General features: G+C 40.1%; 2 protein-coding genes, 1 non-coding gene and 1 pseudogene across 8 annotated transcripts; 2 read left to right on the top strand and 2 right to left on the bottom strand.

The window, feature by feature from the left end:
* Positions 1-8,807: 8,807 nt before the first annotated feature.
* Positions 8,808-108,667, bottom strand: YES1 (YES proto-oncogene 1, Src family tyrosine kinase). 5 transcript variants are annotated; one of them, XM_060028755.1, is made up of 12 exons: positions 108,647-108,667; positions 34,857-35,129; positions 30,399-30,498; positions 26,645-26,743; positions 24,504-24,607; positions 24,267-24,416; positions 23,145-23,300; positions 22,797-22,976; positions 16,866-16,942; positions 15,549-15,702; positions 12,239-12,370; positions 8,808-11,400 (listed from the first exon to the last, which is right to left on the bottom strand). In XM_060028755.1, exons 2-12 carry the CDS (start codon positions 35,119-35,121, stop codon positions 11,192-11,194), a joined length of 1,626 nt encoding a protein of 541 aa, XP_059884738.1. In that variant the 5' UTR covers positions 35,122-35,129; positions 108,647-108,667; the 3' UTR covers positions 8,808-11,191. The 5 variants fall into 5 exon arrangements, with proteins under 5 accessions (XP_059884738.1, XP_059884736.1, XP_059884733.1 ...); XM_060028753.2 differs by lacking the exon at positions 108,647-108,667 and adding an exon at positions 84,195-85,545; XM_060028750.1 differs by lacking the exon at positions 108,647-108,667 and adding an exon at positions 83,887-84,065.
* LOC132436713 (U6 spliceosomal RNA) lies at positions 70,204-70,300 on the top strand (annotated as a pseudogene).
* Positions 108,668-126,376: 17,709 nt separating the features above from the next.
* On the bottom strand, positions 126,377-126,448 carry TRNAE-UUC (transfer RNA glutamic acid (anticodon UUC)). The gene has a single exon. It is a non-coding gene; the product is annotated as a tRNA-Glu (tRNA).
* A 40,444-nt stretch (positions 126,449-166,892) lies between these two features.
* Positions 166,893-174,313, top strand: ADCYAP1 (adenylate cyclase activating polypeptide 1). 2 transcript variants are annotated; one of them, XM_060029506.1, is made up of 5 exons: positions 166,893-167,313; positions 167,627-167,737; positions 169,879-170,010; positions 170,455-170,553; positions 171,671-174,313. In XM_060029506.1, the coding sequence occupies exons 2-5, from the start codon at positions 167,628-167,630 to the stop codon at positions 171,858-171,860; spliced, it is 531 nt and encodes a 176-aa protein (XP_059885489.1). In that variant the 5' UTR covers positions 166,893-167,313; position 167,627; the 3' UTR covers positions 171,861-174,313. The 2 variants fall into 2 exon arrangements, with proteins under 2 accessions (XP_059885489.1, XP_059885490.1); XM_060029507.1 differs by lacking the exon at positions 170,455-170,553.
* The last annotated feature ends 37,904 nt before the right edge of the window (positions 174,314-212,217 follow it).

Here is a 212,217-nt window from a genome sequence, read left to right as displayed (position 1 = left end):
TGAAGCAAAAAGAAGGATTAAACAGAAAAAGAATAGAAGAGAGCATCACTGACCTGTGAGACAATAGTAAATGGCCCAATAGACACGTAGAGGTCCAGAAGTGAATACAGAAAACAAATTGAAAAATAATGGCCCCAAATTCCCAACTTTGATGAAAACTATAATCCACTGAATCAAGCATCTTAAACTCTAAGTAGAATAACCTTTAAGAAAGTCATGTGAAGGTACATCATAAATAAATTGCTGAAAACCAGGAATAAAAGACTATTTTTAGGGACTTCCCTGGCGGTCCAGTGGTTGAAACTTCGCCTTCCAATGCAGGGGGCGCAGGTTCAATCCTTGGTCAGGGAGCTAAGATCCCACATGCCTCGCAGCCAGAAAACCAAAAACATAAAGCAGAAGCAATACTGTAACAAATTCAATAAAGACTTTAAAAATGGTCATCAAAAAAAAAAATCTTTAAAAAAAAAAAGACTATTTTTAAAACATTCTGGAAAAAAAGACACTCTACATTTAAAGAAATAAAATTGAGGACAACAGAAGACTTTTTGTCAGGAATAATGCAAGTTAGAAGACAGTGAAGAGACATCTATAAAGTACTAAAGGGAAAAAAAAAAAACCCTGTCAACCTAGAATTCTTAACTGAACTAAAACATGTCAAAAAGGAAGTCAAATAAAAACTTTTAAAATGCAGTACTATCAGACCTGTGCAAGAAGAAATATTAAAGGAAGCACTTCATGGAGAAGGAAAATGATATCAGAAGAAATCTGGATCTATGCAAAGGAATATTACCAAGGATAAAGGGAAATATTTAATAATGATAAAGGAGTCAATTTGTCCTGTGACGCAATAATCATAAATGTATATGCACCTAATAAGAGTTACACATGAAACAAAAAAGATAGAATTAAAAGGAGAAACAGAAAAATCTACAATTATAGTTGAGGATTTCAACATTCCTCTTTCAGTAATTGATAGGAAAAGCCAACAGAAAAGCAACAAAAATATAGAAGACTGAGCAATACTATCAATTAATTTGACCAAACTGACATTTCTAGAACACTCTAGCTGACAAAAGCAGGATGCATATTATTTTCAAGTACAAACAGAACATACATCAAGGTAGAACATATTCTGGGCCATGAAACAGAGTTTTAATACAGGTATACATTTGAGAGGATTGAAATTATACAAAATATGTTCTCTGGCCAAAACAGAAATAAACTAGGATAAGAGATTTCTGGAAAATCCCCAAATAATTAACAATTAAATAGCAAACATATAAATAAGCCACGAGTCAAAAAAGAACTCAGAAGGGAAATTAGAAAATATTTTGATATGGTAAGAACATATCAAAATATGTGGAATGCAGTTAAAGTAGTATTTAAACGGAAATTTATAACATTAAATGTATTAGAAAAGAAGGAAAGTCTCAAATCAATGATCTGAACTTCCACCTTAAAAAAAGCTAGAAAAAGAAGAGTAAACTCCAAAATGACAGAGCAAATAAAACCCAAAAGGATGAAATAAGTGAAGATAGGAAATCAGTGAAACAGAACACACATGCACATGGGTGATCGTGCACACATGCACACATACACACACATAAATACACGCATATAGAGCAAATCAATGAAACCAAAAGCTAGTTCTTTGAGACAAATCACTAAAATAGATAAACCACTAGCCAGACTAATGAGGAAAAACAACGGAGAGAAGACACAAATTACCAAGATTACAAATAAAAGTGGAGGCAGCACTACAGATCCTACAAACACTAAACAATAATAAGGGAAGATTATGTACAAACCACCAAAGTTCATTCAAGAAGAAATAGATAGAGGGTAGGAGGGAGGGAGACGCAAGAGGGAAGAGATACGGGAACATATGTATATGTATAACTGATTCACTTTGTTATAAAGCAGAAACTAACACACCATTGTAAAGCAATTATACTCCAATAAATGTTAAAAAAATAAATAATCCTATAACTATTACAAAGCTTAATAATTTAATTCAAAGTGAAAATTTTTCCCTCAAAGTAAATTCCAGGCCATCTCAGCTTCACTGTTTACCAAACATTTATGAAACAATAGCAATTCTATGTAAACGCCTCAAAAAAATATGAGAGAACATTTCCCAGCTTTTAAATAAAGAGGTTAGTATTATCCTGATACTAAAACAAAGATATTATAAGAAAACAAAACTGCAGAACAATAGCACTCATGAACATATTCACAAAAATCTTTTTAAAAAATAGCAAATCTGACATTAGCACTATATAAAAAAGACAAAACATCACGACTGGGTGAGATTTATCCCAGTAATGCAAGGTTAGTTTAGCATTCAAAAATCATTAATGTAATTATTCTTCTTAATAATAGACTAAAAAAGAGAAACTATATGATCTTCATACAGACTGAAGAAGTATTTGACAAAATTCAACAATGATTCATGATTTAAAAAAAATCTCTTATCAAAGTAGCAAAAGAAGAAACTTCTTCAACCTGATAAAGGACATTTGGAAAAAACTATTGCCACCATCTGACATTATAGTAAAAAATTAATGCTTTCCCCATAAGATTAGAAACAAGCGCAGTGGTTGGGAGTCCGCCTGCCGATGCGGGGGACATGGGTTCGTGCTCCAGTCTGGGAGGATCCCACATGCCGCGGAGCGGCTGGGTCTGTGAGCCATGGCCGCTGGGCCTGCGCGTCCGGAGCCTGTGCTCCGCGGCGGGAGAGGCCACAGCAGTGAGAGGCCCACGTACCGCAAAAAAAAAAAAAAAGAAACAAGGCAAGGATATCTGCTTTCACCACTTCTATTCAATATAGTTCTGAAAGTCCTAGTTAGTGTAATATGGCAAGAAAAAGAAACAAAAGGCATATTGGAAAGAATAAAGTAAGCCTCTTTATTCTTGGATGACATGATTGATGGTTTTTGTAGAAAATCAACTTTGACTCACAGACATAGAGAACAAACTTACGGTTACCAAAGGGGAAAGTGGGGGTGGGGGGGAGGGATAAATTAGGGGTTTGGGATTAGCAGATACAAACTACTATATATAAAACAGATAAGCAATAAAGTCCTACTGTAGAGTACAGGGAACTCTATTCAATATCTTGTAATAACCTATAACGAAAAAGAATATGAAAAAGAATATATATATATATGTGTATAACTGAATCACTTTGCTGTATACCAGAAACTAACACAACATTGTAAATCAACTATACACCAATAAAACTTTAAAAAAGAAAATCAACTTTGTAGAATTTACCAAAAAAAGCTTCTAGAATTAACGAGTTTAGCAAGTTTTAGGATTCAAAGTCAATTTAAAATCAATTAGGGATTTCCCTGGTGGTCCAGCGGTTAAAACTCCATGCTCCCAATGCAGGGGGCCCTGGTTCAATCCCTGGTCGGTGAACTAGCTCCCATATGCCACAACTAAGAGCCTGCATGCCGCAACTAAAATAGCCTGAATGTCACAACAAAGATCCCGTGTGCCGCAACTAAGACCCAGTGAAGCCAAATTAATTAATTATTAAAAATATAAAATCAATTACATTCAATATAACTAAAAATGGGAAATTAAAATTAGAAAACAATGCCTCTTTGTATTAAAAGTCTGGAATACTTAGACACAAATTTAACAACGACAACAACAACAAAAAAGCAAGATCTATACACTGAAAACTTAAGACCTAAATGTACAGAAAGTTCATAATCTTGGATTGGAAAATTCAATATTGTTAAGATATCAGTTCTTCCCAAACTGAACTACTGATTTGATGCAGTCTAATCAGAATCCCAGCAGGATTTTTTGTAGCTATTAAGGACTTGATTCTAAAATCCCTATGGAAATTTAAAGAACCAGAATAGCCAAAATAATCTTGAAAAGAAGAACAAAGCCAAACAATTTAAACTACTTGATTTTAAGACTTAACTATTATAAAAGCCACATTAATTAAGACAATGTGATATTGGCATAATGATACATGTAGATCAATGAAACAAGAGTCCTGAAATAGACCCACACATATACAGTAAACTGATTTGAAAAAGATGCCAAGGAAATTCAATGGGTAGAAGTCTTTGCAACAAATAGTGCTAGAACAAATGGATATTTGTATGGAAAAACAAACAAAACACTACCCTTGGCCTTTACCTTATATCATATACAAAGTCATCTTGGAATCCAGACATAAACATAAGAGCTAAAATTATAAAACTTCTGTAGAACACAATGGAGAAAATCTTTGTGAACTTGGGTAAGGCAAATTTTCTTAAGATACAAAGAGCGTAAATCATAAAAGGAAAAAAAATGATAAATTGCACTTCATCAAGATTGAAAATGTTTTCTCTTCAACAGACACCATTAAGGACATGAAAATGCAAGGTGCAGAATGGGAGAAAAATATTTGTAAAACATGTATCTGGTAAAGTCCTTGTATCCAGAATATTGAAAGAATTACAACTCAGTAATAAACAAACAACTTGGTATCAAAAGATGGGCAAAACAGACCCTCCACCAGAGAAGATATATGAATTTGAAATAAGTTTATGAAAAGACTCTTTTTTAATATAGCAGCCTTATTCATGATAGCCCCAAACATCCATCACTTGGTAAATGGACAATCAAATTGCAGTATATTCATACAAGGGGAAATTTCTAAGCCATAAAAAGATGAATCTCAAAAGCATATGCTAAGCGAAAGATGCCAGACACAAGTGACTACATACTGTGTGATTCCATTTATGTGAAAACCTAGAAATGTAGAACTGGAGTGGCAGAAGGCCCTCAGTGGTTGCCACAGGTCAGGAGTGAATGGAGAGGACTGACTGTAAGGGGGCATGAGGGAACTTTTTGGAAAGATGAAAAAGTTCTACATCATGATTCTGGCAGCGGTTTCACGACTGTACAAGTTTGTCAAGACTCATCTAATTGTACACTTAAAATGGTGAATTTTATTTTATGCAATTATACCTCAATAAAACAAACAAAAAAATGTTGCGCTGGGGCTCCCTCCTCCTTTTATTTGTTAATTTTGAGTTTGAATTCTCTGAAATTGCACTTAAAACTCTCCAAGAATTTTCTCTTGTATTTATTTTGGACTGGGTTTCTTTTGGTTCCAGGAGTTTCTCAAAATTTCTGGATTGATGTCATCTTTCTAATTTTCTAGCAGTGGTAAGGATTACGAAAACAGACAAACCAACAACCCAAGATCTTTGATCCTTTGAAAGAGTTTGTGGGGCTTCCCTGGTGGCACAGTGGTTAAGAATCCGCCTGCCAATGCAGGGAACACGGGTTTGAGCCCTGGTCCGGGAAGATCCCACATGCCGCAGAGCAACTAAGCCAGTGCACCACAACTACTGAGCCTGAGCTCTAGAGCCCGAGAGCCACAGCTACAGAGCCCGAGAGCCACAGCTACTGAGCCCACGTGCCACAACTACTGAAGCCTGCGTGCCTAGAGCCCTTGCTACGCAACAAGAGAAGCCACTGCAATGAGAAGCCCACACACCACAATGAAGAGTAGCCCCCGCTCGATGCAGCTAAAGAAAGCCTGCGTGCAGAAACAAAGACCCAACACAGTCAAAAATAAATAAATAAATAAATTTATGGGGGGGGGGAAAACAAACAACTTTATAAAAAAAAAAAGAAAGAAAGAGTTTGGGATCGGGAGACGTAAAAGCATACATGTAGTTTGCTAATTCCACAGTATATTCTCTCAATGTTTTAGGAGACCAAGGCTGAGGCTGTCCTTGAAAACAGGGATTATAAATAGCAATTGTAAGTGAATAAAAGGACTCTCATAACATTTAAGGGACACACCACTTTAAATAATTCAGTTTTTCTATTAGGATCACTGTCACTCCTTCTGGCCAACTGCAAAGTTGTTTCTTTTTATTTCTCTTGTCCCTATTACCACTTGGGCTGGGGGCAATTTTTTACTTCGGATTCTCGAAGTCCTCCAGCTTCCTCATGCTAACTTGACCTTTAAGATGTGACTGAAGGTGTACTGAACTGCTCCCCTGTGTATGTGGGAAACCTAGTGTCTGTCCCTCCCAGGGTCTCTGAAGCGCTTGGCGGACTTTTATTTTGTCACAACATTTAAACTCTTACATGTGAAATCCACCCCTCCCCTTTTTTGTACCTTGTCAACCCTCTGGACATTCCCCTAATCCCTTTACTTCCCCAAATGCCACCCACCCAGGGTGTGTAGCAGAGCTGAAGGAAAGTTTGTGGTAACAGAGGAGAGCTGATCAAGCATCTTAGACATCTTGTTTCTTGAAGGTCTGTCGGCCTTTCCTGCTACTGTGGGGTTCTCACACCATTTAACTTGGCTTTTATTGTTTTACTAATTTTCTGGGTACCTCCTTTTTCTTCCATTTCCTCTTTTTCTTAGGTCAGCACTCCCACCCCCTCATTCCTATTCATTTTTCATTCTACCCATGAATTGAATGATTCATTCATTCTTGGAGTGTTACATCTAACACTAGTCTGTTCAATGGAGTTTTAACATATATGGCTACCAATTTTTGAAAAACAGAAATTTAATTGAAAAATTCTTAGAAAGTTCCAATTTAGAAATTAAGAGTTTTGAATATGCTCAACGTTTGGTGTGTTCTCTCCATTTAATAAGGTCTTATGGTAACTTAACATTTAACAGAATATTGTATATTGCTACTGTTCCAAAAATGTTACTGTTTTGCAATAACTCTCACTTTGACATATAACATAAGAGTTTCCAATTTTCTACTGATACATCTAGTGGTGGCATGATGAGCATCAGTCAGGGTCCCAGCTGGAAACAAATGGCACACTCGAATTAAGATAAATCAAGGATATTTACAAACGGGGGGGGGGGGCAGGATAAGGGAACCACAAGAATTAATGCAGCAACCAACATTAACAGAAGCACCCCTAAGGCAGAAAAGATAGGGGATGGGAGGTCCCCCAAAGGAGAGGAGGTCCCTTCAGTTGGAGGACATAGCCAGCCCAACCTCACAGGGAGTGAAGCAGGGGAATAAATACCTTGACCTCTCTTTCAGGTCCTCCGGTCTTCTGCTAGAGCTCCTCGTTGGCTCAGCCCAAGAGGAATCCAGAGCAAGGGAACCCACTGGTGAGTACAGGCCAGCCTTCTAGCAGAGTATGGCTGTGGAAGGACAAATGGAAGACACCGGGCATACATTGCTTATTTTAATCAGAAATATTCCTTTCTGTATCGACAATTTGTTAATTAATCGGGACTCTGCTGTTGAAGGAAACCCAACTTGATGTCTTAAAAAAAAAAAAAAAGTAAAGAAAGAAAGAAAATGGAAGAAAGGCAGGGGAGGAGCTGATTTTAGGGAAATAAATGCTGTTCAGGCACACACTCTCCTCCTCATCTCTGCATATGCTTGTTTGTTTTGTATCCAAGTGGGGACCTGGATTCCAAGAGCACTGAGCATTGGGGTAGATCTTTAGAGCAGTATAATCAGACAAAGGATGATTCATCTTCCAACTCCACGGAGAAAAGTCTCAGAGGACTTTACTAGGAGATTTAAATCTTGATTAAAAGAATAAATCAAGGGATGAATAAACATTTGAATAGACAGGATGGGAAGACTGATTGGAAAGATGTTATTTCTTACAAGTTAACTTATAAACATAATGTAATCCTAACCAAAATCTCACCTGAACTTTTTTGGAGTATGAAAAATAAAGTCTAAACTTCATCAAGAACTTGCCAGAATACCAAGATGAAGAAAAAAAAAGGAATCGCAAAGGCAACTTGCTTAACTATTAAAATGCATTATCAAGTGATTAGTCATTGAAAGTAGTGACGTCAGAATGGCTAGTTAACTGGACAAAACCAATACAGTGGGCATGGATTAACCAATAATTGGTGCTGGGAAAATTAACTGTATGGGAAACAATCATGCTAGACTTATAAGTCACATTTTATACCCAAATAACTTCCAAACGAATTAAAGAGTGATGTAAAACACAAAAGCATAAAATGTAACAGATGAGATGAATATTTAATCTTGGGATGCAAAGAACTGTTTAGGCATAAAAAAGATTTGATAACATACAAATGTACAACTTAAATGTCAAAAAAGTTACATGCAAACTTAAAAGGCAAACAGCAAACTAGGAAAACATTCTTAAGTTGAGAAACTATTACCGTACTGTATAAAAATATTTAATAAATGCTTACTAAATGATGTGTTTGTTGATTAAATGTTAATTTTCTGAAATCATTAGGGAAAAACAAAGTTAATAATTTTGATAATATAACAGTAAACGGCAATTAATATTATTACCTTATTGAAAATAACAAATGCTTTTGATTGGCCATTCATAATTTAGTATCTTATTTTCATTAAACCTATAATAGAAGTATAAAACACACATAGAAATAAGGCTCACATATTTTTCATTTTTAGAAAACTGAATCCTTTATGATCAAAAGTAGTTATTCTATTTTATACCCTTCACACAGATTCTTCTGTGAATAGCTTCACTTAAATCACTTAGGTTTCTCTGTATAATACATTAAAACTGTAGTTGCTGATATAATTAAAAAAAAAAAAACCTGTAAAAATAATGTAACTCACTCACCTGACATGGAAAATTAACCACACAGAATGAGTTCAATAATGTTCTGAATTTCATAAAGAATTGATTTAACTCTGCTCAAGAGTCATAACTCAACACTTTTTTTCCCCAATGGAAGAAGAAACAGAATATACTTTGCTTTAAATACCAATTCTTAAAAAACTGATGAGAAAGTATTAGTAGTGGCTAAAAAGATAAATCGGTGCATTCAATGAAAATTTTTATTTCAATTATCCACAAAACAATATAATAACACTTTATAAAAATATTAAGTTTTAGGCTACCATTATTCATTTAAAAAAGTGTGCTAGAAGGCTGTTTTTGCCAACTTCCTCTTTTGGTAAGAAAAACACATTAAGAGGTTGAAGAAGAAAAGCTGTTGGAAAAAATCTTCAAATGTACAAAGTTGTTTATTTTTCTCAGCAATTTAAAAATACATAACCATTTAAACTGAATACACATTAAGTTAGTGTTTTATTTCCTAACTATACAATCGATATTATAAAGAACTGCTCCATTCAGTTAAAACCTAATGAATACCATCAACTTTTTCTGGCCTATTTTTCTGAAGAGAATTAGTACATAAACATATAATTTTATCCTTTTTAAAATGCTTAGAAAAATTGTAATATCATAGTTCACACAAAGCCCTTTAAAACTCTGATGTCACAGGTTGTAGACGTTAAAGGTAAGTGATGACAGCAGAATTCTTGGGAAAACCCTCTTGGAAGAGGGATTCAATACTAAGCAGGTTACGTAAACATAAGAAGCCACCACAATTTTTAGTACCAGAACTGTTGCCAACCTGCATGAAGTTCATCTGTCACATTTTAAAATGGTCTGAATCTCAACAGAGAGACCACAGCACAGAATTTTAAATTTAACGATCAAATCAGGTATGTGATGGTGGTCAGTAATAACATTCCTAAAATACTGGGACCTGATGTGTTGCTTTATTTAAAGTGTGACTATAAAAGAGAGTATTTTAAAACGTAAATACCAGACTTTCATTTGTCAGATTCAGTCCCTTTGCTAGACACTTAAACCAGTGATGCTGCTATTCAAATTCGTATTTTGGAATTTTCTTTTTGAGTTAGTCATGAAAATCAGTATTATTCTGTACGTTTCACTTCTGTACTTTAAATAGGCAAAATCTGTCCCCCTCTTTTCACCACTGCTATTATTCCGAATATGTTTTCCTCCTCAAATCAACTAAATTCTCGAAGGGAAAAAATGATCATCATTAAGCATATTTAAAAAGTGAATGTAGATTCAAACATGGATTTGAAACCTAGAGTTCTAAAAATGTTTTGCATAAAAGCTGTATCACTGGAATTAGTGGGAAGCCTTAACTTAGCTATTTTGAGGCTTATAGCACTCATTTAGTATTTATGTTAAGAAAGATTAGTTTTATAGTCATACCTTATAACTCTTAAAATCTCAGAAAATAAGTGAGGAGCTTTGAGTGCCAGCAAAGCCATTTTGTCACTCTGTAACGTCAACATTAAACATTACATTCCATCTCTCTATCTGTAAAACTTTCACATTTTCTTTTCTCATATTTCTTTAAATACATTTTCCTCTCTGTTAGTCTATATTCAATAAGAGCAAAAGTGCATTCAAGTCCCTGATCTAGTGATATTTTATATTTGTGGCACCCATCATCATAAGTACATATTAGCAATCTCACAGTACCAGTCTGTTTTTCAAAAAGGACTATTTAAATGCTGGGTTTATTTTTTTTCATGCTATCTAAAGATTAAAAGATTTCCCCTTGGGTTGGATAATATGATTTCAATTATATATTGCCTTTAAAAAAAATCAGTGCAACCTTATAAAAGATTAACCCATATTCTAGTTACCTTCATTATTTTAAACTGAGCTATTCAGAAATGATTAAAGTGAAAAATTTCTTCTACTTTCCAGTTCCATGAGTATACTGAGTATTAACATAGTGCATTATACTTTCAAATTCCACTGCTGTTGTCTAACATTTAATCAAGTTTTAGATGCTGTTTTATATTCCTTTTTGCTTCTAGAGACCTGGCCCACTTCCATGCAAACAAAGGCATATATTAAGGTTGCATATTAACTGTTCAACTTAGAAAAAACTTTTAATAATAATAAATGCAAGAAATTTTAAAAAATTGGAATGGAATTGTTTGGTCCCGTGAAGTTCTGTAATTCTAGATTTTATTATAGTATAACTGTTTAATCTCCCAAGTTTTGTCTATACTGATTGATAAATTTCTCTTAATTATGAGTTTGGGGAATAAAAGAAAGGTAGTGATTCATAAACAGTAGCCTTGTTGCTCTTCATTGTCATGCTATCACTCACACAGTCATCAATATCTTAACTATACTTTCTTTGGACCCTGAAATAAGCTGAAAAATTCATCATTGGTACTTTAGAGTTTAACACTTAGGAAAAAAAAAAGTGGTTTTGTGCAACCACATCTGTAATTCCAGTTTACCATCAAAAACATGCAGGGTGAAGATTTTCTTCTTTTGATTCCTGTACGTGAGGAAGTCTACACAAGTTCTTTACATTTTGGCAGATTTGTGCATATAAAATTGGCTTCTCGGATTATAAATTTTCTCCTGGCTGGTACTGTGGCTCTGTAGCAGTGAAGTAGTCTTCCAAGAAGGACTGGATATATTCAAACGTTGGTCTTTCATCAGGGTCCTTCTTCCAACAAAGATTCATCAATTCATGTAGGGACTCTGGACAGCCCTGCGGGCACGGCATCCTGTACCCTCGTTCCACCTGTTCCAGCACCTCGCGGTTTACCATACCTATCACGCAAGATTCAAACACCAAAAAACAGTGACGCCAAACTCCACTAGCAAAAAGAACAAATCCCCTAACCACTAACTAATTGGAGGTATATTCGAGTGAGTTTATTTAGAGAAGCGATTCTTTCAACAAAGAAAGTGAATTTTAAATGTCAAAGTACATCAACAAGAGCTTAGAAAATGCTAATCTGTTTCAACATATCTTTTTTCATTCCACCTAAAATCTGGCTTTTAATATTAATGCCTTCAATGAGAATTCAGAGTGCTACTCTGAGGTACTGATACTTTCTGATACTAACAGTTAATAATGACCAAACTTAGGCTAATGAGGAACAGTGGCCAAGAACTTTCAAACAGGAATTCAGAAGAAAGAGTGCTAGTCCTGGTTTTGCCAAATATACTAATTATGTTATTTTATATCAAGTCACTTTCTTGAAACAGTTTCCTTATCAACTGTCACCTGTTTGACTTACCTCAAGTTATTACACAGTTCCTTTCTTGTATTCCTCTGTAATCCCCACCAACCCCATCAGCAGTGCACCCTGTGTTATCACAGGGTAAGCATACCCTCAATTACCTGGGGAAGGAGAGGACTAGGATATATTTATGCTCATCTCCTAAGAGAACAGCAGAGCGAAAAGGCCCTTTTAGAAAATGCCCTAAAGGGAGAAAACTGAGCACACCTTACCCTATCTCAAGGACTGTGGCTCTCATAGACTGCTCCCCATCCAATGACAAAAAAAAAAAAAATGAGACAGAGAGAGAAAAATAAACGTCTCCCCCAACCCCTTACACTTTTGCTCATAATAAACTCCAGTTACATGAAATGCAAACTTACCTGGATATGGCACTCTGCCCTTTGTTACCAGTTCCGTCTGCAGAATTCCAAATGACCATACATCAGACTTTATTGTAAATCGACCATATAGTGCAGCCTCAGGAGCTGTCCATTTGATTGGAAATTTTGCACCTAAAACAGTATTGACAAGCTTGCTTCAGTAACTTGCTTTTCTCTATTTGTGTAAATATGACATAAGCAAGGTTAATTTTTTGTCACTATCCCTACTGTACATGTCATCAGTGTCAAATTCTTCAAAAGTACAAGATACATGGGAAAATTTTCTTTAATACTATTTAAAATTTGCATTAATAAAAATCACATTTCTTCCTGATAAGATATTCAATGACAGAATGGCTGATGGGGATAGAAAATTATTCAAGAAAATAGAGGTGGGGGGCGTCCCTGGTGGCGCAGTGGTTAAGAATCCGCCTGCCAATGCAGGGGACACGAGTTCAAGCCCTGGTCCAGGAAGATCCCACATGCCATGGAGCAACTAAGCCCGTGCACCACAACTACTGAGCCTGTGCTCTAGAGCCCGCAGGCCACAACTACTGAAGCCCATGCGCCTAGAGCCCGTGCTCCGCGACAAGAGAAGCCACTGCAATGAGAAGCCCGTGCACCTCAACAAAGAGTAGCCCGCGCACAGCAACAAAGACCCAACGCAGCCATAAATAAATAAATAAATAATTTTTTTAAAAAAAGAAAAGAGAGGTAAAAACTCTAGTAAGAAGCAACCAAATACATGGGTTATAGGATCTATAACTTTTAAGTCAGTCTAGCTCCTAGTAGTTCTGTTGGTTGCCAAGAACCTATTCTATCGGTTCTAACGTCTACTGGTTTTCAACCACAATCTCCTTTCTAAATATTTTATGATATCTCTCTGGAAAATTTTATTGTACTATCATTTTTAAAAGCCTAAAAGACTAAAAAATATTTAGTCAAACATTTAGTGTATACTTACTTTTTATGCACAAGACATTATGCTAATTGTTATAGGAGACACAAAAACATAGCCTTTGTGACGTTTATACACTTATAGTGAAAATGAGATTATAGGTGTCTTAAATACTTGAAGTTCCTTATATATGTATATAATGTTGTAAAACAGTTCTTTAGATGTTCAAACAGAAGATCAATTTTCATTAGCACAATCACAAAAGGTTTCATTTAAAAAGTGGAGGCTAAGTTTAGTCTTAAAGAATGCTTAGAATTTTTGCAGGTAAAGATTAAAGAACAATAGGAAGATATTTCAGCTGGAGGGAACAGCACAAACGTATGGAGATTGAAAAGAAAGCACTGTGTTGAAGACAGGGTTTCTCAACCTGGGGACTACTGGCATTTGGGGCTGGATAATTCTCTGCTTGGTCGGGGCTAGCTTGTACTTTGCAGGGTGTTTAGTGGTATGCTGGGCCGCCCCCAGTAGATGCCAGTAGCAACCTCCCAGTTGTAACAACTAAAAATGTCTAAAGGGACTTCTCTGGCGGTCTAGTGGTTAAGACTCTGCACTTCCACTGCAGGGGGCACAGGTTCGATCCCTGATCGGAGAACTAAGACCCCTCATGGTGCGTGGTGCAGCCAAAAAAATAAGTAATAAAATAAAAATAAAAATGTCTCAAGAGGTTGCCAAATGTCCCTCGGCGAGCAGTACCACCACCCCTGGTTGAGAACTGTGATTTAGGGAACAGTTCCCTAAATCAGTGGTACTCAAACAGTGGTTTGCGTACCAATATGGTCAGTGACAAAAAGATACAGTCCAATGAAAAAAAGAGAAAAAAGATCACACATCAATTCATAAAGCTAAAATCACTAATTTATAGGTATATTCTTTATTCTGAGATTACATTCTTCCTGCTTGTGTAGTGTTAAAATGCTCTTTCTTTTATGAAATGATGGTAATAGTGGATAGCTGAGAAAAGGTTTTTTTGGTATATCTACTAAATAAATCTTTGCTAACCTTTACGTTGGTCTTACTAGTTTGTATTGAAATAGTCTGTTTATAATTCAGTTGCAGACAGACATTAGTCAGTGAGCTCCCTGACAGCAGAAATCATGCCTCTTACAGCTGTGCCCTGATGTCCAGCACGTGGAAGGACTCAAATGTCTGTTAAAGACAAGCTGGAACTAGACAGTAGGAGATGATGAATGCCAAGGTATCTTTTTTATAGGTGTGGAGGCCTGAAGGTTTCATCAGGATGAACAACCTATGTGCTGATCTGCACTCGACCTTACTTACTCTCTGCCTGTCAAAGTTACACTCTTTCTTTTCATAGTGGACTGAGCGTCCACTATGTTAGGTAATGTCAGGCACTCTACATCTATTAATGCATTAAGTTTCACAACAATCTTGAAAAGTAAGTATTACCATCTAATATTTATAAGTGAGGAGACTGAGGCCCAGTCAAAAAGGTTAGGTAACTTGGGTGAAATCTCTGGGCTAACAGGAGATGGAACTGGAACTCAAAAACCCATACTCTTGAACATATGTATATATATAACTGATTCATTTTGTTGTAAAGCAGAAACTAACACACTATTGTAAAGCAATTATACTCCAATAAAGATGTTAAAAAAAATTAAAAAAATAAAAAAAATAAAGAGGGAGGAAAGACACAACCTTGACTTTAAAAAAAACCAAAAACCATACTCTTTCTGTATGCATATATTTTGTCCTTTAAATGTATACTGAATGAGAGCTCAGAGAGATAGACACCAAATAAAAGAAGTGACCTGTTGTAATTTCTGTAAGCTCCCCTCCCTCACTGTTTACAGTGTCAATCTTATAAGTGTTTTTATTTACTACAATTTTATATATAATAAAGAATTATTGTAAATCTGGCACGGAACTGGTTTCCAAAGCCTTTATAAAATTGTATGCTATTTCTTAATACATTAACTCCTAGTCCTTAGTGTAGTAAAAACTGGATGGTTCTGAAGTTCGTTACAAAAGTTATTTTAAAATGTTTCTTATTTGTTGGCATGCCAAAGGAAGTGTGAAGAGAATACTGCTTGCTATATTTATAATGCAAAGAACACCCACAGTTAGATTCTTCCTTGGGGGAAATAACTATCAGAAAGCCACAGTACTATGCACCGTGTATAATTTTATGAATAAAAATCAATGTTTTTATGACTTTTTTTTTCTTTTCCTTTCTTTTTTATTGGAGTACAGTTGCTAATGTTTCTATGACTCTTCTGAGCAGACCGAGAGCTGTTCTTCTTATTCTGTAAAACCCTGTATATTCAAAAGAATGGTAAGAAAAATCCATCGAAAATGAGGTTACAAGCATTTATTAAAAAGCCATTTTACCTTGTCTAGCTGTATACTCATTGTCTTCAATTAACCTTGCTAAGCCAAAATCTGCTATTTTGCACACAAGGTTTTCTCCTACAAGAATGTTAGCAGCCCGAAGATCTCGATGAATATAGTTCATTCTTTCAATATATGCCATACCATCAGCAATCTTGGGAAGAAAAAAAACATATGATACAAAGGGAAGGAGGGAGAGGACAATTCTGGTTAATGTTAAGCCAGATCGCTGAAGAATCATATATCTTCAAAAGAGATGATGGTAATGGGGCATAGTCTAGCAGATAATAATAAGAACAGAAAACCTTTTAATGGAGTGGGTGGAGGGAGAGGAGGATATGGAGGGAGAGAGAGGGAAGGAGAGAAGGAGAGGGGATAGGGGAGTAGGAGAAAGGCCCACAAAGCCTGAAGCATTTACCTGGCCCTTTCCAGAAACAGTTTGCTGGCCCCTAGTATAGAGGGGCTCAGAGCCTTGAGCTCAGGTGTGTGGACGAGGCTTGACATATGCTAAAGTCTCACAGGTACGGTTTCTTGGTATAAAGTTTCTCTAAATTGTTAGATCCCATGGACATCTGGACACTCACTGAGAGAAGAGTCTTAGACCCAATGTGTCAACCAAAGCCAATAAAAGGCCCCTTGAATACCTATCACACACCTGAATATAACTTTTAATAGTTTTCAGATCCAGAATAGTAAAACTATCCCATCTTTAACTGTATACTGCCATCGTAATTCTTGTTTTGGACTATATTAAATAAGAAATTCAGCATATACTTTATCTTTATTTATTTATTTAAAGACCAATATTATTAATTATTTTAGGTATATTACTTTCCAACCTTCTATCCTGGTAGGATCAGTATGATTCTATGTTGCTTAATATCTGCCTATCTATGGCATCCCACTCCCAGCTTTGTTCAGGGCCTTTTGCAGCACACACTTTAGATTTCTAATATTTTCTTTGGAATAGCGATCATTCATTGACTTAAAATTTATCTACTGAAATATAAATACATATAGATTTTATACTTGTGGATGCATATGTTTCTGAAAGGCCATATGATACAGGAAAGCACTGTACTGGGAGTTACTTACCTGATTCTAATACTAATAAGTTATATGACTTTTAGATACCTGGGTCCTCAAGATACTACAGTATCTGTAACATACGAGTTCAGACTGGATTATCTGTAATGTTCCTCCCAGCTATAAAATTCCATGATTTCACTATTTGAACAATAGTATCTACTAAGATTAGTTTACATTTTTAATGTACACTTGCAATTCAAATGGACACATGTATAAACACACAAGTACCTGAGCAGCCATGTCAACCAGTTGTGGGAGCTTCAAGTACTTTCCATCTCCCTCCTTCAGGAAATCTAATAAGCTCCCTGTAACAGACAGCAAGACATTCATAAAAAATAAGCAAATCTTAAATCAGAATTGCAACAAACATTCCCCTACCTCCAAACAAATCATATCACAATACAAAACTTCAGCTTTTTATTCTTCAATATTTTTTGCAGCTTTGGAATTTCTGAATAATTATCTTTAAGATTCTAGAAGAGGGCCCTAAACTGAATTTTTTAAAACTTCTGATAACATGAAAAAAAAAGGGAAAATGCAATCATCTCACCAGATTACAGACATTCTTTCCTTGTTTGCTTTGATCAAAATCAGCCCAATTTTTAGTCAAAAAGTAGTATTAGATACTTATATTTTTAAGTCAATCTGTAACAAGAGCTCAGACAACTTGAGGACATCTTGGGGTACTTGAAACTAAAGCTAGGTGGCTAAATAAATGAGTTGATATGAAGTGTTAGTACAACCAACTTCTCTCAATTTTAGCAGAAGATACCATGCAACAGCAAAGTACTATGCATTACAGCAGAGATAAAGGTTGGAAAGAAAACGTCTAATTGCTATTCTATTACAGGTTAAAAACTTACCATGTACCTGAATTTAATCAAGAGAAAATATCAGACAAACCCAAATTAAGGCACATTTTATGAAGCAACTTTGTTCTCTTAAAAAAATAATGTTATGAAAGACAAGAAAAGCTGAGGACTGCTCCAGATTAAAGGAGACTAAAGAGATGGATGACTAAAAGCAATGCATGACCACGCACTGGATACCAGATCGGTGGGCGGGGTGGGGGGGACTGCTATAATCGTCACTGGGACAATCGGTGAAATCTGAATATGAACGGTATTTTAGGCAACAAAATTGTAACCATGTTACATTTCTTGAATTTGATCATTGTACTGTGGTTATGTAAGACAATGTTCTTGTCTTCAGAAGACAAACTCAAGTATTTAGAGGTAAAGCAAGCATAACGTCTGCAACGTACTCTCAAATGGTTCGGGAAAAAACCCTCACATTTATTCATACATATATATAGCACTGGCCGAATCTGGCTGAAACATACATGGGAATTCTTTGTATTATTTTTGCAATTGTTCTGTAAGTTTAAAAGTACTTCAAAATAAAAGTAAAATAAAACAAAAAACAAGGCAAGGCAAAGAAAGCCCTTTCCGTGTTGACAGGACTATGAAGCAAGACATAGTCATGACTTAGTATCTTCATTTATAGAGATTCAAAGTCAGGGAATCTCTCTCTTCCTCTGGTCCGTCTATGGCAGGGAGGACATGTTACTGTGTTTCTCCATTTATCTGCCCTTTCAAATATTTACTGAGGGTCTACTACATGTGAGGCACTGTAAAAGGCATAGAAGATACAAAGATAAATAAGCTCTTAAAATACTATATGGAAGTATAGTATATAGATCTAGAAACTATATGGACACAAATAAATATTGTCCAGTAGGTGTTATAAAAGTTACTGTAAAAACTACAGTGGAGACACGATGGATCTGGTTAATTCTATGGAAAAATCAGGAAAGGCTTCACAGAGGAGATGCATCTTGAAGAAGAATGGGGTCAGATAGAGAATTCCAGGAAGACAGAATAACAAGTACAAAGGCAGTAATTCATGAAACGGCACAGTAAGTTCAAGGAACTGAAAACGGTCCTTCCTATGCAAGAACATGGGCACAAAGATGGGAACTGATGAGAAAGAGGCTGCAGGAGTCAGAACACAGAAGGCAATGCATAAATGGACTTTATCTTTTTTATATGAAGTTTTATAGAGAAGCAATATGATCAGATTTATGTTGAAAAAGCAATCACTCCAATTTGATGAATGATATTGTACTAAAACTGCATAAAAGGAATAAGTTTAAAAGTTCCTGCAGTAGTCTAGGAAAGAGTGAGAAGAGGAACATTTCCAGAGGCACTTAATAAATGGAATTAACAGTCCACAATGGACTATTATTACATAAGGGGGTGGGAAAGTGAAGACTGCGGGGCCTCATTGCCAAAGTCTGTGTTTCTAACAAGTGTCCAGGTGATGCTACTGCTGCCGCACCCAATGTTCCAGAGTCTCTTTCCCCTTTCCAAAAATGGCAAGTACAAGAATATTCACTGCAGCACTGTCTGTGATGGTGCAAACTAAAAGCAACCTAAATGTTCATTGGGAAAGGAATGAATAAACAATGGAACACTCATACAGAATTTCATTCAATAGTTAAAAGTACACAAATGAGATCTTCCCTTATCCACATGAATAACTCTCAAGCACGTGATGCTGAATGAAAATAAAGCTGGTTAAATTTATGTAATTTAAAAATATACAAATACTGTTAATAGGTTAACTATATATTAGTAAAAGTATATCAACAGGAAAAACAGAGATGGGAAAAGCAACAACTTCAAAACTGAGGTTACCTCTGAAGGGAATGGGCTCAAGGAGGGGTAAAAACAAGGATTAAGTTAGATCTTTAATGTGTTGTTTCCTTAGTAGAAAGATCTGAAGCAAATATGGCAAAATGTAAACATTAGTTAAATTTGGATGGTAGGGACATGGGTGTTATGGTATTCTTTGTATGTTTGAAATATTCTGTAATTTAAAAAGAGTAAAATGGCTAGTTAGGAAGTAAAGATGTAATACTGTCTTCTTTAAAGAATCCTGGGGCTTCCCTGGTGGTGCAGTGGTTAAGAATCCACCTGCCAACGCAGGGGGACAGGGGTTCAAGCCCTGATCCCGGAAGATCCCACATGCCACAGAGCAACTAAGCCCGTGCGCCACAACTACTGAGCCTGCTCTAGAGCCCGCGAGCCATAACTACTGGAGGCCATGTGCCTAGAGCCTGTGCTCCGCAACAAGAGAAGCCACTGCAGTGAGAAGCCCACACACCGCAACAAAGAGTAGCCCTCACTTGCCGCAACTAGAGAAAGCCCATGCACAGCAATGAAGACCCAATGCAGCCCAAAATAAATAAATAAATTTAAAAAAAAAAAAGAATCTTGGCTGTGAAGGGAAGCAAAAGGTAAAGAGAAGTCAGTGAAAAGCAGATGTTGGGACCAAGAGAGGGTTTTCTTTTTAAACGAAAGGAAGGATTTAACTGTCCTTAAACATAGGAAAGAACACTTCTTTTTCTTAGCCTGCAAGACAGACTGATGTTATATAAATACACTGCATGACAATGTTGAATATACAGAAAGAAGCAAAAGCTACAGTTCTTTGTTTCAGGATTTAGAATCTAGATAAGGAGCCATGATCAATCCACTATGTAGAACATCATTCAGTGTAATGATAATTGCTAAAACAGTGCAAAGGCTGCAGAGCACAGAAATCCAGGACTGGAATGTGTGTTATTTTGACAATTCTTTTTTTCTGATCTTTAATTACAACAAATCCCCCCCCCCCTTAAAAGTTTCTTATATCCATTTATCAGAACATTTTGGATCATATCAGTGGGTCCTTAACCTTTTTTTGGTCATGGGTTATTTTGAGAATCTGATGAATGAGAGTCTATGGACTCTCTTTCTAGAAAAACATACATAACTGTGCAAAGATTGACAGAGAACTTCAGAGGAAGTTCACTGACCCTCTGAAGCTCATTCATGGCAGAGAGAGCATGTATTTGATAAGTAATTATGAAACCAATTCAGAGCAGTCCTTAAGTCGGTCTCATATACCTCTCTGGCCTTATTTCCAACGAGTTACCTTCTATACTTTCCACTACCCATGGTTTTGTTCCCCATTTCCTCATAGCTCTGCAGAAAAATACTGGTACCCTTCACTTTACTTATTCATGTCCTTCATAATCTTAAAGGGTATTTCAAGACTTGTCTTTTCTACTGATATTTCTCATTTTATTCCAACCTATGTTATCTCTTCCTCAATTTCTATGTTACTTACTGAATGTGTCAAAACACCTAGAAATCCATTATGCTTTGAACTTGTTTGTTGATAGCGAGCTGTTATTTACTTTTATACTGAAAATTAACTTATCGGGTTAGGTCTTTTCTCTCTTAATTCAATGTAAGTTGGTTAGATGGCTTTATTTCTTTGATACCTTATAATACTGGCACACTGTTTATATATTAGAAGCATTCAATACATTTTAATTGTTAACAATTTCTAGAGCATTCTGATTATAAAGAGAACACACGAAGCAATGAGTCTGGATAGATTATGGAGGGCCAAGTTCTAAGTGCCTGAATAGCAAGATGGGGAATTACAGAGTTTAAAACTAGAAGGGCCTCTCTCACCTCCCTGCTTCCAAGATGACCAAGAAAAGAAGGAATAATGGTCACCCCAAAAAGGGCCGCGGCCACGTGCAGCCTATTCGCTGCACCAACTGTGCCCGATGTGTGCCCAAGGACAAGGCCATTTAAGAAGCTCATCATTCGGAACATCGTAGAGGCTGCAGCTGTCAGGGACATTTCCGAAGCGAGTGTTTTCAACGCCTGTGTGCTTCCCAAGCTGTATGTGAAACTGCATTACTGGGTGAGTTGTGCCATTCACAGCAAGGTAGTCAGGAATCGTTCTCGGGAAGCCCAGAAAGACCGAACACCTCCACCCCGATTTAGACCTGCGGGTGCTGCCCCATGACCTCCGCCAAAGCCCATGTAAGACGCTAAGTCCTTAAAGACTAAAGAAATAGTGTCCTCTGGAAAGACAATAAAATGGAAATTATATTTAAAAAAAAATTAAAAAACTAGAAGGGGCATTTGTGATCTTGTATACTAAACCTCCCATCTAGAAATAATCCTAACCCAGCAATCTGACAACATAGACTTCTACCATATTCCCCAATTAAATACTTCTTGAAATCAATATACAAAGCTAAACGGACCATTAGCTTTATCTCCACTATATTCTTATGCTATCAATATCCTGATTTAAACTTTCTCCTTGCCCCTTTTCTCCCTTCTAGTTCATCTAATGTACTCTGACATGGGATATTTGGCAGTTGTTTGAAGTAGAGATTCTTTGCCAAAAGTGCCATGTGCTTTGGGAGCTTTAGGTAATGTTTTGGCTCTCAATTAGCAGGCTGTGTCAATTCTTAACTTTTGGTTTTTCTGTTTCTTTTGGGGGGAAATATTTTCTTATGGTCAATGTGTAGCTTGTAGTTGGTCCTGTCACCACTAGATGGAACTACATCACTGATCAAGATGGACAAATGGTGAGGGATGACTCCATCAGTGGCTCTGACTAATGACTCATTAAGACTAAAAAAAGGAGATAAAATTCAAGAGGATAAAAAGCAGGCCTGTCAGCAAGCATATTTGGTGACTTACTAGTTCCTCTTCTAATGCATCATCAGCAAAGGGAAAGAGAGAAGAGCGACAGCCTTCCCTTCTTTCCCTGGCCCTAACCAACCCTGTTACTGAAGATCCCACACCTTGGGGTCTGGGGTTTGGAGAAATGGAGAAATTTCAGTTGACAGTAGTGGCAAAAAGCAGTTTCTAGGATTTCTGAGTGAGATTATATTAAAACTAGATAAAGTTAATTTTCTTAACTTTACCTGATTTCTTTGCTTTAGTACTAAAAATATAAATAGCTTTCTGATTGCATTATTTTAAATCAACTAGTGTGAATACTTCTTTTCTTTTTCACCTTCCCAGCTATTCCACTGACTTTAGTCAAATGGAATGAAGGACTATTTACTTTCAAAATAAATTCAGGGCCTTATTTCCTTTTTAAACTCCGTACTATCATTTGGAATAACTGGAGCTAATTTCCATTAAACAAAATGTCAGGTTTTCTCTTTTCACATGTCTACATAAAAAATCTTAAGTTAGAAAATACAGTAAAAATCTGGATGCATAAAAACAGATGAAGACCTAAAATTTATTAACAACATGAATACCCCATGAAATACTAACATACACATACCTTTTGACATAAATTCAGTGACAATGTAAATTGGCTCTTCAGAAACAACAGCATATAGTGGAACAAGTTTATCATGTCTTAACTTTTTCATTATCTGAGCCTCTTGAAGAAAAGCTTCTGGCATCATTGTACCTGGTTTTAGTGTTTTGATTGCAACTTTTGTGGTTCCATTCCATGTTCCTAGAGAAACAACCCATATTTCACTATTTTAACCTATATTTTAAGAGATTTACAACAAACTTCAATGAGCAGCAGTAACCTCAAATATTTCAACATATCTTATCATAAATTGGGGCATTTTCATCTATGTCTAAACAATGACAAAAAACAAAAGTTCAGGCTCCTTACCCATCCATACTTCACCAAAACATCCTTGTCCTAGTTTAACCTCCAGTCGCAAAGATTCTCGAGGGATTTCCCAAGCATCTTTTGCTAGACCTTGAGTCTGGGGTTTCACAGTTGGACACACAGTTGTTAACTTATGGCATAAACCATCAGCATGTTCTAGATAAATGAATAAACTACACTGTAAAATGAATAACTTACAAAAATTAAGGTACATATAATTGTACCAGTGTTTTTAAAAGTTTAAATTATAGGAAATAAAAACAATGTCCTATCAGTTTTATTACAAAAGCACAAACACAAAAAGGGAGTTGCATAAAAGAAGCAAAACATACAAGAAGTCAAACATTTTATTAAATACATTTTAAAAGTTATTATTTATTATGTCCCATTATGTCCCAGCTATTGTGCTAATTCAGCCCTTTACAAATATCTCATATAAATAAAAGAGACTTAGAAAACTTAAGCAACTTTCACAAGGTGACCCAGTAAATACATGATAGAGATGGGTTTCAAACCCTAGATCTGACTGCCTCCAAAGTTCTGCTTTTGACCACTGTGCTTCATTTCTTCCCAAAGAGAATGTTACCATTAATTGTTATTTCTAAAAACCACAAGTGAGGAACTTCCCTGGTGGTGCAGTGGTTAAGAATCTGCCTGCCAATGCAGGGGACACAGGTTCGATCCCTGGTCTGGGAAGATCCCACATGCCGCGGAGCAACTAAGCCTGTGCGCCACAACTACTGAGCCTGTGCTCTAGAGCCCGTGCGCCACAACTACTGAGACTGCATGCCACAACTACTGAAGCCTGCACGCCTAGAGCCCTTGGTCCACAACAAGAGAAGCCCCTGCAATGAGGAACCTGTGCACTGCAATGAAGAGTAGCCCCCGCTCTCCGCAACTAGAGAAAGCCCACGTGCAGCAACGAAGACCCAATGCAGCCAAAAAAAAAAAATGAACCCAACTCAATAGTATTATCTGTTCCTCATTTTAAAACTAAAATACATTGGGCACATACTGTGTATAAAGTAGCATGTTAGACCTTAAGAGACATGAAGACATGGATGCTGTCCTCATAAAATTGAACATGAGGAAATAATTTTCACCCTTGAAATATTCACGTACCTGTATAGTGTTTTACCAATTTCTGCAGAGTATCAAATTGTGCTCTGGTTGTGATATAGTATCCACCATTGTCAAGTTTCCTAATTTTGTAGTGTTTCACATTGTCACCCCTTACCTCATCCCAATCACGAATAGAGAGGGAATAAGCACCTAGAAGGGAAAATGAACACTTCTACTATACCTTTCTTAAAATACTGCCCAAGAAAATTTTTATACTTATATTAACAATATTCATACCTTTAGTAGTTTCACTCTCTCTTACTAAGAAAATACCTCGTTGATTCCCAGGATTCAGAAGTAATCTTTCAGCATCTTTTCTCCCCATTTTGCCAAAATACCATCTGGAAAAAAAAATGAGTAGTGTTCTAAGTTAGAAGGGTGTAATAAGCATCAGAAAAATTATACATAGATATTAGTAAGAATGGAGTGGGATAGGGAGGATGACAAAGAACAGAACACAGCTTTAAAATACAGTAAAACAGAATGAAAGATCTTTCTTAAATATTACAAGTATTACTATCAGAATATATTGTCATAGTATTTTCATGTATTAACTACTCAACAAGTCTCTTAAACTCCACCTGGCAGTCACAGGAACCGTAAATATAGAAGGAAAGGCAACAATGACAGTCTTTTAGTCAATGACAGATGAAAATATTAAGATTATAGTAGGAAGAGTAAAAGTGGTTCTCTGGCAACAGTGTGATCATTTGTATTCAGTAAGATGCAAGTAAACCATGTCCAAATTATTAGAGACTCTAAATTACTGTGGGTTCATTTAATACGGTTTTGTGAATAAAAATGCAATTTTTGCTGAGGAGGAGCCACAGAATAATGGAGAAGAAAGACCAAAGGACAAAATGGAAAGTAACAAGTCCCAAAGCAGAACAGAGAGTTATGGAGACAAATTACACATCACTAATAAAAAAGCAAACAAATATTGATAGAGCACCTACTATGTGCAAGATGCTGGGTCAAGTGCTATGATATGAAGATGATGTATTATTTATGGATCCCAGATAAACCTGCTTTGTCATAAAAGTACAGGCATACCTCATTTTATTGTGTTTTGCTTTATTGCGTCTTTTAAAAAATTGTAGGTTTGTGGCAACCCGGTCAAGCAAGTCTATCAGAGTCATTTTTCCAATAGCATTTGCTAACTTCGCGTCTCTGTGTCACATTTTGCTAAGTCTCGCAGTATTTCAAACATTTTCTTCCACATAAGACAGCAAACTTAACTGCTAAATGTTGTGTGTGATCTGACTACTCCACCAACTGGCTGTTTCCCCAACTCCCTCTCCTCATGCCTCCCAACTCCCTGAGATACACAATGTTGAAATTAGGCCAAGTAATAACCCTACAATGGTCTAAGTGTTCCTTTCTCTGAGTGAAAGGAAGAGTCGATCAACATGGCAAACTGTTTTTGATTTATTTTAAGAAACTGCCACAGCCACTCCAGCCATCAGCAGCCACCGCTCTGATCAGCAGCCACCAACATGGAGGCAGGACCCTCTACAGCAAAACAATTATGGCTTGCTGAAAGCTCAGACAATGGTTAGCATTTTTTAGCAATAAAGTATTTTTAATTAAGGTATGTACATAGTTTTTTTAGACATAGACTGTTGCACACTTAATATACCACAGTGTAGTGTAACCATAACTTTTATGCACTGGGAAACCAACTCACTTTACTGCAATACTTGCTTTATTATGGCTGTCTAGAACCAAATCCACAATATCTCCGAGTATGCCTGTAATATGTCACTGAAGGTGAACTTTAACTTTTTGAAAGTTGTAAGAATGGTACTTAGAACTCCCATACACACTCCATCCAGGTTTCCTGTTAACATTTTGCTTTGTCATATTCTCTTTTTCCCTGTGTATGTGTGTTTGTGTGGGTGTGTGTATTTCCTTCTGAACTGAATTGATAGTTGCAAACATGCTGAATCGTTACCTCTAAATGCTTCAGTGTGTACATCCTAAAAGACAAAGATACTCTCTCTCCATAGCCATGGAGCAAGCACCTAAGTCAAGAAGTTAACACTGATACAATAACATCAATGGAGGATAAATTTTTGGCGTGAAAGAGTCTGCAGAATATTAAAAGGGTTAATGCAATTATTTTAAAGTGAAAAAATAAAGGCTAGGGACTAGGCATAATACAGTATTATAAATGCAGATTCATTTATGATCCTACTGTAAGCAAATACTATGGCATTAATTATTAATTTTCAAGTAACATCTCCTATTAATACGATACATTAGCTGTATTAAGACTGGTATGTAATTGCACGTGTGTAAAGTTGTGGCTAAGTAGAATGTGCATTAAGACATTTTAAAAATCAAAATAATTAATAAAATATGAAGCAGTGCCATACTCTTCTGCCTGAATGGAATCTGCAGGGGCTACATAATTGCTAGGGATATAGCCATTCTTTCCTGTAGCAATTGATCTTGCTTCCCACCAGTCTCCTTCCCTGCAACACATAAAACAACAATTACCACAAGGTAGACCACAGCTCAGGACACGATCTATTGCAGTGCCATCTTGTATCTGAAACAGACAAGAAGTATTACTTCCATTTTTATTTATGCATTCATTTGATCAAGAATTAAACTCCAAGAATAATATTTAAAAAATAGGTTAGAGGACATCACTGGTGGCGCAGTGGTTAAGAATCTGCCTGCCAACCCAGGGGACATGGGTTTAATCCCTGGTCCAGGAAGGTCCCACATGTCATGGAGCAACTAAGCCCCTGCACCACGACTACTGAGCCTGCGCTCTAGAACCGTGAGCCACAACTCCTGAGCCCGTGTGCTGCAACTACTGAAGCCTGAGCGCCTAGAGCCTGTGCCCGGCAACAAGAGAAGCCACCACAATGTGAAGCCCGCACACCACCACGAAGGGTAGCCCCTGCTCGCTGCAACTAGAGAAAACCCGCGTGCAGCAACAAAGATCCAACGCAGCCAAAAAAAAAAAAAAAAAAAATAGGTTACATGAATTAAGGGAATAAGGCCAAGCAAAATCACAATTGCATTGTTTCTGCTTCAAACCAAAAAACAAAACAAAAACCCTAAAAAACAAAAAAAAAAACCACTTTAATTTTAGTTATAAAATCTCTTTTTTACGTAACCTAACCTTTCAACCTAAGACAATAAACTATGCTGAATAAAACAATTTGGGAAGTAAATCTTTCAGATTACTCAGTTTCGATGAAATGTTTTCTCATTTAAAAGCTTTACTGAGATATAATTTGTATACCATAAAATTCCCCCATTTAAGATTTTTTAAGAGTTTTGCAGCCGTTACCACTATCAATTTTAGAACATTTTCATCACCCCCAAAAGAAACCCTGTACCCATTAAGAGTTACTTCCTGGGCTTCCCTGGTGGCGCAGTGGTTGAGAGTCTGCCTGCTGATGCAGGGGACACGGGTTTGTGGCCTGGTCCGGGAAGATCCCACATGCCATGGAGCAGCTGGGCCCGTGAGCCATGGCCAATGAGCGTGCGCATCTGGAGCCTGTGCTCCGCAACGGGAGAGGCCACAACAGTGAGAGGCCCTCGTACCACCAAAAAAAAAAAGAAAAAAAGAGTTACTTCCCATCCCACCCCTCCCCCACCATTTCCAACCACTAATCTGCTTTCTATTTCTATGGATATGCCCATTGTGGGGCATTGCATATAAATGGAACAATACAACACCTGGTCTTTTTGACTGGCTTCCTTCACTCAGCATAATTTTTTCAGCATTTATCAGTTGCTCATTCTTTTTTTATTGCTAAATGATTTTCTTTTTTAAAAAAAATTTTTTTATTCTTTTTTTTTTTTTTTTGGCTGCATTGGGTCTTCGTTGCTGCGCGAGGGCGTTCTCTAGTTGTGGTAAGCGGTAGCTGCGGCGAGCAGGGGCTACTCTTCGTTGTGGTATGCGTGCTTCTCGTTGCGGTGGCCTCTCTTGTTGCGGTGAACGGGCCTCAGCAGTTGTGGCTCGTGAGCTCAGGAGTTGTGACTTGCAGGCTCTAGAACGCAGGCTCAGTAGTTGACTCAGTAGTGACTCACGGGCTGCTCTGCGGCATGTGGGATCTTCCCAGACCAGGGATCAAACCCGTGTCCCCTGCACTGGCAGGCGGATTCTTAACCACTGTGCCACCAGGGAAGTCCCAATGATTTTCTTTTTAACAATGCATAAAATTACAATGTTTCTTTCTATCATATTAGGAGAAAAAATTCAGATGCCCTAGAACTACTGTAACCAAAATATTAGCAATGAGCAATAATAAAAAGATTTAATTCCTGTAATAAAGTATATTTACAAGAATGTTATCCATGAACATCCAAATAAGACTAAAGTCAATTCAGAACATGAGAACTACATGTAGTTTGTAATAGATAAGCCTTGACTTTTCCAAAATTAATGTGAAAGGAGAGTATATTATCAATCTGCAATGAGGAAGACATATGGGTTCTGCTACTATAGATTAAATGCATGTTTTGCTTTACCAGAAATAAGTATTGAAAATATTTTGTCTACATTGAAATTTCATAAATTCTTGAGGTGAATCTGATCTTTTAAAAATGAAATGGAAAATCCTTTTGTAATTCAAATGTTTACAAACTCATATACTTGGCTTGTAGCTTCCTAGTATATATTAAGTACGTTCAGATATACAAACTGAAAACTTTGATCCTGATAATCATTCACTGATTCATTCAAACATTCACTGAATATCTTTTAAGTAACAGACCTTACAACAGAGTGTGCTAGAAACAGGTAAAAAGTCCTTATCCTCAAGTAACTCCATCTAGAGCAGGATTTCTCAACCTCCGCACGACTGACACTTTGGGCTGGACAATGCTTTGTGGTGGGGGGGCTGTCCTGTGCACCGCAGGATGCTGAGCAGCATCCCTAGCCTCCATCCACTAGATGCCAGTTGTAGCACCATGGATGTAACAACCAAAAATGTCTCCAGACATGGTCAAATGTCCCCTGGCTGATTCTGCCCCCATGCTGAGAACCACTGGTCTAAAAGGATGATAGGCAAGTGATAAATTTTAATTCAAAACTGTGATGACTGCTATAATTGAGGTTTGCACAGGTTGCTATGTAAACATGTAAGACAGACACCACCAAATCCAGCAGGAGGTGGGGACTGGGCCAGGCAGGAAAGGTAGAAAGCATATCAAGAAAGGCTTCCTTGAGAAAGGACACAGGAATATACACTTTGACGGATGCACAGCGTTGGCCAGATGAAGGAAGAAAAGTGGAGGGACAAGAAGTTACATTCCAGAAAAAAGGAATCGCATGTGTGAAAGCACAGAGAAGGGGAGAACCCCCAGTGTATTCAGAATCATAAATAAGTAATTCACTCTGGCTGGGCAGTGGAGTGAGGAAGGGGAAAAAGCTCAATGAATGACGCCTGCTCTTATTGCTGTTTTATCTTGACAGCAGCCAGTAGCTATTGAAGGATTTTAAAGCCGAGAGACAGAATCACATTTCATGTTCTCAAAAAATAACTGGTAGCAAGTGGGAACAAAGATGGAAGGAAACATGACTGGATGCAAAGAGACCATAAGTGTCTATTCTGAGAAGTTACAAAGTGGTCACTGTGCCTGCTAATGAAATTATGGGATCTATTTTCTGTAACAAGCACTGAATTTTCTATGGTGGCCCACTAAATGACAACAAGTCTGAGAGTCACATAAGGAAACAGCAACGTAACATGGTCAGTTTGGGACTGCAGGAGTTCCTTAGCCTTTTTAGTTTGTTTTTTTAAGAGAAAGAGATTAAGATCTTTAAATCATCTAGTACTTAGATAAATGGGATCATAGAAATATCTTTATAAAGGTTTTTTTTAAGTAAGGTACTTACTTACATATACTCCCTCAATCCTCACTCTTAAATCTCTACTGTTTATGGCAGAACCACAGCAACACCATTTGCAGAAATCATAACTTCTGGCTCCAGCAGTAGTATTATGCCGTATGTCTAAAGAAACCAAATGTATCATCCAATCCAGTGGGCAGAGACCCACGCCCCACTACTCTCGTCTCTGAATCATCATCCAGCTCAGTGGTTTCAGTGTAAAGTAGGCTGTCATTGGTATCTCTCCCCCATAAAATGTTCATAACACTTACGTATTGTTAATTATTTGAAATCTTTCACCCTTCTTAAATGAAAGGTCTTCTGTAGTTCTAGCTTCATAATCATATAAGGCCACAAATACAGTAACACCACCTATTGGGGGAAAAAAAGACCAATGCAAATTATATAGACAAATTAACAACAGAAAAATTTAAAAACATTGCCAACAACAACAAAAAAAGCTTATTAAGCATAGCTCTTTTCCTGGTCTCCAGAATCTATTTTTAAAAGTTGGAGGGGCTTCCCTGGTGGCGCTGTGGTTGAGAGTCTGCCTGCCAATGCAGGGGTCACGGGTTTGAGCCCTGGTCTGGGAATATCCCACATGCCGCGGAGCAACTAAGCCCGTGCGCCACAACTACTGAGGCTGCGCGTCTGAAGCCTCTGCTCCGCAACAAGAGAGGCCACGATAGTGAGAGGCCCGTGCACTGCGATGAAGAGTGGCCCCCACTTGCCGTAACTAGAGAAAGCCCTCGCACAGAAATGAAGACCCAACACAGCCATAAATAAATAAATAAAATTAAAAAAAAAAAAGTTGGAGATTTGGGTTGCTGAAGTTTTCAAGTTATTAAGATGCTATCTTAAGGCCTTCCATGAGACTACTGTACTCTACAAATTCTAAAATTCTATAGACCCAGAGAGACATTTTTAATCTTGATTCACAGCTGCAACATCTCTAGCTTGAAAAGACAAAGTTCAAATCAATTCTTTGGCAGAAAAAGCATTAACGAGTATTATAAACTACTAGCATTGATCATCTCAATTTCTTAAAAACAGTAAGTGAACATTCCCATCCTTAAGACTAATCATTCACTGGATAGCACAGGGAACTCTACTCAATACTCTGTAATGACCCATATGGGAACAGAATTTAAAAAAAGGGTGGATATATGTATAACTGATTCACTTTGCTGTACAGCAGAACACAACACTATAAATCAACTATACTCCAATAAAAATTAATTTAAAAAAAGACTAACAGTAATAACTAGGGTTTTATTAAGATTATTTATTATATTTAACACAAAGATAAAAACAGCATGCTTTTCTTAGAAACTAAATGGTATGGCTGATACGGATTATAAATTCCAAAAGTAATTTTGTCATATAAAGCACTGTATGTAGTTGGTTAAGACATAAGCAACTTAAATAGCCAAACTATTATCTGCAAGCGAAAGAACAGAATCTCATTTATCTGGCTTCTCCCCTGAGGCCCGGTCATATATTAACTACCTATTTGACATCTCAAATGTCTATCAAGCACTTAAAATTTATTAGGTACAAAACAAAGGTGTTGGGCTTCCCTGGTGCTGCAGTGGTTGAGAGTCCGCCTGCCGATGCAGGGGACATGGGTTTGTGCCCCGGTCCGGGAAGATCCCACATGCCCCGGAGCGGCTGGGCCCGTGAGCCATGGCCGCTGAGCCTGCGCGTCCGGAGCCTGTGCTCCGCAAAGGGAGAGGCCACAGCAGGGAGAGGCCCACGTACCGCAAAAAACAAAAAACAAAAAACAAAAAAACCCCACAAAGGTGTTGACTTTTCTCCTCTAACCTGAAGTATTACTGAAGTCTTCCCTACCTCAGCGAACATTACCAGTCAGGTATTCAAGCCAAGTCCATTACCAGCACTGTCAGTTCTACCTCTAAAGTACCTTATCTACTTCCTTTTCATTTCCAGCTCTTCCACCCTAATCCAAGTCCCTGTTATCTCTTACTGGGAAAGTAATAGCCTAACTCACTTCTATATCTGGTTCCCTACATCCACCCTTCACGCAGCTGCCAGAGGGAAGTTTTTAGAAAGGGAATTCAATCGTGCAAATTCTTTACTGAAATCTCTTCAATAACTTCCTTCTAGCTTTGAATAAAACCCATACTTCTTACTATAGTCTATGAGGTCCTGAGAAATCCTGACTCTTCAACCGCATATCATGTAACTCTACCCTCTGCCCATACTAGTCCTCAAACCTGCCAAGCCCATCTGTACCTCCTAAAGTGCATTTGTTATTCTCTCTTCCCAGAAAGCTCTTTTCCCATTTATGCACATATTTAGGTCATTCTCATCAAACCTCAGCTCAAACGATTTCATCTCAAGATGGCTTTCCTTGATCATTTAAAAAGGGCCTTCGCCAATCATTCTAGTTAGTTCCTTCATAGTATTTATGAACCATTAATCATCCTGTTTAGTTGTTTCTATAATTATTATCCAACCCTCATTATAATGTAAACTCCACTGGGGCAGAAATCTTGTTTCTCTTGCTTACAACTCTCTATACCTGGCACACAGACACTCATCAATAAATTAATACCCATGAATGGACTATTTCCCGTAAATAAACTGCTTTAGGTAACTCAAGTATGTCTTCTCAACATTTAATCATTTTGGATTAATATCTTTCCAGAACATATAATCCTGAAAATAAACTTTTACTGGTGACTGAGAAATACCATCATGACCAACTATTACTGAAGTATTTAGAGTTAGGGGACTGGAATTAAGACTATTATTGACTCTTTGATGTCCATAACTTCTCAAATGAACAGTCTAACAGAATTTGTGTATGACATTCTCTAGTCACTATTTTTGGTCTGGAGGTGAGCAGAGTGAAGGGACACATTTATAGTCCATGCTTGTAGAAGAGATTCTTCTTTTGTCCCCTCATGTTGCTCAATTTGGTGCTGGCAGCTGTTTTGCCAAGGCTAAGGATAAAGTGGACACTCCAAGGGCTCCAAGAGAGACACCAAAGAAACTCGAGTCCTTGATGACATCAAGGAACTGCTGGATCAAGGAATCCTGGAGCTCACCCTACCTTTTAAAGCCAGTTGTGCTTTGTTACTCAAGGGAAAAGCATTCCGATAGGGGACCCTTCACAAAAGAACCATCTCTCTTTTTGAAATTTCTGACTACGTTTTTAGAGCATTTCTGACTCCACGAAAGGTTGTTGGCCATCACTTCTTGCTGTTCTCTGAAAAGATATTATAGGGTAAAAAATGAAGTTCTAGAATAGGGCATTAAATCTGTGCCCTCCTGCTTATTATCTGTGACTCTGAAAAAAAAATTATTTAAACACTGAGCCTCAGGATTTTTCTTTTTTCAGTCAGTAGTGTCTAATCGAAAAAACTGTATTATCATCACGAAACTGCCACTTACCTAACATTTATCAAGTAACTACTATAATACTTTAATAATGGCTAGCACTTTACAATCCTCAGAAGTTGTAATATTCTAGAGGGAGGGGTATACATTTTTCAGGGTGGTTGTTTTTTGGCCGTGCTGCACGGCATGTGGGATCCTAAGGTCCCCAACCAGGGATCGAACCTGCGCCCACTGGACTGCCAGGGAAGTCCACAGGAGGGAGGGGTATACTTTTTTTTAAAATAGATCTTTATTGGAGTATAACTGCTTCACAATACTGTCTTTGCTTCTGTTGTACAACAAAGTGAATCAGCTATACGTATACATATAGCCCCATATCCCCTCCCTCTTGAGCCTCCCTCCCACCCTCCCTATCCCACCCCTCTAAGTCATCGCAAAGCACCAAGCTGATCTCCCTGTGCTATGAGGCTGCTTCCCACTAGCTATCTATTTTACATTTGGTAGTGTATATATGTCCATGCTACTCTCACCTCGACCCAGCTTCCCCCTCCCCCACCAGTCCCCAAGTCCATTCTCTATGTCTATGTCTTTATTCCTGCCCTGCAAGTAGGTTCATCAGTACCATTTTTTTCTCTTTAAGATTCCATATATATGTGTTAGCATACAGTATTTTTCTCTTTCTGACTTACTTCACTGCATATGACAGAATCTAGGTCCATCCCCCTCACTACAAATAACTCAATTTCATTTCTTTTTATGGCTGAGTAATATTCCATTGTATATATATGCCACATCTTCTTTATCCAGTCATCTGTTGATGGACACTTAGGTTGCTTCCATGTCCTGGCTATTGTAAATAGAGCTGCAATGAACACTGTGGTACATGACTCTTTTTGAATTATGGTTTTCTCAGGGTATATGCCCAGCAGTGGGATTGCTGGGTCATATGGTAGTTCTATTTGTAGTTTTTTAAGGACCCTCCATACTGTTCTCCATAGTGGCTGTATCAATTTACATTCCCACCAACAGTGCAGGAGGGTTCTCTTTGGGGTATACGTTTTTAATCTTTATATTTCCAGTGCCTGCCAGTCAGCACTCAATAATTATTTGAAAAATGAATTAGTGAAATAATTAATTATATAACCCAGTACATATATATATATATATAAAATCACCATCAGATTACTACCAAATTTCCCAGATGTACACAATAAGACTTGAATTTATGTTGGAGACTTTAATTTTTACATAAACTTATTTTAATAGTCCCCCAGTAAGTTATTTCTGTTATAGCAGGCAAACTTTATGTATTGCCCAAGGTCACATTCTCAAACCAACAACAGGATTGTCCATTTAAATCTCACCTGTTAAACCAGCAGGATATGAACTTGGCACCACTGAAAATGAGGAAGATGCTCCTCCAAAAGGTGTCACCCCTGAGGATCCTCCAAATGGTGTCATGGAAAGGTTGCTGAAATTAACAGATGTGCTCTTTGTGGAGGATGTTGGTGCCACTGCAGTGTGCTCTGCTCCATAATGGCTGACACTTGTACTGACCGGTTCTGGAGTGTTTTCTGGTCTGTATTTAACGGCTGGACTTTTGTTCTCTTTACTTTTAATGCAGCCCATTATCAAATCTACAAAGGTGATAAGACAAATTTTGAGAAGCAGTTAACATAAAACATACTTCAAAAGGTGCAATTCAATAGTTGACTTTAAACGAGGCATTTTTCCCCTGCAAATAAGTAAACAATTACAAAACAAACCAAAAAGAACCTAGACAGCTGCAAATAAAGTCTCTCCACATCATTTATCTTTATTACAATTCTGCTAATGTATCATTCCAATCATGTCATTCTCCAGCTCAATCTCCTTTAATGGTTCAATGCCAACATGCCACAGTGTATTGGGAAAACCATGGGCTCTGATGCCAGAGGTGAGAGTTTGAATCCTAGCTTCTTACTTCCTAGTGCAGTGACTGCAGGTATGTTGCTTAACTTCTCTGCACTTCAGTTACTTGAAAAAGGAGAACAATAATATCACCTACTTTATAAGGTTTTCTATAAGGATTAAATTTCTTACAACTTCTAGACAATCTCTGGTTCTACACAGTGGGTACTAGCAAATTCTGGTTGTTTTCCTTCTACCTATACCAGCACTGTGTAACAGAAATATAACCTGAGCCATGCATATAATTCTAAATTTTCTAATAAATACATTTAAAAAATAAAAACAGGTAAAATTAATTTTAATAATATATTTGATTTGACTCAATAAATCTAAAATATAATTATTTCAACATGTCATCAATATGAAAAAACTTAATGAGATGTTTTATATTCTCTTGTACTAAATCTTAGAAATCTGGTGTGCATTTTAAACTTAAAGTACATCTCAATTTGGACCAAGCACATTTTAAGTGCTCAACAGCTGTATGTGGCTAGTAGCTACTACACAGGACAATGCAGCTCTATATCTTTTCCCTTCCCTACCAATGGACGCACTCCCAATGCTTGCCAAATTGGACTTCAATTTATCTTTCCCACTTTATCATTTCCTCACTTACCTTATGCACACATGGAGAAAAAATAAATTCCTGTTTCTCCAATACACATGCCCTGTGCTTTCCCATTTTTGTGTTTTCCCTCCTAAAAGCGCCTCTGTCGGTTAATACTCTCCTCACAGCTCTACCTGCTAAAATTTATCCATTCACTGAGGGTCATTACAAATGTTACTTTACCATTCAGGCTGTCTCCATAACTGGTAAAATACCTTCTTCCTTAAAACTTCTAATGTACTTTTGGAGAGATTTTTGTACGAGACTCTCACTTGCATCTTGTTTTCTGCTAATTCCCAGCCTACCCTCAAGTCACTGGCAACACACTTCTTAAAAAGCAAGAGTTTCTCACCTCTTATATACTGTACAGCCTACCAACATGACTTGCATATAGTATGTTTACTGATATGACAAAATCTGCATTATTCCATTCACTTCCTGCAGAAGAACTAATGGTGATTTCATTAATTCACTTTGTTTTTTTTCCTGGCTGTGACGCGTGGCATGCGGGATCTTAGTTTCCCAACCAGGGACTGAACCCGCACCCCCTTCAGTGGAAGTGCAGAGTTCTAACCACTGAACTGCCAGGGAATTCCCCTAATTCACTTACTTTTTACAGTATTTCCCTTCTTTTACAGCATTCAAAAGGAAGTAGGTGAGTGATAAGATGACTGCTTCATCAATTCTGAAAGACTGAACATTTTTACAAACTCAACTACATAATATTGATTTAAAATGTAGCTATAAATATTAAAAGAGAAACAGTCTCAGAAACTCAAAGTTGGAAGGTTTTCACATCTATCTTAAAACAGGTATACTCTGAAGACGTGACAATAAAGCACAGGATTGGAACATGACTGGGACTGGAAACTTACAATATCTACTGAAAACACTATGAGAGAATAATGAGCTAAATATATAAAAGGCAGTCTTCTAAATGTGTTAGAAAAAACTAAAGGTAAGCTGTTTCATAATCTAGGAGTTGGAAAACCCTTTAAAGCGTAAAAGTAGAAACCTTAAAGGAAAAGACTAAGAGATATATGATTAAGTTGGGGGGGCACGTGTGGACACAGAAACTCTTAAGTGAAACTAAAGTCATGAGAAGTAGGGAGAATATCTTTGCACTTGCTCATGCTCTTACTTGCTCTCTCAACACATACATGTACTCGTATGAAAACTGGTTGACGTTCTTAATACAGACAACTCTTACACGTTAAAAACATATATATAAGCCCCTTAGAAAAATAGGAAAGCCTATCAACAGGCAATTCACGAAGGAAATATGAAAGGCCAATTAGCATATGAAGATATGTCCAACCATCCCAGTCTTCTAATAAATGCAAATTTTTAGGAATTCCTTGGGGGTCCAGTGGTTAGGACTCCACACTCTCACTGCTGAGGGCCTGGGTTTGATCCCTGGTCGGAGAAGTAAAATCCCAAAAGCCACACGGCACGACAATCAATCAATAAATGCAAATTTTTAAAGGTATCCTTTTTGCTTATGAGATTGGCAAATTTTGGCTCAATACTCAAGGCTGAAGGGTGAATTTTAATCAACAATCAATATATATCCATAAAATATGTTAAATTGCAAAAATATTTTAAGATCTATACAAGACTTTCACTATTACCTATATCCAAAGTCTAAATATTAAAAAAATATTTTAACAATTACATAGACTTTGAAAGAACAGTAGTTGTATGACAGAGAAAAAATTATGAAAGCCAGTAACGGTGCTAACATTTTAAATTTGATAACAGACCAACTGAAATACATCAATTCATAACCAAGGTTACTATAACTATTTACCCACCCTCATTTCTATTTCCAGCTTCCTTAATTCCTCATTTTCACCTTTTTCTTCACTCAGGATCTTTGCTAAGGTCTTTTCGCCCCGTAAGACATCACTCCTAACTTAACTCCTCTTCCTTCAAAAGTCGTATCATCTTTTTTCCCCTCACTCTACCAGTTTTTCATTACTACTGTCCACCAGTCTCTTTTTCTTAAATAGAGTCTTTGGTCCAGCTCCTCACATCTACCCACTTATTCTTTTCAATAGCTCCAGGACAGTTCCAATAGCACCCAGTATCAATACACAGGAGCCATCACGGCTGCCCATCTCCTTTAGAAACATTTATATATATATATATATATATATATATATGTGTGTATATAAGTGTGTGCGTATATATATATATATATATATAAAATATATATATATATTGGCCACACTGCGTTGCTTGTAGGATCTTAGTTCCCCGACCAGGGATTGAACCTGGGCCCCTGGCAGTGAGAGTGCTGAGTCCTAACCACTGGACTGCCAGGGAATTCCCTAGAAACATTATTATAAATGTAGGATGTGATTTACATTTTTAAGTAAACTTCAGGTGCAATGAGTTATACAGATTTTAATGGACTGTCTTAGAAACATAACATTATTTAAAATATTTACATGGGAAAAGCCTCTTTCAAGTTCCAAGCTACTAACTTACAGATACATATTTATTAACAACATATATTTATTAGACACTATAAAGGGAGCTAAGGATGGCAAGAATGGTTCTTTTTCTTTAAAAAGGTCACACATAAGTGAAGGAAAAAAACACAGTATTGTAAAATTTGAAAAATGCCAGAGTGAAAAAAAAAAACACTAGAGCAGAGGTACATACAGAACATCATGGGAATACAACAGAAGTTATGAGCTCTGCCTTGAGTGCTTGGGAAAGAAAATTTTGCAGACAATGGCATCTGAGCTAGGCCTTGAAGAGTTGGAGATTTAGGGAAGAAGAACTAGGATATTCCAGGAAGAATGAAGTGGGAAGAATGGTTCAGATGTTTGGAACAGCATGGTGTATTTGGGGAACAGAAAACCCCATGGCAGGAGTATAAGGGAGTGTTTTTGAGAATGGTGGGACAGATGGCTAGTGTTCGAGGAGAATTTACACACAAAGAGGATTATTTGCTAAGCAATAACTTTTAGATTTATCCAGGGAGCACTGGAAAGTTAAGATTCTTAAAAAGATGAATAGGGCTTCCCTGGTGGTACAGTGGCTGAGAGTCCGCCTGCCGATGCAGGGGACACGGGTTGGTGCCCCGGTCTGGGAAGATCCCACATGCCACGGAGCGGCTGGGCCCGTGAGCCATGGCCGCTGAGCCTGTGCTCCACAACAGGAGAGGCCACAAGAGTGAGAGGCCCGCGTACCGCAAAAAAAAAAAAAAGGTGAATCGCAGAAAATATTAGAATTTTAGAATAACTGTGGTAAAAGGACAAATTATAGAGTGGAAAGAAAGAATGGCGGCAGTTAGTCAAGTTATAAAACTACTGCCATGACCCATGGGAGGCAGGACAAAAGCAGGAATACTGGGGCCAAAGATGAGGGGAAATGAAAATAAGTAAAATAATCAACTCTAGGTGATCGGCTGAGTATGGGTGGAGGAGACATGAAAAAAGAGTCATTTACTCAGTCCTTACAATTTACCAAACACTTTAAAAGTAGTTACTATGTGCATGCTAGGGGCTGGATGACGCAAGAGTTTCTAGTTTGAACTGAGTGGAAAGTAACACCATGAGGTAGAGAAAAGAAAAACAGGTTTTTCTGGACCAACCAGTTCAGTTTCAGATGTTAGTTTTAGGGGTCTGTGGGGCATGATGTTAAGAAGTCTAGTGGGGAATGACAGTAAGTGTAAAACTCAGAAAGAGGTAGAAACCAGAGAAAAGTTAAAATTTTTTTCAGTGTTACCACACCTTTTGGAGATAATAAAACTCACCCAAGGCACAGACTTGGAGAGGTGTGAAAAATTAATACAGTGTTGCAAGACACCTACAGATAAGGAACAGACGGGCAAGGAAATTAGGAAGCAGCAATTAAGAGTTGGGAGTGCTTTCATAAATACAAAAACACAATTGGAAAGCATAATCATTAACTTCAAGGTAGTGGAAAGGGTTGGGGAAGAGTTTCAACTGTATCTGTGGCACTTTTTTTTTTTCTTAAAAGATAAATGAAGCAAATAGAGAAAAATGTTAATGTGTTAAACGTAGGTAATAGATATAATTCTTTTTGTTAGTTTGGAGTATTTAATACATTTTTAACAAGCAGAATAATACAGTGGGAATAGAGAAATAGACTTTCAAGAAGAAAATGACTAATAATGGTAAAGACCAACATGAAATCAAGTGGCGTTTAAACTGATTTTAAAAGGCCAGCTGATTAGTAATTAGGAGCTCGCTGATGACTTTCACAAGAGCATTTCTTAGCATCATGAAGGTAAAAGTGAGAGCACAGTTAAGTTGAATAATAAATTAATGACTAGGCCATGAAAATATGGTGAAATCTGGAATACAACATCTTCATAAGCTGGAAACATACACTTTGTATCAAAACGTTTTATATGATTTCTTTGTCTACTTCACAGATACTTTCCTTCGCAGTCTTGGCGTAATCTAATTCGGCAGACACTTGGGTTACTCAACAGCCATCCTGCTTTGATAAAAGAACCCTGATTTTGTTCACCTTCCTTCATTTGTCCAGCCCCAGGTAATAAATAATGACTGATTTAAGCCACTCTTGGTCCTATCCCTTTGCCATTAACTGTGTAAGCCATGAGCATGGGCTTCTACGAAGTTTCTCCTCACTTGTAAAAAGGAATACAAGACAGAAATATTCCATTTCACTCCCTAGATGTTATTGTTGTTGATGCCTAAATCTGAGACCACAAAGCACCCATGTGAAAGGAGGACACAAACATACTGAAAAGGGGAGGGCAGAAAGATGAAAGGAACTTGGGTCCCTGATGCTGCTGCTCAGTTACTGAACTATATAACCCTATAATAACCCGAGAACACAATTTAGCTCCAGAAATCTTACTGTGTGAGATAAATATCTACTGTAAAAGTCAATTTTCTTGTTTGGTTTTCAGTTACTTGCAGCTGAAAGGATCTTAAATAATAAACTACTCAAATCACATGACAATGGTTAATATATTAAATCCCTTTCAACATATCAAGAATCAATAGCTTAACAAAAATAGATCTTCTCTCAAAGTATTTACATAAATCTGAGCTATCCTTAAGACTGTAAAATTTATAGTCTATAAAAGTAAAATTCAATTTTTAAGCAAATGATTTCATATAGATATTTGCTTGAGTATAAGGTGCATGAATATTTGCTGAAAAACAGGCTTTACCTCAATTTGAATATTACTGTTACTTTAAGATTTTCTGAGAAATATGAATTTAAAATTTAGATTACAGAAACTTCTTCCCTTAGACACTATCAGATATTCTTTCCTAAAATGTTCTTTTTTAAAAAAAGTAGCTTCGGGACTTCCCTGGTGGCGCAGTGGTTAAGAATCCGCCTGCCAATGCAGAGGACACAGGTTCGATCCCTGGCCCAGGAAGATCCTGCATGCCGTGAGGCAACTAAGCTCGTGCGCCACAACTACCGAGCCTGCGCTCTAGAGCCCACGAGCCACGACTACTGAAGCCCGCACACCTGGAGCCCATGCTCGGCAACAAGAGAAGCCACCGCAATGAGAAGCACGTGCGTTGTATCTAGAGAAAGCCTGCATGCAGCAACGAAGACCCAACGCAGCCAAAAAAAGAAAAAAAAAATCAACTTTGGGCTTCCCTGGTGGCGCAGTGGTTGAGAGTCCACCTGCCGATGCAGGGGACATGGGTGCGTGCCCTGGTCCAGGAGGATCCCACATGCCGCAGAGCGGCTGGGCCCGAGAGCCATGGCCGCTGGGCCTGCGCGTCCGGAGCCTGTGCTCCACAACGGGAGAGGCCACACAGTGAGAGGCTCGCGTACCGCAAAAAAAAAAAAAAAAAAAAACACAACTTTGAGGTGTAATTTACATACAATAAAATGCACCCATTTAAAGTGTACAGTTCAATGAGTTTCGGCAAATGTCTATAACTGTGCAACCAATACTATAATTACAATATAGAAGATTCCAATCACCCCCAGAAGATTCTGTTGTACCCTTTTCCCAATAGGGAAAATCCCCAACCCCAGCCCTAAGCAATCACTGATTTGTTTTCTCTAACTATACATTTATCTTTTCTAGAGTTTCATATAAATAGAATAACACTATAGTCTTTTTCGTGTCTGCCATTTTTTTAAATTAGGCATTGTGTACCTGAGATACTTCCATATTGCTGCATATATAGGTAGTTCATTAATTTGTATTGCTAAGTAGAACCCCATCATATACCATAATTATTTAGCCATTCACTTGTTGATGGGTATTTGGGTTGTTCCAGTTTGGGGCTATTATAAATAAAACAGCTACAAACATCCCCATACAAGTCTTCGGGTGGGTAGATATGTGCCTCTCCCCCCTCTCCCCATAAATACCTAAGGAATAGAACTGCTTGGTCATATAAAGTTAAGTTACTGTAATAAGCTGCTAAACTGGTTTCCATAGTGACTGTACCATTTTGCATCCCCACCAGCAGTGAATGTGAATCCATTCTCCACATTCTCAACAACACTTCTAAGTCTTTCTTTCCCCTCTCAGAAACCCATCACATGTTTACTTGGGTTTGGATATGATCCAAATAGTCTACACAGCTCTTTGACTTTTTATTCTATCTAAAGAGCTTTGACAATTGAAATCTACTGATACCAAAGGTAGCTGACAATATAAAATGCATATGGCTGAATTGATGTTGCACACATTTACAACATGAGCATTACCAAAATCATTAGAACTGTTGATTAACCACTGATTTTAGTTCACTGATATAAACAATGGTCAGGACTTTGGTCAGTAACTGCCAAACACCTTTACCACCATTTAATTTGCCAATGTTATCAAGAGCATTTCAATCTCAAACCTGCCCTCTAAAATCCAGTATTATTTCTACACACAGATTAGATCCAATGGCAATCTAAGACTGCATGGTTACTAAGATGCAATGATGATTCCTTCATACCTTACTACATCAATAGGTCAGTTTCTCACTTTTAAAACCCTATCTTTAAAAATTAAGGCATAAATGTGTAAAATCCACTCATATTAGTATACAGGTCTGCAAGTTTTGACACATGCATACAGTCGTGCAACTGCCACCTCAATGAAGATAAAGAACAGTTCCATCCCCACCCCCATCCCCTGACACCTCCATGCACTTTTTGTAGTCAACCTCCCCCTCCAACCCCAGGCAACCATTAATCTGTTTTCTGTTCTTACAGTTTCACCTTTTTTTTTCCAGATACCATACAGCATGTAGCTTTTTGATTCTGGCTTTTTTCAGTTAGCATAATCCATCTGAGATCCATCCATGTTTTTGCAGGTATCAGTTCATTCCCCTCCCCCACCCCCCTTTTTTTAGTTCGTTCCTTTTTATCGCTGAGTGGTATGCATATACCACAGTTTGTTTATTCATTCCCCAGTTGATCTGGGTTGTTTCCAGTTTTTGAAAATCACAAATAGAGCCACTATGACCACATACACATAGGTTTTTCTGTGAACTCAAGTTTTCATTTCATTTGAGTAAATACTTAGGAGGGAAACTGCTGGGCTGTATTGGAAGTATAACTTTATAAAAAACTGCAACCACTTTTCCAAAGCAGCTTTAACATTCTGCATTCTCCCGATCAAAATGAGAATTCCAGTTGCTCTACATCCTCATCAACACTTGTTATTGGTCAGTTGATTTTTTTAGGTGTGTAGTGCTATTGTTAAGGTTTTAATTTATATTTTCCTAATGACTAAGCACCTGATATTAAGCATCTTTTCATGTGCTTATTTGCTACTCATATCTACTTTGGTGAAATATCTGTTCAACTCAATTTTTTAATTGGGTTGTCTTCTTTCTAATATATTCTGGAAACAAGAATATTTACTAATATAATACTATTTATTATATTATTTAATATTCCAGAATCAAGTTCTTTGTCAAATATTTTTTCCCAGCCTATAGGTTGCCTTTGCATTTTTATAGCAGTATCCTTGAACATGATTTTTAATTTTGATGCTCAATTAAGAAATTTTAATTTTATGGTTTGTGCTGTGTCCTAATTGAGAATTCTTCACCAGAAGAATTTCTCCTGTTTTCACCAGAAGTTTTAGCTCTTTATATCAGGCCTACTGAGCCATTTTAAGTGGATTTTTATATATGTTGTGAAGTCTGCGATCCCATATTTTTAAATTGGATATACAGTTCTTCAACTGCCATTTGCTGAAAAGACTATCCATTTCCCATTGAATTATCTTGATACCTTTGTCAAAAATCAATTAATCATACGGCTTCCCTGGTGGCGCAGTGGTTGAGAGTCCGCCTGCCGATGCCGGGGACACAGGTTCGTGCCCCGGTCCAGGAGGATCCCGCATGCCGCGGAGCAGCTGGGCCCGTGGGCCATGGCCACTGGGCCTGCACATCCGGAGCCTGTGCTCCGCAGTGGGAGAGGCCGCAGCAGTGAGAGGCCCGCATACCACAAAAAAAAAAAAATCAATTAATCATAAATGCAAGGGTCTGTTTCTATACTATTAGTTCCATTGTTTTATATTATATGTCTATGCTAGTGTCAATTATCACACTGTCTTCATCACTATAGCTTTACAGTAAGTCTTGAAATTGGATAAAATAAGTCCTCCAGGGTTTTTTTTATCTTCTCCAAAATTATTTTGGATACTCTATGGAAGGGGGTCAACAAACTTTTTCTGGAAGGGGTCAAAGAATAGACATTTTAAACTTTGCAAACCAAATGGTCTCTGTCACAACTACCTGACTCCACCATGTTAGTGCAAAAGCATGTTAGTGCATAGACAATACATAAGTGCTAAGTGTGGCAATGTTGTAATAAAACTATTTCCAAAAACAAGCAGCGGGTCAGATTTGGCCTGGAAGTTGCAGTTTGCCTGTGCACTAGGGTCTTTCATTTCCATACAAACTGTAGAGTCAGCTTGTCAATCTCTAGAAAAATGCCTGCTGGAATGTCGACTGAGATGCTACTGAACCTACAGATCAATTTGGGGCAAACCGGCATCTTGAAAATATTGATCTCCTGATCCAAGAATACAGTACTCCATTTATTTAGAACTTTAAAAATTTCTCTCAGCAATGTTCTGCAATTTTCAGTGTATAGATAGATAGGTCTTGTTCAATTTTTGTTAAACTTATCTCTAAGCATTTCATGGTTTTTGGTTATTACTATAAATGGTATTATTTTATTTCTATTTCTAATTGTTCATCACTTATATAAACATATATTAATATATTAATAATATATATACTTGATACTTATATATTGACCTCATATCCTGTGACCCTAATAATAATAAGTTCACATCTTAATTCTAATAGCTTTTTTTTAGTTCCATAGGATTTTCTATATTAAAGGTCATGTGTACAAATAAACACTTTTACTCTCCCTTAGCACCTCTAGTACAATGCTGAATAGAAGTGAGGAGAGAGAACATCTTTGCCTCGTTCCTGATCTTAAGGGAAAAGCATTTAGTCTATCACCATTAAGTATATTAGCTGTAAGACTGTAGCTGACCTTCATTAGGCTAAGGGACATTCTCTTCTAATTCTGTGTTTGCCTAGAGTTTTTGTCATGAATGGGTGTTAAATTTTGTCAGATATTTTTATATATCTACTCAGATGATCACATGGGTTTTCTCCTTTACTCAACTGATATGGTGGATTAAACTAATTGATTTTTGAGTGTTAACCCCACCTTGGCACCTCTGCATTCTTGGAATAAAACCCATTTGGTTATGATATATTACCCTTTTAATATATTCCTAAAGGCTAATATTTTGTTCAATATTTTTATGTCTATAATCAAAGAGATATTGCTCTTTTGTTCTCTTGTAATTTGTCTGTGTTTGGTATCAGGATAATTTTGGCCTCATGAAATAAGTTGGGAAATGTTCCCTTCCTCCTCTATTATTTTAAAGAGTTAAAATTAGTATTACTTCTAAAATGTTCAAAAGAATTCACCAGTGAAGCCATCTGGGCCTTGAGTTTTCAATTACAAATTTAACATACAGGGCTACTCATATTTGATTTTTCTTGTGTTACTTTGGTAACTTTTTCAAGATTTGTCCAATTCACCCAAGTTATTAAATTTATATTAGCATAAAGTTGTTCATAATATTCCTTTGTTAATCTAGTCTAGCACCACAGCCCTTTCAAGGTTTCTATTAGAAGTTCAGAGTAATCAACAAGGACTTTTTCCCCTCCAGTTGGTAAAACCTCAAATGCCTCCCAACCCTCCGTGATCTCAAAGGGCCACCAGCTCACAACAAACTGCTCTTTGCCTGGCTTTACAGTTTCACACTCTGCAGGTACCTTCCAGAATTCAGCAAAAAAATCAGAGAGACTCCTTTGCAGACTGTTAGCGTTATTTTTCTAAATAGTGGTCTTTCTGCTGGAATTCTCCCCTGCAATTTCCAGCTGCCTTGGCCTCCATGAATTCTGATCTCCTCGACTTATTACGACCACTCTCAGGCTTCCCTGTGGCGCAGTAGTTAAGTAACCGCCTGCCAATGCAGGGGACACGGGTTCAAGCCCTGGTCCGGGAAGATCCCACGTGCTGTGGAGCAACTAAGCCTGTGCGCCACAACTACTGAGCCTGCGCTCTAGAGCCTGTGAGCCACAACTACTGGGCCCACGTGCCACAACTACTGAAGCCCACACGCCTAGAGCCCGTGCTCCGAAACAAGACAAGCCACTGCAATGAGAAGCCTGCACACCGCAACAAAGAGCAGCCCCCGCCCCGCTCGCCACAACTAGAGAAAGCCCACGCACAGCAATGAAGACCCAATGCAGCCAAAAATAAATAAATAAAGTTAATTTTTTAAAAAAGAAAAGAAAAAAAAAAGAACCACCCTCCTTTGCCCAAGATCCCTATCCCTGCTCTGCAATTCAGACCATGCCTCTAGAGAAAGCTGGGGTGATTAGGTGACTGCCCAGCTTACCTCATTTGTTTCCTGTCTTTCAGGGATCACAGTCCTGTATTGCTGTTGTTCAATGTCTGAAAACAATTGTTTCATATACTTTGTCCAGATTTTCGGTTTTTGGTTTTGGGGGGAGTGGTAAATCCATCACAGTAAATCCATCATGGCCACTTTAAATGTTCTTAAAGGGGACTTCCCTGGCAGTCCAGTGGTTAAGACTCCAATGCAGGGAGCATGGGTTCGATCCCTGGTTGGGAAACTAGGGTCCCACATGCTGCAAGGCACGGCCAAAAAAAAAAAAAAAAAGTTCTTAAATTTAATCCCTAAAAAAACATTTCATTCCTTGGTTTTAATATCATTAACGTGCAGAGAGTTTATTTCTAAATAAAATTAAGTCAGTTTATATAACAGATAATGGACTTATTCCTTAACAATAACCACTTTCAGGGACTTCCCTGGCGGTCCAGTGGTTGAGACTCTGCGCTTCCACTGCAGGGGGTGTGGGTTCGATCCCTGGTAGGGAAACTAAGATCCCACATGTCACTCCACATGGCCAAAAAAATCATCATCATCATCACTTTCAAACAAATTAACATTTTAAGTGTTTTACTATAATTGAAGTGCTCTGTAGTATTTTTAATTTCAAGAAATAATTTTTAAGGTAGCATTTATGTACCCACTTGCTAAGTCTAAAATTTATACTCAGCTTAATGAGTTAGGCTCTTTTGGACTCCAGAAAGTTTTTATTCTAAACATAAAAATGGTAATAGGGAAGAGGCAAGAGTCTCATAAAAACCATAAACTACAGAACAATCTAATCATATAGATTAATCCCAAAAGGCTGATGATGTTCAAGTTTGAATGCAGGTCTTGATACTCGGTAATCATTGCTTTATTGTTAGGAGCTTATTGCTTCCCTTCTATAACATGGATTCAGCATCTCTATTTCCATACCCCGATGCTTCAACCAACTATTTCACTCTCTACTGGGATAACAGTTCCCTACTTCTAACCCCTATTTACTCATAATTTTGATTCATTTATGGTCTATTCCAGGTTTCCTCAAACTCCCCCAGCCACTGCCTAATTCACTTATTTCTGAGCTTGCACTAGCATGAAGAAGAGTAAAAGCAAAAGAATGTAAGTTGCTATCTCATTGCCCTAACCTGCTGACCAGATCTGTCCGTCAGGTGCTCACCCCATGGTCTCCTTACGAGATTGTGGGCCTAGAAGTTACCATGATGATTAGTCTGTTCAGCATAAGCTCTTGCTTTAGTACCTATTAAAAAAATTTAGTACCTATTAGTGAAATGTACTAAAAGTAAAAACTTTTCCAACTGAAACAAATTTCTGTGTTAGATTTTTTTTCTTTAGTGGAAAGGAAGTCAGAGATATGGAAGATTAATGTGTAATGCTGATCTAGCCCCACTAAGTCACCAGCCATTACCAGAGGGTAGAGTCAGGCAGGTTAACAAATGCAAAGTTTTACTTTGATCCCTCATCACGCCTAAACTATTGTACTTTCTCATCTTCCCTGGATAAAGGGCAAGAGAAGGTAGAGTGGAACTAAAAACATCAACAGAGCTTTGCTGATGGGGCAAATTCTCAAAAGCAGAGAAGTAAAATGGCCCCTTTCTATTTCTCATATGGCTGTCTTGTCATCCCCCAAAAGAACGTAAATTATAGTACTCGAAAACCTTTTGTTTCAAAATGCTATAGGAAATAAAGCATTGATAAGGTAGTGACAACAAGAAGAAATGCTACCAGATATTTAAGATGGTCAGGCATTCTCTTTTCAAACCTCAGGCCTTCATAATCCTGTCCATTTCAACTTTCCCTCTTCTCTCTACACATCCCACTTATTTTGGCAAAAATTTTTTCTAACTTTCCTATGTTTCTCATACTCACTTAAAATATAATCGGAATTTTCTTGATTTCTGCCCATGCTTGCTGCTTCCACTACATTAAAACTGCTCACTAAGGTCCCCAATTAACTGCACATTGCTAAATCAATCCAGTCCTCATCTCACCTAACCAGTCAGCCACAGTCCATACAAGGGATCCCTCCCTTTTCCACCTAGTTTCTAGGACACACCCTCCTCACCTCCTGACATCTAAACACAGGCCTTCTCCATCTACACTCACTCCTTTGCTGGTACACCCAGTCTCATATCTTTAAATACCTGTACAACAGTATACATCAACGGTTACCAAAGTCTCCTCACTTGAACTCCAGATTAGTTTTCTAAATATCTACTCAATATCCCCAACTTGCATGTCTAAAAGCACCTCAAATTTAACATTTCCAAGACTCCTAATCTTTTTCCCCAAACCAGCTCCCGCAATCTTCCCCATATCAGTAAATGTTAATGCTGTTCCTCCAGTTGTTCAGGACAAAAACTCTGAAGTATCCTTTAATCTCTTTATTTCACATCCTATATCCAACTCTACAGCAAATTCCTAGGCTTTATTTTACAAATATATCCAGAATCTGAAAACTTTTCTCCACCTCCACTGCTAATCTGGTCCAAGTCACACCATCTCTCACTAATTCAACAACATGGAATTACTCCCAACAGCCTAGATGGTCTCCCTGTTCCTGCTTTTGCACCCCCTCACGGGCTTTTCTCAAAGTAACAGAGCTATCCTTTTAAAACATGAATCAGGGACTTCCCTGGTGGCGCAGTGGTTAAGAATCCGCCTGCCAAAGCAGGGGACATGGGTTCGATTCCTGGTCTGGAAAGAACCCACATGCCACGGAGCAACTAAGCCCTTGTGCCACAACTACTAAGCCTGTGCTCTACAGCCCGAGTGCCACAACTACTGAGGCCACATGCCACAACTACTGAAGCCCGTGCGCCTAGAGCCTGTGCTCTGCAACAAGAGAAGCCACTGCAATGAGAAGTCCACGCACCGCAACAAAGAGTAGCACCCGCTCGCCACAACTAGAGAAAAGCCCATGCGCAGCCACAAAGACCCAACGCAGCCATAAATAAATAAATAAATTTATTAAATAAATAAATAAATCACAAGTCATTTCACATCACTCTGTGCCACAATCCGTCCAAGACTTTCACTGCACTCAGAGTAAAAGCCAAAGTTCTTACAATCGCCTTCGAGATCCTACTACGGAGCCCCCATTACTTCTCTTACCTCATCTCCTACTACTGTGTCCTTATTTGCCCCATGGCCTTCTTGCTGTCCTTCAGACAGGCCAAGTAACTCCCATCTCAGGCCACTGCCCCTTCTTTTCTCTGCCTGGAAAGCTCTTCTGCTACATACTGGCATGGCTCATACCCTCAGCTTCTTCGGGTCTTTGCACTATTACCACCTTCTCAATAAGAACTTCTCTGACCATCCTATATAAAGCAGCAGTACAACATTCCCTAGAGTACTGCCTATTCCCCTTTAACCTGCTTTATTTTTCTTGATAGCACTTATCACTATATAAAACATAAGCGTTGACAGCAAAGACTGTTCTGTTATTTGCTTATTGGATGTACAGCACAGTGCTTAAGAACAGATTTTAGAAACAGAATGTCTGGGTTCAAAGTCTGAGTCCAGGGCTTCCCTGGTGGCGCAGTGGTTGAGAGTCTGCCTGCCGATGCAGGGGACACGGGTTCATGCCCCGGTCCGGGAAGATCCCACATGCCGCGGAATGGCTGCGCCCGTGAGCCATGGCCGCTGGGCCTGCGCATCCGGAGCACAGGCTCCGCAACGGGAGAGGCCACAACAGTGAGAGGCCCGCACACCGCAAAAAATAAAAACATAAAAAAAGTCTGAGTCCACCGCTCAGCAGCTTCGTGAGCTTTGGCAAGTTACTCAACCTTTCTGTGCCTGTTTCCTCATCTGTAAAATGGGAATAATAAAAGTTAAGACTCAAGAGTTATTGTGAGGATTAAATGAGTTAATACATGTAATGCGCCTATAACAGTGCCTAGCATATAATAACCACTAATGTTTGCTATAATGGTAATGACTTTGAGGATAATGATGGCTCTCCTCTCCAGAATCTAATGGCAAATTTTGTTTTTAAATTTTATTGAAGTATAACATATATGCAGAAAAGTAAATATAACAAATGTACAGCTAGACGAATTAGCACAAACCAAACACCAATGTACTCACCACCCAGATTAAGAAACATACTTAACTGCCAGCAACCATCCTACTGGAAATATACCTTGCAGGAGATTGCTGGGTCACAGAGTACACAGTGCAGAACAGTTTTCCAGGGTGGCTGCACCAGTATATAATCCCATCAGCAGATTATGAGAGTTGCCATTGCTTCACATGTTCATCAATACTTGGCATTTTCAATCTTTTAAAATTTATCTGTTCTGGTGGGTATGTAGTGGTCTCTCACTGTGCTTTAAATTTTGTGTTCATAATTATTGATGAAGTGAGCACCTTTTCATATGTTTATTGGCCATTCTCTTTTGTGAAATGTCTATTCAAAACACTTACTCAGTTTCTTATAGGGTTGTCTCTTTTTCTTATTGATCTATAAGGCATTCTCTGTAGTATTCCCAGAACCTAGAACAGAGCCTGGAACATAATAAGCATCAATAATATTTTTAAAATGAACGAATGACTGCTCTGTTTTTCTTCAGATCCTAATCATCTCTGTTTCTGCAACTATGCTACATAATTGGATAATTTATAGTGATTCTCAACCTCTAATCCAATCCAAGGAGGTTCTAACTTGTGAACTGCTTAATAATTTTTATAAAGGAGACCTTGTCTAGAACACCATCCAGGATTAAATCTTTCAATGGCTTCCTAGTACCTACAGAAGAAGAACCCAACTCCTTAACCTGGTATTCCACGTTAACTTCCCCAATTTACCTTCCCAACCTGCTTTCCCTACCACCTGCTAATCTTCCCAAACACAGACCTGGGGTTGGGGGAGACAAAAAAGCCAATTAGACTTTAAGTATGTAAATCAGGGAGCAGAGACTGTCTTTTAGAGGCAGAGCTAGCAGGATGTACAAAAGCCCACAGACAAGACAGAACAAAGTGGGATTTTGAAACCGTAAGTAGTTTGGTGCTGAAGTACAATGTGGAAGAGTAATAAGGGGAAAGATGAGGCCAGAAGAGACAGCAACAGGGAACAGAGCCTATACTACAAGGATCTTCTTCTGCTTAATACAAATTGCTTTAGATGCATGGGTATTCATTTAATTTTTGTTAAAAGAATAAATCAGGGACTTCCCTGGTGGTCCAGTGGTTAAGACTCTGTGCTCCCAATGCAGGGGGCCTGGGTTTGATCCCTGGTCAGGGAACTAAATCCTACATACCGCAACTAAAAAAGGCTGCATGTTGCAACTAAAGATCCCACATGCTGCAACTAAGCCCTGGCGCAGCCAAACAAATAAATAAATAGTTAGAAAAAGAAAGAATAAATCACTGAATTGTAACTTGATTCTGACTTATTCTTTCCAACAACCTGCCTAACATTTGTTTCTCCCCAAAAGGCCAAGCATAGCAAGCATTCTAGAAATACTTGTAGGTTCTTCAACTATTTCCTTAACTTATCAATTCCATAAGTCAGATAAAAGTTTTTCAAATTTCCATCAGGCAGTCATATATCAGAACTGCCTATACTATAACAGAACCTGCTTTGTAACAGTATGTTTAGTAGAGCTGGAACAGATTTGAAATAATTTTTAAAATGCACCTGGCTCAATCATTAGCAAGTAACACTTCACATTGTACTCTATGTTAAGGTATTCTGTCTTAATAATATTTTACTCTTTAACAGTGTTTTATGTCTCCAAAGTATTTTTTTATTATTTAATTTGACCCCATAATAATCCTAATATTACCAGGGAAAAAAAAAGTAGGTATAACCTCTACATCTTTTATTTGAAGAACCTGACATCTGGGTGGGTGAAGTCATTTGCTCAAGGAGATGAAGCTAAAAGTAAGCACAACTGGGGAACTGGGTCTGAGTTCTAGGCTGCCCTCTTTCCACTACCCATACAGCCTCTGGGGAAGCTTGTGTATAACATTTTCTGTTCTTTGATAAGTTACTGAACATCAGCCCTTTAGAAAATGTTACAAACATGATAATACTATTGGCAGTCAGCCTCACTGCTCTACCCACAACACAAATCTACTAACTCTGAAAACAGCATCCCGCCCCTCTCCACCATAACCATGTTGTTTTATTATTAGTAATAGTGATTAAAAATTCTCAGATGACTTAACACATTTTTGAACTCTTAAATTAAAATGTACATTATTTCTATAAACTAACTCTAGCAAGTTAACCAACTGTGACATTATATGCTGTATCCAGTAAGGGGGTAAAAAGCCTAGTTTGACACAGTGCTCTATGGATCATAAACATAGTCAACGATTTTTTCTCTTACTTTCATTTTTAAATCCCTTCCCTTTAGCATAAAGCACAAAAGATAAGCAGGACTATGAAAGAATAGAAAACAGACGGAGAGGAGGAAACATCACACGACTAAAGGGCGTGCACTTTGTCTAGTAAAAGCAAACAAAGAACTTAATTTCCCAAGAGTCAAAGGAGAATAGAAAATGTGAGCAATGGAAAACTGAGCTTGCAGTCTCACTGACAGCAATTTTCTACCACCAATTTTTTCTTTTTTTGCACTTTAGATGTGCAAACAAGTGAACTTAAAGAAAAAGCCAACTCATTCTAAATTCTGGGTTGTTCCGCATGGTTTCTTTAATGAAGTCTGGCACAGGATCAGCCATAAGGACCTGATGTAAAGAACACTTAAAATTTATTGTGTTAGGAAATATAGTAACAAATTACAAATTAATGTAAAGCCCCAAGATATTTATTACTTGTAAGTATTTATAAGCATCATTCTCTCTACAAATTCAGTCAACTCTTGAAAAAATAAGCTGATTTTATACCTATCTTAAGATTTTTTTATCGTTCTTTGTCAAGATTTTTGACCTAGAAATTATAGTAAACAATTAGTTAATACTTTCAAGTCCTTATGGAAATTAAATGCTCCTCAGACACTGTATGGATTCTTCTTTAGTCGTAGTTTTAAGCCTTAAAAATATATCATTCAGGGCTTCCCTGGTGGCGCAGTGGTTGAGAGTCCGCCTGCCGATGCAGGGGACATGGGTTCGTGCCCCGGTCCGGGAAGATCCCACATGCCGCAGAGCGGCTGGGCCCGTGAGCCATGGCCGCTGAGCCTGCGCGTCCGGAGCCTGTGCTCCGCAACGGGAGAGGCCACAACAGTGAGAGGCCCGCGTACCGCAAAAATATATATATATATCATTCAACTATTTCTATAATAATGTATATGTCCCTTCTGTTTATCTTTTTAAGACTAAAGAGAAGAAATTAGATACACGATTTTAGAAACATCAGTTTATAAAACTGACCCAGAACTCTTTAGCTTTCTCCAAATTCCTGTAATATTTTTTTTCCACTGTGCTTTTGCTGTAACAATATTTTGAGTTTCAATGCATGTTTCAGTCAATAGATATAAAACTGAGACATCTATTTGGTAAATAAAATATACAACTGTAAACATGAAATTAATGCAGATCTGAGGAAAGGGAGCTTTAGCAACAGAAGCAACAGCAAGGAATAGTCAGATGTATTTCAAAAATCAAAATAAATCACATGACGAGGGGCACGGCTGAAGATGAGTTTAAGGAAGCAAGGCAAGAAGCGAATCAGTTTAATCTGTTACCACTCTCAGAGACCAGGAACCTTTCAGACCTTTGATACCATTTGGTGCAGGTCTTATATTCTGTAAAATCACTAGCCTTTTATCAGGAATAAGCAGAAACTGTATCCTCGCCTCTCGAACTCAGGCTAGTATTTCTACTAGTACGAAAGAAGTTTTTAAAAACACATTTTGGGGAGTTCCCTGGTGGCGCAGTGGTTTAGACGCCACCTGCCAATGCACGGGACACAGGTTCAATCCCTGGTCCGGGAAGATCCCACATGCTGTGGGGGAACTAAGCCCACGTGCCTACAGCCCGTGCTTCGCGACAAGAGAAGCCACCGTGATGAGAAGCCCGCGCAACGCAACGAGTAGCCCCCGCCTGCCGCAACTAGAGAAAGCCCGCGCACTGCAACCAAGACCCAACGCAGCCAATCAATCAATAATACATTTTGATTGGTATCCAGGAATTTAATTGTAACTTGTGCATATTATATAGGTTTAAAACCATCATTTATTTAAAAACTATTGTGAAATAATTTTAGATGTATGGAAGAATTATAACCTTTTTAAAACACTGTCCTTTTTAGCTTACTTTGCCAACTTCTCAAACAAGATGTTACATTACTACATGAAGTAAACAGTTTACTTTGGTTTTGTCAGAGGTTAATACAGTGTTTTAAAATGCTTGCTTCAAAATTTGAATTACCAAGTATGTTAAAAGATATTTTAATTTTTAACTTCCACGAAGAAAGTTCTGTCCTGTCAGCAATAATTTTTTTTTTAAACTGTGGTTTTGTCATACAATATGTACTCAATAAATGTTTATTTTTCTCTTTCCTGGCACTGATTTTGAAGGAAATAAAAGCTAATATAATTCTCTGGATATCTACTAGGTAAAAGGATACGTGGAGTACCAATTTTGCCTTTAAATAGGTTTTTTTTTTTCTTCTAAACATAAAAGTCTACAGAATAATGGTAATTACACAGTAGAATGGCAAAGACAATCAATGACTTTCTAGCAATTTGCTGGAAGAGACCGTGATTTTACTTTTTTAAAATTAATGGAAAAAGTCTTTCAGATCCTCTAAAATATCAAAATTCATTAGATACCTATAGGGACTGCCCTCCAGAAACATGAAGGGTGAAGATGAAAGACTAGTTCTCATTTTGTCAACATATCCACTCTCTGCAGGAGGCTTTGTTAGCTGGGACAGCTATCTTCCAAGAACTCAAATTCATCACGTCTGAAATAGAATCTGCCATCTTTCCCACCAAAATCCACTCTTCCTTCTCTGTCACCCAGATGTCAGTGAATGGCGAGGACACTGTTCCAGTCCACCCCGCTGCCTCAGTCAGAAACCTGAGAGTCATTCTTAACTCATACTCCTCCCACGCTCCCACACATCCAGTCAGTCAACAGGAACTGACAATACTACCCTGTAATCTCCAACATTCTTCCACTTTTCCCTCAACTAATTACTACTTCCCTCGGTACTAACCATTTACTGTCTGGATTACTGCAAAAGCTTCCTTCGCTGACCTTCACTGTCTCTAGTGTTAAGAATTTCTCCAGTCTTTTCTGGGTGTAGTGTGAAGGATGTTTGTGTTTTCTAAAGAGAAAATCTGATTAGGAGCCTTCAATGGCCCTGTCCATATACTGCTCCCAATATAAGGTCTAAATTCCTTAATATGAAATAGGAGTCCCTGCATGATTTGCTTTATTTACCTCTCCTGGCTCACCTCTTTCCATCCATCTCCTTGCTCCCCGCATATGAATTTTTTTAGATTCTCAATTGCACCATTTTCTTTTCATAAATGCTCACCACAACCTACCTCTTTCCTTATGCTTGGCTTATGACTACTCAACCTTCAGCCCTTAGCTTAAATGTTCAAGGCATCTTCCCTGACCTCTCACGTGCTCTCATAGCCCATTTTATTCCTTCCCCACAGCATTTACTAAATTGTCACTGCCTGTTGGTCTCTGTTGTACCTTGGCCCGGTGCTAGCCCACAGAAGATGGTCAATAAATGTCTTTAGAGTGAATGAATAAGAACTGACTTGGAATTAGACCACATTTCAATTCTGGTTTTGTTTCTTAATAGCTACTGGGATTCTTGATCAAATTAGTTAATCTCTCCTAAACCCAGGTTCCCTCATTTTTCTGGAGGAATGATATCTATCATGAAAGGTTGTGAGAATTAACTAATATTGTATGTAGAGCAGCTAGCAGTACCGTAACAAAAACAAGTGTTTGCTTTAGTTAAGACTATTCTGGCTACAAGGACAGAACTAACTAGAGGTAGATTAAGCAAAAAGAGCATTTTAAATAAAGGTTACAGCAGTGTCTCATGGAATCCAATCCAAGGTCATAAGAAAAAACCAGAATCAGGAGCCCAAGCCATAAAAAGTTAGTTTGTTCATTTTTCTCTCTTCTTCCTGAGTCCTCCTCTCTCTGCTCACTCCCTCCCCAACCCCCTCTTCTTTCCTCCTCGTCTCCCTGCCTATTTAATCCCCCTCTCTTCTCCATTCCCTTCCTATATTTGTCTCAGTCCCTCTCCATCTTTCACCTCTGCTACTCTGTTCATCTGTCTTATTCTTTTCTCCTGTGGAAGAATGGCTTTTTGGCTCTTGACGTCACATGGTAGAACAGTTCCAGAGTTATGGCTATCAACAGTTCCAGAGTTATGATCTTCATTTTAGAGCCAGACAGAGGATTCTAAGTATCAATTCCAAATTCCTAAAGGACTCTGGCCCATATTGGGTCAGCTACCTGCTTCTGGGTCTGTCTCTCTAAGCCAAGAGGTGGGATCACCACCGGAAATGGCAGATCCCACTTTAACCATGAGATGGTGGAGAAGGTCCTAGAAAATAAGGGAGTCTGAGCAATCAAAACACTTGGCGTTTACTGTTCCACCAAGTGAAAGCTATTAACATTTAGAGAGAATTATTTTACTCGAGTGAATTAGCTACAATAAGAATATATTAGTAATTAGTCATGTTTTAAGTTATACTTCTTTGATTTTAAATTTTATATGAATGGAAAACTTGATAACAGCATATATAAAAAGGATTATAGGGCTTCCCTGGTGGCGCAGTGGTTGAGAGTCCGCCTGCTGATGCAGGGGACACGGGTTCGTGCCCCGGTCTGGGAAGATCCCACATGCCGCGGAGCGGCTGGGCCCGTGAGCCATGGCCGCTGAGCCTGCGCGTCCGGAGCCTGTGCTCCGCAGCGGGAGAGGCCACAACAGTGAGAGGCCCGCGTACAAAGAAGAGTAAAAACTGTATAATCACTATTAGTACTTGACTAATAAATACATCAATATTATTAAAAAAAAAAAAGAATCCACCTGACAATGCAGGGGAAAAGGGTTCGAGCCCTGGTCTGGGAAGATCTCATGTGCCGCGGAGCAACTAAGCCCGTGCGCTAAAACTACTGAGCCTGCGCGCTAGAGACCGTGCCACAACTACTGAGCCCGTGTGCCACAACTACTGAAGCCTGCACAGCTAGAGCCCGTGCTCCGCAACAAGAGAAGCCACTGCAATGAGAAGCCTGCGCACTGCAACGAAGAGTAGCCCCCACTCGCCATAACCAGAGAAGAACCACGCACAGCAACGAAGACCCAACACAGCCAAAAAAAAAAAAAAAAAAAATCACACTGGTCTGTTAGGGTTCAGAGTTTATTATGATTTAAAGCTAATTCTGTACTAAGCAACATAACTTTGCTAAATTAGGAGAATGGTTTAATTTAACCAAGTAGAACAAAGTAGTTGAATCAATCAAATGAACAACTCATTCATTTAACTAGGTTTTAAAGGGAAATAAGCCAGTAAGAGTACCACCTTCCTCTTCCCTTACAAAGGGAATTAAGTACTAGCCTTGGAGGAAGAAATAAGAACGGGCAGAGCTGGCCTGGCTCTAAGTGGCTGGAGGAGAGAGAAGCACTGTAGAAGGTCCGAGTCCTGGTAACAGGGCTGTGGTTGGCATTACGAGCAGCCTGTCTGGATGACACTCTGGACCCAACTGTTCTTTCAGTGTCCCCTGAATGGGAATTCGTTAGGAAGCTGGTCTCAGCATAGCAATTACCAAAATCACAAGGACTCAAAGACAGGAGACTAAGTGGGTGGGTGACTTCCTTGACAGCACAACACCAAACACGGAGGCGTTTTCCTTTTTTCCCCTCTATGGAGTGAGAGGGAGGGGTGCTTAATACAGGAGTACTGAATTTGGGTGACACATGCAGGAGAGCTAAGGAAATCTGAAATAGGACCTTTGTCTCTTGTGGTTAGCCCAGAAGATATTCTGCAACATACACTACTATAAAAATGTCATCATTAATAAATCCTCATTATCATGGATTCCATATTTGCAAAATAGCCTGCTTGTTAAGATTTATTTGTAACTCCCAAACCAATGATAATTTATGGTGTTTTAGCAGACACTTGCAGACATGAGCAGAGCCATGAAAAATGAGTTGCGAGATCCACACGTACCCAGCTCAGGGCAAGCAAGGCTCTCATACTGTAAACTAGTGTCCTTTCCACGGTCTATCTAGTGCCACTTTCTTTTTTTTTCTTTTTGTGTTTTTGTTGGTGATGTTACTGTTTAAAATAGTATCCCAGGTGTTGCTGCTGAAGCGCTGTCCTCTCTCTAAACACAAGAAGGCTGTGGTGCACCTTATAGAGAAAATGTGTGCTGGATAAGCTTCATTCAGACACGAGTTATAGTGCTATTTGTTAGTTCAGTGTTATTGAATCAACAATACACATTAAATAAGGTGTGTTTTTAGTAGTTTTCTCCCTACTTGTTGAGCCTTCTAGGGCAGACTTAAGATGTATTACTGGAAGGAATCTTAGTTCTTTCAGGAGAGCTCAAAAAGAAGGCTAGATAACTGTAAACTTGGTGAAATCTAATTGTATTTCTCTGTTTTGCTAGATAAACTATTTGCCTCCTCCAAAAGAAAATATAAATAAGGTGTGTTTTTAAATAGAAGCACACATAAAACAGATTATACATTTATCAGCTGACAAAACGTTGTAATCAGAGGCTCACAGGGACCTAACCTTGTATTTCCTCTAGGAGCAATGGTTCAGTATTCACTGAAATCAGTGTTCAAGGTGACTTTCTAGAACATAACTACTGCAAATAATGTAAACTGACTGTATATAAATACTTTGATAGAAAAGACTTCCATAAGCGAGTCAAAAGTTGTGCTTTTTGAAAACTGATTACATACTGCTAAATTTCCCTCTAATAAATTTTTTAAAGGAAAAATCTAAAATGCTGTACTTTTAAAATGTATAGCTTTTTGTTCTGCTTTAAAATTATATCTTTAAATGTACTAAAGCCCTCCAACAATTTCTTTGCCACTTTTGCATTTTTAAGTGAATTAAAATTCATTCAAATGAATTGTTACATTATATTGTTTTGCTCCAAATAGAAAAGTATTGAATTTGCTAGGCATGTATTTAGTCATCAATTACTAAAACAAAAATCAGTAATTTAGCAAATCAAGAACAAGTAGTTAAGACATTCGTATTTTTGTATATCTAATATTGTGCACACCCACTACATTTCAAAATGTTTTTCTGAATAAATGAATGAGCAAAAGTAATATACACAAGGTAATATACCAAAAAGTAGTCTGATTAAGCATGTAGGGTAAAATAACTAATGAATTTAATCATAACCTAGTAATAAATATATTTCTCTTAATTAGATGACAATGATTTCAAAAAGAGCTAACACTTACTGAACAGTTAGTGTGTTATAGCCACTGTGCTTACCACTTAAAATGAATTATCTCATTTAATTCTCAAAACACTCTGAAAAACAATTACTGTTACTTTCCTCATTTACAGATGCAGAACCTGATACACAGAGGATTAACTTGTCCAAGGTCACACGGCAAGTGAGACAGTAAGACTCCAGACCTCCAGTGGTCTACCACTGTCAAACTGAACATCTTTAAAGCTTCACGTTGTATAAATGGGTCTCTATTTTCAATTTTTCCATACCACCTGCGTGATAAGGGTCTGAGGTACTTATTACAAATGAAGATTCCTGGCTCTCAGTCCAGGTTTACTGAATTCAAATTTCTGGAAGTAGAACTCAGGAGGCTACACATTAACAGACATCCCAGGTGATGAGCAGGCACTCATTTTTAAGTAATGATGAGAGCCACCATTTTTAAGTATATGATTGACCCCTTATTCCTATGCTCCAAGCATACCTATTTACTATAACCAGAAAGCACCTTGCTTTGTCCATCTTCTCTGTGTCTTTGTTCCTATTACCAGCTTCCTATGGAATGTCCATTTTATTTATCCTTCAAAACCTTCTCAAATCTTACCTTCACCTGGCGTCTCCTGAATGGGCCTTTCTCTTGATCTGCCATTGAACTTTAAGACTCCAATACAATATTTCTCTCAGGTTATCTAAAGAAGTGGAATACTTAATTGATAAACAGAAAGGAGAGTTTCCTTTTTACCTCCTAAAAAGCCTTATTAATATGGTGCCTCGCCTGGAGTAGATGTAAATTTTTTTTAAGTTTGTTGAATTGAATTACAGATTCTTTTCCCCATCAATGTTTAGGACTTGACCCAAAAGATAAATATTAGTCAACAAATTAATGTTTGAATCTGGCTTCTTTAACCAAAGGAAATGGAGATAAAAAGACTGTAGTACAAAAAAAAAAAAAAAATCACCCTAAGTAAAAATAAATTTAGGGCTTCCCTGGTGGCGCAGTGGTTAAGAATCCACCTGCCAATGCAGGGGACACGGGTTCGAGCCCTGGTCTGGGAAGATCCCACATGTCGCGAAGCAACTAAGTCCATGCGCTACAACTACTAAGCCTGCACTCTAGAGCCCACGAGCCACAACTACTGAAGCCCGCACGCCTAGAGCCTGTGCTCCGCAACAAGAGAAGCCACCGCAATGAGAAGCCCAGGCACTACAACGAGGAGTAGCCCCCGCTCACCACAACTAGAGAAAGCCCGTGCTCAGCAACAAAGACCCACCGCAGCCAAGAATAAATAAAAATAAACTTAATCCATAATAATTAACAAGATTAATTTACTAGTTATCTACATCTCCTTTAATCTGTCAAGACTGATAATGCTTATGACCTCAACAACTGCTCTAGCCTCAAAATGTCAGTATAAGGTAGGTGACAAGAAAACAGCAGCTATATGAGAAAGGTAAAATGCATGTTGACCATTTCCAGACATTTCTGACATCATCTTATCAATTGAAGGTGGCAACAACAATTGATAATATCGGTTTTCTGCATTATTATTTAGCAACTGCTATTACTCCACTTAGAAATAGGTAGGAATGTTATAGACACGAGTAAATGAAAACTTATAGGAAAATAAGATTTGGTACTTATCAAATTTTTATATAGTCAAGCTCCAAGGACCATATCTATATCATAAAATCAAACAGATCTACATGACATATTTTCTGAAGGACTTCATTCCATTTACATTTGAATTTCCAAAGAATATCAATTTGCCTGCTTTGGCTCTTGGGAGTAAAAAATTAATGTGGAAGTAGTGTGAATGGTTTTATCATAGTCCAATGGAGCTGTCACATTAAAAGGAGACATGAAGTTTTTGGCCTCTCACCTTCCGAGATGGCCCACACACTGTCTATGGAGCGTGTATCTCCCTGATTAAACCTTCTTTCATTTAAAAAAAAAAGGGAGACATGAAATTTTTAATCAAAGAAGAGTTGATGTTTTCTTTCTTTCTACTTTCATATTACATGAGAAGCCTTTTACCCTACGCTATAAACGATCACAGTCTTTAGTTCCTTAGCATGACCTAAGAATCAAAGCCAGAACCTTGGTACAATATTTCTGAACTGTTCCTTACTTCTGTGCTATACTATTTCAATCCTGAAGTCATTTTTTAAAAACATGTATGTAATAACTATGTGAATATATGTCAACATTTAAAACATCTTATTAAAAAGTTAAAAGACTGCATTTGATTTTTACGGTTTATCATATAAAGGAGTACAAATTTCCAACAAGAGCCACAAAAACTGTATTAGAATTGGTTAAGATTTTTTGCAATACTGATACTATTTTGTGCTCTTACCAGAATATTAATTACAGTAGTATTAGCAGTATTTGCTTGCTTACAGCAAGTATATAAAAAAGGTGGGTTGTATTATTAGGCCCACATTTTATAGTATTATTTATTTGAGGAATGGGTATTTAAAATTCCATGAGACAAGTTACCTATACATGCATAAACTATTTCTGACTGGAAACAATTTTCTCCTATTTATCATTTTTGAGTATTGACAACAGAATACTATATGCTATAAAACCTAAAGAAATGGCACACAAGTGTTTTTTCAAGTTTTCCTAAATAACATGAATACATAAGATTTTTCATGATCCAATACTCTTGTGTCAAGGAGGAAATGCAAACTGAAATTATAAAATAAAAAGAATAACAACTTCCTACCACATCAATGAGCTATAGCAAAGGTTGTATTCAGAGCAAAATTCATAGTCTTACACACCTATTACTAAAAAGAAATTAATACAAATAAAATTTAGGGAAAAAACCCAAAAACTCAAAAAGAGGATTTTTACTTGTAAATCATACTGAGATTTCTTTTCCTGTTGTTTCTAATTAATTTTTCTTTTAATTTTCTTTTATTTCATTATTATAATGGAAAAACTTCCAATGTGATTTACAAATAAAAATCAATGAAATAGATAAATCACTAGATTTAATCTTAATCAAGAAATGAAAAGGGCGAGTACACAGTTTTAGGTGTGAAAAGAATGCTAGAGCAACAGAAGATTTGAAAAAACTATAAACGGGAACTTTAAAAAAGTTTTAACAATCAGATGAAAAGGATGACTAAGCAAACGGAAGTTAATAAAATTAACTCAGTTAAAAGATAGGAGACCTAAATAAATCAATAAGCATGAAAAGGGTTTAAACCTTGTCAAAAATTCCATCAAAAATTGTTAAATATTTTATGGGTAAATTATCTGACACCTGTCAAGAATAAACTAGTTCTATGCTCTTTAATCTCTTCCAAAACATACAGAAAAAAGTTTCCTTATTTTTTTTACTGACAGCCGAATCCTGACAGTTGGTTTGGGGTCTCTACAGAGCCAAGAAGTGGGGAAACAAGGGAAAGATCTAGTGAAGAGTTCCTAAGTCAGGGGAATCTTCGCACTCTCTTGGACTGCTAGCAAATATCAGTCCCTAGCAAATTAAGAGTTTTTCTGAGGAAACAACAGCACTGAAAAGCCCTTAAAATACCACAGACACCAAGGACCAGCAGCAGCATGCTCTTCTAGCCCACCACCAGATATTTGATCACTGACTTAGTATTGTTTTTTAGGGTTTTTTTTGCAGGCTTAGAGAATTTTTATTGAGAGTCTCGGACAGCCTGGAAAATGCAGTGCAAATAATATATATTTTCTACTTTTTAATCTCGAAATATATCTAATTTGTCTTTTGATTTTTCTAACCTTTTGATATAGATTTTTCCTAAGAGAGAAGTCCACGCCACCTGTCTTTTAGGGATGCAATTTTCTTGGTTGTAATATTTTTTCAACAGACATTCTGGATAATCAAGAAACCTTCCCAATCACTACCTACGTTACTCAAAAACTCTCCATATTCATTTATTCATTCAAAAATTACTGAGAACCTAAGAAGTGGAGATATAGTAGTGAACAAAACAAAGTCCCAGCCCTCATGCAGTTTGCACTCATATTGGGAATAGTAACAGACAACATTAGGCACTTACTATGTGCCAAGCACTGTTCTAAGTACTCTTGCACACATTAACCTACTCAATCTTTAAAACAACCCTGTGAGTTAAAGGCTTTTTCTTTTTACTTTTCCTTTAAAGGTGAGAAAACTGAGGCATAGAGATTATGTAACTTGCTCCAAATCAAAGATAACTCCCAGGCAGCCTGGATCTAGAGCAATGCTATCCAACAAAAATATGATGTGAGTCACATATATAAACTTTAAATTTTCTAGTAGCCGCATTAAAAATAGGGGAATTTCCTGGAGGTCCAGCGGTTGGGACTCCGCGCTTTCACTGCAGAGGACCGGGGTTCGATCCCTGGTGGGGGAACAAGGATCCCACAAGCTGCGTAGCAGGAAAAAAAAAAAAAGGTGAAAAATAAACAGGTGAGATTAACTTTAATAATATCTTACTTAACCTAATATATCCAAAATATTATAATTTCAACATGTATCGACCAAAAAAGTTGAATTATTTTACATTCTTTTTATATTAAGTCTTCAAAATCTGGATGTATTTCACACTTACAGCACATTTCAACTGCTCAACTGTCCCATGTGGCCAGGAGCTACTTGACACATTGTGATTAACAATAAGAAATATGTATTTGGTTTTCCTCCCTATCCCTAGCCCAGAGCTCCTAAAACCCTTGGAATTTCCTGACGGATAAGAGCAATAAAGGTGAAGGAACACCTTTTGTTATTCACAAGTCCCTGAGTTTGTGTTAGTGGTAACTAGTAGAAAGCCCCTAGGGTGAACCCACCAGTGGATTGAGTGGCTGGAAATTTCAGCCCCACCACACACTCCCACCTCAGGGGAGGGAAGAGGAGCTGGAGCTTGAACTAAACACCAACAGTCAATGGTTTAATCAGTGAAGCCTCTGTAAAGAGGCCTCCATAAAAATCCTAACTGAAGGGGTTCAGAGACCTTCCAGGTGCTGAAGAGACCTGGAGGTTCTGGGAGGGTGGCTTACCTGGAAGCCCCACACCCCTTCCCACATACATTACCCTGTGCATCTCTTCCATTGCCTGTTTCCGAGTTGTATCCTTTTATAATAAACCAGTAACCAAGTAAATAAACTTTTCCTGAGTTGTTAGCCATTACAGCAAATTATCAAACCCAAGGAGGTGTCATGGGAAATCCCAATTTACAGCAGTTGGACAGAAGTTGTGGGTAATGTGTAGACTCACTATTTGCAACCTTGGTATTTTCATAAGTAATGAAATAGAGATAAATGAGATAGGAAATTTTAGGTGAACTCCTAAGGCATAATTATGTTTTAGGTATGTCTATTTAAAACTAGATTCTCCAAGGACTTCCCTGGTGGCCCCGTGGTTAAGACTCCACGCTTCCAACGCAGGGGGCCCGGGTTCCATCCCTGGTCAGGGAACGAAGATCCCACATGCCACGTGGCGTGGCCAAAAATGAAAAAAATAAATTAAAATTTCAAGTAAAAATAGTTTCTCCAGACTTTTGGTAACTTGAAACTTTAAAGTTTTGCTAAATAAAGTTAAATGATGGGAATTCATTGAATATCCAGGTCATTTCAAATAAGATAAAATACTGAAACATTAACTGCTAAACAAGTCTATCTACTTTTGTCTTCTTACGAGAGAAAAACTAAAGACGTTTGGGTTTATTAGACACATCCTGTACCACGTAGAGGAAAGAAACTATGTTATGAGAAACTAACATAATATTGTAAATCAACTATACTTCAATTTAAAAAATTATGCTCTGAGGAAATGTATGTTTCTAGAGGTTATAGAATATGTTCATAAAATTTGCCAATGGGGAAATGGTGGTATGACAAACAGTCCACAATTACTTACTTCTTAGTTTTCATCAGAAATTAAGGTTTTTAAGAGTTGAGAATTTTAATTAATGTAATTAAAACTAAAAATTAATATGGAAAACATCTTTGTATGCAAGGAAAAAGAAGGTATAAGGAATGGAAATGCATTTTGTTAAGGGAAAGAAAGTAGGGGACAAATTAATATGGATACAGAAAGTTGCAGAAGATTTGCAAGAGAAAATAAAGAATCCATAGAAAGGAATTCTATGGGACTTCCCTGGTGGCAAAGTGGTTAAGAACCCACCTGCCAATGCAGGGGACACGGGTTTGATCCCTGGTCCGGGAAGATCCCACATGCCGTGGAGCAACTAAGCCGTGTGCCACAACTACTGAGCCCACGCACTGCAACTACTGAAGCCCACATGCTCTAGGGCCCATGTGCTGCAACTACTGAGCCTGTGTGCTGCAACTACTGAAGCCCACGTGCCACAAGAGAAGCCACCACAATGAGAAGCCCGCACACCACAACGAAGAGTAGCTCCCACTCGCCGCAACAAGAGAAAGCCTGCATGCAGCAACGAAGACCCAATGCAGACAAAAATTAAAATCAAAAAAAAAAAAGGAATTCTATGTGTGGTCAGGATTAAGATCAGGATGAATTTAATTGAGTCAATGAATTTTAAGATTAAAGGCAATATGGTACAAAACTTGAATGTTTTCTTTGTTAAGAAAACAAATTTTTTTTGTGGGGAATACTGAGCGGCTAACTTTCTTTACCTTTTAAGTAATTTGTTCTAACTCTATATATTTGCTTTTGAAATCTTTTATTGTCACTTTGTTAAGTGAATAAGTATTGTTTCATGGTGACCTATGATCTATTTGACCAAGTGTTTTGAAAGTTGGTATGCAACATTTCCATTCCCCAAATTGAGGCAAGAATACACCCTGTTTCAACAAGAAGTAGCCAGAGCAGCTGTCGCCCCATTCCCTGAAAGATTTGGGGAAAGTTAAAACAGGAGTGGGGACTGAAACCAAGTTCCATTACAAAGTTTATGGTTAATATGTCTATCCAAAACTTTATCCCCTTTCTTGTCCCCTCTGACCTCAATGCCGTGCTAACTGAACACTAATCAACCAGAGTCAGATGCCTAAAGCTGCTGATGTAGATATCATCAGTAATATACAAACTCAGGTCATTTCTCCAGGGCAAGATGAGCTAACAGACCCCGGAGCCATGGACCACCTGGCTAGGAGAATCATAAACCAGAAACATGCTGACTCCCAAAACTATGACTGAAAAATGTCACAAGACCATGTCTCTTTTGTTAATCCCAGCCTCTTTGTTCTTCCCCTTTAAGAATATCCCTAACTCAAAGACCAAGTTGGAGTGGGCCTGAGGCTTGTCTTCCACTCCCCTGCATGGCACCCTGTAACAAATCCTTACTTTGCTACAAACTCCTGCAGTCAGAGTTTGGCTTTCTGCACTGCAGACACACAAGCCCTCTGCTCAGTTTCAGAGCCTGGGACATCTTACACCAAGAAAATTAAGTACTACTCAAAACATGATGTGGATATATCGAAAGTGTACAGGAACCATCTTGAAGAGGCTCTTGCTGGCTAAATACAGGATGAATTTGAGCATCAAAATGAATGACACTAATAGATTATAACCTGTTGACTAAAAAGAAAATCCAAAAATCACTCTGATATAAATGAGTGAGAAGGGAAGATTTTCTTTCAGAATCCCAACTAATAAACATAGAAGGAATTACACAGTTAGAAAAGTATTACTTTGCAGCCATCATTTCAATAATCAATTCAGGCAAGACTCATTCATGGAATCTAAAACTATTTTCCTACAAATCACTTATTAATGAAAAAGAGAAAAATGTTAACTTTACAGTGGAGAAACCTGACAGATATCACCTTACCTAAGCAGAATTAATACTGCTAATAATGGGACTAACAAGGTGTGCCTCCTGATGGGCTATACCAGGAACGACACAATACCCCTGATATATCAGTAGTATTCCTGCCCTAATTCATAATCTAAATCTAATCACGAGAAAGCACAGACAAATCCTCAATAAGGTACCCTGTACAAAACAAGCATTCTGACTTTTCAAAAATATCAACATCATGAAAGATAAAGGCTAAAGAACTATTCAGATTAAAGGAGACTAAAGAGCCGTAACTAGATGCAGTGGGTTACATTCTGGATTTTTGTTATAAAGGACACTATTAGGACAACTAGAAAAATTTTGATTATGGACTGCGACATTAACTCCTTAGGGCTGCTGTTTAAAAATAAGTAAATATGGGCTTCCCTGGTGGCACAGTGGTTAAGAATCCGCCTGCCAATGCAGGGGACACGGGTTCGAGCCCTGGCCCGGGAAGATCCCACATGCCGCAGAGCAACTAAGCCTGTGCGCCACAACTACTGAGCCTGCGCTCCAGAGCTCGCGAGCCACAACTACTAAGCCCACGTGCCACAACTACTGAACCCCGCACGCCTAGAGCCCGTGCTCTGCAACAAGAGAAGCCAGCGCACCGCAACGAAGAGTAGCCCCCCGCTCGCCGCAACTAGAGAAAGCCCGCACACAGCAACGAAGACCCAACACAGCCAAAATAAATAAATAAATAAATATATTAAAAATAAATAAATAAATATTTTTAAAAAGGCTTAAAACAACAGAAATGTATTCTCTCACAGTAATGGAGGCCACAAGTCCAAAATCAAGGTGCCAGCGGGACCACGCTCCCTCTGAAACTCTGGATAGAATCTTTCTTGCCTCCTGCTAACTTCTGGTTGTGGCTGGCAATCCTTGGACTCCTTGGCTTGCAGCTGTGTCGCTCCCATCTCTGCCTCTATCGTCACATGGCATTTTCCTCTTCTTATCAGTACACCAGTCATACTGGATTAGGGCCCACCCTAATTCAGTATGACTTCATTTTAACTTGATTACGTCTGCAAAGACCCTATTTCCAAATAAGGTCACATTCACAGATACTGGGGATTAGAACTTTTGGGGGAAACACAATTCAACCTACAACAATTATCTATTAGATAACTGTGTCATAGTGATGTTAAAATTCCTGAATTTGATTGACTGTACTGTCGGTGTATAAGAAAATGTCCCTGATTTAGAAAATGTACACCGAAGTAATTAAGGGTGATGAGAATGATGTCTGCAACTAACTTTCAAGGTGGGGATGTGGGGAGGATACCCACACACATATACAAGAAAGGAATGACAAAATCAAATGTGGCAAAATGTTAGCAACTCTTCTGTAACTTTGAAATTATTTCCAAATAACAAGTTTTTCTAAAACCACACATGAAATAATACCTATGAATAAGCTTAACAACAAATGTTCAGAGTCTATATTAAAAAAATAAAACTGTGGGATATAAAGAACCTTAATAAATGAAACAAACCATTTATTTTTAGATAATAAGATCCATTATTATAAAGGTGTCCATTCTTCCCTAAATAAATCTAAATAATTAACATTATCTAGATCAAAAGCACAATGTTCATATGGAAAAGTAAATGCATAAGAATAGCTGAGAAAATTTTTTTTTTTTTTTTTTTTTTTTGCATTACGCGGGCCTCTCACTGTTGTGGCCTCTCCCGTTACGGAGCACAGGCTCCAGACGCGCAGGCTCAGTGGCCATGGCTCACGGGCCTAGCCGCTCCGGCGGCATGTCGGATCTTCCCGGACCAGGACACGAACCTGGGTCCCCTCCATCGGCAGGCGGACTCTCAACCACTGCGCCACCAGGGAAGCCCGAGAAGTTTTTAAAAAAAGAAAAATGAGGAAATTTGTCCCACTAGTAATCACAACCTCACGGTTAAGAGTATAGGCTCTAGAGTCAGAGTTGGTGACAGTCCTAGCTTGTAACCTAAATAAATATAACTTCTCAAAACCTACTTCTTCACCTGTAAAAATAAAGATATTGAAAATACTTAACTCAATTGCTTGCTTTGGCAGCACATAAACTAAAATTTGAACGATACAGAGATTAGCATGGCCCCTGTGCAAGGACAGGCACATTTGTGAAGTGTTCCATATTTAAAGAAAGAAAATCCTTTCATTAAATAAGATGGCTACCGGTCAGAACATTTAAGCCAGATTTTAAAAAGAAAAAAGAATACCTAACTCTGGGTTTTGTGAGAAATGAATCAGGTAAAATATGTTAAAGTATTTACCACTGTGACTGGTACACAGGTAATACTCAATACGCATTAGCTGCTGCTCCTGCTGTTGTTATCAGGGTCATGATCATCCTCATCATCAAGCTATGTGGTACTGGCATAGGAATAAACAAGTAAATATCGGGAAAACAAAGAGTGCCCCAAAACAAGCCTGAGAGTAAAAGAATTTGTAAATGCTAAATGTGGCATTTTGAATCTGTGGTAAAAGGAGAGATTTAGATTTAATAAAGAGCATTGGTGAGCTCTATCATCTGAGGAAAGAAAAAAGGAATTGGATCCTTATCTTACAACATATATAAGTTTCAGAGTAAACAGCTAAATTATTTGTAACATAAAACAAAACAAAAACCTATAAATAGAATTTTTAAAATTATTGTCAACTGTGGAAAGTATTCTTAGAACACAAAATTCAGAAGTTACAAAAGGAAAATTACTTGTAATACTTTAAGATAAAAGAAAAACATTAAACAAAATAAAGACAAGCAGAGATATGAAGTGTTTGCAACATAAAGGATTAATATCCATTGTACACGAAGAATCTGTAAAAATCTATAAGAAAAAGACAACCCAAGAGCAAGATTGGCAATGGTTATGAGCAAGCACAGAAAAATGCACAGGAGACTTCAACTGAAAAAGCAAATAAAAATAACTCTGAGGTATCTTTGTTCATATATATAATAAAAATAAAACAATGTTCACAGATATTACGGGATAAACACACATGCTTATCCCATACTCCAGTTTAATTTTCCTTAAAAAAGAAAAATCCAGAAATACATAAAAAGAGCTTTAAACCTGTTAATATCCCTGACTCTGAATATCAAAAAGATAAAGCAAAGTCTATAGTGCCATTAGAAGACTTAATTACAGAAAGGGGAAAATAAAACAGACCAAAAAATAAATAAATTGGAAAAGGAATCACTGACCCTTGCTGTTAGAAGGAAACTAAGCTTTATCAGGTCCGACCACTCACCAACACAGGAAAGTACCACTGACAGATGATCTAGAGCCAGTATTTACTCAGACTACAAAGAGGTGGTTCAACAATTCAAGAAAGCACTGCTGGACAACTAACTGTTAAGAATTACTTCTCTGTAACATTCCAATTGTTTATAAATGGTAACTGTTTAATAAACTGTTACAGAATCTTGTCCAGATTTAAAGGCAACTTTCAGTGTCTGCATTTATTAAAATTCACCTTTTAAGGCATCATTTAATCATGTTTCTTTCTTTTTGAGATGTCTGTCTCTATGACTTCTTTCTTTTTTTTTTTTAATTTTGTTTTTATTTTTGGCTGCGTTGGGTCTTCGTTGCTGCACGCAGGCTTTCTCTGGTTGCGGCAAGCAGGGACTACTCTTCGTTGCAGTGCACGTGCTTCTCACTGCGGTGGCTTCTCTTTGTTGCAGAGCACGGGCTCTAGGCGTGCAGGCTTCAGTAGTTGCAGTACATGGGGTCAATAGCTGTGGCTCGCAGGCTCTAGAGCGCATTTATTAAAATTCACCTTTTAAGGCATCATTTAATCATTTTTCTTTCTTTTTGAGATGTCTGTCTCTATGACTTCTTTCTTTTTTTTTTTTAATTTTGTTTTTATTTTTGGCTGCGTTGGGTCTTCGTTGCTGCACGCAGGCTTTCTCTGGTTGCGGCAAGCAGGGACTACTCTTCGTTGCAGTGCACGTGCTTCTCACTGCGGTGGCTTCTCTTTGTTGCAGAGCACGGGCTCTAGGCGTGCGGGCTTCAGTAGTTGCAGTACATGGGGTCAATAGCTGTGGCTCGCAGGCTCTAGAGCGCAGCTCAGTAGTTGTGGCGCACAGGCTTAGCTGCTCCGTGGCATGTGGGATCTTCCCAGACCAGGGATCAAACCTGTGTTCCCTGCACTGGCAGGCAGATTCTTAACCACTGTGTCACCAGGGAAGTCCACCATGATTTCTTTCTATTATCAGTGGGGTCCTGGGAATATCAGAAATGTCTTTTAGAACCTTCAGATGGAATTCTTCTGGACCTAGAAGCCTGAAATCAGTCAAAGCTAGATACCCTCTTACTATCTGCTATCTAGTTTCTTATACTTTTTTTCTAGCTTTTCCATTAATGAGCATCCTCTTGTTACAGAAGTTAGGAGATTAAAAAGAAGACGTGCTAGTTGTTTCTTATGATCTATCATTTCGACTTTCTGAAGTTGTGGATCTGTGGCTTCTTACTGCTGGCTGTGATTATCTCGAAGAATCGTCTACGTTGTCATTAGTTTTTCCCTCTTCTAAGCATCAATCATCCTAAAAATCCTATTCATCCTCTGACAACCTAAGAGGTTCTTGACTCTCTCTTCTACTTGACCTTTATTACGAGTTCCTCCTTCTGACTTAAGTTCTATTCATTAAAAAAAAAAAAATCAAAAGCTAAGCCCCAGTAGGAGTGGCTTAAGGGGGTGGGGGGAAGGGGAAGTGTGAGGTGAGACTGGGGAAAGGGAGGTTTAGCTCCATCATAATTTCCACCTGCCACTATTCCCCACCAAATTCTTTGATACGGCTAATTACTGTCTTTTCTCAATCACTAAAAGTGCTATCTAAATGTATTTAGATAAAAGCCCCATTCTACTCTGACGCCCTTCCCTACCAGGGTGCTTCTCAAACTTTTCATATAAAAAAGCCTGGGAAATTCATTCCTTTAGGTGGTATATTGCCCACTACAATCTTAAACCATCACCGTTAGTTCGCTCCTGTACTAATATTGTTGCCCGAATTAAGAAAATACCATCTGTGCCCACACCTTTCAAATAAATATTCTAATCATGTTTATACAACTAGATAGTGTATTTCCATATACCTAACTCATTCAACTACTAGGTTACTTCCTGTTCCCTTCTGTGGTAGAGACAGCTACGTTTCCACTAAAAATGCCTTCTCCCCTTCTATGGTGTAAAGTTGTCACTGGAAGGTAGCTGCCCTGCCAAGGACTATTTGTCTCAGTTCTACCTACAACCAGATACAAGCATATGACTCAATCAGTGTATGGGGAACGGATGTGTGCTACAGTTTTTAAGAAGCATGGCTGCTAGAGATATAGTTAGAGACTATGATATAAAGAAAAGAAACCCACTTATTCTTACTTCTCCTTAACATTTACAAGTCACTGCTAAATCAAATCTCAGTTTCTTCATCAGACTCAAGTAGAGTGTTTATCTGAATTCATCCTGAGCATTAATGCCATTGTTTAGCACTGGGCCTGCCACTCCAAGGAGTCTTGAGGTTACTTGCTGCATGAGTTTTCAGTGAGAAGCTGGCTGCTGACACTCCTTTCTCCTATGCCCATGGCAAGCAAATATTGCCAGCGAACTGCTGTACTTGCCCATATTTTAAAACTATTTAATACGTGCCTACTATGTGCTGTTGTTCTAGATACTTGGGATAACTTCAGTAAACAAAATAAAGATCCTACCCTTGTGGAGCTTACCTAGTGGAAGCCATTCTAAGCTCATAGAGTTGGCACAACAGGGTATTTTATATATTTATTTTTTGGCTGCGCTGCGTGGCATGCGGGATTCTAGTTCCCCCAACCAGGGGGAACCCGTGCTCCCTGCAGTGGGAGCGTGGACTCTTCACCACTGGACCACTGGGGAGTCCCTAGCACAACAGTTTAAACCTATCTGCTAATCCTTATGTAGACTCAATAAACACAGGCAGTGATGGAACTGTTGGCAGTGATGTGTGGAGTTGTACTGCGGATATTCTATGTGGGATAATAATGCAACAAAATCAAGCTGTATTCCCATAGAAAACAATGCTCCAGCTTATAAGAGAGGACAAAGGGTACATTCTTAGATACAACGGAAGAAATAAAAGGAAGCCAAAGAAGAAAAGGCTTCTAAGGTGGTGAAGGAAATCACTGTCAATGGAACTTGACACAGTGGCAAAAGAGTAGCAAACAAAATTTCCATTTAGAGCTTTAGATGAGGCTCTTCATGCAGAGAGTGAGGAATTCACGGAACAATAAGATTTAAAGGAACAAGCCAGGGCTTCCCTGGTGGTGCAGTGGTTAAGAATCCACCTGCCAATGCAGGGAACAAGGGTTTGAGCCCTGGTCCGGGAAGATCCCACATGCCATGGAGCAACTAGGCCCGTGCGCCACAACTACGGGGCCTGCGCGCCACAACTACTGAAGCCCGCACGCCTAGAGCCCGTGCTCTGCAACAAGGGAAGCCACCACAATGAGAAGCCTGCGCACCGCAACGAAGAGGAGTCCCCCGCTGGCCGCAACCAGAGAAAAGCCCGCGCGCAGCAACGAAGACCCAACGCAGCCAAAAAAATAAAAATTTTAAATAAATAAAAGAACAAGCCAATTTGGAAGAATTCTACTGGATTTCCTTAAGAAGGAAGTGCAGCTTTGAATGTTGGTAAGTCTGTACCAAGGTGCAGGAAACCACCATCCTACTGACAGAACAAATCAGAAAGTGTGCTCTCTTTCTGCAGCATGTGCCTGAAACATGATGGAGGACAATTTAGACAATACAGAGCTTCCATCTATTTCTACTAACTCATCTAGGAATAAATCATATAATTAGTAGAAAAGAAGGCAATATTGCACAGTAGAAGGAAAACTGATTTGACCATAAACTATATATATATATAAAAATATATATGGGGGGAGGCTGACTATATACATACAGACTATATATATACTTTACAAACCCAAACTTACAAATGAACCACATTTACTCCAGTTGAGTTAGAGTAATAACTCACTTCTGCATGCTCCTTTGCTCCTTTGATGAATTTTTTTCTTTTTGGCCACGCCACACAGCTTGTGGGAGCCTTGTGGGATCTTGGTTCCCCAACCAGGGATTGAACCCAGGCCCTCCAGAGTGAAAGCGTAGACTCCTAACCACTGGACTGCCAGGGAATTCCCTGATGAATTAAATTTAGATAGGAAAAAAACTTGATTGGAAAAACATGCAAACACTGTCTCTGTAATGTGGGCTGTAGCTACAGTTTAGTTAGTTCAATAACCCAATTTTTTAGCTCATACAATAGTTGACCTCAACACCCATTATGAAAGATGCACCACAAAGCTAATTCCATTAAAAAGAAAAGTGTAAGTGTTGAAAATTCTCAGCCTGATACAAATGTACAGTTTAAGGAAGAAGGAAAAAGATAAAAAAATCTCCCTTTCCATCATTGCTCCTTATCCCTAAGGAAGGTGTCTTATAGGAAACAGTCTTGCTGTCAATTATTCAGTCACATCAACGAGTCATGTGACCTTAGCAAATTACATATACTTACTGGTCCTCAGTTTCTTTGTGTGTAGTAAAAGCCTATCTTATGCATGATTCCTCTGTGTTTTGGGAATGCCTTTTCAAAGATTTAAGTTAAACGTGAAAATGTATATGAATGTATAGCAAAGCATCTGACATAAAACAGGCTTTCTTGGGACTTCCCTGGTGGTCCAGTGGTAAAGAATCCGCCTTCCAATGCAGGGGACGGGGTTCGATCCCTGGTCGGGGAACTAAGATCCCACAAGCTGCAGGGCAACTAAGTCCCCACACCACAACTACTGAGCTCGCGCGCCTCAACGAGAGAGCCCATGTGCCGCAAACCACAGAGCCCACGTGCTCTAAAGCCCACACGCCACAACTAGAGCGAAGCCCACGTGCCAAAACGAAGAGCCCGCGCCACAATGAAAGATCCTGCATGCCGCAACTAAGACCCGATGCAGCCAAAAAATTGTTTAAAAGAAAATAAATAAAATCTAAAAATAAAAAATAAAACAGGTTTTCTTCCGTCTTTACCCAATACCTAACAGAAGGAGTGAATGGGTGGGAAAAAGAAAAAAGGACACAAAAAAGAAAATTATAAACTTCATACTACATCCACTTCTCATTTCTCCTCTTCTACTCCCCTCATTTTTGTTTCTCATTCCCAATCTTTTGACCTGTTTCCATTTCTCACACCGGATCAGGGTAGGAAGCAAGTTTCACAGTGCCTAGCAAGCAGGTGGGAGGAACTAGGGAAGCTTCTGTCCTTAAATTAAGCTCAGAGTCCTAGCATCCTAACATGGAGCTCGTAACAGTGATTTTTAAATAGTGAAAAGCTGGGAAGGTGAGGACTGGCAAAGCTACAGGTTATCCACTGTATAATCAGAGCATTTAGTAGGCCAAGTATTTCATTTGCTCAAAGAGCTCAGCAAATTTAAAAAAAACACACAAAACTTAAAATCAATCAGAACATATTTACCACAGAAACACTGTTATATCTTTATGTTAGGTTTTTACAGGTAAACTCTAACCAAAAAGGCTAACCTTACAAAAAGAACTTTTTCTGGGAAAAATATACTGATTTTCCACCTTATAGTTTTAGTTTCTTTTCTTTTCCTTCCTTCTCTTTCTTTCTACAAAATCTATTATGCAAACCTTAAAAAGCTAACCATCTTCAAATGCCCATGCTTATTTTGTTCTAAATGTTAACTACATGTGTTAAAGAAAAATATCCTAAATAATTAGTCTCCAGTTCTATCAATTAAAAAAGATGTTTTAATTAATGTCAGAGGCTCTTTTCCCGATACAATGCAGCAAAGCTGTCATCCAGTCATGACTACCTGTTAACTGACATCACAACTATGTGCTTCAATGAATCATTCAGTCCTTTTCTAACTTTACTGCAAAATAAATCTGAAATGTTTTTTTAAAAGCCTTGCTTTCAAATGTGTTTTCTTATAGTAAAACCTCTGTACAGGTGTTGTGGAGCCTGTGTATGTGAGCCACACGTATCTGTAATGAACTAACATCTAGAAAAACATCAAGTCTTCCTGCCTAGAGAACTGAATCGGTTTACTTGAGGCTAAATCTATGTAGTACAAAGGGATTTATTAAAGCTTCAGATGTATCACAGCCTAACACCATCAAAAATCAGAGAAGTATTCTAATGGATTATCACACTAAAAAGATCAATCCAAAAAATTTATAACAGCCTCATAATTATAGCCAGTTCCACCCAACTGTGAATTCCTAGAAGGTAGCAGTCATGCTGCAATCATTTTTATAACATCAAAACTGGCATAGTATTTGTGGCACCACAGGTTTAATAAATGTCCACTTAATGAATGGAATACACTTTATTTGCCTGAGAAAGTCCAGGGTCAAGTCTGTGGGTCAGTTTTTTACCCTAACTTTTACTTACCTGATATCTAATTGTATTTCAAATTCTAGACTCTAAAACATTTCCTTAAAATTTTATCAATATAAAAACTTCAACTGCAGTAGAGCCACATATTTAAATAAGGCTGAAAGAATATTAGAAAACATCTGGCCCAACTGTACCCCCGTTTCAATGGTGAAACTGAGGCCTATGAAGTTCAGTGAATTGACCAAGGCCACATAGCTCTTCACTGTCACAAGTGGAATTAAAATGCAGATGGTCTTCTACCTTTTAGTCTTGTCCTTATTACACCATGTTACCTTCTCTGCTCCTTTTCAAATGCCTGACTGCTGCTAATTAAAAAGTACCTATAATGTGAAAATACTAATTACATCAGAACAAATGTAAGAAATCAATAAACTTGGGACTTCCCTGGTGGCACAGTGGTTGAGAATCCACCTGCCAATGCAGGGGACACGGGTTCGAGCCCTGGTCCAGGAAGATCCCACATACCGCGGAGCAACTAAGCCCGTGCGCAGTAACTACTGAGCCTGCGCTCTAGAGCCCACGAGCCACAACTCCTGTGCCCTCGCGCTGCAACTACTGAAGCCCACGTGCCTGGAGCCCATGCTCCGCAACAAGAGAAGCCAGCGCACCACAACGAAGAGTAGCCCCCACTCTCCACAACTGGAGAAAGCCCGCGCAGCAATGAAGACCCAATACAGACAAAAAAAACAAAAAACAAAAAACAAATCAATAAACTTGCCATGAAACAGTTTTAAGTATTAACTTATGAAGCAAAAGCCACCAATTTTCTCCACCCCACCCCAATTTCTACTTAACGCTAAGAAACTAAAAGTTACATTAAAAAATTAGAGAAGTGACTAGCCTCTGTAATCAGTTTAAGAAAACCTAAGGTCTACATATATTGTTAGGAACAGAGGCTGAAACCAGACAATCTTTAGGTTTCAGTGGTCAGTCTTTTCCTCCCAGTACTTCCTGCCTCCACCCCCACCAATAATTCAGCAGACATACCCTATGACCTATGCATTCTTTCACAGATTACATCAAGAAAACAAGGATTTCTTTTTCTTTTTGTCCTTGGAATATACGAATATTATCACAATTATAATACTGTCACTAATACCATGATAGGATACCCCCCCAAAAAATTTTTTTTTTAAATTTTTGGCTGCACTGCGTGGCACCAGGATCCCCGTTCTTCGACTAGAGATCGAAACTGCACCCCCTGCAATGGAAGCATGGAGTCTTAACCATTAGACCACCAGGGAAGTCCCCCAGATGTACTTTTTTTTACAATCTAGGATCTTGGGCTTTCAACATTCACTAAAATAGTAAAAAAAACACTTATTTAAAATAAACCTTACTAGAAACTAGTATAACTTCAACTACAAAGAGTTTCCAGTTTATGTTAGAAATATCAAAATGACCTTTAAGTTCACATTTAAAGTTTAAACTTTTTAAACAGTTTTATAAAATCATTTTCTAGACCAAAACTTATGAGGGTTAAAGATCTAAAGAACTTGTTTTAACATCAGCTTCTGAAAAAGTACTACGCTACTTCTGTAAAATTTTACTACAGGTATACCTTAAAAACATGTTGTGTGTGGGGAAAGTCTGTGTATATAAACTCATATAAATATACACAGAACCACATCCCTGAATACAGCTCAAAAGGATTTATTCTATTAGGGACTGTTCTCAAAGATTCATAGAAAACAGTTCCTTGCCACAGCGAGTACTAGGTCAAGTATATCACAGTCATGGAAAGAAATAATTAGAATGCAAGGAGAAATGTGCTTTGATACCAGCGTTTTGTGGGAGCACAGCGAAGGGGGTCAACACACCAATGTCTTGTTAAGTATGTGCCACGATAACAATGTGTACTTGTTAATGTTCAAGTGTACACAGTCTTCCGTACTTCTTCCTTCCTTCTGGTTACACCAGTTTGAGAGCTACTTCTCCCAATACTCTCTATTCCCCATCCCAAATCAGCCAAATCCTGAACCACTAAATTCCAAAGCCAGAACTATCAAAAGGAATTGTCTAGATTTTCCAACGGTAGTGGTAAACGAGAGGACAAGATGCTGCTGCTCTTTGCTTGGCACACTGAGCAACATTTCAGAAGCAGCAAAATTTGCCTGCGGCCTCTTCCAGTCTGGGGCTTGCCATATAGAGCTGATGCTGTATCTGCGTTTGTTGATGTCCATCTTCTCACACCCCAGGAATAAAGAACAACAGGAAAAATAATCTAGGGTTCCTACTTGCAAAACTCCAGCAGTCACAGGGGATATGCCATGTGCAGCTAGTTCTAGAAATAATCCCTTTTGAAGGTCTTCCACTTACTGGAAAAAAAGCAGGGAGTCCAAAGAACATATCAGCTCTGCCACCCGCCAAGCAACAGTAACAGCAGCAGCACTTCGAAGAGACACGGGTTAAAACAGCACAGAGTATATGGTATACGCTTCAGAGAACCTGAAATCACATATATATTCAAATTAGGGAAACTGAAGGGCACTGCTGTCCCGGGTTGGGGGGCGGTGCGGGGGAGCAGAGGCATAGCTCAGCCCATCAGTAACCTCATTGTACATTATCCTGTACTCTGAAATTACAGGATTCCCTTTCTTTCCTGGAGTGAGCTTCAAGATCTTAAAGAATAACACCAGGTAAACCTAACCCAGACCAGGATGTGTTGCTATCAAGTCTGCTAGTTCCAAGACAACAGTGGCGCTGCTGCAGCCAACGATTCCTTGGCACACAGACACGTTAAAATGATCCTGGCAGCGGCACTGGCTCTTCTCTTTCACCCTCTGTTGTTACTCTAGCTCCTTTTGCTAAATCTGCCTCTGAGTATAGACAGGAGCTGGATGGTTCATAATCACCCAGCAGCTGTAGCTGAGCAATAGGCAGCCTAATTGTGGCGCCGGAGCAGCTGAGAGGAAGAAAAGAGAGACTGCATACCCTACCATAGCCACACAAACCGCCACACACACTACCAATGAGATACCAGGGTACTTTAACAGGAACAGATGATTTCCCTTAAAGAAAAGCAGTTGTACCTCACTAGAGGAACTTGTATTTGTATTACAGACCTGTTTAAACGTGAACTGAAGGTGACCTAAGCCATGTAGCGTTCTGAACAATGGAAGATCTTAACTAAAACTTCCTGTAAATATTCACACAACAAAGCCAGCACCACAAACATCACCTTTGAAACATAACTGAAAGTTCCTGTGATATAAGAACTTGGTACAGCCATGATCTCCTCTTCAGCTCTACATTACCACAATGCAAAGCAACCACACCAACAACTAACACAGCAAGCCATTACACAAAGCAAGTAAAGTAGCATAAGGCAGCGATTCACAGCATTTTGGAAACTCCAACACCATAATGTCATTTGAAACAAAACACCATTTCTTTAGGTGCTATACGGCACATCTTCATAAAGTCTGAGTAAATGACAACTTATTTTATGCTGAGAATTTTAAGACATCCTTAAGAATATCAAATCGCAGGCTGAAATTACCAATCTAAAGAATTATTGTTCCAGAAAACTGAAAATGGATGAAAGACTTATTACCTCGATGCCATAGTTAAATTTTGCGTCTTAACTGTCATGCTACCATAATCTTCTGAAAAATAGGGCATATTTTATATTTGATGATAGAACAGTGTTCCCTAGTTTAATAAACATATTTTGATTACCTATTTGTCATGTACAACATACAAAACTGAAGAGGATTTAAAGTTAGTTAAACCTGGTGTCTTTCCTCAAAATATTAACATAATTAACATATGTTATTCACCTGTGAAAGTAGTTACATACGCCAGCTGGTATTTCCCAGTTATGGTTTAATAGGTCTAATCCTGTTTGCAAAGGGCAGCCCAGCAGTATTCTAAAGTCAGCCACCAAATATTAAGTCCTTTAGCGAAACACCTTATACAGTGTAAAGTACATTACACACAGGCTTCTTTAAAAAGGAAATTTTAAAAGTTTCACATAAACTAAAACACAGACACAGAAAAGCAATCATGGCGTAATGAACTATACGCTTGAACTATACCACCATCAGGTTAAAGAACTTTGCCACCACTTCAGGAGCCAGGTCCCAATCACAGCCTCCTCCCTCCTCTTTTATCTTCACTTTTACAGAAATCACTTCCTTGCAGGTTTTTAAAAATTACATAGTTTTACCCCCCGAGTTTGCATTCCTAGATACCAGATCTTAATACTGCTCTTTAAAAATTTTTGACATTAGGCTTTTTTTAATATAATGCTAGTAGAAACTAATAATAAATAACATCTACGCTAAACAGACTCACTAAAGAGCTAAACATATTTATAAAGAAAAATTACATTAATAAATTATTTACTGCCTAAAAGGATGCAAATTTGAACTCTACATAAACAACTCTTAAAGCATGTGTGAGTAATATTTCATTTACACTGGGTCCTTGCTATCTTTTAGAATATTTATTCTTTTAACATTACATATCATGAAAGAGATTTATTTGCATAGATGTTGATTTTTCAGCTTGAGAATTCACTGATTCAAAAAAAAAAACTTGAACCATGTGTTAATATTATACTTCAGCCATAAGACAAATTCCACCTATCCCAGAAGATAGGTCAAAGCTGTAATTTCACTTTCGGTTGAACAGAATGGAGTCAATTTTGTGGTTTATGAAGTCAGCAAAAATGTACTGCAAAATTAAAGCTATTATAACATTATGGTGGTTACGGCAGAGTACATATTTTAAGAGCCCTTTTATACTTTATCCTGGAAACATGAATGTGAACTGTCCTGTACTTAGATTCAGATCAAAGTCTTTTTTTTCAAATTTAGGACCCAATGAATTGTCAACCAGCATTCAAAATCTCCACTGAGGTTTAGCTAATGTCCAAAAATTAAAATACAATTACACTTCCTTTTCTTAAAACATCAACTATGGCAGGGGTCTAATATATTAATAAAGACAGAACAAAACATAAATAATGAAATATAACTTTCTTACAGAACTACAGATGAAAATCTTGTATGTGACACATACAAGGTCCTTGGCTTCTAATACAAGACACTCCTTCATTACCTGTCCATTCAAAATGTTTCCTGTCCACTGTGTGCCAACCATTGTGCTAGTTAATACATTAAATTTACCACACTTTGCCTTAAATGCCTATAGTCACATGTACCTATTTAGTAATATTTTCCTTAGTGTGTAATTTAACCACAGATAATTTAACAGGATGGTTTAAACACACTTAGAATTATCAACTTCACTTTGCCACTGCAATCCTGCAGTTGCAATGCACAAGTATACCACCATCATCTATGTGAACACACATTCCGGTGGGAACATATATACACATAATAAATGGCTTGAACATAAAGTTTGATTCCAGTGGAGACTCAGCTTTTCATTTCTCTAACAATTTATAAAGCGTCAGACCGTGTGTTATGCCGTGCCTGTTTTAATTAATGAAGCAGAAAATAATTCTACCAAATCCAAACCATGTTGGGTCCCACCCACTACAGAACAAAAACTAAAGCAGTTCCTACCCTACATCGGATTTGATTTTCTAAGAGCTTCTTAAAACAACGTTGCCCCATGCCCAATAAAGCAAAAGCTGGAAGCAATTATCAAGAAGAAAAACACACATTAAAACAAAATTTTCTGTAACACATGTGGACAGAGAACCGAACCAAATGGGAGGCGGAGCGTCATAACACTAAAAGTGCACGCTGAACAGCGTATTTCCCAACCCCCAACCCAAAACAAAGGAAAACTTTAACATGTTGCGGTTTTCAATCAAACCTAGCGCAGCGAGAGGCTCACCCGCTCGCCCCCCCCTCCCCCGCCCGCTCTCCCGGCACAGTTGCCACCCCGTGTCCGCCGACAGGCAGACCCCCGACCCCGGGGACGGGAAGGGGCCGCTGCTCCCGCCCCTTACTTCGGCCAAAAGAAACCTCGCCGACCCCTCGCCGGGCGGCCAGCACGACCTTACAGACGCGGGTGCGGGTGTCCCGGCACTCCCAGGACCTTGGGTCGGACTTGGGCGGGACCGGGAAGGAATGGACTGGGCGGAGACCGAGGCAGAGGGCGAGCAGGTAGCGCCGGGAAGGACACACGCCCGTCGGGCGAGCCGGGCCGGGGGAGGGGAGAAGTTTCTCCCAACTTCCCGACTCGGAGCCGGCGGGGAGCGGCGGCGCCTCCGGACGCAGGCAGGCGCCGGGCCTAGCGCTGCGGGGCCGGGGTCGGCCGCCTCCTGCTCCGCCCGCGGGGCCCCGAAGCGTCCTTACCTGCGCTCCAGCGGCGCTCGCATGAGTCGCCGCAGCGGCGGGGAAGGGTGGCGGGGAGGGGGCGGCGGGCGGAGGGGAGGCCCGTGGGGCCCTCTCCGTCCTCCACCTCCTCGTCCCGGGCGCCGAGGGGCAGCGACGACGGCACAGCCAGCCGGGGACTCGCTACTTCAGGAGGGAATTCCCGGGCTCCCCAACACCGCGGCCTCACGCTCCACCTCCTCCCCGCGCGGTGCCCGCCCTCACTCCCGGCCCCGCCCCCCCGTGTAGGGGCGGGGGCGGGCTACCTGCGCGCGCGCCCGCCCGCTCACCGGAACTCGCGCCGCGCCCGACCGGGCTCCCGCGACCTCGCCTTCCGACGCCAGCGCGCGCCCCCTCGGGTTGCGGGCCGCACTCCAGCTGTCCCGGTCGGCGGCGAGATCGAGTCACTAATCCCGACCCAACATGGCGGCGGGGTCTGGGGCGGATTCCCGAGGCGGCGCAGGCTGAGGGGGCGTGAGGAGGAGGCGCTTCTCCACACGGAAAGCAGGCCCACAGCGCCCCCTCCCCACGCGCGGAACCTGCGGCTCGGCTGCCGCGGAAGATAGGGTGGGGTGCCTCGGCCTTTTTCCTTTCCCCTCGCCCCGCTCTCTGTAGTGCCGAGGGCTTTGTTTTCGTGGGGGAGTATAGGAGTTTGGGGGGTAGGCTGTTTGCTCTTCAGTACTATGCTTCCGCACCCTTTGTCGTGGATAGTAAAATCTCAGCCCAGCCAGGGGGGTGTTACTAACACCCTCATCACCAGCCTGATCACCGTCCAGAAACGCTCGCGTCTGGCCTCCTTCCGATCCAGGGATCCTGTCCCAGCCCCAGGAGCTTCCTGTTGACTGTAGGTCGAACCAGCCTTGCCGGGAGAGGGAACCGAAGCCGAGTTTTGTTGGCGACTCTCCCAGTAATGGTGGCCTTGGCTTGTCTTGGGACAGCGTGTTCTTAGGCGATGCTGGCAACGTCCCAGAGGAGGAACTGGGGCAGGTATTATTGTCCCGTTTGACAGCTGTGGAAACTGAGGCTGCCACCCCAATGAACGTGGAGCAGCCACAGCTAGAATCCTGCTCATCTGAATCCAAGCACCTTTCCTACTGGCCTTGCAGCCAGCCGCTGAAGCAGAAGGAAGAGGGTCCAGAAGGTCCAGAAGGACCTGGGAAAAAATGAGGATCTGCCAGTGTCCAGAAGGGCTGAATATTGAGTGTCTTCTGCTGAAATCACTTCTGCCCTGACAGACTCTCAGATTAACTTCCTCTTCGTATTTCCTCTTTGGTGGGGTTATCAGAACTATTAATGTTGGGACTGTTGGTTTCCTTTGTGGTTTTTAGCGAAATTCAGAATCATCTTCGACAAATACGAAATGGTACAATCATATGTGCCAGTATTCGGGTATTCTAGAAACTTAGGAAATGCATATAAGGGTTTGAAAAAAATTTTTTTTCAGCTCACTGAATGAGCCAAAGATAGGCATAGGCATTCACATTAACTAAACGGTAACATCGTGCTTCATATGATTTAGCTGCTAAAACTTCATTTGCCCTTGGCTGTCTTGGTTATTAAAATTTTCATGTAAATTTATATTTAGCTTTTTTTTAAACTAGAAAATAAATTCCTTGAGCTGCTACTTTTCTAAACTTCTGTGTAAAATAGAGATAGTATTTTTTTGTCCTAAACTCTCAGCCTCAAAAAAATCAACTCAAAAATACTAGTTTACTCCAGTTCAAGGGATGAAGTGGCTTTGAAGATGTTCTGTATGGAGTTTTAAAGATGGGAGAGGGTGTCAAAATCCTACATGTTTTGTTATACTCACTTATCTTCACTTTTCTTCCCTTAACCCTCATTTTAATTCTTTTTATTACTTCATTCCCTGTTTTCTCTTTTGGAATATTTGTCTAACAACATCAAGCTTCAGTCTGTAAATATTCTGGAGATTTTTCAATATGGAGTCTCACTTATTTCCAAGCGTATTTAAAACAAACGGGACAAAGAGAATCTCTAAAGCCTCACTGAGTTTGGTATAATAGAAATTGCTTTCAAGTGAAAATCTGTTCATTTGTGAAAAGGACAAATGAAGAAGCACACCCCTGTGTCCCTCCCACACAGCAGGGACGTCTGGTATGTATGGGTTAAGGAGTGATAAGGAACCTAAATCATGGAATCCCTGGGCGAGTCTGCTGGATGAAAAAGCTAGGGGAAAGCTTGAAATAAATTAATGAAATAGGTTAAGTCCCTACAAGAGTGAAACACATTGTTTATTTAAGTTTATTAATGCTTACAATTATCTGACTGGTGGAAAGTCTGAAGGATTTGGAGTTTCCTTGGGGCCCACTCCCTCTCACCCTGGATGTGATTTTGCCAGGAAGTGGTTGTGTGTGGAATAAACCTCTCCCGCCTGTGTCAGTCGTCTGCTGCTGTTGCTGCTTGCATCACTGAGGCTGTGATGATGATTTTCTCTTCCTGGTAACTAGAGAGCCTGCAGTCCTACACAGGGTGCAGGCACTGGTCTCTGCTCTTTAATGACTATCCTCACTATTCCCCCCCAAATGCCTTCCACCATAACCATTCAAAGCTTGGATCTCCTTAAGTCACGGTGCCTCGGGTTATCTACACCACCTCAGCCTTGCCTCCTCCACCTGGCCAATTAGGGCAAATATGAGGAGCCCTCTAAGCAAAGATAGGGAAAATCGAGCAAAAGGCAAGTATCCATCCTTGAATGTTAGGCTTGTTGTGCCAAGCTCTGTGGCGAGATGCCATACAATTTCTGATGCTTTCATTACCTCCAGGACTGGTGCTCACCTGGGCAAGGTCTGTCTAAGAGAAGCACTCCACTGGATGTGTAAGGACACCTCCTACAATGAATAGATACAAGAAACGGCGATCTTATGTGAGCTGCAGCAAATCCAGCCCATCGTTTTGCCCTGTTTTGTTGCTCTCTCCAGTGTCTAACTTATTGCCTGCCTGGTCTACAATCTTAGATTTCCACCCTGTGCCTGGTGTGCCTCCCCAGCTCCGGGACTATTTGTTGGAAATCTAGTCTTTGCTGTTGGAATCTACTTGGGCGTCATCTAGGTTTATTTTTCTGACTTCCGTTCTTCCTAGTTCTCCTGTAGTTTTGTCCCAGGCCTGTTATACCTAGCGAAGTCCCTACCAGTGTCAGCAGCTCTAGCTCCCCGGGTACCACTCTGCCTGTTCCTAGATAGCCTTTGCCATCACTTCAGACTTTCTTGCTCTCAACTTGGTTCATCACTCTGTTCTGTGACAGCAGTTTCTAAGCTGGATGGCACTTGGCATCTTCTCACATGCTGTCCACCTTGCAGAATATAGCATGCAGTGGACACCTTTTGAGGGTGTCTGTTTAACCCAAGGTCCTCTACTCTGAGAACCAGTCCTCTCCCAATAGCCGGAGTGTAGCCCTTTGATCTGAGTACCCCCTACTTTCAGGCTCCAGCTTGGAATTTTGAGGGAGTGACACAAAGGTGACTCAGAGGTTATTCATGATGGTGTGGTGGAGTTCAGGGTCCAGTGGCATAAGGTGAGTGTCCAGGGGTAGGGAGGGCCCAGGAGCAGCAAGTGTCCAGTGCTGCTGGTGCCTGCATCCTAAGCAGACCATCCCTATGGCAGGACCTGGACTCTGCCCCACCTCCCTTGGTTCTTGCCTGAGCCTGCTCCACCAATCCTCCTGTTCATTCTCTGAACTTCCAAAATTAAATTCTCTTTCTGCTTAAATTAAGTACAGACCTTCTGTTCTTTGCAAATAAGAGCCACTGTTAGTTTCTGCTACTTACTCATACTGCTGACAGTAAACTCAAGTGCTGTGAGGGCAGCACCTCCTGCCCCCTGCACACAGTGGGGGTGGGTGAGGGCTGGGGGGAGCTCGTTTTCAGGGAGAGGATGAAGCAGATGCATAGTGAGAAGTTTTTCCGGGGATAAGAGCTTGTAGGACCCCAATGCCAACTCTAGTTGCCTTGAGCCACATGTAAGACCCCAAGAGTAGAACATAGCTGGCAAATCAGTCCCTCCTCCAGCTGCCAGGGGCAGTCTTTTTTTTTTTTAATTTTTTATTTATTTTTGGCTGTGTTGGGTCTTCGTTGCAGTGTGCGGGCTTCTCATTGCAGTGGCTTCTCTTGTTGTGGAGCACGGGCTCTAGGTGTGTAGGCTTCAGTAGTTGCAGCACGCGGGCTCAGTAGTTGTGCCTCACAGGCTCTAGAGCGCAGGCTCAGTAGTTGTGGCGCATGGGCTTAGTTGCTCCGAGGCATGTGGGATCTTCCCAGACCAGGGATCGAACCTGTGTCCCCTGCATTGGCAGGTGGATTCTTAACCACTATGCCACCAGGGAAGTCCAGTCATTGCTTTTACATCACAGCAGGCATCTACCCTTTCTCCCAGAGCACTACCTCCATCTTCAAAATCCTTCTCAACACAACGATTCAGGCAGCAAACACCTGAAATTGATGTTAGATATTGCAACCCATTTGATACCTCTGCCCTATAGGCTTATAATTTCCTCCCAAAATCTATATGTGCAAGTCCTGTAGCCATTCCCAAGTGTTTGACCTGATACATTAAGCTGATGTGTGGTCAGTGTCTCTGACAGTGAGTATAAACACGACCGAAATTGCTACCAGATTGCTACTTCCTGGAAATCTTTACAAATGGGTTATAAAAAGTAGAACATAACTTTGCTTAAAGGCAAGAAGTTAGAATGTTTACCTACATCAAAGGTTTAGAAAAGAAACTATACATCAGTCATGCTCTTATCTCTTAAATTAACTAACATCAGATCATGAAACATAAAGGACTGGAATCAGGGAACTCTTTTTTATTAGATATTTTGCAAGCTAACACTGGTTGGGGTTTAAAAATATGTTTGGAATGAATCTATGTCTTTGAAAAACTCTTTTAACATTGTTTTAAAGCTATGCTTTCTTTTTGTACTTTCAGTGGTATAGATCATTATTTTTTGCATTGTGTCTGAGCAATTAAAATCTGACAAGATCGTATTATATGATGTACACCATAACGCACTTTTAATTCTTTAGCAAAGTGTATTTACGCTTCTTTTACTTGTATATGAAGAAGGCTTTTGAGTACTTGAAATAGCTACTTAATTGCTCTTCTTTCTAGGGGAATATCTTACATAACAAATATCTAACATAAGATCTATGCTTTGATGAAATGTCTTAGGTCATGTGAATGAATTAATGTGACTGCAACACCGATACCAGGGTTGTAAAAACCATAGCTGTCTCTTATTGAGCCCTTACCATATGCCAGGTGCTTTACCTGAGTCATTCACTGAATCCTCATAATCACTCTGGAGGTTAGTAGTATTATTCCCATTTGCAGATTGGATCCCATTGCAGAAAAGAAATTATTTCTTAAATGTATTTCAATGACTATGTAAAACAGCATTTGTTTCTCCAAATTCTAAAATAATTAAAATTGGTAAACTGCCTTTATAATTAGGAAACATAAATAAGAAATGTGGGATTCTACAAATTTCATAGGAAATTCTTTAATGTATAATCTTGTATCTCTAAGAAAGGGTTGGGGACAAACTTAAAAGATGCATGCGAGGGCTTCCCTGGTGGCGCAGTTGTTGAGAGTCCGCCTGCCGATGCAGGGGACACGGGTTCGTGCCCCGGTCCGGGAAGATCCCACATGCCGCGGAGCGGCTGGGCCCGTGAGCCATGGCCGCTGAGCCTGAGCATCCAGAGCCTGTGCTCTGCAACAGGAGAGGCCGCAACAGTGAGAGGCCTGCGTACCGCAAAAAAAAAAAAAAAAGAGAGATCTTATGCCTTTATTAACTTGAAGGATTGGAAAATTAATGGCAGTATACTTTCTTTGTATTGAAATTCAACAAATTAAATATTAATAGATTTTCAAAGATTTTATGTGGACTTTTTTTTCAGGGAAAAAGGAATTAATATCCTACCACATTTAATGTTAAAATACATAGTTTTCAAAAAAAATACATAGTTTTCTTTAGGATATTCATTGGAGACTAATACAATCAGTTTTTACACTTTATACCTAATTTAATTTAAAAAATTTTTTTGTTTTGCATAAAAGAGCTAGCCACTTTTTTAAAATTATCTTTTAGCTTTATTGTTATTATCATCATTTTCATTTCTTTATAGTGGACTACTCTACAACCATTTCAAATTTTTGAGCCCTGAGTTCTGGTCATTAATTCCTGTGGGCCTATGTCCTTCTGAATATTTGAAAGCATGTTTACTAAAGAATCAACAGCCATGCACTGAAGAATCAAAGAGTGTACAATGACTCACACTAAAGAGGATGCTATTTAAATAATCCAAATGTGACTAACTTCAAAGTAGAGATTTTTTTTTTTGGACACCTGGTAATTTTGGCATAAAATAGAAAATTGGCACTCATGCTCATTTCACGTAAAATTAATTCCAACAAGTTAAAATAGAAGCAGAGCTGGAGACCAAGGAATGGATGTTTTGTTTTGAAAACCAGACTGGAAATTCTGTTTATATTATAGTAAGGCCCTTTTAAAATTTATTTGAACTTGTGCTCAGGAAAATATTTAGATTTTCCTTAGCCCTCTTAAGGACCTATTGTCTAGTTGTGGATTTTATTTGAAAACCTTGAAACAGAAAAAAAAAAAATTCCTCCTTTTGTCAAAGTCTCCAAGCCTCACATATTCTCTTTAAAAATCACCAGTCTCATTTCCTTTGAGATGATGAGCTATACATCCAAAGAACAAAGCATTTCCTGAGTCTGTTTAGAGTACATAGGATTAGTTCCTAAGTGTTTGTCATGTACCCTCAAGAACCTGGTAGAAAGTAAAAAACAAAACAAGAAAGCCAGAAACCTCCCAAAGAATACAGAAATTTATATAAAATCTTGAGATGGTAAATAGCACAGAATTACGTAAAGTCCCAGGAAGTATTTGATAAGTTTGGTCATTTAGACATATAAACACTTATTAAGCTTTACGTTCCTTAAGATAGAAAGCTATGACAGTGGAAAGATGTTTGGACTGGGAATAAATACTAATTCTGGTCCAACTGCTAGTGGATATGGGGTTTCTTTTCTTTTTTTTTTTTTAATTTGTTTGTCATTTTTATTATTGAGCTGTAATTATTCTTTGTACATTCTGGATACAAGTGCCTTATGAGACATAATGATTTGCAGGAATGTTCTCCCATTCTGTAGATTGTCTTTTCACTTTTTAAAAATCAATTATTTATTTATTTATGACTGTGTTGGGTCTTCGTTGCTGCACGCGGGCTCTCTCTAGTTGTGGAGAGTGGGGCCTATTCTTCTTTGCGGTGCGCGGGCTTCTCATTTCGGTGGCTTCTCTTGTTGCGGAGCACAGGCTCTAGGTGCGCGGGCTTCAGCAGTTGTGGTACACGGGCTTAGTTGCTCCACGGCATGTGGGACCTTCCTGGACCAGGGATTGAACCTGCGTCCCCTACATTGACAGGTGGATTCCTAACCACTGTGCCACCAGGGAAGTCCTGGACATGGGGTTTCTTTAGGGGTGAAGAAAGTATCCTGGAATCGGATAGTGGTAATGGTTGCACAACTTTGTGAATAAACTAAAAACCACTGAATTGTACACTTTAAAGGGTGAATTCTGTGTCATGTAAATTGTATCTTGATTAAAAGAAAATTCTGGTTCCAGAATTTTATTCCCTTCTGTAACTATGTAATCTTTTTTCCCCAGCTTTATTGAGGTATAATTGACACATAACAATGTGTAAGTTTAAGGCTTGCAAGGTGATGATTTTGATACCCGTATATATTGTGAAATGATTACCACAATAAGGTTAGTTAGCACATCAAACACCATTTATGCTACATAGATCAAAGAAATAAGTATAAAGTACATAAATGTAGGGAAATCAATGCCATTATGTAATTTGCAATGGAAAGAGTAGGATACTGGGACAACTGACTATCCATTTGGAGAAAGAAAAATTTCTCTTGAAGATTTTGTGTAAATTTATTGGCCATTCATATTTCTAATTTTGTGAATTGTCCTTTACCAACTTTGCATTTAGGTGTGATTGTCTTTATGAGTTTGTAAGTGTCCTATTTTGAGATTTTGAATTCTTCATTTCTCATAAACGATGGCAACATTTCCCCCAAGTTTTCATGTGCCATTTAACTTTATTTGTAGGTTTTCTTTTAATACAGAGAACTTGAGAAATATTTTATTCCATTTATCAATCTCTTCCTTTTTGGTTTCTTTTAAATCCCAGTCTTAAAATTTCCTTTCCAACCTAAAATTATTTATATATTTTTTCCTAGTATTCTTGTGATTTTTTTTGCATTAAAAAATTTAGTCCGTTTGAATATGTTTGATGTTGTAGGACATGAAGTAGCAATCTTATTTTTCTTTTTTTTTCTAAATGGATAGTCAGTTGTCCCACTATTCTCTTCTTTCCACTAGGATTACATTTATCTCTTTTTCTTGCCTGATTGTTCTGACTAGGAGTTCCAGGACTAGGTTGAATAGGAATTGTGAGAATGGGCACTTTTGCCTCATTCCTGATTTTATAGGAAAAGCTTTTTGCTTTTCACTATTGAGTGTGATGTTAGCTATGAGTTTCTTAGATATAGTTTATATTATGTGAGCTATGTTCCTTCTACACTCAATTTCTTGAGAGCTTTGATCATGAAGGGGTGTTGAATTTTGTCAAATGTTTTTTCTGCATCTAGTGAGAAGATTATATAATTTTTATCCTTCATTCTATTAATGTGATGTATCACGTTTCTTAGCTATATAATCTTAAGTAAGTTTCCTAGGTTCTTAAGACTTCAGTTTTTCCACTGTAAAGTGAAGGGGTTTTATTAGAGCAATGCTTTTTACACCGTGGTTTGCAATCCTTAGTGAGTGGCAAAATCAATTTAGTGGAGGGCAACCAGCATCTTAAAAAAAAAAAGAAAAAGAAACAAATATCTGAGTGTATTGCATATAAGAAGTATTATTTTGCCAAACTCTTATTTCCCTTATATGTGAATACATAAGGAGTCATGATGTAAAATATGTTTTTTTTTCACTGTTGGTTACAATAAAAAGTTAGCTGATTTGTAATCTCCCTCTTATAAAATTCTGTCAATTTACACTGTTCAATTTGGTAGCAGCAAAATCTCCAATCCTTACTGCAAACAATGAAGCAGTATAATCATTATGATCATTCCCATTTTATAGGCAAAGAAAATGCAGGAAAGAGAAGTTAATAAGACAAAAACATACAGCTATAAGTGATAGAGCTGGTAATTGAACCCAAGTAGCTTAATTTTAAAGCTGCCACTTTTAACCACTATATCATTCTATCTAGAATTCTGGCAATAAATTTTTAAAGTTTTAAATTGACCTACAATCCCGTAGCCCTTCTCCACTTAATATTATAGAATTTTGTATTTTTGGTGAGTATTGGTTTTGTATTTTTGGTGAATATTGGTTTAAAAAAAATAAGAGTTTCCTTGATATTAAATTAACCTCATCTGAGAAATCATTAAAAAGAGTGGGGGAGGGAGTATCAACACATCAGTTCAGACCATCAACTCACTTCTTAATGCCCTTTGTAGATCCCAAGATTTTGGCTGAGTAGTAGAAACTTTTCACTTTAAAACAAACAAAACAGGGATTTCCCTGGTGGCGCAGTTGTTGGGAATCCACCTGCCGGTGCAGGGGACACGGGTTCGATCCCTGGTCCGGGAGGATCCCACGTGCTGTGGAGCAGCTGGGCCCATGTGCCACAACTACTGAGCCTGTGCGCCACAACTACTGGAACCTGCGCGCCTAGAGCCCATGCTCCGCAACAAGAGAAGCCATTGCGATGGGAGGCACGTGCACCGCAATGAAGAGCGGCCCCCACTCACCACAACTAGAGAAAGCCCGCACGCAGCAACAAAGACCCAACACAGCCAAAACTAAATAAATTAATTAAAAACAAAACAAAACAAACAAACAAAGGTGTTTCTGCAATAAAGAATCTTCCCCTAAGAATAAAGCTCCTATAATTCCTTGGCTACATTCTATTGAAATAATGAGTTGTTCAACTTTAGCTCAGTTGAATTTGGCCACAAAAATATCTAGTATTCTTCCTCAGATCAGAATTGTTCTAATTAGCTCCCCAGGAAGGCAAAAGATCATAAGAAGCCTGAGAAATAAGAAGCAGAATTTAGATGATGCACTGAAGTCAATGCAATGGAAACAGTAACAGCAAAGGTCAAGTTCTGTCTTCCTATCTTATTTCTTCTTGATGATAGCTGTATCCTGTGACACATACACATACTCACTCTTCTACTAATGCAACAAACACAACGTTATTTTGACACAGTCCCAGCTTCTCAAGATGACTCCAATCTCTTGGCAATAAAAATTGGAAACCATCCTTTGTTAAGTGCTTGTTTTTACTAGACTTTTGCCCTGATTTATATACTGATTTAAATGGTCTTCACCACAGTTTGTGAGATTACTCCACTTTTTATTTTCTTTTGTAAAATGTATTTATTTATTTATTTGGCTGCACTAGGTCTTAGTTTCAGCACGCTGTGTCTTCATTGCTGCATGCAGGATCTAGTTCCTTCACCAGGGATCGAACCCAGATGCCCCAACCCCTTCATTGGGAGCCCAGAGTCTTAACCACTGGACCACCAGGGAAGTCCCTACTCTACTTTTTATCTTATTTTATTTTAAATTATTTATTTATTTATTTTTGGCTGCGTTGGGTCTTTGTTGCTGCACATGGGCTTTCTCTCTTTATTTTTTTAACATCTTTATTGGAGTATAATTGCTTTACAATGTTGTGTTCGTTTCTGCCGTATAACAAAGTGAATCAGCTATATGTATACATATGTTCCCATACCCCCTCCCCCATGCATCTCCCTCCCACCCTCCCTATCCCACCCCTCTAGGTGGTCACAAAGCACCGAGCTGATCTCCCCATGCACTGCAGCTGCTTCCCACTAGCTATTTTACATTTGGCAGTGTATATATGTCATTGCTACTCTCTCACTTCATCCCAGCTTACCCTTCCCCCATCCCCGTGTCCTCAAGTCCCTTCTCTACATCTGTGTCTTTATTCCTGTCCTGTCCCTAGGTTCTTCAGAACCTTTTTTTTTATTTTAAGATTCCATATATATGTGTTAGCATACAGTATTTGTTTTTCTCTTTCTGATTTACTTCACTCTGTATGAGACTCTAGGTCTATCCACCTCACTGCAGATAACTCAATTTTGTCTCTTTTTACGGCTGTGTAATATTCCATTGTATATATGTGCCACATCTTCTTTATCCATTCATCTGTCGATGGACACTTAGGTTGCTTCCATGTCCTGGCTATTGTAAATAGTGCTGCAATGAACATTGTGGTACATGACTCTTTTTGAATTATGGTTTTCTCAGGGTATATGCCCAGTAGTGGGATTGCTGGGTCGTATGGTAGTTCTAGTTTTAGTTTTTTAAGGAACCTCCATACTGTTCTCCATAGTGGCTGTATCAATTTACATTCCCACCAACAATGCAAGAGGGTTCCTTTTTCTCCACATCCTCTCCAGCATTTATTGTTTGTGGATTTTTTGATGATGGCCATTCTGACCGGTGTGAGGTGATACCTAATTGTAGTTTTGATTTGTATTTCTCTAATGGTTAATGATGTTGAGCATCCTTTCATGTGTTTGTTGGCAATCTGTATAACTTCTTTGGAGAAATGTCTATTTAGATCTTCTGCCCATTTTTGGATAGGGTTGTTTGTTTTTTTGATATTGAGCTGCATGAGCTGCTTGTATATTTTGGAGATTAATCCTTTGCAGTTGCTTCGTTTGCAAATATTTTCTCCCATTCTGAGGGTTGTCTTTTTGTCTTGTTTATGGTTTCCTTTGTTGTGCAAAAGCTTTTAAGTTTCATTAGGTCCCATTTGTTTATTTTTGTTTTTATTTCCATTTCTCTAGGAGGTGGGTCAAAAAGGATCTTGCTGTGATTTATGTCATAGAGTGTTCTGCCTATGTTTTCCTCTAAGAGTTTTATAGTGTCTGTCCTTACATTTAGGTCTTTAATCTATTTTGAGTTTATTTTTGTGTATGGTGTTAGGGAGTGTTCTAATTTCATTCTTTTACATGTAGCTGTCCAGTTTTCCCAGCACCACTTACTGAAGAGGCTGTCTTTTCTCCTTTGTATATTCTTGCCTCCTTTATCAAAGATAAGGTGATGATATGTGCGTGGGTTTATCTCTGGGCTTTCTATCCTGTTCCATTGATCTATATTTCTGTTTTTATGCCAGTACCATACTGTCTTGATTACTGTAGCTTTGGAGTATAGTCTAAAGTCAGGGAGCCTGATTCCTTCAGCTCTGTTTTTCTTTCTCAAGATTGCTTTGGCTATTCGGGGTCTTTTGTGTGTCAGTGCAAATTGTGAAATTTTTTGTTCTAGTTCTGTGAAAAATGTCATTGGTAGTTTGACAGGGATTGCATTGAATCTGTAGATTGCTTTGGGTAGTATAGTCCTTTTCACAATGTTGAGTCTTCCAATCCAAGAACGTCGTATATCTCTCCATCTGTTTGTAACATCTTTAAATTCTTTCATCAGTGTCTTATAGTTTTCTGTATACAGGTCTTTTGTCTCCTTAGGTAGGTTTATTCCTAGGTATTTTATTCTTTTTGTTGCAGTGGTAAATGGGAGTGTTTCCTTAATATCTCTTTCATATTTTTCATCATTAGTGTATAGGAATGCAAGAGGTTTCTGTGCATTAATTTTGTATCCCGCTACTTTACCAAATTCACTGATTAGCTCTAGTAGTTTTCTGGTAGCATTTTTAGGATTCTCTATGTATAGTGTCATGTCATCTGCAAACAGTGACAGCTTTATTTCTTCTTTTCTGATTTGGATTCCTTTTATTTCTTTTTCTTCTCTGATTGCTGTGGCTAAAACTTCCAAAACTATGTTGAATAATAGTGGTGAGAGTGGGCAGCCTTGTCTTGTTCCTGATCTTAGAGGAAATTGTTTCAGTTTTTCACCATTGAGAACGATGCTGGCTGTGGGTTTGTCATATATGGCCTTTATTATGCTGAGGTAAGTTCCCTCTATGCCTACTTTCTGGAGAGTTTTTATCATAAATGAGTTGGGCTTTCTCAGTGGCCATGGCTCATGGGCCTAGCCGCTCCGTGGCATGTGGGATTTCCTGGACCGGGGCACGAACCCGTGTCCCCTGCATTGGCAGGCGGACTCTCAACCACTGCGCCACCAGGGAAGCCCAGGGGGCTATTCTTCATTGTGGTCCATGGGTTTCTTTCTCTTTGCAGTGGCTTCTCTTGTAGCGGAGCACGGGCTCTAGGCATGCGGGCTTCAGTAGTTGCAGTGCATGGGCTCAGTAGTTATGGTGTGTGGGCTCTGTAGTTGTGGCGCATGGGCTTAGTTGCTCCGTGGCATGTGGGATCTTCCTGGACAAGGGAGCAAACCCGTGTTCCCTGCAGTGGCAGGTGGATCCTTTTTTAAAAATATTTATTTATTTATTTTTGGCTGCGTTGGGTCTTCCTTACTGCATGTGTGCTTTCTCTAAGTTGTGGCGAGCGGGGGCTACTCTTGGTTGCAGTGCACGGGCTTCTCATTGCGGTGGCTTCTCTCGTTGCAGTGCACAGGCTCTAGGCATATGGGCTTCAGTAGTTGTGGCACACGGGCTCAGTAGTTGTGGCTCATGGGCTCAGGAGTTGTGGCTCACGGGTTCTAGAGAGCAGGGTCAGTAGTTGTGGCACACAGGCTTAGCTGCTCTGCAGCATGTGGGATCTTCCTGGATCAGGGCTCGGATCCATGTCCCCTGCATTGGCAGGTGGATTCTTAACCACTGTGCCACCAGGGAAGTCCTGTACTTTTTAAAAACTGAAACTCAGTTAAGATAATTTGGTATTAAATGATCTGGCTTGAGTTAAATCCCACATTCTTTGGGCCAAGCCTGGTAGTTTTTCCCACTGTCCGGCTCTGAAGTGTTGCCCCTCACTCAATGCACCTCTGTACACAGCATACATGTATTTAGTATGGTTTCTGTTGTTGTGATTATTTGAAATAAACATAACATGTTTACCCAGACATTTCCATTTTTTAGCTTCCATCTGCTATAGGATCTATGTTTTGCTAATACAGAATATTTAGAAGATTTAGTTTAAACACAGGGACTTTTATCTTTGGTTCAGCTCAAATCTTGACTATTTCCTTTATATTTGCAGTCACATACACATTTTTCACATTTCCTTTTTAATGCTTTGCTATGAATTGTTAAACTTAAATCCTGCAGCTAATGCCTAATGGGCCAGGAACAATGTAGCTATTTAGACAGAATTTTGCAAATTAATCGTGAAACTTAAAGAGGAATGGAGACCCCGTGTTGAGTTAAAAAAAAACCAAACCAACAACTATAATCCTATTCTTGGAGCAAGGCTTGAGATAATGATCCCCACAAAGAAGGTAAGTGACGTGAAGAAAAAGCATTTGTATAAAGCATAAAATAAGAAATGAACTTCAAACTTATAAAACCTAGATTTCCCTTGTGGTCCAGTGGGTAAGACTCCACACTACCAACGCAAAGGGGCCCAGGTTCAATCCCTGGTCAGGGAACTAGAACCCACGTGACTGCTGCAACTAAGAGTTCGCATGCCGCAACTAAGAAGCCCACATGCTGCAAGTAAGAGTTAGCGTGCCGCAACTAAGACCCGCCGCAGCCAAAATAAATAAATAATAAATAAATTTTAAAAAATTATAAAAACTATTTTGGAAAAATCAGATTATAAACTTCAAGACACAGGAAGAACACATTTAACAGAGATTTTAGCCAAGTAGGAATAACGCAGAACCAGTGTGAGAAATGTAATGGGTCTAGCCACATACAACCTTTCTGGCCATTTATTTTCTAAGGCAGATATCATTCATTTCACAGTTACTAAGTGCCAGGCAAATTTCCTGTACTTTAAATCATCTTAACCCATTTAACCCCTCACAACAATCCTATAAATTTAGGTATAAATGAAGCTAAAATCTCCAGAGAGTTAGAACTATTCTTTTGTGATGAATATCCTTTTCATTTTATACCAAGTAAGAAGATAGAGAATAAAATTCTTGTTCATTTTTTTGGCCGTGGCCTATGGGATCTTACTCCCCCCCAACCAGGTGTCAAACCTGGGCCCGTGGCAGTGAGAGCACCGAGTCTTAACCACTGGACTGCCATGGAATTCCCAAGAATAAAATTTTAATTGATGAATTTTAAAGAAACTAAGCCTTAGGAAAGCTAATGTGTCCAAGTGTGTGCAGTTATAACAAATGGCATCACTATTTTACTCTGAGTCTGAGTCATGATCACTGTTCTCCCCCACAAATGAGAAAGGTGCTCCCAGTCCTGCCCTTTTCCTTAGAGAACTCAGGTCCTTAACCTCATATCAATAACATTTAACTGCAAATTATATATGGCTTAGGACTTTTTCAAAACTTAGAATTTACTTATTGATTAAATAAGATTAGAATAAGTAAGATTAGAATCCTTATATAAGGGACTACTTTTGGATATTTGTCATGAACAGGAGATATTTAATTTCAGTAATAGATGTTGATTAATTTCCTTATTGCCATAATGACTGTAAACAAATTATGATATTTTAAATTTATTTGGTCTTTTTTTCCCACTTGGAAACCAATAATATTGTACACAAAATTTCCATTTTAATTGTTTTCTTCATTGTGTAACTTATGAAAAATCAGGACATTGAAATGAAGTGATTTTCCAGTTTCTTTTACTGAGTCAACAGTAGCAAATCATTGTTACTCAAGAAATGCTTAGTGTACAGAATGAAACAAAGAAATATCAAATTATATGCTGCTTGTAGAAGCTTAACAACTAGAATATTATATACAAAGATGAATAATAGCTCATATTTGATACATGCTAACGAAGAGCATAAAGAAGAAAATCTTTGGGAATTCTCAGTTAGAGGAAGATCTGAGTACGGTGAGGCAGTTAAAAAGAGCTCTGGAGCTTCCCTGGTGGCTCAGTGGTTAAGAGTCCACCTGCCGATGCAGGGGACACGGGTTCGTGCCCTGGTCCGGGAAGATCCCACATGCCGCAGAGCGGCTGGGCCCGTGAGCCATGGCCGCTGAGCCTGTGCGCGTCTGGAGCCTGTGCTCCGCAACGGGAGATGCCACAACAGTGAGAGGCCCGCGTACCGCAAAAAAAAAAAGAGCTCTGAAAAGGTAGTGGGACATAATTGGGAAAGACAATTCCATAAAGGCATTCTTCAAAGGGAAGGTGATGGCTTAGGCAGAGTTTCAGAGCCCCAGATGTGTGTTCAGATAGAATGCTACCAGGGCCAAAAGTCGAGGGTTTGTGCAGGAATAGCATAGGAGATAAAGGTTCCTGATGATCCAGCATTTACAACTTTTGACTTCAAACATGAATTTTCCTATCAAATGACTCCAGCTCTCACACTACGGAACTTTTCGAGGGTGGGCATTTATCTTATCTACCCTGATGTTTTCAGTGCTAACACAGTACTTTGAGTGCCTGACTCAGAAAAGACATTCTGCAAGTATTTGTTGAATGGATGGATGAATGAATGAATGAATGAGTCTCAGATAGATTCAGTGAATTACTCAAGGTCAAACAACTAGAAAGTGAGTTACAGCTGGCACAAACTGTTGCTTTTTACTCTATTCAGATGTGAACTATACAGTGTTACAGAATCATTATTTTTCCATTCTCCTTGTCTTTTTGGAAATTTTCTTGGATGGACCTTAAGAAGATTGTATTAGTTAAGGTTCTGCACAGAAACAGAACCAATGGGATATGTGTGTGTAGTTGTATGTGTATGTGTGTACTGAGAGAGAGAGAGACACACACACACACACACACACAGAGAGAGAGAGAGAGAGAGAGAGAGAGAGAGAGAGAGAGGGATTGATGATAAGGAATTGGCTCATGCAACTATGGAGGCAGACAAGTCCCAAGGTCTGCAGGGTGACTCAGCAAACTGGGACCCAGAAGAGCCAATGACGTAGTTCCAGTTCTAGTCCAAAGACCTGAGAACAGGAAGAGCTGATGTTTCAGCTCTAGTTTGAAGACAGGAAAAAGTCAGTGTCCCAGTTTGAAGTCAGTCCAGCAGGAGGAATTCTCCCTTACTTGGGGGAGGGTCAGTTTTTTTTGTTCTACTTAGGCTTTCACCTGATTGGATGAGGCCCACCCACATTAGGGAGGGCAATTCATGTAATGTTTTTAATTTAAAAAAAAATTATTTACTTATTTTTGGCTGCGTTGGGTCTTCGTTGCTGTGCGTGGGCTTTCTCTAGTTGCGGCGAGTGGGGGCTACTCTTCCTTGCAGTGCGTGAGCTTATCATTGTGGTGGCTTCTCTTTGTTGCAGAGCACGGGCTCTAGGGGCGCGGGCTTCAGTAGTTGTGGATCGTGGGCTCTAGAGCGCAGGCTCAGTAGTTGTGGTGCACAGGCTTAGTTGCTCTGAGGCATGTGGGATCTTCCTGGACCAGGGCTCAAAACCACGTCCCCTGCATTGGCAGGCGGATTCTTAACCACTGTGCCACCAGGGAAGTCCCCATGTAATGTTAATCTCATTCAGAAACACCCTCACAGACGTGGTCCAGAATAATGTTTGACCAAGTATCTTGGCATCACATGGCTCAGGCAAGTTGACACATAAAATTAACCATCACAGATCTTTACCACTCACAAGTCATGTAGTCAGTTGAATATCCCAAATCTATTCCACTAAAACATCATGGGCTACATATTTGGTTCTCAATGTGTATTTATACAAGTTCCTTTTGTTGAGATAGTACAACATAATGGTGAGGAGCACCTCTGGTTCAAATTCAAGTTATCAGATGTGTGACCTTGACAAGTTACTTCTCTTAGTGTCAGTTTCTTTATCCATTAATTGGGAGTAATAATTGTTCCTCCATCTTAGAGTTGTTGTTATGAGAATTAAATAAAATAAGAGCATAAAATACTGAGTACAGTGCATGGCTCATAGTATTCACTCAATAAATTATGGCTACTGTTTAATAAAAAATACTAATGCAGGGACTTCCCTGGTGGTCCAGTGGGTAAGACTCCGAGCTCCCAATGCAGAGGGCCTGGGTTCGATCTCTGGTCGGGGAACTAGATCCTGCATGCATGTTGCAACTAACAGTCCGCATGTTGCAACTAAAGGTCCCGCGTGCTGCAGGGAAGATCCCACGTGCTGCAACTAAGACCCAGCGCAGTCAAAAAAAAAAAAAAAAAGAGAAATACTAATACAAATTTAATGAATATGGCATACCATTACCACTTGTTTGATTTGATCCCATAAATATTCTTTTAAAATGTCAAGTTATGTTTTTAATTTTAAACACTCAAGTGAAATAATAATTCTTGGCAGGTACCATTCAGTTATATTTCTATCTTTAATTCCTAGTGCAACACCTGATACATAGTAAGCACATGACAACAATTTTAAGAATACTTAATATTGTATCAAAAAATATAATTTAGGGTGTTTGAATTCTGTCACCCTAAAAATATAGAAAATTTGAGAATAATTTTTATGCACAAACGCTAATTTGATTTGAAACGAAACATTTGGAGAGGTTATAATAGTAGAAGGCAGGTATTTTCATTTATTTAATATTTGTTAATTATGTTGCCCTATAAACCCGTGAGCCTATAAACAGTTTCCATAAACAACTAAAGATGACATGAACTTTTCATTGACTGAATCAATAAATAATTTTTATCACATTTTAAAATCACAGTGGCATAAATATAATGAAAATAATACCTTACATTGAATAATACTTTATACTTTTCAAATTATTCAAATACACTATCACATTTGATTCTTAAAACAACCTCGAAGAGTGGGTAAGTAGATGTTATTATCCTCATTTCAGGGTCAGTAAACTAGAAATGAGAGATTCAAATTAGTATGCCTAACAACAAGCAGCAAATTAATGACTAAGCTAGAAGCTTTTAACTTAGTATGCTTTCTAATACACCAAACCTCATTAGACTAAATTCCACTCTCCTAAGTAAAAAATATCAGCATGGTCTTCAGTTAAGAAGGGATTTTTCTTCAATACATGTGATTATTAGGCAGTGTTTATCCCATGCTAAAATCTCAAAATTTTATTTTAATAAGAATGCAAAGTAGTTTTTCTACATATCACATCAATACCAAAAAACTATAATCACAGTGATGAATTTTATACTCTTGAGTACTATTTAAGGTAGTTTGGGTCACTAAATAACATCATATAATTTAGATGATAGTTTTTCTCATATTAGAGTCTTGGGTTTGACACAACTGTCTTTTTCTATGTTACTATAACATTTTCCCTTTTGATGTGATACTGTTTACTGTGTTGTCTTAAACTCACTCAAAAAAAAAAAAAAAAATCGGACTTCCTGGGTGGGACAGTGGTTAAGAATCCGCCTGCTACTGCAGGGGACATGGATTTGATCCCTGGTCCGGGAAGATCCCACATGCCACGAAGCAACTAAGCCCGTGCACCACAATTACTGAGCCTGTGCTCTAGAGCCTGCGTGCCACAACTACTGAAGCCCGCATGCCCTAGAGCCCACGCCACAACTACTGAGCCCACGTGCTGCAACTACTGAAGCCCACACGCCTAGAGGCCGTGCTCCGCAACAAGAGAAGCCACCGCAATGAGAAGCCTGCGCACCACAACGAAGAGTAGCCCCGGCTCGCTGCAACTAGAGAAAGCCCGCGCACAGCAACGAAGACCCAATGCAGCCAAAAAAATAAATAAATAAAAATAAAATTAAATTAAAATAAATTCTTTTTTAATAGGAGCGTGGTATGCACTGGAAATAATAGTTTTTGTAATTTGGTGTAAGGGTCATATCCTTAACACCAATTTAAGAGTCAACTTTTTTTTTGTTGAAATTATAATTTTGACAAGATGATAAAATAATTAGAATGACCCCAAGTCTGCCACTCTGATGGTGTAGTTATTTGGTTATCATTGCATAATTTTCTCCTGCTAGTTCATCCCCCAAATTGCTTTTCCAAAACCCCAACATAAACAGCTACCTGGTAGTTTTGAGTTCGAGGACCATGTCTTTCACGTTATATGCCCTCTTACAGTACCCAGAATCGTGCCCTGCATGCAGAAGGTGCTTAATATGTGCTTGAGCAATGAATACATAAATGAAGTTCTTTTGGAAGAGACCTGGGAATAATTCTTTTGTTAGAAGTAAAGATGAATAGATACCTCAACGCTGGGACGTCAAGAATGACAGTCCCGTGCAGAAGTGGAAAGAAGCAGCAGACAGCACGGGAAAATGCAGTAGAGGCAGCACAGAAATGAAGCCCAAGGAAATGAAGGCAAACTGGGACCCGGAAACTAAAGATAGGGGCAAGTCAGGGAAGGGGATGATGTCATCAGAACAACAACAGAGGAAGATAGTTTTGGCAGCAGCTTTTGAATAGACGTTGAAGAAAAAAAATGAGAGAGAGGGGAAAAAGGAAACGGGAAAAGGAAGTCTGCTCAGCACGCAGGATGACATTGTGGTGGGAGGAGAGCTTCCTGTCACAGCTTGATGTTTGCAACATCTGGTCACCTCTTATAACAAGGAAACTTTAGAAACTGGAGCCTTCTCAAGCAACCAGGTTAGAATATGTACGGATTCCACGGCCGTTAACAGTGCTGGCAGACAGGCATATCCGAAGAAAGAAAAAAATATAGACGGAAGACAATTGAGTCTCTTACACTGAGAACACTCCCACTAGTTTTCCAATGTAAGTATTCATATTTGGAAAAGTATATGCTTTACGTGTTTTGGGAATTTATTAGTTTTTTTTTTTTTTTAATTTATTTATTTATTTTTGGCTGTGTTGGGTCTTCATTTCTGTGCGAGGGCTTTCTCTGGTTGTGGCAAGCGGGGGCCCCTCTTCATTGCGGTGCACAGGCCTCTCACTGTGGCGGCCTCTCCTGCTGCGGAGCACAGGCTCCAGACATGCAGGCTCAGTAATTGTGGCTCACGGGCCCAGTTGCTCCGCGGCATGTGGGATCTTCCCAGACCAGGGCTCGAACCCATATCCCCTGCACTGGCAGGCAGACTCTCAACCACTGCGCCACCAGGGAAGCCCTATTAGTTTTGTATTAAAATTAAAGTGTTGAAATTTTCTCTTAATTCAATGATCTCAAATGGCAAAATGTAGCTAAGAAATTTGCAAAGAAAACAGTTGTTTCCAAAGCTAATGATTTTCATGACCCATTTTTCTGTCGCACTGTTTAATTTTTGCGAGATTCCATACCTTGCTTCATTTACACTATTGGCCAGTTTTCCACAACGCAATTGTGCCCTCTAGCGTTTCTTAGTATTTAACGATGGCTACTTTGGAGTTTTAGAAAGTGGTCAGAGGTAGAACTGACTTGATGAGTAGGGAAAATAGTAAGGATTTCCACCTTATCATTTGTATCAGTCAGTAGAAGTGTGGCTATGTTATGGTAACAAATAAACCCCCGAATTTCAGTGGCTAAAAACACAATTTTTTTTCCTCACGGAAGGTCCAATGCAGGCTGGCCAGGCCTGTCTACAAGCAGCATCTTGAGAATCCAGGCTTCCTGATCTTGTGAACTCTGCCACCGTGTCAACTGCCAGACTCAACAGGACAGGGAAACAGATGGAGGGGGCCCACTGGCTTTCACCTGCTCCATCTTGGAAGGGACACATGTCACCCTGCTACTTTCCAGTGGCCAGAACTAGTCCCCAGCCCAATGGCAAGGTGGCCTGGAGGGTGGGAGAGGCAAATGGAGGTTCTGGGAGCACCAATGGCCTCTGATAAAGCTTCTACAAGAGCAGCTAGGGGACTTCCCTGGAGGTCCAGTGGTTAAGACTCTGCACTTCCACGGCAGGGGGCGCAGGTTCGATCCTTGCTCAGGGAACTAAGATCTCACATGCCACGTGGCACAGCCAAAAAAAAAAAAAAAAAAAAAATTTTTGATTTGAAGTTTTCCATTAGGAAATTATTCTATCAAAAAGAGAATAACAAGAGCAATTTTGATGTTCACAATTCTTCATTTTTGACACTCAAAATTAAATATCCCCATTTGTATAATGGCAGAAGTGTAGCAACAGACTTTTATATTACAATTTCTGTTCTGATTGACTTTTGTATAAAATAAAATGTCCTTTGCTCCTTTATTCTTTGAGAGAACTATCTTCCTTCTCCTGCATCTCTTCCTTGGATGTTTAAGTTATGATTTTTATTGTAATTACCTCTTTCCAACTTTAATTGGATATACTGGAAAGCTGTTCCCCAAACTGTTGTCCTTACTGACATCCCATCTTGGAGACGTATATTGCATTTATTTATGAAATTTTACAAATTTTATCTATTACTAGGAAAAATATATTTAAGGAAACTTTATAGTTATTTATTAAGTATTGAGCTTGATGGCTCTTCTTTTGATTTTTTTTATTGTGGTAAAATATATATAACCAAAATTTACCACTTTAACCATTTGTAAGTGTCTAGTTCAGAGGCACTAAGTACATTCACTTTGTTGTGCAATCATCACCACTATTTATCTCTGGAACTTTTTCATCATTCTGAACTCACACTGTACCCATTAAAAACTAGCTCCCCATTCCCTCCTACCCCCCAGCCCCTGGCAACCAGCATTCTACTTTCTGTTTCTATGAATTTGACTACTTTGGGTACCTCATATAAGTGGAATCATACAATATTTGTCATTCTGTGTCTGGCTTATTTCACTTAGCATGTTTTCAAGATTCAGCCATGTTGTACCATGTATTAGTACTTCATTCCTTTTTAAGGCTGAATAGTATCTCATTGTATGTTTATACATTTTGTTTATCCATTCATAATGGCTCATCTTTGACAATATCACATTAATTTTGTTTAGTCAGTAAATCATTAATACATCTTTTGAGAGTCTTCTATAATCTCTAGCACATCTTGATTAGAGAGACGTAAAACTGTTCAACCCTTAGTCATCTGTGTCCTCTTAGACTGTATATCTGAAATATCTTGCTATTTCTACCTTTTGTTAGGTCTTCTGGCAAGGCTCCACTTTTCAAAGGAAGTTTTCTTCTGGGGATAATCAACCGTAGTGTTTGGCTTCTAGTATGAGCATGTTCCATCATTAAGCTTTTCCTTTTCCACTTCAGTATTTAAGAGACAAGTTTTTCAAGTTATCTTAAATATGGAGATGCTGTAGAGTGACAGATACTTCATCTCTGGCTTCATCATATTTCTAAAAGTCTTTGTCATAATTCTAGTTTTATAATTTTATTGTTAATAATATTATTAACCCTCATAGAATAATAATAGCTACTAGGCACTGTTCTAAGTACCTGATACACACAGGACATGATGATACTGGCTTCTGAAATAGAAAATACAGGAGGAAAAGCAGGGTGGAAAGAGGGAAAATGATAACTCAAGTTTTGGACGTGTTGGCTTTGAGATGCTGGAGGAAAGTCGGTGTCTTGTGTAAGAGAGCAGGCGGGAGATGTGAATTTGTATCAGGACTCAGGAGCACTGCTGGGGCTGGAGGGGGATTTAGGAACGAATAATATGTAGGGAAGAGCTGCAGCTGTGGAACAAATGAGATTTCTAAGGGAGAGAGAGAATGCAGAGGGTCCACTTAGCCCAGCAGCAGCCAGGAGCTGAGCCGGATTGATGAGCAGGAATTAGCCAGGCAGGAAGGGTGATGGTCTGAAGCCTGCATGGCCCCTGGTGGCTCTGTTCTACTTTCCGTCTCCATGAATCTGACTACTTGGGTACTTCATATAAGTGGAATCGTGCATATTTACCATGGGAGCAGGGAGCAGTGGTCGCAGCCAAACCACCCGAGGAGTTTGCAAAACTACTCCAGAGCCAGAGATTCTGAGTCACGGGGTCTGAGATAGGCTTCAAAAAAACCAAGTGAGAACATTGTTGTGGAAGAAGACCAGAGGAGGACAGTGTCCTGTAAGCTCAAGGAGGTGAGGCTGCAGGGAGGGGACAACGGTGACAAAGAAGGGAGAGGAACGGGGCACCCACGGGGTCTGACAAACCAGGCTTATCAGGAGCTTCAGTGGGGCAGTTTCCATAGAGGGATGAGGGGAGAATAATTGTCCTCTGGGACACTGAGAGACACCGGGATCAGAATTACCAGTAGAAAGAGAAGGATTCAAGGCTGGGGGGAGATGCAGATAATGATGAGGTAGAAGGGATGGAAATGGAGGGACTGGATGCCTGGTAGCTTGGGTTTTCTAAGAGAAGCTGCAGGCACATTCACTGGAGGCCACCGCTGGGTGTGTTAAGCCATGGGGATAACACAGGCTTGAGGCTCAAACTGCAGCTCTGCCATTTCCCCACTCGGAGATCTCTGTGCCTCAGGCTTCTCATCTGTAAAATGGGGATTTAATTTAATTTGTTTATTTTAAAATGGGGATTCTAAATACTCTTTTCTGCCCTATAGGACCGCTGTGAAGGTTATGATGAGTTAGTACATGTAATACTCTTAGGACAGCACCTGGAGGACTCAGGTGTGTTCTGTGCTGTGGAGGCAGAGACTGGTGGCTGGGTGTCCTCGGAGGGGATTAGAAAAAGAAACATCCAGAGGAGAGAGGTTGTTTTGGTTTGAAAACCACTGCCCTTTGGTGGAATGAATTTGGGATTGACAGTGTTGACACAAGGACTTTTATCCTGCCTTTGGCACAATATCGCTGTGGTTTGGGTCGGGTCCCTTACCTTCTTTGGGTGGCAGTTTTCTCCTTGGTGAAACGCGTGGGCTGCTCTCTGGCACCCCTGGTTCAGGCTCGCGGAGTGTGGGATTCCCAGCACAGCCGCGCAGCGCCTTTCGAGGTTCGCGGGTGCCACCCTGTGGTAGAAACGGATAGTGTTGTCAACAGGCTCCGCAAGGCTGAAGACCCAGCGACCCAGCTTTCTAGATGGGTTTTTATTATGTACAGAAAAATCTCTCCAGGGACAAGGGACCGTATCCAGGGTGGCAGTGCTCTCTTATTAGCATAAATGGAGCATGAGTTGGACATGGCACAGTAGCCAGAATTTCATTATGGCCATGATGAATAACTTAACACACGTGAATAATTTATAGCGTGCTCAGCCCATTGGAGCAAGAGGGTCAATAACACTAGCTAAAACTTGGAATCTGTTTACTTCAGTGCATTTTTTCGTTGTTGAAACAGTGACCTTGAAAATGACCCCATCTCAATAGTTAGGCCTATCTCACGAGTTTCCCAGTAGAGTTGTAAATCTGCTCTGTGTGTGTCCCGGCATTCTGTCCCGGCATTTGTTGAGCTGAGAGAAGTCAAGGTCACTCTGCCATGAGCCCCAGCAGCCTCTTCTGTCTCTAAAGGATTTTTAAATGACTGATTAGTAATACTGGAGAACCAGTTGTATGATTCAGAAAGGTTACTGAGACAAAAGCTTCTGGGAATGGCCTTGGCTTATGAATTCCCTGCCATGGGCAGAGAGAGTGTCTCTGTCAGGAAGGCTGTCAGGAAACAAATATAATAAAACGATAATAGACCGGAGGGAGGTTCTCTGTCATTTTGCAAATTTTTGAACCCTGGAAGCACAAGAGCCATGCCTCTGGCTTGGGACTGCATATATCTGCTCCCTAGGTTTAATCCCACTTTTTTTTCCCCCAGCAAAACTTCAGACTGAAATTTTACCATCCAAAGAGCTAGCTTCAAAAGTTGCTCAGGGGACTTCCCTGGTGGCGCAGTGGATAAGACTCTGCGCTCCCAATGCAGGGGGCCTGGGTTCTATCCCTGGACAGGGATCTAGATTCCACATGCATGATGCAACTAAGGAGCTTGCGTGCCACAACTAATGAGCCCATGTGCTGCTGCTAAGGAGCCCTGGATCCACAACTAAGGAGCCTGCCTGCCACAACTAAGACCTAGTGCAACCAAATAAATAAATAAATATATATTTTTTAATTGCTCAGAATATCTCCTGTTCCTTTATATTGGGTTGGCCAAAAAGTTCGTTCGGGGTTTTCCGTAACATCGTGAGGAAACGAACTTTTTGGCCAACCCAATATTTGGGTCATTTTATTCCCGCTATAAAGAAATTTGTGGATTAAAAACTATTGCATCCTGGGAATTCCCTGGTGGCCAAGTGGTTAGGATTCTAAGCTTTCACTGCTGTGGCCTGGGTTCAATCCCTGGTCGTGGAACTGAGATCCTGCAAGTGGTGCGGTATGGCCAAAACAAACAAACAAAACCCCTCATCCCCCACCAAACCGGATAGTATCCAAAAATTGTTACAGGACGATATCAAATCAATCACCCACTTTTGTAGTTCCATACGTCAATCCTGTCAACCTACCCTTTAATTCCTTGTCCCTCAGTCTCAGATCTAACTTCCCAGGCAAATGTAGTACACCCTGAGAAATTTAAACTCTCTACTCCCATCTGTAAAAGGTTAGGATATTTATACTCATTCATATTTCCTTCTCATTTCACAACAAAAGGTGTGCACCCTCCACTCGTGTTCTGGGTCCTATGACCTCTTACCTCCTACCTATACATCAACTATCATCGTCTTCTGTATTTTCAGCTTCTCCTCAGCATATAATCATGTGTAAGTGATTCGCATCTTTAAACAAAGATGCAAACTTGATCCTATTCTCCACTTCAGTTACTGTCTTGGGTCTCTGCTCCTGGTCTGAGCCGACCTTCTTAACAGGGCAGGTATGTTATCTTTCTGCATTTCCACGTATGAGAATAATTCCTCAGACAGTCATAAGGCTTCCAACTCAGCCATGATAGTGAAGCTACTCTGCTAAAATGACCATGGCCAGATTCAGTGGTTGCTTTTCTGAGCCCTCTTACATACTCACATGTAATGATGGCAGAACAACCAGATCCTCACGCTGTGATTTCCTTTCCGGAACAACCTGAGATCATTTTCTCTACTAATTACATGTCTCAAAGGGGTGATCTGATATTTCTAATGACATTTCATTCATGAAGGTCAGAGGGTCACATGTTAGTTACTGGGCTAGATGTCAAAATATAGAATTCAGCACTGGTTTCCACTCTCTGGTTTACAGTAAATTCTGTACATCATGTGCCCACTTAATATCAAAATGTCTGTCATCTTTCATAAGGATACAAGGACAATAAAAGTTAAAGCACTTATTTAAAAAAACCCATTTCACACCGCTGACCACCTTCATCTTTTAACTCTCTCCTCCTGGCTTCAGTGACACCAGACTCTTCTTTTTCCTCTTTAGAAATTCCTTCTCAGTTTCTTTTTTAGGCTTATGGGTGTGTGTGTGTGTGTGTGTGTGTGTGTGCACGCGATGCTTATGATTTATCAACCCCCTATTAAATGCACACATTATCTCATTTAATCCTCAAACAACCTTATAAGGTAGGTGTTTTTAATCTCCATTTTATGTGAGGAAGCCAAGACTCAGCGAGGTTAAATAACTCTGAGTAACATAATCAAACCCAGGGTCATCTGTCTTGAGGTTAAGTTCTTACCCTCTGATGTTATAGCGCCGCTTCAACTTTAACACACCTGAAGGCCATCACACGTGCTATTCTCTTTTACTGCAATGTTCTTACCGCATTTGTCTCCTTCACATACTTCATGCCTCAGCCTAATTGCCATCTCTTCAGAGGAACTTTCCTGATCATCTGATCTGTAGAAGTCTTTCTCTCTTTAGTTTTTCTCCATCACACCATCCTCTATAATTATTTTGGGTTTGTTTGGTTATTGTCTGACTGCCCCCCTAAGAAATAAGGTCATTGAAGTCAAGTCACTTGTCCAGGGTCACCATGAACATTTGCACAGGTTGTGCACTGTATAAGGATGCCTAGTTGAGGTAAGTGAATGGGCTAAAATCTGCCTTTACTTACCCACCAGACGGGTTGTCTTAAAAAAAAATTGTCCAAAGGTATCATCCAGGCTGGCAGTGGATGTGATTTTGCCTATCTTGTTCAATAGTTTATATCCAGAGCCTAGAACAGTGACTGGTGTGTATTGGACTTTCATAAAATATTTAGTGAATGGAAGGGAGTAATGTAGCTGCAGGACTGGTTTATACTAGAAAACAACCAACGAGTCCTTAATAAATAAAAAGTCTTCCAATGAGTTTCATTATACGTAGAGTAAAATCAAAATTCTTTTTTTTTTTTTTTTGGCTGTGCCGCAAGGCATGTGGGATATTAGCTGCCCGACCAGGGATTGAACACTTGCCCCCTGCAGTGGAAGTTTGGAGTCTTAACCACTGGATCGCCAGGGAAGTCCCCAAATCAAAATTCTTTGCATGGCCCATTGCATAGCACCCTTCTCCTGATTGTGATGAAAAATTGCAGTAGTTCTAACCTACTTCACAAAAGAACCTTCCAGGTATCTTTTGATAATCAAATTCATGATAAGTCCAGAGCCCACACATAACACAAGGAAAGCTGTTTCCTGCTATATTTCAACTTGCATGAAGGGATAGTCTGTATTTCTTTTTCTTTATTTCTTTTTGGCCACACCGCGAGGCATGTGGTTTTTTAGTTCCCTGACCAGGGATGGAACCTGTGCCCCCTGCAGTGAGAGCACAGAGTCTTAACCAGTGGACTGCCAGGAAGTCCCAATATTCTGTATCTTAGAAGTCAGTTGAAGATGCCTTGAACACTTGCATTTTCTCCCTATTATAGGATGGCTTTTGATGGGACTCTTCACCAAAAAACTACCTAGTAACATTAGTTCACTCAGGTCTCGTGATTCCAATCAAATTTCCCTGCGAATGTTTCCTTGTCCATTTTTATTAGAATAGCCACTTACATGGGAATTCTGTACCAATTCTGGAATTTCTTTGACCCTTTCTTTGATAGCTATCTCGAACCACTTGGACCCTCACGGTACGTAATTCCTCCTTAGACGTCCACTTTAGCTTTCTCTTTGCGGATGACCCAGCTCTTTTACTAGATTCATCCTCATTGAATTCCATTCCAGCAGTCACATAACCATCTGCTTCTGTCTGACTTTTTACTGTGTTCTTGCCCTTATCCATTTTTACAAGGGTTGCCCACCAGTGCAGGGGAGACTGATCCCAGTGGTAATAGTAATTCAGCAACTGTGGAATCACCTCCCTTCAAGCTCCCTGGGCAGATGAGGTTTTTTTCTGATTCTGAAGGTGACTGGGAATTCATTGCCTGATGACTAACTTCCTCTTTTGTAATGTGATAGGTGGGGAAACAAGGCAAAAATCTCAACCTCTAAACTCCCTGTGAGGCTTTAATAAGATGTGTTTACAAAGGAACAATTTTAGAACACCAAACCAAGCCAAACAAAATCCCAGGGCCAAAGTTTTCGATTTTTCCTTGTTCATTCATCTGGAAAAGTAAATGGCAGCCGTGGTGTTTGGCGTGGCCAGGATGGCCTTAGTTAACATCAAGAACATGTGATTTCTCCTAGTCCGTATTTCCGGTTAGTCCTGCTTGAACATACACACGCCTCTTAAATGCTATGCATTTAGAGCTTCAGATCTGGAACAAATGTGATGACCTCCGAGGCCCTCATTGGCTTGCCTACTAACTTTAGGAAATTTGGGCACTGGCCCCCTCTAAGCCTCAACCACAGGAAGCGTGGGGTGGAGAGACCGCTTTCCTACGGCCCGTTACTCAGAATACTTGCTTGAACCAAATGGAAACCATCTGGCCAAGTGGATTTATTGTCATGAGCTAACAACACTGTATATTTTCATGTAGATTTAAAGGGCTAGGTTTCTGAAAAAATTTTAAAAATTGGCACTTTAATCCACTTAAGCCATTTGTTACTTATTTCAGTTTGCAGTAGATATTTTATTTTATATTTTTGGCCGTGGTGCGGGGCTTGTGAGATCTCAGTTCCCCGACCAGGGATTGAACCCGGGCCCTTGACAGTGAAATCACCAAGCTCTAACCGCTGGACCGCCAGGGAATTCCTGAGGTAGATATTGTAGATCAAATTAAAAGTGATCATTTTCCTTTTTAAGTATATTTGGCCCCTCAGTATTGCTGCTTTTCAAAAGTGTGTCTGACAATTCTCAACACAAATAGTAAGATGATGAAAAAAATGCTAAGAAGAAGTAGGCATCTTTCTAATCCCATGAGTAAATTTTCTACCCAAAGTGTTTCCGGCAGAGAATTCCATTTTATATAGTAACAACATTTTAGACAGCCTGGAAACAGCCTAGATTACCTGGTGTAATAATAACTATCAGTTATTAAGCATAGAATGCATGCTCTGCTAAATATATGTGCTAAGTCTTTTACATGAGCTATAGCTCATTTAATCCGTATACTGTGAATATAGGGTAGTTACCAGTTTTATTTTACAGATAAAGAAACTAAATTTGGAGGAACAGAGTAAATTGCGTCAGGCAAGATGGGTGAAAAGCAGGAAAGTGGGACCTGAACCAAGGTCTGTCTGACTCTAAACTCTGCCTGCCAAGTGCAAGAGCGATATAATTATGTTTATTTTTTCTGGGCTCAGAGCGGCCAGGGCATTAAAATAAATCCTAAACTTGTGAAATAATGACAGTTGCTTTGCAGATATGTTATATTGTGCAATTATCATGCTTATGTAAGGTGTGTATTATTGTGACCATTTCACAGATATGGAACTGAATCTCAGAGATAATTCATCACACAATTATTGATTGAATCACATGCAAACCCAGATTGGTCCTGGCTCACAAATCTCCTCCTGGGAGCTTGTTAGATGCAGAATCTCAGGGGCCCACCCCCTCCCTCACCTGTTGAATCAGAATCTGCATTTTATGAATTTGGTAAAGTTGCAGGATACAAAATTAATGCACAAAAATCTCTTGCATTCCTATACACTAATGATGAAAAATATGAAAGAGAAATTAAGGAAACACTCCCATTTACCACTGCAACAAAAAGAATAAAATACCTAGGAATAAACCTACCTAGGAAGATAAAAGACCTGTATGCAGAAAACTGACACTGATGAAAGAAATTAAAGACAAAACAAACAGGTGGAGAGATATACCATGTTTTGGACTGGAAGAATCAATATTGTGAAAATGACTATGCCCCCCAAAGTGATCTACAGATTCAATGCAATCCCCATCAAATTACCAATGGCATTTTTTACAGAACTAGAACAAAAAATCTTAAAATTTGTATGGAGACACAAAAGACCCTGAATAGCCAAAGCAGTCTTGAGGGAAAAAAACAGATCTGGAGGAATCAGACTCCCTGACTTCAGACTATACTACAAAGCTACAGTAATCAAGACAATATGGTACTGGCACAAAAACAGAAACATAGATCAATGGAACAGGATAGGAAGCCCAGAGATAAACCCATGCACCTATGGTCAACTATGACAAAGGAGGCAAGGATATACAATGGAGAAAAGATAGTCTCTTCAATAAGTGGTGCTGGGAAAACTGGACAGCTACATGTAAAAGAATGAAATTAGAACACTCCCTAATACCATACACAAAAATAAACTCAAAATGGATTACAGACCTAAATGTAAGACTGGACACTATAAAACTCTTAGAGGAAAACATAGGAAGAACACTCTTTGACATAAATCACAGCAAGATCTTTTTGATCTACCTCCTAGAGTAATGGAAATAAAAACAAAAATAAACAAATGGGACCTAATGAAACTCAAAAGCTTTTGCAAAGCAAAGGAAACTACAAACAAGACGAAAAGACAACCCTCAGAATGGGAGAAAATATTTGCAAACGAATCAACGGACAAAGGATTAATCTCCAAAATATATAAACAGCTCATGCAGCTCAATATTAAAAAAACAAACAACCCAATCAAAAAATGGGCAGAAGACTTAAATAGACATTTCTCCAAAGAGGACATACAAATGGCTAAGAAGCACATGAAAAGCTGCTCAACATCACTAATTATTAGAGAAGTGCAAATCAAAACTACAATGAGTATCACCTCATACCAGTTAGAATGGGCATCATCAGGAAACCTACAAACAACAAATGCTGGAGAGGGTGTGGAGAAAAGGGAACCCTCTTGCACTGTTGGTGGGAATGTAAATTGATACAGCCACTATGGAGAACAGTATGGAGGTTCCTTAAAAAACTAAAAATAGAATTATCATATGACCCAGCAATCCCGCTACTGGGCATATACCCAGAGAAAACCATAATTCAAAAAGACACATGCACCCCAGTGTTCACTGCAGCACTATTTACAATAGCCAGATCATGGAAGCAACCTAAATGCCCACCAACAGACAAATGGATAAAGAAGATGTGGTACATATATACAATGGAATATTACTCAGCCATAAAATGGAATGAAATTGGGTCATTTGTAGAGATGTGGATGGACCTAGAGACTGTCATACAGAATGAGGTGAGTCAGAAAGAGAAAAACAATATCGTATATTAACGCATATATGTGGAACCTAGAAAAATGGTACAGATGAACCGGTTTTCAGGGCAGAAATAAAGAGACAGATGTAGAGAACAAATGTATAGACACCAAGGGGGGAAAGTGGTGGGGGTGGTGGTGGGATGAATTGGACGATTGGGATTGACATGTATACACTGATGTGTATAAAATGGATGACTAATAAAAACCTGCTATATAAAAAAAAATAATATTTAAAAATTAAAAAAAAGGAAGAAGTAAACTATCCTTATTTACATGACATGATTCTTTACACAGAAAAGCTTATGTAAATCCAAAAAATAATTCCTAAGACTAATAAGTGAATTCAGCAAGGTCACAGAATATAAGATTAACATAAAAACCCAAATATACTAACAATGATCATGTAGAAGCTGAAATTAAAACAACACAATTTACAATTGCTCAAAAAATGTATATAAATCTAATAAAACAGAAATGGGACTAATATGATGAAAATCCTGATGAAAGAAATCAAAGATCTAAATAAGTAAGAGATGTACCATTCTCATGGGCTGAAAGACTCAACAAGGATGTCAATTCTTCCAAATTAATACAGTTCCTATCAAAATTCCAGCAAGACTTTTTCTTTGGTAGATAAGTTTATTCTAAAATTCACATGGAAAGGCAAAGGAACTAGAAGAGCTAAAAGAATATTGAAGTTCTTTTTCCTGTTATTTTTCTGACTCTATTAAGGAAATTTTATGTCTTGAATCTAGTAATTAAAAAAATCGGGGGCTTCCCTGGTGGTGCAGTGGTTGAGAGTCCGCCTGCCGATGCAGGGGACACGGGTTCGTGCCCCGGTCCGCGAAGATCCCACATGCCGTGGAGCGGCTGGGCCCGTGAGCCATGGCCGCTAAGCCTGTGCGTCCGGAGCCTGTGCTCCGCATCGGGAGAGGCCACAACAGTGAGAGGCCCGCGTACCGAAAAAAAAAAAAAAATTGGAATGTGAAAAAAAAAAAGAATCTGCATTTTAACAAGATTCCCAGGTGATTAGTGTGCCCGTTAACGTTTGGAATTAGATTACATAGAGATTTTGGAAGCTACTTGAGGTGTCCCTCCTCTGCCTCCCCCTGCCCCATTTTTTCTCCTTAATCTGTAAAAATAACCAAAAAAAAAATCTGTTTAGTCACTATCACTCACCAATACTTCATAAACATGGTCTCATTTAAGCCTCATAACAACTCCACAGTGTCAATACTATCATCCTCACTTACAGGTAAGGAAATTGAGTCTTGGGGAGAACAGAGTGCTAATGTAGGAACCGGAAAAGGTAATATAATTCCTCTCAGGTGAAATTAAGGTTCAAAATGGTATAAAATACTGCTTCTTTTGATTTTCCTTTTAACTAATGTTTAATAATAAAAAAGCTGAAAATTGGAGCTGTTTGTTGAGTACTCATAATTTACTAAGCACTACACTAAGTGCCTTACCTTATCTAAATATGTAAAACTATTATATAAATGGAATTTATTCTCTCTGACAAGTAGACAAATATCATGGAAGCATTTGACTTGTTTATCACAAACTAATGGGTTAAAAGAAGGAATGATAACTGTTGATTAACTGTTATCAGCAAGACCATCTGACCATCCGCCAGCGACTCAGTCAGGTGTGGGGTTCCCTCCAAGGGACATTTGGAACCATACGGCGGCCCTTTAAGGTTGTCACAATGCATGGGAGGTACAACAGGCATTTAGTGTCTTGGGATGAGGGATGCTAAATGCTCTGTCAAGTATGGATTCCAGCACAACCAAATATCATCCCACCCCAAATGCCACTGGTACTCTCCTTGAGGAATGGAGACCTTTACCACAGTTTTTGTGTTTATAAAACAAGACTCAACCTTGGAGAGAACTGTACTAATTATTTCCGTTCCCAAAGACTTAACACGTTCCGCTACCAAATCATTGTGATAAACCCACTAGGACACAGATATACTGAGAACCTGGGGGCTGTGAGGCCATCAGAAATGATTTAATGGTCAGAGGGACCACTTGGATAAATCTTTTCTCCACCTACCTAGACTTCCACCGCCTCTCTCAGACAGGAAACCTCCGCTTCCTCGCCACCCTGTCCGGTGTTGGAGAATAAGGCACACCCGGGTCCCACCCATTCCTGGGTAGAGGCGCGACCAGTTTGAGCGTGAGCCTCGGATCCCTCTGAGGCAGGTTTTCCTAGCGGGTGGGGCTACGTGCTTGAGCTCACCCTTCCTGCTTCACTTCCTACTGTAGGAGTTCCTGCCCGAGCCCCAGGCTAAAAGGTGAAGGTCAGGAGCCGGGCCAGGGGCAGCTGAAAGTGATGGATCTCGTGCTGTTTTGCAGGTTGCTCTGGCACCTGGAATGCAGGCGTTTCCAACTGGCCTTTCCTGGCTCCACAGTAGTTTCATCTACCCTTGGATTTGGAGGTGAAACGGGCAGCTATGTATGAGGAAAGCGGTCGGAAGCTGCACTCTACCCTCAGGCCTAAGCCTTTCTCCAGACCTGCTTTTAAGAGAATTTATGTTAACGGCTTGCTTAGCTATTAAAAAAGTGCCACTGTCTTTCCTTCTGTGTTCCTTCCCACTGCGCATGTTCGTCAGTGAGCCTGGGAAAGGAGCTGGGGGGAGGTGGAGGAGGGCTGCACAGAGGGGCAGCTGAACCTTGAGCATGTTCAGTCGCAGTAGTAGCTGCCATGTCCATGAAGTGCCTACGCTGTTCTCAGCACTTTTATTTACATTATTTTCTTTCCTCAAAACAACTCTGATAGGTCTTGTTCCTGATGTGGAAGGAGAAACTTTGAGACATTAGTAACTTGTCCAGGGCTACTTAATTATTAGATACAAGAATTGGAATTCAAATAGTTTTCTGTAGTCCAAAGACATTAAACATTTTAAAATTAAAAGACAAAGCTCGGCTTCCCTGGTGGTGCAGTGGTTAAGAATCCTCCTGCCAATGCAGGGGACACGGGTTTGAGCCCTGGTCCAGGAAGATCCCACATGCCCCGGATCAACTAAACCCGTGTGCCACAGCTACTGAACCTGTGCTCTAGAGACCGCAAGCCACAACTACTGAGCCCGGTTGCCACAGCTACTGAACCTGCAATCTAGAGCCCATGCTCCACAACAAGAGAAGCCGTGGCAATGAAAAGCCTACGCACCACAACCAAGAGTAGCCTCCGCTCTCCCGCAACTAGAGAAAAGCCTGCTTGCAACTAGAGAAAAGCCTGCTTGCAGCACCCAACGCAGCCAAAAATAAAAGAAATAATAAAGAAATGAAATAAAAAAATAAAAAGACAAAGGAATTTCTTCCATGTTTTATGATGCAGATTTATCAATAAAGCACTTTATTTTTGAGTTTATGAGTAGATCCTGTTGACTGAAATAAGAACACATGATGCAAAAGTTGTGAATTAAGTTTTATTCAGGGACCTTACTGAGGACTGTAGCTCGGGACACAGGCTCTCAAGTAAGCTCTGAAGAACTTCTCTGAAGAGGTGAGGGAGGAGCCAGGTTATAGATGAATTTTTTTGCTGGGAAAAACATATAGTCAAGCACAAAAAGATTATTGCTGATCCCAAAGAACAGACATCTCAAATTAATGATTTTAGTGTTTTTCTAAGTATGGGAAGATGCAAGAATCTGGGGTCATTGAAATTTTTCCTTAGATAAGTATCTTATCTAGGGACTGGTATATTCAAAGCACAGAATGCTTTCTGTTTTTCTCCATCCTGAATTCCCCTCAGGATGCACTGTCGGTGGCTGACTGCAGTGACTAATGGCTTGATCCCTGTAGAACTGGAATGGCAAGCAACATTTTTTTCTTTACAATCCAAAGCTGTATTTTGAGAAAAAAAATACATGGTTTCTGGTAGCTTCCCTAGGAATGTAGGCTGCTCTGTCTCTGGCAAGAATGTGGATCAGGTTCCTAAATTTTCCCAACACTTTCAACTGTGCCATCTGCACGTCTGGGATCTAAAGCATATGTATTTTCCTCCATTCAACAACACAGAAGACTGGCATTTTAGTTATTTGTCACTACGAATTGATTGCAATTCAGCCCTTGCCAGAGTTTGCTTGTGACATCTGATAAGAGAGAGAAAGAGAAAGGAAGAATATGAAAAAAGATTTGTGGGAATTGTGATTATCTGTTCTTCCGGGGTCTCCAAGTTATTGGACTGTATTATCTTAGGTAATCAGAGGATAATGTTCTTGAATCTGTGTGTGTGTGTGTTTGTGTGAGTGTGTGTGTGTAATCACAGTTCCTTTAAAAATATCCTTATAGGAGTAACAAAACAATGCTGTTAGGCTAATCTGTCATTTTACTAATTTCTAGGGCTGCTTTAATTGCTCTTGCAGAAATGACAGGTGTCCCTTTCTTTTCTCACTGTTTAGGGTCTGTTTCACAAAATTGGATGTTTGAGGGGGGAAGACTTTTTTTTTTGGCCTCTCCCCATGGCTTGTGAGATCTTAATTCCCCAACCAGGGATCGAACCTGTACCCTTGGCAGTGAAAGCACGGAGTCCTGACCACTGGACCACCGGGGAAGTCCCAATGGAGGAAAACTTCCTTTTCAGATACAGAAGGCTGGTTCTTCAGTCAAGGTATACAAATGTCCAGGCTTTTACAGTATATGAATAATTATCCATTATATTATTCAATGTATTTATATAAGGATCCCTTTGAGACATTCCTGCTGGAGTCTAGTTCACCTTTATGGAAGAATTCATGTGCCTTATTCTATTCGGAAGTGAGACTTCATACTAAATATCTTTGCTTTATTGTTTTGGTTCCCAGAAAACTCATTGCCAAATGAGTACTTGACTATATTGCTTAATTAATTCCAGATGCTAAGTATACATATTGTTCCTTAAAAATTACATTAAAAATTTTAATTGTCAGCTTGTGTCTTAATATTTGTAAGTTATCTAAAACACCCTCTCCCACTTAATTTTTTTGGCAATAGGCATAGAATTACCCTATGGATTACTTGCTAACTGCCAAGGGCAAAAATACCTAAAATGGAGAGATCTGGCTTTCACCACCACAACCCAGTGATCAATTTTACAATCAGTAATAGTAGGACAATCAGGCATTATGTGCCTCCTGATGAGATGCAATATGATGTACATGCTGCCACTTGCCAAATATGTTAACTTGAATGTAAGCAAGTCTGTAGGTCTTACTTCCAGTTCCTAGAAATAGAAGGGATAGAGAAATTAAAAAACATCTTGAAGAAACGAAGTTAAAAATAGAATGTGGGAGATTGTACAATGAAAATAATTGGGGAGATAGCGTCAGTTCTAGATTAAAAGAGATGGGAGAGGGAATTCCCTGGAGGTCCAGTGGTTAGGACTCCGCACTTTCACTGCCGAGGGCCTTGGTTCAATCCCTGGTCAGGGAACTAAGATCCAGCAAGCTGCGCAGCGTGGCCCAAATAAATAAATAAATAATTAAAAGAGATGGGAGAAGGTACCGAAACTAGATCAACGGTGATTGTTTTTAGGCATGTAAAGTGCAGCCACTTTGGAAATAGTTAACAAGTTAAATGTAAATTTGCTCTGTGATCCAGCAATTCCTCTCCTGGGTGTCTTCTACCCAAGAGAAAATATATATCCACACAAGAACTTGTATGTCAATGTTCATAGAAGCATTAACAAAAGCCAAAAACTGGAAACAATCTAAATGTCCATCAACTGATAAGTGGATAAACAAAATGTGATCTATCCAGACAATGGAATATTACTCAGCCATAAAAGAAACAAACTATTGATACATGTTATAACATGGGTGAACATCAAAAACCTTATGCTAAGGAAAAATGTCTAGATGCATAAGACCACATATTGTATGATTCTATTGATATGAAATGTCCAGAAAAGGCAAATCTAGAGAGACGTTGGGTAGATTAGTTGTTGTCATGGGCCGAGGATGGAAATGAAGACTTACTGCATACGGTCATAACGGAGCTTTTGGGGGTGGAAAAAGTGTTCTAAAACTGGATTGTGGTGATGGTTTGTGCAACTCTGTACATTTACTAAAAATCATTGAAACGTCCACTTATAATGAGTGGATTTTACAGTACATAAATTCTACCTCAATAAACGGATTAAGAAAGGACTATGGCAGGGCTTCCCTGGTGGCGCAGTGGTTGGGAGTCTGCCTGCCGATGCAGGGGACACGGGTTCGTGCCCCGGTCCAGGAGGATCCCACATGCCACGGAGCGGCTAGGCCCGTGAGCCATGGCCACTGAGCCTGCGCATCCGGAGCCTGTGCTCCGCAATGGGAGAGGCCACAGCAGTGAGAGGCCCGCGTACAGCAAAAAAAAAGGACTATGGCAGATGTGATGTTCTGTGAGCCTTGCAGCTTTCCCCTTTCTCCTACTGATACTAACCCTGAGACTGTCCTGGAGGAGAACTGAGGGGCTCAGCCAATAGCCAGCACCAACCACTGCACCTGGGAACGAGCCCACCTTGAACTTTTGGGAGCCTGGCCAACCTTCTAGGTGAGTGAGTTCTTCAGGAGTGAGCTCAGGTGAGACCACAGGAGGAAACACTCGGCGGATCCACAGATCATGAGATGTAGTAAGTTGTTTTACATTAATTCTATATTTAAATATATACATTTAAATAAAAATATATACTGGTGAAGTGATATGGCAAAAGATTAACAGCTGTATTTAAATGGTGGATATATGGTTATTGTGCTGTTTCTATTTTCTGTCTGTTTGAAAAATTTTAAATGAAAAGTTAAAATAGACACATAGGGGAAATCATACCTGGAGAGGGAACTAGGCATTTGGGGTTAGATACAAATCCTTCCCTAAATTCATGTCTGCATTTCCACCCACACAATTCTTGAACATATGAGATGGGTCTTGAGTGAGTAGCTGCTGGGGGAGCAGAAGGGATTCTAATTAGAGGAAAGAGCAGATGCAGTGAGATAGAAACAGGAAAGGGTTTGGTTCATTTGGGGCTTATCGCTTATCTATTCCACAAAAATTATTAGCATCTACTATGTGCTCGGCACTGATAAAGGTACTAGGGATTCAACAGTGAACAAATGAGCTAAAATTCCTGCCTAATCGGTGCTTAAACTGTAGTGAAGGAAGACAAATAATAATAAACAAACAAATGAATAGTATATATGGAATATCAAATAATCAGGAGTGGATCCAGGTTTTATGAAGTTATACGAAGTTGGAGCATTCATTACTCCAGAAAAACCCCAACATCATCCATGAACATAGGGCGTTCTGATGCTGATGTTTCATGAGCTTCATAGTAAATCTGCTCAAATATCTTTGTGTGAATTTCTCCAGAAGAAGAACCAGGACAGATAAGTGGTGGATGCGGAAAATAATTCCAGGAAATACTGGTAGTGGGTGGGGCCGTGAAACAGAAGAAAATTAAGTTGATAAATATGGTTACTCCAGCCTGGGGAACTGGGAGATGGTATAGAATGAAGGGCAAGGAGCCTGGGGTATACCTGTGCACCATCTCCTGTCAGTCATGGGTTCAAGCTTGCTCTAGGCAGGCCAGTCAAAATTTCTAAAAGATAGACTTATACGGGATGGTTGGAACTCATACTGTAGCTCCCTCTGCTGTAGTTAGTCTCCAAACTGCAATAAACATTCACCACCTTTCTCACCTGCCACCCATTCTAGATTCCCCTCACCTGTGGCTCATCTTTCTGCTGGTCTATGTTGTTTGCCTAGTGGGAAATCCAGACCTTTACCTGGAGAGGTCTGAGCCCTTAGCTCCTGTGTTCTTGCCAGGCATGGTTGTTGTATATGGAAACAAGTGGGAGCCTGGTGAATCCCTGAGTTCCAGACATATTCTTCCCCGCCTTGATTATGTAGCAGCAATCTTATTTCCTCATGCTCTCTAAGGTCAATTACCCCCACCAGCAGAGTAACTCCACTCTGCTTTCTGATCCACTAGCAGAAAAGCCCCAAATGCAGTCAAAGCTTTAGGTTCAGTGGAACTGTTTCTTGGTTTCCTAGGAGAAGTGTTCCTGTGGTCCAGGAGAGCCTAACATTGCAGGGACAGGAACTACTTCCGCTCTTTGGTTCCAGGACCTGTGTGATCTCCTAACAGAGCCACAGCACCTCTTCACGGCCAGTGCTTCAGAGCAATTTTACCCTTTCAACATGGATCGAGAAGCAATATGCACAGGCAGATAAAAACAGGTTGTTTAAAGGGAGCAAAACATAGGCTTAGACCTCTACGAGTACCAGAAGAAAACAGATCCTTGCTGAAACTCCTTGTAGAGAAAAGTGTGCAGTTAGAGAATTTTATGCTTGGCCAGATTGCTGTTTGTTTGGGAAGATTAAAGGAAGATGTTATTATACATGCAAAAATCCTGGTAAAACACTTGTATTAGAAAGAAATTACTTGGACATATAACTCAGTTCATCAGGAGATAAACCAACATTTAAAATTTAAGAATTAAGATACCATGTACAATGGAATATTACTCAGCCATAAAAAGGAATGAAACTGGGTCATTTGTAGAGACGTGGATGGACCTAGAGTCTGTCATACAGAGTGAGGTAAGCCAGAAAGAGAAAAACAAATATCATACATTAATGCATATATGTGGAATCTAGAAAAATGGCACAGTTGAATGTATTTGTAGGGCAAGAATAGAGACGTAGACATAGAGAACAGACATGTGGACACAGGGTGGGGAGGGGAGGGTGGGATGAATTGGGAGATTAGGTTTGACAAAAATACACTACCATGTGTAAAATAGCTAGTGGGAACCTGCTGTTATAGCACAGGGAGCTCAGCTCAGTGCTCTGTGATGACCTAGATGGGTGGGATGAGGGGGTGGGGTGGAAGATCCAAGAGAGAGGGGATATAGTTATACATGTAGCTGATTCACTTCATTGTACAGTAGAAAGTAACACAACATCGTAAAGCAATTTTACTCCAAAAAAAAAAAAAAGAAAAAGGAAAAAGATATCTTGGCATATAGAGAACAGACTTGTGATTGCCAAGGGGAGGGGAGGGATGGACTGGAGTTTGGGGTTAGTAGATGCAAACTATTACATATAGAATGGGTGGACGAGGTCCAACTGTATAGCACAGGGAACTGTATTCAATGTCCTGGGATAAACCATAATGTAAAAGAATATAAAAAAGAATGTATATATATGTATAACTGAGTCACTTTGCTGTACAGCAGAAATTAACACAACATTGTAAATCAGCTATACTTCAATTTAAAAGAAAGATATCATGGCATAAAAGACTGGTATCAGTTAAACTTAGATTACAGGACCAAATGCAAACTTTATTGAAAAAACTGAAGAAGACCTAAATAAATGGAGAGATAGAGCATATTTAGAGATGGAAAAACTGTTTTTACTGCTTAATTACTGACCATTCTGTTGGTGGACACTTAATTTTCTTTCTTAATACAAATCAGACTGAAGTGAATGTTCTTTCATATTTCTTCTTAGGCACATAGGCTAGAGTTTCTCTATATACGTTAAAGTGGAATTTCTGGTTCAGAAGACTTTTTTTTTTTTTTTTTTTTTTTTTTTTGCGATACGCGGGCCTCTCACTGTTGTGGCCTCTCCCGTTGCGGAGCACAGGCTCTAGACGCGCAGGCTTAGCGGCCATGGCTCACGGGCCCAGCTGCTCCGCGGCATGCGGGATCTTCCCGGACCGGGGCACGAATCCATGTCCCCTGCATCGGCAGGCGGACTCTCAACCACTGCGCCACCAGGGAAGCCCAGAAGACATTCTTATATTCAGTTTTACGAGATGTTCCTAAATCACTCTCCAAAGTGGTTGTAGGAATTTTACTCCCTCAGGTAGAACATGAGAGTCCTTGTTTCACATTCTTACCAATACTTAGGTCTTTATCATTGTTGAAATTTGCGTGAGTAGTAGCAAGGCCCAGCACCATGTCATATGTTCATTGTCTATTTGACTTTCCCTTTCTGCCAATTGCCTGTTCATATCTCCTGTTTGTTTTTTTTTTCTTTTTCTTTCTTTCTTTTTTTTTTTTTCTTTTTTTGTGGTCATGCCCCGCAGCTTGTGGGATCTTAGTTCCCTGACCAGGGATTGAACCTGGGTCACAGCAGTGAAAGCGCTGAGTCCTAACCACTGGACCACCAGGGAATTCCCTCTGTTCATTTTTCTATTGGGTTATTTCTCTCTCTCTCTTTTTTTGTTTTTTTTTTTTTTTGCTTTTGATTTGTAGAATTTCTTAATATGTTCTAGATACTAATCATTGGTAAGTTATATGAATTACAGGTATTTCCTTCTCCTACCACTCTATGGTGTGTCTTTTGATTTTATTTATAACTTTTTGGGAGTTTGTTTTTTTTGGGAGTTTGTTTTGTAGCATTTGAGCCTCGAGGCATCCACTGGAGGGGGTCTCGGTAGATAAAGACCCAGAGATTTTGATCAGGGTGATGAGTGATATGGGTGGATGTGGGTAGGCTGTCATTCCAGACTGCTGAAATTTAAATCCCACTACCACTTGTGTAACCTTGGGCAAGTTATTAATCTTTCTGTGCCTCATTTTTCTTGTATGTAAAGTGGGAATATTAATAGTACATGGATTATTATAAGGATTAGAGTGTATTAGTTTTCTATTGCTGCATAACAAATTACCACAAATTTAGCAGCTTAAACAACACAAATTTATTATCTTACACTTTCTGTGGGTCGGGAGCTGAGTTAGGAAACTCAGTTCTTCCTCCTGTGTCTCTTTTACTCGCACTTTACTAGCAAACTCACAACAGTTCTGACACCCGATGTGTGGGTTTCTTCCCACCAAGCAACTCCATGTGACACTAGCTGGGTATCCTACAATTTAACTTCATTCTGACACTATCTACCTGGGGATAGAGTCAGACCCCACAGGTTAAGGGCTCAGTCCTACAAGACTGCTCCCCTTCCCCTTTGTTTTTGGCCACACCACATGGCTTGGGGGATCTTGTTTCCTCCTTGAAGGATTGAACCCAGGCCCTTGGCAGTGAAAGTGAAAATTCCTAACCACTGGACCAATGGGGAATTCCCTCCCCCACCCCCTTTTAGATGCCAGTGGCAAGTCCAGGTTTTCACCTGTGCTTCTGACCTAAAGGCTGTACATCGAAGGTTCTCACGACCACCTCTCTGGGTTTGATTAATTTGCTACTTGCTGTTGGCCAACTGGGCAACCTTCTCATATCCTAGAGGCAACCTGCCTTCCCTGCCACGTGGTCCTCTCCCCAGCATGGAAGTTTGCTCCTGTGAGATCAGTAGAAGAATCTCTCTCATCCTCTGAATCTCTTCCCAAAGGAAGTGCCCATCTGATTAGGTCAGGCCCACCCAGGAAGATTCCCCTTTTGATTAACTCAACATCAACTGATGAGGGAACTTAATTACAACTGCAAAATCCCTTCTGCCATGTGATGTAATATAATCATGGGAGTAACTACCCCACCATAGTCACAAGTCACATCCACACTCAAGGGGGATGTGTACGATGGGGAGCAGGAATCTTGGGGACCATCTTACAATTCTACTCGTCATAACATTTCTTCTCACTGGTTAACCCACCTTAGGTTTTCTGTCTATTCCATAAACACATTTGTATTTAGAACTTGAGGAATTTCATATTGGACTTTCCTATTTGTTACCCTCTGGGCCCTTTGGGAAAGGGTTGTCTTGAACAGAATGGAAAGTAATAGTAAGAGTAATTGGGAAGAACCCCCCTGCTGCCCTCGAGAAGTCATGGAGGATAGGGACAAAGCCAAGGAGCCCTGCGCCTTCTTTTCAGGGTGGGACTGACAGCTGAAGCCAATGACACATCTTGTGTCTGACAGTTGGTTGCCCTATTAATTACACAGATGAAAAACTTTTCATTAGGTTTCCCCCTTCAAAGTTGAATATGTCTTCATTCTCTTTAGAGTCTTTGGCAAATTAGATTTCTGGGTCATTTTATAAACATTTAAGTTCGTTATTTTTAATGATGCCTGGAAGAAGGAAGAGAAATCATCATTTATAGAACTTTTAATGGGAAAAGTAATTTCTGTATTCTTTCGGGTGAGCACTTTTGGGCAAAAGTTAGTCACAGAATCCCCATTATTATTACTTCAACTATGAACCTGAGTTAAAAGAAGAAAGATTTGCTGATTTTTGTGTTTGAGATTCATGTACCCGAGGTCCAGGGAGTGTTCAATTTATTATTATACCATAAATTATGCATTAGATTAACATTTTTTAGTGATTCACTTTCTCATTTATTAATTTAATGAACACAATTTTTCAAAGTGAGATTTAATATTGTGAGTAGTACAGTGGTAGTAAGGATCAGATAGAACAATTCATCCTGTGTTAAGTGGGAACATTTTCATAACTTAGAGCATTATCCCTCATATAGAGAGATTGAACTAAATGTCAAGCTTCCTGTATTTGCCCAGAGAGCTTATCAGGTTGGTTTGTTAAAGAGGAAACATCTTGTGTTTGGCTGAAAGCAATTTAGAAAAAAAAAATTTAAAAAAAAAAAAAGCAATTTAGAAAGCAATTTAGAAAAAAAACTCAGGAAACTTTTAGGGACTGAACTGGTTCCATGCCTTTAAGAATTTATAAATGAACTAACTGTGGAAATGAAAAGAAATGGTTGTAAAGATTATTTCTCAACTTGAAAGAATATGAACCAGTGTCATCAAGAACTTAAAAGCCAGTTTGGGTGATACATGTGGTATATAATAAATAATAAAATTCTGTTCTATCTTTTATTCTAAGTAGCTGTAAGTATAGAACCAACTGCAGATACCATGCCTAGCTCATAGTGAAGCCATGAGTCGCTGGTTTTTATGAAAAACAAAATTCGTCAATAAGCTTTAGAAGAAAGAAAACATACTCAACCTTGGACCCTATGATATGATAATATTACCCAATACGCATGTTGAAATGCAATTTACTAACATTCCATCTTAAAAACAAATCATAGAGGATTCATTTTTGGGGGGATTAGACATAATTTGAATAGATTTCACCTCAACACATCAATCAGGTGGTATACTTTCAGGTGGAATGATTTTGCTGAAAAAATTTAAAAACTAAGTTATAGTTTAGTTCTAGTTAGTTTAGATTAGTTAGTTTAGTTTAGTTCTAGTTCTTGGTAGTCACAGCTCTGTCAGCTTGCTGCTCACTGCTACCAGATCGTCTCTCTTTTTTTTTATTTTAAAAGATTATTTTTTAAAATAAATTTATTTAGTTTTGGCTGCATTGGGTCTCTGTTGCTGCACACAGGCTTTCTCTAGTTGCAGCGAGCAGGGGCTACTCTTCCTTGCGGTGTGCGGGCTTCTCATTGCTGTGGCTTCCCTAGGCGTGTGGGCTTCAGTAGTTGTGGCACGCGGGCTCAGTAGTTGTTGCTCCGCGGCATGTGGGATCTTCCTGGACCAGGGCTTGAACCTGTGTCTGCTGCATTGGCAGGTGGATTCTTAACCACTGCACCACCAGGGAATCCCCCAGATCTTCTCATTTTTATAAAGGATTTGATTTATGTATTTATTGAGAAATGATTGCCACAATAATTTAGTTAACAGAAATCACCTCACATAGTTACAAATCTTTTTCTTGTGATGAGAACTTTTAATTTTTACACCCTTAGCAATTGTCTTTTTTTAATTGAAGTATAGTTGACACACATTATATTCGTTTCAGCTGTGTAACATCGTGATTTGACATTCATGTACATTATGAGTTGATCACGATAAGTCCAGTAACCATCTGTCACCACACAAAGTTATCACAATATTATTGACTATATTCTCTATTCGGTGCATTACATCCCTATGACTTATTTATTTTATAACTAAAAGTTTCTACCTCTTGATCTTCTTATTTCACTCAACCTCCCACCTGCAACTTTCAAATATACAATATTGTTAATTATAGTCACCGTGCTGTACATTACACCCCCAGAACTTATTTGTCTTATAACTGGAAATAGGTACCTTTTGACCTCCTTCACGCATTTTGCCCACTGCCCACCTCCTGTCTCTGGCAGCCACCATGTCTGTTCTCTGTATCTTTTTTTTTTTTAAGATTCTACATACACCTGAGATCATATAGTGTTTGTCTCTCTCTGTCTGACTTATTTCACTTAGTATGATGCCCTTAAGTTTCATCCATGTTGTCACAAATGGCAGGATTTACCTCTTTTTTGTTTTAAATAGCTGAATAATATACATATTTCTTCTATTTCTTGCCTATTATAAATAACATTGTAATGAACTTGGGGGTGCAGATATTTTTTTGAGATAGTGATTTTGTTTCCTTTGGATAAATACTGGAAGTGGATTTGCTGGATCATATGGTAGTTCTATTTTTAACTTTTTAAGGAATCTCCATACTGTTTTCTAATTTACATTCCTACCAACAGTGCATAAGGGTTTTCTTTTCCCCACATTGTCCCCAGCACTTATCTCTTGTCATCTTCTAACAGGTGAGAGATGATATCTCTTTGTGGTTTGATTTGCATTTCTCTGATGATTAGTGATGTTGAGCATCTTTTCATGTGCCTGTTGGCCATCTGTATGTCTTCTCAGACCTCCTCATTTTTAATAGAAGCAGAAATCTGTGTTTTGTTTTGCATGAGATCTTCTAATTTTTAAATGTTGGCTCAATTTTTATAAAAAGTACCTTTTGCCTCCAAAAACCCCACAAAAACCCTGTGTGTGGCCCACTGGGGAGAGAGAGCTGTGTGGGACATTGATATTGATGTGAAATAGAAAGAGAATGGATTCAGGGCTGCTGTGCTCAACTACCTGGCCTCTTAGGGAAGCCTCTTCATCTTCTGAACCCCAGCTTCCATTTATACAAGAGGGGATCTGCAGACGTGTGGTTCCCAGAGATGGGGGTAGGGGTGGAGGGAGGGGGAATTGGATAAAGGTGGTCAAAAGGTACAAACTTTCAGTTATAAGATAAATAAGTACCAGGGATGTAATGTGCAACATGATGACTGTAGTTATGGTATATTTGAAAGTTGTTAATAGATCCTAAGAGTTCTCATCACAAGAAAAAAATAAAAAACAATTTTTTCTTTTTTTATTGTATCTATATGAAATGATGAATATTAACTAAACTTACTGTGGTAATCATTTCACAATATATGTAAGTCAAATCATTATGCTGTACCCCTTAATACAGTGCTGTATGTCAAATATATCTCAATAAAACTGAAAAAAAAAAAAAGAGAGGGGATCAGATGCCATGTTCTCTAAAGAACTCTCCTCTAAAACTCTTGAAGAATTGCTTTTTCTGTTTTATACCGGTGACATGCTGTTCAGTCAGCATGTTTCTTGATGAATCTTCTACCTAATACATGAAATTCATGAGTTACTTGTTTTTTCATTTATTTTTCTCATGCCCATTATCTTTCACATAGATGTTCTCAGAGCAGGAGCATGCTCTGGACCATCTGTAGCTTATTACTCTTTTGTTTTGACATTTTAGGCTTTTCAAGGATTAGTTTCTTCAGGTGTAGTTCAAGAAACTAACATATCTATAAAGAGAATTAGCATAATAATTCTTTTCTCTCTCCTCCCCTCCTTTTCATTTTGTGTGGCATTATGTCTCGGGCCATAATAGGTAGCAGAAATGAAGCTAAAGTTAGTAGATATTTAGTGAATTTTAGCTTTTCAGGCAGTCATTCTGGTTGATTCAGTTCCAGTTTCTACTTCACCTTTAACAGTGTACAAATTCAAAATATTCTAGAACTAGTTGTAGTAATTACAGTTTTGCAGGTTAGGCCACAAAATATGATTTTTATTAAGACTGATTTCTTAGATTGCTGGAATTATTTCTGTGCCACCTGGGCTTGTTATGCCATCTAAAAGCATTATACCATTTATTATTATTATTTTTAAATTTTATTAGAGTATACTTGATTTACAATGTTGTGTTAAAAAGCATTATACCATTTAAAACAACCACACTCAGGTGTAAGGAAAACAATGAGAAACAGGCAGCCTGATGTAAAATCCTATTCAGCGTCTCTAACCTTTTGTCAGTCTCTCTGCTTTACATATTTGTTGTGAAAAGGTATCCTTAGCAACAAAGATCATTGGCTTGTTATACAAAAGAGACCCCAGACTGTTCTTATAAAGATTCAACTGCTTGACACTGGATTTGCTTTTCCTTCCCAATGATAATAAGCACCCAGATGGCAAGACTGGAGATCTGACAGCAAAAGCACATGGGCCACAGCATTTGAATAAAAAGTAGGATGTGCTTTAGGCCATGTGCCCACGTGCCTGAGGGCCTCCCCTTCTCAGCCCTCTCTTCTTGTCTTTCATCAGAGCCTCTTCTAGCAAAGCTGCCCAACAAAGGCAGTCTGGCATTTCATTATGGCACCAGGGAAATCAAAGGGAAAATAAAAAGGCTCATGAAGCATTTAAAAAACTTCATAATGGAAACAGTTGAGTTCCACCTGAAAGCAAATGTATATTTGTCAACATTTTCAATAATGACAATATTGTCATTATTGAAAAAAAGAATAATAATGAGAAAAAGGAATGATGAGCCCCCAAGATGATATTTGGGTGCATTTGAGAAGTAATAACATGGAGGCTGTTTTCTAATTTTTATTCTGAAATTGGTGATTTCTCTAATCAAAGAGAGTTCCCCTGCTTCTACGGTGGTTCTAATTAAGTAGGGGAAAATGTTCAGAAAGAGGGTATTACCTTTGAAATTCCTTTGAGACATTAAATGTCCTTCCCCCTTTCTCCTGAAGGAAACAGCAGCAAATGTCCTATTTGAGGCGATGAAAAGAAGCAGGGTCTTCCTGCCTAGAGGCTGCTTTGACACTAGTTAATTTCCTACAGGTCAGAGCTACCTGCTAATTTTGTGAATGAGAAAAGTGGGAGAAGAAGATTGCGATAAAAACAAAACCCTTCCTTTCTTGGCACTCCTGTTTTGGTAGCCCTTTTCGGTCGCTGGGTTGGCACCTAACTGCAGAAAATTTTCCTAGAATTAGCTGTTCACACTTATAGGAGAAACCTCTGCACTGCCCCCCACCCAAAATTGAATTTTTTTCACCTTTTCTTGGCTGCCTGACCATTAAGTGACATTTATAGTTCAGGCAATGCTTTGTGTTTCTGCCCTACTCCTTTCCAGGTGGAATAAGGGCGAGCAGCTTGGGGAATCTCACTCTGAACAAGGCTACCCAGGCCCACAGGGAACTCTGTGTTCCTTCACGAAATGCAGAAATAATGAATTAGCCCAGGCTGTGCAAAGGAGTTTCTCAGACTGTCTCCTCTTGTGGGATTCAGATCTGTTTCATAATCTTCCAGTTTCTGAAAACCCAAGGTGACTTTCAACACAAGGCATCTGGGTGTAATTAAATAATTGTTGGCAATTATTTGCAGAGTCATACACACAGGGAAAACGGGAGACCTGATTGCAGCAGTGTTGCTTACACCTGTGGTTTTTGTTATTTAAACCCAGACATGACTCATTGGATATCCTTCTTATTAATGAGTCCCCCTTAAGGTACTAACTCAAGCAGTTCTATTATCTTTCTGTCTGAAATGACCAAATTTGCTCTTACCTTAATCAAGTAAGTTATCTTTACAATCTTTCTCGGGGGAAATCACCCCTTAGAGAACCATAAACTTCTTTTATGTGGAATAGAATGTATATACTACCCAGAAGATAAGGCGTGTAAAAGCAAAAATGGTTGGCTGTGGACTTGGGACCAATCTCCCTCAGGCTTGATCCCTCAATAATCAATCAGTCCTTAAGAGGGAGGGTATTTACTTTTAAAATATGTTATTTTGCCTTACATCAAAAGAACATGAGCCCAAGTAAACACAAAGCACAAGAACAAGGGCGTTCAGGTTCAAAGTTAGGATTCCATTAACAGCTAAGTAAACCTGGGGGAAAAAATCTGATTTTCTCTCTTTCCTAACTATGGTCAGAGATAATCAAGTGCTCCCTTGGCTCAAGACACTAACTTCGGTAAACACATACATGTTATATTTTTCTGTTTCATTTTTGCATTCCTCTTTCTGTCTCATTGAGGGTTTCTGTGAAATAGTGCAATTCAAATTGCTGCTGTCAATTCCAGTTTTGCCTTCTTTTACTCAGCAGTTGGGGGAAAAAAAGTGCAATTTAAATAACTGAGATATTTATTTAAAGTGAAAGATAGAGGGACTTCCCTGGTGGTCCAGTGGTTAAGATGCCACGCTCCCAATGCAGGGGTCGCGGGTTCTATCCCTGGTCAGGGAACTAGATTCTGCATGCCGCAACGAAGATCCCGCATGCTGCAACTAAGACCTGGTGCAGCCAAATAAACAAATAAATATTAAAAAAATAAATAAATAAAGTGAAAGATAATGAAGACTTGAGAATCCTGCTCTAAATTGCTTGTGGTCTCCGTCGCCTTTATGATAGATGGTTCCTATTTGCTTGCTGGATTGTGCTCTGTGAACCAGAGGATTTCCTGTAATGATGTAGAAGTCGTTTCAGGACCCTATCTTGGTCGCTATGTTCGTAAAAATAGTTCGCCGACCCAGAAAGGCCAAGGGCAGTGATTTTGGCAGAGAGCAAGTTCCTCAGAAAAAGCACTAGGTGGCGGTGCTGCGTCGTAAGTGCTAGAAGGCCGAGGCCCGCTGCACTTCAGGGCTGCTAGGATTTCTGTGGAGAGAAAGAACCCTGATCACTGATGTTTGTGCCCCAGAGCGATCAGATTAACTCAAGCAGAGGTGGTCCTTACAGGATATATATCTGGAAAAGGAATTTTCTGTTAAGTTTTCGTTAAGGCTGTGATTTGTTATATCAACAAACCATGGGACTTCCCTGGTGGTCCAGTGATTGAGACTTTGCCTTCCAATGCAGGGGGTACAGGTTTGATCCCTGGTCGGGGAGCTAAGATCCTGCATGGCTCCCGGCCAAAAACCCAAACATAAAACAGAAACAATACTGTAACAATGAGTCAATAAAGACTTTAAAGACGGTCCACATTGAAAAAAAAAAACTTTATTAAAAAAACATTGTTTCACAGTCTAAAGGCTGGGGTGTTTTGTTTTGAAAAATTGGAAAGGAAATATAAGGGCAAAATTCAGAGTCTGTCAAGATTATAAGTACAATTTTACATTTTTTCTTTTTTCTTTATTTATTTTAAAAATTGAAGTACAGTTAATTTACAATGTTGTGTTAGTTTCAAGTGTACAGCAAAGTGACTCATATATATATATTTTTTTCCACTATAGGTTATTATAAGATATTTAGTATAGTTCCCTGTGCTATACAGTAGGTCCTTGTTGTTTACCTATTTTATATATAGTAGTGTGTATCTGTTAATCCTAAACTCCTAATTTATCTCTCCCCACCCCTACGTTTTACATTAATTTATGTTTTCCATTGGATGATTAAAATTTTCCTGAGGCTGAAGGCTTTTGATGGCTTACTGGAAAAATAAAGAGCTGGTGGTGGGAGTGGCACTGTGGGCTCTGAAGGAGGAGCGAGAAGGTATCTGGTGAGGCATCTACTTGTCCGGCCTGTTCTCAGCTGCAACAGAAGAAATCAGGACTGGAGACCACAAAGCTCCCTTCAGATTCTAACGGTCTATGATTATCTGATTTTAAGCAGTTGCAAAGTATGAGCTCCTGAAAGCCATTTAATTTGATTCCAGTTTACTGTAAAGGCATGTGAATGTTTATAATATGGTATATATGTGAATACTACTCTTGTTGAATGTCAGAAGGGATGTGCATTCCTGGAATTCCAAGATATGGAAGGAAAACTTTGAAGTTTTGGTTGAGGAGGTAATGGAATTGTCTATAATGATATTAGCTCAGTGCTTTATCTTTGCTCTAAATGTTTTGGAAACTGCTGGCCTTCTATTTGCTACATGTAAAATTACATTAGGAAGTCAGACAGAGAAAGACAAGGACTGTATGTTTTCACCCATATGTGGAATCTAAAAAAGCTGAACTCAAAGGAGTAGGGAGTTGGAATGGTGGTTGCCAGGGGCTGGGGGTCGGGGCGGGGAGGGGGGGGGAAACAGGAAGATGTTGGTCAAAGGGTACAAACTTCCAGCTGTAAGATGAAGACGTTCTGGGGATATGATGTACAGCATGGTGACTATAATTACAATATTGTATCATATACTTGAAAGTTGTTAAGAGAGTAGATCTTAAAACTTATCACCACACACACAGGTAGTTATGTGAGGGGATGGAGATGTTAATTAACTTTATTGTGGTAATTATTTTACAATATGTACTTGTATCAGATCATCACACTGTACACCTTAAACTTACATATATGTCAATAGTATCTCAATAAAGCTGAAAAAATACCCCAAATCACATTAGAATTTTTGAATCATAAGTCTGACATTACAGAATTATACAAGTTTTTCTTCTAGGGACATGATATATTTTACACATATATATTCTGTTTAAATTAACTTACTAATTTTCTTTTAAATAATTTGTTTATTTATTGAGGGAACCAGTAATGGGCTCTGCCTTCAAGGAGACTACATTTTTCTGGTCAAACAGTGAGCTGGGCAAGCAATTCCAATAATGTGTGGTAACTGAGCTAAGTGGAGAAATACAAGATTCTCTGAGAGAACATAGCAGTAGATATGAAAATTACTATCTGTAGACACTTCACAGGAAAAACTGATTGTTAGATTAGATTGTATGGAGATTTTTATAGAAAAAAAATAATCCTTTAACAGAGGAAACAGAAAAAGACATAAAAACTGAATGTTAGATTAGATTGTATAGGGATATTTATTCAAAAATATAATCCTTTAACAGAGCAAACAGAAAAAGACATTGTGTGTCTGTGTTAAATGCTGCTTTTCTTTATGGAAAACTGGAAACATGTAAAATTCTTTGACCACTTTGATCATAGATGCCATAGAAAAGCTAATACTAAACACTAAATAATATTAAATACGAAGGGAAATACTAAGGGAATATTTTTCTCTTAATTTTCAAGTCACATAGACAGTTGAATCTGAAAAAAGAAATTTTAAATATCAATAGGCTTTCTATTCTCTGTGAAACTTCTTTTTCCCTCTTGTTATTATTCATATCCTTCCTCTAAGAGAATGATGAATTCCTAATTAGAACTGCATAGTTACCCTAAATTTGAAATTAAAAGGCAACAATTTGCATTTGCAATACAGATCATTTCAGGTTAATGGCAACTTTTGCTAATGCAAGAAGTACACTGAAATTGCTCATTCATACTGTGAACAAAACAAGGGAGAAAATATTAATAGAACCAGTGATTCATAGTTATTTTTGTTGGGGTGAAAAACCATCTCTTGAGAAGGACAACAGTTCAATGAACAAATGCCATGGTGCATTGGATGACACAGACAATGCTCGTAGCTGAATGGAGGAGGACAAAAGTTTTTTTACAAGGACAGTTTTGATGCAATTGGAATATTACATTTATAATACCCTACTCCTTGTTGATGAGTAATCTGATTTCAGTGATGACCCTTTGCTTGAGATACATATATTCTGGCAATTGACTCCTCTTTCCACCCCCAAAATAGAATGTTTGAAGTTTGACATTGTCCTTTATTAATATTTTCAGTATTATTTCCACAACTTGGGCTCCTTCTAAGTGCTACATCCAGTTCTTACAACCAGAATGTTTTGTGAGCCCTTCTCTCAGGGAAAATTTTCAGGGTGATCCTCCTGAATCAGAAAATGTTAGGGGTGGACATGGTTTTAAAGATTGTCTATCTAATCCCTTATCTTACAGATGAAAAATTAAATCTTGAGGAGTTTAGTTACATATTTGATAGGTTGTGGAGCTCCAACTAGAACTCAGAGAGGAGAAACCAGGTGAGAATTTGTATGTATGAAGAATCTACTGTGGTAGCTGTGGACCCATCTTATTTAACTTTAATCCTTACCATAATCTTACGTCACGGGCAAATCCTTTTTTTTCTTTTTTTTTTTTGGCCGTGCCACTCAGTTTGTGGGATCTCAGTTCCCCAACCAGAGATTGAACCCAGGCCAGAGCAGTGAAAGCACAGAATCCTTACCCCTGGACCACCAGGGAACTCCCGGTGAATCCTTATTTTTAGACAAAGAGGTTAAGGCTAGAAAAGTAAGGGATACTAGTCCAAATCCAAGTTTGCTGGCTTTTCACTCACTCACTCATCCACTTAAAAAATATTGAGAGACGGTCTGTGCCAGGCGCCAGGCTGGGGACACAAAGGTGTGCAAACAGGTGGATTCTGGTCTTTAGTCGTTTATGGTTTGGCTGCAGAGACAGACACTAATTAAACAATCACACAAAAAAGATGTAAGATTACACTGACGAGGGCTGTGAAGGACACGACGGGTCATTTGTGCCACATCCTGATGTGAAAGCAGCAGTTTCCCATGAAGGTGGTCCTCGCAGAGGCTTGCCCAGCCTGATGCCAGCCTCTTGGAGAGCCAGCTTGGGGGAGAGGCTGGACGGGTTGGTGGGAGGAGAACAGAGGGACAACGTACTGCTCTTTGACTAATTTCTCTGGGGTCTCCTGGTCTTGCTTTCACATGGCTTCCTCTACTGATTTTTCTGTCATAGTTTGAACAATAACCCTGTCAATGTATTTTTCTTGAAAACATGGTAGACAAGACTTTGCTCTGTGAAATTGTGCTCAGGAGGGTGACAGCTTGCTTTGCTCTCTCCCAGTCACACTTCTGAGTCTTGGTAACACTCCATGGAAATTGTGACATTGACAGTGACTTCTCCTTACTATGAAGTACGATTCTAAAAGATTAAGTTGGCCTGCTTATCTATGGGTGAATGTCCGTCTATCCATCCATCCATTCATCCATCCATCTTTCCATCCATTCATTTTTCCATCTTTCCATTCTTTTACCCATTTTTTTTTAGTGGTTTTTCCCTCTTTCTGGCACAATTGCATCCTAAGGAATTTTTGTCATTGGGTACGATAACTCCATCAAATTTTGTTTGCTTATAAGACAAACCAAAGAGAATATGGAGAATGAAATGACTTTGTTTTGACAAAATGGTGGAATCCTGAATGAGTGTTGTCATTTTTATTTTCACTGCTGTCATCATAAAGTCTGTGCAACACAATTTTTTTCTCTTTTGGTGATATCGTTCTAGATATATTTCCTTGCAAATATGTGCATATGCTTACTCATTTCATGAAAATGAAATCACATCCTATAAACATTTTTGTGGCCCTTTTTCCTCTTAGCAATATACCATGAACATTTTAAGTTCAAATTAATAAAGCTCTTCATAATAATTTCAATGGCTGCACGGCATCCCATTGTCAGAATGTGCCATAATTTATTTATTTAATCTCCTGTTGTTAGGGACAGTTTGGAATTTCTCCATTCTCATAAACATTGCTGCAATGAACATTCTTGCATGTTTAACTTTGGGCTGTTGTCAACAAATTTCTTTCTGATAGATTTCTGTATTAAATTCTGATAGAATTGCTGTATTAAGGGCTTTTGATACATGCTGCCAAATTCTCATTTTTCATGAGTTTCTCTCAATTTATAATCCCCCTCTAACAAAGCATGAGATGTCTGTCTCTCCAATGATTCCCCGCCATAGTAACGCTAAGCAATGGCAGTGAGCATTTTTAACTATTGAAAACTTTTCCATGTATTATTGACTAGTTGCTTTTCTTGTTTTGCGAACTGTCTGTTCTATATCCTTTGGCCAATTTTGTCCTGAGCTGTTTAGTTTTTGGTAAGGTCTCTTTATATAGAAATGACATTTTCCCAGTTTATTATTTATATTTTGACAATGATGTTTTTGAGTTACAAAATCATTTGAGATAGTCAAATTTATTTACTTTTTCCTTTGTGGTTATTGCATCTGCTGTCATATTGAGGAAAGACTTCCAAGTTTATATAGTTATTCTACTTTTTTTTTTTTTGCTGCATCGCATGGCTTGTGGGATCTCAGTTCCCCAACCAGGGATTGAACCCAGGCCACGGCAGTGAAAGCCCCGAATCCTAACCACTGGACCACCAGGGAACTCCCTAGTTATTCTACATTTTATTCTAATAATTTATTTAAAAATATTTTTATATGACTGGAACCTATTTTGGAATATGGTGTGTATTAGGAATATAATCTTTCATTCTAAAATAGTTAGTAGGTTGTTAAAGAACCATTAATGGACTATTTTATTATTTCCTCTGACTTGAAATTTCATCTTTATCATATACATAGATTTCCAATTCACGTATTGTGGCTTACCTCTCTTTTATTCAGGCTTAAATAATTATGCCCTCACTAAAGTTTTGAGCTTATTAGTATAGCTCCTCTGCATTTCTTGCTAAGACTATTCTTAGGTATTTTATAATTTTTATTATTAGTTATTAGTTACTTTTAGTGCGATAGTTTCCATTTTATTTTCTACCGCTTATTGTTGGGACATAGGAAGGCTATTAATTCTTGTATACACATTAATTTGTGTTACCAAGTGCAAACTTGAATAATGTGTATATGATAAATTTTAAACTGTTAGCTAATATTTTAAATTGAAGCACACTGGAATCTTTTATGAATGGATTTTTTTTTGGATTTACTAGATACATATTTAATAGGAAGAAAATTTGCTTTGAAAGATGAAATTGTTGCTGAACATCCATCTCATAAAGAAGAGCAACATTTATTTTAAAGGCAGACAGACAGCTTTTTTCTTTAGGAATAATCTTAGTGAGTTTTTGGTCATGGAAGTCTTAGATTGGCAGAGGGTGAAGAAAGGAAAATGAAGGGGACTTCCCTCGCATTCCAGTGGTTAGGGCTCTGCACTTCCACTGCAGGGGGCATGGGTTCAATCCCTGCTTGGGGAACTAAGATCCCACAAGCCCTGAGGCAAGGCCAAAAAAAAAAAAAAAAAAGAAAAAGGAAGCTGTTCTGTTTAGTAAAATAACAGGAACATTCCTAAATTCCTCTGCCATCTGAAGAGGCGGGGGTATGGAGAACCCCAAGGATGAGAATAGAAGAAACTATGAGGAGTAATGACCTCAGTGGGGGAAGGAGTACCACGAAAATAGAACTGCTAAAAAATTCCTTGTAAAGGGATTGCTCCTTGTAAAGAACAGTGATATTTATTAATAAATTATAAGTTGATTCCTGTTCTGAACCCTGTTGTGATCTGTTCTAGAATAGAGTATATTCACACAAAATTTGAGATGTAGTAAGGTCAACAGATCAGCAAACGACTGTCACTGAAAAGATAGTTTATTGCTCACAGTTTCGGAGAGAAGTGGGCATGCTATACCACCTGGGGTCACATGAGGAAGCACCAGGGTTGGTCATGAAGAAGAAGAAGGGGGAGGAAGTGTGGGTAAGCACTGATTGTGGTTTATTTGGAAAGAAGCAATTAAGGAGGGGTAAGCAGGCTTAGATTGCTAGTTTGCATAACTTTAGAGGCTCTGGAATACAGAGGCGGTTCCTAGATGTCTGGGGTGATTGGGGCAGGTGGATAATGGCTAAGGATCTGAGATCCCTATAAAAAGGTGATTGGGAGAGTGGACTCTGTATTGGCTGGTGTGTATTTGAAAGGCATGTCCCCAAACAGAGGACTCCTCTTGAGGGGGCAGGGGTGTTGAAGGAGGCAGAAAGTCAAGACAAGGGCACTCAAACATAAAGCAGAACAAGGTATGTCCAGCACATGTACATAGGGCAAATATTAAAGCACTGAGTTTACAGAAGCTATAAACATGCTTAATATTGATATGTAATCCTTCTCAGTTTTTTAAACTTTCAGTAAAGTTCTGTTATAGGCAACTGTCTTATATTAATGGTACTTTGGGGTAAACAGCGTTATTTTCCATGTTGCAGGTGTTGCTACAGAGAGTGAATAGAGAAGGAAATCAAAGTAGGAGGTGATCAAGAGAAACAAAAGCGCTCCCACCAAGAATTCTCAGAAATACTGAGGAGGGCTATGTGGATGGAGGCTCAAGTCAACTTACTTGGAAAATAAATGCTTCAGGGGACTTCCCTGGTGGTCCAGTGGTTAAGACTCCATACTCTCAATGCAGGGGACACAGATTCAATTTCTGCTCGGGGAACTAAGATCCCGCATCCTGCATGACACATGGCGTGACCTAAAAAAAAAAAAAAGCTTCAGGAAGGCTGGAGGAGGTGGAAACACTCAACAGCAGCCCTTTGGGTTATGATGGTAGGAATTATAAATTCTGGAGGCTTTAGGGAATGGTTTGAGGGCTGGTCTGTTCCTAGAGAAGGGCTCTCTTACAAAAGTGATTCTTAGGACTTTTAAGAGTCATGGTAATGAATTTTGGGAATCTGATGAAACTGATACATTTTCTCTCCATAAAAATGTACAATATTTTATATACCATGTCAGGAGCTTTACAGAAGCCCTAGAGCCCATCTGTAGATGCTGGTCCATGAACCTGGGGAAAATACCTCCCAATATTAAAGTCATAGTAAAAGACGTGAACACTAAATGGTCTCCTTAAATTGGTCACAACACCTATAGTCCAATTACGCATCTTTGATACTCCCACATGTTAAATGAAAAACTACTTTTTCTTTAATCAAGGTTGGTTCCTTACCTATAATGTAGTGTAAAGTCAGGTTGACTTAGAATGACAGAGGTGTGACTTTTATCATAAATGCCAGGACAGTTTTCTAGTATTTATTATTAAGACTTAAGATTTTTCTCTATAGGCAATGAAGTTAAGGACTCATTTTCATACCCTTGTTTCTATCTAAGAGTATGGATAACACCAGAAAATCTAATTCTTTTTGGTTCTGAGTAGAAGAAGAGAAATATGATTATCAAAAGAGATTTTATCTTCAAATTATTGAAAGTTTTCTGAATAGTTCAAAGGAGAAATAAAGATCACATAATGACATAATGAAAGCCTGCTTGACATTTTTCTTAAAATTTTAATGAGGTAATTTGATAACTTATAGCTGTTTAATACCTGCCTTGGGACCACGGATTAGAAGTAATTTCACTGGTAAAATGATACCTAGAGGGAATAAAACAAAGCCATCTATAAGGCTTTCATAAGACATATTTCAGGGGCCTCCATTTATCAACTTATCTATCTTAAGTTGCAGTAAGAAGGTGTTGTATAATAAAGAATTTGTCTGGTCTTTGCCCTAGGTTCCTGGGGTGGAGATTTTAGGCCCTTGGAATTTTCCCAGTGATAGAGGTAACTATTATTCTTAGGGCACCCCTCAGACCACACTTAAGTTTATGCTAATAAGGTGACTCACGGGGCATCTTAGATGGCTTCAGGGTGGGGGCTGGCCTTGCTGGAAAGGCCAACCATGTGATTAGAGGGATGCAGCTCTGAGCCAGGTGATAGCAGCCCAGCCTCTGGCAGTGGGGAAAGCAGCCAGAGATTGAATTCAATCACACTGCCAATGACTTGATCAATCACACCTACCTAATGAAACCCTAATAAGAAAGCTAGACACCAAGTTCGGTCAGCTTCTCAGTTGGTGAACATATTGATATGCCAAGGGGGTCATATGTCCTGATTCCACAAGGAGAGGACGTGGAAGTTTCATATTTGTGAACTTCCTAGATCTCATCCTAAAGGTTTCTTCTTCTGTCTGGTCGTGGTCTACATCCTTATAATAAAAACCACAATCATAAATATAGAGCTTTCCCGAGTCTTATGAATCTTTCTATTAAATTATCAAACCTGAAGGGAGTAGAGGGAACCTCCGAATTTTTAGCCAGTTGGACAGAAGCCTGGGAACTCCAGGTCTTGCATCTCAAGTGAGGGGGTTCCTGTGGAGGTTTGCCCTCTCAACCCATGAAGTCTGTGCTAACTCTGGGTAGTTGGGTAGTTAGCATCTAAATTGCAGAAGGAGTTTCGGTGGACATGAGCAGAACTTCCTTCAGTAAGGTAGTTGGACATTGGAACTGGCTACACACTGAATAGGTCTGATCTCTCCTAGAACCTCTGGAGGATGCACAGCCCTGCCAACACCTTGATCTTGGTCTTCTAGCCTCCAGAACTGTGAGAGAGTGAATTCTGTTGTTTGAAGCAAAAATAAAAATTAGCTTTTTTTAAAAAAAATAGATCTTTATTGGAGTATAATTGCTTCACAATACTGTGTTAGCTTCTGTTGCACAACAAAGCAAATCAGCCCTATGCATACACATGTCCCCATATCCCCTCCCTCTTGAGCCTCCCTCCATTGCAGCACTATTTACAATAGTCAGGACATGGAAGCAACCTAAGTGTCCATTGACAGATGAATGGATAAAGAAGATGTGGCACATATATACAATGGAATATTACTCAGCCATAAAAAGAAATGAAATTGAAAAAATTAGCTTTTATACAGTAGTTTATGTTGAGATGGTGCCAACTGGGACTTTCAAATTTTACCGCATTGGATTAGGGAACCAACAATTACCCCTTGTTATCCTGTTTAACTCTTTTTTTTTTTTGGCCACACTGTGCAGCATGTGGGATCTTAGTTTCCCGACCAGGGATAGAACCTGCGACCCCTGCAGTGGAAGCGTGGAGTCTTAACCACTGGACTGCCAGGGAAGTCCCCTGTTTAACTATTAAACAATAATCCCATGAGATCGGTGTGGGGAATGAAGAAAATGGATTTCAAAGAGGTTAAGTAACTTGTCTGAGACCAATTAGAGAGAACATAATGGATCTGGAATTCGACTATAAACCTGTCAGACCTCCTCAAACCCAAGGAAGCTTTGTTACTGTACATACCATGGTCAACATGGAACAATAGTGGTTTCTCTGTTAGAACTTTATAACTGTAGTGACACGAAAGGCTGAATCAAGGTTCCCTCCACTTCAATTTTTTTGTCAAAGCTTTTAACTCATTATATCAGTGGAACATTGTTACTTTTGGCAAAGGGTGATACAGTCAAAATAAAAATAATCTTGATAAAAAATAACCTTAGAGTTTCTTTTACAGAGACAATAGATTAGCAAGAAAAGTCTCCGAACACTGAAGCAAGGGTCTGTGCATGTACCACTGCCCCATCAGAGAGGATGAGCTAGTTGGAAAAATTAGTGTTTCAGTGATAGCCAAGGATAGAGTTAACCATTGGTGAAAAGGGTCCCAGTGTCCTGCCTCCCGTCCTTGCACTGTGTGTGTGTGTGTGTGTGTCTGAACATGTGTGTGTGATGACATTATACTCCAGGTAGGCTAGGAGTCTGTGAGTGCTTCCCTTCCCATCTAAGGCCTGAGGAGAAATCCAAGCTTTACAGAGAATCCCCTCCCAAAGTATGGTTTGGCAGTGGCAAATCCCCAGAGGGGAGGTCTGGGCAGAGGGCCTGAGGCTGTCCCCTGAGTCACCTGTGAACCTCGAGGAGTGTAGGAGAGCATTAGAAAGGTCCCTATGTGCTCAAGAGTAGAGTAGGATTGGCTGAGAGAAGGCTGATGGGCTAGAAGTGGTCTCCAGTCATGAATGCAGGGAGGTCATGATGCAGGGAAGCAGTCAACAGATGTCACATGGACCATGTGAATGAGGAACCACCAAGGACCCAGGAAGATGAGTTACATCTCTGTGGATGCTCATGGAGGACAGAGAAACATCAAGAACCAGACACCTCATCTGTGGAAGCACAGGCACTTTCATAAATTCCCCAGCATTTTTGCCCTTGGGTAAAGAGTGGAACAGTGGGTCCCTGGATTTTACTTGGAAAAAAAATTCCTGAATTGACTAACTAAAAACTTGGAATGACTGACTGAGTAATCATTGATTTGACTGAGTTTACCTAGAAATTATTAGATGAAATTTTCTGCTGTTGGGTAGTAATAGAAGCTCAGGTAAGAAATTAAATTCAGTTATAGGAAAATAAAATACAGTTTTGCATATATGAGTTTATGACTGTAAATATTCATTCTTCTCTATGCAATAATACAAACCAAATTAGAGTGTTTCCCACCTGCCCCCATGTTTTTCCATAATTTTTCATCAATTCCTCTCTTATTTCCTCCCACGCAGGCTGGATTGCTAGGCTACCCCTGTCAGCTTTCTCAGATTTAGAGGCCAGGAGCACCAGGGGACTTGGAAGATGTCAGGTTGTTAGTTATTATTGTAATAACTGTTTGGTTAAATTAAAGCTCTATGAATTTGTATACTGAAAAATTTCAGATGATTCCTATTTATTTTAGCTCTGTTCCTTTTGCAATAAAAGACTTCTATTTAATTATTAATTTGGCTGTTATTTCTGGCAATTCTTGGCTATAAATAAATGTTTTAAAAATCTTATCCACAAACCACTAAGGATTTTTTTCCTGGTGGTAGAGCTGTTATATATGAAATTTTGACTCTGTAAGTAGTGTGTAACCATGAATAAATACTATCAATGTAAATTAAATTTAAATGATAGTTTCTTCATGATTTTGGAAGGACTGGGGACAAAGAATACAATTTAGACACAACTTAAAATGTCTTATTGTGACTCAGTGACAAGAAGTCACTATTAGAGATTGTGCTGGTTAGTTTTATGTGTCAACTTGGCTAGGCTATGGTAGCCAGTTACCAATCAAACACTAAGTCTCTCTGTGAAGGTATTTTGTAAATGTGATTGACATATCCAATTAGTTGACTTTAAGTAAAGGAGATTATCCTTGGTAATGTGGATGGACCTCATTCAATCAGTTGAGAGCCTTAAGAACAAAACAGGTTTCCGTGAGGAAGAAGAAAGTCTGTCTCAAGATAGCAGTGTCAGCTCCTGCCTGAGAGTTCCAGCCTCCACTATGGATTTCAGAGTTGCCAGCCCACACCATCCTGTAAGCCCATTCCTTGAAATCTCTGTCTCTCTGTCTCTGTCTCTGTGTCTCTAATATAATTATATTAGAACATCTAGAACTACTTTCGGTACCAAAATCTGTATCAGTCAAGGAAAACAGTAAAACTGGTTTTGTTTTCCTTAATTGACACAGATTTTGGTACCGAGAGTAGTTCTAGAGGAACTGAGTCTTAAGGATGAGTTTCTGAACTGGCTCTGGGTTTTCTGGAATCAGCAATCTAATATGATTTGATTTAAAGGCATGAATGACTCTATTTCGGGGGCACTGGTAGTCCATGGCATAAAGCAGCAATAGGGATACACAAAATATCACCACTGGATACTCCAAATAGTTTTAGGAGGTAAGGGTATGGGTGACCATGAGCTTGAAACTTTAGAATGTTGTCAAACTGATGAGTATAATGAGATTGACTGTTGTTCTTAAGTGCACCGGAGAAAGTGGGGAAAGAAAAGAAAATGAGCTCAGGGCTTCAAATTCTCAGCTGCATAAATGAGCTCAACGTTTCTATTTCTACCCTGAAAGAAACCCTTATCTCCCGTAGCTTCAGAGCTGAGATTTCTAAAAGTCAAGCTGAGAGGATCATCCTGGAAGTGGCTGAATTATAATTTTAGTTGAATTCTCAACCTTGCAGGGTGTCTCCTGTTAAAGTGAAGACATTGACTGGGAAGGAATGGGACATATGGGGAGAGCCTGATGAAGCTGAGGTTTCGTTTTTTTTTTTTTTAATAAATCTATTTATTTATGGCTGCGTTGGGTCTTCGTTGCTGCACACGGAACTTTCTCTAGTTGTGGTGAGCAGGGGATACTCTTCGTTGTGGCGCACAGACTTCTCATTGTGGTGGCTTCTCTTGTTGCAGAGCACGGGCTTTAGGCATGCGGGCTTCAGTAGTTGCAGCGCATGGGCTCAGTAGTTGTGGCGCACGGGCTTAGTTGCTCCCCGGCATGCGGGATCTTCCCAGACCAGGGCTCGAACCCGTATCCCCTGCATTGTCAGGTGGATTCTTAACTACTGCGCTACTAGGGAAGTCCCGAAGCTGAGGTACTTGAATGACTAAATTCTGCTGAATTTCCTTTGACAATAGAAGTAGCCCTTCCATCCCTGTCTGAGGAGGTTAACCTTGCTTTGCTCCAAGAACCTGTAATGACCTCCCCTGAGGTAGTAGCCTGGAAAGAAACTGCTGATTCTCCTGAATGATGGTTCTAATTTATACTGACAGAAATCCGGAGAATATGTGTTAGGAATGGATATTAAAGTTGTAAGATAATGGTGGAAGGAACGTAAAGTTTGATCAGGCTGAATTTATTGTTATGGGTCCACTAAGTGTAGATTCTGGAGTCAATGTTGAAGCCCAAGGGGTTAGAATGGGCTCTAACAATTTGTCTGGTTGGTTGGCTAAAACATGGACCAAAAGGTAGCCTCCACAAAATAAAGTTGGAATGCCAGGACTGCCTTGGCATGCTGTAAAGGAGGATATCCAAAGACTGAAGGAGACTGAAATATTAGAGTGGATTTATCATGTTAATTTTCCCCAAGTGAGGGTTCCAGACAACACTCTTTCACCATGGTTATGAGAAACAAATTTGTAAGTGGAGTGCCAGCATACTTAAAGTACTCTGTGGTCATTCTTCTCTTTAGGTCAGAATTTGCAGTGGAACCTGCTGCTACTGAACTGGAATCCTTAAACGCATTGGGGATAATTGGATCCTGGGGCATCAGAGGCCAAGTGGTAGCACTTAATCACCAAAGACACAGGGGGCATGATTATTGTTGTGGATCTCTAGGATATAAGCTCCACAAAAACACAGGCCTTGTCTTTTTTTTTTTTTTAATGCATCCATCTTCAGAACTTTTAACAGTGTCTGGCACATAGTGGATATTAATAAAATATTTGTTGAATGTATTTTCTATTCTTTTTTTTTTTTTGGCCACACTGTGTGGCATGTGGGATCTTAGTTCGAACCTGTGTCCCTTGCACTGTGAACTTGGAGTCTTAACCACTGGACCACCAGGGAAGTCCCTGTATTTTCTATTCTCGATCTGGCTTATGCTGATTTTATTTTATTTTAAAAATAAATTTACTTATTTATTTATTTATTTTTGGTGGTGTTGGGTCTTCATTGCTGCGCAGGCTTTCTCTAGTTGCAGCGAGCTGGGGCTACTCTTTTGTTGAGGTGCGTGGGCTTCTCATTGTGGTGGCTTCTCTTGTTGCAGAGCTTAGGCTCTAGGCACGCCGGCTTCAGTAGTTGTGGCATGTGGGCTCAGTAGTTGTGGCTCGCAGGCTCTAGAGCACAGGCTCAGTAGCTGTGGTGCACGGGCTTAGTTGCTCCACGCCACGTGGGATCTTCCTGGACCAGGGATTGAAACTGTGTCCCCTGCATTGGCAGGTGGATTCTTAACCACTGCGCCACCATAGGGAAGTCCCTATGCTGATTTTAATATGGCATTAAATAAGAGCCAATACTTGGGAATCTACTGTTTCCAGGATTAGCTATATGAATCTTAATAAATATTGATTAAACGAGATAAAATACATGCAGTGTCAAACACATTGTAAGGTAATCAATAAATGACACTTGAATTTGCAATCTGCATGCCGCTGGCTTTCTCTTCATTCAGGTAGAATCATTCGTTAAGCACCTATTATTTTCCAGGCCCTTGGCCAGTGCTGGGGATACATATACGAATAAAACATGAACATTGGCTCCAGTAAGCTCAAGTTTTTATTTATGGAGAACAGAAAGGAAAACAAATATTGAAATCCAAATATCGAAAGTGCTTTAATAGGTCTTAAGTTTCTGGTGATCCCAGAGTTGGTACAAAAGAGGGAATAATCAAATTTGCTAAAGTTAGGAAGAAAGTGTTCTCAGGGAAGTTTCCAAAGAAGAGGAGATACTTGAGGGACGAGGAGAGCATTCTGTCAGGGGAAATAGCACTTTAAAAAGCAAAGAGCTAGGGCTTCCCTGGTGGCGCAGTGGTTGAGAGTCTGCCTGCTGATGCAGGGGACACGGGTTTGTGTCCCGGTCCAGGAAGATCCCACATGCCGCAGAGCGGCTGGGCCCATGAGCCATGGCTGCTGAGCCTGCACGTCCAGAGCCTGTGCTCTGCAACGGGAGAGGCCACAACAGTGAGAGGCCTGCGTACCGAAAAAAAAAAAAAAAAAAGCAAAGAGCTAGAAAACTAACTGCTGGGCTTATGAAACTCTAATAAATTGGTGATGCCTACTTAGTGGGTAGGATGGAAGGCGTCCCATGGTTGAGATGAATAAGGGCTAGATCTACACTGTCCAATATGGTAGCTCCCTAGCCTCATGTGGCTGTTCAGTCCTTGAAATGTGGCTAGTCTGAATTGAGATGTGCTATAAGTGTAAAGTACATTTTGGAGTTTGAAGAGTTAATAGAAAAAAATGTAAATCTCACTAATAATTTTTTCACATCAATTACATGTTGAAATGATGATGTTTTGGACAATTGGGTTAAATATATACTTAAAATTAATTTCACTTGTTTCATCTTACTTTTCTAAATATCACTACTGGAGCATTTAAAGTTACATAAGTGGCCCCATTTGTGGGCTGCACTATATTCCTATTTGACTCTGCTGGGCTAGAGATGGATGGATAAATGGATCGGTACATTCTTTGTCCTATGAGCAATGGGAGCCTTAACCAGAGTGTTACTGTGACTAGATTTGAATTTGAGCAGCATTCAGGGGGTTGTGTGGAGGATGTCATGGAGGGAACTGGGACTGCAGGTAGTTAAGTGTGCACTGCAGGAGCCCAGGTGAAGGATGAAGAGGGCCTGAGCTGAGCCTCGGGTGAAGTGGAGGATGATGAAAAGAAGATCTAACAGGGTATGAGTCTGCTATGGGCTTAATTGTAGCCCTTAAAAATGTGTACGTTGAAGTCCTAAACCCCAGAATGTAACCTTATTTGGGAATAGGGTCATTGCAGGTGTAATTAGTTAAGATGAGGTTATACAGGCACAGGGTGGCCCCTAATCCAGTATGACCAGTTTCCTTATAAAAAGGGGAAATTTGGACACAGACACACACACAGGGGGAGCATAATGTGGATATGAAGACAAAGATCTGGGTGACATGTCTACAAGCCAAGGAACGCCCAAGATTGCTGGCAAATCACCAGAAGCTCAGGGAGAGGCCTGGAAAAGCTTCTCCCTCTGCCTTCAAAGAAGGAATGAGCCCTGTCAAAACCATGATTTGGACTTCTGGCCCCTATAAGTGTGAGACAATAACTTGCTGTTGTTTAAGTCCCCTAGTTTGTGGTACTTTGTTCCTGGAGCTCTATAAACCTAATGCAGTGTTTCTTAAAATTTCAGATTTTAGGGAATTCCCTGGTGGTCCGGGGATTAGGATTCGGCGCTTTCACTGCTGGGCCTGGGTTAAGATCCTGCAAGCTGCATGGCGTGGCCAAAAAATTCAGATTTTATTTAGACTGAATTAATATTGCCTAGGTTAGCCTATGGGGGTGAGTTCTGTTGTCAAAGGGCCATGATTTTTTCACAGCAGTGGACCAACTTTAAAGAAATTCTTCTTTCCAGGTTTATAGTGGTAGGAATGGAGAGAACCGGGCACTGGGAAGCTGGGTCAATATCTATATTTTCTTCTGGTCTGTGACAAGGGGGTGATGAGAAGTCAGAATAGTCTCTTCCATGCTAAACTCTCTTTTTGGTCGCTGTGATGGATATTTCTCATGGTGTGTTCTTCTACTGAATTCAGTATTCAGGCCCTGAATGGGACTGAGAAACTGCAATAGTTTTCAGTGGCTGGAGCATCGCTGTCCATGGGTCTTAGGTTCATGGAGCCAGTTATAGGTGATTTTACAGGTGAGGGAAGTCTGGGGTTCAACAGGGTGGCCATGGTCCACTTGTGCTCATTGTGTTTATACAACTGAAAGGAGGTAGGCTTCAGGAAATAATTATTTTTTTTTACCGTTGGTCTTTCAGATTCAACTACGGCCAGCAAATAGCCTTGGTTTATGGATAATTCATATTCATGGCCGTGTGGTGTATATTTAACAGTTATATGCATGCCTCAAGGGATCTCATGACTTAAAATATAATAATTTTATTAGTTCTTATTGATTTATAAGTTATCACTTTCTACTGTAATGTGTTATTTATTTATTTATTTTGGCCACCCCATGCGGCATGTGGGATCTTAGTTCCCCAGCCAGGGATGAAACCTGTGCCCCCTGCAGTGGAAGCTCAGAGTCCTAACCACTGGACTGCCAGGGAAGTCCCATAATGTGTTACTGCTCTACCTGATTTTGAGCTGGATATGAATATGCTTCAGAGGTAGAAATAAAAGAGTTTACTGAGGTATAACTCAATAAAGTACTCAAAATCTTAAGTTTACAGCTCGATAATTTTTACCTATGTATAGATGCATGTAACCATCACCCAGGTTAAGGGGTAGTACATTTCCAGAAGGCTCTCTCCTGCAACTACCTGGTCAATACCTTCCTCTAAAGGTAACCACTATACCTCTGTCATCATAGGTCAGTATCAGGCACAATTTTAGTGACTTCTTTTAAGCATTATAGATTTCTCTGTATCTGGCCTCTTGCATGTTATTATGTCAGAGTGATGTGGCTTTCATAAAAGCCATTGAGGGACTTCCCTGATGGCGCAGTGGATAAGACTGCATGCTCCCAATGCAGGGGGCCCGGGTTCGATCCCTGGTCAGGGAACTAGATCCCACATGCATGCTGCAACTAAGAGTTTGCATGCCACAACTAAGGAGCCCACGTGCTGCAACTGAGGAGCTGGCGAGCCACAACTAAGGAGCCAGCAAGCTGCAACTAAGACATGGTGCAACAAAATAAATAGATAAATATTTTTTTAAAAAAGCCATTGAGTACATCAACTATACCACAATAAAAAAGAAAAAATTAAAAGAAAAGGTCAAAACAAAACAAAAAACAAACAAAGCTAATGAAAGCAAGGAAATAGCAGGCAGAAAAGTTTTGTTTAGGATATGTGTTCATGCCGCACAGAATCTTGGGGCAAATCTAAAAAGAAATCAAGTTGCAAGTATAGTGACTTTTTTTTTTTTGCGGTACGCGGGTCTCTCACTGTTGTGGTCTCTCACTCTTGTGGCCTCTCCCGTTTTGGAGCACAGGCTTCGGACACGCAGGCTTTGGACACGCAGGCTTAGCGGCCATGGCTCATGGGCCCAGCTGCTCCGTGGCATGTGGGATCTTCCCGGACTGGGGCACGAACCCGTGTCCCCTGCATCGGCAGACAGACTCTCAACCACTGCGCCACCAGGGAAGCCCTATAGTGACTTGCTGCCTCTTCTATTCTATTCTAATTTAATTGTTCATCTGGGCAGAATCTGCTGTGTGATATGAGAGCAATGTAAATGAGGAGTATGTGTGTGTGTGTGTGTGTGTGTGTGTGTGTGTGTGTGTGTGTTATATGATACTTGTAACAGAAAGAGGTATCTTTTCTGTTAATTTATTGTGGGATAGGAAGACAGAATAGCCTAGATAAAATCTGTGTTAAGAGAATGTAAATTCTGTAGGCCAAGTACAGTCTTTGTAAGCATAGTGATTTTTTTCTTTCACACAATGCCATCTAATTAGAATAGCAGAAACTTGAAAATGCAAAAATCTCTCCAACAGTAATAGATAACTTTCCCATTTTAAAAGAACAGTCTAACACTCTTTAAAACCATTTTGGTTTAGATCACATGGGGACACTGCCATTGATTAGCTGTGGTGAATATAATACGAATTAGAATCTCTTGGGCTAAGATTCTCAAGCACAGGGTGAACTAAACTACTGTAAACACTTCACATCCATTCAGATACACCCATTTCTGGAACTTCAAAACCATCAGCTAAAAACAACTCTTTATTCAAATGACTTTGGGATCGAGGCTACACATACCATGACTTAAAACAAAATGGAGTTTAAACTCTCCCTACAGACTTCTCTGCACTTTGTCAGGACTAATTGATATGAAACCAATGCATTAGACCAGTGGTTCTCAACATTATTCTCCTACTTTTTTATTTTTAAGGTTAGCACAGTGATTTTTATTTTTATTATTTTTAAAATTTTATTTATTTTTGGCCATGTTGGGTCTTCATTGCTGCCTGTGGGCTTCTCATTGCAGTGGCTTCTCTTGTTGCGTAGCACGGGCTCTAGCCACGTGGGCTTCAGTAGTTGTGGCTTGCAGGCTGTAGAGCGCAGGCTCAGTAGTTGTGGCGCACGGGTTTTGTTGCTCCGTGGCATGTGGGACCTTCCCGGACTAGGGATCAAACCCGTGTCTGCTGCATTGGCAGGCAGATTCTTAACCACTGTGCCACCAGGGAAGTCCAGCATAGTGATTTTTAAAAGCAGTTTCATATGTATATGTATAACTGAATTACTTTGTATTTGTACAGGTTGTACACCTGTACAACGTATAACTGAATTATTTTGTATTTGTACAGGTTGTACAGGTTGTTAGTTTCAGGTTGTACACCTGAAACTAACACAACATTGTAAATCAACTATACTCCAATTTAAAAAAAAGCAGTTTGCAAAGCTGCCATAGATTGCATTCATGCTTGCTGTCTTAGGTAACAGCACAGCAGTTATCCTTGTGAGTGGCAATGACTTACCTGCTGTACTCATCTTCTTTAACTGAGATATTTGTTGGAGATTTCAAAAATAAAAAAACATTTTTGGCAGTTGTATGCACCCACCAATATTTTCTGAATGAAAGCAGCAGTGGAGGAGTAGAGGGGATCTGACTTAAGGAACTGTCTTAGCTCAGGCTGCTGTAAGGGAATACTGTAAACTGTGTGACTTAAAGATCAGACATTAATTTCTCAGAATTCTGAAGGCTGGGGAGTCCAAGATCAAGGTGCTGGCTGATTCAATGTCTGGCGAGGGCTCTCTTCCTGGTTTGCAGATGGATTCCTGCTTGCTGTGTCCTCACGCAGAGCAAGGGATGATCTTTTCTGTGTTTCTCCTTATGAGGGCACTAATCCCATTCATGAGGGCTCTATGCTCATGACCTAATTACTTCCCAAAGGCCTCACCTTCAAATACCATCACATTGGGGATTAGGGTTTCAATATATGAGCTTTGAGGGGACACAAACATTCAGCTCATAGCAGAAACTCAATAGACAACTTAACAAAAGTGCATTTTGATTCCAGTTATTTTGATTGTAAACCTCATGACGGCAGAGAGTTTACACGCCTTATGCTTCTTTTTTAGCCTCTCCAACACATGTTGCTGTTAACTGACAAAAACTTGCTGATATTTTTATCTTGATTTGGCTTCAGTAGACGTGGTAGATGTCTGTTGACTGTGGCTGCTTGCATAGTGCTACACGGTGGACCTCAGGGCTCTGTCGCCTTATGTACAGCTATACATAGTATTACTATGTTTAACTTTTTATGTAATTTTGGGTTCCTTTAGCTCAAGAGTTGGGAGATTTGCTTCACGTTTTGGTGTGGCTTGCTGCTAAATATAAAAGTTTGCACAGTATTAGGCTACAGTGAAAGAGAACAGGTAAAATCTTTCTGGCTCTAAAATATGTCTGAATCCCTATAGCAGAAGCATTTGGAGAGGAAATATGAGTGGTCCTGCCTCTGAAGAGTGGAGCTGACTTTGTAGGGTGTCCTTCTCTGAATCCAGGACCCACGTGTCTCAAGGTACTTAGGTGCTCCATCTGAAAGGTCCTGTGGCCTCCTTCTTTTGTTCTCTGGCTGTTACTCTGAGTCGTGCAGTTTTCGTAAAGAGATTTTATTAATTTAGCAGAACATTTGCCTTCCTGGGACAGCCTTATTTACGAGGTGTCTGTTGTGTGAAACTTCAGGGAATGGCCATCACACACTGTTGCCCTAGTGCACGTAAACCACACAGACAGCTTTACCCAGACCAGTCTGTCTGCACACCATGCATTGAGCTGGCCCAGCAGCTCCTTGTTTTGTTTTGTTTTGTTTTGTTTGACCACGCCACACAGCTTGTGGGATCTTAGTTCCCCGACCAGGGATTGAACCCGTGCCCTCACAACACAAATGAACGTACCTATGAAACAGAAATAGACTCACAGACATAGACACAGACTTGTAGTTGCCAAGGGGAAGGGGGTGGGAGAGGGAAGGATTGAGAGTTTGGGATTAGTAGATGCAAACTATTATATATAGGATGGATAAACAACAAGGTCCTACTGTATAGCACAGGAAACTATATTCAGTATCCTGTGATAAACCATAATGGAAAAGAATATGAAAAATAATGTGTATGTATATGTACAACTGAGTCACTTTGCTGTACAGCAGAAATTAACACAACATTGAAGATCAACTATATTTCAATAAAACTAAAAGAAAAGAAAAGAACCCAAGCCCTCAGCAGTGAAAGTGTGGAGTCCTAACCACTGGACCGCCAAGGAATTCCTATGTAGCTCCTTGTTTTAACATCCTAGTGAAGCATCGTGAGATTGCAAGCCATTTAAAAAGCATTAGGCCCAGTTAACAATTGCCTTAAACTATAAGGCCTCGTAGCCACTTCTGTTCAGCATGTTTATTAGGGTTGTCACTTTACCTGGTTCTGTTGTATTTATGTACTCCCTTTCTTTTCAAAGTGCTTCCCAACAAGATATTAGTTCTGTGCAGAAGTCCTGTGAGGGGGAGCAGACTTTTATCCCAATTTAAAGCTGAAAAATGATGGCAAAATGGAAGTTGAAGGTGAGGGTATATATATAAAACAGAGGTGTTGCCTGCACTTGCAGGCAGGAGCAAATCCCCAAGTCTTTATGATTAGTTTTACAGTCGTGCATCAGAGTCCTTCTCAGTATTTCCCAGCATCCCCTGGAAATTACTTGCACCTTGTTTTGGAGAGGGGCATTATACCACCTGTATTAGTTTCCTAGGCTGCTGTAACAAAGTATCACAAACTGGGTGGCTCAGAACCACAGAAATTTATTGTCTCACAGTTCCAGGGGTTAGGGTGTTGGCAGGGCCATCTTCCCGCTGAAACCTATTGGGGAAGGAAACTTCCTTGCCTCTTCCAGCTTCTAGAAGCCCCAGATATTCCTTGGCTTGTGACAGTATCATGCTCACCTTCACTTGGCATTATCCCCATGTCTCTTCACCTAATCTTCCCTTTGCACATATGTGTGTCTCTGTCCAAATTTCCCCATATTACAAGGGATCCCAGTTATATTGTATTAGGGCACACCCTAATGACCTCATTTTAAATTGACGACATCTGCAAAGACCCTATATTCAGATAAGATTACATTCTGAGGTGCTGGGAGATTAGGACTTCAACATACATTTTTGGAGAACACAGTTCAATTCATAACACTGCCTTTTGAAAATTCTAACTAATGCCTCAAACATAGCACTTCACCAAGCCTGCTTGCTAGATACTGTTCAGCCCTGATAACATCTACCCCTGAAGGCTGGCATGGAAAGGATGTATTTTATGAAGGAGAGGTCAGGAGATACTAATCAGATGTCTAGACCTACTTGGTCCCACAAACCATGACAATAAACTTGGATCATAAAGGAGCCAAATTCTGAACAAAACACAAGTTAGATGATCCACCTCTGAATAATGTATGATAAATTATTCTTCCAAGATACAGTCAACCTCATTCAGTACAAATTTAACACATTCAATTAATCTTATCAATAATGAGAGGATTTGATACATACACTAGACACAGCTACTGTCGATGACCGTATTGCTTGGCTCTCCCCTCTGCTGTGTTTCTTCCCGTACCTGCCTTTGCTATGCTATCTTCCTTAATGTGTTGACTTGGTTCTGTTCTTTCTTCCTTTCTGATTTGCCTTCAGCTTTCCTTCCAAGTGGAGGTCACAGATCAGACCTACATGATGAGAAGAATCAAATAGATGCTTAGCTCATTATAAGACAAAAAAATTTCAACAGAGGAAGTACACATTTATTGGAAAAGTAATAAAGAAAAGCCATGAATTATATTTAAAATAAATCTCATACTTATTTCTCTTATTATAAAATACATGTTCATTAAAAAAAAAACTTTAGGGGCTTCCCCGGTGGTGCAGTGGTTGAGAGTCCGCCTGCTGATGCAGGGGACACGGGTTCGTGCCCCGGTCCTGGAGGATCCCACATGCCGCGGAGCGGCTGGGCCCGTGAGCCCTGGCCGCTGGGCCTGCACGTCCAGAGCCTGTGCTCCGTAATGGGAGAGGCCACAACAGTGAGAGGCCTGCGTACCGCAAAGAAACAAACAAAAACAAAACAAACAAAAAAAAAAACTTTAGGAAAAACACATAAGCATTAAAATAAAATAAAAAGAATCCATGATCCCCTTCATAATTCCAACACTGTCAATGAACTTTGTTAATGTTTTGGTATATTCCTTCCGGAGGCACACGTATAAACATTCTGCTTTTACAAAGCTGGTATTGTACATGTGGGTTTATAATCTGTTCTCTGTCTCTTTTTAACAACATGTTGTAAGCATCTCCTCATGGCATTAAAGATTTTTCTACAGTGTCATTTCCTTTCATCATTCTGCAGTGGAAATAAAGTTCCATTGTAGGGATATACTAAAAAAAATTAATCAATCCCTTACTATGGGACATTTTATGGTTGTTTTCAAATGTTTCTTATTATAATAAATGGTGCTGTGATTAGGGTTGTATTAATCTTTTGATAGACCTATGCTTATTTTCTCAGCATAAATTCATAGAAGTAAAATCAGTGGGTCAAATTTATGAATAATTGACAAACTGCTCTCTGGAAAAGATGGATCAGTTTACACTCCTGCCAATAGTGCTTGAGAACACATATTTCCTGGCATATTTGATAATACAACATGGTAGAATATAAAAATATCATTCCAATTTGGTAAATTAAAAAACCAACACTTTAATTTGCATTTGTATGACCATTTATGCTACATAGAATAGATCAAAGGAATAAATATAAAAGATGTAAATATAAGAAAATAAAACTATTATGTAATTTCCAATGCAAAGAGTAGGATACTAGGACAACTGACTATCCAATTGGAAAAATAAAGATTTTGTGCAAATTTATTGGCCAGTCATGTTTCTAATTTTGTGAATTGCCTCTTTATGTCCTTCACCAACTTTGCATTTAGGTATGATTATCTTTTCTTTATGGATCTATTAGTGTTCTTTGTACTTTGAAAATCTGAATTCAAATTTTCATGTTTATTTTTCATAAGCAATGGCAAAATTTCCCCATTTTCCTGTTTAACTATTTAACTTTATTTGTGAACTTTATTTTAATACAGAGAAATTTTAAAAAATTTTAGTCAATTTATCAATCTCTTACTTTTTGGTTTCTTTTAAATTGCCAGCTGTACAATTTTCTTTCCAATTCTAAAAGTATTTCTATATTTTTTTCTAGTATTTTTGAGATTTCTTACATTTAAAATTTTAATCCACTTGAACATGTTTGATGTTCTTGTAGGACATGAGTAGCGATCTAATTTTTTTTTTCCAAATGGATAATTAGTTGTCCCAGTATTCTATTCTTTCCCTTGGAAATTACATAGTAGTATTTATTTCTTCATATTTATATACTTGATATTTATTCCTCTGATATATTATTTCATCAGCACCACACTGTTTCAATTACTGCAACTTTATCACATTTTTTAACACCTGTGAGTGAAACCTTATTCATTACTTACATCTTTAAAATGTCTTTAAAAATGATACTTACACATAACTTCATTTATTTTAAAATGTCAAGAAAAAGCAAGAATTGTTCTAACTACTGCTTTAAAACTCATGTTTTGTTAAATAGTCATGTGCTTTTATGAAAGTTGATGCTTCTTTCCCCTTTAATAATAATAATGGTAATTATACAGTAATAACAAGGAGACCAAATGGTAGGAGAAAGTACAGTAACTTTGGAAACAGGCAGTCCTGGGTTGGAAACCTCACTTTGTCATTTATTAGCTGTGTGCTTTGGTCAAGTTAGTTCACCTTTAAGAGTCTCAGTTTATCCATTGGTAAAAAAGGAATAAAACTACCAAATCTACTTCCTAGGGCAATGAGAGGATTAAATGGGACATTGCTAATACAGAGCAAGTCACTGCTGTCAAAGAAGGACCCCAGTAAATGTAATTTCCCTTCCCTTATACTGGTCTAGGATTTATTGTTTGTAAAACATTTTTATATACATCACCTCATTTGACTCACAAAAGTCTTGACTCATTGGCAATCATACGATTTCCGTGGTATTAAATTACACGATGATTTAATAAGATATGATGATGATATAATGGTATTTAATGGTCATCTTACAAGATAATGTTTTTTTTACTTAAAAACATCACTGAAACTTCTGCTACACTCTTAGGTATGAAATCACTTTAAATAATGACTCAGGATGGCAATATTTTTAACCTTTTCAACAATTTGATAACATAAGTAAGAATATGTGTACCATTAATGCACATATTTTTAGACACATATCTATTTTCTAAAGCAAAGCCCATAAGTATGTGATATGTTTGTAGTCTAACTAAACCAGTTTCTGTTGTGTTAATAGCATTGGATTCCAATTACATTAACCATAATTTTTAATTTAAAAATTAATAAGAAAAGAAACATTTTCTTCTCAGTTGAGTCAAATCATGGATTAAATCTCATATTAAATTAGTAATTTATATTTATAACAACTCTGGAACAAATAAATATGTAAATTAGTATAATATACTACTGTCACTAAGACTGTCTGAAGTCACTGAGACTTGAATTTGAGTCTCTGCTTTACAATGTAGCAGCTGTGTGACTTTGGCTAAGTTACCTAAGCACTTTGAGTTTTAGTTTCTCATCTGTAAAATAGAATAATAGTAGTATCTAGAAAGAAGATTGTTTGAGGGTAAAGGAAATAACTCTAATCAAGCATTTATCATAGTAAGTGTTCAATAGATGATTATTTTTGCTGTTGTTATTGCTATTATTGACTGGCGAGTAGCAAAATTATGCAGCCCCATTGGAAGGAAGGACTTAAAAGAATTTAAAGGAATAATAATTGAAGCTTTCAAATAGTAAACTCATGGCTAATATAATTGTATTTCAAGCAGATGATAGTTTCTTAAAAAATTAAATCATGCCTCTATATTTGGGTGGAGAGAAGAATTAATTTAAAAATATTTGTAGAGATTTTATTATTAACACAAAGTGTTAGTAATAAGGATAATGAAAAACAAGTGCTCCAATATTATTACAAACAGACCTATATTCACAGATAGATAAGGCTGAGTTTGAACCCCAAGGACAGAGATTTGGGATACTATGAACTCATAGAGCAACATCCTGTTTTGATTTATGCATAAAAGCCTTGTTTTATTTTGCACACAGATCTTCCTTCCAACATTTTTAGAGGCTGTCACAAAAACTCAGTTAAGATATTGGGTGTCCTGTATCCTCTTCAAGCTTTTCTTCCTGCATTTAAGACTTACATGAGCAGAAGATTTAGACTTAAGTAGAGAGAAGACTTCCTTCTCCTTGGCTTTTAAGAGGACATGTTCTGGAAACCTCTGGAGAATCTTGCAGATGCTGCACAGTGAAGTATGGGGTATATATTTTTGGAACCTAGGGTAGGGGAGGAAAATCCTTCTTCTCTTCCCTTCTAGGTTCTTTGGTTAGCCTACTAATTAAATCAACATAAGACAGATTAACAACAACAGCAACAAAAAAACCAAATTTAATTCGTGTGTATGGAAGCCCATAGAAATATGAGACTACAAGAAGAGACCAAAGCAGGCAGCTTTTATACCTTCTGGACAAAGAAAAAAATAAACTTGTGAGGAATTGACAAGACAAAGAAGTTTGGACTTGGGGTAGTAAATTAGTGTAGAAGTAACAAGGTTTGTTTATAATACCCTTCTTGGCCCTAAATTTTCTATCTCTGGTGATAAGGATGCCCCGTCTACCTCCTGGGACAGGGAAGGTACTTTCACATGGGAGATTTATTTCCTGCTTTTAGGGGTACAAAGGAGGGTTAGTGTTTTTCTTGAACCAGCTGTTTCAAAATAATCAATATGCCAAAGTGGTATATTTGGGGCAGGCTGCCCTGAACCCCATCACCAGTAAGCTAATGCTCAGAACCAGGCCTTAGAAGAGCCACATATATGAGATAGTTGAAATCACCCAAACTTTCAGCAAAGGTTCAATCCTAGATTTGCTTCTTGAGTGTCTGCTTTGTCTTAAAACTGGCAAAATTTCTTGGCCCTGTGAACAGGCAGTTCTGTTCTTGAATTAGAAAGGTATGTTTTTGCTCATGTGGTTTGGAAAGGCTTCCTTTGCTGATTGTTTTCAGAGTGTGTGAAGCACTAGATTCTGAAGGTCAGAGAAACCATGACACATTCTGGGTAAGCTCATCAGCTCCTCACTACTTTGTGAGTTCAGAGGGGCATGATGCAGGCAGTCCAGTAAATGATGGTCATGATGTTCCACTGCAGAACATCTGGGTTTCCCTACAGGTATAATCGGTATGAGGTGAGTCATTAGTCATAACATTTTCTGGAAGAGTCAGAAGAGAAAAAGTTTAGAGTGAAATTGAATACAGTGTTGCAATTTACTCTTGTCACTCATATGAGAGGATGGTGTTTTGCAATGAGCTTGCTCACTGAGAAAGCTTACTGTAGCCTGGTTCCTAGCTAAGTATTGACTTAGAAATGAATAGAATGAAAATATAAGACTTTCTCAATCTGGTTTAATGTTATTTATACTAGGAATGTATGAAGATGTTGTGTGCAAACATGTCCTTTCATATGGTAAAAAAAAAAAAAAAATCCATGGGGTAGGGGATGGGGATGGTGGTGGTACAGGGCAATGGGGAGAGCTACACAGTCAAAGAAAGGAAAAATGAAAACATGGAAACTGTAGGATGGGTAGCTAGGCCAGAAAGAAAGTAGTGGAAATCTCCTTACCCTAGGAAACTGAGTCTTGTTTACGCCAGGTGTTTGCTAATGTTGTGAAGCCATCTGCAAATTCAAACTCTCACTAATATACTAGACATATTCTTCCTGTTTGAATACAAACCCCACTTTTTCAAGGGCTAATGAGTTCTTTAAAATCGAGTGTTGTTTGAGGGTTCAAGGCTTGAAACTTCAAGGAGACAGATGTGTTTGTGACCAGGAAAAACAATTCAGGGAAGTGTTAGTTTGACTTGTAGCTAGCATCCACCATTTCAGACTAAAAGTTTTGTTTCCATATCTTAAGGACCAACGGGATAAAAAGGAGTTGATAACGTTATAGGTTTGAAATTCAGGATCTTTGATCATTTCCAACAAATATTTCCAAACAGCCTCTTCTGGGTAGGTCATGGCTTAGCGGGAAACTGCCTGCCTTCTGTCGCTCTCCCTCACAGAGGACCTAGGTGAGGCTTTGCACTCTGAAGATTTCCATGGTACCACCAGCTTCTCTGACTGAACATGATGCCAGTTACCTGCCATTCTTTTCTTCCATGGTCGGGAAAGAAACTGTTGCCGGGGAATTCTACTTCGTCTAGTGAACGTTGCGGGTAAGGGTCGGGGCTCTTGGAAAGAGGACTTGAAATTCCTCTGCGTTACCCGTAAATTGGAAGTTCTAACTCTTGGGTCCCTTCTTCGTCCCCTCCCTCTTCTCCCTGTGTCACTGTCAATTACACTTGGGCATCTGGAGGTTTCTCTCTTGTCTGCATTTGTAGTGAGTAAGCAAGTCCATATCTGCCGCCACGGTTTCCTGCGCGGCCCTGGCCGGGACCCCTTGCAGCTCGCACGGGGTGGCTCCGGGCCTCTCCAGCCTGGTGTGATGCGCGCCTCCTCGCTGCTCCCCCAAATCCCCAGACACAAAGGCCCCCTGAAAGCAGCGTCAACACTCGAGTTAGAACGCTCCCGAGGTTGGAAGCAAATTACCACTCTCAGGGCATTTGGGGGTAGTTTTGGTCTTTGAGACATCGGTCGCCCCATATTCCCCTCCATCGAATAGAAAGCAGAAAGGGTCTGCGCTCGCGCCGAGGGTCTGTCGAGGCAGGGGTGCAGCCCCAGACCCCCCAAGTTCTTGAGCTGGGTCCTCAGCTTCTAGCTCCTCCCCTTTCTCAGCCTTCCCAGCATCTCCCGGCCCAGCGGTTCAGGACCAGACCAGAACTTTCAACAATAGGATCGCATCTTTGCCCACGGGACACCAAACTCGCCTAATGAGAGACGCTGCAATGGGACGAAAGTTCTGCGGGACGACCCTTTTCCGGGTCTGATTCCCCCAGGTAGCAGTGGGTCGGGGCTGGGCGGGTCTTTGGATTGTGCTGAGCAATACATGGATCTCCGAAGCTTGATTGTTTTTGGAGTTCAGTGGCCAAGAATCTCAAATTAAATTCTCTGCTTAGTCTTTCACTTCAGTGAACGGGTTCGGGCCTCGAGGCCGGTAATTCTGGCGTGCTGGGCCCTGAGGTCCAAGCTCACAGGGCCCACGCTGAGAACAGTCCAGTGGCACATCTTTTGTAAACCAGAGGCGCAGGTCGGATTCTTGGGGTGGGTGGAGCCGGCAGTTCCTTCCTCCTCCGCATAAACGTATTGGTGTTTGTGGATTTCCCCCTTTAATAGTCCATGAAGTCAACAAACTCCCCACATGGTGGCTCCCTTTACTAAAGTCGAGTAGTGAATTGGTACAAGGAGTCTTGGAAATTTTCAAATATTTCTAAAGATTTAACTCATTTCAGAATTCACGTGGGCGGAAAGAGTAGGATTTTAATCGGGTTCACCTTTGACGTGAAGCAAGGCGGAAGACAGGAAAGCCACAGCCGGTAATAGCTCCGGGCGCTTTAGTAAGAAAGCCGTCTCTACTTGATTATCCGGTCGTGTTCACCGCCGGCTCTTTGTGTGCGAGCTTACTCCAGAGGCAGGGCTGAACACGGAACACACGCATGTAAACACTCCAACATAAATCAGCGAACATATGCAGTGGAGACAAAGAGATTCACCCCCATGTAGATGTGGTTTGAATCTTTATTGCAGATAGGCAATCTGGAGCATCCCCAGGAACAAACTAAGAGGAAGTGGCAGTTTCTGGCCATGAATGGTCAGAACGAAGCAAAACTTTGTCACCTTGGAGGAAGTATTAAATCTCAAATAAGAGAGCGGGAAAGGCATTGAAAATGAGCAGCATTATAATCTTGTCTTAGAAAAAGCATGCAGAATATAGCTTCTCTAAATGTTAGATCTAAATCATAGTAACAGGAAACACTCCCACTAAATTGCCATTTCCTCTAATTTTTGTTTAAGATCCAAATAATTAAAATGCACACTAATGGTTATCGATGGCTCTGTTTCTTTTTTAAAAGAAATAGACCCGAGTTCCCTTACTGGAGTAGAAATTTACAGATCTTCTTAAATAACCCCGGGACTTGGAAGCTTCCTGGTGTATATGGTCTTCCCTTATTGCTTTCCTCTCCCCACGTCATTTTCAGTTAAAAAATTTTAGCCGTCCCCAACGAAGGGATTCCTGTTAGAAACCCTCAGTAAGTGAATTTGTACTGGGTATCCTCGTGCTTTCCCCGTCTGTCTGTAACTCCCAAACAGAACTCAAGCTGTAAATAAAGGGGAGAAACATATTTCTCACTCCCAAATTCTTAAAATTTCAGTTTTTGTGGAAAATACAATTTCACAATTTCAATGTTAAAATTAGTAAGAGCCACAGAAAGTGTGAAGGCGTCCAAATAGGTCATCTAGAGATCCAAAAACCAGGACTAAGGGGAGACATAGAATGCTCTTTACTCAGAAGGGCAGAGGCAAGGGTTGGACAGTTCTCACCATTAAGGGCATTCGTGGACACTGCAAGGGAGGAACATATCTGAACAACGGGGGAACTTGGACGATGAATCGCCACATTAAGGGCACCACTACCAAATCTTCAGAGGCTCTGGTGAAAAATTAAACTAGTGGCAATTCTCAATGTTTGCAGCATCTGCGACCAAACAGTTCAGCACTCCAAGCCTGGACAGCTCCACAGGCCGAGCTCCGGACGCGGCTTTAACTCTAATCAATTCTACTCAGAGCCAGACTGTCAACGACAGCCAGACTCATTAGCGATTTACTGAAAATCCTCCAAGACTTCCCTTTAAAAACAAAACGACTTCCACATTTAATTGTCTATCTAAAAGAACATACGCAAGAAATTAGGAGATCTAAATTAAATTTATTAATAGGAGGGCTTGATGGTGCTTAATTCCAGAGCTCAGAGCTCTGATTGCTGGGGCTTGATGAAAAAGCAAAAAGAAATAAGAGGGACATAGTTAAAAACATGATTTTCACCATTCTCAAAATTCTATGAATTCTTTACCCATCCTTGAGAAGTGGGTAAAATTGAAAACAATCAAAACAATTAAACTTCTTTAAAATTGTACTGTTTGAGTTAAAGGTGTTTATGAGAAGTCGATGACTCCGGATCTTATCCAAGAGGACGGCACAGAATAGTTAATATGTTCCTTGAGGGACTAGGATGCTGACGTCTTTTTCTGATACCCGATCATTACGTGACTGGAAAAAAAAAAAAAGGAAGTCATTCCATGAATAAAAATCGGAGTGCAACAGTGCAACAAAATATTCTGTACTTAAAGGCCATAGGCAGACAGATGTTGACAAAGAAGGCTCTTCCAAAGCCACGTTCGGATTGATTTCTGCTAACTGCACATATAAACAGGAGCAGAGGGCCGGTCACCTCTGTAACCACCGGCAGCAGCAGCAGAAGCCGCAGCTTCAGACGCAGCCAGAGGGACTTCTGAGCAGAGAAGGCGCTGCCGACTCGCGCAGCTGCCTGATCGAGTGGCTCCCACAGACGCCGGCTGCGCTGGGGCCCTCTCTCTTTCCTTCGTCTCCTTCTAAGACTTTCCCTCTTTCCTTATCACTTCTTTCTCTCCGTGAACTTAAGGCCACTTTGTCCCCCACCCCTCTTAACTCGTCGCCCCCTCCTTCTTCCTTCTACATCTCTCTCCTCGCCCCCTTCTCTCGGTGTCACGCTCCCTCCTAGTCCTGAGCGTCCACAAACTTTTGAACAGAATACCGGCCTCAGCAAACAAGTCCTTCAGCTCCTCCTGCTGCTCCTGCTCGTTGCTGCGGCTTCTGCTCAGACACTAACGCCAGACGGTGATGCCTCTTGGGTTGTGACTCCAGAGCAGAAACTTGGAGAAGCCCTTTGCCCGCCGTCCTACTTGGCAGCAAACCCTCTGCTGGCAGCGGTAGGAGTTGAATGGTAAGGGGAAAAAAATCTTACCAAACCAAACAACTCACCTGACTGCTAATTCTTTCGCCAGCATCAGGGTACGAGTTAGCTTTCCTTCGTACCAGATCTGGCGAGTTATTGGGCGTTGGGTATATACATATACTTTCTAACTATAGCGAGAAGGAAGTGGCGGGGGCGCGCCGGCTGTCATTAAGCCGTATTCAATACTGGGAGTCAGAGGTGAGCGCCGTCCCTCCCTCAGTTCAGGGAGTTTCTAGGGGTCGGAGGGTGGAAGGCCAGTGGCGTTCTGACTGCTGTGTGCTCTCTTTCGCGTCCTGCGCAGAATGACCATGTGTAGCGGAGTGAGGCTGGCCCTGCTGGTCTACGGGATAATAATGCACAGCAGCGTCTATTGCTCACCTGCCGCCGCCGGACTCCGGTTTCCTGGGATCAGGTAGGTGCTGGCTGCCCTAGCTGAGCTGAGGCCGGGGCTTCCCTTCCCCTGACACCTCCTCGTGGTCGCCCTCCTGCAGTTCCTCGGTCAGGCTACGACCGGTCAGGCTTACCACCACCTCCCCATGCGGCCCCACTGCACCGCCACCAGCCTGGGTCCGGCCGCGGGTCAGTGGCCGTGGCTCAGCGGGAGGATCCCGGCAGACTCCGCTGGGCCTCGGCCCCCCTCCCCCAGCCCGCCGCAGCCGAGGCGCCTGGGTGGACCGAGCGCACTTCGGCGGGCTGGTGAAACCTCCCCTCCCCCAACCCCTCCCACGGGAGGGGGGCAGGGCCGGGCCCTATTCTTAGCTTGAGTTAGGAGAACTTTGGCTCCCGGAGCCAGTTTGGGGGGGGGGGGTTGAGAGTGAAGCTCCTGTGGACTTTGCTTTGTTACAGCTTGTTCGGGACTATCGGGGCGGGGTCTCCCTCTCTCTCCTCACCTCAATTAGAATTCTTTCTACTGGAAGAGCTTCCTCTCAAGTGATAGGTTTTCCAACTGCATTTTGAGTCTTGGGGAGAGGGAGTGTTGGCCGGGTAGAGTTAAGAAGAAGCTATTTGAGAGAAGGAAAACAAAGATGAGGGAGGGGGAAATAGATGAAATGGATGCAAAGGAGCAACAGAAACCAAACTGGCAGGCAGTACTGGGAAGGCAGCCCTACCCACCCCAGGCAGGAGTAACCCTGGCTTCCCCCATCCACCCCCAATTCCGGGTTTCTAATCGGTCGGCGCTGCCCGGGTTCCCCGCCGCAGCCCCAGAGTCCCGGGCCTGTCAGCGGGAGAGTGGAAGCTCGCAGCGCAGCATCGGCACTCCGCTGTGCACCGGGCTCCCGGCGGCGAGGAGCGCGCGTTCTGACCGCAAAGCTGCTCCTCCGAGCCGCGCCCAAGAATGATCTCCTTAGGGGTCGCTGACCATTGATTTGGGTTCTGGCTTCGGTGTTAGGATTCCAGCATCTGGGCACGGGGTACGGGGTGGAAGTGCCGAGAAAGACCAGGAGACTCCGAGCAGCCGGGCCAGGGCAGACAGGCGCGTCGCCGAGGAAAGGCTGGGTGTGGGGCGAGCGCAGCAATGCCTTGCCCCTACCTCTCCAGGGATGGAGGAAAGGCGAGCGAAGTAACGAAGTATGGCTAACCCCTCCTAAAGCGCGCTACTTGCCTTGGCCGCTTTCCTAGTCTCTCCAGCGGCCGAAAGCGAGTGGGTTGTGTATACTAACCCATCTCTCCCGTCCTGTATCAAGGATTGAGTTGGTAGGTAAGGGCGACTGCGAGATTGTTGTCTCTCGGTCCCCTGTTGACCCTTTGACCCTCTCCCTTTGCCTCTGGGTTGAGATGGTGTCCCGCCGCCCCGCCACCGCTAACATATTAGCGCGAACTATCTACTTACTGGACTTAAAAGCCTTATTACACCCCCAGCTATTTTCAAAGTCCCGTGTGCCTGACACTTTCTCCGGGCAAGAGGTACCGGAGGGCGCGGACATGCCACAGAATGAGCCGCTGCCAAACAGGCTAAGTTTAGGGGCATCTATTACTCATGTTCCTGCCAGATCCTCTCCCGCCCAAAATAGAAGCCGGAGGTTCTCCGTGACCTACATCTGCGCGGGGAAGGACTCCCCTGGGCTCGGAGGCTGGGTGGGGGTGGCTGCTGGCGTTGGCCGCCGGACTCCCCAGCCATCCACCCTCTCTGGCTCCCGGCCTCCCCCATCCGGTCTTCGCGTGGCCAGCGTCTCTCTCCTAGAGCCCTTCTCATCTCTGCCCGCCGCTGCTTGTGGACGGAGGCTCAAGCGCCAGGCCGGGAGCGGAGCGGTCCTCCTCCGTGGCCAGGTGTGCTAAGTCGGCGCAGACGCCTCGGCTTCCCAGTGCCCGTTGAGGCCGCGGCCCGGGCAGGGCGACTCTGCACCCGCGAGATGAGGGGTGGGAATTTCTGTTGGGTGGAGTTTTCTCCTCCTACTTCTACCCGCACCCCTGTCCTAGAAGAAGAGGCAATTCTCCAAGGGGCGCCTTTAGGAAGAAGGAAAATCGTGAGAGCCCCTAGGGATCTTTGGGTCCTCGCAGAGCCGAGGAGGGACCTGTAGTGACCACTCCTCGTGCCCCCGACTACCGCTGCAGGCCGGAGGACGAGGCGTACGACGAGGACGGAAACCCGCTGCAGGACTTCTATGACTCGGATCCACCTGGCGTGGGGAGCCCCGCCTCCGCGCTGCGCGACGCCTACGCGCTCTACTACCCGGCGGAGGAAAGGTACCACCGCACGGCCCTGCGCCGGCCCAGGACTGGGAGGGAGAAAGGGGCAAGGGGTGGCCCATCGAGTAGGTTCTTTTTCATAAAAGCCCTCAAGCCTCTCCTCTCCCGGGATGGTTCCCACGAGAGCGAGAGAAAGTTAGTAGCGGGCCGGTTTGTGTGGACATGAGGGCCGCGTGGGGACGAAAGGTCCGTGGCCCAAGGAGTGGCAGTGAGTGCGCGCCCAGGCCGGGCTCCACACCTGCGGTCCCCGGAGGGCAGGACGAACTCCGGTTCCTGGCACTCACGGGAACATCCCAAGAGTCATCCCCGAGTGCCTTGCCTCTGGGGTTTTCCCCGGCAGCCTCCCGGAGCACCGGGGGGCGTGCGTGCCCAGCTGGGGACCTGGGGCTGCCACTTGGGGACAGTCAGTGACCCCAGGCGCGCACTTTGCCTCCTTGTTAGAGATTTCGCCCACGGGGTCCTTAACAAGGCCTACCGCAAAGTGCTGGACCAGCTGTCCGCCAGGAAATACCTGCAGACGCTCACGGCCAAGGGCGTGGGGTAAGAGTTTGCGAAAGAGTTAACCCGCGCGTAATGGCGCGCCCCCGCGAGCGCCGGGGTGGGTATCTGTGCCAATGCGCGCTGGGCGGGCGGCGCAGCTTCTACGTCCGTGCGTGCACGTGGGGCCGAGGGTGCGTCTGCGCCGCAGGGTCTGCCGGGCCAGCTCCCGGAGGCAGACTAAGGTTCGGAGACCGCGACTTAAGTTTGGCCAGAGAGCTCGGGAACTGGGCGAGGAAGGGAGAAGGCAGGAAACCCGGGGAATCTGATCCGTTTTGAATAATTGAAAAAAAGAAAAAGCCCCCCTCCCCCACCCCAGGCCTTCAAAACCTTCAAGCTTCGTGGGACGATTGGCTAGGATATCCTCTAAGCATGACTTTTTCTTTCCTCATTTTTCTTTCACTGTAAATTCAGTTCGAAACAAACAAATCCTCAGATTTGGACCCTTAAGGAAACAGTTTTTGCTGGTGCCAGACAAACCCAGAGCACAGGGCTTGCGTGGAGCATCTCTCAGCAGAAGGCAACATTTTAATAAAGCCCATGGGACAAAAGATTACATTTTCCGCAATTAATAATTCATGCGATGAAAAATATTGCCTACAGCCTGTCGACTTATATTATTATCACGTTTTTCACTTTAGCGCGCAGGAGAGGAGTGTTCATGTCTGACTAGGAATTGCGGGATCGATGTAAACTCCACGGCAGCAGCCAACTTGAAATTTAGGGCTCTTCGGTTATTTTCTCTGTACGTGGGGTTGGGTGGGGGTGTGCCAGGAACGGTCAGGACGATTGAGCGCAAAAGCATGGATATTCAAATCTCAGCAGGCAGCGTTTGGAGAGAGGTTGGCCTTAAGTCGCTTGCCTTTGGCCCGGACCTCATCTGGGGCCCATTCTGTAAGGACTTAGTGCCCCAAGATAGTCGATGGGGAGGGAGGAGTGAGGGTTCCCATCGCAGCCCTCCCTCCGGCAGCTCTCTGGCCGAGCAAGGCGGCGCGGTGGGCGTTGAGAGCCGGCGTCATCCCTGAAGACTCCCGCTTGGGGTGGGGCCCGTCTGCCTCCAGCAACTATTCAACCTGTGTCTCCCGCCCCGCCACCCTCTTCCCGACCTCTTTCCTTGCAGTGGGAACCTGGGCGGAGGCGCGGACGACGACTCGGAGCCGCTCTCCAAGCGCCACTCGGACGGAATCTTCACAGACAGCTACAGCCGCTACCGGAAACAAATGGCTGTTAAGAAATACTTGGCGGCCGTCCTAGGGAAAAGGTATAAACAAAGGGTTAAAAACAAAGGACGGCGAATAGCGTATTTGTAGCGATGAGTTACCAGCTACCCTGTGTATACAACCCTGACACACTGAAAAGTCATTTTCCCAACTGACTGAACAGTCATCGCTCTTGTGTTCTGTCCAAACATGTATTTATGTATGAAGTAAAGCCATTAAATGAATATTTTGATAATAATATTGTTTTTCTTTTTACAAAGCACTAGAGAATGCACAGATATACTTTGTGGACCAATTATTGATATTGATATATATATATATATTACAAATTTATATTAAGAATATATATATAAAAGTATAATTGAAAGCAGTTCAAAGTGTGCACAAGGATTGAAAATTCGCCTGAGCTGTTTGTTTTTATATAAAATAAATAGAAAAATAGACAATCATTGTTTTGAATATTACTCCTATTTTTGTAAACTGGAATTAAAAGGACAGTATTTTTATCCACTACAGGCCTGAAGATATTAATACCGACCATTTGCTACTGTACATAAACAGTGATGCCCTGCTCCAGGGAGATTTTGAGTAATGATTTGGGAGAATTGCTGGAGGGCACTCTTTCCCAGTGAGTCTTTGGGGCAGGCTGCTTCAATCCCAGCTGGACTCAACTAGCCACTGTCCCCCTCGCTGGGTGGCAATTCCAATACTTCTGCTTTCTTGGATTCTATTTTCATGTGTATTTGTTTCTCTTCAGACTCACCCCAGAAGGAAATTCTCCTGATAAAACAACAGCTGGATCCAAATTGCGCTTCTCCCCAGGATTCATACCACTCCCTGGGGGAGGAATTAGACTCTACAGAGAAGGGAGACTTGAATAGGAAGCTCCCTTTTCTGTACTTCCAGGGACCCCAATATTCCAAGGTTAGGGCAATTGGAACAAAGTGAAGGAAATGTAGGAATATTGGAAAAGGCAGAGCGTAAGGCAGTAGGAGGAGGACCCTCCTGGAGAGGGACTGGCTGGGGGCTGCCTCAGGCCTGGGAGCTGGGCATAAGCCGAGTCCCACCGTAGTTCCCTGCCTGCCTGACTTTGGGTGCTGGGTATTGGAAATGGATGCAAAGTACAATGTGTTTTTCTCCAGTGCTGTCCATGCTTCTCATCTTGTGAAATGGCCAGGATCCTCCCCTTTGAACCTTGCTCTGTAGGAGCCACCCTTTTCTTTCGTGGTTTTCTGAAGACTTCTTTCCCACCCTCTCGCACCAGTTTTTAAAGTACTGTTTACCATTTTTCATTCACTTCTATTAAATTTGTAATGCTTCTTAATATTTTTGTTGTTTGATGCTAGCACTTATTGTCAAGTATAGGAACCCTTGTGTAGTTACCACTAAGTAATTATGCACTAAATATGAATCTTTTGTTTCTTGTTGATTGAGTTTGTAGGTAAAATGTATTTTTCTACATTATGGCTTATTGCTTAGTAAAATTTATTTCATAAAACCAACCTTTGTCATATTAGAATGTGTAGTGTTCACATGTTGGTCAGTTGTACTAACTGACAAATCATTTAAATCTCATCTTCATATGTATGAGTACTATCTTATATTTGTGGTCAAGAGTGAGGTAAGCAAGCTCCAACAGGCCCTGAGAATGTCCCCTTGTATTCTTTCTTGGCTACAGAAAGCATGTCTGTCTGTTTCCTATCAATTTCTTGAACCTGTCAAGTAATCTCAATAAACAAAAGAACCTTCACCCAGCAACCAGCTCAAGCAACAACAGGCAAACCAGCCAGCCAAACTCCCAGATTTCAGGCCCAAGTTCTTTTGAAAAAAACAAAACAAAACAAGAAAAGATTAAACATTAGCTTGTAAAGTTTAAAGGACCTTTCCTTTTCCTTTACGGATTTGATCAGTATGAAGTCATAAATCAAAGAAAACTGACTTGGATTTGCATTCCCAGGCAGGATGGATGCTGCCAGGATATCACATTGCAAACAGTGAAAGCACAGAGGCATTCGATCTATGCCTGAGTCCTGTGTACAGAATCAATCTTTCTTTAATTCTGCAGTCTCCTCAGGCAATGTGACACGGGATGCAGTTTGCAGCTTTAGTGCCTTTCTTCGCCTTTTAAATCGCCACGAATCACAGATGGCTATTTAGTGGCCCTACAATGCTGCAACACATTGGCTTGCATTTTAGTCTTAATTATTTGTTTCTTGGATAATGGGCAGTTTTCTGTATTTGTGTCAGCTGTTAGTGGTGAAATAGGGCTCTAGTTAACCTTTTTTTTACGAAGTCTAATTTAGTGTTCCCGTGGCTAGTTGCAAGCATTTACAGTGATCACCCAGTTTAATCTTTTGTATATTTTTTAGAAATGCCAAGAGCCTTACTAATAACCTGGAGCAGATTTATGATATAGTGATAATTTAGATAGATGTTAGTCTTGAAGCTCTTATTTTATGTGCAACTGATTATAAAAACATCTTACCCGAGTATTATTACACACATGATATCTATAATTAGGACTTTGATAACTGTTATATAAAGTGTGTAAAATTTGTATGAATAAATTTTTATAAACAATGCAACTTCGTCTAATGTGTGGGGAAAAAAGACATTCAGGAAATAACTACTTTAAAATCTCTTAAAGTATTTTCTTTAGCAACCATAAGATTTTTCATGTCTGGAATATCTATCTAATCATCCATGTATTTTCATAAATTGTATTTTAATATCTGCTTGATGGGTTACTGAATTCGACTAAAAATTTAAAGTAGCTACTTAGATGGAGACGCCTAAGAAGATACTAAGCTCATAAATAGGTGAAGATATTGGAACCTTTATAGGATGCTCAATTTAGATTAATTTCCATCCCCTAGTGTGTAAATACATTGCTCAGTACTCAGAAAGTTGCTATCCAGTGGTGGGAGATAGTAACTGGGTATTAGTTACACCTTTGAAATAGAAATCTAACATTGTTATTTTGTAAGTAACTCTGCACACTAAATTGGTCTCCATAAAATTCTGTATAAAAATGACTTAACTTTGGAGGTTTAAAAATATGTTTAGAGATCTATAAACAACTGTCTCTGATTAAAATGCTTTGGGCAGAAGGAAAAAGGATATGAGTAAGCAAAGAGTTAATTAAATATCTTTAAAAGAAAATGTACTTTGAAGTCCAGGACAAAATGTGAAAAGTCATTTGTGGATTTTTTTTAGTCATATTAACAAACTTTAAAGCAAAGCCTTCATATGAAAGTCCCATAAATTTCTCAGTGGTGTTTATTTTGGAGCCCTTGCTATTTCTGGGTTAAAAAAATGTAATAAAAATCACTTATAATAAGTCACATACAATTTAATTTAAATTGCCAAGTTTTCATCCTAAATATTAATGCATACAATTAATAAATCAATAAATGTATCACAATAATATTATAGGACCAGTAAAGATCCGCAAGGATTCAAAAACTATCTTTAGAACTTAGCTTAGTATTTAAGGCCCAGAATCATATAAGGAGGACCTTATGACCTAGAGGTCTCATTTGTAGTGTATCTAAAAAAATGAACAGTAAAATTCATATTTACATTGGATTTTATTGGATAAGGAGTTTTTCTTCTCCATCTTTAAACTGCCCCCTCTGCTGCGCCCCTCCATGGAGTCGCTGAGTGTGTGTGTGTGTATATATATATATATATATATATATATATATATATATATATATATAGTATGCTAGTGTGGTAAGTGGAAGAATGAAGAAAAATAAAGCTAATTTATTTGGTTGAGGGCTAATGACTTGTTGAGAAAATAGAAATAAGCCCCAGACTGGCTGACTTCAAGTGAAGTTAATTGTATTTAGCAACTTTCTATATTCTCTTACATGGGTTAACTCAAATGATGTTTTTTCCTTGGAGGGATTGATATATTTAGGTACCCAAGAAGTCATCAGATGTGCCCTATTGGTGATAGGGCTGGGGACACATTGATTCAATACAGTATAAATTTACTGAACACCTAAAATGGACCAGGCACACTGGTTGAGAAAGCCTAACTAACATGTGGGAGTTAAGCTAGTATTTTTTGAAAGAATATTTTTCTGCAACAGGATCACATGGGGGAACTTGTTAATAATGCAGATTTCAGGACTTCACCAGAATCAGTGAATCTGCATTTTAAATAAAAACCGTAGATTAATGGGCAATGAAGTTTGAGACTGCCTAGATCTAGAATTTGGCAACATATTTTAGGCACATGTGTGTGCTGGGACTATTTTTTTTCATATTAATAAGCAACAGGTTATGCTATCTGTACACAGTAATAAATACATCAATAAGCTGTATTCTCCCAGGATGGACATTAGGTTCTTGAGAAGTTGTAATATTTTCTTTAGGTCACTAAGTCCATAGTTAGCATTATTTTACTTGTACGTTCTGGTTGGACCTCTCTGTTAGAGGAGCTTCTGGAAGAAGAGTGATCCTGTAAATAGAGTCTAAGTAGTTCAATCACATGACTGAGAGATTAATGAAATAATAGAACCTGCGCAGCTAGCTGGCGGTAACTGCGGATCCAGAAGTCAACTTGCAATTGCATTATGTCCAAATTTGGCTTGAATATGTCCCCCCAGCTGTTTACAAGATGATTTTACTTGGAGGCTCCACTGACCTCACACTCAACCCTACTGTTCACACTGTTACAAAACTGGGAACCAACATCAAGTCTGAGCTCTTTTTCTTTGGAACCCTTCTTTGAAGAAGGGAGATGCCTGCTTCTCTTTCGGCCTCACCACTGGCTTCCTATGCTGGTTTGTAACAGGTCAGCCTGTGCTTGGTCATTTCCCCTTCAACCAGGTAGCTTTAGCTCCTTTTTATCCCTCTGATGTTCTGGGGTAGCCTCCACTGTCACAGGGTCCAAAGTTCCTCATACTCTGGACCCAACATGATCCTTCTTTAGAAGGAAAAGTTCTTATTGGTCTTGGAAACTTGAATGCTCCTTTTCATCTCCCACAATTCCTCCATGGCCGGAATGTCCTTTCTCAACCTAACCCAACCTAAATATTCTGTAAGGGCTGACTCACACCCTCCTTTTTTAGGGATCTTCCTCAGCCTCTCTGAGTAACATATTGATGCCTCCACCACCATCCTTGCACTTGTTTCCGGTGACCCTCACTCTCTGCAGCAGTACTTCTGATCTTTAATTCCACACTGCTCTGCCCTGTTCCTGAACTGTTTTGTAAGTGCCTGCCTTGTCTCCCCAGCTCCATGATCTCCTGGAAGTCGTGGATGACAAAATGCACGTTAATGCCCGACACACTTCGGGGAACATAATAAATACCTCTAAGTGATGGAAATAACAGAGGACTTGCAGAATTCACCTTGACATTTCCCCCTTAGTCTAATAGGACAGCTACAAAGTGTATGTAGGAAGTGAAATTAACTTATTAATTAGGTGTTCATTGTAAATCAAACTAGATCTTACTCCAGGAAAAGCTACGTAGAAAAGAATGCCAAATTAATTAGGTGTGTTTCTGCGATAAGATAAAATGAACTTTAAATTCGTATGTAGGCAAAAGGCTGCGACAGACTCAAGCAAGCCACCAGGCCTTAAGTTTTTCATCCTGATAAAGAAGAATTGTATTTCCAAATTAGAGGGAATTCACCTTATGCCTCAGGAAAGTCATACTTTTTCCTAGAATAAAGGAAAAGGGATTTCTTGAGAAACAGACTGGGAACTGGACTGCTCTCAAAGTGATAATTAACAGGGTAGTTATCTGCAGCTGTCAAACTTCTCCCATCAACAGAAATGTAATTTGGAACATAAGTTCATAGACAGGAAAAGGCACATAAGGAAAGACATTTTTTAACAACAGTGGAACATCGTGGTAGGTGATGTCATCTGGTCTAAGTTTATTTTCTTCTAGCTATATCTTTGCTATATATTACAGAATCCTAATTCAGGGAGGACTATTACCTATAAACCTAAAAGAAAATAGACAATGTGGTATGCATCTGCGCACATTTGCCCTCCTCTTGTTAACTACCTGGATTTACTCTTGAACACAGGTCCCTCATGCAGCTCTTGGCTTTTATGGGATGCAAACTGCACTTCTAGATGTAACTAATCAGGATAATTGTCCCCCCTGACCACAATTCAGGGCTTGACATGTTACCAATTTCAGGATAGTGGGATTAGAGATTTTTTTTTTTTGCTGGAAGCTTCTAGGAAAGAGGTTCTTTTTTTACTTCTGAATGGCATGGTGTATGATTTAACACAACATATAAGAAGCCAGCCTCACAATGGAACTGACACCATGAAAGACAGACAGGAGTGATAGGAAGAAACATGTCCCTGAAAACAACATTGAGCCCTTGAATCAAACGAGCCCTTGAATCAAACAACCCTGAAGCCTGGACTGAACGTTCCTGTTAAATAAGCCCATAAATCCCCTTCATTGCTTCAGCCAGTTTTGTTTGTTGTTTGTAAGTTAAGACCTGTGTTGCAAGTCATGGAAACCCGACTCATACTGGCTGGGTATTTTTTCTTCATAAATCAGGAGAGTGTTAGAACTGGTCTGCAGAAGTTCCAGCCAACAGGAAGTGTTACAGCTTCCATTGCCCCAGTGTTCCAAAGCCTTCAACACGCTCTGCTAAAATTTTACTTTAATGTTTAAATATTGTAAAACATCTAGAAGTAAACCCAGTAACTGCTTTTAATTATAGTAAGAAATACCCTGTGAAGACCCTCACCATCCTTTGCCATCAACTCTACTACTTCTCTGAACCACTAGCATCTTAGAACTGCTCTGCTCTGAAACTTTTTTGAAATCCTGCCTTTCCCTGTACCCATGAAACTTGTGATAAAACTCAATAGAGCCACTTTGGAAGACAGTTTGGCTGTTTTTTACAAAAGTCAACATACTCTTACCATAAGATTCAGCAGTCAGGCTCCTTGGAATTTGTCCAAAGGAGTTAACAACTTATGACCACACAAAAACCTGCACACAGATGCTTAGAGAGTCTTTATTCATAATTGCCAAAACTTGGGAGCAACCGAAATGTCCTTCAGTAGGTGAACATCTGTGATGTTCTGATGCGCCCACCCCTACAGTCCTTGTGAGAGTTCAAATGTCCAATTGACATATTCACCTGGATGTCCAAGCTCTCTAGGTATCCCAAGCTCAATATGTTCCCAAACGAATCATTATCCACATTTATTCCTCCTGTTTTTGACATCATTATCCATCATGTTACCCAATCTAAATACTTCAGAGTATTCTTCTCTTCCTTTTCCTCCTCTTTACTCCATTTATTTAATCGGCCAGTAAGTCTTAATGGATTTTCCAATCCTATCTTCTGCAGAACTCCATATTCACATAATCCTTTGCTGTTTTCACAGTAGCCTCCTAACACTTTGGCTCCACTTACTTCTTCCTAGTCATTCTCCTCTGCCTCCAGAATGATCTATCTAAGATAAAATCCTGGTTATCTTACCTCCTTATACTGGCTTGAAAAAATTTTTATGATTTCTTCTGGCCTATTGGATGGAGTCCGAAGTCTTTAGCCTGTCTTTAATAATTTCCCTCTAACCTACCTTTCTCTTCTCACCTATCACCTTCTATTTGTGGGTCCCTCTCTCTAGAACGGTCTTCTATCCTTTTTTTTCCCCTGGTGAAATGCTACTAATCTTTCAAGGAAGGACTAGCTCCTTTCTCTGTTTTCCTGCTGCATTTCTTCGTACTGCTAGACATGCATACACATCTTTTGCTGATAGGATGAGAACCTAAGGACCATAATTATTCAACTTCCAACGCTTAGGGCCTGTAGCTTCCGGCACATAATGGACACTCAGTCACTACATGTTGAACTGAAATTAATTCCATGAAGTTGGTGAATGATTATTCTCTATTTAGACACTAGGAACAAAATAATTTAAGGTATAACATGATATTAGGAAGGATTTTGACAGCAACAAATACTTTTTGAGTGATTGAGTCAAAGCATATTCCTTTGAATACCCAGTGTTTGTGTGCCGAGGTTGTTTGAGTTCTGCAGGATTGTTTCCCTCTTTGTTTTTCTTATTCTCTTCTCACCCTAGCAGGTGATAAATCTTATACTCAGGTGACAGATGGGAACAGCAACACAGAACTTGAACATGGTAGGTACTCACTGGAAGTTGTCTGTTGACTAAATGGATTTGTTTTCTGAGAAAATATAGGCCACCAATTTAGAGCCCAAATTCCTTGGAGTTGCTTAAAGGCCCCAAGTATATTTGACCTTGTGCATTGACTTGTGTGTTTCCAAAATTTAAGCTTTGATGAGAAATTAAAAAAAAAACAAATACATTCACACAATGGACATGAGACTTTCTTGAGTGTTTGGGAATTTTCCAACTTGCTTATATATGCAGATGTTCTTGGATGAGCCCCTGCTAAGATCTCTTCTAGTTCTCCCACTTTGAGTGTAAATAGGGAGCATCAGAGAAAGGCTGTCTGACTTCTTTAGTGTCATATACTTGCCTGTGGAAACCAGATGCTCAGTTCTACAGTGAGCTGGGGAAATAAATGATGCTCTTAGCATTAATTAGATGGAAGCTATCTTGGGATTGTGATTTTGCAGGGGCACATCTTGCTCACATAACTTTCATAATTATGTAAGGAGCTGATGATCCCATTTGCAGATTCTGTCTTCTGATCATGAGATTATTTATTGTGCTTCAATTAGAAAGAGGGAAGGAGAAGAAACAAAAATGTGAACCAGATCAATCTGCTGATTGCTAGGCATCCTGGTGAAAAAGGATATTGAAGCTGCTAAAGCAAGTCCTCTAGATTTCCCATAAATCTAATCAGTGTGTGTTTTCCTCTAGTATCATCAGTAATGGAGAAAGGATCCTGTCTTTTCTTACTTGGATCTTTGTTTGAGATGTAGTAAGGGAGAACTGCTGTTTTTTTTTTTTTTTAAACTTTAAAGCTGATAATCAGTCTTTTTTTCTTTTTTTAACATCTTTATTGGAGTATAATTGCTTTACAATGTTGTGTTAGTTTCTGCTTTATAACAAAGTGAATCAGCTATATATATATATCCCCATATCCCCTCCCTCTGGTGTCTCCCTCCCACCCTCCTTGTCCCACCCCTCTAGGTGGTCACAGAGCACCGAGCTGATCTCCCTGCACTATGCGGCTGCTTCCCACTAGCTAGCTATTTTACATTTGGTCGTGTATATATGTCCATGCCACTCTCTCACTTTGTCACAGCTTACCCTTCCCCCTCCCTGTGTCCTCAAGTCCATTCTCTACATCTGCGTCTTTATTCCTGTTCTGCCCCTAGCTTCATCAGAACCATTTTTTTTAAGATTCCATATATATATGTGTTAGCATATGGTATTTTTCTCTTTCTGACTTACTCCACTCTGTGTGAAGTAAGACTCTATGTCCATCCACCTCACTACAAATAACTCAATTTTGTTTCTTTTTACGGCTGAGTAATATTCCATTGTATATACGTGCCACATCTTCTTTATCCATTCATCTGTTGATGGACACTTAGGTTGCTTCCATGTCCTGGCTATTGTAAATAGAGCTGCAGTGAACATTGTGGTACATGACTCTTTTTGAATTATGGTTTTCTCAGCATATATGCCCAGTAGTGGGATTGCTGGGTCATATGGTAGTTCTATTTTTAGTTTTTAAAGGCACCTCCACACTGTTCTCCATAGTGTCTGTATCAATTTACATTCCCACCAACAGTGCAAGAAGGTTCCCTTTTCTCCACACCCTGTCCAGCATTTACTGTTTGTAGATTTTTTGATGATGGCCATTCTGACTGGTGTGAGGTGATATCTCATTGTGGTTTTGATTTGCATTTCTCTTATGATTAGTGATATTGAGAATCCTTTCATGTGTTTGTTGGCAGTCTGTATATCTTCTTTTGAGAAATGTCTGTTTAGGTCTTCTGCGCATTTTTGGATTGGGTTGTTTGTTTTTTTGATATTGAGCTGCAGCATGAGCTGCTTGTAAATTCTGGAGATTAATCCTTTGTCTGTTGCTTCGTTTGAAAATATTTTCTCCCATTCTGAGGGTTGCTTTACATCTTGTTTATGATTTCCTTTGCTGTGCAAAAGCTTTTAAGTTTCATTAGGCCCCATTTATTTATTTTTGTTTTTATTTCCATTTCTTTAGGAGGTGGGTCAAAAAGGATCTTGCTGTGATTTATGTCAAAGAATGTCCTTCCTATGTTTTCCTCTAAGAGTTTTATAGTGTCTGGGCTTACATTTAGGTCTTTAATTCATTTTTAGTTTATTTTTGTGTATGGTGTTAGGGAGTGTTCTAATTTCATTCTTTCACATGTAGCTGTCCAGTTTTCCCAGCACCACTTATTGAAGAGGCTGTCTTTTCTCCAATCAGTCTATGTTAATAAGTAGCTTATGTCCCTGAAATTACTCTGAAGGCATCCTAACATAGGAGGGAAAAAATAAATTTATGGAGTAAGGGTTTATCTGACTGTACCTTGAAATAACTAACTTTTAGTCATTCTTAATAAGTTATCTCTGTGTAGACTCAAGTCGTTTAGCCTTTAGGCTTAATTTCGTTTTTCATTCAATTTATCTAAAAAACTATAGACAACTGATCCCCAGATTCTTGCAAAGGTATTCAACTCAAGTCTTTGAAAGTATTCTTTCTTGTTCCTTTAGATGACTGAAGAAATCTGCCAGGGAACTGAAGGGTTGGTGAAAATGAGGGCTTGGACAGTTACATATTCTAGAAATTACCATTAATGTGATAAACACAAAGGATCCATTTTTCAGCAAAGGATTTCAGAAAATATAAGGCTGGAGGGGGTTTTATGAGTGTGGCTTCCTAGGTCTCCCCAGTTCCTTGGGGGAGATGGGCTTGGGAGGGTAGCAAAGGTAATCTGCCTGCCAAGGGTGGGTCCTGTCAGGCAGAGGGAAGCCCAAAGTAAGGGATTTCCAAATCTCTTTTACCCCCAACTACAGTGCCCCAAATCCCCAGCTTAACTACTTTATATAGTTATAATAACTGCTTTTAGCAAGTCACCTGTGTCTAATGTGCTGCTATATTTTCTTATTTTACAACCTTTGCCCCACTGTGCACAGATTATATAATAATGACTCCACCAATTTATAGTCACATGGAATGAACTATGTAAAGATGACCAGTTGTGAACACACACAAACAGGACTAGCTACATAATTTTGGGGGCCTACAGCAAAATGACAATGCAATACCCTTTTAAAAATTATTAAGAATTTCTAGACAACAGCAAAGTACTAACCCAAGCGCAGAACTGTTCTGAGCTCAGGGCCTAATGGGAGTGTACAGATCATACGGCCATGAAACTGGCTCTGGTTCTAGATTTGGGAGTGCTGAGTATGGCAGGTCTGGCCAGAGCTTACCCCAGAACCCTGTCTTTATTTGTTCTTAATGTTCTATCCTTAGTGTGTGTGTGTGTGTGTGTGTGTGTGTGTGTGTGTGTGTGTGTATATGTGTGTGTGTTTTGTGTGATTTGACATGTACATAATTTTATTGTCCATTCAGTTTGCCATTGGCAGTGAAGTAGAGGAGAACAGATTTTTAAAATTGTGGCTAAAAAACACATAACATGAGCTCTACCCTCAACAAAATTTTAAGTGTGCCATACAGTATAGCTTCCTGTAAGCACAATGTGGTACAGCAGCTTTCTAGAACTTTTTCACCTTACGTGACTGAAACTCTCTACTCATTGAACAGTGACTCCCTCCCTGCCCCTCCTGCCAGGTCCTGGCAGCCACCCTTCTACTCTCTGCTTCAGTGAGTTTGACTACTTTAGTACCTCAAGTAAGTGGAATCATGCAGTTTTTATCCTTCTGTGAGTGGCTTATTCACTTAGTATAATGTCCTCAAGGTTCATCCATGTTGCAGCATAGGCCAGGATTTCCTTCTTTTTCATGGCTGAATATTTCATTGTAAGTATGCACCACATTTTCTTTATCCACTTATGTGTCAATGAACATTTAGATTGTTTCGACCTCTTAGCTATTTTGAATAATGCTGCAGTGACCATGGGAGTGCAAATCTCTCTTATCTTCATTGTGTCTTTTTATTTATTTATGGCTGCATTGGGTCTTCATTGCTGCGCGTGGGCTTTTCTCTAGTTGTGGCAAGAGGGGGCTACTCTTCATTGTGGTGTGCTGGCTTCTCATTGCGGTGGCTTCTCTTGTTGCGGAGAACGGGCTGTAGGTGCGCAGGCTTCAGTAGTTGTGGCTTGCTGGCTCTAGAGCGCAGGCTCAGTAGTTGTGGCACAGGGGCTTAGTTGCTTTGTGGCATGTGGGATCTTCCTGGACCAGGGCTCGAACCCGTGTCCCCTGCATTGGCAGGCGGATACTCAACCACTGAGCCACCAGGGAAGCCCCTCATTGTGTCTTAATTGGTCTAAATACCACTAATAAATAAAAGTACATTCTTTTGGGGCTTCCCTGGTGGCGCAGTGGTTGAGTATCCTCCTTCCAATGAAGGGGACACGGGTTTCAGCCCTGGTCCAGGAAGATCCCACATGCCACAGAGCAACTAAGCCTGTGCACCACAACTACTGAGCCTGCACTCTAGAGCCTGCAAGCCACAGCTACTGAGCCCATGCGCCACAACTACCGAAGCCCGCGTGCCTAGAGCCTGTGCTCTGCAACAAAAGAAGCCACCGCAATGAGAAACCCGCGCACTGCAACGAAGAGTAGCCCCCGCTCGCCGCAACTAAAAGAAAGCCTGCGTGCAGCAACAAGGACCCAACGCAGCCAAAAACAAACAAACAAATAAATAAAAACAAGAAAAACAGTACATTCTTTTGGAAATAGTGTTTAACTGTTAAATGACTAAAACAGAATAATTTTACTGCTTTTTCAGGCTGCTCTCTATTGAAATGACCATCTTAGGTTGCCCAGCTGGCAATGCAGGCATTGAGCTAACATTCCAGAGGACTAAACCCATTCTGGGAGAACATGAGATGGTCCAGGCCCCACGGTGGACTCGCTGTGAGGGTCAGTGACACATAGTGCTGCCTCCCTGACCTCTGCATGGCTGCATTCCATCAGCAGAGTAAAGAAAAATACCGCTCTGGAAAGGATGCTCTGAGACTGAGTAAATATTTGCCAGCAGGGCCTCAGCCCCTCCAGGCAGAGAGACCTAGGGCATTCAGCTGAGAGGACCTTACTATTGAGAGCTAAGGCTTGACTTTTGTGTGTTAGCAATGCCTCTAGCAGCATCAGCTGGCTCTTAGCTGATTCTGCAATGTTTCTTGTTTGCCTAAATCTTAGTTGTTGGGGGTTTAGTTCTTATTCTTGATTAGGGTGTTTCTGGGGCTTTTACTTACACAATCATGTTTTGCTTCAGGGAGAAAAATGGGGAAGTTCAGGTTACAATAGTTTCCCTTTGTGAGGAGCAAATAGCTTGGTTTAATATGCAGGTGCAAAGGGAAAAAGAGAGAAAGCAGGCTGAGTGATTGCTGGCCCTGCAGTGATAAATTTTCTAACAAGCTTCAGGTACATATGGCTTTCTCAGCTTCAGCCTCTTTGCTGATCAAACCTGTGAGCAGGTGAATGAGGGTAAGGCTTCCCTTTATACAGATAGACCTAGGTGTATAAGTCACCTACGCATGTTCTTGGGCTATTTGTACCAACAGAGGCTTCACTGAGCACCTACATATACTGCGAATTCCTTCTTTCCTGTTGTGGTGCTAGATTGAGCATCCATTTTGTTCTGAAATTCTGTGATTCTCCAGTCATCTGTGATAGTGAGAAGTGGTTACTCTCATCATATTTTAAGCTTGTGAGCTGCCCTGGATCTCTCCTAACGGTCCTGCTCAGGAAGGGTCAGGGTAGGGTTATATATAGGACCACTCAATGTGGGCCACAGGGACACAGCTGAGGAGGGAGGGCAAGGCACCAGGGGAGCTGTGGTGAATGGAGCCCACACTGAATGAATTGACAAGGTGGTGCTGTTATTAGTGATATTTGGGAATGAATATGACCCCGGCTTTTTTTTTTTTTTTTTTTTGCGGTACGCGGGCCTCTTACTGCTGTGGCCTCTCCCGTTGCAGAGCACAGGCTCCGGACACGCAGGCCCAGCGGCCATGGCTCACGGGCCCAGCCGCTCCGCGGCATGGGGGATCCCCCCGAACCGGGGCACGAACCCGCGTCCCCTGCATCGGCAGGCGGACTCTCAACCACTGCGCCACCAGGGAAGCCCAACCCTGGCTTTTATTGTGTGATCTCCTTTCAGGACCTTGGAAACCAACCTTTTTATTGGTCTGTTCCTGATAGTGTTACATCCAGAGTACTGTGTTTTGGTTTTCATATCTGAAGGTGCATGTGGTAAAATTGGAAAGGGACCACAGATGAGCAATGGAATTGATTAAAGGCATGAAAAATAGGACTCATGCCTTATGAGGAGATGTCAAAGAACTTGTGGCTATTTTACTGGAGACGAAATACTGAAGGGATTCTTAGCAGGCGTTAAAACATTAAATATGTTATTTAAATGGCACTGATTATCTCTTCTAGAGCAGACCTAAGGAAGCTAACAGAAAATATTTGTTAGATACAAAAGAGCACATTTTTTTAAATTTAATTTTTTTTTGGGGGGGTACGCGGGCCTGTCACTGTTGTGGCCTCTTGCGTTGCAGAGCACAGGCTCCGGATGCGCAGGCTCAGCGGCCATGGCTCATGGGCCCAGCCGCTCCACGGCACGTGGGATCCTCCTGGACCGGGGCACGAACCTGTGTCCCCTGAATCGGCAGGTGGACTCTCAACCACTGCGCCACCAGGGAAGCCCCCACAAAAGAGCACATTTTTAAAAAGAAAAGATGACTGAACATGGGAATGGGTTTCTTAAGAAAATTGAAGAATGCTTCTTTTTCACTATTTACATCCAGGCTAGATGACCCCAAGGGTTGGATAGTTGAGGGGTGGGTGGGGCTGTACCCTCGAGGCCTCTCCCAGAACCTGTATTCTGTGTTCTCAGATCTCCCTTTGACCCACGGGAAGATGTTAGCAACGTACTGTCCTGGATTAGGAGGGTAGGGATACCTTCCTTACCTATCTGACTATTTGCCTCCCTCTTAAGTTTCTCCTTTAGCCGTTTGCTCCACACTTTAGGGTAAATTGGCTCTCCTGCTATGAGCAGCCTGTAGACTATTGCTAGGGAGCATGGGTCAGTTCTGGCCACAGGAGGTGGAAACCCAGGGGTGGAGTCTGGCCACATCTGTGTGTGTTGGAGGGGACAGAACCATTTGGTACAGCCACTGCTTGGCCTGACACACGTAGGCAGAAAGGTATGTTGCCAAAAATCTCAGCTTCTCTACACTGGTGCCAAATAGAAATACGGAGACAGAATTTAGGAGGAAAAAGAAAGGGTAGCCTTATTTCTTTGCCAGGCAAAGAGGGAACATAGCAGGCTAGTGCCTCCAAGAACTGTGCCCCCCTTGGAGAGGGTAGTGAGAAATTTTTATAGTAATGGTTCAAAGAGGGTGTGATCAGCTTGGGGACGTTTTTCTGATTGGTTGGTGATGAGGTAAGTGGGAGTCAGCATCATTGACCTTCTGGTTCCAACTGGTCTGGGGTTTAAATGTTTGTGGGCAGCATACCATCATTAATTGTTAACTTTTCCTACCTGGAGGGGGTTTCAGTGTCTGCAAAACTGCTCAAAGATATCTTGTGTGTGTCCATTGATGGGGAACGAGGTCCTGCCCCAAGGCTAAACTATTGTTTCTCTTGACTCTTTCTCCCTTGTCTAGGATCACCTCCCTTCCCTAATTAACAACTGCTTGAATCTGCCCTTTGGAACTCAGGGAAGGTCATGGAGGCTGAAAAGAAGGTGTTATTTCTAGTAATCAAAGAAGTGGGGGTCACAGAAAGACTTTATGTCCAGTAGCCCCACAGGGCCCTGCTGGGTATCAGCTATACCAAGAAGAGTTGCTGGATTTTGCAGACCATGGTTAGCAGCCCAGGTCTGCCCTATACCAGCTGAGTGAAATTGGATCAGCCACTCAGTTTCTGAATCTCTTATTCTTCCTCTATGAAATGAGTATGAAAATAACAATACCTAATTCACCAGGATTTTATGAGATTCAAATGAGATGAGAAAGTTCTCTGTAAACTATAAATTCCCATGCAATGGTCACTGGCCTGAGTTGGCCTTTTGCTTCTACTTACCTGGTTTCTGGTGTCCCTGTTACTCTCATCTGCTGCTTGCTCCTCCTGCCTAGACCCCCATGTGGCGCTGGCCTGTCCAGGCTTCTGACTTCCTTCCCAGAGCAAGATTCAGGGCTTCTCAGCCTCCCTGTATGTAGCCTTCCTCTACCTCATTCTTTCAGAATCCTAATCTCAAAGGAGTGACTATAAATTGGCTGTAATAGGCTGATTGGACAAACTAAGCTCTCTAATCACTCAGACTTTAAATGGGTAACCATTGCCAGGTAATAGTTTCCTGATCCAGGTGAGATGCATGAGCTCTTTAAGAAAAACCTTAAAGGATGGAGGGAGTGCTGGTGATGACTGGAGTCTCAGGCTTCTCTGAGAAGCATGTGGGGGAGTATTTCTGCTAGACCCCCCGTTAATCACCAAGACACACCATGTGGCATCTGCCTGCATGGCTCAGTGCAAATGGCATCATCTGAGGAGAAGCTGGGCCGGGGGAGGGTGGGTTTTCCTGTCTTCCCTGCGACAGACACACTCACTCAGACAGACTCTCTGAGGAGAACAGTCATTCATAGAGGTTAGGCTGGGGGCAATTTGGAGAGCTAAATTCTGAACATTTGTCAGTAAAATAATGCTGCCTCTTAAAATAGCTCAAGGATGTTTCTGTGCAAGGTGGTTTCTGTGGATATTTGTATATATATTAATGTATTTATATATATAAAATCTATGTCTATGTAAAAGGTATATCTTTATCTACAGTATGTATAAAAACACATATTCAAGCACATGCCCAAATATGTCATGAACCAAAAATGATTGAATTTACATAAGTTACAATATTTATGTCCTAAGGATGGCTAAACTTAGCTACAACATCTAATTTGCAGTGACGTCTTTCTTTAACAAGTTTTATAAGAGGGATGATTTAAGTCAAGGAAGAGCAGTGACTCATTCACATGGTGGGCCAGTGGCTAAGTTTAGAAAAGAAGGGATGCTAGGATCTTCTGGGGCTTAGAGTTTTACTGTGAAGTCATTTTGCTCTTCCACACTGTTTTTTAACATTCATTAGGTAAAACCAAGAACTTGTAATGCAATAGCAAAATTCTCATTTTCCTTATTTAATTAGTTCACTTAATATAGCTTTCTGTTTTAGGCTCTATTCTGGGTGGCCATTCAAATAATTTGAGCTTAGTTTGGTTGTTTTGCAATTCATGGTACAAGATGTTACCAAGTTGATTTTTACCTTTAAATTTTGACTAAGGTAAAAGCCTCCAGCAATTAGATATGGAAATGGAGAGACAATTGGGAAGTGTAAGAAATTCTTTTGCTCTGAAGGGAGGAGTCAAAGATCTGAAAAATACATTGTTCTACATTCATTCAAAAAACCTGATCTAAATTCTAGGGCCATAAGGGAGAGAAATTACTCTCAAGGAGCTCCTATTATTCTGGGAGGAAGATGGAAATGCAAAGTAATGTGATGCAGGGAGAGAAATATAAGGTCAGGGCTAGGGTGGCCACTTCAGGCGGTCACTGACTGATGCATGCAAAGGCTAGGAAACATGGTGTGAGTGGAGCAACAAGGCCTAAGTGAGTCCCCTTTGGATTTTACTATCTGGGGCTGTTTGAATGCAGAAAAATTGCCTCCAGCTGGAATTGCTCCAAGGAATCCTGTGTAGATGTTGCAGAGGGAGGGAGTCTGGAGAGCTTTTAAGAGTCTTTAAATTCCTCTCTAACCAATTTTTAAGATTCTCCAAAGATGAGGATTCAGATACTCTTGTTTCTGGTGGTCAGGACTTGTGACCTGCACACCTTTTCACATGCCTCATGCATCACGGTGTTGGGCACTGGTTCGAAGTCTTGACTGGGCTTTTGCAAATCATAATGCCCAGACTGTGATGGAGACAATTAATCAATATCAGGGTGGGGGTGGAGGTCCCAGACGTCAGAGTTTTTAAAGCTCTCCAGGTGATTCCAATGTATAGCTAAGATTGGGTATCAGTGGTACAGGGCAAAGTGTGATCCCTTGGACCAGCAGCATCACCATCACCTGGAACTTGTTAGAAATGCTAATTCCCAGTTCCCACCTGAGACCTACTAAATTGGAACTTCTGGAGATGGGGCCCAGCCATCTGTGTTTTAACAAGCTCTCCACATGAGCACGTGAAAATTTGACTCAGCAACTCCAAACTTCACTGATTTGCTACCTGGGACTGCTTGCTACCATGACCTCACCTGGCCACAAAAAGGCTGTTCTTTTCTAGTCTGGATAAGAATCAATAATTCCTCATTTGTTCCAGCCTGGTCAGACTGGAATTTTCAAAAGGACCTTTACTGAGGGAAAGCAAAAAGGGGACAAATGATATTCGAAAGCATAAAAAAATTGATTCTTCAGTATACTGATAACTAAAAGTCAACTAAAGTCTGTTCACTTACTAATTCATTTAACACATCTGCATTGAATAGCAGAGACACAAAGATAAATTAGAAGCCTCTCTAACACGAAGGGGCTCAGGGTTTTAGAGAAAGACAGATACGTAAATAAATGTGTATAAGGAAGTGTGAGAGGTGCCATCACAGGAACCTGGTCTTCACAGAACTCATTCACAGATGTGGGCCCAGATTTTGTGGGACCCAAAGCTTGTACATTTCTGGTGGGCTCACCGAAAGAACAGAATACACAATTATGAAAAAAAAATTAGGTGCGGGCCTTGAAATGCAGTCTGAAGCTATGACTTAGTTAGCTGGGTGGTAGATGTGTACCGCTGCTTGTCACAGTTTAGGTGATAGTCTCTTCAGGGCAGATCCTATATTAATCTTTCTCACTAATGGATCCTCTACATAGCACAGCGCCTGGCACTTAGTAGGGGCTCAGTAACTATTTGTTGAGAGAAATAATGAATCTATGCAGATGAAGGAGGAGGCACAGGTTAGTTCTGTCTTTACCCAGCCTTGGTCCCGTGGAAGCCCTGAGAAATCTCTTCACTCAGAGCCCACTCTTCTCTCTAAGGCAGTTCTCCTAAAACCTGGATTTTCTATACTAATATTATTACCTGGTGCTCTCATTGCCCCCTCAAGCATGGATCAGTGAATAAGAAAGGTCCACCCTATCCTAGCTTCAAGAGTCCTACTGTGTTAGGTTTGTTTGTTGGAATGTTGCTGATACATCTTTCACCTATCTGGAAGCTTCTTTGTTCTAGCTTCTGAGCCTCTTCTACTTGGTCTATATCATGTTTAATTTAGCTACGCTTATGCATAAACCAGATGGTGCTAGCAGGTTATACCAATTAGTTAAGCTTGGCCTTCTCATCAGTGTCTTTGGCTATAATCTGGTTTGATGTTAATGTTCACTATATGATTCAAAGTGGTGGACTCCATCTTTTCTCAGCATGGAGGACTTATTTCTATATTTTCCACCCTCAGTCAGACAGCCACCCAGATCTGCTTCTCCCCTCTGTGATTGCCTACTCACTTTCATCATTTGGTTTAGGGAGCATATCAATTAAGACCTCATTTGCATACCCACGCGGCATGCCCTGACCTGAGCCAAATGCTTACTCAGTGCTTGTGTGGCTATGATTCTCCCAGGCATTCTGCATAGAGGCTACTTGGTACAATTTCCCATTGCCTTGGCCACACCTCCAGTAATATAGCTCTTGCAAGCTTGTGACTGAGGTCTACAGCAGTGGTCCCCAACCTTTTTGGCACCAGGAACTGGTTTCATGGTTTTCCATGGCCGGGGGTGGGGTGGGAGGGGGGTGATGGTTCAGGCGGTAATGAGAGCAATGGTTCAGGCAGTAACGTGAGTGATGGGGAGCGATGGGGAGGGGCAGATGAAGCTTCACTTGCTTGCCTGCCGCTCACCTCCTGCTGTGCTCTCTGGTTCCTAACAGGTCGTGGACTGGTACCGGTCCACAGCCTGGGGGTTGGGGACCCCCGGTCTACAGGATCTTCATATTTACTGCTTTGTCTCATTGCCTTTGGGATTTCTAGATGGCTTTGTTTAAACTGCTTAAAATTTGCCCAGGTTGTCCCATCTTAAAATTTTCTCTATTTTGGACACTAATTGTTTTCCACTTTAAAAAGCTATTACAGGAGACTTCCCTGGTGGTCCAGTGGGTAAGACTCCATGCTCCCAATGCAGGGGCCCGGGTTTGATCTCTGGTTGGGGAACTAGATCCCACATGCATGCTGCAACTAAGAGTTCGCATGCCACAACTAAGAAGTCTGCATGCCACAATTAAGTCCACGTGCTGCAACTAAAAGATCCTGCGTGCTGCAACTAAGACCCAGAACAGCCTAAATAAATAAACAAATAAATAAACTAATAAATAATAAATATTAAAGAAAGCTATTACATTCTGGAGTGCTGGTAATAATCTGTTTTCCATCTGGAGAAAACCATAAGATGAAAAGATACATGTACCCCAATGTTCACTGCAGCACTATTTACAATAGCCAGGTCATGGAAGCAACCTAAATGTTCATCGACAGATGAATGGATAAGGAAGATGTGATACACACACACACACACACACACACACACACACACACACACGGACAATGGAATATTACTCAGCCATAAAAAAGAATGAAATAATGCTACTTGCAAGCAACATGGATAGACCTAGGGATTATCATACTTAGTGAAGTAAGTCAGACAAAGAAAGACAAATATCATATGATATCACTTATATGTAGAATCTTTATTTTATATATATATATATATATATATATATATATATATATAAACTGAATCACTTTGCTGTACACCAGAAACTAATATAACATTGCAAAGCAACTATACTTCAAAAAAAAATTCCTAAAAAAGAAAAAAAATTTGCTTATTAATTGGGTGATGGTTACATGGGTGGGTACAGTTTGTGGATGTTCATGGAATTGTACACTCCTCTGTAAGTATGTTATACTTTAAAAAAAGTAGACAACCTATTAAATTTTATCAAAATGTGCATATTTGTACAAAAAGCTTTTTATTTATTTCAGCTTTATAGGCATGGAACTACTGGATCACAAACCGTTTTTTTTTTTTTTTTTTGCAGTACACGGGCCTCTCACTGTTGTGGACTCTCCCGTTGCGGAGCACAGGCTCTGGATGCGCAGGCTCAGCGGCCCAGCCGCTCCACGGCATGTGGGATCTTCCCAGACCGGGGCACGAACCCATGTGCCCTGCATTGGCAGGTGAACTCTCTACCACTGAGCCACCAGGGAAGCCCGGATTACAAACCTTTTAAAGGCTCTTGCTAAATTGCTTTCATATCGCTTTACCTTCCCTTCATCAGCAAGTAAATCTTATTACTTAAAAAACATTTTGATAATGTATAAGCAAAATTGTTTCTTTTTTCTAATTTAAATTCCTTTAAGTGTCTATACTTGTGTCTATACTTATACATGTTGAACATGGTCCAATTTAGAAACTTCAAATTATAGAAGTAATCTCTCTTTGTATATTTACACATACATACATATATATTTATATACATACATAAAGCACACATGGCTATGCATATCCATATATGTAAATATATACATTATATATATCCATATACCCATTGTGGAAAAGCTGGAAATGTAGAACACTGGAAAGAAAAAATTGGGCTAGATGATCTCTAAACTCTGAATGCTATGACCATAATATCAGAAATTTCATATCCAAGGCCAAATGGCAAAAGTCATGATGAAGGAGGCTGTCTCAAATATCATTTCTAACCAGCGCTGCCTTACTTTTTAGTCATAAATAAAAACCTAGGTACATTTTAATCTAACTGAATCCCACCCTGAAATGGTGGACACCACTGTTGAATGTCTACAAGTTGTATCCACAGTTAAGCTCTAAAGATAGATTCTCTTAGATAGAATTCCATTAAGCATTCAAATGACGAATATTTCACTCCTACTTAATTGTACTTCACTTAAAAAGTTATGATTTCTTTGCAATTTTGAGCACCTAAGAAAGCCTTGCTTGTTCTGGTACATTTTGAATTTCGTTTAAGGAACATTTCATTTGGAAACAAGCAACAGTGAAGAGTCTGATTACTCTAACTTAGGAGTGATTGCTGCACAGAAGGTGCATCTTATTCTAAAATGCATCACTGTGTTTCTACTTCTCAACTCTAATAGTCCTCCATCTTTCATACTGAAGGACAAAATGCCTATTACTACTCTCTCAAATGCTCAAATACTAAAGCTTGTGTGTCAAGCCTTGCAAAGACTGAAACATTTCTCACCCAAGTGTTTACTTCTAACCATGTTTTTGAAGCAAGTACTCCGGCCATTAACACTAGCCTGTCTTAGGTTGGTTCCCTAGAAGCAGATCCTGAGGAGGATGCTCTAGAAAGCAATTTATTGATTAGGAAGTGTCCCCTGGAAGGGGGTTGGGAAGTATTGACTTACAAGGGGAAGAGGTCAAGTGAGGGCATCGCCTGAAGCCAAGTCCAAAAAGGGGAGCACTCCCTCGAGTGGTCTACCTCAGTTTGCAGAGAAGAAGCGTTTTATCATCTGCACCTGTGGTCATACAGGGTAAGGCTCCCCAGGGGACATACATTTGGGTTTGGACAGTGGGAGGGAGATCACCAGAAAAGAGGCACAGGTGCTTACAGTTGGGAGTGAATATGTACTGGGAGCCATTGAGCACGAAAATGGTGAAGGGATTCAAGGACATATGAAATCTTGTTCTATGTCCCCAAAGCTTGTCTTTGTGAACAGTGAGAATATTCTCTCTAGTTTCTACCAGCTAGAAAGTGCAAATGCCATCTTGCATTTGGTGGCCAGTTGAATAGACTGGGGTTACGAGACATGAAGTCACAGCAGCATTCTCATTGTCCAGCTCTCCGAGGAATTCGGCATAAGGGTGCACCCGTCTACAAGGGGCCTTTGTTGTCTCAATTTTCATTGTCTGGTTAGCGCTGGAAAAGTCCCATTCCAGTAGTACCTGCCCAGTGTTACATATTAGTGGGTCTGTGACTGAGGGCATCTCACAATCTTGTGAGGACTGGAGACACCCTTTTCACTAAAACTTTCTTACTGCCTGTGGCAGTGAAGGTCTTTGCTTTCACAGGCTTTGGGGGTGAACCTTCTGGATCCTGTGAGGGCTGCATCTTTTGCATTCTCCTTTGGGATGTCTCTTGTGTCCATAGTTAAGCCATAAAAAAGCTTACTGGTTTGAGTCATTACTGAAATTAATATAAGATCCTACTCATCAATGACCAGACAAAAGATTGTTTGAATTGGAAAAACTTCTGTATTTCAAAAAAATTTCTTTTAGAGACCTCTCATTCTAAACAATTGTTTTATTCGTACCTGTGGAAAGACCAAATTTAAAAAATGGCTACAAAGGAGTATCCTAGCCTTAGGGACTCCCTTAACAATACGAAAGAACAGAGATTAGACTTAAAAAGTAAAGTCTACATCTCACATAATTTCCCCTTCTTAAGATCTGGCCCTGTCTCCTCAGCAAATTCCCTTAGCTCCCCAAATTCCTCCACCTTCCCCAGAAAATCCCTTAAACACCCTGCTGCCTGTTTTAACTTCCCTTTCTCTGCAAGATTTACAGAGAACACTCCAGCCTAATAGCTAGGGCATACAGGTTATTCACATAAATGCTGAAAGTCAGGAAGTGAATTTAGCAGAAGCACCCAGAACAAGAAGTGGGGTTCACTTTGCTGTCCCTTACAACTCTTCCTACTCACCAGGGCTCTGTAATCAGGCCCTGCTAGCTTTAGGCCTTCCTATGCAATGCCCTTTGCAGATACATAGTCTAGAACACCACCCAAAGAATTCATGTTCCCCAGACAGCAGCAGATCTTTTAAATTATAAAGCCCCTTCACTTCTACTTTTGGAAGATTCTACCAAATTTAAGCAGGAATTAATGGCTTTTCAAAACCCTATTCACAGTGACCTTGTTTGGCTGCCAAGGGGTGTTCTTCCCACCCATATTAGACTATAATTATCAGATAAGTCAGACAGCCCTCCTGGAGAAAATCTCCCTTGGAGGAAACAGATGACCAGAAATTCTCCCAGGCCTTCCTGCAAATTACCAGGAAATGGCTCAGCCAGAGGCTGAGATTGAGGGGCTGTTAGAGACATTAGTGGAGGCTTGCCCCTCTAAGGTGAATTGGTCTAAGTTTAAACTGAGCACTCAGAAGGAAGGAGAGCATCCAAGGCCTTTGTTGAACGTTTTATAGAGTTTTGAAAGGTATACTTCACTAAACCCCGAAGCTCTAGAACATAAAAGATCTTTTAATTTTCGCTTTAGTAGGAAAATTTCTCCCTGATATAAAAAGGCAGATTCAAAATTGTGTGGTTAGTGGGCTAATCAACCTCTAAGCATTACAATGAAAGCATCACTCAATTCTTTGAAGATAGTTTGCAGGGATGCAAGAGGAAAAAAGAGTTAAATTTTTGAGTTGCAACTTGAAACTTTACAAACACAAAAGCAAAACTCTGAGAGCAACCCAAAGCCCACTCAGACTCTTTCTTTATTTGCCTTCAGACATTTACAGATATTGTAAAAAATCAGGACTTTGGAAGTATAATAACATTTAAGAAAGAGAAGGAAACATTTAAATAGTAATTATCCTAGACTTCTGATAATAGACAAATATTCTCCAAACCTCCTAGGAAAAATTTATGTTCTTTCTATGTCCCTTGAAGATATCAATCTTACCATGTCTTTGAAATGTAAACACCCTAAGAGATAAGTAAAACAATGCTCACACATGCTTGGGACTGACGGAAAAAAATAGGGAAAAGAGGCTTTCTAAAATACAAACTGCTACAAAAGCTCTCTGGCCCAAACTGTAGTCCACAGCCTCCATAAGATTATTTGTCAAGGGCAAATACAAGTTTTGAAAATCTTCTCCATAAATAGTAAAAAGCTTTAGTCACCTGAGCTGGTCAACTTATTTCAACTGTTATTTATTAGCTAGTGAGTTTTATATTATTGTACCCCATTCACAACTAAAATTTTGTAACAGAAGCTATAGGGTCTCTATGCCTGTCTATACTGTCTCTGTGTTTATGTATATTCATGGATGTATGTTTATGTATATATATACATTTTTTCTACCTCCAGATGGTACTGCTAAAATTAATTTGTAAAGAGCTCATTTAATTGGCATAAAGGCAAACAAGTGCTATATAAATTAAGTACACTCTTAGAGATATAAAAACTAATCCAAATGTTTTTCAAGTTCATGTGATCTAGGATAATATTCAGTAAATAAAAACTAGTTTAAGATTTCTTGGTTTAATTAAAACATGCATACCTTTAGAGTTACCAACATTAAGCATAATACTTTTATTTTACTTGGTTTACTAAAAGTCAAATAAGCTTGTGATGTCCTGTTATAAAATTTGTGAACAAGAAAAATAAGATGATGACTAGCTGCTTTAACGTCTCTTGAAATTTTCATGAGTAATCTAAGTATGGCTGTTAACAGCAAGTGAATTAAAAGCAAGTGGAATAAAAATTTTAAGCGAACTTTTCAATAACAATTATGTTTTATGATATGTCTACTTAAATATTTTCCTAAATCTCTTAGGTAACTTACACCCTTAGGGTTTTGCTAAGTTAAAGTAAATGATGGAAATTTATTTAATATCTAGATCATTTCCTAATAAAATAAAATACAGAAACATTAGTTATTAAACATAGGTTTATCCACTTTTAGCTCCTTATTACCAAAAAAAAAATTGTACTATGAGAAAGCATTTCTAAAGGTTATGAAATGTATTCATAAATTTGCAAATCTAAAGAATGCTGTTGTAACAGTTCAATTCTTTGAAATGCTTACTTCTTAATTTTCAATAGAAATTAAGGATTTTAAGGGTTAAGAATTCTAATGCAATTAAAACTATTATAAATAGTAATATTTGCAAATTTTCCTTGCAACCCTGTATACAAGGAAAGTAAGTTGTGTTTTTGGCTTAGAAAAGGTATGAGGTATGGAGATGTACTTTTTTAAGGGAAAAGAAGTAAAGTAAGGTTGGATATTTTAGAAAGGAAAAGAGCAGTGTAAAGGGAAATCTATGGACACAGAAACTTGGGAAGAGAGAGAGAGAGATAGATAGATGGTGGGGGAGAGAGAAAAAGAATCTTGTGTGGTCAAGTTGGCTAAAAATTGAATTGTTATTATAAGGGTTTTAAAAATAAGCTTTAACACCAATAGTATACTTATGTAAAAGCACAATTTAATTTTGTTTCATCTGCTAAAAGGAGAAAGTTCTTTTGGACTATGGGTCTGCTCTCGATAAGACATTGTGAAAGATTTCTCTTTACCTTTTAAGTAATCTGCCAAGAAAGCAAAGGTTTTGTGTTTTATCAAAATAATTTTTGGGGGCTTCCCTGGTGGCTCAGTGGTTGAGAGTCTGCCTGCCGATGCAGGGGACATGGGTTCGTGCCCCGGTCTGGGAAGATCCCACATGCCGCGGAGCGGCTGGGCCCATGAGCCATGGCCGCTGAGCCTGCGCGTCCGGAGCCTGTGCTCCGCAACGGGAGAGGCCACAACAGTGAGAGGCCCACGTACCGCAAAAAATAATAATAATAATAATAATTTTTTGTGTTTCATGTTATCTTTATCATCAGGTCTTTGATTACTTAAGTAAACTGAATCTTCTAGATACTAAAAGAGCTAAACTTTGCTCAGAACTATGTAACTTTCTTTATGTGCCCTTGAAATTTTTTACTGTCCCTTTGGTTAAATGGCTAATTAAGTATTGTTTCATAATGATCTGTGATCCTTTTGAGTCAAGTGTCGAAAACTTTTTTATATTTTTGAAAAACTTCCCCAAATCAAGCTTTAAATGAAGTCCTGTTGACCTCAAACTAAGTATGGGATTTTCCAGAGGGTCCCTGAAACATCTTAAAAGATTTGTTCCATCTCCTTATAAAAGAGAGATGTTACACTAATTAGGCTTATTTGATATGTTAAATTACATGAGAAGCATTGTCAAATAAGTGATGCTAAACCATTTTAGGTTACTTTTGTATAGATGTATGTTATTAATATAAATGTTCCATAAATTGTATAAAATTCTTAGAAATCTGATATCTCCTGGTATGTTATCACTTATAATTCTAGTCATTATCTTGAAGTGTTGTGTGTCACAGAAATAATCAAATTTCCTTGTCAACTGCATTATAATGAACTCTCATCAGGTCTTTAACTATGACCATTTTAAGTCTTTTGGCATTTACAGTTACTGTTTGATGGCTTTGGCAAATGTGTTTCATCTTTAGAGAAATTCATAGAAAGGACTCTGACAAGTACTCTAGAATACAGGTTTCTGATAACTTTCAGATCATACAACTGAACTGAGTAAGAATTTACAGAACTTTAAGGAAAAACTGGATTCATAAAATTGCTAACAAAGTTCAAGGTCAACAAGAATTAATTGCATAGGACTGAAACGACTAAGGTGGATGATTTTAATTTTTATGACTGAAACATTGCTGGTTCTTTTAGTGTTTTGTTTTTCTAGATTTAAGGAAACATTTTTCTCTTTTCTCTTAAGATACCTATGACTTAGGGCAATTTGATAAAGTATACCTTTGTGAATAAAGATGAAGCAATTACTCTGTCTTCCTACCTGATCCCTCGAGAATTAGGAAAATTCACTGAGTATTATTATTTTTATGGCAATACAATTATTTGCATAAGTTCAATAATAATGTTCTCCTTGTAACAAGACACAATTAAAAACATTGGTTATGTTACCAAGGCTCTGATTGGAATGTCATATTTGAGAGAGATGTATATATACTCAGTAGCCAATAAAGTCCCTTGGAAAAACATCCTGGTACCTTGCTTACAGGGTTCCTGGCAGCCTTACCAGGCAAGTAAGGAAGGTCACTTCCTGGCAGGTGCAAGAAACTCAGGGTATTTTGGGGACTTCAAGAAGAGAGAAATTTACCCAAATCTATGGGTACTGCAAGCAAAGTCTGATGGCAAATTCTCAGCTTGGCTTCTCCTAGAAGAGAGGCTTTTTAGAGCTCAGTCTGAGATTCTTTATGAAAAGTTCCAGCAAAGAATATTTAAAAGAGCCTATATGGTCAATCACTATCCTTGTTGCACTTACGTAAATAATCAAGTTTATTGAAACTAGACTCAATTTGTAAACAAATTAGTGTTATTGCGGTTATCTTTGATATAAATGGGTGTAATCATAGAGAGAAAAATTACGTTTCATTACATTTCAGTAATACGCCTCTGTGGATATCAGATTCTAGTGCTATTGTCTTTGAGGTTTGTTTTCTACTTGTAAACTGAACTGGACCCTGAATTCTTCTAGTTTCCTCCAGTATTTGGGTACAGCTCTCTCAATTAATGTTTCCAATTTCTCTACCAACCTTCTTGACTTGGAATCACTGAGAACTAAAACTGCCCTTTTCCCAAAGCTGTGCAAACTAATGTTGGACAACTTGATATAAACTACAGAGAAGTCAACACAACAGCTCATATATGGACAATCTTCAGGCCTGTTGCTGTGTAATCACTCAGAAAGGTTATCAAAGACATTCAAACTGCAAACTAGGAAATCTGTCATATTGCCACTGCCTGCCTTCACTCCATCTGAAGATGTTTTGAGCCCAATGTTAGACCTGCGCGGTCTCCTAGGAGTTTCGACTCGCCCAGGAAACAACAAGAGTCGGAAGTCGATGCAAAACGCAAGAGGTTTATTGAAGGCCGGTGCACCGGGGTTCCTTGGTCCTCACGCAGGAGGTCGAAGAAGGAACCCCTTTGGGCGCGAATATGTCAGTTTTATAGGTTCCCACTTCCCCGTATGTAAATTATAGATTTGGTTGTGTTCTTCTGCTGATTGGTCCCGGCTTAGGCTCGGACCAGAGAGGGAACTTGTCCCCAGCTGCCTGATTGGTCTTTGACAGACACCTTTTTTACATTTTGTTATCTCCCTCCTTCTCCCCAGCTGCCTGATTGGTCTTTGACAGACACCTTTTTTACATTTTGTTATCTCCCTCCTTCTCGGAAGGGGGCCGGACATCCTGGAAATTCACCCATTGTCTAAGAAGCCCCTATTGTCTGGAGAGTTCTTAATCATTAGCTGGAACAATGTCCCTCGAGTCCCACACCAATATCTAGAAATCTTCTTGACTGACTACTCTCAAAGCTCAGATTGGGTTTATAACTTGCTCCAACCATCGACCTTTTGTTTTTCTTTTGTTTCCTTAGAAATGTTTATTAAATACCTTGTTGCTAGCACAATACAGGCCTAACTTTGGGAGCCCACCTTAGCATCACCACCTCCTGAAATAAGTTTGACTGAACCAACCTATTTTCAAGACTAAAAGAGGAATTCAATGAAATAATGGAGCAATCTGCCAACGTGGCTTCTGAATTGTGAAACTTCTTGGAAGTTTCGAAGGTAGGATTGAAGGAGAGCAGAGTATGCTACCCCAAAATATGATTCTTTGGCATATTGAATCAAAGTTACTTTGGAAACAGCCAGTGCAAGAAGAACATTCTGACACTCCTTTGTCTCCCTGAAAGCAGGAAATAATTCTCTCATGTGAAGTTACTCTTCCTGTACCAGGAGGGTAAAAGGCATCCTTATTGCCAAAGATAGGGAATTCAGGGCCACAAAGTCTGCGTAAACAAACCTTGTTACTTCTTCACTAATCCCGAGCCCAAACCCCTTTGTTTGGCCAATTCTTCACAAATTAATTTTTTCCTTGTCTAAGAGGTATAAAAGCTGCCTGCTTTGGTCACTTCTTGGAGTTTCATATTTTTATGGGCTTCTGTATATATGAAATTAAAATTTTCACCTGTTAATCTGCCTTATGTCAATTGAATTATTAGACCAGCCAAAGAACCTAGAAGGGAGAAGGGAGAAGTTTTCCTCCCCTACACTATCAACAAGAAAGTATTTCTCAAGTAGGTTGAAATGTATTTGTTTCCCTACACTTTTGGTCCATTCAGAACAGATGCCTGTTGTCATGGTAACAGAAACAAGAGCAAGTAAGAGTTTTTGAGTGCCCTAGATGCTTTTGTACAGGGGGAGGGGTGAGGTTGAATTGAAATGTGGACTTAAAATGAAATATCATTTTCATCTTTCTCTCTCCGTAGAGGGCAGATGTCATGATTATGCCTCAATCGATTCCCCAAGAGTAAGCATATTCAGTCAGTGCATTTGAAGATGAAAGAAAAGAGAGAAAGGGAGATGAAGAGAAAGGAGGCTTCATTTTCTCCTTGCTCCTTCCCAAACTATTTCATCCAGTGACATGCTTCTGGAAATATTTTGCCTCTCTCGGGCTCATGGACTGTAATCCAAACACATATCAGTTTTGAGGAAATTTATAACTCCTCTCCCATCTCTATATTTCAAAACACATAGGTTAGGTTCACTTTTTAAAAACATAGATATGATCTAACTAAACCAGCAAGAGTAGGTTTGGTTTGGTGTTTAATGAAGAAGAGTGAATTTTCCTTATTTATTGTGTCTAACCCAAACTGTGCTCCCTGCCTGGAAACTCTCCTTCAGTTTGGATGCCCATTTCCCTCACTTCAGCACTGACTGAGGCTCATGGCTGCACATCTTCTCAGTTCTGTCCTTTTCTGTCCCTTCTTTTTCAAGGTACAGCAGACACTCACCCACAGCACACTCCTGGCACCAGGTGTACCGTACATGCCCCATGCTCTGACTTACCACCACTCCCTCTGGAATCTTCATGAATCAGCTCTGGTTCCCTCATGCCACCATGGGGCATAGCCTGCCTGATTCCCAGGTACCTTCAACTCTGGAGTATCTTTCCTTTCCTGTGCGTGTGTTGAAAGGCATCCATCCCCCGCCCCCAAGCAATTTCTACATTGAACACAATTAGCAATTATAACTTGGGGTCAGAGACCTGAGGTCTGAGTCGGGTGGGGCAAAGTTGAGCAAAGGTGAAGATGAGAGAGTCTCAGGAAGAGAAGAGGCAGAGACCTAGAGAGGATGGTGGTGCTCGAGGCAGTGGAGTACATGGCAGACAGCAGGCGCTTTGCAGGCTGCCCAGCCAGCTGGCACCCAGAGGTTGTCCCTTCCGCTGTGGAAACCCGGACAAGTTATTGAATTATTGAACTTCTCTATACCTTACTTTCCTTATCTGTTGAATAAAATAATATTTTTACCCACTTTAGAGTCTTGAGAATTGAATGGAATAATGTATGCAAATTACTTGCTAGTGTACCTGGCATCTGCTAAATGCTCAATAAACTTCATTATTATGTGTGAATACTATTACCACCCGAGATGGACCCTGTTGACATTTATAGGCTGCTTAAAGAAAACCTATTCATCTGGACCAAGCCCCTCTGTTGGTTAAGTTTGAGATCATAAGAAATCTCAAAGGTTTAAATGGGCAGGGTCTCACCTGTGATACTTCATTAAGCATATTCAGGATATTTGGATATTTGAAGTTCAAGAAAAGAATTTGAGGACAGCACTCCTAATATTTGCAAAGCCAGGGTCACTAGTGTACATAGATGTCCACAAACCATGTGTCTAAATTCTGAAACATTATACATCAAGCTACAAAACTGTTAACTGTTTTACTTTCCATCTTGACACACACATTTTCATGGCAACCCAGAAGTCTGCTTTTTATTTTTCAATAGTACTTTAAAATAGCATTTATTGCCTGTGTTCCTAGTTACAAAATTAGTACGTGTGTGTAATACTAATTGTAGTTACAATTATTTTATCAAGCATTTATCCTACGTCAGGTACTGTGCTTCAACTTTATATGCATGATCTCATTTAGTCTTAATAACAATTTGACGGGGGATGTCCTATTGTTATTTCCATTTTATAGACATGAAACGTGAGGCAAAAAAAACACATAGAAAAAATGACCCATAATGCTATCCTCCAAAGTTAACCAACACCTTGATGCCTGTTTTCCAGTAATTTTGGAAGGCAGCTTTGAATTTAGAATTCTTGGTCTTCTTGGTGGTCTGTGCTGAAATATGGTGACACAGGGAAGGCAAGCCCTGGTTCTTAGCCTGAGGCCATCTGCCTCTCTCCCCATCCCTGGCTCTCTCTTGCATGCACTTACGTGGGCATCCCTCTCCACTGTGCACATTCACCCCCTCAGGCTGAGGCATGAGCACTCTAGGTGTGGTCCACCCTCTGGAGGAGGGACCCTGGGAAGTGGTCCTGCACAAGTTCTGGAAGTAGCTTGGGGTTGTTTGACCCGGAAACTCTGGGGTCCTAGATACCCAGAGCGTGTTCTAGGAGGGGGGGATGTGGGCTTTGGGTATGCATATCCCTTTGGCCCTGCAGACTCTGTCACTGGCAGGGGTGGTGGTTCCAGCTGGACAAGTGCCAGATAGGGGATCCAGGACAAGGGCCCTCTTGCCTGGGTCTAAGGGAGGTACTTCCTTCCTATTCCTGAGGAAAGAGAAATCTGGTAGCCTAAGCATTTTAAAATTTCTGTATAACTTAATGAAGGCCCAATTAAAGCATATTTATAGTCTGTACTTAACAAATAAGTCTAGTAATGCATTAGTATAATTATAGTCTAGTAGCAGAATTACCTTTGTAGTATCAGTATCTCAGTGCTTGCTTATAGTTTAATGAAACGCCTTTAGAATCAATACCATATGTTGTTGAATTAATTAAAAATACCATTTGTATTTTGGCTGAATAAATATGAGTCACAGATTTCAGCAGTTTATTCATTCACGCAACAAATATTTATTGAGTGCCTACTCAATAGATACTTGCCAGGCACTGTACTAGGCACTCTAGTGATACCAAATACTATTGATAATTAAATAAATATTGACTGGATCTGCATCTTGTAAACAATTGACATAATGCAGTAAATTGGAGATTCAGGCTCAGAGAGGGAAAAGTCTAGGAGTTTCCCAGAAAGGATGGGGGTGATTATTTGGTTAGAAAATATTTCTCGATTCATAACATGCTCTTGTTTTCCAACACCACTTCTTGATTTCCACTTGCTTAAGAAAATGTAAATTATAGAGTTTAGAAGCATTCCTCTTCTAAAAATGGCTCTTTTCTGCAAATACGAAATCCTTCTTATCACTTACCTTATGCTTCTTTGGAGTCGTATTCTAAATGTATAGACTTGGGTTGACTCTCCTATTTGTTCCATGACTAGACTATATGATGGTGGGGTCCAAGGGGATATGTAGTGATGGCCTGATCAAAGGCATTTGGGTGAATGCCAGCATCTCTCTCCAGGGATGAAAGAACTGGGATATAGCAGGAATTGAATCTCAATGGCTAACATTTAGTAGATGCTTAACACAAGTTGGTTGGGTATTGTAACCCCACACTATGCCAGAGATTCCACCATAAAGGTTTAGACCTCTATTAACAGTGCCACTAGAACACCGATGTTTTAATGACCATGAATCGAGTTCCTGCTTTGCTTTTACTTTGTGGTTGTATTTATGTATATGAAACAATGGAAATGGAAAGCGTGAAGCAGTCTTAAAGAGAGTGAGTTTGTGGAGCTGGGAAAATTGTGAATAACAGACTCCCATTTAGAGATCATGGCCATATACTCTAGCTAAGTTAGAATTCTTTCACCATTTATTTGAACATCAGTTTCTGAACAACATTTTGGTATGACATTTGAAATATTACCTGCACAAATATATGCCTATAATTTATTGAAATCTTGTCAATCTAGAAATGGGAAAAAAGGCTGTGAGGAGTCAAACCATGAAGCTCCTTGTATCATGGGCAGTAGCCACCTTAAGAAGTGACAATAAGGTCGCTCTTTTCCTCACAGTACTGGAATTCTTTAATTTCCTTGGGCACACAAGTTGAAATCCATATTTCATTTAGTAGGAATTTATGTGGATAAATAAGCTCTACTTTTAAAATATGACTACCTTGGAGAACTGATCTTAGAATGAACGTTTTTCAGTCCTGTTGCTTTCTTTCTGTTACCTCCCTGAAGTCAGCCACACTGGTGGCTTGGAGGGAGGGAGAGAGGAATGCTGGTCCTCTCAGTACGAGGAGAGCAGTTCTAGGGAGGTCCTGATGCAGGGTCCTGATGCAGGCTTCTGGGAAGGACCAGGGCAACTTCAGGGAGATGAAGGGAGAGGGTATAGGGGAGAGAGGAGGGCTCTACAATTTTTCACTTTGTCTCAAACTGAATTACGTAAAGAGGTTTGAATCCACTTAACATTTGCTTTTTTTTCCTGGTAGAGGAAGCATATAAATTAAGAAGAATGTTATATACTGTCTGAAGCAATCAGAAAACTGAATGTGTGTGTGTGTGTGTGTGTGTGTGTGTGTGTGTGTGTGTGTATGTTTAACTTTTTCTGACTGTAGGTTGCAGTGGTCTTATTTACTTATTTTCCAGCTTTTTGGAGATGTAATTGACATATAACATTGTGTAAGGTTAAGGTATACCATGTGATGATTTGATACATGTATATATTACAAAATGATTACCATAGTAGGGTTAGTTAACACATCCATCACCTCACATAATTACAACTTATAACTGGAAGTTTGTACCCTTTGGGCAATATCTCCCCATCTCCCCCATTCCTTAGACCCAGGCAACCACTATTCTACTCTCTGTTTCCATGAGTTTGGCTTTTATAGATGCCCCGTATAAATGAGATGGTACAGTGTTTATTTTTCTCTGTCTGCCTTATTTCACTTAGCATAATCCCCTAAAGGTCCATTCATGTTGATGCAAATGGCAGGATTTCTTTCTTATGGCTGAATAATATTCCATTGTATGTATATACAAACAGATCTTCTTTATCTTTTCATCCATCAGTGGACACTTAGGTTGTTTCCATAACTTGGCTATTGTGAATAATGTTGCAATGCCCATAGGAGTGCAGATATCTTTTTGATATCCTGTTCTCTTTTTCTTTGGATGTATACTGAAAAGTGAGATTGCTGGGTCATATAGTTCTATTTTTAATTTTTTGAATATCCTCCATACTGTTTTCCATAACGGCTGTACCAGTTTACATTCCCACATCCTCACCAACACTTGTTATCTTTTGTCTTTTTGATGATAGCCATTCTGATAGGTGTGAGGTGGTATCTCGTGGTTTTGATTTGCATTTTCCTTATGATAAGTGATTTTGAGCATCTTGTCATGTACCTGTTGCACTTCTGTATGTCTTTGGAAAAATATCTTTTGAGGTCCTCTGACCTTTTTTTCTGGCTATGATTCCTTATATATTTTGGATATTAACCCCTTATCAGATAGATTGTTTGCAAATATTTTCCCTCATTCTGTAAGCTGCCTTTTCATTTTGTTTGTTTCTTTCTTTGCCATTTAAATGGGTTTCCTGGAATAAGCAGGGTCAGTGTTTTGAGTCCTTTTTGAGGCAGTGGCTAATGTACTGTTTTACAGTTGAAGAGGATCTTTCAGACTCTGAGAGTTATTTTAAATCTTTGAGAGGGATGGTTCATAGGTAGAGATTTTATTTTCAAAACACACATTATGTGATGAGCTCAGATGGGCCAAGTGCCTCTATTTACCTCTTTTGAAATGAGTAACTTCCAGGAACTGCTGCAAATGTTTAACCTTGAAGAGGGTTTTAACTTTGGGAAAGTAATTTTTTAGCTTTCCCAAACTATTTTTGTATATAGGACCTCAGGACTACAGGTTTTTAATTTTTTTTAATTTTTAAATTATTTTTTAAATTTTTGGCTGTGCTGTGCAGCTTGCAGGATTTTAGTTCCATGACAATTGATCGAACCCGGGCCCACAGCAGTGAAAGCACGGAGTTCTAACCACTGGACCACTGGAGCTTTCATGGTTTCTCCTCCCTGGAGGGCATACTTGAGTTGTTCCATTTCAAGGGGTTAAGGTGTCCCTTCTTTTGGGCTTAGGGAATGGGTCTACCATACAAGAGCTCAAATGCACTTAACTTTATCTTATCCCTTGGGGCTAAAATGCATGTGGAGCAGGGCAATTGGAAGCAAAGTAATCCAATTTTTTTGAGTTTCCTGACATAGCTTGGCTAAGGCCGGTTTCAAGGTCTGATTGGTTCTCTACTTTCCCTGATGATTGGGGTCTCCACCCATTTTTGGGCTTTGTCTAATTCTTCCTTTGTGTAGATTAGGGAATAATTGCATGGATCTGGTCTTTGAGATGTAAGAGGTTGTTGCCAAGATACTGTTTCTTGGGCCACCCTTTTGGCAGTTGCATCTGTTCTGTTTACCTTTATTATCTCTGAACCCCCCCCCCACCCCTTTTGGTGGCCCCTACAATGACTGGCTGCCACGTTTTTGGAAGCTGTACTGCTTCTAAGAGCTTCAATATGCTTAAGCCGTATTTCACCTGTTTATTCTCTGCAGTAAGCATACCTCTTTCCTTCCAAATAGCCCCGTGTATGTGTAGGATGTCAACTGTGTGAATGTTCAAGATCTTTCCTGTCCTGATGAATGGATAAAGAAGATATGGCATACACATACAATGGAATATTACATAGCCATAAAAAACAATGCCATTTAAAGCAACATGGATGGACCTAGAGATTATCACACTAACTGAAGTTAAGTCAGAAAGAGAAAAACAGGGAATTCCCTGGTGGTCCAGTGGTTAGGACTCCATGCTTTCACTGCTGAGTGCCTGGGGTTCAATCTCTGGTTGGGGAACTAATATCCTGCAAGCAGCGTGGCCGGGGGAAAAAAGAAAAAACAGAAAGACAAATATTATGTGATATCACTTATATGTGGAATCTAAAATACGACCCAGGGACTTCCCTGGTGGCGCAGTGGTTAAGAATCTGCCTGCCAATGCAGGGGACATGGGTTCAAGCCCTGGTCCGGGAAGATTCCACATCCTGTGGACCAACTAAGCCCGTGCACCACGACTGCTGAGCCTCTGCTCTGGAGCCTGCGAACCACAACAACTGAAGCCCGTGCATCTAGAGCCCGTGCTCCACAGCAAGAGAAGCCACCACAATGAGAAGCCTGCGCACTGCAACGAAGAGTAGCCCCCGCTCGTCACAACTAGAGAAAGCCCATGCACAGCAACAAAGACCCAACGCAGCCAAAAATAAATAAATAAAAAATGACCCAAATGAACATATCTATGCAACAGAAACAGACTCACAGATATAGAGAACAGACTGTGGTTGTCAAGGGGGAGGGAAGGATTGGGAGCTTGGGATTAGCAGATGCAAACTGTTATATATAGGATGGATAAACAACAAGGTTCTACTGTATATAGCACAGGGAACTGTGTTCAATCTCCTGTGATAAACCATAACGGAAAAGAATATGAAAAAGTATATATATATGTATAGCTGAATCATTTTGCTGTATAGCAGAAATTAATACAACACTGTAAATCAACTATACTTCAATGCAATTAAAAAAAAAAAAAAAGATCTTCCCTGTCCTGAACTCTAAGGCTTGGGTGAGGGCTATCAACTTCACCTTTTGGGCAGAAGTCCGTGGGGATACCCTTCATGCATCTGTGATTTGGGTCTGGGAGGTTACTGTATATCCTGCCAGCCTTCTCCCCTCTCATAAAACTGCTCCCATCTGTGAGCCATTCCTCTTCGGTGTTTGGGACAGGCTCACTTCCTAGGTCAGGCGACTGGAATAGATTGTGTCTGTGGTTTCCATATAGTCATGCTCCAGGGGTCCCGTTTCTGTGGGTGGCAGGCTTAGTGTGTAACGGATTTTTACAGTAACCACTGGGTTGTCTAAAAGCATTCCTTGAACTTGAATCAACTTTTGGGGGACAGCCATTCTGTTCCTTTGGAACTTACTAAAGGCTGAACCTGGTGTGGAGTCCATACAGTGATTGGCTGACCAAACATTAACTTTTCAGCAGGGTTGTAGTAGCTGCTACTGTCCATAGGCAAGGAGGCCATCCTTTAGCAGTTTGAACTAATTTTTCAGAGAAATTAGCAACCACCTGAGCAAGGGCTCCCAGTTTTTGAGCTAATACCCCAAGGGCGATTCCCCTTCTTTCATGAATGTAAAGGTCAAAGGGTTCAGCTAAGTCTGGGAGGGCCAGGGCAGGGACCTGCAGTAATTGCTTTTTCAATTCTTGAAAGGCCCCTTCACATTCTGAGCTCCATTCAAAAGGGTCATCATTCTTTCCTTTCAACTTTTCATACAGAGATCCAGCTATTAGACCATACTTAAGGATCCAGATGGGGAAAAACCTGGCCATCCCCAGGAAGCCCCTAAGCTGCCTTCTATAGGAGAGGCAAGGCTGCAAATGCCTTTTTTCCTTTCCTGGGGTGGGCTTCTCTGACCTTCGGTGAGAATGAAGCCTAGGTAGGTCACCTTAGTTTGTGATATTTGAACCTTTTTCTTGTATCCTTTCTTATATCCTTTCTCCGCCAGGTGGTTCAGGGTGGTTACAGTATTTTTGTCAGAGGCCTCCATAGTAGGGCTGGTGATCAGAATGTTCTGTATACTGGAGGAGGGTTCCCTCCTCCAGATGTAGATCTTTTGGGTCGTTAACTAAATTTTCCCCAAAGATGGTGAGGGAATTTTTGAATCCGTGGGGCAGGACTATCCAGCAGTATCCTTTTTGTTGTGTGTTTGGGTCCTGCCACTCAGAAGCAAAAATTTCTTGTGACTCTGGGGCTAATGGAATGCAGAAGAAGTCATTCTTTTAAATCTAATACAGAATATCAGGTCCTGGAGGACAGTGAAGTGGCCAGCAGGGTGTAGGAATTAGGGACTGCTGGATGTATATCCTTGGGGCTTTGCTGACTGCTCTGAGGTCCTGTACCATCCGGTATTCCCCGCTGGGTTTCTTTACAGGGAGAATGGAGGTATTACAGGCTGATTGGCCTGGTCTGTTAAGGCCCTGGTCAATTGCAGAAGCAGTGCCCAATAAGGCCTCCCGACAAAGGGGGTGCTCTTTTCTATTGGACATACATGTCCAGGTTTTTGATGGACTATCACGCGACTAGCTCCTGCAAGCTCATCCCACCCGTCTGGGCCCAGACATCAGGATTTACTCTGGGGAGATGGAATTGCTCTGTCTGGGGAGGTTTGCCCTCAGCCATTAACATTATCATCCTGTGCCCTTTGTCTAAGGGGACACCAATCTCCGATTTGTACATAAAGGAAGGAATGGCGTTCTAATGGCTCTATGAATGCCTGTTCCTAGGCCTTCCCTGATACCCCCTTAATTTTACAACTCTTGTGACTGAGTTTTGCCCAGTCTGGTGTTCAGAACCCAGTAAGTGGCACTAGTTTCGACTAACAATTCGACAGGCTTTCTCCCATTTCCAGGGTCAGCCGAGGCTCCTTGCGGGTCAATTGGAGCCCCCTGACCCTGTCGTTCTTCATCTATTTGGATCATCTGTGTTCCAGGCTAGTGGCTGGGATCTGCCATTTCCCTCCCTCTTTGAGGGTGGCTAGGGCGTCCTCCCTTCGAGCGTCCCTCTTGTTTACAGATGGCACACTGATTGGGTCCTAGTCCTTGGCTTGCTCTCCCTCGTGGGGGGCAGGGGTCACTCACCGGAGTCGAGCGTCTCCGTGGGCGGTTAGTCATTGAAGGGCAACAGCCAGTAGGTGGGCTTGCGTCGGACCTTTTTATCCTCTGACTTTTCCTCTTCTGCATCCAGGTTATTAAATACCCAGTAGGCAATCTCAACCAGGCAAGAGGTAGGGGTATCTGGGTCTACTTCCAGTTTGGTGATACTCAAAAGACTTCCGATTCTGCAGGGTGCACCCTACTGGGCTGTCCTTCATATGGTGGAGGTTTGTTCCCCATACGTTAGATGTTCTGTCTTGGATTTTTTTCCAGCTACTGAGGGGGCGGTTGGAGTAATTTGTTGGCACACAAATGCCACAAGATTTGACTGAAATAAGACTTTCAGTTCGGGAAATTTGAAACCAGGACCAAATGGTCAATGGATTCCTCAAAAGACCAAAGTAGAAGGCGTCTAAATGGCGTGGACTCTGATATAAGTGGGGTCCCCCTTGACTCTGTAGCAGCCTGGGTTTGAGATAGTCAGCCCCTCCTCAGTCAGAATGTCCCACAGGAAGTGAGATGGGGCCACCTGTGGCCAGAGCAGCTCAGCTGCGTGAGTTCCCGACCAACTTGGTCCCTTGGGGGTTGGCACCGCTGTCTGAGGCAGGGTCTTCTCTTTCCTCCTTTGGTTGAAAAGGAGGAGTTTTTGGACCTCCCGCCCGGTGAGAGCTGAAAGTACGCGGGAGTCCGTGGCGTCTGCACCCATTCGCTGGGGCAGCTGGTATTCCGTGCTGATCCCGGGAGGGGAGCCTGTGGAAATTCAGTCGATAAAGAATCACCCGAATACGGGTTGCTG

This window comes from Delphinus delphis, chromosome 13 (assembly GCF_949987515.2).
Source record: "Delphinus delphis chromosome 13, mDelDel1.2, whole genome shotgun sequence".
NCBI lineage: Eukaryota > Metazoa > Chordata > Mammalia > Artiodactyla > Delphinidae > Delphinus > Delphinus delphis.
Note: the sequence above shows the minus strand (reverse complement) of the source record. Positions and strands in the feature narration are given on the sequence as shown.

Bases quoted from the DNA above. Each gene is read 5' to 3' on its own strand.
- YES1 (XM_060028755.1), bottom strand. From the start codon at position 35,121: ATGGGCTGCATTAAAAGTAAAGAGAACAAAAGTCCAGCCGTTAAATAC. The intron at 23,301-24,266 runs GTACGTGAATAT...TCATTTATCTAG, and splicing joins ATTGGTAAAACACTATACAG to AACATGCTGATGGTTTATGC. The intron at 15,703-16,865 runs GTACTTGTGTGT...TTTCTTCCCAAG, and splicing joins TGGTTGACATGGCTGCTCAG to ATTGCTGATGGTATGGCATA.
- ADCYAP1 (XM_060029506.1), top strand. From the start codon at position 167,628: ATGACCATGTGTAGCGGAGTGAGGCTGGCCCTGCTGGTCTACGGGATA. The intron at 167,738-169,878 runs GTAGGTGCTGGC...CTACCGCTGCAG, and splicing joins CTCCGGTTTCCTGGGATCAG to GCCGGAGGACGAGGCGTACG. The intron at 170,554-171,670 runs GTAAGAGTTTGC...CTTTCCTTGCAG, and splicing joins CTCACGGCCAAGGGCGTGGG to TGGGAACCTGGGCGGAGGCG.